Source organism: Panthera onca, chromosome B3 (assembly GCF_046562875.1).
Source record: "Panthera onca isolate mPanOnc1 chromosome B3, mPanOnc1 haplotype 2, whole genome shotgun sequence".
Lineage (NCBI taxonomy): Eukaryota > Metazoa > Chordata > Mammalia > Carnivora > Felidae > Panthera > Panthera onca.
Window position 1 is genome coordinate 33,213,614 of NC_138344.1, and position 259,829 is coordinate 33,473,442.

Below are 259,829 nucleotides of genomic sequence, written 5' to 3' on the forward strand. Positions count from 1 at the left end.
GAGCAAGTCTTGTTTTGATGGGAAATAATTTTTTTAAAAAGGAGATTTCGCAGGAAAGCCAGAAACCCGGCCTCGGGGGCATATAAACATCCGACAATGGGCTTCCATTCCTAAATGGCAATAAAACGGATCTGAAAAACGTTGCAACTGAAGATAGGTTCGCCATGTTGCCACAGTCCATGTCCTGGCACACTTCAGCCGTTTGACATTACCCATCTGGCCCCTGGTATGGTGAACTAAATGGTTAGTCTTTCTTGTGAGTGATCGTGGAAATAGGTGTGGGCTTTGGAGTCAAACATAGCTGTGAACTTGACTACTGCCTGACATGAGCCAATCATTTTGGGTTTCATTCATCCCTAGTACCTGGAACTAACTATGTAATGAACACAACTATAACAGGATCCCGGCACCCACAGCACCAACCTTAAAGTAGAGAGAGGAAGTCAGACAATAATACAAGCAAAATTTATGAACAGTTCACTAAATAAGAAATACAAATGGCTGTTAAACATGAAAATACAACTTTGCAAGGAAGAAAGAACATGCGAATTAAAGTTTCCAAGAGATACTTTACACCTCTTACATTGGCAAAGAAAAAAATTTCACTAACATAGTTGTGAGGAAACATGCATTCTTCATCTGTGGCTAGTGAGAATGTGAATTGATACAACCTCCATTGAGAGCAGTTTGGAAATAACTACCAAAATTTAAAATGTGCATAAACTTTAATTCCCTTATTTCAATTCTAGGATTTTATTCTATAGGTATATTTGTGGGAAATGACTTTACATACAAAATTATTCAATGCAGCATTGTTTGTAGTAACCAAAGCCTGAAAACAACCTCAGTGCCTAATGATTGAGGTTAAAAATTTATGGTAAGTCCATATTATCTGGCACATGAAAAAGAGGCAACTATTTACATATTGTCATAAAAGAATTGCCAAGATACATTATTAACAGATAAAACCAGAGTGCAAAAAATGTATATAATATCTGTTAAATGAGGAGAAGGAAAAAATCAAGAGGAATATTATGTATATAATTGCTTGTGTACTCAGAAAATATCTCTGGAAGTATATTCAAAATGCTAAACTTGTAAGGAGAACAACTGGAGAGCAAAGGGACAGGGAAGAGAAGAGACTTTTTGTTCTATACCTTGTGTACAATTTGAATTTTGTATCAAATGGATGTATTACCTATTCCAATTAGAGAAAAATAAAATTAAATGAAAAGAACTACATAACTATGTAATTAGAATCGTGGTAAGTGCTAATAAGAAATATAGAATAGAAAAAGTAAATAACAGGGAGATCCAATATAGATTTGCTTGGACAGAGAAGTTTCCCTGGGTAAGAGATTTTAAAATGAAATCTAGGGGATAAGGCATTAGCTTGGGGAGGGGGCTGAGGAAGTGGGCAGGCCTGGGAAGAATCCTAAGGCAAAAGAAGAGTTTGTGCAAAGGCCCTGAGGATGGAAGAAGTTTGGCCAATTTGTAGCACAAAAAGACCAGTGTGACTAGAAAGAAGAAAGGGGAAGGGAGTTGTTTACAAGAGGTGGAGAGGTAGGAGAGACTAGTGGTGTAGATCCACAGAGCTCACATGAGGGATTTTATTCTAAGGGGATTGGGAAGGCACTAGAGAGTTCTGAGCAAAGAGTGACATGGTCAGAATTAACATTTAAAGAGTTCCTGTTAGGGGCGCCTGGGTAGCTCAGTCTGTGGAGAATGTGACTCTTGATCTCGGGGTTGTGAGTTTGAGCCCCATGTTAGATGCAGAGATACTAGAAATAATAATAAAGTTTAAAAAAATAGTTCATGTTAGCTAATGAGTGGAAAATGAATCAAGAGGAGGGACAAGAATCGATCATCTAGGAGAGACTAAAGGATATTGCAAACAAGATTTGATAAAATCATTCACTTGGACTAGAGTGATGACAAAAGAAAAGGAGAAAAAGTAAGTGGATGGTAGGAGGTAAAACAAATTTCCCATGGTGTAGAATTGGATATGGGAGAACGAGAGAAACGGGGATAGATATCACAGGAAAATCACTAGGTTTCTAAATTTAAAAGCAACTAGATGAATAGTACTACCAATTACTGAGATGGAGAGTCTTTGGGAAGCAGATGTTTTTAAGAAGCTCATGAACACACTTCCCAGTATATAAAATCTCCCTGAAAGGGGTCCTGTCAGGACTACCTGACATTCTTTATGCCTATGTTACTAAGTAAACAGATGTTGTTATTGTCGTACGTTTTTATCTCTCTCCTTTGATCCCTTTCTCATAGGAGAAAGATGGAGCACTTTCTGTCCAATGGCCTTTTTCATAAGAAAGCATGTTGGTTTCTCAAATTGCAATAACTAAGCATAATGTGCTTTAATTACATAGGTAATTAGAAACAAATTCCTCAAAAAACATAACATCTTCCCAGGAAGATCCCAGAATCACATAGACACTCTTTCTTGTACAACAAATCAGGCTTCATTTCCCTTAGAAATCCTCCTTGGATGTAATTTTGCTTATCAGGATCATTTCAGTCATATAGCTGGTTAAAGCATTCCAAACAAAATGACATTCCTCTTTTTCTCCCCCATGGTGGGGCCTGGGGAGGCACGACAGGAATCCCCAATATATGTATAAGGAGTTATACCCCCCCCCAAAAAAAAAGGAAAAGGAAAAGAGGAGGGAAGAAAGGACGGAAGAGAGGGAGGCAAGAAGGAAGACTGATAGGGTCTAACAGCAAGCTTTGTTCTGATGCCACCTACTAGGCAACCCTCTAGCACCTTATGCCTCTTGTATGATACTGGTCCTCCCAAAACTCATACCACCAACTCGTAAGGGCCCAGCCAACACCTGGGGAAACACTATAAAATAATATGGAGCCTTCATGAAGCACTTTTTTAAATGTTTATTTTTGAGAGAGAGAGAGAGAGAGAGAAAGAGAGAGAGAGAAAGAGAACAAAGGAGGGGGCAGAGACAGCAGGGGAGGCAGAGAATCCAACCTGTCAGCACAGAGCCCAACACGGGGCTTGAACCCACCAACTGTAAAACCATGACCTGAGCCAAAGTCCAACACTTAACCGACTGAGCCACCCAGGCACTCCATGAAGCACTTTAAATATACCCATTCCTATACATATACTCAACATCAAAAGAATATATACTGCATTGTGAGAAAAAATACTGGCAACAACTCAAATGTCCATCACCAGGGATTGTTTAAATAAACCAAAGTACATCCATGCTAACACATAATTATAGCCTGTAAAAGGCTTTAAGATGGTGAAATAGTTATATGGAAAACAAAAAGTGTAAAAAATATAGTATGCTTCTATTTCTTCAAAATAAGGTGGCAAGTGGAATATTCACATTGTGTGAATAGAATTTTGAGAAGAAATCACAAGAAACTGGTAATGATGTTTGTCTCTGTAACATCTGTAACAGAGAGGGTGGAGGGGGAAATAGAATGGGAAGATGACTGTTTTTCATTGTTTACCATTCTATAAAATTCGAGTTTTTATTATCCATTTATTTTTAATTTTAAAAACCAGTTAATGAAATATGTAAATGAAACCATTTTGAAAACTCTCATTCCTGGAATTCACTTCTGATTTGGATGTTGAAAAACACAAGAGGATATAGCTCCCATCCTAGCAAACAAAAGGACAGTTTAGCTAGAAGACCAAAAAACTTTTAAACTCATCAGAAAGATAAGGACATAAACATAAATGAACCAACCTCCAGAAAGTGCTAAGTCCTTCAGAAGAGAGAAGAGCCCTATAGCAGCTCATATTCCTGGCTGAACTATGCTGGGAAGAGGAATCCACAATAGGGGAATAAAGAGAAACCAGTTGATATTTAACAAAATTTGAACAGACCCGTAGAGACTAGCATGACATAAGCATCTAGAGGACCCAAATCTACAGAGAAAGCCTACATCCATTCACCAATCTTAGCTTTTGGATCTTAACCAACTACAGGGAGGTAAGAGACTGAAAAGTGGGAGTAGGGTAGATAATAGGAATTGAGACAGATCAGTCCTGTGTTTGAGGTGAGTAGAGCCTCTCCCAAGTGCAAGATACCCTTTAAAAATGAATGAGCAAGGCAGGAGCACTGAGAAACCCTTCAGAGGCACTCTTGAAGGCTAAGAGTGGGGCAGGGATGCTGAGAGACCCATCCCTGAAGCACTGTGGACATTATTCTTCAAAAGACTAAGGGTAGGGCATGTATAGGAACTGACAGAAATACCTTCCCATGACCCATCCCAGTGACCAAAAAAACCTGGCAGCTACGTCAGTTTGTCCACAGTTTCCACGGGAAAGGGGAGATCTCTCACATTTCCAAAGATTGATAACTTGGCTGTGAAGCAAAGTTAGATCTCTGCAATTTTGCCAATGCCCCAAACTCAGAGCTTATTGAAGGGAAATTTCTGACTCTGTCTTCAAAATCGTTTGAAGCTAGTGGTGAACCAAATCAAACTAAAGCCACAATAAAGCCCAGATCTAGGTCAGATATACATTAGATTTACTGAGCCACTACTCAAGTAGGCTGAAAGAAAAATAGGCATGCCTCATCTTGAAGGTAAGATTCTTCAGTTTCTCCTGTTTTTTACACAAAATGTCCAGTATACAATCAAATCAAAGACATGTGCAAAAGCAAGAAAATGAGATCTACCATAACAGAAGAAAGGTTCAATAGAAGCAGCACTAGAGACAACCTAGATGTTGAATTATCAGGATCTTTAAAAATAACTGTGATTAGGGGCACCTGGTGGCTCAGTCAGTTAGGTGTCCAACTTCGGCTCAGGTCATGATCTCACAGTTTGTGGGTTCAAGCACCACATCAAGCTCTGTGCTGACAGCTCGAAGCCTGGAGCTTGCTTCGGATTCTGTGTCTCCTTCTCTCTCTCCCCCTCCCCTGCTCATCCTCTGTCTCTCCCATCTCAAAACTAAATAAACACTAAAACAAAACAAAAAAACAAACAAAAAAAGACCCGTGATTAAAACGCTAAAAAAAAAAATCTGGTGGGAGCCAAATACTGGAATTGATAAGAGTTTTTGAAATAGTTGTGATGAAAATTCTAAAAAAAAAAAAATCTAGTGGGAATGTGGGCAACATCCATGAAGAAATGGGGGAAATTTTAACAGAAACATGTAACTGTACAAACATAATGAAATGCCAGAAACGAAAAATACAACATCAGGGGTGCCTGGCTGGCTCATGGAGTATGCAACTCTTGATCTGAGGGTCATGAGTTCAAGCCTCACACTGGGTGTAGAGTTTACTTAAAAAAAAAGTTTATTAAAGAAAGAAAAGTATATCAGAAATAAAGAATTCCTTAGATGGAGTTAGCCGGAAAGCATTAGGGAATTTGCTAATGGAAAAGCTAAATGGAAAGTATCCAAACTGAGAACAAAAAGAGAAAAGAATGGGAGGAAAATCATCTGAGATCTGTAGGATAATATGAAATCATCTAATATATATATGTGTGTATATATATACATACATACACACACACACACACACACACACACACACACACACACACACACACACACATATATATGGAGTTTGAGTCCCAGAAGGAGAAAAGAGGCAAGAGAGTATGGAACAAAAGAAATATTTGAAGATAATGGCCAAGAAATATCCAATATTAGTCAAAAACATCAACACAGACCCAAGAGATTCAGTAAACTCCATACAAGGATAAACATACCTACTCAATCTGCTAATGACCAAAGATAAAGAACAGATATAATCATTGAGGGAGGGCAAGCCACATTATGCAAAGGTAAAGAAATAAAAATGATGACTTCTGACCAGAAACAAATGAGACCTGAGGACAAATAAATGACTTCTTTAAAGTACTGAAAGAAGAAAGAAAAGGTAAACATAGAATACTATATCCAACTAAAATACCCCTCAAAAATAAAAGTAAAATAAAAATATCCTCTGACAGATAAGTGTTGAGATAATTGATCTCTAGAGAAACTACAATATAAGAAATGCTGAAAGAAGTTCCTCAGACTAAAGAATAGTCTAGAGTAACCACACACACACACACACACACACACAGTCCATTGATTTTGAACCAAGATGCCAAGTCAACCTAATGGGTGAAGAAAAACCTTTTTAAAAAATGTTGCTGGAACTGGATATCCATGTTGAAATAAACCTCATTTTGAACACAAAAATTAATTTGAGATGGATCATATACCTAAATGTAAAACTCCAAACCATAGATGTAAGGCTTAAAACTACTGAGATGGATCATTGACCATCTGTGATCCATTGCAGACATAAAACCCCAAATGATAAAACTTTTAGAAGAAAATATGTTCTTTGTGACCTGGAGATCATAAAACCATAAAAGAAAAAAATGATAAAGTAGACTTTATCAAAATAAAAATTCCTGCTCATCAGAATATCCCAATAAGAAAGTGGATAACCTTTGTCTACAAACCAAACAAAAAAATCACAGCACATATATCTGTTAAAGGACTTGTATCCAGAATTCACAGAATAAGAATCACAATAAAAAGACAATCCAATTTTAAAATGGGAAAAGACATGAATGATTTTGCGAAAGATATACAAATGTAAGATAAGCATATGAAAGTGCTCAACATCATTAATTACCAGGGAAATGTAATGCAAATTAAAATCACAGAATTATTTCATACCCACTAAATTGGCTAATAAAAAACACTAACAAGAGCAAATGCTGACAAAGGTATGGAGCAACTAGAACTCTCATACATCATTGATGGGAGTACAAAATGGTAAATCACTTTGGAAAACAGGAATGCAGTTTCTTAAAAAGTTAAATACACACTTACCATATGACTCAGTAAGTTTCTACTCTTAGGCATTTATCCAAGAGAAATGAGAACATGTATCCACAAAACAAAATTTTAAAATTTACATAAGAATATACATAGCAGCCTTATTCATAATTGCCCCAAACTGGAAACAACCTAAAAGTCCATCAATAGGAGAATGAATAAACAAATTGTGGTATATTTATAGAATGAAATACTACTTAGCAATAAAGAATGATTTACCAATACATACAACAATATTGTTGAATCTTTAAAGCACTGTTAAGTGAAAGAAGAAGCCGGATGCAAAAGAATACGTATTATATGATTCCATTTATATAAACTCCAAAAGCAAGCAATATAAATCTTTAATGATAAAAATCAGCAAAAAGTTATTAGAGATGGGAATGGAGATTATTTGAAAGATGCACAAGAGAACTTTCTGGGTTGATGGTAATGTTTTATATCTTCTTTTGGGTTATCACACAGGTGTATACAACTGTCAAAACATCAAACTTAACATGTGTGCATTTTATGATATATTGATTTCTACATATCAATTTAAAACAAAGGTAGTGGAGGATTCCTATTCCAAGATCATCTGTCTCCAAACCTTTACTGACCTCTCTGATCTGTTCTCCTCAGTGTCTTTTCACACCTAGGCCCTTGATTATAGAATTTATCTTAAAGGACACACAATTGAGTGTCCCAAAGAAATAGCATTTAGAATCTGTGACACAATTTTGTTGAAACAGTAGTTTATTTCCATTGGTTAGTGAGCAACCATTTGACCATCGTAAGGCACTGACTTGTACTAATGTGATTTTAACATGAATAGATGGTACAAGAATTAACCTATTCTATTACAAGCTAGTAAAAAAAAAAAAAGTAAAAATCAATTCTTCAAAGGCATGTAGAACACTATCACTCTTCATTATGCCCATTCCCTGATATTTGCAGCCATGACCTTTACAATGCTCCAAACCAGTTGCAGGATTTTTAGATACAAACTCATTTCCTATCCAAAGTAGACACCTTTGTTGGACACTCAGGTCATGCCTCCTTCTTTATTAGAAAACTTTAGTATTTGCTCTAGTAATGTAGAAATGAACCACAAGGCAGGGTCATATGGTAGGAATTTATTAATGAGCAAACAACTTTGTTCATACCAGTAAGACTAGCAAACAGGTTTTGAATGACTTGAGAGCATGTGCAAGAGCTTACAATTTTAGAGCATTCCATCAGAATGTCCACTGCCCCAGTAGGCCCACAAAAGGTGCTCCATGTATGCTATCATTTTATGCTGGACTCCCTCTGAACAAATGATGTGATCTGCAGAAGGAGAGTACACATAGGAGTCTCCCTTGCAAGGACAAGCTGGGAAATTCAATAGGTGGTGTTTTTAGGTTGGTTCCCTCAGGTAATTTAGGATGAAACCCTACCCTGTGTGTTCGCTCACTCCTCAGGAATCCTACCATGGCCTATTGATTCCAGAGAGCCAGCTCCTCACTGCACGATCCCTAGATTCACAATTCTAAGAAATAGCCGTTTAACGTGCACTGAAGTGGCTTCCAGAAAACAGCTTTATTATTATACATACAGAAACCAACTTCAGCTATCAGAAAGCAATCTGAAATCTACAAAGCAAGTTTTCAGCCTACAGAGCTCTCTGGAGAATTAACTGTCTACTATACAGAATTAGTTTTATTTTCCTATGATCACCTTCAGAATTCCTACCCTGAAAGAAACTTAAATACTCCATGGCAAAAAGCAGGCAGCTTGAAAAGCAAATATTGCTGTTACACAGGTGTCAAATAAGACCCCAAGCCAAGAAATGTTACTTTGTGCACAGGAAACCAAATCATCAGCTCAGAATAGGTAACATTGGCCTTCTGAAGAGGGTTTGAAAATATGGTGCTTGCTTTGCAACTCTCAATAAAACACTAGGTTGGCTCTCAAAAGTGAGGGAGAAAAGGCATACTTTGGGTCCTTCTCAGAGTATGAGGTTAATAACAAAATAAACATGTTTTGAATAGATAATAGCCCAAAATAGCAACTGGTCATTGAGTCTCCAGGGCAATCTAAGACTTGAAATCCCTTAACCAGTCTATGTAATTTTAGCAGGTACTTTTGGCAAGGCTCAGAAGCGACTAGTGTGATGAAATTACAGTGTAGTGGTCAAAATATGCTTCCAGCTCTGCCACCATCTGGGTGATGGTCGGCAATCCATTGAGTCTTTATGTAGAATCAGGATTAAGAGTTTAGGACAAACCAGCAGACCCTTTGTTCACTGCTGGGCCTCCAGTGCCTAGAACAGTGCTTGACACCGTGGGTGTTGACTGAAGGATCCTAGGTTAGAATTTTCTTTCTGCCATATACAAAAGGATTACTTTAGGAAAGTTCCCTGCCTTTTTTGAGCTTCTGTTTTCTTACTTAAAAAATGGGGATGGTAACTATTTCATAGGGTTGTATTTTATTTTTAAAGTACTTTCTACACCTAGCATGGGGCTTGCACTCATGACCCTCAGACCAAGAGTCACATGCTCTACAAACTGAGTCAGCCAGGCTTGTGAGTTTAAAAAGATGGACCTGAAGCAATTAGTAAACACTAAAAAAGTTAGCCATAATGGTCTACTATATACTAATTCCTTACATTTATTTGCAAAAGAAAAAATTCAGGGCATTTTGGTTGTGTTGAAGATGCCTTTTGTGATGTGCAGCTAGCAAACCATCATCTCCCAAGATCTGCCTCCTATCCACAGGGGTAAGCTCTCAAGAGCCACATTTGTACCAATGACCCTGTTCCATGGTTGTTTGGTTCTGTTTCATGTGTCTGGCACAGTTAATATATAACACCTGGGGTGACAGGGGAACTGCCTGGAAAAGCAGGAGCTGTTCGAATGACGTGGAGGTACAGAGGATAAACAATGCCAGTTTAGTTCCTGCATCCAATCTCATCCTGCCTTTGGGTGTCTAGGAGATAGCTGATTTTTTTTTTTTTTTCCTTAGTACTAGTATCCTTATTATTTATAACTAGGCTTTGTTTTCCAACTAATCTTCTTTGATCCTCATAATATCCCTGTACAACAGACAAAAGAACATGACAGAATGAACACATGGAATTAGACAAGCATGACCCTGCCATAAACTCTCTAATTTTGGGGTTAATTATGTATGAACCTGTTTTCTCATTTATAAGATAGGAATGCCTACTCTGTTTTAGGGCTGCTTATAAGATACAGATAACATAAGGCATCCGGCAAGAAGCATTCAACAAGTTATAGCTCCTATTTGTATCCCCATTTTACAAAAGAAAAGCCCACAGAAAACTATGGCTGAGAAATATTGGTATTTTTTCCCACAATACTACACTGGGACTAAGAAACAGGAAAATCCACTGTTTTAACACCCAAGAATGACATCAACAGTGAGAAGCTTGAGAGTCTAAGGGCTCTGAATTGAACTCTCAGTGGTTAAGTAGAATTGTACATTGACCTGACACAAATAGCTTAATGACAGCTTTGCTTAGAACCACTCAACTACCTTTGCTCAAACCCTATGCTAATCTACTTCCCAGATAGATTTCTCCCCCTTGGGAAGAGAATAAATATACTGCCAATTGATGTGAACATTTTACTCTGCTCATCAGTTCTACAGTTCTTTTGGTTTTGTGAAATGAATTATTTTCTCCAAGGCAGACCAAATACCAGAAAACTGACAAAAAACAAAAATTGGGCTCTTCACACTAGACTCTTAAAAGGCAGCAATCCACAAAACCCCACTCAGCCATGGCCTCCAGTATAGCCCTTTCCTGAGCTTGTGAATTTGCCACAAATCCATTGTCCCTTATGACCTAGAGTGCTCACCTATACTCCTCTCTTGCAACCACACAAATGTCTAGACCAACTGTCCCCACCTTGTCTGCAGGTCTCAAACTGTGTTGTACAATCAGCAGGGATGGGGGTGGGAATAGGACTTTAAAAACTGACACCCATGATGTAACCCCCAATTAAATCATAATCTCTGGGGTGGGACCTAGGCATTAGGTTTTGTTCTTCTGAAGCTACTTGGTGATTCCAGTATGTCAGATGGTCCGTGGCATCAAGTTGCAACCCAAGATTAACACAAACTGAGAAATAATATGGCCCAAGTGTAATTTTTCTTTGACCTATACTTAAGAATATTGTAAATTACCAACATCTCAAAATTGAGAATTCACATGTGTATTTCACATGCTCCTCTCAGAGCCCACTTAACCCACTGTAATCTTTTATTAAAATATTCACCTGGCTCTTGCAGATACGAGTTCCTTGGGACCCCTTGATTTTTACTGCAATAAAGTTGTGCTTTTGACATTTTCAGAGCTGCTACATATCAATATGTGATTGATTTATACTAATTGGCTCCTACTCTGAAAATGGCCCTACCTAAACAAGCATATCTATGGTTTAATCATAGTCTAAAAACTCCCTTTCAAATGAATCTCATAGTATTTTTCCCACCCTGCCACTGCCTAGAGAAAGACCAACAGTTGCCTTAAAGATTTATTTAATTCCACAAAAAGCAAAAAATTAAAACTCAGAAGTTGTCTGTTTACTCCTGTAATAGCCACTATTTATTTCCAGTTGAGCATTTCCAAGTTAGTGATTTCATCTTGGGTTATTAAGAAGCAAATTCCTTTAAAAGAACCAGAAATACACCAGCTTTATCGCTGAAGAAACCTGACAAAATCTGACAGTCCCATGCTTTTTCCTGTTCCCGAAGTCAAGATTTCCCCATAATGCTCACTACTTATCTTCTTAAAGCTCCATACATCATCCAGCTCTGAGATGCTGAGAACAAATAGATATCAGCTGTTTTGTACATTTTCAGTTATGTTATAAAACAAATTCTGTAACAAGTTCCAGTAGACTATCCAAAATTCATTTGAGCAAATAACCAGACCAGTAACTGTAAATCCCTTGGCCATTATATCAAACCAAATAAATGCTGAACCATTTACTCTCAACTATCTCATGTGAGTCTTCCCATGAGGATGGTCCTAATCAGCAAGGTGGGAAGGGCTATTCTTTCCTCATGGCTGGTTTCCTTTGATTGGGCAAAACACAGAGCCACATTAGTTGCATACTCTGCCTCAACAAATTAAAGATCAGGAAGAGTACATAACATTCCTCAAACAGGAGCAGTGACAGGCATTCATATGGTCTTTTATGCGGTTTAAAAGCACAATGCCATAGTTAAGAACCACCTTTCCTGGTACTGAATGCTAGGTCATACTGAGACCAAACTAATAAACAAGGAGGTAGTACAAGGTTGACTGAGTGACAGAAGAAATTGTGAAATCCTGGGCAAGTTACTTAAATTTCGTCAAGCCTTATTTTCTTTTGTAAAACAGAGCAATTTCTACACCTCTGTAGACAGTAATAGAAGTTAAAGTGCTTTGAAGATAAAGTGATACATGAGCTCTCATTAAGTATAGATCTGAATAAAACCAAATCAAATTGTCCTAAAATTAGGACTTGGCTAGAATTTATCAGTGATGGAGATCTCCGACTTATGGGGACCTTCTTTAAGAAAGCTCTCCCTCCATCCCTACAGGAGATACTAGCTTTTAAGAGTGAACTAAATGGAAGCAATGTGAGGGAGTTTCAATGACTTTTAAAATATTTCATGCTTACAAAACTGACAAACTCTACTGAGCATCTAATATCACTGTTACAACACAAAAAGCAATTTAAATTCAATGTTCAAGACAGAAATTGGAAAGCTTTCAGAAAATGCTCTAAAGGCTTCATTAACCAAGGTAATTGTTGGGGATGGTCTCATTCACAGTTCCCTGCAAAGAAACTGAACCAAATCTCAACATTTTATATTAAGTAGGAACAGTGAATAAGGCACATAAAATAGGTGACTTGGGCCACCAATATGTCTTTTTTTTTTAACTATAAAAATAAACATAAGTAACTAATGGAATAACAAAATAAAAGTTTATTTTATTAGAATTAGGAATGTTCTTTCCCTCTGGGCAACCTGAACAGTCCAGTTACAATGAAAATCTAAGAACAGTTATTTCCACAGCACAGGGTGCTCTATGCACAAAATTACAGGGTTAGGAGCATTTAATCAATTTACCGATCTGATTGTCTCACCAACCCGCCCCCTCCCTTCCCCCAAGTGCTCTATACCGGGATCTGTAGCTAAAAGATTTTGTTACATCAAGTCCTTTTCTCTCTTGTACTAAATTTCAGTTCCTAATCATGGCTGAATCATATTTTACACTGCAGATTCAACCATTTCAAATCAAGTCAGTTGTCTTGGATCTGTTATATATGTGTGTATGTATACACATGTGTATTTAATATATTTATTTAAACACACATAAAACACATACAATCTGGGTTGCAAATTACACAGAATTTAGGGTCTGATGATATTATATGCTACTCAATTTTACCACTGTGTGTATCCTGAGCTTTGGATCAAAATTTTATTGAAAATCATTTAAAGTCCATCTACTGCTCAATGAATTGTTCAAATGAAGCATCATGCACTTTCAAAAGACAATGTTAACTGCCCTCAAGAAGACAAGGAGACCCTGGTGCTTACCGTGAATAGAGCCCTCTGACTAAAAGACTTAGGTAGAAATAGGGAAGCTGTCATTCAATACGGCTTGCCTATCTCAGCTGGGGTCACTGAAGCTACTAACAATGAAAGCAATGAACTCAGGGAATTCTGTCAAACATGGAGATAGCTGTTAAAAGCTTGAAGTTCAGAAAAGGCCAGTTCACCTTGATCCATACAAATTAGGGAATGCACCCACAACTGCAATACCCTTAGGTAATATGCCAACACTGAAACTAAAAAGCATCTCTAAAAAGCACTGTTCCTCCATGGGTAGGGGCTGATATTATGAAGTGCACACACTGTTTCTGGATACCTGTTGCAAGGGGAGCATGTAAAGAGGATTTATGACACTGAAACCTAGATACTGCAGTTAACTGGTAAGAGTTTTTAAAACACCACACATACACAAAACGTTTTAAGGGAAGCCACATATATCTAGATAGCAACTCTGGCTGCTTTTCAAAGTTACCAGGGAAAGGAACTCATTCAAGCTTTCTATTAAAAAAAAAAAAAGTCTCCTTAGTTTCGATAAATGTATTTTAAGATTGATGCAGTCATTTAAAATAAAGTCAAATGAATGATGGGGGCGGAGGGGAGGAGAAGAGACTGGAGGCAGACACTGAGTTCAGATTTGCACCTGAGGTGGCAAGGGAGGGGAGGATGAGAGGTACGGGTAAAGTTGATCCTAAAGCGACAAGTGGTTTAAGGAAGCAGCATAATATATTCAGCAAACATTCACTGATTTTTGATGGGAAAAGAACAGTTGCAAGTACATCTCATGTAACAACCTTTTTCTAAAAGGAAAAGTAGGGTTGATTCAGCAAAGCCTAACTTAGGCAAAAGGCCAGAGGAAAGTGAACCTACTTCCCAATGGAGTAATAAGATGTACAATGCAAGAGCAGACAAAGCTGCCTCACAAATGGTAAACACTCCCTAGGCGCAAGACATTTAAAGGAAGACAAAGAGGTCACCAAAACTGGTATTTAATATGAAGACCTCTTGATCTAGTTGCCTAATTCACTCTGCACTCCTGTAGAAAACTGACAGATTTAGGGATGCTGACCTGTTGAAAAATACCACAGCCAGAATGGCCTAAACAGGTATATAGTTAATAAAACCACCACCATCCTTTACTTTTAACATAGCTCTTAGTAGAAATTTCATAAAAATGGACATCACAGCTAAAATGCATTATTAATTCTCCTATCTGCTGACAATAGAAAAGAAGCAAACTCATTGATTTCTATTTAAATGCACTAGATGGGAATATTATGTTCTAGGGGTGTTCTCCTTCAAACTGAACCCACAGCAACACACACAAGCAATTTCAGTATCTGCCGTTTTAAATTCACAATCTGAAACTAAGTGAATGGCTATTTATTTATATTTATATTTAAAGCAAAAACATTCTATTTGACACCCTAATGTAAAGAAGGGGTGAGAGAAGAGCCAGAACTAAAATCTTAAAAGGCTCAAAGCAGCAATTAAGGGGGGAAAAAAGTTGAAATGTTTCCTCTGGATGTGATAGGGAGCATAGGAAGCCTTCAGGTGTGTGCATGACAGGGGCGCACAAAGGCTTAGGTAGATGGATGAGGCCATGGAAGGGGAGGAGGCTGGGACTGGGTCATTCTTGAAATACAGCAAAAACCTCCCTGTTGCAGCCCTTATCAGGCCATGGCATTTAGTCAGAGCTTGACTTCCCTGTCCCTGATCAAGAGCTGGAATTCAAGGCATGAGGCCCCTGGCCAGCAATGGGCATACCAAACGAGAAAGGGCAAAGTAATCTCAGGAAAGGGAAATCAAAGAGCTCATTAGGTCTTCCAGAGGTGCTAAACCAACACACCTTTATCCCAACCCTCAACCCTGGAAAGATAAAGCAAACTGAAAGAAAATGCACAGCAAATAGACATAATCTTGAAGATTTTTAAAGAATAAATATTTTTTGTAATTAAACATTATGCAAACACGTGCCACGCTTGCTTTGTCCATGCATATGCGCTATATACAATTTTGAAAAATACTGTGTTGTCCTCTTGTTTTAAAAGTCATATACAAAGTTTTTTTTGTGTTTTTTTTGTTTAATTCCTCCTGCTGCCTACCCCCTTCCCCGCCCCAAGAATTTTCTTTACAAGGAACTAATTCACTAATTCACTCATGACCTTGGGGTATGAGAGAGAGAGAGAGTCAGTCTGTGTGTGTGGGTGTATTTGTATGTGTAAGGGCGGAAGGGGAAGAGGTCCTTTACCAAAGTACAACAAAATGGCTGGTTTGGACATGAAAAGCAGTGTCAAGGAGCTGTTTTAAATTTTAACTGTACTATACTCAGGAAAAAGAAAAAGAAAAAAAAAAGGAGTCAGCTTTGAGAATGAAGCTACGTTACAAGTTAAAGTTGGAGGGCTTTTTAGTGTGTCTGTCACACTTTTGTTGGCGGCCTAGAATACTGTTGTACAATGGTTTATCTACCTTTTTTTTATTACAATATAATTTACTTAAACTTTCCGTTAACAAAACAGAATTCTGGTACTATAGACCAGAGGCGTCAGAACAGGCTTAGTGCCTCCTTGTTTGTGTTTGTTTTGTTTTGTTTTAATTGCATGAGCACTCTAGATGGTAAAGTTTTCAGAGTTCATTTTATGCAGGGCCATTCTCAGTCCTCAATGTACTCCCACAGATCTTTTTCATAGCCTTCATGCACATGCTGTAACAAAACCCTTCGTCGACTCTCACAGTATCTGTAATCAAAGAAAAAAAAAAATTTGTCACCCCCAATAAGAAAGAGGCATTTACTTATTTTTTAAAAATGTTTATTTATTAATAATTCTTAATGTTTATTTATTTTTGAGAGAGAGAGAGAGCGAGCTAGCGCGCATGAGCTGGGGAGGAGTAGAAAGAGAGGGAGACACAGAATCTGAAACAGACTCCAGGCTCTGAGCTGTCAGCACAGAGCGTGAAATGGGACTTGAACTCGTGAATCATGAGATCACGACCTGAGCCGAAGCTGGACACCTGACTGACTGAGCCACCCAGGTGCCTCAATTTTACGAATATTTTATTTTTTTTTTTTAATTTTTTTTTTTTTCAACGTTTTTTATTTATTTTTGGGACAGAGAGAGACAGAGTATGAACGGGGGAGGGGCAGAGAGAGAGGGAGACACAGAATCGGAAACAGGCTCCAGGCTCCGAGCCATCAGCCCAGAGCCTGACGCGGGGCTCGAACTCACGGACCGCGAGATCGTGACCTGGCTGAAGTCGGACGCTTAACCGACTGCGCCACCCAGGCGCCCCTACGAATATTTTAAGGTACTCCAGTTTATCCAGAATTGGAACAAGTTTGTTTTGTTTTGTTTTCTAATAGGCACATTTTCAGGTCTAGGTGTACACAACAAACTGTTTTCTAATTTTAAAAAGGTATTCTCCAAAAGTTGTGAATCCTAGTTTTGGAAATTAATTTCAGAGTAATAGAATGTTAGAAATTCCTAAGGGCCTTAGAAATAATTTGATTCAACCCTGTCACTGTACAGATAAGTAACAGTTTCAGAAAGAAGAAATTTCAAGGGTTACTGATTCACATCTGTAAAATCTTTGTTAACTGTAAAAATGACTGTTAACACAATGTAGTAGCTAAAGATGACTAAGGGAAGTGAAAATATTACTTGCACCTAAGTCTTCCAAATGCCCAAAGGTTTCTGCTACTATTAAAAAGGTATCTGTCAGGAAACACTAACTTAGGGGGAAATAGCTCCATGTTAAGAAAGCAAACATTTGTACCTTTAGCTTAAAAGGCAGCGTATTTTGAAATATCACCTACCCCTGGAAAAAGTAAACTTCTCTTTAGAAAAAAAAAACAAACCTTGGGGCGCCTGGGTGGCTCAGCCGGTTGAGTTTCCTACTTCAGCTCAGGTCACGATCTCACGGTTCATGAGTTAGAGCCCCACATTGGGTTCTCTGCTGTCAGCGCAGAGCCTGCCTGCTTCAGATCCTCTGTCTCCCTCCCTCTCTGCCCCTCCCCTGCTCATGCTCTCACTCTCAAAAATGAATGAATGAATGAATGAATGAATGAGAGAGAGAGAGAGAGAGAGACAGAGAGAGAGAGAGAGAGACAGAGAGAAGGAAGGGGGTGCAGGGAGGGAGGGAGGGAGGAAGGAAGGAAGGGAGGAAGAAAGAAAGGAAGGAAGGAAAGGAGAAAAATAAAATCTAATAAAAACTCTAAAAAAAGTTTGGGTAGCTCACCTGTCAATAGCCATGATCCCCAAGATCCCCAGGCTAGAACCAGCACCCGAATCTCACCCCTCATCCTAACAACCACTTGCCCCTTTTTAGGTTTTCTTCCTTACAATGCAGCAACTAAGTAGATAAAGCTGAATGGAAGTAGAATCAGCCAGTGTGATAAATGTTTGACTAACACTACTGCCTGCAATTTGTTCCCCAAAAGACAGAAGCAATCTGTGGGAAACATGGCAGCAGCTGAGTTACTGGATATGCTAAACCCAAGTTTCACTATCATCTAACTTCTCCACTAAAGCACATCAGACCACCACAGGCAGAAACTTTTGCTTAACAACTGTTAAAGAAGTCTCACCTGTACTTATCTTGTACTTTCTGCTTTATATCCTGCAGAGAATCTTGGGAAATATCTCTTTCGAGGTAGCCCGAAAGCACCTCTGTGGCATTCTCTAGATCTGCTTGGTTATTCTGCAAGAGAGGAGGAAGAATACATAGTAAATTCGGGCTTAGAAGACAGATGAAACATAAGCCTTCATGGCTGCTTCCTTGCCTATCGACTGTTCTCAACATTGATTTTGTAATTTTCATAGGTGGTTTCTGCACCTGTAAAGTTCTTTATCACTTTCCCCTCTAACAACTTGTACTCTCTTTTCCAGGACAGTTTTTTATATATTAAAATAACTAAAGATGTACCCATTACCTCTGGAAGAAAATGAAGAACAAAGTCCTGAAAAGGACTTAAGAAGTCTTTTGGAATATTATAGTTCTGCAAACTGCTATTGACTAAAACTCAAAAAAAAAAAAAAAAAAAAAAAAAAAGGAAAGCTTGACAAAAAATATAAACCCATTCTTGTTTACAACTGGCTGCACCTACTTCGTATAAGAGAACGCATGGAAAATTAATATTGTTAACCTTTACTACTATGGCTAGTTCTGTACATGTAACCAATTTTATTTTGTTTCTTATAAAACTAAACTATAGTAAACATACAGTGTCACATTAGTTTCAGGTGTACAATACAATGATTCAGCAATTCTGTACATGACTCAGTGCTCATCATAAGTCACCATCTGTCACCAAAAAATGTTAATACCATCTTACTATATTCCCTCTGCTATACTTTTCATCTCTGAGATTTACTTACTATTTAGTGGAAGTTTGTACCTCTTAACCCCCTTATTCACTTCATTCATCCTTCCATCTACCTCTCCCCTCTGGCAACCACCAGTTTGTTTTCTGTATTTAAGAGTGCTTTTTTGTCTCTGTTTTTGTTTGATCATTTGTTTTGTTTCTTAAATTCCACATAGGAGTGAAATCATATGGTATTTTTTGTCTTCTCTGACTTAATTTACTTAGAATTATACTCTCTAGGTCCATCCATATTGAATGAATGGCAAGATCTCATTCTTTTTTATTATGCATCAATTTTAAATGAGCAGCTCTACTTGAAAAACATTTACTGCTAAAAGACCCCTTTCATCACTTTTCCACCAAAGATAACCACCATGTTAACTTCTAATACCATACATTAGTCTTGCCTGACTTAAAACTTGTAATATCCTTGAAAAGTATTATCTCTATTTTAAAATAAAGATATAGATGACATTAAGTAATCTGCTCCAAGTCAAGAGAGCTAAAAAGTGGTTGAGTCCAATTTCAAATTCAGGCTGACTTCAAAGCCTCCACACTTAATTGCTAGCTGGCTAAACCACATCAATTTGAATGCAGTTTAGGACAAGAAGTCTAAACTTCTGAGCAAATAAGGAACCTTTATTATTTTTTTTTTTCTAATTTTTAAATTCTAGTTAGTTAACATACAGTGTGACATTGGTTTCAGGAAGAGAATTCAGTGATTCATCACTTATATATAACACCCAGTGATCATCATAACAAGTACCCTCCTTAATATCCATCACCCATTTGCGCCCCTCCCCCCCCACCCACCTCCTTCCATCAATCCATAGTTTGTTCTCTGTCGTTAAGAGTCTCTTTTGGTTTGTTTTCCTCTCTTTTTTCCCTTCCCATATGTTCATCTGTTTTGTTTCTCACATTCCACATGAGTGAAATCATGTAGCATTTGTCTTTCTCTGATTGACTTATTTTGCTTAGCATAATACACTCTACAGCTCCATCCATGTCATTCCAAATGGCAAGATTTCATTCTTTTTGATGGCTGAGTAACATTTCATTGTGTGTGTACACTACATCTTCTTTATCCATTCATCAGTCGATGGACATTTGGGGTCTTTCCACAGTTTGGCTATTGTTGATAATGCTGCTATAAACATTGGGGTGCATGTACCCCTATGAACCTGTATTTTTTTTTATTTATCCTTTGGGTAAAAACCTAGTAGTGCAATTGCTGGATCATAGGGTAGTTCTATTTTAACTTTCTGAGGAACCTCCATACTGTTTTCCAGAGTGGCTGCACCAGTTTGCATTCCCAAACAATGTAAGAGGGTTTCCCTTTCTCTGCATCCTGGCCAACATCTGTTGTTTCCCGTGTTGTTAATTTTAGTCATTCTGACAGGTGAGAGGTGGTATCTCATTGTGGTTTCGATTTATATTTCTCTGATGATGAGTGATGACGAGCATCTTTTCGTGTGCCTGTTAGCCCAGATAGGAAACTTTAAAACTCTACATATCTATGGCAGACCAAGTAGTCCTGTGACACAGCTGGGGTTTTTCCCCACTCAGTAACTATTCCTACCTCAAAGATAATGGACTGGTTATTCTTTTTGAGGTAGAAAGCGAAGACATAAGTGTACATGAGTGTGGCACGACACTGGCAGAGGACATCAACTGCCTTCTTCAGGAACTGCACCTCAATCCAGGACATGTTGTGCTGTTGCATCTCCTCCATTTTCTGCTTCACCTGAGCATATAGTTTGTGCTCAAAGCGTAGACTCTGCATGTGGTTCATATAGCGATTACAGTAGAACAGGTACCTCTGCAGGGCTGCCCTAGATCGCTGTCCCATTAAGAAAAATTAAGGAAACGTAATTGTAACAAACGTATCAAACATACACAAAAGCTCGTATAATATTTACTGATGAAACAGTATAGGAATTTAGGCTAAAATCAGGAACAAACAGACATCTCTTGCTACCTTTTGTTAATACTGCTATGAATGTCCTACAGCCGCACTTCCCAATATGGTAGCCACTGGCCACGGGCAGCTATTTAAATTAAAATAAAAAATTTAGGGGCGCCTGGGTGGCTCAGTGGGTTAAGCGGCCAACGTCGGCTCAGGTCATGATCTCGCAGTCCGTGAGTTCGAGCCCCACGTCGGGCTCTGTGCTGACAGTTCAGAGCCTGGAGCCTGTTTCAGATTCTGTGTCTCCCTCTCTCTGACCCTCCCCTGTTCATGCTCTGTCTCTCCCTGTCTCAAAAACTAAAAAAAAAAAAAAAAAAAAAAAAAAAAGTTAAAAAAAAAATTTACAAAAAAAATAAAAAATTTAGTTTCCCTGTGCTCAGTGGCTACCAAACTGGACAGTGGTGATAAAGAACATTTCCATCATAGGAAGTTCTACTATTCTGCAGTATGCAATAAGTAAACAAGAAGCATCAAAATTTTAAAGTAGAAAACAACAGAGAGGCAACCAGACATCACATAACTCTTCATATAATACAAAAGAAAATATCCAGCACCATCAGGTAGGTGCCCCCACCTCACTCCTCAATTGAATCTAAATTCAAGTTATCTAGAATTAACTACCAGTTTCAGGAAATACGGGAATAAAAGAACCTATTAATAGTCAACTTATTAAATGATATCAGGGAGTTACAATCAGCAAAATCCAGAATGTGAAAATTTTTACAGGACAAAAATGGCTTCGTTTCCTCAACAAATAAATAGTAATGGGTGGGGAGGGGGGCGGGGGTGAAGAAGAAGGAATGAAATACACAGAGATTAGACAATACTCAAAAGATATCAATCAAATCCAAGTTGGGAACCTATATGGATCCTGATCTGAACTATAAAAGAAAATTTATGAGATAAATAAAGACATGTGAACACTGGATAGTTAATAATATTTAAAAAGTAGTGCTTTAAAAAACATATAATAAATATATATACAAACACAATAATGGTATTGCAGTTGCATTAAAAGTGTTTTAAACGGGAGTCTGGGTGGATCAATCAGTTAAGCGTCTGACTTTGGCTCAGGTCATGATTTCCCTGTGCTGACTGCTCCAACCCTAGAGCTTGCTTCAGATTCTGTGTCTCCCAGTCTGTCTCTCTCTCTGCCCTTCCCTTGCTCCCTCCCTCCCTCCCTCTCCCTCTCTCAAAAATAAAACATTAAGGGGCGCCTAGGTGGTTCAACTGGTTAAGCATCTGACTTCAACTCAGGTCATGATCAGATAGTTTGGTGAGTTCGAGTCCCACATTAGGCTTTATGCTGACAGCTCCGAGCCTAGAGCCTGCTTCAGATTTTGTGTCTCCCTTTCTCTGCTCCTCCCGAACTTGTTCTCTCTCTCAAAAATAAATAAACATTTAAAAAAGTAAAAAATAAAAAATAAATAAAACATTTTTAAAAAGAGTTTTAAAGATACATAAAGTATTACCAAAGAAACAGTATCATATCTGGTCTAGATTTGTTTTATGTTATTTATCAGACTGCAAAAACAATTCACCTTGGTCTCTCCCATTATACTGTAAATCTCTAGAGACAGACTTTTTAAAAAGAAATACTGTTATCTCTAGTGCCTAACATGCAGAAAATGATTAATAAATGCTTGTTAACTGCAACCACTATGAAAAAGTTTTTTTTTTTTTAACCACACATATATTATTTCTTTTCTTTTACTATCACTTCCTCTTTCTCCCCTTATGCCTTAGTGACTACAAAGGGCACAGATGCTACAAGGCCTTATGGTTGCTCTCCTGCTTGGAAATACTAACTCTGGGGCCGCCTGGATGGCTCAGTGGATTAAGTGTCCGACTTCGGCTCAGGCCGTGATCTCACGGTTTGTTGAGTTTGAGCCCCACATCAGGCTCTGTGCTGACAGCTTAGAGCCTGGAGCCTGCTTCGGATTCTGTGTTTCCCCTTCTCTCTTCCCCTCTCATACTCATGCTCTGTCTCTCTCTGTCTCTTGATAATAAATAAACGTTATTTAAAGAAATACTAACTCTGAACTACTTAATTGGCCAATCACATGATCCAGTATCATACAACACTGAAACATCTCAAAAAATCTACTCTTACTATTCAAGAGTCAGGTAAGTACCAAATCAATGCTTACACACTGGAAAATTAGGCCAATTATATTTAATCATTATTAGATTAAAAGCAATATTAATGTTGGGGCAACTGGGTGGCTCAGTCTTGGTTAAGCTTCTAACTCTTGGTTTCAGCTCAGGTCATGATCAGATAGTTTGGTGAGTTCGAGCCCTACATCAGGCTTTGCATGACAGAGTGCAGAGCCTGCTTGGGATCCTACCCGCCCCCTCTCTAAATAAACTTTAATCTGCTTGGCATTTTATCCCACCCCCCAAAACCAACCACTAATATTTCAAGCCTGTCAAATTTCCAAAATTAAATGGAAAACCTAAACTACCACATTAAAATATATAATGTTATAGGACTTGATTTAAAATCTAATTTAATACTTCAATTAATTCTAAAACAGCTTCCTACTAAAATAACTCTAAAATACAGCATGAAAGAAAACTCATACCACCACTACAAATAAGACCAACTTTTAATCAAATTCCAGATTGAGAAAATGCAATGAGTGACCTTAAACACTTTGGGAAAAAGTCCAAAACAAACCTGACTACCTAGAACAGGGGTTGGCAAACTGTCCTGTGAGCCAAATCCAGCTGCTGCCTGGTTCTGTAAATAACTTGGAACTCTGTCATGCCTACTCATTTGAGTTTGTGGCTGATTTAGCATTACAAGAGCAGAAGCAGAGTTCAACACGTTTAAGAGAGACCATATAGTCTGCAAAGCTGAAAACATTTACCATCTGCTTCTTCACAGAAAAGTGTACTGACTCCCCTGGTCTAGAAAATAAGAAAATCCAAATATCCACCACAATCAGCACCATGGCATAGTATGTTAAGTCAACAACTTTCTACAATGCAGGTACACTTTTCCAAGGCACTCAACTACCATCTGTGTTCTTTCTGGACTATGTGCCAACCTTCTAGCACTTTTTAAAGCTACAACTCCCAGTGAACACTATATCAGAGTACTGGAGCAGGGAAAAGGAAGGAAAAGGCCAGATGCGTGTGCAATGGTATACTCCATTTTGGGGGACACGGCTCCCACTAAATAAACAAAGCCACTTGTATAAAGTCTTTCTCTGTACACCCATAGGATCAGAAGATTCTAGTTTTTTTTTTTTTTTTTAAAGTTTATTTATTTTGAAAGAGAGAGAAAAGTGTGAGTGGGAGGGGGCAGAGAGAAAGAGAGAGAATCTCAAGCAGACCCCTACTGTCAGCACAGAACCTGATGGGGGCTCGAACCCACAAACCATTAAGTCATGATCTGACCCGAAGTCAGACACTTAACTGACTGAGCCACCCAGGCTCCCTTAATTAGAAATAAATTTTAAAGGAACATTTTAAAAGTAGAAAGAAAGAAAGAAAGAAAAAGAAAGAAAGAAAGAAAGAAAGAAAGAAAGAAAGGAAGGAAGGAAGGAAGGAAGGAAGGAAGAAAGAAAGAAAGAAAGAAAGAAAGAAAGAAAGAAAGAAAGAAAGAAGGAAAGAAAAAACATGTTTTGGATGACATCTTAAGCAAGGAAAACCATTTGAAAAGAATATTTTTGGGACAACAGGGGAATTTCAATATGGAATAGATGAAAGTAAGTAAGGAATAATTAAATTCCAGGATTCTACAATTCTGACAGAATTACCAAGATGAAAGAAGCTCAAAATGTTGATGAACTTAATTCACACCTAGTGATTGAATCCTTCTCTACAATGGTGAGATATATATATATCCCTAACCAGTAAAAGGGAACTGCCCCTGAGGCAGTCCATTCTAAATCAGCTCACCTATGATCTTACTGGCTTCTTGATGAATAAGTTAAAAAAAAAAAAAAAAAAATTAAATAGAAATGAGAATGCACATAAACAGCAGGAAGGCTTTTTAACAAATACTGTTCTCTAGACTCCTTGCTGGGGTGAAAAAACCTTAACAGCAAAACTAATGAAACCTGGAACTGCACAACATGACTAGATTAATCTTTTAAAAGAAAGAAACAAACCTATAAACAGGAATGTTTCCTGATAGGCATTTTGTTCTCAATGTACACAGATATGCAGTATTTACTGGGGTGTGTTTCCACAACTCTTTCAGAATTGAAAATTTCTGCTAAATTATTCCCTAATAAACATGTGATACACATTCCCACTCAACTGTTACCTGAAAATAAATGTACTCACCTCCTGTGCATCTCTTGCTGCCTTTGCATCATCCTCATTATAGCGGTTACAGTTGTACCTTAAAGTGAAGTAAGAGGATTCCATAAAGCCAAAAATCAATGAGAAGGAACAAATAACAGAATTTTAGCCTGGATTCAGAGATTATCTAGAACCAAAATTCTCCTTTATATAGATAAACTGAGGTGTTTAAAATGCCCAGGGTTCTAGAATTACAAGACAGAAAAGAATTCCAAGTGTTGTTGGATTGAACGAACCCCCACCTAGTGTTGGAATCCTCTAACACTGTATCAGTTCTCTACTTCCTGAACTAGTCCATTCCAAATCGGCTCACCTGTAATCATTAGAAAGCGCTGTCATTCTAATATTCCATTTCCTGACTGCAGTCTGAACTTCTAACTTAATTTTTGAAGAGGTCATCTTATTTCCTAGGTTGTCTGTTATTTAGGCTAAGTATTCCCAATTTTTCCAGTTACTTACCTTCTTATTTTAATAAACCAAAGAGAACCAATAGTTCATGGAATACTATGTAACAGATGCTGTGCTATGTGCTTTACATGGTATTATAACTTACAAGAATCATTGAAAACTGAATGATACACAAAATGAGAAGCAGGGGAAATGTGCCCCTAAGACAGCTCAGAGTGAAGATGGACAACAATGGCAGTTCCCTTGTCCTGATTACTCTACCTTTGCTTTTCTGGGAGTCTACACTATGGGAACAGCTGATAGCTACCTATCACCCACTTACAAAGGACTTCAAATGTACTGTCATATTCAATTCCTTGAACCACTTTATGAAATATGGATTATTACCCACATTGAACAGATGAAGAATTAGGCTTTGAGAAGGTAAGTAACACACTTAAGGTAAAATAGCTAGAGTTTCAGAGTTAAGAATTAAATATATGCCTGTCTGCCAATTGAGGGCCGTGCTCTGAACTGTTGACTGTATTGTTCACATGCTGTAGTTCTTGTCTTCAGAATCTTAACAGTAATCCTTTTAGGTCTAAAGGAAGAATTTTGAATTTACTTTAAATCTTGTTAAACTGGATCCACTGTTCTAGCTTGCCAAGTTTCCCAGGATTTTAATGGTCTATATATTTAATATCTTTCTGTGATGCTACCCTAAAATGTAGGCAAGATTCTCTTATTAGTTTAAGAAAGTCATCAGTAAAACTGACCAGAAAAGTAGTACACAGTTTACGTGAATAAAAAAGGTAAGGACAAAGCCTTTCATTCAGCAGATCTTGGGGAAGTATTTCATTAGGAAGAAGGAAATCCATTACCTGTAACTGCAAGAAACGGTCACTCAATTAATCCCAAATATCCTTGTGTGTGTTCGTAGCCTGGGCCACAAACTTCTCAGCTCACACCAAAATACCTTGTTGAGATTCACAAAACATTCCCTAATCATCATCCTAATACCATTTGATTCTGGGATTTCATGTAAGAGAAAAGTTATGTGGTTCATATGTATTTCATGGAATCAATCACAAATTTTGGAAATTTGGGATTACATTTTGTCTGCTTTCAGTTTTTGGTAGCTATTTTCCATAGCTATAGCTCTCTATTTTCCATAGCTACTCAGAAATAACCAACAATGGCTCACTGATCTCATCTTTAAGTTTTTAAAGTAACCCAGACCATAATTCACTCAAGTCAGGAGATACATTAATTTCCTACCAGCTTGGGTTATAATCCTCTCTTAGAAAAAATTACTTAATTTAGCCCAAATATTGGCTCTCCTTGCCCTCTACTGGTCAACTGTTAATACCTCTTCTTCTTATCTAATGTAATATCCTTAAAAACTTTCCTTTTGATGTTTTTTGGATATTTTTAAGCCTCAACTCATTTTGTACTCTGCCAAAATTATTAAGGACTTGAAGGCCAGGAAAGCAAACAATTCACCTCTACTTCTAACTCAGATGATGGACAGTGCTACTTGGAATGCTATTTTGAGGATTCTGAGGCATTTTCAGATTTAAATAAGGAAGCACAGTATGACTCATTTGCAATGTTAGCTATGGGTAAAGGCAAGACACAGGAAACATTTCTGACAACTTCGGTCCAGGCCGTTCCTCATCCTCCTGCACCCAACATTTGTTCTGTACTCTTTTCAGTTTTCAAAACAGCTTCTTTAAAATTTGAGTTATGATCCAAGATTTCCTTACACACAGAAAAAGTAACTTAAAAAACGTATTTTTAGTAACTCTTCTCCATTTATTAGGCTTGTTTGTTTAAATATACTAGAGTGGATTTAGTTTCTGAAACAGTCTAATTCTCCAGTTTGCCTTCTTAAAATCTAGAGTATCTGTCAGGCTAAACCCCAAATACCTTTCTTGGATTTGACAGTGGCAAAATCACATTCTTTACTTCTACATAACCAATTAGTTTTTACCTAATTCAGAATTAATTTCAGACAAGTAATCCCTCTCACTATTCCTCTAACTAATGAAACTAATGAAAGTTTCAGTGAAACTAATGAAAGTACCAATGAAAATAAAAAGAGACTTGCCATTGTCTTCACGAGATCCTCCTCCAAACCTAAGAGATTTCTTCCCCTCTCATTCACTCTTTACAAAGCAGCCACGATTCTGACGTAATGTATGTAAAGCACATTAATACAAAGCCCTCTCATCTAAATTACAGATCTAATCAGGCCACTCCCCACTTAAAAGCCTTCTGATAATGTCCAAACTACTTTAGGTCTCAGTCTACTTTCTCTTTTCCTATGCCCTACGTGTAAGGGGCCACAAACTGAACTGCCAATAAGTAACATAAATTAGTGAAATGGGCCCATTTGTGTATTATAACAATCAGAAATACTTTCATTTTTACCAGGTGTGCTAGCTCCCTTCTCTCAAAACTCAAGGCATCATGATTCTAACTTGCATTTTCCTGAACTGGTAAGATATATGCACAGAACAAAGATATGTATCTACTAAATGTGATACCACCTTCTAAATATGGTGCCATCATGATACATACAAATGCCCTGAAGATTGTCTTGGGGAAATAAATGTATCAAACTGGCAAGTCAAGACATCATCTAAGGGGCTATTAATCAATTCCAGATGACTGCTGCCAAGCAGGAATACAGGCCTGTTCTTATATTTCAAAAAGAGGCTTATAATCTGGATTGCACTGGGCAATTTTCCAATTCTTAAAATTTGGGACACATTTTTTGTCTAGTAGTATACAAGGGTAAGTAAAACACAACTGCAGGTTAGGTTCTACCAACAGTCTCTTAGTTTTCAACTACTGCCTAAACAGACATATTAGACAATGCAACTCTTCTCTAAATTAGTCATATACTTTCACATCATTCTACCTTTATTCATGCCACTCCTTTTGCCCTGAATGTCTTCTCTACCACTTCCAACTAATGAACTTTTACTCTCCCTTAAAATTCACATCAATTGGTACCTTCTCTGTGAAATATGCCTGATTTAGACTTCTCTCCAGACATCTTGCCTGTACTTTTAACGATGATCACACACTGTATTCATTTACTTAGCTCCCAAGTTAGATGGTGACTTCCGTGAGGTAAAACCTTAGTCACAGTATATGCATATATTACATACTTATGTGAACATTTTCTCCCCTTCATTTCCCCAACCTACCAGGCAGATCCATGTGGTTCCCAAGGGCCAAGACACACCCAGCAAAACTCTGCTTTACAGTTCTGGTTACGACACACCATGTGATTACAACCGCCATCCTTTTCAATTGTGACGTGGCATTTGGGACATTCCTATGAAGAGAAACTATAAAGTTGGTGTCAATGCTACACTAGGTTGTATTACTATCACCGAAGAGAAGCCAATTCTGGATTTGGTTTATTTTTAAATACCACATTTATTGTTATTAATACATGTAAAGCACTCAGAAAAGTGTGGAATACAATAAGTACTACTGGAAATGAGCTATTATCATTATTACTGGCTTTGAAGATGTATTATACAAGAGGGGTGCCTGGGTGGCTCAGTCGGTTGGGTGTCTGACTCGGCTCAGGTCATGATCTCACAGTTTGTGAGTTCGAGCCCCGTGTTGGGCTTTGTGCTGACAGCTCGGAGCCTGGAGCCTGCTTTGGATTCTGTGTCTTCCCCTCTCTCTGCCCCTCCTCTGCTCATGCTGTCTGTTTGTCTCTCTCTCACTCACTCACTCAAAAAAGTATTAAAAAAAAAAAAAAAAAAAAAGAATAAGGGGTATTTAAACAATGGAGGCCAACACACAATTTTATACCATTAGTACCCTGCTCTACCCAAAATGATTAAAACATATTTTTACCTCCCAGAAAGCATTAGTAATGAAACAATAAGTCTTGTCACTTAAAACAGATGCCCACACCTTTGAGAAATGTATGGTTGAAATCAATATTTTTGTGCTCTCTAAAATTATGGTAAAGATAACTCATGTCACTTAAGAAAAACTTTTCTGTGTTGTTAGGAAACAACTTTAATGTGTTCATTAAAGTCCCTGAATCTTTGAATATGCTCTATAAAACTAGTAGTTCAGAATAGGGCAGAATAAGTGGTTCATTTAAACTATAGGCCTCTTTTTGCATCTAGAGAAATCCCCAAACCTCTAAACCTCCAAGATGCTTAAACCTCCAAGATGTTTAAAGTAGGGAGTATAGGCTTGAATATGTTCGGCTTTGTTTAGAGAGAATTTTGAGGAAGAATGACAATTAGTAATAACAAAATTATCTGCTTGATAATTTTGAGATAAAACTGGAGTTTTTTTCTCTTGAGTGATTTCAGAAGCTTTTATTATTGTTATTAGCTCCTTGAACAAATTTGCAGATTATTGGGGGACCTCGGTGTCTCAGGTGAGCGTCCGACTCTTGATTTCGGTTCAGGTCATGATCTCATGGTTCGTGACTTTGAGCCCCATGTTAGGCTCCATACCGACAGTTTGGAGCCTGCTTGGGATTCTCTCACTCCGTGTCTCTCTACCTGTCTCTCTCTCTCTCTTTCAAAAATAAGTAAACTTAAAAAAAAAATTGCAGATTATCAGTGGTATCATAACATATTGAGAGCTTGGTTAATTGTAACCAAGAAATATAGAATGAAACATTTTATTTTTTTAAGAAATGTTTTGTTTTAATGTTTTTAATTTATTTTTGAGAGAGAGCGTAAATGGGAAAGGTGTGAAAGAAGGGGTGTGTAGGGGGATAGAGGCTTGAATTCAGGAACTGTGAGATCATGACCTAAGCCAAAGTTGAATGCTCACCCAACTGAGCTACCCAGGCACCCCAGATACAGATATTTTAGACCTGGAATTTGCTTCTTGAGAAAATGTGAAATATCTTAATTGATTTCAAAGATTTGATTTAAAATGTATAATTAGAAGTTACCATATTGACCTATTTAAAATTACTATAGCTTATGGGCAGGGTAGTGTTATTTCACAAAGGTCAAATTGTGAATCACTATAAGGATTATCAGTAATATAATGGGTGATACTCCCCCCTTATGGGAGTTACAGGCATCAAACTAATGCAGGGAAATAGAACCTTTATATCTTATTCATAGTTTTATTAAAATTAACGTTTGATTCTGTGGATTTTCCAAAAGGAAAAAAGCAGTAGACCTGCTGTAGGGTAATAACTTTAGTTCACTGGCAACCAAGAATATGACACAGACTTGGAAAAAGCCATGATCTCTGTAGCACAGTTGTAAATGGACCACAGTGAAAAGAATTTAAAACAAGGGTATTTGAGGGGCATTCGACTGGCTCAGTCAGTGGAGCATGCAACTCTTGATATCTGGGTTGTGATTTCAAGCTCCCTATTGGGGGTAGAGTGTACTTAAAAATAACAACAACAAATAAATAAGTAAAACAAGTGTATTTGACAGAAGAAAGTTGGGAGACTCAGTAGCCACAAAAAGAATTTATCAGTCTTACCAATCCCACTGACCTTATTCTTAAGGCCAAATTGCTTGGGTTTGAATCCTGACTCTACCATTGCTACCTGTGTGATCTCAGACTAGTGTTTTTATTATTTTTCTCTTCCTTAGTTATTCATCTGACAAAGGAAAATAGGAATAGGATCACTATAACGATTATGAGTTAACGCATATAAAACAATGAGAGCAAACAGTATGTGGTATACAGGAGTACTCAATAATTATTTTTAGATGACATTGGAGAGTGTGTTTACCTGAACAAATGTTTTACCTCCTGTAAAACTAGTATTACTACATGTATGGTTAAAAGTGCTTAATGTTTTAGTCCCCCATCCCCAATAAAACAAATCTTTTAATTGCATGATACATTTTTTTTTTTTTTTTAACATTTATTTATTTTTGAGAGACAGAGAGAGACAGAGCATGAGCAGGGGAGGGAGAGAGGGAGAGAGAAAGGGAGACACAAAATCCAAAGTAGGCGTCAGGCTCTGAGCTGTCAGTACAGAGCCAGATGTGGGGCCTGAAGCCATGAACCACAAGATCATGACCTGAGACAAAGACCCTAAACAACTGAGCCACCCAGGGGCACCTAAACACTCCTTATTCTTCTAATTGTCCTGTGATTGAGTGATGGAAAGCTCTAACGCTGGTCAAACAACTCAGTATTCTTTAAGCATCACCTAAGACAATACTAAAAATGAATAGCCCATGAATAACCCTATAATCAAGGGCAAGCCACTTCCAATATAGATAGGCTATAAGGCTGAATTAAATAAAGACTGGCTATTTATACAATTTCTACTAAGAGACTGCTGGGTACACAGCTGGGATTCAAATGTATGCTTATTACTTAGTGCTAAAAAAGAAGGGTGTTCAAGACAACTTCCATTTGCAAGACAAAACATCTGTCTAGGGTTAAAGAACTGGTCCATGGTCATAAAGACATGAACAATCTTGAAACTAGTATCCTGAAACTAGTATCACGAGCAATAATGTACCTTAAAAATAAAAACAAAAAACCAAGGGATACCCATATTATCCCCAAAATCTCTATTTCTCAGGAGTCAAGTCTCTTAAATCATATTTTAGCAATTTAACATGCTAAAGATGTCAAACATGTTAAGTCCAGTGCAGCTACATAAAAAAAAGTTATTAGTCAGTTACTCTCAATACTGCTCTAAAGAATGACTCCGTAAGGAGGGGCACCTGGCTGGCTCAGTCAGTACAGCATGTGACTCTTGAACACAGGGTTTTGAATTCAAGCTCCACATTTGGTGTAAAGATTACTTAAAAATAAAATCTTAGAAAGAAAAAAAAAAGGACTCCTTAAAAGTTAAACCCTGGACTTTTTTTAAGGTTTATTTTATTTTTAGTAACCTCTAAACTCAACATGGGGCTTGAACTCACGACCCCAAGATCAAGAGTTGTGTGTTCTACTGACAGCCAGCCAAGCACACCAAACCCTGGGAGTTTTTAAAGGCAGAAATGTAAATTTGCCTAATAAAACCAAGCTAGGTGGAATAAACTCTATATACTAAAAGTCAGGCAATAACAATATAAAAAAGCATTATCAAACTCTCAGGTAGAAAAACTGTCAGCTTCTTCTTCTATAGGAAACTGTTTCCTAATGGACAAAAATTTCCAAAGAAGAGTACTATACTGCAGTATAGTGCTCAATAAAATAAACTCAAACACTAAAAATCGGCAATCATTCTGGAAAAACACAACCAACCAAAACCCAAATCCCCAAAACAACCCAAAAACCCCAAATCTGAACTGAGGAAAAGGTAAAACAAGTTCCCGTCCCTAATTAGGAAACTTACTTGTTTTGCTAATGCCAAGGCTCCTACGCTTATCACAGTTTCATTACCAAGAGTTTACTGAAGGGAAATACCAACCTTTGTGTTGGCTGCAATCCAGTTAGAGGTCTCACTGTCATCATCACACTTTTTAATCCATTTCTTTAACCACTGTTTGAAAACAACAACTGTTAGGGTACAACAAAAGACTTAAGAGAAAGGATAGCAAATTACTTCAACATTTAAATACAGTCAAGCTTACATTTAAAAGGCAAAGGACAAGATTATCACTGGATTTAATTCCTCTTAAACCAAGGGACTCTGGTAGTTCTCATATCCAGTGTATATAAAATCAACCAAAGGAGGATTTTCTCTGGCTGAAGCCAAGTGAGGAACCTAGAGCTTGATGAGAAGCCCGGCTCCAAGATGTATTATTCCCCTTCGTAAATTACAAAGTCTGCTCAGGGAGGTGCCTTAACCACTGTTAATCCTGATAATTATCAGGAGCTGACTTATTTGTAAGGAATGCTTTATGAATACTTGTGATGATCATTTGAAATAAAAAGGAAAAAAATACAATTTTCTATCTACAAATGGATAACAAAGTTGTGGGCCCCAGTTTTCAGTCTTAGAACTGCTCTATTGTATTATTTAAAAAATGAAAATGCCAGACAAACTCACCTTACATTTAACAGGATCGTGCCAATTTTCTCCACAGTTAAAGCTGTTAAGTGATAGAAGAGTTAAAAGAATTAAGTCCTACCTACTGTTAGTCAGTACACAAACAAACCCATTTCATGCTTTATAGTTCCTCAGTGGTTTCACTGTTTTTAAAGACTAGCAAATACAAGAGCATGAGGCAAGTTCATATTATTCTACAGATTATTTAGAATTCAGCATTAGAACAGCATGTATTGTGGTGTGTGCAAGAAATGAAGAAATGATTATAGTCGTGAAGACATGCTATGATGACAACTTCCTAAGAAAGGACTCTATAGCCACCAAACTGTTAAGACAAAAAATTGAGTTTAGCGAGATCTGTATTTTTCTGATAGTTTTGAAAATGTATAGTTCCATGCTGTAAACATTCTTCAATTGAAACCAAACAAATAATTTTCACTAATTTAAACTTAAATTTCAACCAATGCTTCATCAGTATATATTAAATCTCTTACTTAACACCCCAAATGAAGAATTATATAATTTAATCCTAATGCACAGTGAGCAAACAGGTCACATCTTTGCATGACACAAACAAATGAACCTCAGTCTTGTAGAGAGAAAGTTTACCAAGCAAGGTGTAAAACAAGAATGTGGCTAAACATTCTCTAAATACATGAATTGTTCATGCCTTTCTGTTTTCTAGGCAAATGTGGTGTATACATTTGCTAAAATAAAGTATAAATTAAGAATAAATTCAAATGCTTATAAAAAAAAAACACCCCGCTGAATGGCTGGTTTTTTCAGGAATGCCAAAAATCCTTTGTAAATGAGAGGAACAAAGTGCTATCAATTTAAATGAAGTCAAATATAATGGTTACTTCTGGAAAAGAAGATGGCGAATGGGATGGAGAAAGGAACAAAGGAGTGTCAAATGAATCTGTCATTCATTTGACAGATTTCTTAACAAAAACAAAATACTTTGCTTAAAGCTGGGTTAGTAGCTACTAAGTATTCACTGCTGTTATTCTCTATATTTTGGTCTGTATACAAGATACTTCATACTAAAAATATGTTTTAAAATACATATGAAATCAGACTCCACGTCTTATTTATAGGGCAAATTCTACATTAGAATGTATATTTAATTTTTTACCAAAATAGCATGTATTTCACACATATTTAATCTCTGTGAGGTTACCTGCTCTTTTTGGAAATATTTAGTATTAACGATGTAGAAGTCTAACTCTATAGTTGCTTGCAGAGGAAAAAAAAAAAAAAAAGAATGGTATGGAATACCAATATAATGTCTATCGGCTAGCTCTTAGAGCTACTTGGTTTGATGGGTTTCGTGTTCCTAAAAGATCCACCAAGGAAATGGAAAATTATCTTAACTTTCTAACATGAATACGCTGTATTGGAAATTCTCTGTTAAGTCAAATCTAGAATTCAAAGACCAAAAGAGCATGCTATACACTCCAAGAACCAAGGTTACCAGGAAAGGTGGGGCCAGAGGAGCCACAGGAAAACTTTTGATGAAAACGCACATGTAATCAAACATGTTTTATCTTTCCAAATTTATCAAGGCATATTTTCTTTCTAGAAGTAAGATTTAACTTGTCAGAGTAAATGAAAAATAATCCTGTTTATTTTATTTCCTAAGAGATAACTAGAAAACAGAACAAGAGCCATAAAGGAACCAAATATACCCTGACAAAATAAATAGTCCATCAGAAATGAGACGAACTAAGTTCTTACCCCAGATCTACAAGTTTGCTCATATACTAGTTCCAGCAGAGCACACAAGAAAATGTGATTATAGCTGTTTCTTTTCCCATAAGAAAAAGAGCAACTAGGAAGAAAAAATTACTGAAGATACGACCTTTTAATCTAATTCTTATTTAAAAGAAATATACACTATCTTAAATCAACATCACCCACCTCCCTCCCTGAGGTAAAAAAAATTTTTTTCTATTATTTTTCTACCAAGAATAAACAGAACAGCTATGTGTACTATTTCAATTTAGTAAATCACTTGCTTACCAAAACTGGCGCCCACATTTGCAGCGAACAGGTTTAGCATCAGGATATTGGACTTTAACAACATGGTGGCAATCTGGGGCAGGACACCACTTCAACAGTCGATTGCACTGAAACCCAAGTTAGAAAATAAAAAACGATGGCAAATTAAATCACGATGTAAGATTTCCTAACACAACAAGCAATTATTTACAATGCTTCCCTAGTGTGAGGGCCAAAGACAGGGATGATGACAGAAGCATATAAAAGCCTGCCTCCAATATTTAGTAGTCTTCTACAGTAATGCTCTTAGATGCACAGTTTTTCCAAGATCTCTCAGAGACTTGGTTTTATAAAATATGCATAAAATATGGTTCTATCTTCAAAATCCTACCCACAAACTTTAAAATAATTACCCATTTGGGGCACCTGGGTGGCTCAGTCGGTTGAGCATCTGACTTCAGCTCAGGTCATGATCTCATGGTTCGTGAGTTCAAGCCCTGCATCAAGCTTTGTGCTGACAGCTCAGAGCCTACAGCCTGCTTCGGATTCTCTGTCTCCTCCTCTCTCTGCCCCTCCCCTGCTCATGCTCTGTCTCTGCCTCTCAATAATAAATAAACGTTAAAAAAAAATTTTTTTTAAATAATTACCCATTTTATTAAGAAACATTGATTTGTTTATGGTTCTACTTCAGGGTAATTTTCAAAGATGTAAGGAAACAAGATGAACTCCTACTCAGGGAAGGAGGGAAGGTATTTAAAGATTGTATTATTTTTTTAAGTAATCTCTACATCCAACATGGGGACTCAAACTCACAACCCCAAGATCAAGAGTTGCATACACTTGCATGACTGAGCCAGCCAGGGGCCTCTCCCCCTTTTTACTTATTATTTTTTTTTAAGTAATCTCCATGCCCTTCATGGGGTTCAAACTCACAACCCCGAGATCAAGAGTCGCATGCTCTATTGACAGGACCAGCAAAGTACCCCAGGGAAGGTGTTCAGATGCTACAGAATATACATGTAATTTCTTTCTTTGACCATAAAAAAAGTCTTCTAAGAACAAAAGTCAGTTCCTAAACCATGGTAAAGATTGCATTTTAGTTCTTAAAAAAAAAAAGGTAAAACCTTTGGGTATTTTTTTAATCAGGAAACAAAACAGGGTTCATGTAACACTCTACACCAGAATTCAAGTTTACTATTTAAAAAATATGTTATTCCTAAAATATGCTGTTTTCTAGAAGATCTGACCTTCAGTTTAATCCCTAAGTGAAATAAATATTACTATGTAGAACTAAAATACCAATTTACACTGATGATCTTATACAGAGGCTGGCAAATGTCTTCCATAAAGAGCCGGAGAGTAAAGATTTTTGTCTGGGAGGGTCAAAAAGGGCCTATGTGCAACTACTCTATCTGCCACTGTGGGACTAAAGGAGTCATAGAACAAATGGGCTCATCCAAATAAATATTTACCAAAACAGGCAGGCCATAGTTTCCTGACCTGTTTCTGATAAAAGAAAGACATTTGATAAAAACAAGTAACTATAGCTCTCTTTATTAAAGTTTACTGGTAACAGGAGCTAAAACAAGCAGAGATATAGCAAGGTTAAACTGCCAGACATGATTAAACAAGTCATCATTAACAGTCAGCTACAATTTTTTGCTAGGGATAAAGGAAGAATACTGTAAAAATAATTTGATCACCACAGCTCTAGATCTATGAAGAGACACCCACTTATTGGTCTGTCACACTCCTTTGAGAATACGTGTTAGGTATGCTTCATGAATGAAGTCCATAATCTAAATTTATGGTAAAGGTCTTTCTTACTATCAAGAGAATTTCATACAAGAAAAAATATTTTATTAATAAATAATTCCGCTTATTAAAAAAGGTAGCCTGAAGAGAAATCACTTACCTCTACAAAGCTATTTGTTATTAAATGTTGATACTTTAATTTAACTTTCGAATCTGTGATCAGGCGCCTGAGAACAAGAATAAAAATAGTTTATTAGGATGTTATCAGCCAAGAGTATTTTTCCACATTTACAAAATAAAATTTCAATGCTGCAGCTCTAAAAACTACCCTAAACTGAATATACTCAAATGCATATAGACTATCAACAAATGTAACTGTAGAAATCAAGACAACAATCTCCAAGTTTCTGTAGTTTTATTTTGGTAGACCCCCGATTCCCATGTTTCCTATACACGAAAGTCCATTTTTACCCACTTTATTATAGTCTAATGACAGAGTAACTATTGCCAACTTTAGGCCCTTTTCAGAGTATTCTTACTCTGATATCTTGCCTTAGGACAGCAATTCTCAGCCAGCTTCCTTCAGACCCCTCCCAAAAATCAGTGTGTGAAATAAGAGATGCTGACAGGAATGTTAAGAAATGGATCCAGGTTTTGCTATATATAAATTTAAGGGCCTTCTTCTGAGATCTGTTAGTAATTTACCAGAAATGTTTACTGACTGCAAAGTGGCTTCCATTATGCACCTAGAACACTTTATATATTCGTAACAATTTCTAGAACTCATAGTAACCCATCCTGAAGCTTAAGTTTTGTTAGTCTTAATGGTAAACATTCCCGTGAGTGTTTAAAGAAAATAGTTAAAACAGAAAGAGTTAACCACTGACAAAACCAGTAAAAACTATCAAACACAAACACAGTCTAACCTCATTAAATATTTTAAACAAACAAAAAGGTTTTGTATAATCTGGCCCCATCAAATTCTTGAGCTTCTATGGCACTGCTTGCCTTCCACAAGACCCCACCCTGTACTGTTCCTCTTTTAGCGTACTCCTGTCACATCTGTATTCTTTCAACAGAATTTGGTGAGTAGTGGAACAGAATTCTGGTGAGTATTGCCCTTCTTCAGGGGCTTTTGCATACAGCTACCTCTCTTTAAAAGGAAAGAAGAATATCGTGGTGGGCTCTGAATTGGAACAGCCTAGCTTTGAATACTGTTTTACAACTTACTAGCTATGAAATGAGGGTAAGCTCTTTGACCTCTCCATTTCTCAGTTTACTCATCTGTAAAATGGATAGCAGAAATGAGGAGTTGTGAACTAGAACAGTGCCTGGCAAATAGTAAACACTCAATAAATATTAGATGCTATATTATTATTTTTTAACTCAGCTAAGAAATATTGTTACTCACAGAAAAAGGAGGCTTTTTCTGACAATTACCATACCAGTTCCCTCTCAGCTCTCATGGCACCTAACACATACCCCCTTAATAAAATCTGTCATTTTTATTAAAAAGTTACCTGTATAATGTGTTTAATATGGATGAACCTTGAAAACATTATGTTAAGTGCAAGAAGCCAGAAACAAAAGATCATATGCATTATGACATTTAAATGAAATCTCCAGAATAAGCAAATCCGTATAGACAGAAAACAGATATGTGATTGTCAGGTTCTAAGGGAAGGAGGGAATGAGGAGTGACTGTTTAATGAATGAATATGGGAATTCTTTTAGGGGTGATGAAAATGTTCTAGAATTAGATAGTGATGATGGTTGCATGACATTATGAAAAGTATACTTTATTACTATTTAATGTTTATATTTATTTTTTGAGAAAGACAGAGACACACACACACACACACACACACACACACACACACACACACAGAATCTGAAGCAGGCTTCAGGTTCCGAGCTGTCAGCACAGACCCCAACGCAGTGCTCGAACTCTCCAACCACGAGGTCATGACCTGAGTCTGACACTTAACTGCCTAAGTCACCCAGATGCTCCCCCTTTTTTTTAATGTTTACTAAATTGTATACTTTAAATAGTTAAAATGGTAAATATGTTATGTGAAATTTACATCAATTAAAAAAAAATAAAAATGAGATCCAAAGTCAGATGCCCTGATTCACCATTTTTAATTTCTATTATACCACAATGCTTCTCTGATGTGACAAACCCCAACAATTTTTTTTAAAGTTTATTAATTTAGGGGGGAGCAGAGAGAGAGGGAGAGAGAGAGAATCCCAAGCAGGCTCTGATCTCAAGAACTGTGAGATCAGGACCTGAGCCAAAATCAAGAGTTAAGATGCTTAGCGGACTGAGCCACCTGGGCACCCCCAGTGATTTCTTATAACTGATCTAGCCTACCTGGTTAGAACAAAGGTCAGCCATAGTTACTAGGGCAAGGTTATTAGTTAGGTCTGTTATTAGGTCATAGTTTATCTTGTGATAAAGAAAGTAAGAAAGTGATCTTGAGAAAGCACTCTCAAGAAGACAAGCATTATCCTGGCTATTAATAAGCTAACTCTCTTGGCAAAGACCTACTGCCATCACTTACGTTGGAAATAGTTATTATGCCAACTCTCATGGTGGAAGGCAACTCTTTATGAAGGTAAACATAATGACTTCTACTGATAGTCTATTATACATTCTAAGCACAGTGTCAGATGCATTTAAGTACCCTTAAGTTTTGGGATAATTCTGTTTTTACAAAAGAGATAAGTGGACAGCTATCCACAAGAATTTTGTGTGTGTGTGTGTGTGTGTGTGTGCCAAGTAGTAAACCATGCCTTCTGCTTATATAGCACGATGAGTAAATCAACATTATGCTTCAATTCAGGATTAGTGATAAAATATTTTTCTATAATATGGGTTTTTTCCCCTGACAGACATACCAATTATAGACAAGTATAAAGAAGGAAATAAAAATCACCTGTAACTCTATCACTCAAGAGGAATAACCACTTGACATTTTAATAATCTGGACTTTTTACTCTTTTTTTGGTAAATGTATGACATGTAATTTTAAACAGAATGTACTACATATAATAATTTTATACCTTTGTTTCTTCACTAAGATTATTATAGGCATTTTCCAAAACATTAAAATAATCCACAAATCATTTTTTTTATAAAAACTTGAAGTTAGGTACTCCCCCCACCCAAACCTTTTTTTAATGACTATATTACATTCCATCTTCCTCTACTGTTAGACATTTGGATTGGTAGGGTTATGATAATGTGACTAACATCTTTATAATAAACCTGTTCAATTTCTGGTCATTAAAAATAAATATAAGATTTACTATAACCTCTGGCTCATCTCTTCCTCTTATACTCCAGTATCTGACTTTACCTTTAAAATACATTTAAAATCCAACTATTTCTCATTACTTCCTCTGCTCCCATCGTGGATCAAACTACCATCATCTCTCACCCAGACTGCTACAAGAGTCTCCCAATTTCCCTGCTCCTACTTAGTCTCTTTTTCATGCCAAAAGTAGGAACAACCCTCTCTGACCATATCACTCCTCTGCTCAGAATCCTCTCATGGCTCTATCTCAGAATAAAAGCCAACGATCTTATAATGATCTATAAAGCCCTACACAATCAGCCTCATGTACCCGTCCCACACTCTTCTGTGCCTCCCTTCAATCTATTAAGTTTACATTTACAGTTCAAAAATATTTTCAAAAGTTTAAATAATAATCAGTAATTTACTGTCTATATACTTTGCCTTTTGAACTACCAAAATTTGATAACTTATTTCATTTTGCATTTCAATGAGACTAGGAAATTATTTCAGTACGAACTTGAGCTCTGATCCCTTAAGCATGTATTTTAAAATAGATAGTATTCTATAGCTTTTGTATGAAATTTCCTACTTTAGAATACTAAAATGCTTTTCTCTTTCACTGTAGGGAAATAATGGGAGGCATTAAATTTATTCAACTATGAGACACACAACTCTAAAGCCATGTTATCAAAGCATTTTCCATAATGTCTCTGTGGACTATCTTAAAAACAGATACAACTTTGGGGTTAAAAAAAGATTTAAGTAGCAATAATTATAAATGAGGGAAAATGATGAGTTAGATGCCATTAAAATGGAAACTTTGTTCACCAAAAATCATTGAGAGAAAAGAGAAGCTACACATAAGGGAAAGTAGGTGTAATACATATATATCTAACAACAGACCCATATCAGAATATTTAAAGAATTCTTACAAAGGAACAAACAAAGTAACAAAATTTGAGGTTACTTGAATAGGCACTTTATTTAAAAAAAAAAAAAAAAAAGATATACAAATACTTTGGAAAACTATCTGGAAGTTACATATTAAAGTTAAAACCTTACTCCTGAGTATATACTCAAGAGAAATCAGTGCAGGTGCACCTAGGTGGCTCAGTCGGTTGAGAATCCAACTCTGGGTTTCAGCTCAGGTCATGATCTCACAGTTTTGTGAGTTCAAGCCCCACACTGGGCTCCATGCTGATGGCACAGAGCCTGCTTGGGATTCGGTCTCTCTCCCTTCCTCTCTGCCCCTCTCCTCACACTGTTTGTCTCTCTCAAAATAAATAAACTAATTTAAAAAATCAGTGCATGTTTACCAAAACACACATGTAAGAATATTCTTTGTAACCTTTTCACAATAGTCAAAACCAAGCAAACAAACCAAAAAACTCCAAATGTCTATCATCATCCTAAGAATGAAATTACTATCTATCTTTAGTAATAACAAAAAAAACCCAAACAAACCTAAAAACATATAGATATGTTGAATACATATCTCAAAGACATTATGTTAAATGAAACAGATACACACTCATAAGAACAATACATGCTACATGATCCCATTTAAAGAGTGCTCAAGGGGCACCTAGGTGGCTCAGTCGGTTAAACATCCAACTTTGGCACAGGTCACGATCTCATGGCTCGTGCGCTGGAGCCCCTCGTCAGGCTCTGTGCTGACAACTCAGAGGCTGGAGCCTGCTTCAGATTCCGTGTCTCCCTCTCTCTCTGCCCCTCTCCCCTCCCCCTCCCCCACTCACACTCTGTGTCTCTCTCTCTCTCTCTCAAAAACAAATTAAACATTAAAAAAAATTTTTTAAAGAGGCTCAAGAACAGAAAAAACTAACTGATGGTCACAAAAATCATGACCGGGAACAAGGCTGAGATAGATACTGTCTGGTAAGGGGAACAAGAATGAACATTCTGGGTACCTCTATCTTGTTTGGGTAGTTAATAAAACACACATACTTTTAAAGTTAATGTACTTTACATATTTTAGTCAATATACTTTAGAACTTACTAAAGTAAAATAGAAAGCAACATATAGCAAACTCGCCTACTGTACTTTTCCTCTGTAAAAGATGAGATGCTTATTGTACTAAGATTAACACGTATCAATGTTTAGTTTTTCTCCTTCCTCAGGCAGTTCAAACTGTACGACTTCACTTAAGGGTCTAGACAGGTTCACAACTGTATTTGTGACCTTTAAGAAACTATTAGAATATAAAAATTAACCATCTGACTTTGATGTCTGGATATTCTTCCCGGAGAAGCATGACTTGGAGGATTACATTTACTTCTTTCTGGATCCATTCACCTACTTGGTTTTAAGTAATACTTACACAGCTGTAATATTAGAAAAGTACTGGTTTATTTTCTGAATAAACTTGTTGGCAAAATATGAAAGAATCTGTCTCAGAAAAGAAAAAATAACTGTAAAGTTGGCAATATAAAGTAATTACATGTCTAACAGAAATTAGGAGGTGAAAGAGATAAAGGTGAAAGTGCAGAGGCATCAATTTCCTAACCTTATGTAACATGGAGTTAAGATCTAGTGCTTACAGTTGATGGAACAGGAAATAATTGCAAAACAGCATTTAAATTATATTATCTAATTTAAAACAACTCATTTCCCAAAAGAAAATTTTCTGCCCTTTTCAGACAGATGGGAAATTAGCCAATAGAGGTAGGCATTATCCATACCGTGATCCTAAAATTCATTTTTTAAAAAATCTTATGTAACAGTTAAGGCTTAAAGTAAAAGCATTTGGCATAATTTTGCTAGAAGTGAATAGCAATGAGTTCCTGTCACCACCTCTGCTTGTCTGTTTCTAAAACCTCCATATATGAAAATAAATCATAAAATTTTTTTAGTGATATTTTAGGATGTTGAATTAGAACATCACATTCCAGATGTGTGTTAGCACTATTAATTATTACTCAAGATGAGACTAAATAGTATTACTTAAAGGTGTTTTGTGTTTTTTTTTAAGTTTATTTATTTTGAGAGAAAGTGTGCATGCGAGTAGGGGAGGGGTAGAGAGAGAGAGAGAGAGAGAGAGAGAGAGAGAGAGCGTGAATCCCAAGCAGCTGCCTAAAGTCTGAACCGCGCCAAAATCAAGAGTCGGATGCTTACTTGACTGAGCCACCCAGATGCCCCTACTTGAAGGTATTTAAAGATTTAATAGATACAAGTTTACCTTTACCACCCCTAAGATGAATAGAGAAACTGCACACAGAAAAGAAACTTAGGCCCTAAACAACTGTATTATAAAAAAAAAACAACAACAAAAAAACCCCACAAGTGGTAAGATGAATAGAAACAGATGAGTATTTATTTGGTCTCAAGTGGTAAATAATTTAAAGAAGTAACCTACATTAATCTCATGAAAACATCAAGGACAAATCCTGGGACAAAGAAAAATTCTCAGAGTATACTGTTACCCTCCTGACTGTGGAAGTATAACTATATGAGGCCATTGTATAACAGAGACCCACTTAGCCCAACAGCCTTGATGGTATCCTATCACAAATCCATGACTAAAGGCTAAAATGATGACACGTGCTTATAAGTGCAAGAGAGAAAAATACACCTCCAGTTACGGATTCAAAGATACATGCCTATTATATACACACTGCTGTGGAATAAAAAATTGAATCTACTAAGTAACTAGTTTTAATTATTAATTTAAGATCACCTCCTGAATGGAAACAAGCATTTAGTGAACACAAATAGTCGACCTGGAATCACACAGTTTATAGTCTAAGAAAGAATATAGATATGAACATAGGCAATTACAAAAATGTGTATTAAGGAAAATATGGGGGAGTTAAGGAACACGTAGGATACTTGCCCAAACCAAAATGCAAATCAGTAAGCTGAGACCTGAAGGAGACTAAGAGGATGAACGGATTAACAGAACTAAAGAGCAAAATAGTAAAGAGTACTGCATATCAGTCAAGAGACATTAGAGAAAAACTAAACAAAGTCAAACTAAACCAAATGCAAATAAAATGCACAGTACTTTCAAGACGCCAAGTTCCACACCACTAGAAAAGAGAATGTGAGAAAAGGCAAAAAGCAAAGATGAAGCTGCACAGGTAAGCAATACAGAATGGAAATAAAGAATTGAAAAGTGATGATACAGTATAAGAGAATCACTGAGGAACCAGTCACAGATTCCCAGCTAAGAGAAGATGATAGCCTGTATCAGGTCAATGTCAGTAGGAACTGAGGGAAATGGATGGATTTAAGACTAACTGTGATGTAGGAATGAATTTGGTGTAAGGAACACTCTAGGAAATGTGGAAGAAAAATGAATCAGGGATATGATCAGGATTCTAATTTAGGCAAGTCTTTTACACCTAGTGGTACCATTCTTTGATACTAAGCAGCCAGAAGAATGAGTTTGGTGGCGGTGGCGGTGGTGGTGGTGGTAGGGGAGTTGGAGAAAGTAAAGCCTGAGGAATATACATATGAACATGCCTGATAGGTAGTGGAATATGTGCGTCCTCAAAAGATAGAGCTGACCTGGACATATAAATCTGGGAATTTCCAATGTATGACCAAGGAGAGTGTATAAAGTATGAAGAAACCCAGAAACCCAAAGAGCAATATTTTAGAAGAGGCAGAAAAAGATGATTTTGCCAAGTCAATTAGAGTAGATGTGGAGTAGGCCTAGGTTGGTGGCCTTAGGAGTTGGTGCTGGAGTAAAGGGAATTTTACTGGAAATGAGTACAACAGGAAAATGAGAGGCTATGGCAGTATGCTGATGTATGCTTAAATTCTCAAACTACACTAGGAGAGCTTGTTCAGATTGCGGGGGCCCCATCCCCAGAGGTTCTGATCCCCAGAGGTAAGTCTGGATCTGGGCCTGAGAATGTGCATTTTTAACAAGTTCCTAGGTGATGCTGATGCTGCTGGTTGGGGGGATTACACTATGAGAACCACAGGGTCAGGGTATAGAATAACAGACTATACATAGAGACACTGAAATCACACTGGTGACAGCAAACTTTGGGAGAAAGACAGTGAGTAACTTGTGAATACTATGAATAATTAAGTGGGTGCGACCAAGAAGTCAAGCAAATAAACGCAGAAAGGACTACAACATAGCGAGTAACACAAGACTCAAGGTCTATATGGATTTTAAACTGAAGTAGAGACCAATCTGAATATAACATTTGAAGCTAAGGGGGACAATAACTTCACTTCCTGACCATGAGGCATACATGGGGGGGGGGGGGGGGGAACGCTAGCTTCAACTTGAGAAGTTTATATGAGAATGTGTCTTCAAGAAAGAATCCAGTTTCAGGTTCAATTCAAGTTCCAAATGAGATGAATTCAGATTAAACTATTTTTTTAACCTATCAAATTGGAAATTTAAAAATGATAATACCATGACTGTGAAGGATTCTATTTCTTTCATACTAAGAGAAAAATTATTAAGCATATTTCAGTTATTATTTAAGATTAACCACTTAAACACGTTCTCTCATTTAATTAAAATAATCTTAAATTCTACAATATTTATTTCTAAGAAAGAAAATGGAATTATATACCAACAGTATACAACTGTATAAGGTGAACAATAACAATCCCTCTTCCTAATCCCCAAGCCCCTAGCTGATATCACTATTAACATGCTCTTGTAAGTATTCTCCAAGCTGTCCTTTTTTTATAGTTTATTTTGAGAGAGAAAGAAACAGAGAACGCACTCACACAGGGGAAGGACAAAGCGATAGGGAGAGAATCCCAAACAGGCTTTATGTTATCAGGAGCCCGACGCAGGAATTCATTGCTGAATTCCCTTAAACTAAAGACACAGCAAATCTTAAAAAGTAGCAAATAGGGAACAATATGATTAACAGCTGACTTATTAGAAACAATGGAGGCAAGAAGGCAGTAGAATGACATATTCAAAATGATACTATTGCATGAAAGGGCAAAGAGTATATACATTTGTAGAAATTGCCAAATTGCATTACAAAAAGGTTGCAACAGTTTACATTCTCTACTGTAGTATACTCTCACTCACATTATGTATTACCAAATTCTTTAATCCTTACCAATCCGAAATGTAAAAACAAAACCCACAACTTTTTAAAACTAGGGCATCAAATTTTGATTTACATTTATGTAACTAGGCATGATGATAGCTATTATTAATTAGCATTAAAATTTCTTTCATTGTGAACTGTTTTCCATAGGATTATCATCTTGATTTATAAGAGCCCTTGTGATATTAGCCACATTGTTTTATGTGTTGAAAATATTTATTCCATTCCCCTCTAAAAACAAATGTCACAAAATTTCATAAATTCATGGTCACATCTCCCTGCCCAAATGCCTCCCCACTCTAAACCATCCTTCACTATACTAAAATTGTATTTCTTTTTTTTCCCCTAAGTTTATTTATTTTTAGTAACCTCTATACCCAACCTGGGCCTTGAACTCACCCCCCATTCCAACTGAGCCAGCCAGGTGCTTCCTCAATACATTTCTAAAAATGTAAATCTTGTTATCAGAGTCTTAACAACCTTCTATGACAAAACTCATCAACTGTCAAGGTCTTTTATCCTCATCTCTAACAATCTCTACTCTCTAGCCACCACAGAATACTTAATAGAGAAGTTCATGAACTATTTTTTAAAATATTGGTATTTTTTCTTTAACCCCCATTACCCTCCACTCCCTCAATCCACATTTTTACCCCATTTATATTACTTCTTAAGTCTTCCTAATCTCTTCAGGTGGAATAATTTGCTTCTAACTGTACTTTATACATGCCTTTATATAGAAAACTTAAACTCTGCATTTTATCACTATGATCCTACTGGGCAAAGGAAATGCACCTTAAAAAAAAGTTTTAAGTTATTTATTTGAGACAGGGAGCAAGCGAGCAGGGGAGAGGCAGAGAGAGAGAGACAATCCCAAGCAGGCTCCATGCACAGGGGCCTGATGTGGGGCTCGATCTCACAACCATGAGATCATGATCTGAGCCAAAAACCAAGAGTCAGATGGACGCTTAACCAACTAAGCCACCCAGGTGATCCGGGAAGGAAATGTATCTTAATGCTCCCCGTAAATGTTTGTGGAAGAGATAAGAGATACAGTGACCTATACTGATGAAATGTATTGCTGAAGCTGATGTATTGATGAAAAATTACAAATCAGAAAGTATCAGGGGACAAGATAAAGACAACTGGAAGGATGGTGATACCTCAAGATGATATATAACTGATTTTTGCTAGCTTAAAACAGTAAGGTAAAAATTCAAGATAGAGGCAGTATTAACACAGAGCTGACAACAAGCAACAGCACATATGTTTTAGTAAACCAAAGTAGGTTGAGGTTAATAAAGTAGAACCAGTGAGCTTTATAAACTGCTGGCTAAGTCAATTTAAGGCTTTATTAGACAGGTTAAGAAATTTGCTCATTAAAGTCCATGGCTGCTTTTACTTTTATTATCTTCAAATCCCAAAGTTTAAACACAAACCTACATTTCTATATAGGCAATTATCCACTACTAACTACACAATTTTTTGCAGACAGTTCAGGCCCTCAATCTGTTTATCTTCCTAAAGTGAAGTCAATTAAGTAGCCTCAGGCTATGTAATAATACAGACTCAGGATTCTACCCCAGGTTCAGGACTAAAAACTATACTTGTTTCTTTAAGTTTATTTCTCCCTTCAAAAAGAGAACCTTTCACAAGAAGAGTTAGCCAACAACCTCCAAATGCAACGCCTTTGGGAGCAGTGTTCCAAATGAGGCCACATTCTCCCTGGGTAGCTCCCAGTGAATGACAGAGCCTGGAAGGGGACCGGGGCTCAGCCATTTCTGCTTCCTGAAGTGTTCATGTATGGGCAATCTATGTGGTAGAATTCCCCACAGGGCTGCTACAGACTCTCACACCTGCCCCACAGTCTGAGTCTCTTCCTACCAAATCCTTCTTCCTTCTTTTTCTCTTTTAATAAGTGTCATACCAACATTAAAGTGTGTCCACTCCTGTTCCTCTTTAACCTGCACAAATACTATATCACAACAAATCCCCTTCCCTGTTACCTCCATCTTGGCAGAGGACCTCAACGGACATATCCTATTTTCCAACTCCAAGGTTTACTGAAATGCAGCTACCACATATTGCCCAGTATTTTGCCATATATTTACAAGAATAGTGTCTGGGCATTTACCCAAGTTAGAAATGAGCTTTTCTACTACGAAGGAATGTGGATTAGACAGTCTCTTCAGACTAAAAATTTCACCTCCTTTGAGGTTTGAGCAAAAAAATAATTTGGTTTAACCAACTAACCAATATTCAACATGCAATATCTATCAGAAATACTTACATAACTGTGTTGTCATCCACTAAGATATCACAACCATGAGCAGGGCACGAAATAGTCTGAAAAAGATTGAAATTTAAACTATGTCTTCATTCAACAAATATTTACTGAATGCTTACCATCGCCAGGCACTAGGTTGAGAATACCTTAACATTTATAGGATCTTAATTGTTCCCTTTCCATTAAAGGAAATGTATGTGTGTATTTATCACCATAATGTAACTAGAACTGCTGACCTGAATAATTGGTTTTTCAACATAAATTGAAAGGCACAAGCAAGAGACCTGACAAAATTGCTCAACAAGTTCAGCCTGACATATACACATATTAATGCCGCGGAGAAAACATACCTGGACTGTACCTTTAAATGGATTGCCACATTATAAGTAGGAAAAAAAAAAGCCTCAATTATCTTTTATCTCAATATAGAAAGTAGTTCCTCATGCAATTCATAATCCAGAATGCTTCACCTGTTCATGTTTGTGCAAGAGTCTAAACACTGTAGAAAATTCAACAAAAAATGAAAATCAAATTGACATCTTTACCTGTCCCATGCCTTCCTCCATTATTTTGGTAGTTAAATATTCGCTCCAGCACTGCATACAAAACTTATGTCCACATTCAAGGCCAGTGAAATACTGCAACAAAAATAATACATGCACTTTTAAAAGATATTGCCAGAAAAATCACTATACATAGTGACTCAATAAGGCTCTATTAGGTCACATTTCTCATACTGGCTAAAATGTTCCATTTGACAAGACTAGATGGACTCCTAAAATAAACTTGGTGGTAAAATCTAGACATGCAAATACATTTAACACAAAATAATTAATGAGAAATGCATCTATAGTCGATAATTGTAATTTTTAGGAAAGGCAGACAAGATTGTACTAAATATAAGAATATATCATGTACCAATAAGCATATGAAGACATGCTCAAAATCCACAGCCATAACTGTAAATCAAAACCACAATGAGACACTACTTAACACCCACTAAAACAGCTGTATTCAAGAAGACAGATAATAACAAGTATTGGCAAGGATGTGGAGAAATCAGAATCTCCATACACTGCTGGTGAGAATGTAAAATGGTGCAGGAACTTTGGAAAACATTGTGGCAGTTTCTCAAATAATTAAACACAGAGTTACTCATGGCCCAGCAATTCCACCCCTAGGTATATAGCCAGAAGAACTGAAAACATAGCTCCACACAAAAACTTGTATACAAATATTCAGAGCAGGATTTTCCACAGTACCCCCAAGTGGACACAACTCTAATGTCCATCAATTGCCGAATGGATAAACAAAATGTGGAATATCCATTTGAAAGAATATTATCCAAGCATAAAAAGGACTGAAGTACTGATATATGGTATAATGCACATGAGACTGAAAACATTATGCTAAATAAAAAGACCACAAAAGACCACATACTGTTTGATTCGCATGTATACAAAAGGTCCAGAATAGGCAAATTCACAGACAGAGTAGATTAGTGGTTGCCAAGGGTTGGGTGGCAGGCGGCAGGGAGGGAAGTGACTGTTAAAAGCATATGAGATTTCTTTTCAGGGCGACGAAAATATTCTAAAGTTTACTGTGATAGTGACTGCAACAACTCTGCAACTATACTAAAAAGCACTTAAAAATTTTTTTTCTTTACTGTTTATTTTTGAGACAGAGAGAGACAGAGCATGAGTGGGGAGGGACAGAGAGAGAGGGAGACACAGAATCCAAAGCAGGCTCCAGGCTCTGGGCTGTCAGCACACAGCCCGACGCGGGGCTTGAAGTCGTCTACTGCAAAATCATGACCTGAGCCACCCAGGCACCCCTAAAAATCACTTTAAGTAAGTGAACTGTATCGTATGTGAGTTATTATCTCAAAACTGTTACCAAAAATTTCACACAAATATAGGACTTCATAGAGTTGCATGGAATGTTGCTTACCAAGATAATCAAAATCTTATGGAAACCAGAAAGATTATTCAGATAGCTAAGAATAATAGTAACATTTTGGTCTAATCTTGTATTACTTACATGAGTTGAAATACTATTAATTTGAGGGATGGTTATAAGAAGTATATTATTTTCTATAATGGAATATTAAGCAAGTACTTTAGTAAGTGTCTTGAGGACAGTATTGTAAAAAGACAAATGGTCACTAAGAATATGTTATAATATTTACTAAGTTTCAACTAAGTTTATGTTAAGTTTCAACTAAGAATGTTATAATATTTACTTGAAATTATTTATTTTTTTTTTTTTTTTAAATTTTTTTTTCAACGTTTTTTATTTATTTTTGGGACAGAGAGAGACATAGCATGAACGGGGGAGGGGCAGAGAGAGAGGGAGACACAGAATCAGAAACAGGCTCCAGGCTCTGAGCCATCAGCCCAGAGCCTGACGCGGGGCTCGAACTCATGGACCGTGAGATCGTGACCTGGCTGAAGTCGGACGCTTAACCGACTGCGCCACCCAGGCGCCCCTACTTGAAATTATTTTTAAGTGAATAGGTAATATAGGCTCATGGTCAAAAACAATTATTTAACAGTATGAATTTATGTTGAAAATAAGTCTCCTTTATTCTTATACTTTTCCTCTACTTCTCTACCTAAAAGTAATGACTATTACCATTATTTTACATATTCTTTCAGAGATGTTCTAATGTACACAGGTATACACACACACACAAAGAGTAGCACACACTCTTTTCTGCATCTTGGTTTATTATTATTTAATAGGTTTCTTATGTGGTTCTACATTAGTACACGTGGGTCCACCTCTTTCTACATTCTGTATGAAGGTACCATAATTTATTTAAACAGTCCACAATTAAAGGACATTTAGACCTTCTTTTTTTTTTGCCGCCATGCTACTGAATTGGCTATATATATATACATACATACATACACACACACACATACACACATCATTGTGATCATGCAAATTCACCTTGGGACAAATTTTTACAAGTGACATTATAAAAGGTACACATTTACACTTTAATAGATTATTACCACACTTCATTCAAAGAGGTTGTAGCAATTTATACTGTTCAAGAGAACCTGGTTTTACAATACCCATGTCAACATAGTATCAAATTCCCTGATCTCTGCAAATCTGACAGGTGAAAATGAATTACCTTCATCAATTTTGATTTTATTTTATTATGAGTGAAGTTTAAGCATTTGAAAAAAGATTTAAGGCTCTACATTTCTTTTTCTGTGCACTCTCTCCACCTATTTTTCCCATTTTTCCATTGGGATCCCCCCCCCCCCTTAATGATTTAGTGGGGATTTTCACCTACTTAGAAAATTGACCATTTATAGGTGTGGCAAATATTTTTCAGTTTCGAATCTGAATGTTCCCATTTTGTTGTCATGCAGAAGCTCTCTACTTATTGATATGTAGCAAAGTGTATTACTTTTACAATTTCTGGCTTCTAAATCAATTAACTTTAATATAAGGAGTTAGGAAGAAATTTAAGATTCTACTCCAGATACAAACCAAGTTGTTCCAATGCCATTTTCTGAACCCACCTGATTTGAAATGCCCCCTTTTATAATACACCAAATTCTCCTCACACATATTTGACTCTATCTTGTTCCACTGCACTGACTATTCTTAGGTAGGACTAGTTCCTCCCTGTCCCCATCAATCTAGTTGGTTTTTTTTTTCCCCTCAATATTTTACTATTATTCTATTTTTCCAAACACTCAAGTCATCTTTTTATCTCCGTTAGTATTTCAAGTTTTCTTCATAATAGAGCTTTCACATTTCTTGCCAAGTTTACTTCTAGCTCTTTTATTCTTTTTGTGGCTCACATAATATTTTGAATTCCATTCCATTTTCTAATTAGCTGTTATTTGAAAAGTGCTCATGAAATTTCTGATGTTGCTTATGACATAAGATACCAATAGTCAGGATGCAAAATTCTACACTACGGCATATCAACTATATAAAGAATGGCCAGAAGCAGACATGGGGGAAAAAAAATCTATCAGTGTCCTAAAAGAAAATATTTACCCAGTTTAAAATACAGTGCTATTCTGACTGACAATTATTCTGACTCATTCACAGAGGAAGTGAAGGTAAATATTTTGGAAATCAGTATCCTCATACATTAAAAAAAAAAAAAATCTGGAAACAAACAAAAGAATCTATTCTCATTACTCCCCATTGCTAAAGGAGATCTGGCACTAATTTGTTGCCTGATCACTAATGGAGAGCATATGATTTTCAAGGCTACAATGAGAAGGAGCATTCTATAAAGGACAAATATAGCAGAGTAAAAGATCAACAATTCTAAAATGTTATATTCGTAACTTAAAAACACATATGCATCCACATATGTTTTCTTTTTTCAAATAAGAATCCTTGAGAATGAGAGACTAAAGGTCACAATGGTTACTTAGTGATCACTGCAAGTAACATCTCTACCTTTGAAACTTCTGGACCAGGGATCATTATAAGATATAAAGAAAGCTTTTTATTCTTTAAAGGCTTCTTTTCAATATATTTTTTTTATTAGATACTAAACATTTTAATTAGATGCTAAACAAGATAAATTAGAAAATAAATCACACACACGTCTAAAGATAAAACAAAAACTAACCTGTGGTATAAACGCATTTATTGTGCTCAAGAGCAGTGTCATCATTATGGATATATCTGAGTATCATCATTCTGTTGCATTTCCCTTTCCCTCCTCCTACTTTCACGTATCTCTATTCCTTTACTATCTCGTGCTTATTATCTACTTGGGTCCCTCAACCTTTCCCTGACTCAAGGGATCTTATCAAACTTATCCCTCTGTATATCATAAATAATATACTCAGAATACACTAAATACACATGAAATATTATGTAAAACAAATGGTCCCTTAAAAAAGAACTGAAAGATTAAACACTCTTAAAGGGTTCATTTATCCCTGCCATTTTACATACTTGGCAACTAATGTCAAACAGCAGTAAGTACATTAAGAATTATCTTTCCTCCATCAGAAGTTGGACAAATACTCTCTAAAGTTAAAGCCATTATGTTTACAAAAACTGAATAATCAGGGCATCAGTTCCCTCATCTATAAAATGGAATCAGTTAAAAAGGAATACAGGGTTGGACTTAGATCAGATGTTTTCAGTGTTCCCAGCACAAAGATTCAGAGTGAGGGGGTAAGGGATGAGAGAGTGGACTATCCTTATAATCTTCAAAGTTACCTTAAACATATCTGATTCTTAGAATATACAAATTATTTACTTCATAAAAATGAGATATCATAGCTCAAAGTATACCTCCTAGTAGAGTGGGAGAGTTAATAAAGATAGATCTTACGCTCTAATTCAAAGCAACATTATTATAAAGTGAATGTTGCCAGGGCTAACAAACCCCTGCATTGGCCACAACACAAGGGGTTGGGGGATGGGGGAATTTATGAACTTTAAAGTGCCTGTGAGTCTCTGGAAACCGTTTTTAAAGGAGAGATCACCCACGATAGTTACTCCCAAGTGCTATAACCTATGCTACCAAAGCATTTGTTTAAAAAATTTGTTTGCATATGGCACTATAAAGCTAAAGTTGCTTTCTGGAAGGATAAAGGTATTGAAGAAATATACTAAATAAAAGGCAAGTATCAGTGTTTGAAGACAGCAGTGGAAATTGAAACATGGGAGTTGTACAACAGAGGTAAAAAAAAAAAAAAATCATCCAATTAAAGCTTTAATGGAGTCTCAGGTGACATTTACTTGCAAAACTGAAAAGGTTAAAATTATCTTTCTATATTAGTCTAAATATTATGAAAAAAAAGTCCTAGTTTTATTACACTGTATTTTTCATAATGCTTGGCACAGTTTCCATAACAATCTTTAACTTACTTTCCAAACCATGTTGCGGTTTGCTTTTTTGTCCTAATCACTTCCATAGCCAGACTTCCTTTAAAGAGCAATTTGTTCACATTTATTGCCTCTACTTCCTTTCCCACCTTCAAATCAATGACTCTTCAGGTCATGCAGTATGGTTTTCCATCTTACCACAATACTTAAATTTAACTTTCCAGTATCATCAGTAAACTTCATGTTGTTAATTCCAAAGTCACTCTTCAATTCTTTTCTCTGAAGATTTTAGCAATGTTTCTTACAAGTACATTCTCTTCCTTTGGCTTCTGTATTGCCACATTTTGATGGCTCACCTAACTATCACACTTCCAGAGGTTATTTCAGAGGTCAATTTCAGTGGGCAATTCTCCCTTATCTAAAACTGGGTTAGGTGTCTCTCTCCAACATGTTCCCACAGTATCATGCCCTACTAAAGTGCTTACCATTCTTTCTGAATATGTCATTTTACTTTTCTATCTAGCTAACCTATAAACTACATGAGGCAGGCATTATGCCTTGATTCTCCATTGTGTTTCTAACACTTAGAATAGTGCCTCGTGTGTTGAAAAAAATGAGTAAGTAAATAGCAGGCTTTCTAGTTACAAGTGCAAGCAAAATTTACTATGCAGATCTCCAGTCATGGTTTTTATTCTAATTTGTTAAGTTAGACAATACCAAGGGCACTGAGAAAGTTATAGGGGATATTTGTAAGCAGCTAGTTTCAGTACTCAAATTACATTTAAGATTTAAACTACAGAAGATCTGGTTATAACAGAGCAGGAAGAGAAATGCCAGGAAATAAGGAAACCCTGAATGATCTGGGACAAATTCCTTGGGTTTCAGTATTATTTCACAGAAACTTTTATGAACCATACAAATGTCAACTGGTAAAGAGAATCTGTTAGAGACCAATAATAAAATGGTCAAAACATGAATTTAATGTATTTTTAATATTAATGTTGTTTGTTTTTTTAAATGCTCAAATTAAGATTGTGATTTAAAGAAGGAAATTATACAATCCTGAGAATAGTAGAGACTTGAAAAAACATCTTATCCAACTCATTTGAAAGATAAAAAGAACTCCAACCCAGTGAGATTTAATAATTTACTATGTAAAGTCAAATAGTTAGCATTAGAGCTATGATCTAACTTGAGAACTTGGAAATTCAACTCAACACCTTACCTACGAAATTATTTCCATCCTCTGTTCTATTTCTCTAAGAGTACTTAATTACTTTCTTTTAAAACCTCTTTTCTAAGCACTTGTACATGTGCACACATTAGTTCCCTTCAAGTGGGCCTCTACAGAGATACATAGAAACCTCAGAGAAAAACAATGAAAAACCTTCAATATGTTAAAATATGTAAACTGTTGACAAGGACTTTGTATATAGTAATTATTAGGAAGAGTTGCTTAACTATTAAAGCAAAGAATATGAATAAGGTAGTTATTTTTATAGAATTAAATTATTTCTTAGATATCTTAAAACATCTTAGAGGTGAATTCCAAGAGACTAACTACATTTATGCCACAAATATTATTTTTCTATGGTTACTAATAAAGTAAGGACTTCATACAAAGATTATGTTTAAGCCTAAAATTCTTTACTAGACATGCCAAAGTAAACCACCTAAATTCAATAGGTTTTAAGAGGGATACTTTTACTGAAGAGAAACATCAATTAATTGGTCCTAGTGTCTGCTCCAACTCTGTTACCACTTGCTATATTTAAGAATCTCCATTAGAATGGATCTGCATAAGTGAAAATCTTTGGTTATGAAAAATCCTGAAAGCTCCATAGTAAAATGCTATTAAAGATATTTTATAAGTGTTTTGGATATTTATTTTTAAATGTCAGTTTTAAATCTGTTTTATTTTCAATGAAAAATTATTCTATTCACTGCCCACCTATTGAACAATTCTCCCATGATAGTAAAATGAACTCGGAATAGATTTAGGTATGTAATGACAACCTGGACAAGTTGCTGCTTAAAAAGCAAACAGGGGAGGAAGGGGAAAGAACAAGCTCTATTCTTCCTCTTCCTTTCTTTTATCCTTAATATTCTGATAGGTTACTGTTTTACTACAATACAATCCCAAACTCCCAGATCTCCCTTTGTTTAAATAATGAAAGTTGATTTACCCTCTGAAACTAAGAGTCAGTGCTGGCCTTAAACTACCAGATACTCACCGAGTTAGGGTAGTTCAAGTAGCAGATCTGACAAGGCATATCCTGTGCTGATGACCTTGTATTCATCTGGCGTGTTCGAGACTTTTTACTTGGATTAATTACATGACACTCAGCAAAGAGCTTCTCCAGGTTTCCATCAAAGTACCTGCATTATTTAAACAGAAAGGATGAGAGCCCAGCAATAGCACACTGTTAGAGCTCTCCAAAAACCTGATTTTCTATAGGGAACAGAAATGAACTGAATTAAAATAAACCCAAATCATAACCTTTTTTTGCTCAGAGGAAATGAGGTATATGGCTACAAACTGTAGCAAAAAAAAAAAAAAATTCATATACATATATATACGTATACATATATACATATATATATACGTATATATATACATATATATATATGTATACATATATATATATATATATATATACATATATATATATATATATGAAAGCAGTTTGAGCTTTTGTTGCTGTTTTGGTCTTTGTTATTATCCTGGAAGGTTAGGCTATTACTATTTTAATAGTACTACAAGTAAAACTTAAGAATGAAAGTTGTTACTATCTCTGACGGTACCTTATAAAGAGTAGTGGTATTTTTAAAAGGCTAGGTTGTATTTTATACAAGTAATTTTATTAATAATTTTAGTTACACCAACTTAAATATATTAGCAAGTAAACTATCTGCAAAGCATATCTTACCCCACAGATCATTTACATGTGTCTCATTCTACAAAATATATTTGCTTTCTAATTTTCTCTTAAAGTAATTTTTAACTAACTAGCAAAGGGGTGGAAGGAAGAAACAAAAAACTATACCTTAAAATGTTTTTATATCAAATAATCTATATAATAGCCTTTCATACAGGTTTCAACAGGTTTCTAAATATACCTAAGTAGCTCACCATCTAATATCAAGAGCACAGAATGCCAAGTATGATTTATAGAGCTTCAAGTGAACTGCGGATTTCTTAACAGAAGACAGTGGCAAATACTTAGCACAGTATTTCCCATTAATCCAGATGAGACATGGTTGCTGGCCTCCCAAAATATCTTTTTTTTTTTTATATAAATTTTTTTTTTTAACGTTTATTTATTTTTGAGACAGAGAGAGACAGAACATGAACGGGTGAGGGGCAGAGAGAGAGGGAGACACAGAATCGGAAGCAGGCTCCAGGCTCTGAGCCATCGGCCCAGAGCCCGACGCGGGGCTCGAACTCACGGACTGTGAGATCGTGACCTGAGCTGAAGTCGGACGCTTAACCGACTGAGCCACCCAGGCACCCCCTCCCAAAATATCTTAATATTCTAAAGGGACAAGCAATAGATACAAAAAAACTGCAATCTGTAAATCAATATAACTATTGAAAAATCTGGTCAATTACTTTTTAGCTTATAAAGCCTAGGTGTCAATAACTACAGTGTTCTTTACATACAAACAGGAGTCTCTCAAGTTAAAAAATAAGTGATACTCAAAAGGGATTTCCATTTTTTTAAATGCAGGTCTTGTTCAAGCTTGTGTCAAAGCACTTGCTATGGAAAGTAAATCCAGGAAATCACTCAAATGAGAACAAATCACTCTCCTTAGACTAATAAATATCTTTTTATAAATACTTTGACTACAGTATGTTTCAATAAAATGATCAAATTATTAATCAAAATGTCCATACTTATAAAAGGGGAACTCATATAAAGTTAAAGTTGTTAATGATGATTTAGCTAATCAAAATATATAGAGCAGAAAATAAAATGCTTTCCTACTAATTATTTCTGAGAAAACCTAAGATATCAAGTTTTATCTCAAAAGCAGAAAGCATATGAAGCTAACACTAAATATGAACAGGTAAACCAATTAATAAACACATTGTCAGAAAAAATATTCATGCTCACATTAAGAGACAAACTTCTGCCATCCAAACTTGACTACATGAAACGACTAACTCCTAACACTTTGGTGATCATTCTGAACAGCAATCTCTGCATACACAGACGTGTCTGTAATTTCATATAAATAAAATCTACTCCAGATTTATAACCTTCAGTAAACAATATGTTAAGACATCTTTGTCAATGAACATTGTTTTTCATTGTTGCATAATATTCCACTGTAGCTATAATTTACCTAACCAGCCTTATACTAGGGGACAGTTAGATGTTCCACATAAGTAATTCTACTTTAAAACCTTGGCCCATCTGATAGGGACAGAAATATCTAGACTTAACTTACATTTCTTTATCAGTGAGGCTGAACATATTTTATTTTTCTATGAAGATCTTACCATTAATTTATGAGTTCAGTGTATCAACAGGAAGAACAACCCTTTGTCTCATGCATTGCTTTGTTCCTCCAGTTTCTAACTTGCCCTCAACTTGTTTAATGGTGTTTAATTGCCACTTTTAATTTTTATGTAGGCATACTGACCATACAATCTTGTTGTGAGTTCTGGATTTCATATCAAGCTTTGCAAGATCCCTAAACCTAAAGATTATAAAAATTCATCCATGACTTATTTAGGCTTAAACTGTTTCCATTAAAACTGTTGATTCGCAAGGAAATTTTTTGTAGTAAGGAATCAAGCAGGGATTCCATTTCATTTAAATTAAAATGGCTATTTACTGAAGGGTGTTTCAATTACCCTAAACACTTCCTCCTACCTGTAGGTCTCAACTTAACCCTCAGTTCCTCCCCACTGCAAACCCCCAAATTAGGTAAGGTTCCCTGTATAACATCCTCACGGAACTCTGTACTCCTGCACAACACTTATCACATGACCAACTCCATAATCATTTATGCTTTCTCTGCCAAGATGTAAATCCCATCAGTACTATTTTATTACTACCGTAGCACCTGTGTCTAGAAGAATATTATAATCACTCAATTGCTTTTTAAAGAGTAACTGACTTAGAGTAACTTCTTAAAGATAATCCATATAACAAATTTGAATTTCTTTGCTTCAGGCATTTTTTTTTTTTTAATTTAAGTTTATTTATTTTGAGAGAGTGAGCAAGCGGGGGAAGGGGCATAGACAGAGGGAGAGAGAGAATCCAGCAGGCTCCAAGCTGCAGCACAGAGCCCAAGGTGGGGCTTGAACTTACGAACTCTAAGATCATGACCTGAGCCAAAACCAAGAGTCGGATGCTTAACCAACTAAGCCACCCAGGTGCCCCTGCTTTAAATGTATTTCTTAAAGAAAGACTATAAGCTTTTTGTTTTGTTTTGTTTTTTGGTTTTTGTTTTTTTAATGTTTATTTTTGAGAGAGAGAGAAACATAGTGTGAGCGGGGAGGGATAGAGAGAGAGGGAGACATAGAATTCGAAGCAGGCTCCAGGCCCTGAGCTGTCAGCACAGAGCCCGATGCGGGGCTCGAACTCACAAACTGTGAGGTCATGACCTGAGCCGAAGTCAGCCGCCTAACCGACTGAGCCACCCAGGTGCCCCGACTATAAGCTTTTTGATACATTGTAGGAGCCTTCAGAGAATTTTCAAATACTGCCCAGGTAAGCAGAATGGAAAGGTGAAGAATCCATTCATACTGTTGGACATAGTGGTCCTAGAAATCTTTTTCTTTTATTTAAGTTCCATTTTATACGAAATGTAACATTTTAAAAATTGGCTTCTTTTTGTTTCTATTTTTACTGATTACATGGTCTACAACGACTCTGTAATGGTTATCTGGAAAATACTGAAATCTAATTTATTTTCACTAAATGTAACTTAAAATCTGTACTTAGGCCTATTTTTTAAAAATTTCTTTCTTTTTTCTTTTTAAGAGAGCGAGGTGTGTGTGCGTGCAAGCAGGGGAGGTGCAGAGGGAGAGGGAGAAATTCCCAAGTGGGCTGCACACTGCCAGCACGGAACCCAACGCAGAGCCCAATCCCACAAACCTGGGATTATGACCTAACCCAAAATCAAGAGTCGGGATGCTCAATCGACTGAACCATCTAGGGGCACACCAAGCCTATTTCTTCAGTTGTCAGCTTTAAATATATTGAGTGTCGTTATGTTATATGACCTGACACGTAACCCTCTGGTTTTGTTTGGAAATTCCTGGAGCTTTTCCTAGTTGATTATCATTTTATGTAATTGTTTCACTAATTACATTATTTTTATATTATACAACTTTTCTTTCAAGATAATAAAAACTGTTTTTTGTTCCTTAACCTGATTGTTAACCTGATTACCTAATTACTTACACATAACTCAAATGCTTACTTTGGCCAAAATCTGCCCCCCATCTCCCAATATTCTTTATATTGACAATATCCATTTCCCTCTGATACCTGCTGTTATCAAAGTCTGTGGTCAAAATAATTTTTCTCATTTTATAACTCAAATCCCTTTTCACCTAGCATATATGTAATTTTGTTTTCTTTCTTCTTTCTTGAAATCTATTCGTTCTATGGGCTTTATCTTAGCTTTCAGGTTTTTTGTTTTTTTTTTTTTTGAAATGCCATTTAGGCCTCAATTACTTCAAGATTCTTTTTAGTTATTAAGACTATGTCCTGGTGGATTTGTACCCAGTCTTTGTTAATCTGTCCTCCTGTCTACCATCTGCTAATTCCTTCTTTGTCCTTTTCCTGTCGTATGTAGCTCTATTTGCCATAGTGTCTGCTCTGTTTCTTGCTGTTCCCAATGTGATTTCAAGTTCTGCGGGATTATTACGTGTCCTTTTTTTCTTACTTTCCTCAGCTTCCTTTTTATCTTGTTCTGTTGTTTTATCAATTCATCTTTGATCCTTCATCTCACAGAGTCTATGTGTATTTTAATTTCCTTAAGAGAACAGAGAAGCTTCTTTTTTTTTAAATTAAAAATTTTTTTTTTAAATCTTTATTTATTTTTAACACAGAGAGACAGATCATGAATGGGGGAAGGGCAGAGAGAGAGAGAGGGAAACACAGAATGTGAATCAACCTCCAGGCTCTGAGCTATCAGCACAGATCCCAGTGTGGGGCCTGAACTCACCAACAGTAAGTTCATGATCTGAGCCAAAGTCAGACGCTCAACCAACTGAGCCACCCAGGCACCCCTTAAATTTTTTTTAATGTTTATTTATTTTTGAGAGGGAGAGATAGAGCGCAAGTGGGGGAGGGGCAGAGAGAGAGAGGGAGACACAGAATCTGAAGCAGGCTGCAGGCTCTGGGCTGTCAGTATGGACACCTGATGTGGGGCTTGAACTCACGAACCGTGAGATCATGACCTGAGCCGAAGTCACACATTTAACCGACTGAGCCACCGAGGCATCCTGCTTCTTCTTTCTAATTTTGATTGTTTTATTGTTTTATTAAGGACTACGTGCTCAAGAATATGGGTGGATTCTTAACTCCCATTTACCTGGTCACTATTGCTAGTATGCCAGCTTTTACATACATCTTCCCTCATGTAAAACAGGCCAAAATGAAAAGAGAATGACTGATTCAGGGTGAAGTACTGCAGCTCAGGTATCTTGTTTAATCAGTTAACACGTATTTCTGTCTGCTTCAATGACTTTACCAAACAGCTGCAAAGCTTATCCTAGGACATTGCTTCCCTCTTTTCCTGCAACTCCTGCCACCCACCCTTTTGAGAAAACCATTCATGTGATGAAAATAAGAATGGAAGTGAAAATAAAAATAAGAATAGCCGTGTGGTTTTTCCTCTGGTGCAGGCCCTCCTCAGTCAGGAAGAGCACAATTAAGAGTATCCCCACCTTCTCTCTCACATGGCCTAGATTTCTCCAGATTAAGATTGTTAGAAGGGCAACTGGAGAGGTTTCTCAGCAGAAATTTTTAAATCCTCTTTTCTCTCTAGGATTCTTTCTGTTCATTCAGTGTATTTACAGAAATATAGTTAAGCAAATTGGCACTTAATTAGCCAACTTTCCAGACAGAATACCTAGATCTTAAATTTTTCATTTTACGTGACTTCTAGACAGAAATATAGCAAACAATTTGAATTAAATTTCAAGGTGCTAACAGTTACAGCCTAAGAACTATGTCTGATTGTGGGGAGAGGAGACATGCTGATAGGGTACATAGCTGGATATTGTTGCTTTTTGAATTTTCAATGATGGTGGCATCATTGTTTGCCATTTCAATATTTAATTTTGCCATTAGGGGTTTATCTTAAAAGCCCCTACAGCTGCACATTTCATAAACAGACCACTGTTGAAGAACTTATTTTCACAACAGAATCAGAAAAGCAAAAAGGTTAAGCTAATTTAAAGTTATACGGTGGGCTTTTCTATTGCATATTTTTAGGCTGTTAAAGTTCAATCCTCCTTACAGGTTTTTTAATGCTTCCAATACATATTTATAACAAGTCAATTATCTTATTGCTGTTAAGTCTGAGAGGGAACGAAAGTACACACATATATGATAATGTACACAAACATTATATATATATATATATATATATATATATATATATATATATATATATATACACATCCATGTATAAATATGCATATACACACACTTTTACTTCTAAATAACCAAATCATTTTGCTTCAATATTTTCATGTGGCATTTTATGGGTACCAGACTTCAATTTCAAAAGGTGACAGAACAGTCACAATTACTCTGTACCTTAATTAACTATAGTTCTCATAAAGCAAAAAAGGTCTGTGACACCAACATCTCTTCTAGGAATTACAATTTCAACTATTCTTTGGGTCCCATTAACCTGCTTCTAATGGTGTCAGTTTTCCAATTTTAGAAAAAGTATACTTAGACAAAAGGTCAAAGGAGCAAAGGAATAGCTTAAGTTTGTTTAAATCATATGGATGGATAAGAACTGTTATCATATTAATGAAAAGCAAAAATAATCGCTGGGCATGGAAAGGAGTCTTAGAACAGTAAAACTGAACCACAGTAAATAGACTAGGAGAGGTGGCTTTCCCACATATAGACATTAGTTTCAGAAACTCATATTCCATAGAAAGAAACCAGTAGATGCAGTACAGTATGGTACTATAGACATGCTATTAAGAAATATTGAAGCAAACAGTTCTCATTTAACTGTAGATGTGTTACTTTGATAAAAATTTAAATTTAAAAAAGGGCTCTTAAAGTAGAATGTGGTTTTTAAAGGTATTCTTTCAAAAGAAGGACTAAAATCGGAGATGACTGGCACACATATGAACCTCTACTAAGTAAAAAACTAAAACTTAGGGATAGAAAGGGATGGACTTCAGAATAGAAAATCTTTTCTTCTAAGGAAGACTTTTGGCCCTCTTAAGAAAACAAATCTAATGAGGACTTATACATGTCTATAAGAACTTGCTTTAACAGTTTTGTCATTTGGGGTGCCTGGGTGGCTCAGTTGATTAAGTGTCCAACTTCAGCTCAGGTCACGATCTCATGGCTGGTGAGTTTGAGCCCCTGCATCAGGCTCTGTGCTGACAACTCAGAGCCTGAAGCCTGCTTCAGATTCTGTGTCTCCCTCTCTCTCTGCCCCTCCCCTACTTGTGCCTGCACTCTTTCTCTCAAAAAAAAAAAAAAAAAAAAAGTTTTGTGATTTGGGGTGCATGGGTGGCTCAGTCAGTTAAGCATCCGACTTTGGCTCAGTTCATGATCTCACAGTTCATGAGTCTCATGGTTCTGTCAGCACAGAGACCATTTCAGATTCTCTGTCATACCATGCCCCAGCCCCTCCCCTGTTCACATGCATGCACATGCGTGCTCACTCTCTCTCAAAAATAAACATTAATTAAAATTCTTTTTAAGTTTTGTGGGTTTTTTCCTGCTAATCTAAAAATAAGTTTAGTTCTCATTGTAATATTAATGTGTTACATGTGGTTTAAAGCTGAATAAACATACTGGTCATGTATTTTTTTAAATACTTTCTGAGACTTCTAAGACTGTTCTCCCACTGGGGAAAAACACCCTAACAAAAAACAAAACAAAACAAAAAAAAAAACAAAAAAAACCAGCATGATCCTGAGCTTGCTTACTGCTCAACAAAAAAACCACTCTGACAAAGAAGCTACTAAATAAGTTGCAGTACAAAAATCTCATTTTTTATTTAAATTCCAGTTAGTCAACATACAGTGTAGTATTAGTTTCAGGTGTACAGTATAGTGATTCAACAATTCCAAACATCACTTGGTGTTCATCACAAGTGTACTCCTTAATCCCCATCTCCTATTTAACCCATCCCTGCCTCACCTCCCCTCTGGAAACCACCAGTTTGTTCTATGTAGTTAAGTCATTTTGCGGTTTGCCTCTCTTTTTTTCCCTTTGTTTATTTCTTAATTCCTTAGATGAGTAAAATCATACATTAATTGTCTTTCTCTGACTGACTTACTTTGCTTAGCATAATACTCTCTAGAGCTCTAACCATATTGTTGCAAATGGCAAGGTTTCATTCTTCTTTATATTATTGCATAATTTTTGAGAAACTTTCTGCCATTTGTTCCCTCATCCTTTATGCTTTCTGGTTCTGAGCCATGATGAAAGCAAGTATATTAAGAAACGAACTTCAGTGAAACAGATGTACGATAACTCTAGTCTTAAATTCACACAATTGTAACAGAAACACAATAATCTATGCCGTCTTTCCCAAAGGCTCCCATCTCCACTTATTACAGAAACATTTAAATATACAAAAGTCAAAAAAGAAGAGTAAATTGAACTCCCACATACCCATCATCCAGCTTTAACTATCAACAACATTTTGCTAATCTAAAGACTGTTATGAAGAATAAAATTTTGTTCTCACATGATTTATTTTTTTCTTAGATTTTATTTTTAAGTAAAATCTAAATTCAGTGAGGGGCTTAAACTCATGACCCAAAGACCAAGAGTCACATGCTCTACTAAGCCTGCCATATGCCTCACTCTCATATGAACTTTTAGGTAGATCTGAAACTATGATTTTAAGAAGGTAATGATTATTCCCTTCACAGGTAGCTGTCCACATTCTCTGGCTCAATTAGGAGTATTTCAATTTACCAAATTCTTCTAACCTAAAGCCTCTGGAACTTCAAGAATGTTACAGTATCCAAAACTTTATAACTGATTTACACGTTTATTTGCTGTACCCCTCCACCGGAGGAAAAGTTGCAAAGCTTTTATTATTTTCTCAAAAGAGACTATGGCCCCCAAAATGACAAGAACCAGTATCATTATTTTTTTTTAACTATTTTTTACTTCTGAGAAAACAAAGACAGTGGCTTCGGTGCCCTCTGTCCAAATATGTGCATGCAAGGGAAGTGTCTACAGCCTCTTCTCTACTCAGTGGTGCTTTCCTCCTGCTCTACATGAGCAGCACAACTTAGATAAAATGAAATAAATTACTTGTGATTCATGCAATAGTGGATCTGATTCCAATTAAAGAGAAATATAAAAAATATATACAAAACATTTTGAATGATATCATTTTATAATTTTGCTCACAATGTTTCAATATATTTAATGCGAAGTCCTCAGGCTGTAAATGTTGAGAGCCTCTAGAACAAAAAAGTATATTTAAAATCCAACTATGCAGGGCGCCTGACTGGCTCAGTCAGAAGAGCATGTAACTCTTAATCTCAGGGTTGTGAGTTCGAGCCCCACACTGGGTGTAGAGATTACTTAAAAATAAAATCTTTAGGGGTGCCTGGGTGGCTCAGTCGGTTAAGCGTTCGACTTTGGCTCAGTCATGATCTCACGGTTCATGGGTTCAAGCCCTGTGTTGGGGCCCTGGGCTGGGCCCTGTGCTGATAGGTCAGAGCCTGGAGCCAGCTTAGGATTCTGTGTCGTCTTCTCTCTCTCCTCCTCCTCCTCCTCCCCTGCTTGTTTGCTTGCTCGCTCGCTCTCAAAAATAAACATACATTAAAAAAATAAAATCTTTAAGGGGAGCCTAGGTGGCTCAGTCAGTTAAGCATCCGAATTTGGCTCTGGTCATGATCTCATGATTTGTGAGCCCCAATTCAGGCTCTCTGCTGTCAGCGCAGGGCCCGCTTTGGATCCTCTGTCTCCCTCTCTCTCTACCCCTGCCCACTAACTCTCTCAAAAATAAAAACATTTATAAAAAATAAAACCTTTAAAAACAAATAGAAAATAAATATAAGATCTAGCTATGCTAACACTAAAAGTAAGTCATCCAAATACTAAACAATAGGGTGCCTGGGTGGCTCAGTAGGTTACATGTGCTTTGGCTCAAGTCATGATCTGGCAGTTTGTGAGTTCAAGCCCCATGTTGGGCTCTGTGCTGCCAGTTCAGAGCCTGGAGCCTGCTTCGGATTCTGTGTTTCCTGCTCCCTCTCTGCCCCTCCTCTGCTCACGCTGTGTTCTCTCCCAAAAATAAACATTAAAAAAAAGGAAAAACAATATACAAGACAGTATATATGTAATATCCATTGTTACATAGTTCCTTTACATACTAAGCAACTATATTAGGAACTGTGCTGGTTTGTGGCAGTGTTAATGGCTCTGAAGGAAAAATATAGATAGTTACTTCAATCTGATATGCTAAGTATACAAGAGGTGGGAGGAGAATGCTAGGAAAGTATAGAAAATAGCAACTAACTTCAAGAAGTTAAAATGACTTAACAGTAAATGTGTTAAGAATTCAGAGATTAAGAGGATCCTAAGGGCATCATATAAATTGTATGTGATGTACAGAATTATACACAATGCCTGTGAGCACAACCTCAGAATGAAATATTATTGATGCTCTCTGAATCTGTATGTAATATAGCTCTTGAGGAGACTGGGTCCTGAACAGTCAAAGGCAACCTAACAGAGTGTAGACGAATAAGTACAGACATACAGAATAGAGTGAGGGGTGCCTGGGTGGCTCAGTCGGTTAAGCATCCGACTTCAGCTCAGGTCATGATATCACGGTCCATGAGTTCAAGCCCCGCATCGGGCTCTGTGCTGACAGTTCAGAGCCTGGAGCCTGCTTCAGATTCTGTGTCTCCCTCTCTCTCTGACCCTCCCCATTCATGCTCTGTCTCTCTCTGTCTCAAAAATAAATAAACATTTAAAAAAAAATTAGAATAGAGTGAAAAGTATGGAAGGTTTTTAAAAGTCAGTATAGCTTTGATGTGGTAAGAACCACAAAGATAGTGGAAGTTGATAAAGTAAGTTCACATGGTCAAAGTTAAGTTTAGGACAGACGTGACAGTAGAGCCTAGGAAAGCAGTTGAGAAAACTGTCTTGGAAATATGTTGATTTACTTGTAGGTAACCAAAGGTACTATTAATCCTAAAACAATCCAAAAACAAACTGGACCTTCCCTTTTAAGGTTGTTCTTTTTCCTATGTGCGTGTGTTTTAAAATTATTTTTATTGTGAGATAACACAATTCTAGAAAAGTGCATAAATATCCATGAGCAGCTTACAAACTTATAATGCAAAGACCACAACCCAGGACAAGAACTAGAATAATGCAAATACTTCATAAACACTCCAAACATTCCTTCTCATTAACAAACTCCTCTTCACCGAGAGGTAATCATTATCCTGTTTTTCTTTATAGTTTTACTGCCTAAATATACATCCTTAAAACAATATGGCCTAGATTTGCTGGTTTTTGAATTGCATATAAACAAATTCATATAGGAGGTAAGTATTTAGAGGTTTTCCTTTCACTTAATATGATAATTTTGTGTTATATATATTTTTAATTTGAGAGCGAGAGAGAGAGAGAGAGAGAGAGAGAGAGAGAGAGAGAATCTTAAGAAGGCTCCACTCTCAGTATAGAGCCTGATGCAGGGCTTGATCCCACAACCCTGGGATCATGGCCTGAGAGCCGAAATCAGCCAAAATCATTCAACTGACTGAGCCACCCAGGCGCCCTTCAAGATGACGGTTTTTAAGATTCATCTATACAGTCACTTGTAGCTCTAATTCATTTATTTTTCATTGTTGAATAGTTATTATATAAATATACCATAATTATCCATGTATCTATAGGCATTTGCGTTGTTTGTAGGTAGGAGTTGTTATGAATAATGCTGCTATGAGCACAGTTATGACTTTCAATTTAGATGTGCATATTTCTTTCTATTGGGTATATACCTGGGAGTGGAATTACTGGGTCAAAGATATGTGTGTAAATACTAAGAGAAAAAAAATAATAAAACTTATTTTTACCATCTTTCTAAAATCATTTAACAACTTATCTGTAGATTCCTTTGGATTTGCTATAGATGCAACTCATATAATCAGTGAATATGAACTGTTTATCATCTCCTTTACAACTGTGATACTTTTTTTATACTACTGGCTAGAATCTTCTTCAGTATTATGTAGAACAGAAGTGAAAATAATACATAGTCATGTCTTGAACTCTATCTGAAAGGGAAATCTTTTCAACATTTCAGCATGAACTATGATATCTCAACAGGTATTTTTACAGATTTACTACATTAAGAAAGTTCTCTTTTGTGCCTAGTTTGCTAATGGGTTCTTTTTTTAAATCAAGAATGAGGGGTGCCTGGGTGGCTCAGTCAGTTAAGTGTCTGACTCTTGATTTCAGCTCAGTTCATGATCTCGTGGTTTGTGAGATAGATCAAGCCTGGTGTTGGGCTCTGAGCTGGCAGCACCAAGCCTGCTTGGGATTCTCTCCCTCTCTCTCTGCCCCCTCTCTCAAAATAAATGAGCTTTAAAAATAAATAAATAAATAAGATCATGAATGATTACACTGATTTTTAGCAACTGCTCCTTTGCATCTATTGAGACTGTTTTTTTCCCATTAAAATTTGTTCAAGTGACCATATTGAATTGTTCCAGGTTAAACCAACCTAGGATTCCTGGGATCAACTGGAGTTGGCAAGGCTGGGTTATTATCCTTTTTATGTACTGCTGAATTCAATTTGCAAATATTTGGGGTTTTATTTTTTGCATCTATGTAAATGAGAGAAACTGGCAAGTAATATTTCTTTGGGTTTTGGAATCAAGGTTGTGACAGCCTTAAGAAGGTGGGTAATCCTCATTTTGTTTTCTAGAAGAATACAAGGTTAGAGAATATAAAGTTGGAGTTACTATTTCATTTAATGTTGGCAGAACTTCCAAATGTATCTATCTGGACTTACTTTTCTTCACAGAAAATTTCAGTTTATAGTGATAGCCCATATAGGTTTTCTATTTATTTCTTATGTCAATTTCAGTAAACTGGCATTTCTTAGCATTTATCCCTTTCAGTAAAATTTCAAATATTGACACAGTTATCTTATGAGGTTTTAATTCCTTTTAAATATCTGCAGGATTCAAAGTGACATTTTTTTAATGTTTATTTTTGAGAGAGAGAGAGAGAGCGCGTACGCTAGCGAGAGCAAGCATGCAAATGGGGTAAGGGCAGAGAGAGAGACAGAGGATCCGAAGTGAGCTCTGCACTGACAGCAGAGAGCCTAACACGGGGCTCAAGCTCATGAACCAGGAGATCATGACCTGAGCCGAAGTTGGACTCTTAACCAACTGAACCACCGAGGCACACCCTAAAGGGACATTCTTTTTCATTTCTGATATTAGTTATTTGTGCCTTTTTCTTCATTAATCTCAACGAGGTGTCAATGTTGTCAGTTTTTTTTTTTTTAAATCTTTTGGTTTGATCCCCTTTACTATAGGTTTCTTTTCTATTTTATTAAATTCTGCTCTCTGTTATTTCTTCTTGTGATTTCTCTAAATTTATTATGTTGCTTGTTTTCTATCTTGATACATCTAGCTCATTACTTGAGACTCGAGATGAAAGCTTAGTTCACTGCTTTCCTTATATATGCATTTAAGGTTATACACTCTACTCTTGAGCACAACTTAGGCTGCATTCCCCAATTTTTTCCCTTAATATTCAAACAGTTGATTAAATAACAATTATTAATATTCAAAACTTCAACATTGACAGAACTTAAAATGTTGACTTAAAAAAATACAAAGGCTAGTTACAACATAAAGGTGTTTATATTAATTAAAAGATAGTACTGTTTATGAAAATATTTTCCATGAACACAGTATTCTAAATTGGCATTTACTATCTTTCAACATACTGAGGTATCCATCTTACTATCACTTCCACTGTTGCTGTTAAGAAGTCAGCTGTCCTCTAAAAGAATACATAATAGGGGCGCCTGGGTGGCTCAGTCAGTTGAGTGGCTGCCTTCGGCTCAGGTCACGATCTCGTGGTCCGTGAGTTCGAGCCCCGCGTCGGGCTCTGGGCTGATGGCTCGGAGCCTGGAGCCTGCTTCCGATTCTGTGTCTCCCTCTCTCTCTGCCCCTCCCCTGCTTGCTCTCTGTCTCTGTCTCTCTCTCAAAAATAATAAACATTAAAAAAAATAAAGTAAAATAAAAAAAGAATACATAATGTATGCTTTCTATATTTTTTCTCTATATACATTATATATACACAAATCTTTGCTTTTTGAAAGTAATCTGCCTTGTATTTTATTGCTTTTATGACTATCTATTTTTGCTGTTGTTTCTATAGTTGTACTATGATGTTTTAAAACGTGCATTTCCCCCCACCCAAAATATGGATTTTTTACCATATTTCATGAAATCTAAAATGTTTTGGTGCTGAAATTTCGTGATCTTACCAGAAAGTGATGAGGGGAAAATTTTCACGTAACTGAATATTTCAATATTGTTGGACTGTAAAGTGCCATCAATTGAAAGATGTATTCAAATTTCAAACACATTAAAATATCTTAGAATCAATTAAATATTATTTATTATGCATGGGAACTGTTAGGTTTCTTAAATTCTGTGGCATGTTTTTCTTTTACCAATCTGGAAAATTATCAGCCATTATATCTTCATATATTGCCTCTGGGCCATTCTCTCCTAAAACTAAATGAGATCTTCTCATTATATCCTCTATGTTTCTTAACTTTCCTTCTGTATTTTCCATCTTTTAGTGTATGTACTTAATTTAGATAGTGGTTTGATCTTTTAGCAAACTAAACCTCTCGTTAGCTTTGTCCAATGTACTGTTAAAATTAATTCACTGAGTGAATTTTGCTTATTTTGTTATAGCTTGAGAGCTTAATGTTCTTTCCCCAGAAAAGATTTATATTTGCTTCTGTCAAGTGCCTGGATACATTAATAGTCTAGGACCATCTTAATCCATATTCAAGGCTTAAAGTTGTCTGGACCACCCAGATGACATGAATATTATCTTCAATCTTCAGAAGAGCTGGTTTACCTAATCCTCATTCTTCCAGAAATTCTTTTTTTGTTGTTTTTAGTTTACTTATTTATTTTGAGAGAGAGACAGAGACAGAGACAGAGAGAGAGAGAGAGAGAGAGAGAGACAGAGAGAAAACACACGCAGGGGAGGGGCAGAGACAAAGAATCTCAAGCAAGCTCTGCACTGTCAGTACAGAGCCTCTCACGGGACTCAAACCCACAAACTGCGAGAGCATGACCTAAGGAGAAATCAAGAGTCAGATGCTCAACCAAATGAGCCACCCAAGTGCCCCTACCTTATCCTCATGCCTAAGTGGGCCTAAGACTCTAACATTTTCCCCACTTACCCCCTCTCCCCAAGCAAAGGGCCAACAAAAATCACAGCTCAGTCTCTCAGCTACCTCTTCTAGATCAGAACATACTTCCAGGGCAAAGCAGACTGGAATGCTTGGCTCATCTCTCTAGATTTCCATATTCTCTTATTCCTATTTTACTAATTTTTTGATTTTTTTGATTCTTGTTTTTTAAATTTATTTATTTTTTGATTTTCTTAACTTTTAAGATGTTCCAATATCATACAGATTTCTCTATTGTAGTTAGTAGATAGAATGGTCCAAATTACCAGAAGTTTCCTAGAGCCTTGTATATTCTCTGTCACAGTTAAAACTCCCCCTGAACATCTCTTCCATCTATACTTTGCATTCAATTAACCATCACCATCCTAAGTCAAGCCAACATTTCCCTTTTACTTAGAATATTAAAATAGTTTTCCAATGGGTCATCCTGCTGATGGATAATCAGCTCATATTATCACCAATTTTTTTCCTGCACTAATGCCCTTTTATCACATTTCTCCATAAAACAACCTTCAAAGCTTTCCACTTAATAGGAATAAAAGGCCAAATTCATGCCCAGGTTCCCATGTCACCTGCCCTCCCAAGTCCAATCAAATGACATCTCATCAATAAATCCTTTCCTACCTGAGCCAGAAATAACCTTTTATGTATTCCCTTAAAACGTTATCTCTAAGTACCTTAAGGGTAAAAAATGGTGTATGACACACTGCTTTTTGATGTTCTTCATCACTCAATGTCTCCTACACAACTGATGTTCAAAAACATTCTTGAAATGTATGAAGTAGTAAGATAAGTAGCAAGACAGGGACAACACAGTAACTTCAGGTGAAGTCACTAATGGAGGAAATTGCTCCAAGTTCATTCAGCTAGGAGATGGTAGAGCAGAGATCCCATTAACCACTATAGTATATAGCAAGATGGTACATTTGCCTCTTTCCATACATGCTCCGCAATAACACTTAAACTGTTTAAATAGTAAAAAATCACTATAATATAGAAGAGTGAAGAATGCCATCACAAAAGCCTGCTTTCTGATAAACCAAATTTATTTTCACATCCCAGAAGTTAACTGTGAAACAATGTATCATTAGTGATGCAGCTAATAAGGAAAGTTCCATACCATAATAAACATATAAGTGCTGGTTCTAGTACCTATTCACTAAATGGTGTTAATCCTTCAGAATGAAAACCGGAAAGTTATTTGCTACGTAGTCTGCACTGAAATCAGTCTTCAAGATTCTTTGATTACACCTGTCCATTAAAAGTAGTAAGTCAAAGACCACCTATATTTCCCCTCTCCTCAAAAATGCCAGTTAACTCATTAACACACACCTTACAGAGGAGATCCTGATTTTGTATTTGTTATCAACTCTAAAGAAGTTTGACTTGGGGGTTATGTCTCTAGCTCCTGATATACTAATATCTGATTTACATGCATGTCATAATTTTCAGAAATTACATACATATTACAAAAAATAAAACCTACAAATGGTTGAATTACAATATTTACTAAATACTGACTACAGATTAGGAGTTCTGTTATGCACCAGCAATGAAAGACGAATAAGATAGTTTTTATGCCTAAACAACTCTAATGGAAGTGTTGAAATATTAAATAAATACATTTAAAAATGCAACAGAAGAAGTGATTAATTTTTTGAGAAAAAAAGTCATCTTAGAAGTAAAGCTTAAGTTGGGTTTTAAAGAACAATTAGGAAAAAGGATAAAGAGAAAGGCATGTCAGGCATGGGCCAACGACAGTACAATTCCCAAAGTGCTCCCTAGGGCTTTACAGCTAAAAGCCTACGTAGATATCCACAGAAGCCCCATGTCAGACAAAGGAAACAGATGCAAGGTTGAGTCAACGCAAAAATGAATTTGGTGACATCTTAAAAGTTGTGTACTACTAAAGTGTAATATGAGAATAGAAATAAAGATACAGAAAAAAAGAGAAAATAACAGAAAGGCAAACAGAAGCTGGCTTTTTAAATGTCTTGTCAGGGGAGGCGGGTGGGGAGAATGGGCAAAATAGGTGAAGGGGATTAAGAGGTACAAACTTCTAGTTATAGAACAGGTAAATCACAGAGATAAAAAGTACAGCAACAGGGAATACAGTCAACAATATTGTAATAACATTATATGGTGACATTATCATAATAAGCACTGAGTAATGTATACAATTATTGAATCACTATGCTATACACCTGAAACTAACATAACATTGTATTTAAACTATATTTCAATAGTAACAACAATTTTAAAAATCTAAAACAAAAAAAGCCTTGTCATAAAAAGAAAGGGAAAAAAACCAACTCATTTTCATAGTCTCTCCTGCTAAAGGATTCATGCCTACCAGGAGCTGGGTAACCTATAGTTTACAAAAACATAGTGCCTGAAGAAGACTCAATGAAGAATTCATTCTTTCAAAAGGGTAAGGATATATCCAGCTTTCAGAGGCTGAAAGAGCAGAAATATGAATTGTGATATCACATGCCCAATATGATGATATGAGCTGTGACGCCTGTGTCCAATGGCAACAGCATGTTCACTAAAACAGTTTGATGCTGTGATGTGGACACTTCCTGGATGCACAGCCTTCATGGAGGATTCGCAATCTTTAATGTTGTTTTCACTTATTCTCTTCAAGTTTGTTTAACAACTAAAAACCCTCAATGATAACAGGAATGGAAAAGGCTCAAGATATGACAGATGAAATAATGGAAGCAACATCCCACAAAAATTATGATAAAATCAAAGCCCAAATGGAAAGGTTAGCCTTCTAAAGAAGTAGAAGGGCAGATATAGTTGTTGCTGCACTTCTGATTCTCTGATTTGCTGTTCTGCTTTATCTGGAGAAGCAAAGGAAGAAATCTAGTGAACAGAAAAAATTCTATTTATGTAACAGAAGAGAAATTAATCTACAGAGTAAAAATGCAGAAGGCTGGGTAAGAAAGAAAATGGCAAAGGTCTGGAAAGCTGCTATGAGAGATAAAAGATGACACCAAAAAATATAAATCGTCCCTTCTCCATTAGCCCTTCCTCACCTTTACCAAAATGTATTTTTAAAAGGAATAAATTACTTGTTTTTAGGGTCAGGACAAATTTGTTTAAACCATGGACTAGACATCTGGGAGCAAAATAAGAAGAATTATTGGCAAGAATCTATTTATACCTCTATGGCTCTCACTAGACCATAAGATCCTCCTCCAGGGCAAGGACTAGGGCTCCCTAATGAATAAACAAACAAAAAATTGGTATGTTTGGTATATGGAAATGAAGAATGACAACAGAGAGGACAGAATTTAAAGTACTTCACAATTTCGACTAGGATAAGATTTACCTTTAAGTATGTCAAAATGAATAGAAAAGATACTTGAATATATTCTGTGTTACTAAGCGGGAAGTAAGATTTTTTTTAATGCTATGTAACAAAATTATTGGCCATATTGTCTAACCTATGATTCTGGGGAACCTAAACTGTTACAAGACTGACATACAAGCCATCTTCATTTTTATACTCAAAGACAGGAAGGTGCACAGTGTCACTGAAACTGTATTTCCTTACATTCTGGGTCTCTTTCTTTTCACTTTCCAAGGGTATTAAGGGAAGGTGAAGGAGAAGGCATGGAAAGGGGCCTAGGCATTGATGTTTTTTAAAGTTCTCAGGGATTCTAATGTGCAACCACTTTAATAGTTTATCAGTTGATTCTTTGGGATTTCATAAATAGATGATTATACTGTCGACAAAATTTTCTCTTCCTTTTTTTAAATAAATGTTTTCCTACAAATGAGCGTTGGGGCATCTGGGTGGCTCAGTCAGTTGAGCATCTAACTGTTGATTTTGGCTCAGGTTACGATCTCACAGTTTATGGGTTCGAGCCCCGCACTGGGCTCTGCACTGACCGTGTAAAAACTTGGTTTCTCTCTCTCTGCCCCTCTTCTGATTGCTGCTGTCTGCTGTCTCTCTCTCAAAATAAATAAGCTTAAAAAAAAAAAAAAAAAAAGAGTGCTTATTTTCTTTCTTTTTTTTTTTTTTTTTTTAATTTTTTTTCAACGTTTTTTATTTATTTTTGGGACAGAGAGAGACAGAGCATGAACAGGAGAGGGGCAGAGAGAGAGAGAGACACAGAATCGGAAACAGGCTCCAGGCTCCGAGCCATCAGCCCAGAGCCTGACGCGGGGCTCGAACTCACGGACCGCGAGATCGTGACCTGGCTGAAGTCGGACGCTTAACCGACTGCGCCACCCAGGCGCCCCTTATTTTCTGAATCAGTTATATTGTTATAAAATTTTTTTTTAACGTTTATTTATTTTTGAGACAGAGAGAGACAGAGCATGAGTGGGGGAGGGTCAGAGAGAAAGAGACACAGAATCTGAAACAGGCTCCAGGCTCTGCACTGTCAGCACAGAGCCCGAGGCAGGGCTCGAACTCACGGACCGCGAGATCATGACCTGAGCCAAAGTCGGACGCTTAACCGACTGAGCCACCCAGGCGCCCCGTTTATCTTGTTATTATAATGCTTTTCTGTGGTTATTGAAGAAAGTTCACAGCATACATAAAAGTATAAAGAAGAATCTAAAAATAACCCATAATCCTCCCATTCCCCAATCTTTATATCACTCATTTAAGTTTCCATGTTTTATTTTACTTATCAGAACTTCCAGTTCATTTAAATGCTGGTAACAGCCAGTAACCTTGTTTGGTTTTAATGGACATCCTTCCAATGTTTCAAAATTAAGGATAATTCTGCTATTGATGATTAGTTGATATTCTTTATTAATACCTTCCTAGTTTGCTAGAAATTGTTTTTTCTTTCTTTCTTTCTCTCTCTCTCTCTCTTTCTTTTAATTTCAAGCCCGACATGGGGCTTGAACTCATGACTCTGAGATTTAAAAAAGTCAAATGCTCTACCGACTGAGCTAGCCGAGCGCCCCTACAAATTGTTTTCTTCTAACGCATGGGTAAATGCACAATGTATTAAATGCATTCCTAACATTTATTATAATTTCCTTTGGGTTTCCCTTTGCTAACCTGTTTTAAATTAAATTAGTAAGTGCTATAGATGACTTTTCTCCCCAATGGTGACCTGTTTTTGCATTCCTAAGAGAAATCCTACTAGACCATTAATTCTTCCAATTTAACTGTTATTTTATTTATGAATTCAACAGCTGTGTTCATAATAAAGACAGCTTTCCTATGCTGTCTCTGTCAAATTTTGTAACAAGGGTTATTCTGATTTGGCTAACAGGAATTAATAATGTCCTATCTTTTTCTATGTTCTGAAATAATTTTCAATAGAAACTGGCAGTTCCTTGATGGTTTATTAGATAGAACTTGACCATAAAATCATGTAGTGTTTTTTGGAGAAGTAGAGGGATCTTTTGGTATATTTACTACATTCTTCTGTGGTTATTTTTCTACTTCTTATGGAGCAATTTAAGTAATTTCCATTTCTAAGCTTTCAAATATATTGGTAAAAGTAGCATACAGTATTCAGTTATAACTTTGAAATATTTTTCCCATCTGTAATTATGAATTATTCCCAATGTTTATTTGTGCCCTCTTCCCTAGTCCCCATCACATTTACCAATAGTTTATTTCCTAACCCTTTTCAAAATAGCTTTAACTTTTTAAGAGCAATTTTAACTCACAGCAAAACTGAGGATTAAGTACAAAGCATTCCCATATACCCTTTACCCCCCCCCCCCCCCACACACACACAACCTGGTCCACTAGCAACATCTCACATTGGAGTGGCACATCTGATAGAATCAATGTACCTACATCAACACATCATTATCAAAGTCCATAGATTACATTACGGTTCACTTTTGTGTTGTATGTACATCTTATGGGTTTGGAAAAATGTACAATGACATATACCCACCCTAACAGTTTCATACAGAGTAGTTTCATTGCCCTAAAAATCCTTTTTGCTCCACATATCCATCCTTCCCTTCCCCATCTCCTGGCAAGCACTGATCTTACTGGTCACCACAGTTTTGCCTTTTCCAAAACGTCATATGGTTGGAATCATACAGTATGTAGCCTTTTCAGATTGGCTTCTTGCATTTAAGGTTTCTCCATGTCTTTTCATGACTTCATGGCTTATTTCTCTTTAGCATTAAATAATATTCAATTGTCTGGATGTATACCACAGTTTATTCATCCACCCACCAACTGAAGGACATCTGATTGCTTCCAAGTTTTAGCAATTATGAATATTCAAGTGCAGGTTTTTGTGTGGACGCAAGTTTTCAACTCATTTGGGTAAACACAAAAAGTGTGACTACTGGATCCTATGGTAAGAACATGCTTAGTTTTGTAAGAAACTGCCAAACAGGAAGCAGAGGGGCTATGCCATTTTGCATCCCCACCAGCAATGAGAGTTCTTGTTGCTCCACAACCTCATCAGTATTTAGTAGTGTCAGTGTTGTGGATTTTAGCTATTCTAATAGGTATGCAGTGGTATCTCATTTTAATTGGCAATGCCCTAATGATATATGATGTTGAGTATCTCTTCATATGAGCTTATTTAACATCTATATCCTCCTTACTGTGATGTCTATTCAGATTTTTGCCCATTTCAAACTTTTTTTTTTAATTGTTACTGAGTTTTAAGAGTTCTTTGTATATTTTGGTTAACAGTCTTTATCAGAGGTCTTTCACAAATATTTTCTTCAAGTCTGTGGTTTGCTTCTCATACTCTTGATATGTCCCTTTTAAAAAATCCATTTCAAAAAATATTTTTGTTTTATGTATTTTTGTTCCCTATTTCATTTATGTTGCTTTTATCTCTATCTATGCTGCTCTCTTTTTGTGGTTTTCTAAGTTCCTATTTCAAATGCTTAGTTTGTTTTCTACCTCTTTTTCTCTTATAAAGATACAAAGCCTATAAATTCCCCTGTATCTCTTCAGCCATATCCTCCTATATTTGTACTTTCACTGTGTAGTTATAATCATTTTTGGATAATAATTATTTGAAAGTATGAAAATAAAACGCATATCAATTTTTACTGGAATTCATTATAGCCTAAATTTGACCAATTTGAAAATAATATACTCTGAAATGTACCAAATACCAATACATATTTTAAATCCTCTCTGTTTACTGATGAACAGTCTAGAAGAAAACACATTATTTTAAGAAAAGTTATGTGCCAAGGGAGATATGGGAAACTGAGGAGCCTCAAAACAAGAATAAAGTTATTAAATAAGTTGGATACTGTTGAAATAAACAATTTAAGATGGCTAAATAGCAGAATGGGTACAAAAAGAAAAGCAAGTTAGTGAAATAAATAAAGATAAACCTGAGGAACTTCACACACCAGAGTAGAAAGACAAAGATGACAAGCACAGAAGAAACATTTTGAAAAAAGTTAAACTTCAAACGAAGATCCAGAAATTTCAACATGTGACTAACAGGAATTCCAGAAAGCATCAGGAGAATATAAAAAAGATAATACTAAAGAAATAATAGCCAGGAATTTCCCCAAACCAAAAAAATTAGTTCTCAGACTTAAAGGTCCCAACTGGACATGCTTTCAAAATCTACAAAATTTCAGAATATTAAAAGATTCTCTTAGAGCCCTTAAAAATTTAGCACATATGAAATGATTTAAATGACTAAAGATATATTCTGGAGAGAAAAAGGATAAATTTGGAGAAAATAGTAGGATGCAAGAAACTAATCAGCCAAAACAAACAAACACCAGTTAAATATATGAGAGCAAAATTGCCTGTAAAGGTGGCCACTAGAAAAACTGAAATAAAATGAGTAACTCTGAAACTACGGGGTGGGGACGACTTGATCAAACCAATAAAATAAACAAATAGAAAACAAAATAAATATAAAGCACATCTTACATGGGAGTAATTATATCTAAAAGTGTGTCAGTGCTAATATCAAACGTAGAGTATAATGTGAAACTCATTAAATGAGAAAAAGATACTGGATATTCATTTTAAAACACTATTTAAAGATATTATAAATATCCAATAACATATCTTCAGAATATATAAAAAACTGAAATTACAAAAAGGAACTGAAGAGTTCACACACACACTGCCTACTTTTTAATTCATACTTACCACATGTAAGTACAGTATTTAATTGAAAAATGCTTTCAGCAGTATCAATAGTGTTACAGGAGAAAATTCAGAATGTCTTTGGAGAAATAAGAAACTGTAAGTCTCATTCACTAGAAGATCAGATGTAAATAATGAAAACTCCTTTTCCAAATAGAAGTGTCATAAAATAAGTCAGAAAACAAATGTTTCCAAAGTTAAAAAATACCACTGACTTCAAAAAGGGTAGTCAGACCCAGCAGGACAGTGCAGGCAATCACACTGAGGAGGCATTTTATTCTTCATGAACCCTGGGAAAGCTATATAGCATATGTTGAAGAACATAAGCAATTCTGGAGTCCAATAAACCTGAAGTAGGAGTGCTAACTCCTTGTGTTACAAAACTGAGATAAATATACTAAGCCCTAAACCTTAGTTTTTGTATCAGTTAAGTGGAGATAATAGTTTCTAGCCCCTTAATAAAGCTATAAGAAGGATTAAATGAAATAATGCCTGGCACAAAGGGCTCAATAATTGATAACTATTATTTGTTACCATTAAATTGTAGTTGGGGCACAAGATGTGAGAAAGTGAGTAATGTTCTTATTTATTATCTGTTTTGCAAAATTCAATTTTAAAATCAAATGGGAAATACTTTCCATTTATTTATCATAATATCTGGGTTCTCAATTCCCAACAACTAGTTGTAATTTTTTATTAAAATTAGGATTGTTAATTTTAAACCGAAGAATATGGCTGATAGAATAAATACAAGCTTTCACCCTACCACCTTAACAAGTGCTAATTTACAATCCAAGGAAGAAAAAAAGATTAAGAATGGCATTAATATTGTCCTTCTCTAGTCCCTGCAATTTCCTCCCTTCTAGAACCAGAAACATTTTCAGAGAGAAAATATAAAAAATACTCACTGGAATATAATCTTGCCTGAAACCAGAGAAAGAGTCCAAACAGCTATTTTGATGGTCAGGATACCCTGAGCAACTTCTTCATTTTTACTGAATAAAGGTCATTAATATGCCTAACATAGATATAAAGTTTTATGGACAAGAAATTTTTAATTAATGGAAGATATAAATTATGTTTGAAGGCTGTGTCAAGGGCTTTTTAAAATGTGTTTTCTTTTCTTTTATTATTTTAAATAGGCTCCATACCCAATGTGAGGTTTGAACTCAGGAACCTGAGATCAAGAGCCACAAGCTCCACTGAATGAGCCAGCCAGGTGCCCCCTAAGAGGTTTTTTAAAACTCATTTTTAGTTCTCAGTACTCAAGAGGATGTAATTTAGAAGATACTGAAGGAGAGCCCCCTCACCTCCATAATAAAAGAAGGAACAATGAGCCTAAGTTCCCTAACACTAAGTTTACTGTAAAATTTACACAAGGAATGCAAGAAATTAAAGCACATACTGGTATATAAATCAATTCGTTATCTGCTTCTTATAAATTCAGTTCGACAGGCTTTCTGTGTTATTTGTAAGTACAAAGCTGACAGTATAGTTCCTTACCTTTCCATTAGCTTCTCTTTATCCCAATTGAAGTGGCTAAGGAGTATTCTTGTGATAGTTGCTGGATTCTAAAGAAGGGGGGAAAAAAAGTTATTTTAAGGTAATAGTACTTAAGTGAATTTTTAGGTTGAATTTAAATTTCACCCCACCCAAATTTCCTTTCCTAAGATATTTCTTTGTTCTACAAAGAAAATATAAAATTTAATTGTAATATCAAAGCAATTTAAAAATAGTTTGCCATACTAATTTGTCAGGTTTCTATGGGATTCTAAAGCAGAATTCAAAATAAGCCAAAAAGAAATTGAAAATTTACTGTATTAAATCAAGCACTAATTAAAATTCACTGATTTTTGCAATTAAGATTTAGCAGACTGTCACACTGTTAATTGACAAAATTTCTATTCAATAAAATTTCTAACACCTTGAGTAGAAACCATTTATAAGTCAGAAAGTCCTTCAGAGATATTTAATGAAAAAGACAAAATATCTGTACTGTGTAATAATTTAGAGAATATAATCCAAGGATGCTGTTTCATTTCTGAAAAGAAAGGCTAACACCATGAAATAAACCCAAAATTTACTGTCCTATTGTTTAATGCTGTCATTTATTTTTATTAACATTTATTTCCATTTCTCATGAAACTAGTCAGGTTACTATTTGGGTACAGAATTTTAACTTAAAACTCTAGTTACAATGTCAGAGGTGTAACTCAAACCTCAATCTGTTTGTTTGTAGGTCACAGTACAATTTTATTACATCAAGTAACATTTCAAAAAGAATCTCTGTATAAAATTATTTTGTGTCACCATAGTTAGACCAGAGTTTTAGTTAGCCACTAATTTAATTAAAAAGTAATCTTGTATAAAAATATTGTCATGAAAGAAATCTGTACCAATTATTCTCAACAATACCATTTGTCACAGAGAAATTCACATAACATTCAATACCCTCCAAAAACGCCAAAGATGCAGACATGGTAACTCTCTCATTCACCCACTCTAGGCACATTTTGCTAATCCATTTAGGTACTCCTTGCTTCTTGGGTCCAGACTCCTCCAGAATCCTCCTTTAACACAGCATTTAACAGACTCCACCACTTTACAAGAGTTAATATGGCGGGGGGGGGGGGGGGGGGGAGACCTATTAACTGATCCTATGTTATGTTTGTTTGTACAGAATATGCATTGTTGTGTCCAGCTCTCTCAGAAATGTGATCCAACAATTTATTAACTTCCCCCCCTCCAAAAAAAACCCAACTCAACTCTTGTTTGGAAACAGGTTTCCACAATAGGATTTGCCTACAATTAAAACAGTTATTCATTTAGGTTTAGACATATGAAAAATAAAAGTGGTAATCCTATCAATTGGGAGAATGAAGTCTAGAAGTGCCGATGAGAACTGTGTAACTGTAATTTTGTGGCACCCAATATACTGTATTCTCTGCCACTAGACAGAATGCTTAGAGAAAAATGTTTCAGGAGGTGTTGAGTCTTGACTTGCAAACAGAAAAAAGGGAGAGGGGAACAAATGCCCTCTCTGACTTGATGTTGCAATAGTGTCTTTTCTGTGCTTGAGTTTCAATATCAGAAACTTCTATCCAGAGGTTCCCAAACCTATTACTGATTCATCCAAAATTACTATGGAAAGTTCTGTTAAAACACAGATCCCCGGGTTCCACCTCCATAGTTCTACTTAATAGGTTTGGGGCAGGACAGGACCAAATGTGCTCATGATCCAAGGGACTCAGAAAATTAGACCAGCAGTTCCCTAGGGAAGAAAACATGACAACTTTTCTATTTTTTTAGCTCATCCTTCAAAAATTCCTGTGTAGGTGTGTATGTGTTTGTTTAATAATGTGTGTATTATATTAAAGGTACATGCTCAAAAGTTTTTCCCAAAAGGACAGACTAAAAAAATTCATCTAAACCACAGTGGTGTGATAATGCCAAAATACCTGTATTCTGCGAGGGTCTATGCTATGGGACAGGAAATATTTCACAATACTAACTAATAATTTTTGGTTCACTATTTCAGTGTAGGTGGCTCAGATCATTTATGTGCACTACATATAAGGAAAGGTAATGGGGGAATAACATATAATGTGAATCTACTGTATGTGAGGCCCTGTAGAAGGTACTTTACCTCATTTAATTCTCAAAGCTCTAAGGTAAATATACTTATCTGCCATTTTAAATATGCAAAAACTATGATTAGAATCTTTGGAGATTATAAAAATTACCCAATATTATCCAGTTAAGTGGAATAGTTGTGACTTCTAGCCTAAGACAATCTGAATCTAATATTCTTTCAGTTATTCCATGTAATAGAACCTAAAGGAACATTAAAGATATCATTTACTAGTCATATGTCTATGACTATCTGTGCTGACAGTACAGAGCCCAGAGGCTGCTTCAGATTCTGTGTCTCACTCCCTCTCTGCCCTTCCTCCCTTGCTCACGCTCTGTCTCTGTCTCAAAAATAAACATTTAAAAGTTTTTTTTAAAAATGGGTATATTTAGTCATATAGTTATACATCAGTAATGTTAATTTATTTAAAAACAAAACAGTCTGACTTCTGGTCCTGGCCAAGATGGAATAATAAGCTCACTATAGCATCTCTCTCTCCCCCCCACTGATTACAACTAAAAATTGGACAAAATACTCTTAAAATTAAACAATAGCAAGCAGATTGGGGAGGGAAGTGAAGAACAAATAAGGTGGTGGTGAATATCCTGTTTGTTTTTTAACCTTTACTTCCTGGCTTTGACCCATGGGTGGGCCAAATAGAGAAACTGTATAGCAGGCATGAGCATCTAACACTAAGAGGATTGCATCATTTTCGCTAGAGGGTTATGGCAAAAGGCTACCACTAAGGTAGGGAGAATACTTTTTTTTTTCCTTCTTTTGTTTCTCTAGGTCCTGCCCTGAGGCCTGCTGCAACCATGAGACTCCACTGCTCCAGAATGACAAGAGAAACCTACTGCTCTGAACAGAAGAATAAGGTAGAGGGCCCTGAAAGGGGGGAGGGGGAGTGGAAATCCCTATTCTTTTCTTTTTTCTCTTGCCACTTCATCTCAAGGCACAGGTAAGAAACTAAAAGCTAGAGAACTCCAAGCTTCAGGCTAGAGGAATGAAGGGCCTCTGGGAGTCAACAGTGTAGGGGAAATCACTGAGAAGAGAAAGATGGAGAAGTGATCCTTAAATCTGCAAATGAACCAAGTCCTGGGCTCAATTACAAGCTATGTATATGTGGAACATGGAAATTACAGGAGAGGCTTTTAGAATAGAGCTATGGTGCATTATGGTATATATAACTGCCCAAGTCCTAGATCAACCTAAGTGGGAAAGGGAGGGGCAAACTCAACACAGCAAGGGCTTTGAAAACTGAACAGATAATGGAAAAACTGCCCATATAAACTGAGAAAGAATATGCAGTCATAACCCAATTGGACTTACCCCTTTACTAGAACAAATAAAAAATCCTCAGCTCCCTAAAGGATTTTAACAGGATGCAGAATCTCACAACAAAATATTCAAAATACCCAGGATAGAATCCAAAAGTTAACAGACATAGCAAGAACAACAAAAATGTGACCAATTCTCAAGGGAGAAGACAACTAATAGATGCTAACCCCAAGATGACCCAAATATTTGAAATACCAAAGCCTTTAAATTTTTTTATGTTTATGTATTTATTTAGAAAAAGAGAGCAAGAGCAGGGGAGGGGCACAGAGAGAAGGGGAGAGAGAGAATCCCAAGCAGGTTCCATGTTCCGTACCAAGCCCAATGTGGGGCTCGATCCCATGACCTTGAGATGATGATCGGAGCCGAAATTAAGAGTTGGGTGGTCAACCGAGTGAGCCACCCAGGCACCCCAGAAATACCAAAGACTTTTAAAGCAGCTATTAAAAACATGATCCATTAGGTAAGAATGGACACCTTAAAATGATGAACCAAATTCTTAGGAAAGAAATGTAAGTTATAAAAAAAGAACCAAATGGAAAGTTTAGAACTAAAAAACTAAAGTTTACTGGATAGGCTCAAAAGCAGAAAGGAGATGACAGAGAAATCACTGAAACTGATATATCAGTACGAGTTATAGAAATTTAACAACAGAAAAACTAATTAAAAAAAAAAAAAAAAAAAAAAAAGAATAGTCTCCAGGTACCTGGGAGGCTCAGTTGGCTGAGTGTCCGACTCTTAATTTCAGCTCAGGTTCTGGTCCCAAGGTCATGGGATTGAACCTTGTATGGCGCTTCAGGCTGAGCGTGAAGCATTTTTTAAAAGAACTGTCTCTCAGGGTCCTGTGGGGTAATATCAAAAGTTGTCAGCCTAGAATTCTATATTCAGGGAAAGTCAAGTTCAGGATTGAAGACAAAGATATTCTCAGACAAAAGAAAACTGAGAACTCACTGTCAGGAGACCTGTTCTAAATGAAATGCTAAAGTTCCTCAGGTGCAAGGGAAATGTTACACTGTGTTAACTGGAATTTAAATAAAAACCTGAAAATAAAGTGTTATTATTAAGAAGAGAGGAGGGGAGGGAAGGAAAGAATACCACCTGATCTCAAAACATACTATAAAGCTCCAGTACTGGCAAAAGGATAGACATAACAATCAAAGGAACAGAAGCCAGAAATAGATCCATACAAATATGGCAAAATGAGCTTTTGCAAAGGTGCTAAAACAATTCAAAGGGTCGGGGGATTGGGGGGGAACCTTTTCAAAATAACCAATCCTACACTGATTAAGACATCCTATAGGGGCACGTGGGTGGCTCAGTCAGTTAAGCTTCCAACTTCAGCTCAGCTCATGATCTCACAGTTCACTCAGGCTCTGTGCTGACAGCTCAAAGCCTGGAGCCTGCTTCGGTTTCTGCGTCTCCCTCTCTTTCTCTGCCCCTCCCTCACTCACGCTCTGTCTCTCTCAAAAATAAATAAACATTAAGACATCTATTTCTTTTTAATCAACTGTAACCTATACCTTAAAGACTTTACACAAAATTAATAATGGATCAGACCCAAATGTAAATCATAAGACTATGTAACTTCTAGGCGAAAATCTTTGTGGTCTTGGTTTGGGCAAATAGTTCTTAGATAACAAAAGCACAATCCATAAAAAAAACTGATAAACTGGGGGTGCATGGGTGGCCTGTTAAGTGTCCGACTTTGGGTCAGGTCATGATTACGGCTCGTGGGTTCAAACCCCATGTCAGGCTCTGTGCTGACAGCTCAGAGCCTGGAGCCTGCATCTGATTCTGTCTCCCTCTCTCTCAAAAAGAATAAATAAACAATAGAAAAAATTAAAAAAAGAAAAACTGATAAACTGGAATTCACTAAAATGGAAAGAACACTGTTAATAAAATGGAAAGACAGGCCAGAGGCTAGGTGAAAATATATGCAAATCATATTTAACAAAAAACTTGTATTTAGAACACATATATTTTAAAAATCTCCCGAAACCTAATAAAACAAAAACCCAATTTTAAAAGTAGGTAAAAGATTTGAACACTTTACCAAAGAAAATCTACACAGAGACACGAAAAAGAGTAAGAAAAGATGCTGAACATTATTAGTTATTTGGAACACAGGAATTGAAGCCACAATGTCACCACCATAAGCCTACTAGAATATGTGTGGGGAGAGAAGGAACCTATCAGACAATACAAAGTACTGCAGAGGATGTGGTAGAACTGGAACTTTCATACACTGCTGATGGGAATGCATAATAATACAGCCAACAAGAAAATATTTAACAATTTCTTATAAGGTTAAACACATATTTACTACAACCTCAAAATCTCATTAGGAATTTACCCTGAAACTTATGTTCACCGAAAATCCTATATAAGGAGGTTTACAACACTTCATTAGTACCTGGCAAAAACTGGAAACAGTCCAAATGTTCCACAACTGGGGAATGGATCCAACAAACTGGTATGTCCACAATGGAATAACACTCAGCAATAAAAAGAACTATGGCTATATATATATAACAACATGAAAGAATCTCAAATGCAAATTCTAGGTGAAAGAAGCCATATTCAAGAGGTTACATATTGTATGATTCCACTTATATGACACCGTGGAAAAAGTAAAACTACAGGATTGCATATAAATCCCTGGTTGCCAGGAATTAAGGGTGGGGGAGGGTTTGAACGAACAGGGTAGAAGGAAGGAATTTTTTAGAGGGCCACTATGGAACTGTTCTGTGTGTAGATTGTAGTAGTGGATACACAACTCCAGACACTGGTCAAAATTCATGGAACTGTACACCAAAAGTATAAATTTTATGTAAATTAAAATATAATTTTTAAATATTAAGTGTAAAAGTTTTTAACCTACACTGGAGCACCTATAATGGAGTTGTGGCTGTTTAAGGTACAATACGTGTCGGGGTACCTGGGTGGCTCGGTAGGTAAAAAGTTTGACTCTGAATCTTGGCTCAGATCTTGGATCTTAGGGGTGGGTTGTTAATTCAAGGCCTGTGTCGGGTTCTGTACTGGGTGTGAAGCCTACGTAAAAAAATGAGGCAGGGGTAGGGGGGAAGAATGGGGCACCTAAATGGCTCAGTTAGTTAAAGCATCTGACTCTTGATTTTGGCTCAGGTCATGATCTCAACAGTTCGTGAGATCGAGCCCTACTATCAGTGCAGAGCCTGCTTGGGATTTTCTCTCTTCCTCTGCTTTTTCCCCATTCTCCCTCAAAATAAAATAAACATTTAAAAAGAAAATGGGCAGCCACTCTGGAAAACAGTATGGAGGTTCCTCAAAAAATTAAAACCAAAACTACCCTACGACCCAGCAATTGCACTACTAGGTATTTATCCAAGGGATACAGGTGTGCTGTTTCGAAGGGACACATGCACCCCCATGTTTATAGCAGCACTATCGACAATAGCCAAAGTATGGAAAGAGCCCAAATGTCCCTCGATGGATGAATGGATAAAGAAGATGTATATATATGTATACACACACACACACACACACACACACACACACACACACAATGGAGTATTACTCAGCAATCAGAAAGAATGAAATCTTGCCATTTGCAACTACGTAAATGGAACTGGAGGGTATTATGCTAAGTGAAATTAGTCAGAGAAAGACAAAAATCATGTGACTTCACTCATATGAGGACTTTAAGAGACAGAACAGATGAACATAAGGGAAGGGAAACAAAAATAATATAAAAACGGCGGGGGGTGGGGGACAAAACAGAAGAGACTCATAAATATGGAGAACAAACTGAGGGTTACTGAAGGGGTTGTGGGAGGGGGGATGGGCTAAATGGGTAAGGGGCACTAAGGGATCTACTCCTGAAATCATTGTCGCACTATATGCTAATTTGGATGTAAATTTAAAAAAATAAAAAATAAAACAAGTTAATAAATAAAAAAAAGAAAGTACAAGTGTCAAAAGAACAATGCTGAATAGAACACAGACACGAAATTATTCAGTGCCAGGCACTTTATATACATTATTATTTGATTTAGTCATCACATCGATACTTTATATAAGGTAGGCATTATTCACATTTTACAGATAAGGTTAGAGAGGTTAAGTGACTTGACCCAAGATGAAACAGATTAATAGGATCTGAATATTAGGAAAAATTTATAAAAATGTATGCTTATAGTACCACCCTTAAAAGATTCTGATTTAAATGCTTTAGGCTGGGGACTAATAAAAGGAGAGAAATCACCTATGCATGCTACCAAAATTCTTGATTAGTTGTGTGGAACATCAATTCAAGCTCTTGGTTGAAATAACTCTTCATCCTATTCTTACTGGCGTTCCTTTTTTTTTTTTTTTTTTTTTTAAAGATATAAACAAAGCAAGAAAAGACCTAACACAATCTGAAATCTCATATATTCTCTAGCTGTAAACTCTAAAACAATGGTCCCTCATTTGGGCTATGTATTAAAATCTCCCTAGGAACTCTAAAAATATCAATACTTAAACTTCACCAGAGCAATTCTGATTCAATTATCTGGAGTGGACATGGGTATGTGAATTTCTTACTCAAATTTTTTTTACCTAAAATTCCCCAGATGATAGTAATATGCAGACAGAATTAGGAACTACTGCTCTAAATAGTTTCCAACTGTGAGAGCTCTGAAAGAGTATACATTTAGAACTCTAATATGAACACAGAAGTGTAATACTGTAGTAATTTGAAGAAAATTACATTCTAAGGTGATAGCAAGTGTTTGCTTTGAAAGTATCTACAAAGTTCTGCTTTTGCACTTTTTTAAACTTTATTTATTTTTTGAGAGAGAGAAAGCATGCAAAATCAGGGGAGGGGCAGACAGAGAGAGGGAGAGAAAGAATTTCAAGTAGGCTCCGTGCCATCAGTGCAGAGCCTGACTCGGAGCTCAATCTCACGGATCTGTGAGATCATGACCTGAGCCAAAATCAAGAGTGGGACGCTTACAGGACTGAGCCACCCAGGCACCCCCGGCTTTTGCCCTGAAAAGTAAATCTGAACATGCCAACTGTCCCAGCTGAGGCCTTAATATCAATGCACTATCATCCTCCATTCTTTGATCAAGTGGTTCTCAATGTGGGTAGCATTTTAGAATCATCTGAGGAACTTTCAAATACCTGTATTGGGCCACACCCCACAACAAATACATCATCGGACGAGTGTAAGGAAAAGAACCCGTGCATTACCATTTTTTGAAAGCTCATTGGCAATTCCATTACACAGCCAAGATGAAGAACCACAATTCTAGTTGTACACATGAATGCAGAGCCTACATTTAAAAGAATGTGACAGATCTCCTAGTAGACTCAATCAAGTTACTGAGTAACATTCCAATGATTAGTATTGTGGGGAGGCAACTATTTTTTGACATTAGACGTTTGACTTCGGCTCAGGTCATGATCTTGCAGTTTGTGAGTTCGAGCCCCACATCGGGCTCTGTGCTGACAGCTCAGAGCCTGGAGCCTGCTTTGGATCCTTTGTCTCCTTCTCTCTCTGCCCCTCCCCCACTTGTGCTCCATCTCTGTCTCAAAAATAAATAAATGTAATCAAAAAAAATTTTTTTAAAAAGGGAAAGCTCAATATTAAATGAATGGGTTTTATAATATAATAGTCTAGGATGAAGCAGCAAGAAGACACTTTTTCAGCCCAATTAACATACACAGAAAGGCCTCAAAGTATAGCTTTTCATCTATCTCATAATTTGATCTGAAATGAAATTAAACAGGTTATACACTCCATCTCAAAACTCAGTTTGACAATTTTCCTACAAAAGAATGGGCTCATAAAAAAGAATGAAATCTTGCTGTTTTCAACAACATGGATGGATCTAGAGAGTACCATCCTAAGTGAAATTAAGTCCGTCAGAGAAAGACAAATATCATATGATTTCACTCATATGTGGAATTTAAGAAACAAAACAAATGAGCAAAGGGGAAAAAAAAGACAGGCAAACCAAAAACAAACTCTTAACTAGAGGGAACTAATGGTTGCCAAAGGGAAGGTGGGAGGGAGATGGGTAAATAGGTGTTAGAGATGAAGGAGTGCACTTGTGATGAGCACCAGGTGTTGTATGAAAGTGCTGAATCACTATCTTGTACACCTGAAACTGTATGTTAACATTGTATGTTAACTGAAATTTAAATAAAAACTTCTTTTAAAAAGGCCTTGTTTTTATAGTATGTTTCCATGTAGCTTAATCTACATGCTCCTTAAGAGAGCTGCTGCTGATTCAAATTTTATAGACTATTGCTTCGTAATGCCTTACTTAATATTAGGAACCCAAAAGCCATAAAATATAAAAAGTTCTACATAGAAATATTTGCAACACCTAAAGTAAACAGTAAATAAGCAAACACACAAGTCCATAAAAAGACAATCCAACACAAATGGATGGTTTATGAATTCTAAGAATACAATTAGCTGAAAAACAAGAAAATATTCAACCTCCTTAATACAGTGGTTTGTTTTTTTTAATGTTTTATTTATTTTTAAGACAGGGAGAGACAAAGCATGAACAGGGGAGCGTAAGAGAGAGGGAGACACAGAATCTGAAACAGGCTCAAGGCTCTGAGCTGTCAGCACAGAGCCCGACGCGGGGCTCGAACTCATGGACTGCGAGATCATGACCTGAGCCGAAGTCGGCCGCTTAACCGACTGAGCCACCCAGGCGCCCCTTTAATACAGTGTTTTTAATTTACCACAACGGCTAAAATCTTAAAAATTTATAATATGCAGGGACAGAGGAGGGGAAATGTCCCATGTTAGCGAAATGGCAACTTTGGTAAAATTTTTGTGAGAATAGTTCGGCAGAACTCAACAAAATTTAAAACACACATGACCATAGAGCGCCTGGGTGGCTCAGTCAGTTGGGCATCTGACTTCAGCTCAGGTCATGATCTCGCGGTCCGTGAGTTTGAGCCCCACATCAGGCTCTGTGCTGACAGCTGGGAGCCTGGAGCCTGCTTCGGATTCTGTGTCTCCCTCTCTCTCTGTTCTCCCCTGCTTGTGCTCTGTTACTCTGTCTCTCAAAAATAAATAAAGATTAAAGAAACCAATTTTTAAATGCAAATGACCTAAGATAGGATCTAGAGATTCCACTTCCAGGAACCTACTCTGCAGAAATATGTAAGTGTAGAAGGGGAAGGAGAAGAAATTTTACATGCACATTATTTGGAAAAGCAATAAGGCAAAGATAACCTACATTCTTCCAAGGGGGGGCGGAATGCCTATAAATTATGCCATATCCATACTTAGAACATTATGCAGCAATTAATAAACAAAAAGAAAATAGGTCTGTACGCATGCACAAGGAAGCATATCCATGACACATCACTAAGTGAAAAAGAAAAAGCAAGTTACTGAGCAATGTATAATATTTTTGAGTTTAAAAAAAGGTAAAGTTCTATGATATATTCAATACATAATAAAATGTTTAAAAGGATTTATATTAAAGTTGCTCTGAAAAAGAAAAAAATAAATAAAGCACCTCTGGAGAGTTACCACCCTTGAGGGAGGCGCTTATTTGGGAATGAGGTGAAAATGTGTTTTTTTCTGTACTGTATTACTTTTGTAACAATCAACTATAAACAGTATAAGTCTTGCTTCTCAAACTGTAGTTCACAAAATCAATCACCTGAGAATCTGTTAGAAATTCAGAATCCTAAGTCTCAATCCACATCTACTGAATCATTTCAACCAGACTCTCAAAGGTTCCTCTCACAGGTTCCTGAAGTGATATATATGCATAGTGAAGTTTGACAAGCACTGATACAAGCTACAGGAAGTTCTGAGAGTTCGTTATACTATCTTAAAAGGTTTCATTTCCATTTCTCCTTAATTTTAATTAAATACTTGATTTCTTTTTAAGAAATTATCATGTAAAGGTGGTTGAGCATCTGACTTCAGCTCAGGTCATGACTTCATGGTTCGTGAGTTCGAGTCCCGCATCAGGCCCACTGCTGTCAGCAGGGTCTCCTTAAGATCCCCTGTCACCCTGTCTGCCCCTCCCCCACTCATGCTTGCTCTCAAAAATGAATAAACATTTTGAAAAAAAGAAATTATTATATGCAATTCAGGTATAATTTTTCTTCTCTTAAAAGATATAGAAGTATGTTGAGAGCTTTATACTAAGAATCACTAAAAAGCTGCAATATAATTAATGCTTAATAAATGACATTCAACAGAATAAATTATTTATGTATCCAAAGTTCACACAGTACCATATACAAAATGGAAGAGTAGTATCTGTCACCAAAAGATGCTCTGGATTTTGATTATTCAGGATTTGATGAAGGGTATAAAAACCACTAAATAGATATTCTGAGCAAAGGGGGAATTAATAAAGGAATTGAGTGCTTGATTTGTAGATGGACTGGAGGAGTGGGCAGTACAAGAACGACACCAGAATACTATACAACTGAGTCACAAGGAGCTCTTCCTGCACAAGCCACCAATGGAACCACTAAATTCAAGAATGGGAGATGATCCAAGGATTAGAAAGCTAGAATCAGGAAGTCATCATTACCACTGCCACGACTGACTCTAGATACCCAAGAAGCCAGGTGATGTACAAAGCAAAACAGAGTCTATCTGCTGCCTTTGCCACAAATGCCTCTGGATAATGCAGAGGAATGGCCAATGCAATGCTACATTTCTGCTACTGCAAAAAAAAATCTCATATCCTTACAACTGCAGGAAAAAAAAAAAAAAAAAGGAAAGAGGAACAGCAGAAAAAAGAAATAGTTTTTGGCTTTCTAGCCCAACAGAGCACAAAAAGGTACTTCACAGAATTGAGGAAGACCATCACAGAATTCCCAAATGGCTTAAAAGCTGTATGCATTTAAAACAAATGTACAACTGGGGCGCCTGGGTGGCTCAGTCGGTTAAGTGTCCGACTTCACCTCAGGTCACGATCTCGCAGTCTGTGAGTTCGAGCCCCGCGTCGGGCTCTGGGCTGATGGCTCAGAGCCTGGAGCCTGTTTTCGATTCTGTGTCTCCCTCTCTCTCTGCCCCTCCCCTGTTCATGCTCTGTCTCTCTCTGTCCCAAAAATAAATAAACGTTAAAAAAAAATTTTTTTTTTAAAAATAAATAAAACAAATGTACAACTAAACAACACTAATCCTCAAAGTTTCCAGTTTCGAATATTTACTTTTAAGCTACCCTCCAAGAAGGAAGGTAAAAGACAAGAGTAAAATGTTGAAGGTCATGCTGTTAGGAGACTTTCCCATTGAAGACGCTGCTTGGAGATTACTTCAGCAAAAAGTTCACAATTTCACTCACTACCCTTGGACGTTAATTAAAATAAAAATTTAACACTGACAAGTTTTGACCAACTACATAGAATTCTGTAGATCCATGACACTTAACTTGAAATTGTGCTGAGGTATGCATTTGAACTCCACATGTAATCCTGTTGTACCCAAACTTGCTAATGAATACATTTAGCCAACTACCAACAATAACATCTCAAATTTGGCTTTGCTGTTCTTCACCTGCCCTTGTACATGCATATTATGAAGGCAATTACTTCCTTCTATGTCATCTTAAATTTGGAGAGCCAAGACTTCACCTCTAGAGAATGTCAAGAGTTTAATCAAAATTTAGTAAAAGAAATGTTTCTATTAATAGAAGAGAGGATACTATCACTGTGTGTATCATTTGATTTATTCTGTATTCAACCGCAAACCCAAGTGGGGCATGTGATGGAAGGGATATATCTTATGTAAACAGTATAAACAATGTTAGGTAAAACTTGTATTTTACATCAGAAAAACAAACTGAAGGCTTTACATAGCACTATATGCTTTTAGCATCTAGTTGATGAACAGCCAAGTCACTTCCAACAAATATAACCCTAGTTTTAAACGTTTACCATTACATGAAACCCCATTCAAGGCAAGATTTTCTTGGGCCTCAGTCTCCTAACTGAAGGGGAAAAAATGCCCATACTCTTTGAGAGGAAGAAAAATTCCTACAGATAAAAGGGTAAGAATTTAAAGGAAAGTCCAAGAACCAGGTAACTCCCAATTCCAAACTACCCTGGCATAACAGCTAATTTAAACCACAAATGAAAATTCTATATAGTCCACTTTATGTTACTTGACTATTTTTGCAGTAATTCAGAATTGTTAGAGAATTATTTAAGAATCCTCTTAGTTATCTATTCACACGTTCACCTCTGGGTTCCAATTGTCAAGCCCAAAGTATTAGCATTCTATACATAGCTACTGTGGCACCACTGAAAATGTTCCACAAACACACAACCAAAACGTTTTGAGTGACTTCAATGTACCGCACTTAACACAACCACTAGCCATCTCCAAACTACCTGAAGATGACATACAAAATTGAATTCGTTCTGTTAAGTGAACTGAATATTGTTAAGAAGTGTTGTATATAGTTTTCTCTTCCTTTGGAGGCACTTCAAAAAAAAAAAAAAAAAAGATACACATTCCCAACTACTTCTTAAGAACAAATTTTAACAGTACATAATTTGAACTAGTACTTCCTCCTTTCTTATCATAGCAACTCAAAATACCTACTGATAAGTGGTAGGATTCTGACTAACAATTCACAATTTCTTTTTTTTTTTTTAATTTTTTTTTTTTTAACGTTTATTTATTTTTGAGACAGAGAGAGACACAGCATGAACGGGAGAGGGGCAGAGAGAGAGGGAGACACAGAATCGGAAGCAGGCTCCAGGCTCTGAGCCATCAGCCCAGAGCCTGACGCGGGGCTCGAACCCACAGACCGCGAGATGGTGACCTGAGCTGAAGTCGGACGCTTAACCGACTGAGCCACCCAGGCGCCCCACAATTCACAATTTCTTAATGACACTCCATGTATGTATAGATGGCATACAAAAATTTGTACAATATAAACACAAGTGAGATTCTCTGAAACCCATAGTGCTTATTTAAAAAGTATGGGGGTTTTAACTTTTATCTCAGAAAGATCTTACTTAAAAAAAGCCACTGTAAATTTCTTTAAAGCTCAAGAAGTAGCCATAAATTCAAATGATCTTGAAATAGACACATACATACTCTTGTATCATTTAAAGAACGTTTTATAACCAAGCTATAACAGGCCATGTACATCTGCAGTACATTTTCTTGCCAATTATTCTCAAAACACACAGGCTCAATGATTAACAATCATGACAAAAGGAACACATGGCATATACAACCGGAATCATCCTCTTTTCGTGAAGCTTATAATGAATACCTAGCCTAAGAACACTTCTACATATACTCGCTGAAAGGATTTTAGAGAATAAAGATCAGTGCTCACTGTGGCAGCACATATGTTAAAACTAAAACAATACAGAAATTAGCACGGCCCCTGTGCAAGGATGCCATGCAAATTCAGGAAGTGTTCCACATTTTTGTGTCAAAGAGTTGGGAGATCAATTAAGGAAGAATTTTCCTGATTGATTAAAAATAACTTGGTTATGCTCACCTACTCCTGCTAGAAGTTTACCCAGTATATTAACATAGTGCACAATAAAAACAAAAAAGCCAAATAAGTAATTAAATAATGACAGTATCACTAAATGTGGATCTTTAATAATGGGGTTGAACTGAATCACTGTTTAAGCATTTTTTAAATTTAGTGTATGTGCATAGTTTTAAAAGTTAATTATAACCTCAAGGTTTAACAATCCTCTCTGCCACATCTCAGTCAATACTGATTTCCAATCCTTTGAGGCAAGTATTTTAAATTCTTTTCACTGTTCCTTCTAGTACTTTTATCCCAAATAATATGCTTTCTCAGATAGTTACTATCTTTCTATTTTAGATACCATCTATCACAATGTTCATTGATGATGATTTTGCACTCTTACATGCACCTTCCCTCCAGTCTTTCTTGTGTAGTTTTATCATCATTTTTATTTAAGCCACTATCCATTGTTTGTAACAATCACCTAACAGGAATTCCAGAAAGAGAGGAGAGGGAAGAAAATTACCAAAGCAGTATTATAAGTTCATTTCTCAAAGCTTTAAAAGGACGCAAATCTGAGGGTGCCTGAGTGGCTTGGTCAGTTAAGTGTCCAGCTCTTGATTTCGGCTCAGGTCATGATCTCATGTTGGTGAATTCGGGCAACTAGCCCATTTGGGATTCTCTCTCTGCCTCTCTCTGCCCCTCCTCCCACCCATGTGCATGCATTCTCTCTCAAAAAAAGTAAATAAACATTAAAATAAAGGACACAAATCTTCCAGTTAAAAGGGTCCACTAAGGCCCAACACAATGAAGAGACTTGAAACAACCAAGAATTAAGAGAAAAGGCTGAAACTTAAAAAAAAAAAAAAAAAAGTCATCAAGAAACGAGAACCAGACTGGTATTGGACTTATTAGCAACAGTAAGTGCAGAAGGCAGTTATCTTTCGTCAACATTCAATCCAGACTTTTCCAGCTAGCCCATCTAGCAACCAAATTTGAAGACAAATTAAAGATACTATCAGGGCCACAATGAGTAACATCATAAAGTTACATGGGAGTTAAATTAAGGATGTAGCCCAGCAAAATTAGATTAAATCAAGAAAAGACACAAGTCTAAGAAAAAGGGTCCAATTCAAGAGTTAGTGGGAAGAGTTAGTGATTACAACAGCAGGATGGAGGGCTCCAGAAGTGTAAATACAATCCAAAGGACCTTGATATCAGAAGCATTGTTCTCGGGAAGGTCCAGAGTATTTGGCATTAAGCCTGTTTTAAAAAAAAAAAAAAAGCATAATAATCGTAATACACTATTTGGGCTGTCATAAAAACAAACACTGTTCAATAGTGTCATTTTTTTTAAATTTTGAGAGAGAGCAAGAGCAGGGGGGAGGGGCAGAGAGAGACAAAATCCCAAGCAGGCTCTGCACTGACAGCGCAAGGCTCAATCTCATGACCCTGGGATCATGGTCTGAATGGAAACCAAGAGTGGGACCCAACTGAGCCACCCAGGCACCCCTCATCACGAGTTCTTAATATACGATTGTTACCTTGGCTCTTTTCTCCAACTTGTGATTTTAAAAAAGTCATTTTGTTTTGTAATCATAGTCAAGTCTTAATTTGCTCATAGCTTGATTTTTTTTTTCCTTGAAGTGACACTTGATGGGGCGCTTGGGTGGCTCAGTCAGTTAAGCGTCCAACTCTTGGTTTTGGCTTAGGTCATTATCCCAGGGTCGGGGGATTGAGCCCTGCATCAGGCTCTGTCTGCACTGACAGCATGAAGCCTGCTTGGGATTCTCTCTCTGCCTATCCCTCACTTGCACTCTCTCTCAAAATAAATAAACATTAAATTAAAAGACAGTTCAGAGAAATGTTAAATTAAAACCAATAATATTTTATCAGACTAATGAAAAATTTAAAGATTCTTAATATACTGTGTCAGCAAAAGAGCAAAGAAAATGACAGTTCACACACTACTGGCTAAAAGATAAACTCAATAACCTTTGAAAACATTCCATCTTATTTATAAGAACTATGAATGTCTATACCCAAAGTCCAACAAACCCACTTTGGAGGTTAGGTTAGGTTAGGTCAAGAAAGTAAAAGGAAGGGAATGATAGGAAGAAGACACACAATACGAGTGAACAAAATGCCCAACAATAAGAAAAAAGATAAACTGATATGTCCCTATTAGAAAATACTGTACAATTTTTAAATCCACAGTAATACTGAAGGAAAAAATAGCAACTTGCAGAATAAACTAAACTGGAGCAGGAAGCAGGAAAGAGCACCAATATAACATTATTTTTCTTCTAAAATAAAATACATTTCAACTTTGGATTCATGTTTATTGACATAAGAACACTATTTAAATTTTTTTTAATGTTTTTCTTTTTTTCTTCTTATTTTTTTGAGAGCGAGCGAGAGAGAGTGTGAGCAGGGAAGGGGCAGAGAGAGAGGTAGACACAGAATTCGAAGCAGGCTCCAGGCTCTGAGCTGTCAGCACAGAGCCCAATGCAGGGCTTGAACTCATGAACTGCAAGATCATGACCTGAGCCGAAGTCAGAGCCCAAAACGCTATTAAAAAAAAAAAAAAAAAAAAAAAAATCAAATCTTAGCAATGATCTAGATCCAGTTAAACAGTTCCCATCTTCACACCCTTACTAACAATCCCTTTCAAAGAAGACATTAATAACCAACATGCATCTTAAAAGGGGAAAAGCAATCCCTATCAAAATAACACCAGCATTCTTCACAGAGCTAGAGCAAACAATCCTAAAATTTGTATGGAACCAGAAAAGACCCCGAATAGCCAAAGCAATCTTGAAAAAAAAAAACCGAAGCTGAAGGCATCACAATCCCAGACTTCAAGACGTATTACAAAGCTGTAATGATCAACACAGTATGGTACCGGCACAAAAACAGACACTCAATAGAACCCAGAAATAGACCCACAAACAGGTAGCCAATTAATCTCTGACAAAGCAGGAAAGAATATCCAGTGGAATAAAGACAGTCTCTTCAGCAAACGGTGCTGGGAAAACTGGAGAGCAACATGCAGAAAAATGAACCTGGACCACTTTCTTACACCATACACAAAAACTCAAAATGGATGAGAGACCTAAATGTAAGAAAGGATGGGGCACCTGGGTGGTAAAGTCGGCTGGGCATTCGACTTTGGCTCAGGTCATGATCTCATGGTTCATGAGTTGGAGCCCCACATCAGGCTCTGTGCTGATAGCTCAGAGCCTGGAGCCTGCTTGGGATTCTATGTCTCCTTCTCTTTCTCTGCCCTTCCTTGCTTGTGCTCTCTTTCTCTCTCTCTCTCTCAAAAATAAATAAACATTTAAAAAATTAAAAAAACAAAAACAAAGTAAGAAAGGAAGCCATCAAAATCCTAGAGGAGAAAGCAGGCAAAAACCTCTTTGACCTTGGCCTCAGCAGCTTCTTACTCAACATATCTCCAGAGGCAAGGGAAACAGGAGCAAAAATAAACTATTGGGACCTCCTCAAAATAAAAAGCTTCTGCACAGTGAAGGAAATGATCAGCAAAACTAAAAGGCAACCGACAGAATGGGAGAAGATATTTGCAAATGACATATCAGACAAGGGTTAGTATCCAAAATCTATAAAGAACTTATCAAACTCACCCAAAAAACAAATAATCCAGTGAAGAAATGGGCAAAAGACATGAATAGACACTTCTCAAAAGAAGACATCCAGATGGCCAACCGACACATGAAAAAATGCTCAACATCACTCATAAGGGAAATACAGATCAAAACCACGATGAGATACCACCTCACACCTGTCAGAATGGCTAACATTAACCACTCAGGCAACAACAGATGTTGGTGAGGATGCGGAGAAAGTGGATCTCTTTTGCGCTGCTGGTGGGAATGCAACTGGTACAACCACTCTGGAAAACAATATGGAGGTTTCTCAAAAAATTGAAAATAGAACTACCCTACGACCCAGCAATTGCACTAGCAGATATTTATCCAAGGGATGCTGTTTTGAAGGGGCACATGCAACCCAACATTTATAGCAATGCTATCGACAATAGCCAAGGTATGGAAAGAGCCCAAATGCCCATTGACTGATGAATGGATAAAGAAGATGTGGCATATATATACAATAGAGTATTACTCATCAATCAAACAGAATAAAATCTTGCCATTTGCAACTATGTGGATGGAACTAGAGGATATTATGCTAAGCAAAATTAGAGAAAGACAAATATTATATGACTTCACTCATACAAGGAATTTAAGATACTAAACAGACGAACCTAAGGGAAGAGAAGCAAAAATAATATAAAAACAGGGAGGGGGACAAAAACGTAAGAGACTCTTAAATATAGAGAACAAACAGAGGGTTGGTGGAGGGGTTGTGGGAGGGGGGATGGGCTAAATTGGTAAGGGCATTAAGGAATCTACTCCTGAAATCACTGTTGCACTATATGCTAACTTGGATGTAAATTTAAAAATTAATTAATTAAAGAAATAAATAAAAGGGGAAAAAAACTAAAAACTAGAAGTTACTTTTGAAATGTCAACAGTGGCAGAGCCAGAATTAGAATGAACCTAGTTTGCTTTATATTAGTTTGCTTTATATTAATCCAGATTTGACAGTTTTAAAGAAATTATAGGCTCATGACAAATATTCATTTTAATATTGCCATACAAGGTAAGCAATGATTTATGCTCTCTTTAGACTGTGAAATACATAAAATACATTTGGAAGAAAGGACTAAGTATGGAATAAGAGAGTAAAAAAGTTAACTAAAAAGGATTCCAAGACCAAAAAAAGAGCCATCTTAAATACCAAAACATCTTGTTTCAACACAATTGATTCAAAAAACCTCTACTATGGTATACCATGAAACTTTGAAATACATTTCCACATTTAAGAGAATGCAGACTAGTTCTCCTCAATATAATATATAGTTTATTAAGTATTAACTACTAACCTCAGCCTTTTGGGCCAGAATTTAGGCAGCAGATACTTAAGATCTTAGGTTTTATAGTCATTTTGAAAATCCAGCAATCTTCATTGAAAACCAGATACAAACCTGTATCTGCCTTTTCATTTGGGAAGCCTTAAAAAGCACTGTATTAACCTATTTAGAAAAACAGAGCCCCTTCCTTTTAGAAGTATATCAACAAAGAAAATGATGCACATATCTGTATCATGCAGCTAACCCTACAATCTTACTTTGTCAGCCAATACTAGAGTAATATAAAGAAGCAACCTAATTACCTTTGATGTAAGCTTTCCATTTCTCTTTCTTCAAACATTTGCATTATATTGCCTGAGTTCTTAAAATTTGCCTGTGATTTTGTCTTGGAATTCAGTATAAAAAAACTGTTGCTCTCTCATTCTAATATAGCATTTAAAAAAAGAAAGCCAGGTACTGGTATTGTAATTGCTATCATTTTGCAAGCAAATGGATACAAATATCTAAGCAAATGGTACAAACATTTAAATAGAAATGTTTAAACTTCCTTCCAGAAGTTAAGCCTGGAAGATTCAAATTATTTCCATCAAAATATTCCAGAATCAGATATATATTAATGTATATTTTATACATATACACACATGGCCAGATCAATCTAGCTTTCCTCCTTTTCCTCCCAGTTTTACAAATGGGTCCTCTGTCATCATAGTTTCTGAAAATTAACCAACCAGGTCCATGAATCAAGCAAACAGCATGAATACCCTCCATTTAATCATTTCTTCTATTATTTAGCATTAAAAAAAAAACAACAAAAAAAAAAAGACAATGGCACACATCAATTTACTATTGCCTAAGTGCCAAGTAAGCTTCTGGTTTAAAAAACACAAAACTGTACCCTTTATAAATGGATATATCAAGTCTGTCATGTCAGAACAGGCTTGTCCTCAAGAGGCTTGTCCTCAAGATTTACAGGATAAATGGTAGGCCCTTAAAATAATGAGGTACTGGACTTGCTGCCAAGTGTGCTTGCACATATGTGTATTTAATGGTCCTTTAATGACTTGTCTTTGGAATGATTCTGTCCTACCTTTGCTGCTGCAGCCCGCCTGTCCTTTGCATCACTGAATTCATACTTCTGGAAGTACCAATATGCACTGTAACAGACAGATGGACAGATCAATGGGCCACAGCGGCAAAGGCCAGATAGACAGACTTGATAAAAATTAAAATCAAGGTATATAAAGGGAAGGGGGAAACCAGAAGAAAACATATCTATCTATATTCTATAAGCAAAATGCCTGAACTTCAGGTCTACAGTCCTCCCAAACACATACCCAAATAAACTAAATTTTGATTTCTTTTCTTTCAAGTAGAAATAGTACCACTGCAGTAATCAGTATTTTTAATACCATTAACAGTTACAGATATGGCAAGCACTTCTGTAACCATGCCACACAATTCCTTCACAGGCTGCTCTTTAATACACAAATTATCACATCCAAAGACATTTTATACCAAAATTAATATGGCAATTATTACATGTAGAAAATTTCTCTAATACCAAAGTCTACTAGAATCACAAAATAAAACTATATTTCAGCATTTTACCATTCTACTTTTCCCTGTCTTCCTAGGTAAAAATGGTTGCTAACACCACATCTAGATAACTTTGGGTGCTTAAAAGAATATATGATAGTGTCATTTAGGCCAATTACCAAGATTTGGTAAAACATTTATATACAAAACTACCATCAGTATCTTTAAAATCTATGTAGAGTCCTCCGGTTACTTCAAGTCCATACAAACAAGTATTCACACTTCAAGAAGTTTCTAAAAGTTATTTTTTAAAACACACCTTAAATTCCCAAAATGCTAGCTTGCTTAAGTAACCTTCATTAAAAGCTTAGATCCAGAGGTGCCTGGGTGGCTGTTAGTTAGGCGTCCAACTTGATTTTGGCTCAGGTCATGATCTCACAGTTTCTTCATAAGTTCGAGCCCCACGATGGGCTCTCTGCTGACAATGCGGAGCCTGCTTGGGATTCTCCCTCTCTTTGTACCCCTCCCCTGCTCGTGCTCTCTCTGTCTCTCTCAAAATAAATCAATATACTTGAAAATAAAATAAAACAAAATAAAATAAAATAAAAGTTTAGAGATCCATGTAAAAAGCCACTTTAATTTAATCAGACATTTTATTTTGCATACATCTAAAATAACATGGATCCATTCTCCATGTTTAACAAAGACTGAAGAAAAACACTTCCCATTTTCAATGGGTCTAACCATTTATACAATTCTTACTGTAACCTCTCAAAAAAATAAGCAGGTAATTAAACATGATAATCAAATGTAATGCATGATCCTATACTGGAAGAAGAGAAGTTATAAGATGACATACTGGACAACTGCAGAAATGTCAAAGTGGTGTGTATATTATTAATATTTTCTAGGGTAACATTATTCAGATATAATTCACACACCACTTTGAAAATTTACTTTCAAAGTGTATAATTCAGTAGTTTTGATTATATTCAGAGTTGTGACACACAGTTCTATCAGCCATTAATTTTAGAACATTTCATCACCCCAAAAAGAAACGTCATACATGGTAGCAGCCACTCCCCATACCTCCTTCCCTTCCCCAACAGAGCCTCTGACAACCACTCATCTTTTTGTCTCTGTGGATTTACCTATTTGGGATATTTTATAAAAATGGCATCATAAAGTATGAGGCCTGTTGTGACGTTAATTTTTTCATTTTGGGGCTCATGGGTGGCTCAGTCGATTAAGTGTCCAATTTTGGCTCAGGTCATGATCTCGCAGTCTGTGAGTTCAAGCCACGCACTGAGCTGACAGGATGGAGCCTGGAGTCTGCTTCAGATTCTGTGTCTCCCTCTCTCTGCGCCTCCCCCTCCCCGGCTCAAAAATAAACATTAAAAAAAAGGGTTTTAAAATTTTTTTTCCATTTACTTTGCTTATCTAGGAAAGTCAACAAGCTGAGAGCTTACCATGGACATCAAATAAGTCTGTTTTATTGAGGGAATGGAGACGAACAATTAATCTGGAAGTTAGTTAAATGAAGGCTGCTTAAAGCTTCAACTACACTATTTTTCAACTACTCATTTTACAGATAAGGAAAGAGCATCTATTAAAATAAATGACACCAAGTTATACAACTGATAAAAAGCAAAGCTGGACCTGAACTTAGTTCTTTCTATATATGATGCCAAAGACTTAACCACTAGCTCTTTTGTCCTGTTATAAAATTTACCAATTCCTACTGATTCCACACCCTAATTCCTTGAATGTCTATTTCAACCTTGCTAACCACATCATATATTTCTTGCTCAAACTATTTTTAATTTTTTAAAATGTTTTACTATTATTTATTTTGAGAGATAGAGTATAGAGAGATAGAGCAGGAGGGGGGCAGAGAGAGAGGGAGACACAGAATCTGAAGCAGGCTCCAGGCTCTGAGCTGTCAGCACAGATCCCGACGTGGGGCTCGAACTCACAAACCGCGAGATCATGACCTGAGCTGAAGTCAACCTGAAGTGGTCGCTCAACCAACTGAGCGACCCAGGCACCCCTCTTGCACAAATTATTGAAATAGACTTCTCACTGTTCTCCTTGCTTCCTAATCTCATCCTGTTCTTATTTATTTCCTATACTGCCAAAGTGGTCTTTCTACACACTAATCCCACATTAATTTGTTTTGCCAGGTCCTAGGGGATAAATGCATCTCATTTAGAACTATGCTAAAGCCCTTCATAAATTGCCTACCTGTCTAGCCCAGCTCCTACCACACTACTTCCCATACCATACCATACCATTAACAGCTTCTGCCTTTGCACATTCTATTCCTTCTATTCCTCTGGCTGGAATGCCTTCTCCAATCCCATCCACCTAGTGAGCTACTACTATTCATTTTGCAAAATCTAGCTTTAGATCATTTTCCACCAGGATTTGTCAGTCCTTACCAGAAAAAAGCATTAAACAAACATTCCTTCTCTGACCTTGTATGTCAGTGATATGCTGCACATATCACTGTATTGTAACTTATTTATACATGCCTCTTTAAAAAGTTGCCCAGGGGCACCTGGGTGGCTCAGTCAGTTAAGCTTCCGACTTCGGCTCAGGTCATGATCTCGTGGTCCGTGAATTAAAGTCCCCATGAATCCAAGCCCCGCATCGGGCTTTGTGCTGACAGCTCAGAGCCTGGAGGCTGCTTTGGATTCTGTGTCCCTGCCTCCCTCTGCCACTCCCCCCAGTCATGCTCTGTCTCTCAGAAGTAAATAAATGTTAAAAAAAAAAAAATTTTTTTTAATAAAATAAAATAAAAAGTTGCCCAGTATTTGTATTCCCCCAGCACAGCTTAGCAGCTCAAGAAATATCAGTTGGTAAAAAATCAAGTACTCAATTTATATAATGTTCTAAATTAACTGAAGCATTATTTTGAAGAACCCATTAACCTCAGAGAATATGCAATGGGAAAAAGACAGCCTCTTCAACAAATGGTGTTGGGAGAGCTGGAAGGCTACATTCAAAATACTGACCACTGGCTTACATCATACACAACAAAGATAAATTTATAATGGATTAAGGACCTAAATGTGAGATCTGGAACCATAAAAATCCTACAAGAGAACACAGGCAGTAATTTCTCTAATCTGGGATGTAGCAACTTTATTCTAGATATGTCTCCTAAAGCAAGAGAAGCAAAAGCAAAAATAAACTATTGGGACTACACCAAAATATAAAGTTTCTGTACAGCAAAAGAAGGAAACAAAACTAAAAGACAACCTACTGAATGGGAGAAAATATCTGCAAAGGACGTATCCTATAAAGGGTTAACATCCAAAATATATAAAGAACTTATATAACTCAACACTCAGAAACCAAATAATCCAATTAAAAATAGGTGGAAGACATGAACAGACATTTCTCTAAAAGAATCTAGATGGCCAACAGACACAGGAAAAGATGTTCAACCCAATTCACTATCAGGGAAATGCAAATCAAAATACAATGAGATATCACCTCACACTTGTCAAAATGGCTAAAATCAAAACCACAACAACTGGTGTTGGAGAGGATGTGGAGAAACAGGAACCCTCGTGCACTACTGGTAGGAGTGCAAACTGGTGCAGCCACTCTGGAGAACAGTACGGAGGTTCCTAAAAAGTTAAAAATAGAATGACCTTATGGTCCAGTAATCACACTACTGGATATATATCCCCAAAATACAAAAATACTCAAAGAGATACATGCAATCTCTATGTTTACTGCAGCATTATTTACAACAGCCAGATTACGGAAGCAGTCCAAGTGTCCTCTGATAGATGAACGGATAAAGATGTGGTATATAATACACAATGGAATATTATTCAGCCATAAAAAAAGAATGAAATCTTGCCATATGCAACATGGATGGAGCTAGAGAGTATAAAGCTAAGTGAAATAAGCCAGAGAAAGACATAACATATGGTTTCACTCATGCGTAATTTAAGAAACAAAACAAAAAAGGAAAAGCAAAGGAAAAAAATTTTAAAAAGGAGAGCGAGATAAACCAAAAAATAAACCCTTAACTACAGAGAACAGACTGATGATACCAGAGGCGAAGTGGAGACATGGGCAAAATAGGTGATGGAGATTAAGAGTACACTTGTCATGATGAGCACTGAGTAATATATAGAATTGTTGAATCACTATATTGTACACCTGAAACTAACATAACACTGTACGTTAACTATACTGAAATTAAAATAAAAAACTTAATAAAAAAAATCTTAAAGTACATGTGTGAGGCCGTTAGCAGGCAAGAAACACGTAGGCATTCCTGAAAAATTTGTTCTCAGCACCCAGAATTCCTTCCTACCCACTCCAATCCCATAATTTAGAAAAACAACTGCCCCTACTCCCAAATATCCTAGGGTTCTGAAGGCATTTTAATTGAGCAATGAACTTAAAAGACACAGTGTCAAAAATGCGAAGGTCCAATCCCAGACTGGATGAACTTTTTCCTTAGCTTATGGCTGTGTCCACATCCTTATCATACCCGAACTGTGGTTCTTCAACTTTTATCACAATACAGTAATTTGGAACAACAGTTTCATCTACATGGCTGATATCACACTATAGAAATGAGTAGTTCTGACCAAAAGCCTTGCTTCTGGCGGTGCTAATCCTTTCTTAAAGCAATTGTAGGCTGCCCTCCCCCAATCAACATGGGGTAGCTAGAGCACAGAAAGCCTCCCTAAGAAGTAAGGCAGACCTAGAGAGATTCCTTTTTTATCTCTCTTCAAAGATTTGTTAGTATTCACTGCAATTGTTCCGCTCTGACACACAAACAAGTGAGCAAGAAATAAAAAAAGGTGTCAAATCTTTGACATTCTGGTTTAATAGAAATTAAACTGATGAGATTCACTCATTAAACAAATAACTATACAATCACAATCAAAAGTACTCTACAATTGTAGGAATTTAAACATTTATACATATGCTTCGTTTTCATACATTACATTTTCCTCAAAAGTATAGTTGAATTAGAATGCAAAGAACTGGAACACAAGAAGCCCTGGCTAGTTGGGTGGCTGCAGAACACGAACACGAACACACACACACACACACACACACCTTAAAAGAAAAAGAAAAAGGGGCGCCTGGGTGGCTCAGTTGGTTAAGCGGCCGACTTTGGCTCAGGTCATGATCTCGCGGTCCGTGAGTTCGAGCCCCGCTTCGGGCTCTGTGCTGACAGCTCGGAGCCTGGAGCCTGTTTCAGATTCTGTGTCTCCCTCTCTCTGACCCTCCCCCGTTCATGCTCTGTCTCTCTCTGTCTCAAAAATAAATAAACGTTAAAAAAAAAATTTTTTTTTTTAAAAGAAAAAGAAAAAAAAAGAATGTGGACTTGTTCCAATACCTGGAGACAGAGAAAGTGAATATTCAGGAGGAAAGCATTGTATCCTCCTAGTTCATTTTATTACCAAAAAAGATGGGCAGGAGATGAGCTTTTACCCTGTTTCAGTTTTCACAGGCTTTTGCAGATCTAAATATTCCAAAGTGCTTACTACAAGAGATGCCATAGAATACACAGTGCATTTTTATGTTCTTAAATTAATAAAACAACTTTGTAGACAGGAAAAAAAAAAAAACATTTAGGGTCTCAAAAGGAGGATAAAAATCAAGTTAGGAGAAGGGTAGAGGTTCTACTTTTAAGAGAAAAGTAAGAATGAAGATATTAATTAAAGTGATCGCTTCTGAGGGAGGGAATCAGGTAGTGAATACATTAAGGTAGGAGAGTTTTTACTTTTTGAATTTTGAGCCAAGAAAATACATGCATAGTCAAACAATTTTTTTTTAATCCTAAAAAATGCCTTATCAACAGTCTTAGAATACTGAGGTTTAAATCTTTTTTATTTTTATTTTTTTAAGGTTTATTTATTTTTGAGAGAGAGATAGAGTATGAGCGGGGAGGTGCAGAAAGAGAGGGAGACACAGAATCTGAAGCAGGCTCCAGGTTCTGAGCTGCCAGCACAGAACCCAACGTGGGGCTCAAACCCCTGAGCTGTGAGATCATGACCTGAGCCAAAACTGGATGCTTAACCGACTGAGCCACCCGGGTGCCCCTAAATTTTTTTTAAATCAAAGGTTATAAGAGGAGAGTTCAATTATATTGACCTCAGCATGCAACTTATTTCTATATTATGTGTTGGTTACACAGAATGAAGAAAATCTGGATTCACAGTAAGTTTGCATTGCAGTTTCAGGATACTCTTCATTTTAACAGACCCAGAAGCTTAAAAAAGGTAGTTGAAAACATTTTATTCAGAGCTAACTAGTTAACACTGTCTAGCAACTGCCTTTATTTTTATAAATGCAGAGTCCAAGGAAATATATAGAACATAAAACTATTAGTAACATCGTAACATGAAGATAAATTACCTATTGTTACTGCAAAACCTTCCAATGCCTGCAATGACGATGTAAATAAACAGATCTGCCTTTGCCTTCTCTGGCATTTAACTGAACAGGGTGCACATGTGCTGCTGTAGTGTTCCACCTTATGTAACTTTGCTTGAGCAGACACCCACAAATCTGAATCCAAAATACCAGTGAATAATTTTCCTAATCAACAATCCATAAGAAGTAAAGCAAAAGCCTTATATCTGGATTCTACATCCCTCCCCAAAAATGTTAGCCTGGATATAGTTTAATGCATTGGTAGTCTCCGATGTTAAATCAGTCTTTAATAAAACGGCCATCAGGAAGAAGAGTTAGAAGCAGGTAGGTTCAAGCAAAAAAAAAAAAAAAAAAAAAAAAAAAAAAAAAAAAAAAAGCTACAGACAGATATTAATATATGGAAAAAGTCAAGAGACACGTGGGTGACACGTGGCTGACACGGTTGGGTGTCCAACTCTTGATTTCAGGTCAGGTCATGATCTCGCGGTTCATGGGATGGAGCCTGGTGTTGGGCTCTGCACTGACATATGGAGCCTGCTTCAGATTCTCTTTCCCCCTCTTGTTTCAGGCCATCCCCTGCTAGCGCACATGCACACTGTCGCTCTCAAAATAAATGAACTTAAAAAAAAAAAAAAAAAAAAAAAAAATATATATATATATATATATATATATATATGGAAAAAGCTGAAAACACAGCTGTTCAAATATGAAATGCACTCACTTCTAGAAGTGGTTGTGAGGGTTTAAGTCACTGTAAGAATAGTCTCAGGGACTATTTAACAAGGAGCTAGTACTTAATAAGTGGTTGGCCAAAACAACCTTTAAGATCCCTTTTTATCTTTGTTAATCTGACTCTGTGTGAATCAAAAACAGTGATTAGGTAAGTTTACTGCCACCCTTAATTCTTTAGCTGTTGTTTATTTGTCCTAATTTCATTCCTAAGGATGAGCAGATCTTTGTGAATTTTAAAGTCCTATTTTCACCCTTTTATCTTCATAGTAGGATGGAACGCAACAGTATAAATCAATCTCCAGGCACTGCCATATATTCCAAGGACCCAGCTCGAACTATGTTAATGCAATAGGAGTTGAGATGACTACAAAAAAGATAAAATATTTAGCTCCAATGGAATTGAATTACTACATTTAAAAAGCTAAGCTGGTGAATAAAATTATATACATACCTTTCTTCCCACATTAAATAACAATCTGAGGCCTACTTAAGTTTTCATTTCATAAGAACTGAAGTGATGAACAGTAAGTTGAAAGATAAAGACATTTCCTTACATAGCAGTTTAAATGCGGTCAGTAATAAGCTCCTCTGAGAACTTCACAAAAGAACTCTTATTATTGATCAAAATGAGTCGAGTCAGCTATTTTCCCGTTAAACATATCAAGCACTTGTTATCCTGTGAATCTGTAACAACTTCACAATATTATTCTTCCAAAATTTCTTGGTGCTTCTATCACAAGGAGAATGTTGTTAGGCTTTGCAGACCACTGGTCTCAGTTTGTAACTTCATACATAAATCATGAGTACAATTTTGCACAGTATAAATGCATTCTATAACGTAGGTCAAGTAGTGGAATTATTATTCAATGTTAAAACTTCGTGTTTCTAAATGCTTACACTGGGCTACAAGATAGTAAATATTGTAATAGCGATTCTGACTTGATATTTCCTTGAGGATGGTGCATTTGTAGGTTGTAAAGTTTAAAGGGGGAATGTAGTATACTTCTGACTCTGTCTGACTCTTGTTTATTATTTATTTGGATTCATAGGCCATAGCAATGAAGTCTTAAGCCAGAACCCACTGACTCAGTCTGTACAAGTCAGTCTCCTGGGGCATAGAGCTAGATGGAGAAAAGTATAGTGGATCTAGAAAGACAAACAGAAAATATCCAGCACACAAGACAGTAACACTCACATGTTTTACATTTATACATGTTTTACATTTAATCATACAAAATTCTTAAATAGTAAGTTCCAACCCCAACTATGAAGACCTTGGCAAGTTATTAAATTCCTCTAAAGTCTCAATTTCCTTACCCATAAAATAGTAAAAATACCATCTACTTCAGAGAACAGTTGTGATGACTAACATTCTCTAAACCAGTAAAGAACAAAAATTGGAAAGCATATTAGAGAATGAGAAAAGAGCTAATTCGGTGACGTCAAGAGGAATGTGAACTGACAAACAAAAAAAACAGGTATAGTACCAAGACTAGTTTTTATCAATAATAAAACCAGTAAGAAAACTCATTCATATTTAATTTTGACTTTTCAATCAATGTTTATTTATCAGCTATGTTCCAGGATCTGTGCTGGCCAATGGCAATGTCAAAATTAATACACTGATCCTACCCTCAAGGATTGCAGATCTATTTAATACAAGGACAAATCAGAGGTAAGACCTTTTTAAAAAACAGTATGTAGAAAATTTTGAGACCCACTCACAGGTAAGGATTCATAGAAGAAAGGACATTTAAAGTGGGTCTTAAATGGGGCGCCTGGGTGGCTCAGTTCGTTTAGCATCCGATTTCAGCTCAGGTCATGATCTCACGGTTCATGAGTTCGAGCTCCACCATCAGGCTCTGTGCTGACAGCTCAGAGTCTGGAGCCTGCTTCGGATCTGTGATCTCCCTCTCTCTCTGCCCTTCCCCCATTCATGCTCTCTCTTTCTCTCTCTCGCTCTCTCTCTCTCTCAAAAATAAATAAACATTTAAAAATAAATAAATAAGTAATAAAGTGGGTCTTAATGTATGAAAGAGTTTATCAGGGGAAAGCAATAGAAGCAAAGAAAAAAGCCTTACCAAGGCAAAGAGACAAACTTCACAGGAAATATCATTACTTTGCTATGCCAAGATGAGTGTGAAGAAATGGCAGATAAGGTACATGGGGACTGAATTATGAAAAGCATGATCTACCATGCCAAAGAATCTCGTATCATCATAATATGTGTCCTCTTGTAACCTAGTCATTGCGACCTGTCGGCTAAGAAGGGCTAAGCATTATTTCCTATCCCATTTCCACCCCGTTGCTTATCACAAATAATAAAGATTTAGTATACTTTCTCAGGCTATAAACTTAGGACAAGTATGAACATTTTTGACACTGTCATAAACTGAAAAGAATGAACACCCTATAAAAAAAGGAAACATGCAGGATTCCTGGAGGAATCTGTAGGGACCATAAAATTATCACAAGGCCACACTTTCCATCAATATCACCCTTTTCATGTTCTTTTGATTTTTTTAATTTTGCCAATGAGAGAGGCTTCTAATAACTTCTAATAGCTATAACAAGACTCTACGTGTCCACAGAGAAGTCAATATTTTGCTTCTTTCCTAAAAACCAACAAATCTCTTTGGAAGGCAGGGCTTTCCTTCACCAAGCAGCAAAGATGGGGCAACACACAACAGAAATGAAACACAGCAGGGTTCACCGGTATAAAAACAATACTTCGGAAGACAAACTGGTAAATTGTGGCATTTCTGGGTAATGGCAATACACTAAGATCCTCAACTTTGAAAACAAGGCCAGGGCAAATCCAGAAACAGAAAATAATTAGGATCAGGCTACAGATGGATAAAAGTGAACATGAAGTGTCCTGAGTTATTATCTTTACAATCAAGTACGTATTTACCTGTCTGCTCTTCCTAGATTAGGAACCCTGGAAAGGAATGTTCTCCACTCATCTTTATATACCTACTGCCAAGCACACGTACTGAGGGAGGTATATAGATGTAAAAGGTAAGTACAGATTTGGCAGAACATGGTGATAGGAAGCTGTATAGTAGTTTCAGGAATAGTAAAATCTAAGAACAAGTTCAAGATAGTGGCATTGGAGCAGATGGAAAGGAGGCTTTGGTCTTTTAGCTTCCTATCTTGAAAGAATTCACACTAATGATGTTTTGCCACTTGTACCTGCATTTCGTAACTGGAAAAGAACTTTGGAAATCATCAAATCCAAATCTTTTCTTTTACAGGGGCAGATTCAGACTAGGGCCTGATTTAGTCTAAGGTCACACAGTAGTATATACAGGATGAGACTCTAGTCCTAGGTTATAAAGTAGAAGAGTTTTATGAAATGTGAATTAAACAGACAAAATTATTGTTATGTACTTAAGAGTTTTATAAATACTTGTTGTCTCACATATGGAAGAAGATTTTAAATACTGATTTTGGTAAATCTACCGTATTATACAAAAGAAGGCTGGCTGCTCTATACCCAGTTTGGAGGGCTTTCAAGTCTACTTTTAATTACTCATTAAATGTAACTTTTTTTTTTTTTTAATTCTCATGATCCTGGAACTAAAATCTAGCCTTATAGCCATATCCCTATATCTTACCTTTCCTGTCTTCCACATGGTATCTGTGGTAACTAGCCTCCAAAATGGCCTCAAATGATCTTTATGTCCTGCTATTTGTTCAGACCCCTCCCACACTGGGTTCTAAGGCTAGATCATAGAAGACTTACAGTATCTGTCTTGCTACTTTGATTACTTGTTCTGAAAGAGTGATCATAAGTAGCCCTATAGAGAGGCCCGTGTATAAAGAACTGAGACCTCCTACCAATAGTCAGTGAATAAGCCATCTTGAAAGCACTTCTTCAGCACAAACCAAGCCTGAAGCCTCAGCTGACAAGATGATTACAACCTCATTAGAGACCCTGAGCCAGACCATCCAGTTAAGCAACTCAAAACTATCAGATAATAAATGTTTGGGGTAATTTGTTATATAGCAATTGATAACTAATATAAGTGACTCATCTAAAATCAATTAGCTATAATGAAAAATCATTAAAATTTTTTTAATGTTTATTTTTAAGAGAGAGAGAGAGACAGAGAGAGACAAAATGGGGGAGGGGCAGAGAGTGCAAGAGAGAGACACAGAATCTGAAGCAGGCTCCAGGCTCTGAGCTATCAGCACAGAGCCCATCGACTCCGGGCTCAAACTCAGGAACCGTGAGATCATAACCTGAGCCGAAGTCAGATGCTTAACTGACTGAGCCACCCAGGTGCCCCTGAAAAATCATTTTAGTATTGTAAAGTTTTACTACACAAAACAAAGAAAAGAGACTACAAGAATTTGGCTCAAAATATCCAACTAAAATCTGAAAAAAGTTTAGTAGAGCAGAAAGTTAAGACCCAGTTTCAACGGTCTCTACCAGTCTGACAGAAACCCATTTCTCAGCTTAACTTCGAACTACTCATCTGTATAATGGAAATAATACCATTTCCCTGGGATTTGTAACAAATTAATACAGGTGAAAACACCTAATATATTCTACAAATATCAGCTGTTACCACTTTTGTCTGTGAGTCTCCTCTTACATAAAAACTAGTAAGTTAGATCTTTTTTCCATCCCATTCTGTTACTTTCCCAAATCTCAGATTCCTTACTCTAATCTTCAAACTGTCATACTTTCTGGCTGGAATCCAAATTCAAAGTGCATTCTGCAGTCCACAAAGTGGCTGCTTGCTCCCATGGAATGCATGCTTCAAAAATCCTCAAGACAGGGGCACCTGGGTGGCTCAGTCAGTTAAGCGTCTGACTTCAGCTCAGGCCATGATGTACCCATGAGTTCAAGCCCCACGTCAGGCTCTGTGCTGACAGCTCAGAGCCTGGAGCCTACTTTGATTCTGTGTCTTCCTCTTTGTCAATCTCCTGCTCGTGACCGGTTTGTCTCTCAAAAATAAATAAACGTTAAAAAAAAATTTTTTTTTAAAGAATATTCATTGAGTTTTAAAATACTTATTGTTCCCCTTCTAGGGAGGAGAGAGTAGCTAAGAGGTAAACCAGTATTGCCATCTGAACTGGAAAACCCAGATAATGTCCAGAAATCATTCATCTGAAAGCAGTAGAGAGCTAATGAGACAACTAGAGGAACTAGGGATGATCTAACAAATGCAGTGGCTTTTACCTGGGAGCGCATATCAATTCTGAAAGCAAGTAGACCAATAATCTACCACAAAGGGCTACTAATGGGAGGCCGAATAGTGCTTCACCCTGCCAAGATGTTCATATCCTAATACCTGGCAACCTATGAATGTTAAATTACATGGCGAGGGGAAATTAATTAATGTTGCAGATGGAACTAAAATTGATAATCAGCTGACCTAAAAATAAAGAGATTATCCTAGATTATTCAGGTCAACCCAAAATAACCAAAGAGTCACATTCAAACTGAAAGAAGTGTAGGGAGCCTGAGCATGCAACTCTCGTTCTCAGATCCTAAGTTCAAGCCCCATGTTGGGTGTACAGCTTAGTTAAAATAAATAAAAATAAAATAAAAATAAAGTGAAAGAAGGAGGCAAAGCAGAAGTGTCAGAGAGATTTGAAGATGCTATGCTGCTGGCTTTGTAGATCAAGTAAGGGGCCACAAGCTAAGGAATGCAGGTAGCCTCCAGAAGTGACAAAGTGGGTGAGAAAGCCCAGTGAGATTCACTTTGCACTTCTGACTCTCAGAACTACAGAATAATGAATTTATGCTTTAAGGCATTAAGTTTGTGGTAAATTATAGCAAAAAAAAGGAAACTAACACTGAGACTTGAGGGGGGGTGTCTCAAGAAATGGAGGAATGGTTGGTCTTTCCTTAAGGCATCTGCTCAATCCTTGGACTAAAAATGGGGCCAAGACTAAAAATCTAATGTTAAAGTCTCTGAAAACCAAAGTGGTGCTTCCAGCAGTCTAGGGAGTCGATGATTAAAGTCTGAGATCCCTAGGAGAGGGACTGCTGAGAATACAGCAGGTTCTTAGTTGAAGGGCCAGAGGCAGATTAGAGAGAGACTGAAACTGAACAGGGCTAAAACTCAGCCTGACTGGATTAAGGAGACCATTCACTCTACCCACTGAACAGAAGAAAGAATGAAAATCCTCTGTGGAGAAATCTATCATCATCCAGAATCCCTAAAATACTTTATACACAACATACAGCATGAAATCAAAAGTATGTCAAATGACATGAACACATGATCAAAAACTAAGAGAAAAAAATATATATGAAGAAACTAACAGTTACTGGAGTTAGCTGACAAAACTTGTAAGAATAAATGATTAATATGCTAGAGAAAACAGATGAAAAGAAGTCACCATAAAATTAGCATCTACAGAAAAGAATCAAATGGAAACTCTAGAATGAAAAAATACATCAGAGGGGTACCTGGATGGATCAGTCAGTTGAGTATCCATCCGGCTCTTGATTTCAGCTCAGGTCATGATACCAGGGTCGTGGGATCATGCCACACATCTGGCTCCATGCTGAGCGTGGAGCCTGCTTAAGATACATTCTCATTCCCTCCCTCTCTCTCTCTTGGTATTCACCTTCAAATGCCCTCTCTGCAAGGAGAGCTTTCACACCATTCTTACTTTCTTACGCTCTAATAAACCTTTACCTGCTGCTTAAAAAAATTATTTCTCTTTCTCTCCCCCCCCCTTTTCTGCTCATGCTCTCTAAAATAAAATAAATTAAAAAAATACAAACAAATTAAGAATTGGATCAAGAAGGCATGTGGGTGGCTTAGTTGGTAAAGTGTCATAATCTCATGATTCATGGGTTCGAGTCCCGCATTGAGCTCTCTACTGTCAGCTCAGAGCCTGCTTTGAATCCTCTGTCTCCCTCTCTCTCTGCCCCTCCCCGACTCACGTGCACCCGCACTCTCTCTCTCTCAAAAATAAATAAACATTAAAAAAAAAAAAATCAGATCAGGAAAAGACAGATTTAGAGACCCAGAAGATAAATCAATAGAAATTACCTAATCTGAAACAGAGAAAAGAGGATGTTAAGATACACAAAAGAGCACTAAACACATATGGCACATAACAAAAAGCTTTAAGCTAAGTGTAACTGAAGTTTCAGAAGGAAAGGGGATGAAGGCAGAGCTGAGAATTTCCAAAACTGATAAAAGACATCACCTCCACAGATCTGAAAGGATCTGAAAACCCAAAGTGAGATAATAACAAAGAAAACCACTAGACACAAAGTAAAAAGTCCCTCAAACACTCAGATTAAAGACTTCATTAAGCCTTCTCCCACCACAAACAATGGAAGCCAGAAAACAACAGATACTGAAAGAAAACAACTACAACCTAAAATTATATACATAACAAAATATTCTTTGAAACAGAATTGAAATAAAAGTACGTAAAAAAATATTTACTAAGTACCTAATATGTGCCAGGTACTGTTGTGGGCACGGGGACTGCAGCAATGAATAAAGCAAAGTCCTGCTCTCACATGGCTTTCATTCTAATGTAAAAAATCAGAATATAAACAAACTAACAATTGGGATGTGTCAAGTGGTATCTCTACTAGCTCTTCCTTGAAAAAATTAAGCCTCTCATCCCATTTCCAACATCTTTCCCCTACTAGTCATATCTTATGGTTCATATTTCCTAGATTTTATTTAACTATAGAGGCTAATATTTCTGTTAATACCACTCAGAGCATCTACCCTAGCTTATAAATAAAAGTTTCAGATCAGTAATAACTTGTAATTTATAAACTACTGCTAATTAATAATAAATTCAAGTAGCGTGGTTAGTCATAGTTCTGTTTGAAGGCCAACATGACTTTTTCTTAACAACTCAGAAATATTTCATAATATCAGAGCAACAATTCTCAATCTGTTTGGTCTCAGAACTCCCTCTCACCTTAAAAATTATTGAGGATGCCAAAGAGTTTTGTTTATGTGGGTTATAACTATCAATATTTACCACTAGCTACTAAAACAAAATTTTAAAAATATTTACTAACTCATTAAGATAACAGAAATAGATCCCAGTATAGATTAACACAAAAAAACACTTTTATGAAAATAAATATATGCTCTGACACAAAAAAGCTGGGGTGAGAAGAGTGCACTATTTCACAAGTTTGAAAGTGTTCAATATCTGGCTAAATAGAAAATAGCTGGGTTCTCATATCTGCTACTGCATTGTCTCTTGGATATGCTGTTTTATTTGAAGAATAAAAAAGATGTGGCTTCATAAAGTAAGTATTTTGAAAAAAAAGAGGAGCACTTGGGGTTCCTGGCTGGCTCAGTTGGTACAGCACGTGACTCTTGATTTCGGGGTTATAAGTTCGAACCCCACATTGAGTGTACAGATTACTCAAAAAAATAAAATAAAAAGGAGCACTTTCATAGGCTTTCCAGTTAATTATGGATATTCTTTTTGATATTAAGCCAAAATTCAAAAAGTAGCTCTTTTTTTTTTTAAGTTTATTTATTTATTTTGAGAGAGTGTGAGGGGGCAGGCAGAGAGAGAGAGGCAGAGAGAGAATTCCAAGCAGGCGTCACACTCTCAGAGCAAAGCCCAATGCGGGCTCAATCCCATGAACCATGAGATCAGGACCTGAGCCAAAATCAAGAGCCAGACACTTAACCAACAGAGCCACCCAGGCACCCCAAAAACATGGTTGTTTCTTAAAGGCTGGTCACAAGGTAGAATCTGAAACCATGTCAAAGAACTTTTCATACTCTTATATTAAAATCTGGTGGTCTATCTTGTACTCTTAACGGACCACTTACCAAGGCATGGTTGTGAAGTATTGTAATTGGTCAACGGAAAATTGGTCATTTGGAAAATATTGATTCATTATGTTAATTACATGGATCTTCCAAATATTGATGTATTTTATTACACAGTATTCCATCAGAACTTTTTAAGTATTAGAAAGCTGTCAGTCTCACAGTGGCAAACATAAGTGTTCCAAAATTCTAATTTTCACTTACAAACTTAAAAAATGTTATCATTGGCAATATAATGTAAGCAGTCTTCCTTTAAATAACAGGTGTACTTCATTCATTTGGAGAAACATTTACCATATGTTTGCCATTTGTCTAAATAACTAGTCATTATTTCAAGAAAAAAATGGTGTTCCATCAAACACGTGACTTGTACAGCTCACAAAACTGCACAAAAGTGTATCTTCAAGACAACTTCTGTAACTTTAGTATGCTCAAGTGCTTCATGCATATCCAATTTTGCCACCTAAGCTATAAAAAAGATGTGTAAAGGATAAAATATAAAACTAATAACTTTTACTACTTCATCCAGAACAAATGAAAAATTTTTCTTTACTGTGTGTACAGGTGAAGATACAGTAACTACTAGTATTTTGGGGTGCCACTTATTTTATGTGCTAGCATTTCCAAGGTTTTACCTACCCACTGCTTTCTGCACCATCAGCACAGAAGTCAACACATTAAAAAAGGCAAAAGTCTTAGTATTATCATACAATGGTTTTGCTCTCATGGACCATACTTTGAGAACTACAGCATTAGTGGCTCAATTTTTTTAAATCACTGTCAGTTCATATAAAGTGGCAGGGAACAACATGCAAATAATAAACTTTTTTTTTTTAATGTTTATTTATTTTTGAGACAGAGACAGAGCATGAACGGGGGAGGGTCAGAGAGAGGGAGACACAGAATCTGAAACAGGCTCCAGGCTCTGAGCTGTCAGCATAGTGCCCGACGCGGGGCTTGAACTCACGGACCGCAAGATCATGACCTGAGCTGAAGTCGGCCACTTAACCGACTGAGCCACCCAGGCGCCCCGCAAATAATAAACTTTAAAAGTGTTGCTATATATTCAGAGGCCTTAAAAAGTTTGTCCTCTTGGAATTTAAACATTTTTTTCTTACTTCTTACACTCTATCACTGTGGCATTATCTACAAATCATAAAATAATTTATTAGTGCCAAAAGAAATCTTATCTGGCTCCCTTTGGTTTACAGGTAAGGAAACTGAGGAAGCAAGCGTTTACTAGGTAGGGACAAACAAAGCATTTACTGAGTTTCTACGATGGCAAAGACTGCTGGTGTGCCACACACTACGGATGAAGAAGATTCAGCTCTCACACTCAAAACCCTCATACCTAGCTAGTTGAAGAGACTTAAGTATTGGGATGGCTATATTACAACCTCACACAGGCTGTAGCAACATCCCCATGAAATGCTATGCAAACATAGACAAGGAAGCACTAGAAAGGTATCGAAGGAGGACATGGTAAGAGATCTGGTAATATCTGAGCAGGGTCTGAATAGAAGCACAACAAGCAGTTAAGAGAAGAAAGAGTATCAGAAGAGGGAGGAGAATGAGCAAATTTAAGAAAACATAAATATGTATTATATATTAAGAAATTATAACCTCAACAAAGAGCAGTAAGAAGAAAGAGAAATTATAAATAGTGCAGTTGGGGGTGGTAGAAGAATCAGGAACAATAGCAGCTGACACTGAGAGAAATCAGCTGACATCAAGATGGGGAAGCCGTGAATGCCATATTAAGGAATCTGGACTAGACTTATAATAGTAGGGGAGGGAAGGGGTGGACAGGGAAGTTTTTTTTAAGCAGGAAAATGACTACTATATTTGTATTTGGTAATATGACATAAACTAGAAGCCTGGAGACAGTGAGGCAAGAAGAGGCCCTAAATTAGGATTAGTTAGTATAACAATTAGGAATAACTTAAAACAAATTTCAGGGATGCCTGGGTGGCTCAGTCGGTTAAGCATCCAACTTTGGTTGAGGTCATGATCTTGCGGTTCGTGGGTTCAAGCCCCGCATTGGGCTCTGTGCTGCCGGCTCAGAGCCTGGAGCCTGTTTCAGAGTCTGCCTCTCCCTCTCTCTCTACTCCTCCCCTGCTTGCACTCTGTCTCTCTCTCTCAAAATAAATACACATTAAAAAAACAAAAACAACAACAAATTTCAGAGGTAACTTGATCAGGGCTAATTGGATATGTGAAACGCAGAAAAAAAAAAATTAAGGGTGACTCTCAAATTTCAAGAACGGTTCATTTGTAAATCAGTCAAAGAAAGAAGAGCCTTAAGGAGAGAATGAAGTAAATTTGGGTTTCAAATGGGTTTCAGAGAAATACCTGTTCAAAATGTCACAAATGTCAACTCAAGTGCCCATGTTACAGATTTTGACTTGTAAATACTTGCTAAGAATCAGAAAATACTTCTCAGTCTCTAGCTTATACTCAATCCCTAAAAAAATGTACAATTTTGATTAAGAGGAAGGATATATTACCAAGTAATTAGAGCCTGTTAATATTTGAATTAGAAGTATGACAGTTTCAAAGGAGATAGCAGAACAAGCCTGGGGAGAAGTGTCTGAAATTATAGCTATTCTTAGCTTTGTCTAAACAAATGTCTTAGTTATAAGGAAATGTTACCTAATACTTCATTATCTGCTGTACTTTTTGCCAAAATGTATTAAGTGTCAGGTCACTTGTGACACTTCCTTTAAATGGAACACAGCAAAAATGAAAAATGCTATTGAACAATGTTTACATTAAGAAAAAAAAAAATTTACATAAGTGCCTGGGTGACTCACTCGGTTAAGCCTCTGACTCTTGGTTTTGGCTCAAGTCATGATCTCACCATTTGTGGGTTCAAGCCCGGCATTAGGCTCCAAACTGACAGTGCAAAGCCTGCTTCAGATTCTCTCTCTCCTCTGCTCTCAGTCCCTCCCCCAATCGTGTTGTCTCTCTCTCAAAATAAATAAACTTACACACACACACACACACACTCACACACACTCACACACACACACACACACAATTCCTAGTACAGTATTTGGCATTTCTCATTCAAATCCTTACAACCTTTTGATCTTAATACTAGCATTCTCATTTTTAGAAATGAAGAAAGTAGAACTCTGAAAAGTTAATCTACAGAGCAGCTAACTCAGTAAGAATTTCTTAAACTGCCTTCTGAGATACAAACTACCCATCCGTTTAATGCAAATACCAATTGGGCACCTTATAAGCACCAAGATACATCAGAAATGAGACATTACTCAATATAAAGCTAGATGACCCCTTATCGCTGAGTAAATGAAAATTTAGGAATAAAGCAAAAATTTAGAATTTCACATATGATTGTAGAAACCTACTGACTCTATGATGTGCTATTTTTTTTTAGAATTGAAGACACAACAGTGGCCCACATTTTAACTCATTTGGGGAGTTTTGTTTTGCTGTTTTAAATATATTAAGTTTTTTAAAACATGGGGGGAAAAAAAGGCAAAAACTGTCACTACTATCTCTATAGGCCCCAAAGGATACAGCTATCCCAAATTAGGAGCCTCTGATTATAAATCATTCTCTCACAAGTGATCATCCCAAAAAAATCAGCCCAAATAAATTCTCATTCTTGTATTTATTCCATCATTTAATGGGAATAATTAAACTATTCAACAAAGCTATACAGTAACAGTATGATAACATACAAAGGATGACCTATATATTGTTAAGGTCTTAGCAAAATTATGGCCTGCGACACTACCTATTAGAAGAAAGAGTCTAGGGGTGTCTCGGTGGCTCAGTTAAGTGTCTGACTTCAGCTCAGGTCATGATCTCGTGGTTCATGGGTTCGTGCCCCACATCAGGCTCTGTGCTGACAGCTCAGAGCCTGGAGCCTGCTTTGGATTCTGTGTCTCCCTCTCTCTCTGCCCTCCCCCTACTAGCACTCTATCTCCCTCTCACTCAAAAATAAACATTAAAAAAAAATAGATAAATAAGAGTCTAAAGAAAATAGAAAAGCAGGCAATGTACATTATCAAAAATATAGGTTCATTGTTGTACTAGGAACAACGAAAGAGGGACAGATTAACTTCAGGAAGAAAAGTTGTTCCTTCAAGGAAGAAAAGCTTCCAAAACAATAATTACATTAAGAAAAAAAATTTATCCAAAGGGTGATCCTAGGAACCATAGGTAAAAGTTACAACAGCAGCAAGCAGACTTTTAATTTCATTTAAAAACAAAATCAAGAGTTAAATTTGGAATAGGCTACATCACAAAACAGTTCACTGTCACTTAATTTGTAGCTAAGCAGAGATCGGAATATTACAGAGACGAAATGGACATGAACAGGGGCTCTCAACCCTGGGTGTGCATTAAAGTAAATCCAGGGAGGGGGGTGGGAGGGAGGGGAGGGTGGGTGATGGGTATTGAGGAGGGCACCTTTAGGGATGAGCACTGGGTGTTGTATGGAAACCAATTTGACAATAAATTTCATATATTAAAAAAAAAAAAGTAAAAGAAACATTAAAAAAAAAAAAAAAGTAATCCAGGGAATATTAATCACAGTGTCTGGTCCAAACTCCCAGAGACCCATCTGCTTAGTCTGGGGTGGGGCCTGAGTGCCTGCATTTAAAAAAAATCTCAGGGAGAGACCCCTGGGTGGCTCAGTTGGTTAAACATCAGACTTAGGCTCAGGTCTTGATCTCTAGGTTTGTGAGCTAGAGCTAGAGCCCTGTGTCAGGCTCTTTGCTGACACCCAAGAGCCTGGAGCTTGCTTCAGATTTTGTGTCTCCCTCTCACTGCCCCTCCCTCGCTCAATCTGTGTGTGTATCTCTCTTTCTCTCAAATAATAAATAAATTTTTAAAAGTCTCAGGGAAAGAAATCTGAATACTGTGTCAATGTCAATCTACTGGTTGTAACATTATGATATAGTTTTGCAAGATGTTACTGCAAAAAATCAATAAAGTGTACATGGGATCGCTCTGTATTACTTCTTGCAACTGAAATTAAAAGTGTGAAAAAATCCCCAGATGATCCCACTATGTAGGTAAAGCAAAAAAAAAAAAAAAAAAAAAAAATTGGTGGACTGAAGAATCTCAAATTCCTGCCAATTCTAAGAGACTGGAAACTATTCTTTTAAATCTTAGCCATTGAAAAGTAATTAGGAATGTTTATCATTTAAAGATACAATACTGCTCTCTAAAGAGCCAAATACAAACAATTTCTAGTTAATCCAAAATAAAAAATCCAAACTACTATGCCCTCCCATTTGTATATAAATTGACCGGACAGATAAACATTATACATGGTTGTCCTTCACCTCTTGACTAAGCCAAATATAGATGCATACACACACAAGATGGTAGAACCTCTAAGATGGCCCCAGAGATACCCACCTCTTGGTCTTCACACTTTTGTGTAATCCCCTCCTGAACATGTGGATACAGTTATTCACTTACAAGTAAAATATAACAAAGTGATGAGATATCAATTCTAAGATGAAGTTATAAAAAGATTGTGGCTTCCATCTTGGAGGCTCTCAGTCAGACTCTTCATTCTGAGGGAAGGGAACTGTGTTATAGCCCCTTTCTGGAGAAGACCACATGGCAAGGAACTTAGGTCTCCGGCCAACAACCAGCCAGTGAAAACCTGAGGCCTGACAACAGCCACATGAGTGAGCATCGAAGGGGATCCTCCCCAAGTCAAGCCTTGAGAACTGCAATTCAGCTGATACCTTGGTTGCAGCCCTTAACAGAGACCCTGAGCCAGAGGCACCCAGCTCAGCTGTACCCAGAATCATGACTCACAGAAACTGTGAGATAATAAGCGTTGTTCTCAAGCCACTAAGTTTTGGGGAAATACAGGGTTAAAGATAACTAATACATACAGTTACCACAGGTCAAACCCAAAATAAAGGAATCTAACCTGATGGCTTCTGACTACCTTTCTTCAGATCATCAAACCTCCCAGCTTCTGCAACATTATCACCCACAGTTAATAAACTCTGTTCCACTTTAGCAGACCTCACCATTATCCTGACACCCTCCTCCTTCTCACTTCATTCAATTTCTTAAAATGGCTTCCTATCCCTCTTTCCTATCTATCCAAATCCTAGCCATCTTCCAGATAACACCCACAGATGTCTCTTCCATGAATATCTATTACTTCCCAGTTAGCACAACTTACTGACCTAATACTTGATTAAACAACTTACTGACCCTAATAGCTTTGAGTGTCTAAATTCAAAGAGATCATCAACTCCTTGAGAATGTCTTCTCATATTTTCAACATTTAGTACAGTATTAAACAGGAGCATTTACAGTATTCAAAACCTTAAATCCTTTCCAATGTATTAAATAAAGAATCTCAGTTATGTTTGTAAGAAAGAAAGAAAAAGAAAGAAAGAGAAAGAAAGAGAAAAGAATAAAACCCAGGGGGTAAGGAAAGGTGGAAGGAAAACTAAGGGTTCTAATCTAGAATGTTAAGAGGCCACTAGTTTGGTATGCATGTTTGAAATAACTGAGTAAAGACCACTTCAGGGGCGCCTGGGTGGCTCAGTCAGTTAAGTGTCTGACTTCAGCTCAGGTGATGATCTCGCAATTTGAGAGTTTGAGCCCCACATCCCAGGCTCTGTGCTGACAGCTCAGAGCCTGGAGCCTGCTTCAGATTCTTTGTCTCCCTCTCTCTCTGCACCTCCCCTGGCTTGTGCTCTTTCTGTCTCTCTCTCTCTCTCTCTTTCTCTCTCTCTCTCAAAAAAAAAAAAAAATAAAAGACCACTTTATCTGAAGGATAGCGGTAACGATGACAAATCCCCTCCCAGTTGATTAGCCCAGTAAGTGTTGTCCATGCTCTTGAAATTTTCCTTTTATTAGTTTCTTAAACAATTTGCCTTCCATCATTAACTCACTTCTGTAGTATATTCCAACTAGATCAGTGGTTCTCAAACTTTGGCTTGCATCGGCATCACCTGAAATGTTCATTTAAACAGACTGCTGGACACCACCCCTCCCGCCAGTTTTATTCACAGTACTGCCATAAGTGACTTAATAAGAATTAATGTAATTTAAAACCTACAGCTCAAGTAAGTTCAAGGAGATTAGCTGGGAAAAAATAGTTCAAGTTCAAGAGAAATAAACCAAACACCTTAATAGCTTCAAGATACACACAGTCGCCCCTTCCTCTCCCTCTTCCACCATTCAAATAGTTAAACAATTTAAGTTCATCTCGATAATATGCACACTTGAATTCATTTCTTGGAAACAATGAGCATCTCCAATTAACTGAGGTTTTACGAGGATTTTAGATAAACAAAACACCAATGTAAAAAAAAAAAAAAAAAAAAAGGGCAATCTAATATTTCAACTCCCTTAATTTCCCAGATTGAAAAAAAAAAAAAAGCAAACAAAAACTGAAGGTTCTGATATGTAAACAAAAACTTACCATCTGGAGGAAAAGTCAAGGCTAGAACTGACTCCTGAGCCAGTAAACTGAAATACACTGCTTCTCAATTTATGCTTGAAACCACACCTTAGAAGTTAATTAAGTCTTTTAATTAGATAAATACATAAATAGGTAAAATAGAATTAAAGACTTAAAATCAATAGTCAAAAGAAAGTTCCCCCTGAAAAGATGATATATCTGTTGTCTTTAAAACAGGTCATTTAGCATAATCTTATAATAGCAAGACACCCACCCACCCACATCTTTATACCTTCTCTGTGACCACTCACATCCATCAGCCCATGCTCCTCTTCTGCAGCACACTCTTTAAAAGTGGTATTCCTAAGGGTACTGCCCTTCTCACTCTACTCATTCTCCCTGAATGAGTCAAAATCATGACAGTAGATGAACTATGACTATTCCAGTAGCTGAGAACTATCATTGGAGCAGCTAAAAATATATAAATGCTCAGGCTCCAACTCAGACTTAACTAATGAACAACAATCTCTGGGAATGAAGCCCAAGGACCTCTATGTTCCCCATTTCTATATGCTCCTTAGGCAAGAACCATGTCCTCTATCTACTCAACAGTGACTAGCATACATACACAAGCACAACCAACATTTGTTGAATAATGTTGTGGAAACACAAAACAGCAAGTATAAACACCTTCAACTGCAGAACTGTGTAGTGTTTAATAAATTATCAAGCTACTAGTAATTACATTAGAAAGCCACTGTTTAACTATACTAGTTAAGTAAATACAGTTGGGTAGTTAAGGGCTTTAAGTACTTCTCTATCACTGGTATAGGTTTAAAAAAAATCCCTGATCTTTTCTTGAAGTCCACAAGATAATGTAGGTAGCCACAAAGGATTTAAATATAACAAGGCCAAATTAAACTATAACAAGAGAGTTACAGAAAGCTAGAAAACCAAGAGTATTCTAAAAGAAAAACTGTTAAGCTAAAACTACACTGCAGATATCTACAAATAACAGTATTAATCTCCTGTTGCCCAGAACTACTCTCCCAGAAGTAGTAATCAAATTCCCAAGGAAAAATTAAATTTGGCAATCTTTTCAAATTTCAATCTTTTTCTCCTGCAAATTCATTTTCAAATTCAATAACATACTTGATTTCATATTGAAAAGTAGCATTAGAGAGCAGAGGATTTAAATTTTTTAGAATTAACAGTAAGCTCTCTAATGTGAACTAAGTAAAACAATGGTTTTTAACTTGATAAACTTAAAACTTATGGCCCCATTAAACATTTTTTTTTAATTGAAAAACCTAGACAACTGATATTTAAAACTTCAGGAAATATAAAGGGATCTTATAAATCAATAAAAGAAAAAAATCCCCCAAAAGGGAGCAAAATGAGCAAAAGCAAAGGGCAATTTACAAAAGAAAAACCAACACCTAATAAACATGTTAAAAGTTCTACTTCGTGTTTTGTTTTTTTAAAGAAGGAAATTTTTTAAATGATGACTGTTTTATCCCAATCAAGAACCGACTGGTCGGGGGAAACTAATATAACCTTTCTGAAAAAAATGTGATAGGTAGTACGTATCAAATGCCTTGAAAATAACCACATCATTTGACTCAGAAATTCAATTTATCCTAAGAAAATAACACATTCAAAGATTTATCTAAGAGGATATTACCAATGAAGTTTATAAAAGCCACAAACTGGAAAATAAAGGAAGGCCAATAATAATAGATGGATTAGATAAATTACTTTAGATCCGTAATCATGTAAACACTGGAAAAAGTTATTAAGAGAAAGTTGAGATTCCTTCTGTTTTTGTAACCTGCTTTTTTTTTACTGAAAACATAGAGCATATGGTATGATTCTGTTGCTATTGAAAAATATGTATAGCTCACCCAGAGGTCTGGAGAGATAACTACAGTTTAAATTTTGGTGCATCTCTCTTGGTGTAGATCTAATTTTTTTTTTTCCCCCTTGCCTAGTCAGTTTTTTCTTACAGTGTGCATGCCTTACCAGTATAACTTTTTAAACTTATTAACATAACAAACCCATACTATAACCAAAGCCTGGTTCAGAAGTATACCATTTGGAGAAAAAATGGTCTGAGATAAATCTTATTCTTTGATTTACTGATATTGTGAAATAGAAACCTAACAAGGAATAGATATTTATATATTCTGGAATTCCATTTAAGAGCATCCTTAACATGAAGTTGACTAGAAAAAAGACAGTTTTCAAAAATCAGGCATGGAAACACGGTAAAAGAACACCTAAAAAAAAAACCCTAGTATTTTATAGTCCCTATTAGCTCAGTTCATCTGCGTTTATTCTCTCCTCCCTAAACTAACAAAGAAAGAATGATGTCATATGCATTAGCTACATCTCTGTTCCAGAAGTCCTATAAAGAACTTGCATGGTTTGGCCTTAGTGATTGAGACACACCTAAGAGCTGAGAAAGTTGGATGAGATTTACTACATGAAAACAAATAAGTTAAAAGGTTAAACAATAAATATCCATTATCCATGAGTTTTTTAAGCTAATTAAAATGCCAATAAGCTAGATAAGTTTGAAAATTTTAGATTTTATATAATGCAGTTGTAAATAAAAAGAGAATTCAGGGTCTTACTCTAAATTCTTTTAATTTCCTCAAAAAAAAGAAAAAAGTCAATTTAGTGGCATAAGCTGTCATATTTTTAGAATCAGAAAAAGAGCAATAAAGCTTATCTTCCTTCTACATCCCTTCCATTTCCTCCTTAGGCTGCAATATCTATATGAAAGTTTGAGATTTCCACAGTTCAATACTAACATTATAGATCAGATATTTTTTACTATTCCTCAAAATACGGTCTTCAAATGAACCTGAAGAGATGGTTCAATTGGAAGTGCTGCTTACTAGACAATACTGTAAAAATCTGTTAATCATGCAAACTGAACAAGTAGGCAGTGACATACTACTGCCAATTTGTCAGTGAATATTAACCAACCAATTCTAAGGGAGAAAAAAAAAAAAAAAGTAATGACTGACATACAAGGCAACAGTAACTTGCTCGTATGTATAGTCCCCTTACTTGTAACTAATGTTTTCTAAAAGTTGCGCTGAATCAAGACTTCGTTTTTATTCTTCGGTCATATCCCTGACCTCTCATCATAACTGGTTTTTTTTCCCCAAACAAATGTAAACTTTTGATTTCCTAAAGCTCAAAAATACAAAATCTGACCCACGAGGCTAAATGGATTGTGGTTATCAACTTAAACCAAGCCTACTCACCACGAAATAAAAATTATCAGAGAGTCCAGAAGCAGAAAGTCTCTACTTTCTAACTCACAATAGAGTCTTGTCTAATATTAGACAGTAACACTGCGTTTTGTTGTTTTAGCTGCAAAGCTGGGTATGCAATCTGCAGTAACCATTCCATCAGCTTCAAGTAAATCCTACGCTACCTCTGGAAAAAGTAGCAGTTAGGTCCCAAGCAAACAGCAAAGACTGATAAAGAGATACAGGCAGAAGCCTCAACATCAGAAAAGAAGGCCCATCAGCACCTCTTCCGAGAAACAGTTCCCTTCCCCCACCTTTAAGTAGGCACTTAAGACTGCCAAGCAGATCCATTTCTTTATTAACTGGTGCCCACTTGGGGCAACCGTACACCAAACTGCTCTTAGGCCTACTCCAACCCCTTCCAAAAGTGCTCAAGCGAGCCTGAAAGCCGGGGTAACCCTCTTAGGGGCCCCGTTCTTCCTGCTCTTCTCCACCCGTCCTCCGCCCCGCCCCGCCCCTGTAAGCGCTCCTCCGGCCAGAGGAAGGACACCGGGCCCAGGGACCGGCAGGAATTGCCCGCAAGAGAAGTCTCAGGCGGCCGGAGGCCTCCGCCATAGCAGGACCTGGAAATCACCGCCCCCAGCGCACCTCCCCACACCCGGCTAACCGGCGAATGTCTGCTTTCGACACCCTCTATCCCCAGCAGAGGCAGCGGAGGAGACAGGGCCGGGAGGCAGCGGGCAAGGCTACGCAGCAGGCCCGAGCCTGCCCCTCAGGCCGCCGAATCTGCTCCCCAGTCCGGCCGGGTCAAGTCAGCGCGGCGGCCACCCTCACCTGGATGACCTCGTTGACCTCCCGGATACATTCCACCATGTGTTGCAGAATCTGCTCGGCCGTGAGCACCTCGTAGCGGTAATCCTCCTCCTGCTCGTGCCCTGGCCCGCCGCCGCCGCCACCGCCGCCACCGCCGCCGCCGGGCCCCAGAGCGCTGCCGCCGCCGCCGCCCGTCTCCCCGCACAGCAGTCCGTCCCGCTCCCCGCCGACGCCCAGCCCGGGCTCCACCAGCTCCACCTCGCCCAGATCCAGGTTATCATCGTCCGGCTCATCCTCGTCCTCGTCTTCCTCCTCCTCGGCGCCGCTGTCCTCCTCGCTGCACTCTTCGTCCTCGTCGAACTCGTAGTTGTAGCCCTCGTCCGAGTCCATGGCGCGACACGCGAGGGCCCGGCGGACGCTGGCCCTGAGGCGGGGAGAGGGCGGGGACGCCGAGGCCCCGGCTCTCGCTCCGGCTCCGGCTGATGTCCGGACGCAGGCCTGGCTCCGGCCCCGCGGGCCGCGGCTCCTCCCCGGGCGCGGCGGTTGGCGGTTGGCGGCTGGCGGCGGCGGGGAGGGCGCGGAGGAGGGAGGGAGGGAGCGAGGGGGCCGCTTGCCGCCCGCCTCAGTCAGACGCGGCTCCGCTCCGGCCTCCGAGAGAAAACAGTCCCCAGCGCCACCTCCACGGCCGCTGCTACCGCTACTGAGCCAACAAAGGGGCGTGCGTCACCGCGTCGCGCTGCGTCGTCGCGTCACTCCTCTTGGCGTCACCGCGCCCCGCCCCGCCGCCCCTGCGTGGAGTGTGGGGAGACCCCACGGCCCGGCCTGGCTATGGGAGCGCGGCGCCGCGGGAATCGCCTTCTCGGTTCCGGCTGCGGTCCCTCTGTGGACCGGCACTGGTGGACCCTGTTCCGGAGGAGGCCGTGGCCTCGTCGTCACCGAGAGAAGGGCCCCTGGACACGATGGTGGTTGTCGCCGCAGGCCATAGGGATCCAGCCCCTTCACTGAATCCAGCGAAGGCGGCCTTCCCACCCGGCGGTAGAGACACTTCCCGCTCGCCCTGGAGTAATATTCTGGGAAGACCTCGGTTGTTGAGCTAAAATTCCTGTTGCCCGGGCTACTAAATGGAAATCTGTTTCATGCGGAACCTCTAAACTATGTGACAGGTGAACCTCGTTTTAAGTACTTCTGCTGCTGTACGCTGGTACAGACGTGCAGTGGTTTTTAAGTCGCCGATAGTGACGTCATTTTAGAGGAGCGTTTCCTGAACTCATCTCAGCAAGCAGCTACCAATTGAGGGCCCTAAGCAATGTAAACAGTCATGGCTTTCCTTGATTGAGCACTATGTAAGGGCTTTACATACATTCTCTCTCATCTTCACGGAGCCACAGTACCCATTTTGTATCTGAGGCTCAAAGGGAAAGGAACTTGACCAAAACCACAGAAAACGCCCTGTTCCAGCGGCCGGGTGACCTAAAACATCAATCATAAAAATGCTTTACGATGGATAATATGGGTTATGTTCTACAAAATATATAAAATGCATTGCAATATAACACAATACAAGCTGTAATAGAAATAACTACAAGGACCAAATATAGCAGAGAGACAGTACTTGTCTCTTATCTAGAAATGTGCTGTGTGAGCTGCGTGGTGATTGGTGGCTAGGAGTTTAACAGAGAAGGTAGGTCTAGCCTGAGACCAACAGAAGATGATTTAGCCTGAGAGAGTAATAGAAGCAAAAGCACGGAGGTGTAAACTAGTTTCGTTTCAGCACCTTCCAGTGAAAGAAGGGTAAATGGGAAATTATTAGGCAAGTTAGGGGCCAGGACAGTAAGAGCATTTTATGCTATTATAAGAGTGGGTTTAAATTTTTGTAAGTAGGACAGGAGAACCAGAGAAGTGTCCTGAAGGAGGAAGAGGCCTGAGAAAGCACCCTCTGGGGGTACCCTGAAGGATTGGCCAGTTATTTTTAAAAATCTGAATTCCTATCTTACTGATAAATCTTACTGTTCAAACTACAGGTTCCCTTTGGAAAGTTATTGTTTTTAAGTGAAAAATCCTGTGGGGCGCCTGGGTGGCTCAGTCAGTTGAGCATCCGACTCGTGATTTCAGCTCAGGTCATGATCCCAGGGTCATGCAAGCCCAAGTGCAGCTCCAGAGGAGCTTGCTTAAGATTCTCTTTCTCTCCCTCTGCCCCTCTCCCCTGCTTGCTCTCTCTCTATATATTTTTAAAATGAAAAGTTCCTTTATGATGTGAATAAGCTACTAGTTTGTCCATTTTATATATGTTTAAATAATCAGATTTCCTGAAATAATCAGGATTTGTAAATTAAAGTTTTTAACATCAGTGCTGGTAAGTCTTGGTCCTTTGATTCTCTTTCTACTTAGTAGTTCTAGGTTGTTGCCACAGCTGGCTAAGGACACTAGCAACCCTTCTCTCTACCCCATCCCCATTTCTATATACGTGTGAGAAAAATTAAGTAACACTTGTCAGTACCTTCATATCCTTTGCCCCATTTTTTTTCAATCTACCCCTACCTTGTATGAATCCTACTATCCTTATCCTCCCCTTTGGTACTGGAGCAGCTGACCATCACTGGAATATGTGCATAATCACATGCATTCTATTATTAAATTCTAGTCACCAAGCACAACTGAACCATCAACACCATTCAGAAATCCTGTTAAATTTTTCTGAATTGCCCTCCCTCTGTAGACAACTCTTGAAACCTTCACCAGTTTTCTCAAACCCTCACCATTGCCCTTCCAAATCCTCTCAAAGTATATAACTTTACATCACAAAGAAAATTGAAATCGTAAAAACTGATGTGACTGAAGCATGCTGAGCAAAGAAGAGTGTTATGGGATAAAGTCAGAGAAGGGCTATCAAGGCAAAGGCAGGGGGACAGCAGGGCCTTGTAGGCTATCTTAAGAAGTTTACATTATTGCAAAGGGAAGCATTAACAAGTTTTTAACAAGAATGAAACAATATAATATGCATTTAAAAAAATAAATGGCTAAAAGGAAATAACTATGGCTGCTTTGTAGAGAATGGACTGAAAGGAGAGATTATGAGGCTATCTCAGTAGTTTGGGTGAATGATGATAATGGCTTGGGCTAGAGATGTGACAGTGGAGATGATAGAAATAGTTTCAGGTATAGTTTGAAAGTAGAGCTAATAGATTTGCTGATGGCTTGACTGTGGGGTTGATAGAGGAAACAAGGATGCCTATTAGATTTGGGGCTTGAGGAACTGGGTCAATGGATGTACCATTTCCTGAAACGTGTTAAATTTCAGATGCTTGTTAGACATCCAGGTAGAGATGTTAAATAGGCAGTTATATTAACTAATGTGCAAGACAGAAGGTATGGGGACGTAGGACTGAAGATACAATTTTCAGAGTTTATGTCAGCATTGTTGAGAAGGAGCACAGACTAAAGGTCAAGAGCTTAGGCTTTGGAGGAAAGAGACCTGAATTTGCCTGTGCCCCTCCAGTTGCTGTCTATAACCTTGACCAAATTACTGAACCTTTCTGAGTTTGCCTTTGGAGGATAATTCCTATTCTCATGGGATTATCTGTGAGTATGAAATGAATAATGCATCTAAAGCTCTTGACGTAGTACCTGACACATAGTTAAATGCTCAAATTTAGAACTTTAAAAAAGTGTCATAAGTCACCTTGCATCTTGTGGGGAAAATTGTAACCAATTGGATTTATAACCTTTTAATTGATTTTATTTGAATTATGCAAGTATGCACATGACCTCAGTCATCCCCATTTTCTAAGGAAGAATACTGGTCTGCTTTTTTCTCAGAAACCTTTTCCATAATCTCATAACTTCTTTTTTGGTCAATATCCTGGGCAACATCATAATGCTTTTGAATTTTGAGGCCTCTTATTCTATGGATAAACCTTTTTTTTTTTAAATGTTTATTATTTTGAGAGAGCGAGAGAGAGAGAGAGAGACAAAGTGTGAGCAGGGGAGGGGTAGAGAGAGAGAGAGAGAGAGAGAGAGAGAGAGAGAGGGAGACGTAGAATCTGAAGCAGGTTCCAGGCTCTGAGCCATCAGCACAGAGCCCGATGAGGGGCTGGAACCCTCTGATGATGAGATCATGACCTGAGCCGAAGTTGGCTGCTTAACCGACTGAGCCACCCAGGCTCCCCCATAGATAAACCCTTCTTAACCAGATTTTCAGCAACACTCATTCCATTGATATTTTGGAAATTATCTTGGAATCAGGTTAGGTTATAGAGCTATTTAAGGAAACCAGTATAACAACTTCTCTCTGGCCCCAAATTGTCCAAGTGATGACCCACATACAATGTTTTTTTTAATGACTTGATCTTAAAGGTATTGCCGGTGTACTGCTTTCTCAGCTGTGATGATTACCAGGTAGAAGTACAGTAATCTGTAAACAACATGACAAGGTCCTTGAAAAAAGAATAGGCAAGTTAATATTTTCTTGGTGCCAAAAGAATCATTACTGGTAATTAGGTACTCCCCTTATCCCCATGTTCTAATAAGGTCAAAAGATATTAGTATACATTTATTAAATATCTACTCACAGAGCAAAACTCTATAAATATTTATATGCTCACCAAGTGGCACTGAATGAAATCCCAATAGGAAGGATATGCAAATGCTTTTCAAATATGTAGAAATTAAAATACTCATGGAATTTTTCTAAGGGCACATGTTCAGAGCTGTAAGCTATGGAAAAGCCTCTAGTAATTAATGGCAGGGCACTAAGGTGACTAAGCCTAGCTGGTACAGAACGGGTTTCCAAGGTTGTGGAGTTTTTAGTGCTAAAACTGGGAAATCCAAGGCAAACTGCCTTGGTTGGTCACCTTACTTGGCACCTCACCAAAAATTTTTGTATAATATAATTAAAACACTCTTTCCAAAAATAGATGGAAAGAAATTATCTTTTGTCATTTTGTTTATAAAGTTTATTTTATTGCAGCATTTATTGCTTTTTAAAAAATGTTTTAGTTGTTGTGTTTTACGAGGCAAGATGTAAAAAAGTTACATTTTAATTTTAAAATAAATTTAAGGTTACATTTTACCAAAAGGGCAGAGAGAGACTAATAAGCTAATTGAGTACTTTGCATTTGTTTAAAAACATCTGTCTGCGTACTTACAAACAACAATTGAGTGTTATATCATTGTTGGGAGATAGATCTTATGACACCACTTTTGTGTGGAAAAAATAAAGCTTAGGGAAACTGAGGTTATATGCTTCATTAGAAGTCTGGGCACCTGGGTGGCTCAGTTGGTTAAGGTCCTACTCTTGATTTGGGCTCAGGTCACCATCTCATGGTTCATGGGTTTGAGCCTGGGTCAGGCTCTGCACTGACAGCACAGAGCTTGCTTGGGAGTCTCTCTTTCTCTGCCCCTCCCCTGCTCTCATGCGTGTGCATGCACACTCTGTCTCAAAATAAGTAAATAAACTTTAAAGAAAAAAAAGTCTGGTAGAGATATTAATAACCAAGACAGAACTGAGATTCCTGACTACAACCCTTCCCTGTCTTTCTTCCAGAATACAGAGTCTAAAGACTCTATTATTGAACTTAAGATTTCATGAACGTGATTATCTACAATGGGTGGTAAGATAATTCTGGCACTAGAAGTAGAGTGCCCCTCATGCAATTAGACAAGTGTACAAAATGTACCATAATGTCTGTGTTCTCTGCAACTGCAACACACATTAATTTGGCCTAAATGTGTGCTTATATTATACTCCTGCAAAAAATAGCAAATGATCATACCCCTGAAAGGAAATGTGTTTGTCCTAATGGTTTAACCACTTGAAGAAAAAAGTAGTCTTATAACAAAAGTTTTCAAAAGAAATGCTTCTCTGTGGTTCACGGTATTTCTAGTTTGTTGTGTTGCCTTGTGGATGTATTTGAATGAATGGATGAATGAATGGGCAAAAAGTGAACAAATATATTATTGAGTCTCTATGCGAGAGTAGATGTGTGTATGTTTTTAATTTACTCCTTGTGATCTTGTGAAGTTGGAATTCTTAACTTCATTCAATACATAAGGAAAAAGGCTCAAAGATGAAAAATAATCTGCCAAAGTTCGCAACGGATGCAGAGCTTTGATTCCAGGTTTTAAGAGTTCAAGTCCACTGTTTTTACCATGCAATTCTCAGTAATTTTAATAAGATCTTATTCCTGTACTAAATTGTGCCTTCCGGGGCACCAGGGTGGCTCAGTCAGTTAGTCCGTTATGCATCCAACTCTTGATTTCGGTTCAGGTCATGATTTCGTGGTTGGTGAGGTAGAGCTCTTGTCCAGCCCCTCAGTCCAGCTCTGCATTGATAGCATGGAGCCTGCTTGGAATTCTCTCTCTCCTATCTCTCTGCCCCCTCCCCCCACTCACACGTGCACTTTCTCTCTCTCTCTCTCTCTCTCTCTCTCAAAATAAATAAAATTAAAAAATAAAAAATAAAATGTGTGTTTATATTTGTTATAAATTTGTTAAAATTTGTTTGCTATCAAACCTACTGTTGTAACTGATTGGCAACATAAACATTGACTATATGCAATGTTTGTTCCTACTTAGAAATAGGTCATAAAAATAGAATAGTGAATAAACGTGTTATCCTCTATTTACATAGTCCTGCTTTATTTTTTGTGGCTGCAATCTTAGCATTTTATTTATTTATTTATTTAATTTTTTTTTTTTAACGTTTATTTTTGAGACAGAGAGAGACAGAGCATGAACGGGGGAGGGTCAGAGAGAGGGAGACACAGAATCTGAAACAGGCTCCAGGCTCTGAGCTATCAGCACAGAGCCCGACGCGGGGCTCGAACTCATGGACCGCGAGATCATGACCTGAGCCGAAGTCGGCCGCTTAACTGACTGAGCCACCCAGGCGCCCCTGCAATCTTAGCATTTTAAAAAAATATTTATTAATTTTAAGAGAGAGAGAGAGCACATGGCACATGAGTGGGGGAGACGCAGAGAAAGAGGGAGAGAGAGAGAGAGAGAGAGAGAGAGAGAGAGAGAGAGAGAGAGAGAGAGAATCCCAAGCTGGCTTCTCAATGTGGGTACAGAACCCAATGCGGGGCTTGATCCCACAGTGAGATCATGACCTGAGCCAAAATCAAGGGTCCAACACTTAACTGACTGAGCTGCGCAGGTGCCCCAAATTGTAGCATTTTTAATGAAAACTTAAGATATGTAAGTTGTGTATGAGTGTGTGTGTGGTCAATCAATCAGTAGTTATTTATTAGTGTTTATCCAGCTCAATGCACCTTTCAGTGGCATTCCGGAGAGATTTTTTAAAAATAACACTACCACCAAAGAAATCAAATTACTTAAGGGGAAGTGTAAATGTAAAGGTTAGTTATAGAAATGGTAACTGTACATCAAAGAGAGATAACAAGCAAGAAGAATGGTACAGGTGGTAAATGCTAAAGGAGTTTAAAGGAGACAGAAGTTACTAAACTGGGGTGTTCTAAGAAAGCATTGTAAGCTGGACTTTCTCAGACCTTTATACCTTTGCATCTGCTGTTCCCTCTGCCTTACATCCTTCCAAGCCACTCGTAACCAGCACCTAATCCACATGCTTAGAGACTACTGTTTTTCCAAGCCGTTTTAAACCCGGCACTTGATGCCTAGAATGTGAGTAGTTTATGCATCTCCCATTTCTAACACACTTCCAAGTTTTTGATAATGTTGAAATGAATTAACATAAACCAAAAACAGTAGGCCAATAGATATTTATTGTCTTCTTACTGCAAATGTGTTACATCTTGTTGACATTATATCATTGTTGGTGCTCTTACCTGTTAATTCTTTTAGGTCTCCATGACTTGCAGGTTGTGTGGAGGAGGAGAAGGGGGCCCAATGTGCATGTCCTCCACAGCTCTCCTGATGTAAGGTTTCTCTAGGGCTAATGCCCACATCACCTCTCACATCCCCAACGGTACCTCAGCTTCTCACACTTTGTAGCAAGAGAGGATTGATGTTGGAATTCAGCAGATTGGACACACCTGATACAATGCAGTCTTGTTATGAGTGAGTAAAGGACTGCAGCAGGGAGCAAAAGAGAAATGTGTTAGGGACTTGAAGACTGGAGTAACCGAGGGAATCTTGGGACAGCGGCACCTGGAAGGTGCACCTGTCCCCAAAGTCTCATTTTTAAGTTTTCCTTTGGCTCTCTTTTGGTTTAGGGGGTCTTTTCATCTGTTTTGTCTGAGACAATAACCATGATTCAAAAGGCATAGTCACCTCTTCCAGCTCCAGGAACCAGATGCCACTCCTTATGGTGATTTTGCAATGTGGCTAGAACTGGTTTTTCAATTCTGTGGTTCCAACTATACCCTCACAGACATCGTCAGTGAGGTAGTAATGGAGGGCTTGTGATACATGACTTCTCGCCCAAAAGTCTTAATGAGCTGCTTTACATTGGCTTTCTTGAAAAGAGAATTTAACATGCTGGATATGTGGTTTAACACACTCAAATGCAAAAGCACCGAACAGAGCTTCCATTTTAAAGAATTTGAAAGGTCAATAAAATTAAATCATTACCTTCTATATAAATGTTATTAGAATAGTCCCAAAGGGTTATTTCATAGTTATTGATAGACATTTTTACATCAAGCAAAGCTATGCATATTCAGACACATTTTTTGGCTGAACAATAACAAACTGCATGCATGAGCCTTTGTTTCTTTCTAGGTGAGTGTGTGTAGGAGGTTGCAGGTGAAGAGGGTCAGACAGAAGTACATTGTACTGAAGCGGATATTCTCACTCAACTAACTTTGGCAGGTGCTACAGTGTAGCAGCACCATAAGCTCCAGAGCAAGAAGCCTCACTTGGTAAGAATGACCTCAGCAAGTTATATCCACTTAAGAGCCTGTTTTCCCATCTAAAAAAATAGGAATAACAATAGGATTTTCCTCATTGGACTGTAGCAACTGACAATGTGAAAGTACTCATTACGTTCATCATTATTGGACACAGAAAATGTACAGTGTTTTGTTTTAGGCTTGAGAACGTATACAAAGATGATTATTAGTCAATTGTAAAGCAATGGCTCTTTGAAGAGTACACACCCTCTGTCAAATTGTTGAAAAATGTTGCTGTGCTCCTCTTGCATGCTTGTGTTTTTATTAGTTAATTCAACAAGCCCATTGTTTGTTCACCAATAGTATTTTAGGCACTATGCTAAGATGTTGAGAGGAAGCGGATAAAAGCATTTCAGGGGCACCTGAGTGGCTCAGTAGGTTAAGCATCCGACTTCGGCTCAGGTCATGACCTCACGGTTCTTGAGTTCGAGCCCCGTGTCAGGCTCTGTGCTGACAGTTCCGAGCCTGGAGCCTGCTTCGGGTTCTGTGTCTCCCTCTCTCTCCGCCCCTACCCCACTCGTGCTCTGTTTCTCTCTCTCCCTCCCTCTGTCTCTCTCTCTCCCTCTGTCTCTCTCTCTCTCTCTCAGAAAATGAATAAACATTAAAAATTTTTTAAACCATTTCAGTTCTCAAAATGCTCACAGACTAGTGAGGGAAACAGACATGCAAACCATTAATTACATTACAATATCGTAAGTACTATAATAAAGTATGGTCTGAATGTTAGGGGAGCAAGAAGACAGGCATCTCAGTGTGGGAGGCAGACAAGGACAGACAAGGATGTTATGGAGGGCTTCCTGGGAGGGTGTGGCTTGAGCTGAATAGTGGTGGAAAAATAATGTTCTGGAAATAAGGGAGAATGTATGTGCATGTAAGTGTGAAAGAATATGGCATATTTGAGCCATGACCTGTTTGGGGAACTGCCAGTAGGTCCACATACCTGAAATTTAGGGTATACATAAGATTTAGAAATACCCTTTTCTCTTCTCTGTACCTTTTTTATATTCCTTTCCCTTTTCCCATTCTTTTTTTGTTCTCTTTTTCCTTCCTCCTTGGGTAACTTGACTAAAGACTCCACGGCTTGAGTGATAGAGCTAGAAATCAAAGCCCTGATTCATCTTTCTGTTTCCAGAGTCGGTGCTTCTCTTACTATGCTACTTTGAAGATTTTTCACTCTTTTAATAAAGCTTCTCATTATTTTCCTAGGATTTTTGTGAAGGAGACTATGTCAGGTTGCTTGCTTTACTAAACTAATTTTGATCATTTCATTTAGGTTATATGGGACAGTAGGATGAATACAAGGAGGGTAAGATGTGTTCCATATTAATTCAATGAAATATGCATTTACTGAATGCAGGTGAACGTAAACCATTGTAGTGGGTGTTATTGAAAAAATACAAAACAAGTTACACTTCCTATCCTTAAGAAGCTGACAGTGTAATACAGGAAATGATACAGGAAATAATCTAATGCAAGACAGCTCATTTAACAGCTGTCTTTTAAGCTTAGCACAAGGGCAGTATTTCTCAACCTTTTTTTTTTCATTATCAGTCCCTAAGGAACCTTTTTAAACCTTTCCATCTTAATCACTTCCCCCCAATGAAATTTTACTACCACAGATAGACTGTGTATCTATGTACTGTATGTATACCTGTGCTTTATACAGAAAAAGAGGACTTTTTTTTGACACACACCCCCAGAACCAATTTTAGCCCCCTTAGGGGCAAATATTGACTCTGTTGAGGATATATGCACTAGGCTAACACTATAACTTTCAAAGTCTAAGATTGGACAGTCAAATTCTAGTTTCAGAATTTTTGTAAATATCTACCAATGATTAAATCACATTTAAAAATTAAATTTCCTGAGTTTAAAAATAAAACCCGCAGCATTAGATCAAAAAATAAAATAATCGAATATATTCATGCTTCTGTGGCTGAGTTCAGGGCTGCCACATTGCGTAACTCCAGGGGAGTATAGGCACAGTATATGGTCTGTAATGGTAATAGAGGGAGAGAATGAAAAATAATTTGAAGCTATAGCCATGATGTGGTTGAAAGAGAAACTCAAGTTCATAAGTCATTACAACTACTGCCCGTTCTAATCATCTTAAACTTTTCCTGACATTCCTCTCCTATACAGAATTATGTGTTTGTCCTCTTCAACATGCAATTAATTCTTTGTAAATGCTTAATTCACTCACAAATTAATTTATATACAGGCCTGGAGTGTGTACCAACCGGAAAATTCAGAGTATTCACACATTCGCTTTAGTGCTCGGTCAGGAACTGGGAATACAAATGCCGTGCTAATTTTTACTCCACATTAATACTCTTTACAAATTAATGTGTCCAAGCTGAAGTGCCCACCCCAGGACAAAATTGAATTCTCCAATACTTATATGCCAGGGAACTGAGGGGGTCCCCAGCCAACAGTAAGGAACTGTGAAGAACTGAATCCTTAGCGAGGAACTGAAAGCCTTGGTTCAAAAGTACCATGAGGAGCTAAATCCTGCCAGCAACCACGTATGCACACTTGAACGTGAATCTTCCTGCAATCAAGCATTCCTGTGAGACTGAAGCCCTGGCTAACGCCTTGCTTCATCCTTGCGAGAGATCCTGAGACCAGACCCAGCTAAGCCACACCCAGATTCTGACCTACAGATACTCTGAGATAAGTGTTTGTTGTTACTGGTTTGTTTTTGTTTTTGTTCTTGTTTTTTAATTGAATTCTCCTTCATCTCCAAAAGGTCTCCTTTTAGTTGTTCAGTAGGTACCAGAATAACCAATTAGATTCCACCTACTGTACCCCACCATAGAATTTAGCACCTCTTCATAGCACTCCCCACACTTGTATAATGTCTGTCCTCTCTGAGTTGATAAGTTACGTGAGGTCAGAGACTGTTCCTATCATGTTTATGTCTATAGACTACATATACAACTTAGTTTTTAATGGTTAGAAGACATACAGTAAAAAAGGTAAAGATCTAACTTGTTTTGCCCATTTGTTCTTTCTACCAAGTTAGACCTTAACCCGATGTCATATATCAAAATAAAATCCAGATATATATTTAAATAAAGGAAAGAAAATATAAAATTGGTTCAAGAAATATTGGTGAATATTTAATCATCTGGGAGTGGGAAAAGCATTATCAAGGATAGCACCAAAGGCAAATCTCTAAAGCAAAAGACGAATAGATGTGACTAATTTGAAGCTTCCTTCTGTTAAAAAAAAATCATAAATAAAAGACAAAATGGAGAAAATCTTCACAACGTGTATGACAAAAGGTTATTTATCTTTAATGTATTCTAAAATCTCATGAATTAATAATACACATACTTTGTGTGTTTGGGGGGTAGAGAGAGACGTAAACTAATATGCAAATGTCCAATAAATAACAAAAAAGTGCAACTTTATTAGTAAATGAAATGGAAATTAATAACAATATACAACTTTCACCTGTCAAAATGGTATATAGATTTTATAAAACTCTGAGTTTTGAGAGGAGCAGCAGGAACAGAATGATGACTCATAAGAGTACAAATTAGTACAGCTTTTCCAGAGGGCAGTTTATAAGCAAGAAAAAAAAAAACCTTAAAATGGTCAAATTCTTTTTTTTAAATTATTTTAATTTTTATTTATTTTTGAGAGAGAGAGAAAGACAGAACGTGAGCAGGGGAGGGGCAGAGAGAGAGGGAGACACAGAATCCAAAGCAGGCTCCAGGCTCCACGCTTGTCCACACAGAGCCCACCGCGGGGCTCCAACACACGGACAGTGAGATCACGACCTGAGCCGAAGTCGGATGTTTGTTCTAGCTTTGAGAAGAATGCTGGTGCAATTTTGATTGGGATTGCATTGAATGTGTAGATTGCTTTGGGTAGTATTGACATTTTAACAATATTTATTCTTCCAGTCCATGAGCATGGAATGTTTTTCCATTTCTTTGTATCTTCTTCAATTTCTTTCATAAGCTTTCTATAGTTTTCAGTATAGCGATCTTTTACATCTTTGGTTAGGTTTATTCCTAGGTATTTTATGATTCTTGGTGCAATTGTGAATGGGGTCACTTTCTTTATTTCTCTTTCTGTTGCTTCATTACTGGTGTATAAAAATGCAACCAATTTCTGTACATTAATTTTGTACCCTGCGACTTTGCTGAATTTATGTATCAGTTCTAGCTGACTTTTGGTGGAGTCTGTCGGGTTTTCCATGTAGAGTATCATGTCGTCTGCAAAAGTGAAAGTTTGACTTCAGTGATCATATCCTTTGATCCAGCAACATTTTTTTTCTAGTAAATTAACCTAAGGAAATTAGTATCAAAGTCTAGCTCCAAAAGTGTTAAGGGAATTAGTTGGTAAAACGAATTATAATAAAATCAAAAACTATGCTAACCACTTAAAATGATACTATAGAGAAATATTTGATCTGGAAAGATGGTCATGATATCTGAATAAACAGGAGAAAAAGGAAGTTAAAACCAGTATTAGACAATAGTTATACAGTGTATGTACATTTGTATGGGCAGAAAGAAGGCTAAGAGGATTTTTCATTCACATATTGTAAAATTTTATTTACATACTATAAAATTCACCCATTTTAAGTGTATGACTCAATTATTTTTAATAGATTTACAGAGTTCTATAACCATTACATTTCAGTTAAAATAATTTTTCTTTTCTTAATTAAGCCTGTTTTTTTATACTCCCGCAATAAGTTTATATAACAGGTCATTTTAAAAGTTAAATTCCTCCTTTACTACTGACTTCTCCAAAAAAAAGAGGAGGCAAAATACGCAATGTCAAAATAATTATAACGGTAGTTAAAATGTTTTCCAAAGAATAAAAAAGGTAATGAACAAACACAGAGGGACTGAAGACCTACTGAGATTGAAAGACCTGCTTTCAGCTTGTGGAAGTGTGCCTATTTGCAAAAGGGCTTTACTCTTTTATCCCCACCTGCCCTCTCTCCTTGACCTTGCTGATCTTCTCAACATATTTCAGCTTAAAAGAATAAGGAGTTCTACTTCTGGAGCCATTAAAATTGCTAATTCAATCTTAATTATTCTGATTTTTTTTTTAAGTAAGCTCTATGCCCTACGTGGGACCTGAACCTACTACCCCGAGATCAAGAGTTCACATGTTCTACCAACTGAGCCAACCAGACGCCCCTAATTCAATCTTAATTCTTAAAATTAAACTGGATTTAGACTTGATAAACGTAAAGAAAAATAAATTCAAGAAATAAATAGGAACATGGGATCAGAAAAAGATAAGAAGATAGATTGATGTTTCAAAGATGAACATGTAATAACCAATTGTTATAGCTGTGGAAACTATATGATATGTATCAAATAAACACTGATTTCATGGGCAAAGCCACAATGATTTTCCACCTGTAAATATCTAATGCCACCATGGAGAGATCAGATCTTAAAATGCCAGATAAATAGGGATGAGATTTAAAATTTTCTAAAATTTTATCCTACCCAAATAACATTCTGTTTTATAGAAATAGAGATAGAACACACACCTGTGTTTCACTGTTGTTATGTGAGTTAGTTCTGGAATAAAAATGAAAATGTGGGAGAATGGCAAAATTCCAAAACCTTTCCATGCAATGGCAAGAAAAAATAAAATCCAAAAATACATTTTTCACACAACAGGATCACAGAATATTATGAAATGAGAGTCTCGTTATCTCTATTTCAATCTCTCTCTCTCTCTCTTTTTTTTTACGAATGAGAAAATCAGAAAGATCATGATCTGTCCAAAGTGATATTATTAGCTCAGTGTCAAAAAAACTGAAAACCCTCATCTCTTTCTTCTTAATCTCCTGCTTTTTACTTTAATCCATGTTTCTATGGGAAACAATATAGTAGAGGCTCCAGAATCAAAGTGTTTGGTTTCACAAACAAAAAAAAAGAGACAAAAACAGATTCTTAATGATAGAGAACAGAGATGATTAGCAGAGGGGAGGTGGGGGAGGGATGGGTGAAACAGGTGAAGGGGATTAAGAGCACACTCATGATGAGCACAGAGTCATGTATAGGATTGTTAGATCACTATATTGTACACCTGCAACCAATATAACATGTGTTAATTATATGGAATTAAAAAAAATGTTTTAAGTGTCTGGTTTCAAATCCTGGGTCACCACCTAACGAGCTCTGTACTTTGGTAGGTCACTTGATCTTTCTGGCTCTCATCTGGAAAGTGGAGGAACTGATAGAACTTATCTCACAAGAGTGTGTAAGATTGGCAAAATATATGTAAAATGCTTAATAGAGGTGCTGGCACATAGTAAGCACTCAATAAACAGTGGTTGTTATTCAATGTATATGAAATTTTTTAAATAGTAACATGATAGGTAGGAATGTCATTAAAACAGTGTAGACGCGGGGGTCAAAGAAGTTGAATTTGGGTGTGGAGGTGGGGGAGAGAGAAAAGGGTATGGGGTGCAGAGGGAAACTATGGATTAGGAAATACTCTAGGATTGAGTTAATTAGAGAAAGACAATCAGAACAAAACTAGATCATACGAGAATTTTAAATAATGGACCAAAATCTCTGTGGAAATCTGAGCTTTGGTGAAATTGTGAGCCTTTGAGTCATAGTAGGAACAGGCTGCCAAGACCATGTTCCCTGAGCCAAGTGAGAGAACAAGCCAGTGTTAGATACTTGTCCACCCAGAGCAACTGAAAGAAGAAGCTGAATTCGGAAGTGGGTAGAAATAGTACAGGATTAGAGAAATGTATTGGGCTTCTTTTGGGAAACCTAGGCACAGGAGAGATTGACAGTTGCATAGAAGGAATGAGGTCAAGACATTGGAGAGTAAATGCACAAAACTAAAAAACACGAGGGGCGCCTGGGTGGCTCAGTCAGTTAAGTGTCCAATTCTTGATTTTGGCTCATGATCTCACAGTTTGTGAGACCGAACTGTCATATACTTATGTCATATACATATTTATTGTTTTAGTTATAAAAAGGTAATTATTTATACTCTTAAAAAGCTGGCATAAGTACGATGTAGTTTGCAATATCCTACCAAACCTAGAGTCAGAGCCAAAACAGTTTTTGGGGGTGGCTACCAGCATACCCATTTACCACTAGTAAACAAAGAGGCTTTACGGCTTTTTGTCACTACTTTCTCCAGAGAGGTTTTTTCAAAGTTGCCATTACAGTGATAGCACACAAGTTCTATGGACACCATGTAGAACCTTTCTTCTGAGATGACAGAGCTCTACATGCATAATCTCTTTTTTTTAAAAAAAGAACTTTTTAATGTTTATTTGAGAGAGAGAGAGAGTGAGCCAGAGAGGGCACACACACACACACACACACACACACACACACACACAGAATCCAAAGCAGGCTCCAGGCTCTGAGATGTCCAAGCAGAGCCCAACACAGGGCTTGAACTCACGAACAGTGAGATCATGACCTGAGCCGAAGTCAGATGCTTAACCAACTGAACTACCCAGGGGCCTGCGTAATCTCTCTTAAACTGCAAAAGAATTAGAAATTAGAATCTGTATAATATGTACTTGGTTCCTCTGAATGTTCAAACAAGTAGAATTGACTAGGTTTAGAGCTGGCAGGGACTTTAAGAAGTCCTTCATTTTATAAAAGGAGAACCTGAAGCTCAACAGAGTAAACTCACTTGCCTGTTCCCTAAGTGACCAACAGCAGAGTTGGCACTAGAATTGCAATTGCCTAACTTTTAGGGCAATGCTCTTTCCACTATAATGGATCATTAACTTGAATTAAATTTTTTTTTAATGTTTATTTTTATTTTTGAGAGAAAGTGAGAGACAGAGTGCGAGCGGGGGGAGGGGCAGAGAGAGAAGGAGACACAGAATCTGCAGCAGGCTCCAGGCTCTGAGCTGTCAGCACAGAGCCCAATGCAGGGCTTGAACTCACGAACCATGAGATCATGAGCCAAAGTTGGACGCTTAAACCGACTGAGCCACCCAGGTGCCCCTGTTAACTTGAATTTTTAAACTGATCTGTAAAAACAAAGTCTGGGGCGCCTGGATGGCTCAGTTGGTTAAGTGTCCAGTTCTTGGTTTTGGCTCAGTTCATGATCTCATGTTCTGTGAGACTGAACTGTCATATCAATAGTTTGTTCCTTTTTACTGCTGAGTAATATTCCATGGTATTTATAGACCACAGCTTAACCATTCACATTTACGTTTGTTGCTTCTAGTTTGGGGCTATTATAAAAAAAGCTGCCATAGCCATTCCTGTATGTGTTTTTTGTGTGAATATAAGTTTTTGTATCTTTAGAATAAATGTCCTGGAACACAATTGCTGGGTCATACGGTAATCGTATGTTTAATTTTATGAGATGCTACCAGACTCTTTTCCAGAATGATTGCACCACTTTACCTTCTCACCAGCAATATATGTGTGATCTGATTTCTCAACATTCTCAGTAGCATTTGGGAGTATTACTCTTTTATTTTAGCCATTCTAAATAGATGTGCAGTGATATAGCACGGTGTTTTTAAAAAAAAATTAATATTAAACAATTATTTATTTATTTATTTATTTTAATGTTTATTTTTAAAGGAGAGAGAGGCCATGAGAAGGGAAGGAGCAGAATGAGGAGACACAGAATCCGAATCAGGCTCCAGGCTCTGAGCTGTCAGTAAAGAGCCCAATGTGGGGCTTGAACTCACAAGCTGTGAGATCATGACCTGAGCCGAAGTCAGATGCTTAACCAACTAAGCCACCCAGGTGCCCCACCCCACTTTTTTTAGAGAGACAGAGAGAGCTCAAGCAGGGGAGAGGGACAGAGAGAGAGAGAGAGAGAGAGAGAGAGAGAGAGAGAGAGAGAATCTCAAGCAGGCTTCATGCTCAGTGTGGAGCATGGAGCATTGTGCAGGGCTCAATACCATGATCTTGTGATTATGACCTGAGCCAAAATCAAGAGTTGGACACTTGACTGAGCCACCCAGGCACCCCATCACAATGGTTTTTTAACTTACTTTCTTCTAATGTCTAATGATGCTTGATATCTTTTCATGTGCTTATTTGCTTTCTGTATATCCTCAATGGTAAAGTGCATGTTCATGCATCTTGCACATTTGCTAATTGAATGGTTCCATTTGTGTGTCTTTTTTAATTATTGAATTTTTTTTAATTGTTTTAACATTTATTTATTTTTGAGACAGAGAGAGACAGAGCATGAACGGGGGAGGGGCAGAGAGAGAGGGAGACACAGAATGGAAACAGGCTCCAGGCTCTGAGCCATCAGCCCAGAGCCTGACACGGGGCTCGAACTCACGGACCGCGAGATCGTGACCTGAGCCGAAGTCGGACGCTCAACCAACTGAGCCACCCAGGTGCCCCTTTTAATTATTGAATTTTAAGCGTTCTATATTCTAGATACTAGTCCTTTGTGAGATACATGGCTTGAAAATATGTTCTCTCAGTCATCTAGGAGATTTTTTCTTCTTAACGGGGTCTTCCATAGAGCCAAAGTTTTTAATTTTCATGAGTTCCAATTTATCAACTTTTCCCTTTCATTGATTCCTTTGGTGTCATATCCACGAATTCTTTACCTAGACCTAGGTCCGGAAAATTTTCTCCTCGTGTCTATCCTAAAAGTTTCATAAGTCTGGTTTGCATTTAAGTCCATGATCTATCTATCTTGAGTTAATTTGTGGACCAGGTGTGTGGTTTAGGTTGGCATTCATATTTATAGCTATGGGGTGTCCAAATGTCCTGCACCATTTGCTGAAAAGGTTATCCTTCCTCCACTATGTTGTCTTTGTGTTTCAGTTGAGCATATTTGCATGGTATCTATTCTGTCTCACTGATCTATGTATCTATTCCTTCACCAATACATTGTCTTTATTATGCAGCTCTATAGCAAGCCTTAGTATTGGGTACAGTGATTCCTCCCAGTTTTTCTTTTTACAGGTTTTAGGTTTTTAGGGCCTGTGACTTTCCATATAAATTTCAGAATAAGTTTATCTATGTCACCAAAAATCCTTGCTGGGGTTTTGATAGGAATTGCCTTAAACCTACAGCTCAATCTGGGGAGAATGACCCCCATCTTTATTCTGTTGAGTCTCCTAATCTACAAACAAGGTATGTCTCCCATTCATTTAGACTTTCATGGATTTTTTTTCATCAGTGTTTTATAATTTTCAGCATACAGATCATGTTTTGTTAGGTTTATACCTATGTATTTCATTTTTCTTTGAGCAATTACTGTAAATGATGTTATTTTCTGAATTTTTTTCTACATGTTCATTGTTCATCCTTCTATTTTAAAATCCTCTGAATCACTTTGCTTGGGGTATACATTTTGTATATAACCTCAGATTTTGTTTTGTGGTTCAATCTGAAACACATAGTTTTTATTAGTTAAATATTAAGTATTCGCACTCATTAATGAGTTATTTGGTTTTTGAGCATATCATTATTTTCAGATACACTTCTTTTATAGATTTAATTTTCTTCAAAATGTGGTCTGTGCTTCCTTCACTTTTTGTGTTTGTATTTCTTAAAGTAAGTTGGAAAGTTTGCATTTTTTCTATTGAATGCATTTATAATGATAACTTTATACCTTTAATTCTCTCTTTCTATAGATGGGTCCAATGATTTCCTATTATGAGAATAATTAAATCAGCACTAGAGTATTTCTCCTCACTTTTCTTCTCTTCTACCACCTGATTTTATATTTATGTTTTGTAGTATTTATACTTTGTATTTGCTAGAAAAGTATGTAGCTGCCTATAATAGAAAACTAACACTGTCTTTAAAATTAAGGCTTTATTTTTTTCATATAACAAGAATTCTGGAAGGAGGTCATTCTTGGCATTGTTTCACCAGCTCAACAATGTCATTAAGGACTTAAGCTTTTTTCTACATTTCTGCTATGCCATCCTCAGATGCTGGCTTCTGACTTCATGCTTGTCTCTTCGTGTTTCTAATATGACCTGCTGCAGCTCTAGCCATCACACTATCATTTAAGGCAAAATGAAAAAACTGGGAGAAGTGCCAGGAGTGTTTGTAAAGCAAATACATATTCTCTGTAACTCCACAACATATTTCCTCTGATGTCTCATCAGCCACAAATATGTAATATGATCATCTCTAGCTATAGAGGCGGCTGGAATGTGACTAATTAGGTGGTATGTTACTATTTAAATAAGTTTTCTGTTCTTATAAGAAAACTCTAGTTTTCTTCACATAGATCCTTCACATTTGTGTTTATTCTTATGTATTTTCTTTATTATTATAAGCTTTATTGCTACATTTTTCTACTGGTTAGATGGCTAATTTTTAATTTAGATGTTGATTTTTGAATGTTGACTATATTGTTTTTATTCATGACACTAAAATTTTTAATTTAGTTCTGTTAGTAAATTGGGACAGTGAGGGGGAAGAGAAGAATGGAACCACTGATACTCTGGAATGAGGCATCAGGACTGTCTCTGCCTTAGACCCTACTGCAAAGGCAGGCTCTTTGAGCTAGCTTAGCCACTCAGGAGGGTCCTAAGAGGAGAGTGGTGGAGCAAATACCTTCTCTAGGGGTAGAAGAACTATAGCACTTTCCCACAACAGAAGGATGAGAAAGAAAAGCATCACAGGTTAATACTGTGTTTAATACTGTTGTTTTCATCTACTCTCAGAAGAAGAACTTACAGAACAGCTTTTCAAAATACTCCAAAGAGCAAATGTAACAGAAAAAGAAATAAACCCTTCCTTTAAAGCTAGATGATGGACCTTTTCTAAAACCTAGAGTTTTATACAAGGTTTTCAAATAATTAGCTGAGCCCTTAAGAAAACCCAGAGGTGATATTGGGTATAAAGTTTGAAAAAAGGTGAAATTTCCATGTGTAAGAAAATGTGGAAAGGAATGGTTATTACTCAAAAAAAGAATGGAGTAGCAAAAAGTAAAAGAGGACAGAGGAAAGAAAGGAGAAAGGAAAGCCAAGCATTTATGACAAGAGGCTAGAGTCCCACGAACAAAAATGGCTGATTAAATTTTGTTTTTCCTTTCTACCTTTTAATAACAGGCTGCTGTAATATTATTCAGTTTACAGAACCTTTGGGAAAGTCAGCTTTACACTAAAGACTTGTTCGGGGATTCTTCTCCTAGATCAAGTTCTAGTTATCATTTTTCTTTTTCCAGATTGAGCTCGTTCATGTTTTACCAATTCCAGGGGCTTTCCTTTAAGCCCCTAGACTGAATTGGGCTGAGACTTCTGTGTGCCATGAGAATTCCAGAAACCTGTTTTTTACCCTTTACTCTTATTGTCTCTATCCCCCTCTACACAGTGAACTACTTATTCATGTTCAATAACTCTTTTATAATTTTTTGATGGATGGATGATGCATGGGAAGACAGGTATGAATACAAGAAAATGCAGGTTACAGGTTTCCAAACCAGTCAAACGTTGGATACTTTCATGGTTGTAGACAAAATTGTAATGGAAATGAAGTTTGTCTTTACCAGTGTCCCACATTTCTTCTTACTGTTTCAGTATGCCTGCCCCCCAGGTAATCAGCCCCTTCATCCTGACGGAAAGCTCACAAAATTCTCCCCCCCCCCCCCCCACTACACCTTCCCTTTGCAAAATTTCTTCTTCCTCCTCTGTCATCTATCAAAGCATCTGCTTAGTCACATTTGGCTATGTAATTATCCAGTTGATTTAAGTAACACACATTAAAGTATGGCCAAAATTTTAACTATCCTCTTAGAGAATTTGTACTTTAAGGCAGGCATCTGTTAATTCATTATGCTGGGAGGAATATCTTTTAATGCTTCCTGCCCTGTTCATCTTCTTCTCTCTCCTGGTTCCTTATCTAATGTTCCAGAAAGTAAAATATGTGGAATGGAGATGGTATCATTTATTGAAGCCACTTTTAAAGATGACAAAATTAAGGGTCATAAAATTTGACTGACTAGCTAGAGGTGCAAACAGCCAGCAATAGTAACTATTTAAGGAGTTAAGAGTGGATTTTCATGGTGAACTACTAATATTTCCAACCAAAAAACTAGCTTCCAGTTTCAAAGGCCACAATCTCTTTTGTGAAACTGTTTAAGGCCTCACTGAAATTCCCTGAGTCTATGTGGTAGACTCTGTCAGAGAGTCTCAGGCCTTTTGCCTTTCTCTTTTTTTCTTCCTTTCTAGTTCTTCCAAATAGTTAAAAACAGTGGGATTCAGCTACATTTTTAAATGAGGTATCTAAATAAAAAAATAAGGAGTTGCCAAAAGTAGCCTTGGAGGTAGAGAACTGAATTTAGTTCCTCTGACTAGACTAAGTTACTTGCTAAAATAATCTGGGGTCATACGAGCCAATGGCCAAAGGAATAATTTCTCCATTGTTTATCATTCGTGGCCATAAAGAGCACTAGAGGAAATCTCAGAGTCTAGCTGGTCAATGAAGGATGTTAGGCCCGAGAAAGTTAAATGCTTGCCAAAAGTCAGCCTAATGAATTAAAGAAGTAAGGACCAAAAATGAGAGTTTAAATTTCCAAACTGAAAGTTCTTTCAGTCCCACTGAGATGTGCCATTGTGTGGTCATGGAAATCTGGAAAGGTTTGGTGGCCTGGGCATCTCATCTCCTGCCAACCTTTCCCAGCCACAGCACACAACACTAACATGGAAACTTCCTTTAATAAGCTTTGCATTTCTTTCCTTGTGAGCCTTACATTATTGGTGCCTTTGCCCTAACCCATACAAATGGCTTGCTTTCATCCATAATACCACTTGCTCCGTGAAGGAGGTATAATCCGGGGGGGGGGGGGGGGGGGTGCGGTTCAAAAGAATCGTCATACTATTATATCAGAATTACTTCTGGGGCGCCTGGGTGGCTCAGTCGGTTGAGCATCCAACTTCGGCTCAGGTCATGATCTCACAGTTTGTGGGTTCAAGCCCCGCATCAGGCTCTGTGCTGACTGCTTGCTCAGAGCCTGGAGCCTGCTTCAGATTCTGTCTCCTTCGCTCTCTGCCCCTCCCCCGCTCACGCTTTGTCTCACTCTGTTTCTCAAAAATAAATAAAATGTAAAAAAAAAAAAAAAAAAGAATTACTTCTGATACTCCTACCACACTTCAGACCCAACAAAACATCTTTAAGCCTTCTAGGGTTTGTTTGTTTGTTTGTTTGTTTGTTTGTTTTTAATCTTTGCTCTCACTACCTTGTATCTAAGATTAATTTTTTGTTCTGTCATCCTCATTTTTCTCAGCTGAATCTCTGTCCTCATAATTCCAGTTTTTGGTCATTTTGTTTTCATTACCCTGAAGGCTATTGCTTGACATATCATCAGCCACACTCCCAATTATCTCTGCCTCAGGCCTTGGCTCTACTGTGTCAATTGGTTCTATCTCAGTAGCTAACCTTGTAGTTATTAACCCATCTTTTATTGCTGATTCATTTCCTATCTCTGGCTCTGTGTGGGTCCCTGACTCAGCCTGGACCTCTGGTTCAACCTGACTTCCTAACACTTTTTGGGTTACTGTCTTTGTCTGAGTCCCTTTCTCTGTGTAGACACTTGATTGTGCCACTGAACCTGACTGCCTTTCTGGTGCCTGATTCATCCACTTAGAAACACCTACATTTGTTTCAGTTAGCCCCCAGTCTACTCTAGCCGTATTTCCTATTCTTGTCCTTGTTATAGGAATCACAAGGAGATTTTGATCTGGAGAAGTAGCCCGAGAATTTATGTGATTGAGTCCAGAGAGGAACCCTAGAGAAAAAGAAAAGGTCAGGGTCAGCGTTGTGGATTAGTAATAGATAAAATCTTAAGTCATCAAACACCCCTGAGGCACTGGCTTAATTATAATAGAATTTGCTTTACAATACATTTCTGAATATCCTGTTCATTATCTTTAGGGAGCTGAGATTCAAAACATTGATCCCAGCTTTTCTGTAGTACAGTATTTCCCAAGGGGTATGCAAGCCAATTCATTGGGGCACAGGCAGAAAATAGTAGTTTATTTTTGCATTTTTAGCAAATTTTGTTTTCAGTTCCATTTTTGAGTATATTTTACACTGTAATAAATATATGAATGATATAATACATGTACATATTTTATAAATAAATGTGTCTTTTCAGAATGCTTGCTGAAAAGTGTTTTACTAATAGGGTGTGTGATGCAATGGTTTGGAGGCCATTGTTAATTAATGAATAAAAATAAGTATGTGGCTTAGCAGGATTAAAGGTGAAATGTTACACAGGCAAAACTCCTATATTATATCTCTGCTTTATATTAGTAATATTACAGAGGAACATATGTCATATGTTGAAGCTTTATTATGGAGATCCATTAAGGTGGAGAGGTTATTTAATATAATAAAAGGAGAGGGGAATTTAAGAGATGTCTTCTGGAAGGACAGAAGAACTATTCATAGCTCAGTTAATGTCTTTTCCTTCTTTACTTCCTGAATCTTACTCCTACCTGTGTAGGGACAAGTATCATTTTAGAAAAAAAAAAAAGTTTTCAATTGGAGGGACTTGCTATTAAGAATTGTTCACTGACATAGAAATAACTCTTACAGAGCCCTTCCAAATTACGAGATTCTAATATGTCAAACATACAACCAAAAGAAAGCAAAAGAGAGGGGACCAACCATGTAGAAATTTCTTTTCTGTGCCTTCACTGCTTAACAGGAGGATTGACTCACCAACTGTCATGTAGAAGATACTGCCCCACCAATTGAGGCGGTAGGCTAATAGGAAATGGGGCTCCAAGACGTTCCTACTGTACAATTTCACTTGCATCAGGAACAAAATGAGGCAGAGGAGTAGGCAGGTGCCTGGGATCAGAATGAAAGCTATCACTCCCCATCATAACCCTCCTTCTGCCATCCCTCCCATTCCACCCTCTTCCCTCTCTTTGCACTTCCTTGTCACCCTCAACCATCTCAATTATGCCATGGAGGCCTATTACATGGCAGTGTCATGGGAAGACCCATTTGGCAATTAACTAGAATGAGAGAACGAAGAACTTCTGCTTTGACTGGAATAAGGTTATTAAGGTGGAGCCTATAAATAAGACCACTAGAACAGGTACTAGCTAGCTACATTGAAATTTGTCTTAGTGCCACAAGGACCTCCAGCCTATGACATCTCCTCTACTAGTCCATCAGATAACAACTTCTAGAGATGTTTCCATTGGATTAGGCATAGTTTCTTCAGGGTCCCCTCTTTAAAGGCAATAGACCCATAAAGAGTAAAAGTTTACCAAAAGCTTTCTTCCTTATGGGAAGAGACACTGTCCTATGATGGCAGTGTTCACGTGAGGTAGGGAATGACTTGGTAAAATAAGGAGAAATGGCCCAGAAGGGGAAGACGTACAGGGAGTCCAGGGACAAACTTTTCCAACCTCATTATTTTGTACCTGAGATGAAAGAGAGGATGGACATGCCCAGATCTATGTGGGTTTTGTCTCCTGGCCCTTTGGTGAGAAAGGTGCTGAGCCATATAATGATAATGAGGATGATGAAGGCAGAGATGAGGAAGAAGGCCCTGGAGTATTGGAGGTAGTCTGCCAGGAGAAGTGGAAAAGGAGAGGCTTGGCTGGAGAAGAGGTGACCTGCCCTCTAATAAGGCTAGACAGGGTCTAGGGAAGGGACTGAAGGGCAGAGGAGGACAGAATTAGCACTTGTCTTACATCTAATAGAGTCAGAGTAAGGAGCCACCAAGTGGGTGGCCTCACAGGTACCAGTAAGGACCCTCTTTCCATCTCCTCATTGACATGTGGAATTCCTTTAACAAGGAAAGAAATAATTTATTCCACAATGAGAGAAAAGTTGAAATTATAACCTTGAGAGGCATATTATGAGGTAAATTTCATATTAAGGTGCAAATTACTACTATTTTTCCCCCCTGGGAAGTTGTGAGTGCAGAGGAAGGAAAAAGAACAAGGTCACTAGGCATTAGCTTCCAAGAATTAAGGAGCTGTGGCTTTGAAGTCATTGGAGAAGTCTAGTGAAGACAAACTGGGATAAATTTACCCTGTTTGGAGGAGCTGTCCTTACATGCTTGTGAAACGGGAGAAAAGAAGGGGTAGAGTTGTGGGAAGGAGAAAGGGAGAAAGACAAGCTGTAGGGGATCTGAGCAGATCTACCAAAGGAGGGGGCTCTAGGCTCTGGAAGGCACTCACAGGGTGCTTTTGGCACATGGCTCCAGCAGAGATCATGGTGGCACACAGTCCAGAGCCCCGCAAAGAGTTTCTTCTTGTCTTTCATTACCATGAACCGCACCCAATGTAAAGGGGACAAGCACATCAGCAGGACAAAGATGAAGCCCATGAGGCCAGCACAGAACATGCGAATGTAGCTTTGGGTCCTCTCCAGAAGCTGTCGCTGGTGTGGTGACATAGAAGAGAAGTGGTACATGCGGTAGAGGAGAATTGACTGTGGTGGGGAAGGGAGGAGGACATCATGAAAGGAATGTCATCTCAGGCATCTCCATCTCCACTCACAGAAAAGACAAACCCTGGGTCCTCTACTGGATGGGAACTCCTCCTCCCTCCACACGTCAGGGTCTTTTGCTCCAGAGCCTCCCACAACTTGTAAATATATTCCTTTTTAACTGTCCCCCGTTAAAAAAAAAAGTTGGAGTGATCTCTGCCTCTCCTGCCTTGACATTTCCCCCATGCCATACACAAGCTGCTTCCTGCAAAAGGACCCCACCACAACCTAGCTTACAAAGGCTCTCTCACCCTATATGTTGGGTAACGCAAGATGCTGGAATTGTAAACCCTGTGTAAGGGCATGGCATTTCCTTCCCTTCTCTCCATCCTAGTTTCTGGCTCATTGCTCTTCTCAACTGCCACAGAACCTAACCCACTCTGACCTAACACACTTTCCTGCCCCTCCCCCACCCCAGGAAACAGAACTAACAGGAAGTGTACAGTGTCTCTGCCTCATTTGCCAGATCTAGTCCAGTCCCTTCCTCCAATCCAGATATCTGTTGAGTTTCAAACACCTAGCAAACTGCCTGACAAATCCAGGTTTCTTATAGACACACCAAACCCAAGAGGTCTTCGAGAGCTCTTTTCTTTTCATCCTACACCCCCTTCCTATGTCCTTTTCTTGTTTCCCACCATTCAATCATGCCATATCCTGCCAATCCCAACTCTTTGATGCTTTCAAGTCCATTTTGTTTTTCTGTTTCCTTTTTCTTAGAACATCTTGTTGTCATCTCTGTCCTAGATTGCTATAACAGCCTTTTACCTGTTACTTCTGCTACAAGGCTTCAGTTTATTCTTGACAAATTTGCCTCTAAGATGCAAATCTGATGTGTCTCTCCTCTGTTCTGATTGCACTCCACTGCTATGAGGTAAAGTCCTAATTTCTTAGCATGAATTAGTTAAACCCGGCAAGATTAGGCTTCTGCTTCCTATATGACCTCATTCAACCATTCAATACCTCCTCTGTGCCAGGTGTTGTGTTAGGTACTGAGGGTGTAGTGATGTGTTGGATATCTTTCATATGTCCCTTTGGATCCAACTCTTCATCCTTGTCCTTGTTCAAGAAGGCTGACTGATATGGACTACATCAATGGGTTCCCTTGCCATCCAGTCTCTGATTAGGTTTAACCAATGGTAGATATGGGCAGAAGATCAGAGGTCCAGAGATCTGTGTGTTTATTCCATGGTTCTCTCCTTACCAGATTACAGAGAGTTGTCTGTGTTCTTTTACCTAAAGTAGAGCTCCTCACAGGCAACCTTCTCCATAGAGCCACCCTTTCTGTTCTGTTAACTGCTCCTTTCACTTATGTGATCAGGCTTAGGAGTCATGACTTTTCACTGATGGTTTCCCCAAATCCTTTTCAGTTCAAAGGGGGCTTTATAAATAGTTCCTTAACTCTCCCTATTAACTAGTTTGAGCAAGCCATCTGTTTCCTGCTGAACATGGTCCTTATTGTCATGAAGTAGAAAGCCGAGTAACGTTTAGGCTCATTCTCTCCCTCCATGTTATCTTGTGCTCCAGACAACTTTATTTTTCTTGCAGTTTCTTAAACCCATCTTGGTCCTTCCTTTGCACATGGTGCAAATGGTATTTACCTTGCACATGGTATCTATCACACTTCCCACTTTATCTTTGTCTGAGTTAATATTAGTCAGGATTCACTTTAATCTAACCCTTTTGGGGAAGCCTTCTCTGAATTCAACCCTCAGTCCCAGACTTTGTGATCCTGCAGCAGCTTGTGCTTACTTCTTTCATAACCTTTATACATAGTATTGTAATTTGTCTATACTTCCTTTTGGTCTGTGAACTTCAGCAGCAAGGACTTATCCTTGTATACTCAATGTCTAGCAGAGTGCTTGGAATATAATGATTCAGGAAATGCTTATTGATTGAAACTACAAAAGGTAAAAAAAAAAAAAAAGAGTGGACTTCTAGTTTCTAGTGTGGCATGCAAGGAACTTGGAGGTGGCCACTCCATTATAACAACAAGTAGAAAGCTAAGCAAACTGAAAAATCAACAACTCTTCTTAGGTTCGTCAGAGAAATGAGATCATACGGCAAACTGTGGCTCTCAAAATTAGAGAGATAGAAAGACAAATACAGAGAATCACAACTTACTAGTATATAAACCCCTGCAAGAACCAATATGAGGATAGGAAATTTGAACTGTAGTTGATGAATTGCTGGAGGTTCAGGGTGGACAAATCTGAGAGATTACAAACTCTGGGGGTATCCAATCTTAGGGACATCCTTACAATTTAGTGAGTTTTACCTCCAGCCCACCTTGATCAGGTTTTCACAGTGAATATCAGAGAAAAGTCCCCTTACACTTCTGGAAGAAGGAGGAGAAAAGGAACCATTTTGAAACATGCCAGAACATTCTGTTCATCTTAACAAGGCCTTCCCTAAAGAGAAACTGTCTTACCAGAACCTAAACTATTGGAGTTTTATCAGAGCTTAACCAATCTGGGGAGAAGGAAATACTCAACTCCAGCATGCCATAACATTTCATGGTATACTCACTCTCCCATCCTGTCCCACCTAAGGAGGGGAAACTCAGAGGTACTTGTGAATTTCACAGAAGCTCAGATCAGGAACAAGCTAAGAATGTCCTTTCTCGCCACTCATTTTCAACATCATACTGGAATGTAATAAGACAAGAAAAGGAAATAAAATGTATAAAAATTGAGAAGGAAGAAATAAGACTGTCTTTGTTTACAAATGGCATGATTGTGTAGAGAGTCCAAATGAACTGACAACAACAGCAAAAATTCTTGAAACAATAAGTGATTATAGAAAGGTTAATATACAAAAGTCAATCATTTTATGTGGTGCCTCACTGGCTTAGTGAGTAGAGCATGCAACTCTTGATCTCAGGGTTGTGAGTTTGAGTCCCACGATGGGTGTAGAGATTACTTTAAAAAAAAAGTCAATCATTTTCCTATATGCCAGTAATGAATGAGTAGAATTTGAAATTAAAAACACAATATAATTTCCCCAAAATGAAACACTTGAGTATAAAGCTAACAAAATGTGTGCAAGATCTATATAAGGAAAAACACAAAACTCTAATAAAAAAACCCAAAGGGTTAAATAAATGGAAAGATATCCCTTGTTCTTGTGTAGCAAGACTCAGTATTGTCAAGATGTCAGTTCTTCCCAACTTGATTTATAGATTCAACACAATCCCAATCAAAATCCCAGCGAGTTATTTTGTGGACACCAACAAACTGATTTTAGTGTATATCAGGCCAAAAAAAAAAAAAAAAAAAAAAAAAAAAAGACCAAAAAAAAACCCCGCCTAGAATAGCCAACACAATATCGAAAGAAAAGAACAAGGTCAAAGGACTGACACTACCCAACTTCAAGACTTACTATATAGCTATGGTAATCAGGACAGTTGGTACTGGAGAAAGAATAGACAAATAGATCAACAGAAAAGAACAGAGAACCCAGAAATAGACTCACATAAATATGGTCATCTGATCTTTGATACAGGACAAAGACAATACAATGGAGCAAAGATAGTTTTTTTTCAACAAATGATGCTGGAAACCTGGACATCCACATACAAAACAATGAATCTAGATGCAGACCTAACACCCTTCCCAAAAGTTAACTCAAAATAGGTTATAGACCTAAACAAAACACAAAACTATAAAACTCATAGAAGAAAACATAGGAGAAAATAGGTAACACTGGAGTATGGCAATGACTTTTTAAATACAACACCAAAAACACAAGCCATAAAAGAAATAATTGATAAACTGACTTCATTAAAATTAAAAACTTCTGCTCTGCAATGACATGGTCAAAAAATATGTGAAGACAAGCCTCAGACTGGGAGAATATATTTGCAAATGACACATCTGATAAAGGACTGTTATCCAAAATATACAAAGAAGGGGCGCCTGGGTGGCGCAGTCGGTTAAGCGTCCGACTTCAGCCAGGTCACGATCTCGCGGTCCGTGAGTTCGAGCCCCGCGTCAGGCTCTGGGCTGATGGCTCGGAGCCTGGAGCCTGTTTCCGATTCTGTGTCTCCCTCTCTCTCTGCCCCTCCCCCATTCATGCTCTGTCTCTCTCTGTCCCAAAAATAAATTAATAAAAAAAAAAATTAAAAAAACAAAATATACAAAGAACTCTTACAACTAAGAAATAAGAAAACAAATAACCTGATTTAAAAATGGAGGAAAGACCTGAAAATCACTCTCCAGAGGAATGTAACAGAGATCAGAGGTGCTACAATGTATCAAACATAATGTCCAGCAGTCAACAAAAAAATGACTAAACCTGTGAAGAAACAGGAAAATATAATCCAGATTCAAGAAAAAAGGCAGTCAAGAGTAACTGACCTCAAGATGATCCAGATGTTGTAATGATCACAAAAGGACTTTAAAACAGCCATTATAAATTTTTATAAGGACTGAAGAGAAGATAAATGCATAATGAATGAGTAGATATGGGATCTCAACAAAGATAGAGAAAATATTAAGAGAAAAACTAAATGGAAATTCTGGAACTGAAAAATACAATAACTAAAATTAAAAATTCACTGTATGGATTTAATAGTAAATTGGAGAAAGTAGGGAAAAAAGAGTCAGTGAACTTGAATGTAAGTTAACGGAAATTGGCCAATCCGAAGAACAGAGAGAAAAAAATGGAAGAAAAATAAAGTCTCAAATTCCAATTGGACCATAAAAAGGTGAAATTAGAGTCCTGGAATAAATTGAGAATGGGGCAGAAAAATAGCAGCTGCAAACTTACCAAATGTTATGAAAGATATTGATGTATGGGTCCAAAAGCTGAAAGAAACCAAAAAGGATAAATACAAAAATCACATCTAAACATATCATAAATTGCTGAATCCAAAGATAAAATCTTAAAAGCAGCCAGAGTAAAGCTACATGTGACAGAAGATCAATGATGTATATCTGATTTCTCATCAGAAATAATGATAGCCCAGAAGGCAATGGAATGACTTTTTCAAATATATATAATTGACATATAACACTGTGTTAGTTTTAGGTATACAACATAATTATTTGATACACGAATATATTGTAAATGATTACCACATTAAGTTTAGTTAACATCCATTGCCATACATAGTTATACTTCTTTTCTTGTGATGAAAACTTTTAAGATTTATCCCCTTAGCAATCTTGAAATACAGAATAAAGTATTGTTAACTATAGTCATCATGCTGTACATTACATCCCACAACTTATTTATTTTATGACTAAAAGTTTGTGCCTTTTGACCACTTTCAGCCATTTCACTGATCCTCCACCTCCCACCAATCTGTTCCTGTGTCTGTAAGTTGAGTTTTTAAAAAAAATCCACATATAAGTGGGAGAAAAGATTTGCAAAATATAGCTGACAAAGAACTTGCATCCAAAATATACAAAGCACTCGTACAACTAATAATGAGATAAACAGCTTAGTTTTAAAAATGAACAGAAGAATAACCATACTTTACAAAGGTAGATATACAAAGGGAAAATGTAAATGGCATCAAAGAAATGCAAATTAAAACAACAGTGAGATACGGTTTTATGCTCACTTAGAATGGCTGAATTTAAAAGGATTGACAATAAATGTTGGCAAAGATGTGGAACAACAAACTCTCATATATTGCTGGTGGGAGTGTAAAATGGTACAACTGTGGAGAACGATTTGGCAATTTTAGAGTTATACATCTATACCCTATGACCTGTGATTCCTCTCTTAGGTATTTAAGAGATTTGTAAACTTATGTACACAAGAGACCTTTACACGAATGTTCACAGCAGCTTCATTCACAATAGCCCAAACTGGAAACAACCTAAATGTCCCTCAATAGGAAAATGGATAAAGAACCCTGGCATATTCATATAATTGCATAACTACTCTGCAATAAAAAAGGAATAAACTGTACATACAACATAAATGACTCTCATAGATGTTATGTTGAGTGAAAGAGACTGGACACAAAAAAGCATATATTTCCATTTATATATATTTCTAGAACAGGAAAAATTGATCTTGATCTTCCTCCACTTTGACACTCAAAACTTTTCTTCTCTTTGGGGCGCCTGGGTGGCTCAGTCCGTTAAGCATCCAACTTCAGCTCAGGCATGATCTCACTGTTTGTGGGTTTGAGCCCTGCGTCAGGCTCTGCGTTGACAGCTCAGAGCCTGGAGCCTGCTTCGGATTCTGTGTCTCCCTCTCTCTCTCTCTGCCCCGTCTCTGCTTGTGCTCTCTCTCAAAAATAAATAACAAATAAATAGAAAGACACTTTTTTCTTCTCTTTGTCTACATGAACTTGCTCTTCCCATCTGTCTGGCCTCTTCCTCCACTATGCTTCTCTGTGACTACTGCTCTGCAGCTATATTGGCCATCTTTCTCAAGAATGTCCTAAACTCCTTCTTCTAAATGCAGTTTTTCAGATGTTCTTTCTTCTTCCGGCCAAACTCTATTCTTCAAGTCTTAGATTAAATATTACTTCCTCAGTGAAGGCTTCCCTGACACTCCACTTCAGCCTGGATTGACTAATCCTTCAATGATACACTCACAATCTTTCTATACCTTTCTTCCTTAGCGTTTAACACAATTGTAATTAGGTAATTATTTGTTTTATAATGCACCTCCTCCACTAAATTATAAGCTTCAGAGAACAAGGTATGCATTTATCTTGTTTAGCTGCCAGACCTATTGTAGATACTCAATAATATTGTTAAATGAAAGGGAAATGAGATAAAAGGAAAACAATCTGGACCACGTTCTGAGTGGTGAACCTGATGTGGACATCATATCTAGATGGGTAGATCTGTCTCAGTAGCCCAAGAATGAGATAGGCTTCCTCCTCCTTGTATGAAATAGCAAAACTTTCCTAGCTTTGCCTGGTAGAATTTTATCAATGGTTTTTGAGGTACAAGGCAGGTTCTTATTTTTCTGGCTCATCTTATTCCCATTATCATTGATGGAATCTGAACGTAATGCCCCAAATGGCATCAATACTTTCATTTCACATCTTTTCATCTTAGGATGTTAGGGCTGAACACAAGATGGCAAAGAGGAGTGTTTGGGGCCAGATATTGTATAATGTGGTAGAAAATAGGGTGAATCTTTATGTGTGGAGTGGTTGCAGATGGAATGTCAATGCCCTAAGTAGTGGTATTCTATTTCAACCAAAGTAGATAGTGTCTATTTGTCAAAAGGAAAACTACACATTATCTTGGTGTCTATTTGTCAAGAGAAGAGCTATATAGCACCTTTGATTTGGATTGCCTTTCTGGGACCTAGTGCTAGTCAGTTCCTTGGCTCAGTAGTAGGTATTCTACAGACATTCTTAGGTCTAGTAGCAGGTGCTGTTAGTGCCCTGCCTGTATCTCTTGGGCCTTAACACTTGAGTGTTTTCTGGAAGCCTTCCAGTACCCAGCACCTGCACCTCTTTTCCTAACAGCTTCTCTCCTAACCTGACCCTGATATTCTGGGGAATTAACTAGTTCCCTACCGCTGTGTGTGGTAAGTATAATTTTGAAGTACAAGTTTTATATTGTCTCCTAGTCTCTCTGCATGAATAAGTCCCAGTTGACCATAGTGATAGGTGGCTTAAAAATACGTTATTTATTGATTGCCATCTCTACCTTTTCTCACTTCTCTTTCCCACATGATGTATAGCCTAACATTCTGAAATAGAGAACAAAGTATGAAAGGGAAGAAGTGATGATGCCATTGGGAGCATCTGCTCCTCCCAACATTCCATTTGCACCTTCCAAATAACCTACTTATACTTAAACCTTTGTCTAAGATTGTTTTCTGGAGGAACTCAAACTAAGACTGTTTTCTGGAGGAACTCAAACTAAGACAGGTGGTACATTGGGCTGACTCAGCTAAAGAGGCAGAATCTATTGCTTGCTCAAAACTGTAACAGTTCTCAATCTCAACACACTTGAGGAAGATGATAAACTTGCAAGAGAAACAGTATGACAAACCCAAGATAATCCCAGGTATGGCAAGAGACAGTATAAGAAACATATGAACAGCAGACACAAGAGAAGGTCATTCCATTGGGAGGCAACATGCATCTGACCATTCTGACAACGTATGTTTCATTGACCCAAGTGAAACAAAGACAATTGCTAGCTGCCTAAGTCATTTGAGACCATAAAAGTTGTTCTATTCAGGATAAGTCATATTCTGTTTCTCACTGGATATACTGGAACAACACTTTCTTCCATGTTAAAAAAAAAAAAAAATTGGAGGACCCCTGGGTGGCTCAGTCAGTTAAGTGTCTGCCTTTGGCTCAGGTCATGATCTTGTGATTTGTGGGTTCAAGTCCCATGTCGGGCTCTCTGCTGTCAGGGTAGAGCCTGCTCTGGATCCTCTGTCAACCCTCCCTCTCTGCCCCTTACCCACTCACTCTCTCTCTCTCCCTCTCTCTCTCAAAAACAAATAAATAAACCTAAAAAAAATAAAAGTTGGAAGTAAACTATAAACTTAGAGAAAAAGTGTAAGAATAGTAAAGGAATACCCCATACCCTTTACCTAAATTCACTTATTAACATTTGCTCCATTCACTTTAATATTTGTTCTTATATCTATATAAATACATAGGATCTTTCATAAGGCCTATTTGACTTCTATTTCTCTTTAATGTTTTATTTGTTTGAGAGAGAGCGTGAATGGAGGAGGGGCAGAGACAGAGGATCGGAATTGGGCTCTGCACTGACAGGCTGACACCAGTGAGCCAATGCAAGGCCTGAACTCACGAACTGGGCCCGAACTTACAAACCATGAGATAATGACCTGAGCTGAAGTCAGAGGCTCAACTGAATGAGCCACCAAGGCGCCCCTTGACTTCTGTTTTTACCACCAGCCAGCTCATAGATGATGATAGCTCATTTCATTTTTTCTGTGGGACAGGGGCTGGTGACATTTCTCTTCCTGAAAAGTCTCCAAATCAGAGGTGATGGTAATATTTGAGTAAATATTTATATTTACTCAAAAGTAAATATACTCAAATTTACTCAAAAGAAAATACTGAAGTCCTTCCAGGACATTTTTCCTTCTGATCCTTTTATTAACTGTCCTTTGGTTTTATATGGATCTATTGTCAATTTAAGAAGCTGCTTGTTTATCTGATTGGAGGTGGCATTCATACATTGGTGTCAGCTTCTGACTGACTACATTTTTAACAGAGCCAATTATAATTATTTCTTTGCACACTTGAACTCTTGCTTTGCTCTTTGGGATCACCAACAGTTTTATAGCTTTAGTACAAATACATGAATTAATGCCTTCAACAAATATTTATTAAGCATTTATGCATGCAAGGCACTGTTTTAGTCACTGACCATGTACACTGGTGAACAAAACTGGCAAAATCCCTGCTGTGCTACAGTTTATATTCTAGAGGTGTATATCAGTCAGCTATCATTGCAACAATGCTGCATAATAAATACTCCCAACGTTCTCAGTAGTTTACAATAGTAGATACTTATTTTTCGCACTCACGGGTCTGCGTATCAGATAAAATTTGGCTGATCTTGACTGGGTTTGCCAATGTTTGGCTGGACTTGGCTGAATACCAGGTTTCAGGTCAAGTTCAGGTCTGCATCACAGTCTTCAAACTGCTTACCTGAGGCACATTATTCCCATGGTGGATGACAGAAATACAAGAAAGGTGTGTAAAAATATATAATGGCCTTTTAAGTCCTCACGCCCCCCCTCCCTGCTTACATCCCATTAGCCAAAACATGCCACATGAGATGTCCTACTACTTTGCACTATAGTAGGAGGCTTTGCAGAGTCACATGGTGACAGCTTGGGCAGTAAAGAACTGAAAACAATGACCCAATGACCATGATGAAGGGTGGGAGACAGAAAGCAAATAAATATATATCAATATACAAAGCAAGTTAATGACATAAAACATGAAGAGAAGGAGTAATCTTTTAGATAGGATGGTCAGGGAATGCTTTTCTGAAAAGGTGGAATTTGAGCAGAGTCCTGAAGGAAGTGAAGGAGCAAGATTAGTGGATTTCTGGGGTAAGAACATTGTAGGAAGAGAGTAAATGAAAAGGCCCCAAGGTGGGAACTTGCTTGAAGGGATCAAGGAACTTCAAGGAAGTCTGTGTAACTGGAGTAGAATTAGCAAGAGGGAAAGCAGTATAAAATGAATCCAATTCTTTTGTCAATAGATATTTAAGTTGTTTCTAATTTTTCACTGTAACAAAAGTGCTAGACTGATTGACTATCCTTACATAATGCGTCTTTACCTATGTGATAAAATCTTTCTCTAGGGTTAATATCTAGAGATACAATTACTAAGTCATAGGGTATACATATATTCAAGTTTACTATTAAAAAATTGCTTTCCAAAGAATTTTTTAACCAATTTACACTCCTACTAGCAGTGCATAAAATTCCAATGTGCAGTTGATAATGTCAAACTTTTCAATACAAAAATAATCTCATTATGGTATTTAATTATACATTTTACTCTAATGTTATATTAATAATGCTATCATAATATGACTATTATAACATTTTATCATTGCTGTTTTATTTTATATTTCCCTAATTACTGGTGAAGTTGAACATTTTTTTTAATATTGTTGCCACTTGGATTTCCTTTTGGAAACTGCTTATACAGATCCTTTGCCAATTTTTCTCTTGGGTTATTTGACCCTAACTCCTTTTTCTTTACACAGAATTTCTTTAAGTATTCTGGATATTGACCCTTTGTTGGATATATATACATACATACATATATATATGTAATATACATACATACATATATATATGTAATATATATGTATATATATTACATATATATGTATATATATGTGTATATATATGTAATATATATATATATATGTATGTATATACATAACATCTTCCTATAGGTGGGCTTATTTCATTCACTGCTTCTATTATATTTTGTAGTACAGAAGTTTTTTTTTTTCTTTTTTTTTAACATTTATTTTTGAGACAGAGAGAGACAGTGCATGAACGGGGGAGGGTCAGAGAGAGAGGGAGACACAGAATCTGAAACAGGCTCCAGGCTCTGAGCTGTCAGCCCACAGCCCGATGTGGGGCTCGAACTCACGGACCGCGAGATCATGACCTGAGCCGGAGTCAGTCGCTTTACCGACTGAGCCACCCAGGCGCCCCGTAGTACAGAAGTTTTAAATTAGTCAAATTTATGAAGATTTTTCATTGTGCCTTATAAAATCTCATTGTGGCTTATAAACTTCGAGGAGCACCTGGGTGCTTCAGTCCATTAAGCATAGGACTCTTGATTTCGGCTCAGGTCATATTCCTAGGGTTGTGGGATCGAGCCCCCGGCTGGGCTCCATGCTGACCATGGAGCCTGCTTGAGATTCTCTCTCTTTCCCTCTACCCATCTCCCCCCACTTACATGTGCTCTCTCTCTCTCTCTCCCCCAAATAAATAAATAAATAAATAAAATTAAAACTCCTAGAGGTGCTTGGGTGGCTCAGTCGGTTAACCCTCTGACTCTTGATTTAGGCTCAGGTCATGATCTCGAGGTTGGTGAATTTGACCCCTGTGTCAGGCTCTGTACTGAGCACAGAGGCTACTTGGGATTCTCTCTCTCTCCCTCTCTCTCTGTCCCTCCCCCCCTCAAAATAAATAAATAAACTTTTAAAAAATTCACCTTTTTGTATTTTGCAAAATCTCAAACACAGAGAAGAGTTGAAAAACAGTAAAATGAATACCTTTATACCCCTCGCCTATATATACCAACTATTAATACATTTGACAACTTAACACATTGGCTTTATCTTTCTATCTTTATATATACATTTTTCTTTTTGCTGAATCATCTGAGAGTATAGAAATCATGACACTTTGCCTCAAAATATTTCAGCATATCTCCTTAGAAACAAGTGTATTTCATATATATCCTCAGCATCATTAATAACCCTGAGAAAAACCAAATGATTTCAATACAATTCCCAACATACTCTCTACACTCAAATTTCCCCATTTGTCAAAAAATGTTTATACATCTAAAAAAGAAATCCAGTAGATGGGAAGCCATCAAAATCCTTGAGGAGAAAGCAGGCAAAAACCTCTTTGACCTTGGCCTCAGCAACTTCTTACTCAACACATCTCCAGAGGCAAGGGAAACAAAAGCAAAGATGAACTACTGGGACCTCATCAAAATAAAAAGCTTCTGCACAACGAAGGAAACAATCAACAAATCTAAAAGGCAACCGACAGAATGGGAGAAGATATTTGTAAATGACACATCCGATAAAGGGTTAGTATCAAAAATCTATAAAGAACTTATCAAACTCAACTCCCCAAAAAACAAATAATCCAGTGAAGAAATGGGCAAAAGACATGAATAGACACTCCTCCAAGGAAGACATCCAGATGGCCAACCGACACATGAAAAAATGCTCAACATCACTCATCATCAGGGAAATACAAATCAAAACCACAATGAGATACCACCTCACACCTGTCAGAATGGCTAACATTAACAACTCAGGCGACAACAGATGTTGGCAAGGATGCGGAGAAAGAGGATCTCTTTTGCATTGTTGGTGGGAATGCAAGCTGGTGCAGCCACTCTGGAAAACAGTATGGAGGTTCCTCAAAAAACTAAAAATAGAACTACCCTACAACCCAGTAATTGCACTACTAGGCATTTATCCATGGGATACAGGTGTGCTGTTTCGAAGGGACACGTGAACGCCCATGTTTATAGCAGCACTATCAACAATATCCAAAGTATGGAAAGAGCCCAAATGTCCAATGTCCATCGATGGATGAATGGATAAAGAAAATGTGGTGTATACACACACACACACACACACACACACACACACACACATGCACACACAATGGATTATTACTCGGCAATCAAAAAGAATGAAATCTTGCCATTTGCAACTACGTGGATGGAACTGGAGGGTATTATGCTAAGTGAAATTAGTCAGAGAAAGACAAAAATCATATGACTTCACTCATGTGAGGACTTTAAGAGACAAAACAGATGAACATAAGGGAAGGGAAACAAAAATAATATAAAAACAGGGACGGGGACAAAACAGAAGAGACTCATAAATATGGAGAACAAACTGAGGGTTACTGGAGGGGTTGTGGGAGGGGGGATGGGCTAAATGGGTAAGGGGCATTAAGGAATCTACTCCTGAAATCATTGTTGCACTATATGCTAACTAATTTGGATGTAAATTTAAAAAAATAAAAAATAAAATTAAAAAAAATGCTCAACATCTCTCATCACCAGGGAAATACAAATCAAAACCACAATGAGATACCACCTCACACCTGTCAGAATGGCTAACATTAACAACTCAGGCAACAACAGATGTTGGTGAGGATGCGGAGAAAGAGGATCTCCTTTGCACTGCTGATGGGAATGCAAACTGATGCAGCCACGATGGAAAACAATATGCAGGTTCCTCAAAAAATTAAAAATAGAATTACCCTACGACCCAGCAATTGCACTAGTAGGTATTTATCCAAGGGATACAGGTATGCTGTTTTGAAGGGGCACATGCACTCCAATGTTTATAGTAGCACTACCAACAATAGCCAAAGAATGGAAAGAGCCCAAATGTCCATCGATGGATGAATGGATAAAGAAGATGTGGTATATATATACAATGGAGTATTACTCAGCAATCAAAAAGAATGAAATCTTGCCATTTGCAACTACATGGATGAAACTAGGGGACATTATGCTAAGCAAAATTAGTTAGAAAGACAAAAATCATATGACTTCACTCATATGAGGACTTTAAGACACAGGACAGATGAACATAAGGGAAGGGAAGCAAAAATAATACAAAAACAGGGAGGGGTACAAAACATAAGAGGCTTTTAAATATGGAGGGGTTGTGGGAGGGGGGGTGATCTAAATGGGTAAGGGACATTAAGGAATCTGCTCCTGAAATCATTGTTGCATTATATGCTAGCTAACTTGGCTGTAAATTTTAAAAAGAAAATAAAATTAAAAAAAAAAAAGAAATCCAGAATCAATGAATTTCATCTGTTTTATGTCTGTAGTCTCCTTCAGCTAGAACAATCCTATCACCTCCCTCTGTTCTTCATGATATTAAATCCTTGAATAGTTTGGGTCAGTTGTCTTATAGAAGGCCATGCATTCTGAATTTGTGTGACTATCATTGTATTCAAGTCAAACATTTCTAGCAAAACCCCCACACAGGTGGTGGTGTATACCTCCCACTGTTTCACATCATGAAGCACGTGATGTTAACTCATCCTTCTCTTGATGATGCCAAGCTTGACCATTTAGTTAAGATTGTGATTGCCAAATCTTCCCGTTGTACATTTCCCCTTTGGAATTAATAAGTATTCAGTGGAGGGGTAACATGATATACTATTCTCCAGTAACTTTTTACTTAATGATGATATACTATGATTCTTGCCTGAATTATATTGGGAATTATAAAATGATTTTCAACATCTATCATTCCTTCTATGTTTGTTGGCTGGCATATTTCTATAAAGAAAATCTGCCTCCTCTTTTCCTTCTCCTTTCACCATTTCTCTCTTTTGTTGAATGTCACTACAAACTCATGGATTTCTTTAAAAATTCAAAGTGTTATAATCTATTAATGTCATTATTCTTTTTGAGGCTCACATTTCCTCCAGATGGGTATGGAGGTCTTTAAAGTTTTGCTTTTCACATTAGGTCCTTACTCTCTGGACTTCCTTTTTTAAAAAAAACTATGATCATGGGTCAAAGCTCTAGTTTTATGTTTTTCCCCCTGTTTAACCAGTTGCACCAACCCTACTACTTGAATAGTTCATAATTTCCTCATTTATGAATAGTTCATAGTTTCTTCATTTATTTTTTTTAATGCTACCACTATCATATATCACATTTCCACATCTCTAGATTTTCTATTCTGTTCCATTTGTTTGTTTATATCTGTGCCAATAGCACACTGTCTTGACTACAATAGATTAATAAGTCACCTCCATGTAGGTTAGAGTAATTGTTTCCATCTTCTTATTTTTCAAAATTATCTTGGCTCTTTTTGATTCTTTGCAAGCAGAAGAGAATGAACTGCCCTAAATTTTAGGACCTACCTGACATTCTTCACAAAAGAACCCTACAAAAGTGTCAGACTTCCTTTGGAATTTCACTGAATCCACAGATTAATTTACATATTCGATAACTTAATGGTTCAAATAAAGAGTAGTAAGAAAGAAAAAAATTTTAAATTTCTATTTAAATTCCAGTTACTTAACATGCAGTATAATATTCATTTCAGGTGTACAATATAGTGTGATTCAACACTTCCATACACCTGGTGCTCATCACAACAAGTTCACTCCATTTAACCCATCCCCCCTCCCCCCCCCCCCCCCCCCCCCCCGCCGCTCCTCTCTCTGATAACCATCAGTTTATTCTCGTCAGTTAAGAGTCTCTTGGGACACCTGGGTGGCTTAGTTAGTTGAGCATCTGACTGATTCTTGATCTCAGCTCAGGTCTTGATTTCAGGATCATGAGTTCAAGCCCAACATTGGGCTCCATGCTAGGTGTGGAGCCTACTAATTTTTTTTAAAAAAGAGTCTTTCTTGGGGCGCCTGGGTGGCTCAGTCGGTTGGGCGTCCTATTTCGGCTCAGATCATGGTCTCGCGGTCCATGAGTTCGAGCCCCGCGCTGGGCTCTGTGCTGACAGCTCAGAGCCTGGAGCCTGTTTCAGATTCTGTGTCTCCCTCTCTCTCTGACCTTCCCCCATTCATGCTCTGTCTCTCTCGTCTCAAAAATGAATAAACGTTAAAAAAATAAAATAAATAAAAATAAAAAGTGTCTTTCTTGGTTTGTCTTTTTTTTCCACTTTGTTTTTTTGTTTCTTAAATTCCACATATGATTTAAATCATATGGTGTTTGTATTTTTCTGAATGACTTATTTCGCTTAGCATAATACTCTCTAGCTCCATCCATGTCATTGCAAATGGCAAGATTTCATTCTTTTTTTTATGGCTGAGTGCATTATAAATATATATCACATCTTCTTTATCCATTCTTCAGTTGATGAACAAACAGTTGAGCTGTTTCCATAATTTGGCTGTTGTTGATAATGCTGCTATAAACATCAGGGTGCATGTATCCCTTTGAATCAGTATTTTTGTATCCTTTGGGTAAATACCTAGTAGGCAATTGCTGGATGGTAAGGTAGTTCTATTTTTAGAAGCTTTGAGTAATCTTCATACTGTTTTCCACAGTGGTTGCATCAGGTTGCATTCTTATCAACAGTGCAAGAGGGTTCCCCTTTTGCTACATCCTTGCTAACACCAGTTGTTTTTTGTGTTGTTGATTTTATCCATTCTGACAGGTGTGAGGTGTGACTTTGTAGTTTTAATTTGCATTTCCCTGATGATCAGTGATGTCGAGTATCTTCTCATGTGTTTGTTGGCCATCTGCACAGTCTTCTTTGGTAAAATGTCTATTCATGTATTCTGTCCATTTTCAATTGGATTATCCATTTTTGAGGTGTTGAGTTTTATAATATTTTGGATACTAACCCTTTATCAAATATGTCATTTGTTAATATCTTCCACCATTCTGTAGGTTGCCTTTTAGTTTTGTTGTTTCCTTAACCGTGCAGAAACTTTTCATTTTGATGAAGTCCCAATAGTTTTTTTTTTTGCTTTTGTTTTGCTTGCCTTGAGAGGCATATCTAGAAAGAAGTTGCTATGGCGGATGTCAAATAAACTACTGTGTTCTATTCTAGGATTTTTATGGTTTCAGGTTTCATATTTAGGTCTTTAATACATTTTGAATTTTGTGTGTGTGTGTGTGGTATAAGAAAGTGGTCCAGTTTCATTCTTTTGCATGTTTCTGTCCAGTTTTTCCAACAATGTTTGTTGAAAAGACTGTCATTTTCCCATTGCTACTCTTGCCTCTTTTGTTGAAGATTAATTGACTATATAATCGTGGATTTATTTTTGTACTGTCTATTCTGTTTCATTGATCTATGTGTCTGTTTTTGTGTCAGTACCATACTGTTTTAATTACTACAGCTTGGTAGTATACCTTGAAATATGGAATTATGATACCTCCAGTTTTGTTCTTCATTTTCAATGTGGCTTTGGCTATTCAGGGTCTTTTCTGGTTCCATACAAATTCTAGAATTGTTTGTTTACCTCTGTGAAGAGTGCTGATATTATTTTGATAGAGATTGCATTAAAAGTGTAGATTGCTTTGGGTTGCATAGACATTTTAACAAATTTTTTTCTTCCAATCCATGAGTATGGAATGTCTTTCCACTTCTTTGCTTCATCTTCAATTCTTCAGTGTTTTATATTTTTATATATATTTATATATATTTATATATATATTGTATATATATATTTTATATATATATTTTATATTTTCATTCTTCAGTGTTTTATATTTTTTCAGAGTATAGGTCCTTCACCTCTTTTTAGATTTATTTCTAGGCATCTTGTTTTTGGTGCAAATGGAGTGATTCCTTAATTTATCTTTCTGCTGCTCCATTATTGGCGTGTAGAAATGCAACAGATTTCTACACATTGATTTTGTATCCTACAATTTTACTGAATTCATGTATCAGTTCTAGCAGTTTTTTGGTGTAATCTTTCAAGTTTTCTCTATATATAGTATCATGTCATCTGCAAATAGTGAAGGTTTTACTTCTTCCTTGACTATTTAGACCCCTTTTATTTCTTTTTATTGTCTGATTGTTGTGGCTAGGACTTCTATTGTTCCTGACCATAGAGTAAAAGCTCTCAGTTTTTTTCCCATTTAGGATGATATTAGCTGTAGTTTTTTTTCATATATGGTCTTTGTTATGTTGAGGTATGTTCCCTCTAAGCCTACTTTGTTGAAGGTTTTTTTATCATGAATGGATATTGTACTTTGTCAAATTATTTTTCTGCATTTATTGAAATGATCATAGGGTTTTCTTTTTTAAATGTTTACTTATTTTGAGAGAGAGAGAGAGTGTGTGGGAGAGGGGCAGAGAGAGAGAATCCCAAGCAGCTTTGCACTGACAGTGCAGAGCTCAATGTGTGGTTCAAATTCACCAACTGTGAGATCACAACCTGCACCAAAATCAAGATTCGGATGCTTAACTGACTGATCATATGGTTCTTAGTCCCATGATCATATGGTTCTTAGCCTTTCTTTTATTAATCTGGTGTATCATGTTGATTGATTTGTGAATATTGAATCACGCTTGCAATCCAGGAATAAATTCCATTTTAATATTCTACTTATGTCAATGGACAGATCATCTAAACAGAAAATAAACAAGGAAACAATAGCTTTGAATGACATATTGGACCAGATGGACAGACTTAGCAGATATATTCAAAATATTTCATCCTAAAACAGCAGAATACACTCTCTTTTCAAGTCCACATGGAGTATTCCCTAGCATAGATCACACATTATGTCACCAAACAGGTCTCAACAAATATAGAAAGATTGAAGTCATAACATGCAACTTTTCTGATCACAGTGCTATGGAACTAGAAATAAACCACCAGAAAAAAATTTGGAAAAATCACATATATATGGTAGTTAAAGAACATCCTATTAAGAATGAATGGGTCAACCAGGAAATCAAAGAAGAAATAAAAAAACACACGGAAACAAATGAAAATGAAAACACAATGGTCCAAAGCCTTTGGGACGCAGCAAAAGCAGTCTTAGTACATCCAGGTAGGTCTGTATTGCTACATCGAAGCAAGAAAAATCTCAAATAAACAATCTAAACTTAAACCTAAAGGATCTAGATAATGAACAACAAATGAAGCCTAAAGCCAGCAGAAAGAAGGAAATAATAAAGATTAGAGCAGAGAAAAATGGTATAGAAACTAAAAAAAAAAAAAAAAAAAAAATAGAACAGGGGCGCCTGGGTGGCTCAGTCGGTTAAGCGTCTGACTTCGGCTGGGGTTATGATCTCATGGTTCGTGAGTTTGAGCCCCACATTGGGCTCTGTGCTGACAGCTCAGAGCCTGGAGCCTGCTTTGGACTCTGTGTCTTCCTCTCTCTTGGCCTCTCCCCCGTGCGCACTCTATCTGTCTTTCAAAAATAAATAAACATTTAAAAAATTAAAAAAAATAGAACAGATTGATGATACCAGGAGCTAGTTCTTTGAAAGAATTAATAAGATAGACAAACCTCTAGCCAGACTTATCAAAAAGAAAAGAGAAGGGACCCAAATAAAATCAAAAATGAGAGAAGACAAATAACAACCAACACCAAAGAAACAAATTTTAAACAACAAAATATGCTTGAGTAACATATCTATAATATGTTATATTATATATAAATATATAAAAATATATAATACACAAACCAATTATATAATCTATAATGTACAGAAGACTACTTTAGCAGTTCTCCTTTTCATTCCTGATAGTATTTATTTATAGTTTTTCTTTTTTTTCTTAATTAGATTTGCTTGTAGTTTGTCCTTTGTTTTATTGTTTTCCAAAGAGCTAGGTTTTAGGTTGTTTGAACTTAAAAACTTTTTCATATTTTACTGTTTACTTAAAAAATTTTTTCTTTCTTCTCCTTTCGGTTTATTTAGTTATTCTTTTTCAGGTTCATGAGTTGACTGCATAGTTATTTATTTTAAACTATTTTTCATTTTTTATTTTACATAAATGCACCTGTGGGGTTTTATGGTAGCCATTCTTTTATTGTTGTTTAGTTCTAGATATTTTGTCATTTCCACTGTGATTGTCTTTTTACTCATGAATTTTTTAGGGAGCATTTTTTAGTTCTCAAAAGCACATAGAGTTTTTAAAAAATTATTATTTTTATTGAATTCTAATTTGATGTCATTGTGTTCAAGAAACACAGACTGATTTATAGCCTTTTAAATTTGTTGAAACTTTCTTTCAGACATATAACTTGGTCAATTTTTACAAATATTCTAGATATACCCCAAAATAAAATATTTTCTCTTTTTATTGAGTGTACTATTTAGATTTTTTTTAATTTATTGAGCTTTTTATTTTAATGACTATTATATTTTTTTATATAATGACTATTATATTTTTTACTTTAATGACTATTATATTTTTCATTTCTATGATTTCCATCTATTTTTGTTTCATAGTTTGGGGTCATTTTTTATAATCTATGATTCTGTCATATATCTCTTCATGTAGCCTAAGAATATTTAAAGTCTCTATCATACTATGCCCCAAATTAATCTGAAATGAATCCATATTCTGATTGTGGACTTTGAATTTTTTCTGAACATTTCTTTACATGTTTGGAATTCCTCTTTGCAGGCACAAAATTTTTTTTTGTTGTCTCTTGTTTCTTTCTCTCCCTTTATGCTCATACCACCCAATGGGTTTGGGTTTCCTTTCTTTAGCCAAGTTCCCCAGTCCAGACTCAGGTCTCATAAATATGATATTTCAGATTTCTTGTTCTGCTATGTTGTCAGGGAATGTTACAGAGCCAGTTAATGCACGAATGGGCTGCTCAATTGAGCAAGGGTGTGTTTGTGTCCTTTTACCTCTTCGAGTGTATGGTTCCAAGTAAGCTGTAGCCCCAGTCAGTCCTTGGCAGCTTTCCATAAGTCCCTAGTTTGAGCTAGAGTCATGAACCTACCTCTAGTCCATGTCTTGAGAAGCACTTTAACTCTTTTCACCCTACAGGAGTTGTCTTACTGTTTACTTCCATATTACTTTTGGACTTAGAGCTCATTAAATCTATGGCTTACCTCAAATTACGGCCTTGTGTTTTGGTCATTTTTCTGCTCTGTGAAAATCCTTGTCTTGTTTTGACCTGGCTATACTTCTCAATCTATCTTTCTCCCTCCCTCCCTGTCCCACCTTCTCCCTCACTCTCCCACTCCTTCTCCCTCCGCTTCATCTATCAGGCAATGTATTTGGAGCAGAGGGAAGGTATGGAAGGGTGATTTACTGAGCTATCTTATTGGAAATCCACTTAAGCTTTTTAAGGAATTTCTACAAGCAAAGACAGAAAAAGAAGAAAATAGAGCATTCAGCTTCTAAAGGAGCAATGAAAGGTTGTCTCTATTTTTTTAAGTTTATTTATTTATTTTGAGACAGAGAGAGTAAGTGGGGTAGGGGAAGGGAGAGAGGGAGAGAGAATCCCAAAGCAGGCTCTACACCATCACGCAGAGCCTGATGCAGGGCTGGAACTCACAAACCATGAGATCATAACCTGAGCCAAAATCAAGAGTCAGGTGCTTAATTGACTGAGCCACCCAGGCGCTGCAGGTTGCCTGTTTCTTATAAGAGCCACCCAGGCGCTGCAGGTTGCCTGTTTCTTATATACTATGCTAGCAAAGTAGAAAACTTAGTTATAACAACTATCCATTATCTCCTAATAGTCAGGGCTTTTACAGTTACTTTCTTTTGTTTTCTTTTTTAATTTTTTAATGTTTATTTAATTTTGAGAGAGAGAGAGACAGAGTGTGAGCGGGGAAGGGGCAGAGAGAGAGGGAGACACAAAATCTGAAGCAGGCTCCAGGCTCTGAGCTGTCTGCACAGAGCCCCATGCAGGGCTCAAACCCACGAACCGTGAGATCGTGACCTGAGCCAAAGTCAGATGCTTAACCAACTGAGCCAACCAGGTGCCCCTTTATGGTTACTTTCTTATGATCTAGCATCTTCCACTCTCACTTAGACCTACTTCCTTCTTCTTACCCCACTTAAAACTTCCATTTCCTGAAGAGTCATCAGTACTTAGCTCACTGTCAGTTTAGTCTTACAATTAAAGTAGTAAAACTGAATTATAAATAAAGCTTATCAATTCAATGAATCCTTCATTCATCAATGTGTGGGGTATGCTTAGTGTGTGAGGGGCGTGGGAAGATGAGGAGCTGGACTTCAATACACGTGTGTTCTTACAACCAGACAAAGTCTCAGGAATAGCCTGAGGAGCCTCTGAAATGAGGCCCCCTGTGGTAAGGAGGCACCAGTCATTTTGCCATAACTAAGGCCACCTGTCAGGAAGAGGAGCCAACATGGAGAGTTTTCTAAGGTAGGGTCAAAATGAAGTGTGTGTATATATGTGTCTGTGTCTGTGTGTGTGTGTCTGTGTGTGTATATGGGTGTCTGTATGGATGGGTGCACATAAGCACGTGCTGCTAAACTCCTATCCTTAGGAATGAAAGCTAAGGTATTAACCTAATGGGCTTTCAGTTACTATCCGGGAATGTTAGGGCGTTTCTAATCAGGGACCAGGATTATAAAAACTACATAAATTATGGGGCACCTGGGTGGCTCAGTCGGTTGAGTGGCCGACTTCGGCTCAGGTCATGATCGCACAGCTCGTGAGTTCGAGCCCTGCGTTGGGCTCTGTGCTGACAGCTCAGAGCCTGGAGCCTGCTTTGGATTCTGTGTCTCCCTCTCTCTCTGCCCCTAACCCACTTTCATTCTGTCTCTGTCTCTCTCATAAATAAGTAAATAAAAACATTTAAAAAAAAAACACTACATGAATTGTAAGAACCACCCAAATAAAATTATCTTAAAAAGGCAAAAAAAAAAAAAAACAAAAAAAAAAACAACCAAAAAACTCTACATAATTGCTCCATGCTGTTATGTTTGTTTTCTACAGAAGTTACCAGTAAATCTTTAAATTAAACCAAAAGGACCCAAAAGCTTATCTTTAAGAGCAGAAAGGGGTTCAAGCTGGGCACTATAGTCCATTCCACTGCCAGGTTGGGGGAGAAGTATGCACCTCAACCAGTAGAGTAGTAGTGGCAGCTACTAAAGGAATAAAGAACAAAATGAATGTCAGGGACTTTCTGCATGGAATGAGGTCTGGGTTTGAAAGGGATCTTTAGCCATTGAAAGACCTATGTGATTGCCTTACTTAGTTTTATAGGGTAAAACCTTTTAACTTGGTCCACATCTATCTACTTAGGCTGAAGAAAGCCCTTTAGCCTCATTTGGCTCATTAAAACAAAACTGAGTAACAGGAATCAAAAGAGTCACAGGCCTATCAAAAATCTGATGGAGTCTGTGGCTCTCTTCACAGAAAAGGGCATCCACAAATTTTGTGCACAATTTCAGAAGTTTGTGGAGGCCTGGTTAAGATATCTCTCAGCCTAGGGACAAGCACTGGGTTCACATAATAGACTGTAAAGGTTTCAAATGACCAGTCCTCATAGGAAATTGGACCTCATGGATTCCCCAGAACCCACCTCCCACCCCAGCACCTTTCAGTACCTATGGATGATAAGTATTATTTCTACTGATGTTTATTCCATTGCTGGCAAGGATCTGCAATTCAGATTCAACAGTATAGGCCACATATAATAAAGAAAAGAAATTTGCAAGCAGAATTAGATGATCTCTTTCTCTAGATGACATCTTCCTCTAGATGACATCTTTCTCTATGGGTCATTCTGCTCTGTAAGATCCCTGATGCCCAAAGACATCTCTAATCCACACACTGCACCTACTGCTAGTTTCTTTCATTCGTGATTCTGACCACAGATGTTTTATCTTAGAAATTTTTTCTTGGGGAGCCTGGATGGCTCAGTTGGCTAAGTGCCCGACTTTGGCTCAGGTCATGATCTCACAGTTAGTGAGTGCGAGCCCTGCATCAGGCTCCATGCTGATGGTGCGGAGCCTGCTTGGGATTCTCTCTCTGCCCCTCTGATTCTCTCTCTCTCAAAAATAAATAAACCTAAAAATTTTTTTTCTTAAGTGGATTTTTATTATTTTCTTTACATGTCTATAATACATATTTTGGATCCAGTGCTCACAAAAGATAGCTTTACTGCTATCTCCTTCAATAGCATGGACATGACATTAGGAGAGTTTCCTAGAATCTACAAAATCATTTCCAACTCAGCCTCTCTTCTGTTTTTAAAACAAGCAGTAGTTGGGTTTTCCTATCACCATCACGGTTCTGCTTCGGGGGCTGTTTTCTCTTCCTCAGTTGGAGCTTCCATATCAGACCTTAACCCTTCATCTTCAGCAGGTAATTCTTTGGTCACTGGACCAACCCCCAGCCTTGACTTCTCCGTGGGACTCGTGGTGACATTTTGATCAAGGGGAGGAAATCTGAAAGTTATGTAGTTGAGGAAGGACATGATCCCTAAAGGAGGAGAAGAATTTGAGGTGAGTTTCAGTAGACAGATGGTCTTTTGGCTTTCAAAATTCTTAGTGATGCTTTAGAAGAGGTTCTAAAGACCTCTTCTTAGTGAAGCCAACCCTTCTCTCCCCCAGCACAGTTACTTTACCCTCCTGTGCTCCCATTGCATTATCTCACATGGTGAAGACAAAGCTTGAACCTCCTAGATTCAAGTGATAGTTCCACAACTTTCTGTGCGGTCTTAGGCAAGTCAGTCAACCTGTGCCTGCCTCAGTTAATGGTAGAACAGGTTACTAAATCCAGGTTTCCAGACTTCAAAATCCATACTTTCTTTGCCATACCACTCTGCCTCTCCATGTATAAATGTTCCGGATAAGAACAGTCATTTCTTCTATTTCTCCTAAATTCTACCTTGCCATCAAGAAGTAGTTTCTTCTTCTATCCTTCTAGCATAAGACAGGGGACTGACTCACCAGAAAACGTGAATAAGAAGTCACTCCACCAATTAATATGATAGGCCCATAGGAGATCTGGCTCCAAGGCGTCCTTAGTATGCCTGTAAACCTGTGCCAGAAACAGGATAAGGCAGAGGAGCAAGGAGATGGCTAGGACCAAAAGAAAAGATGTCACAACCCATCAGTGTCTTCAGTCTTCCTTGACCACACACCACCCCCCCCCCAAGTCTTCTTCTACCTCCACACCATATGCACAGCAAGATTAAAATTTAGGGCTTGACCAATATGGGAAAGAGAAAGGGGCCTCTCCCTTCCCCCTGGTATAAGTCAGTTAAAGTGTGTTTTATGCAGTAAGACAGGGCTGGAAGCTGGCAACTTGATGTGATACTGAAGAAGAGGAAAGGGACAAGAAAAAGAGAATAAAAGCCCCACAGAGAAACTTGATTCATTTGACAGTTTTACCTTGGCATTTCCCTGCCAGTCTAGGTCTGTACCTGAGATGAAGCTCAGTATGGATACCTTCAGATCGAAGTTGGTGGTCGTACTTCCTCTTCCAGGCAGGCAAGAGCTGATGAGCCAGCCAAGGGCAACGAGTATGGAGAAGATAGAGATGAGGAAGAAAGTCCTGGAATATTGAAGGTAATCTGCCAAGGAGAATGAGAAAGGAAAGGCTTGGGTAGTCCAGCAGGGGGCCAGCAGGGTCTGGGTAGTCCAGCAGGGTTTTCTTAAGAAAACCAGATAGAGTCTTAGAGAAGGGCATGAGGACTAGGGAGGATGAAACAGAGCTTACTATGTGGCGTCCAGGGCATAAATAAGGATCTTATTTCCCAGCTTTTCTTTTCAATTTTTCAAGTTTATTTATTTTTGAGAGAGAGAGAGAGAGAGCGCACATGCATGGGAAGGGCAGAGAGAGAGAGAGAAAGAGAATCCCAAGCAGGCTCTGAGCTATCAGCGCTGAGTCCCACATGAGGCTAGAACTGTGAGATCATGACCCGAGCTGAAATGAAGAGTCAGACACTTAACTGACTGAGCCACCCTTGTTCCCGTTTCCCAGCTTTTCATTGATACTTGGAATTTATTTACTGTGAAGGCAAAGCCTTCATTATAAAACTAAACATACAAATAGTTCTGGGTGCGTTAACACATTAACCTAGATGTAAACTAGCTTATAGGAGACATGACTCTAACATCACAACACAGATTAAAACATTTTCTTGTTCCTAATTCTAATTCTAAAAGTAATACATGGGGGCATCTGGGTGGGTCAGTCGGTTAAGCATACGACTTCGGCTCAGGTCATGATCTCACAGTTCATGGGTTCGAGCCCTGCCTGGGGCTCTGTGCTAACAGCTCAGAGCCTGGAGCCTGCTTCAGATTCTGTGTCTCCCACTCTCTCTGCCCCTTCCCTGCTTGTGCTCTGTCTCTCAAAAATAAATAAACATTAAAAAAATTTTTTTAAATAAATAAAAGTAATACATGTTCAATATAAGGAAGAAAATCAGCCACAATCCCACTACCTAGAGGCAGCTACTACTGCTAGCATTTTATGTTATTTCTTTCCAGTACTTTTCTACCCTCTGTACTGAGTGGATATGATACTGCATATCAAGTGAATTTTTTCTTAAGATTATATGGTAAGATTATCCTCCAAATCACCTGTTGTAAACATCATTTTCATTTTTTTTAATTTTTAAAAATGTTTATTTATTTATTTTTGAGAGAGAGAGCGAGGCTCAAGCCCACGAACCATGAGATCAAGACCTGAGCTGAAATCGAAAGCTGGTTACTTAACTGAGGCACCCAGGCACCCCTGTATACATCATTTTTAATGGCTACCAAGGAGCTTATCATATTAACATATTTTACTTAATGACTTAACTGTTTTTGGACAGGTAGTTTGTTTCTATTTGTTTTTTCTCTTCCAAGTAGATCTGGCTTGTACAGGCCTTATCTTGCATTTGACCACAAAATGACGTCCCATTTACTTGAACTCCTCTCTTGTAAGATTTCAAGCCTGAATTTTCTGGATTGTAGGAATTTCAATCCCTAAAAATATCTTTCTTTTTTTTTTTCTTTCCTGAGAGTCCCTCAAGGTCCTGCGTCGCATTTGCTCAGGGACAGGCCTGCTAACATCCTTTTGTTCCAAAGCCCTTACCCAAGTGCCATAACGCCACTTCTCTCATCTCCTGGCTCAAGATCTCTGCTCTCTGCAGATTGGGTGTTGGTAAGAGAGAAGGGGCATGCTAAACATTACTTTTTCCTAACATCTCCCTAATATCAAGCAGATCCTTCCCTTAACTCCCACAGCAATGTTTTAAGATACATGCACCCGATGTTTATAGCAGCGTTACCTACAATAGCCAAATTATGAAAACCGCCCAAGTATCAAGTACCTATCGATTGATGAATGAATAAAGAAGATGTGGTATGTATGTATGCATACACACACACACACACACACACACACACACACACACAGCAGAATATTACTTAGCCATAAAAAGGAATGAAATCTTGTCATTTGCAATGACATGGATGGAGCTAGAGAGTATTATGTTAAGTGAAATTAGAGAAAGAAAAATACCAAACGATTTCACTCACATGTGGAATTTAAGAGACAAAACAAACAAGAAAAGAGAAGTGAAGAGGCAAACGAAGAAATAGACTCTTAACTATGGAGAATAAATGGATGGTTACCAGAGAGGAGGTAGTGGGGGGATGGATTAAATAGGTGACGGGGATTAAGGAGTGCTCTTGTTGTGATGAACACCGGGTGATGTATGGAAGTGACGAATCACTAGATTGTACACCTGAAACTAATATTATGCTGTATTTTAACTAACTGGAATTTAAATAAAAACTTGAAAAAAAAAAGAAATAGAGGATAACACACGATTGCAAGTAAATATAGCTCTTGTGAGATACTGCAGACCCTGCAATGTCTTCAGTATCCTTTAGGGGGTGCCTCCTTGTCTAGCTTTTTTCCTTTCTTAAGCCAGATGGGCTCTACCACTAAAAGTTCTCTCAGAACTTCTATGTCTGAGAATCACAGTCCGGCTTCCAGGTAACCCAGAGAGAAGAAAATATGTTAAAGCTTATCCCAATTTAAGATTTGACTCTTAAGTTTTACTTCGTTCTCTAGAACTCACCACTTACATCATCAATAATAGGAAAGTCCATGAAAAGAAACCACACACCTACCCACAGAGGTGAGTTGTTCTGTGGCCCAAACAAATTAGCCACATTAAAACATGATGACCCCAAAGCAACACATTTTCTGAAACCTGGGTTTCAGAATTAGCAGGATATGTAGCCAGAGAGAACCATCAGCCTACATTGAGCTTCATGAAGCCCAGTGTGATAGGCAGGCATCGTTCATGGTATTTAGCCCACTGCCCCCCACTAGACCTAGCAGCCCTTGCCTATAGTCCCCTGACTATAGCTAATTGGACCAAGGAATGGGCTCTGACCCATATTGGACTAATTTGATTCTTATGCTTGGAAATTTGGATTTGAGACTGATTTATGTTAATTTCCTCTTTTGCTTGTTTGAGCCAAGAAGATACAAAGCTAGACTGGGATCTCACTGTTTAGGATTTGCACACTAACAAGAGAAACTGAGCTGTAGTGATAAAACAAAGTGTAAACTAAGATGAGTGACAATGCAGCTCTAGAGAGACTGAGTGACTGGCAGGCTTGATTTTCTTCATCGGAGACCCCGGCCTTGTCTGGAATTTCCTAAGGTACGGCAAACTTCCTGCCTTTGGGAGTCTATGAGAGTCTTCTGAGTAAATAAGTTCACTGTATAGCTTATACTAGTTCAAATGAAATCTGATCATTAAAACACAAAAGTGCACTAAGATATTCGGTGTAAGTTCTGTCTAAGATATGTTACAGCCCAGCCTTTCCTCCACCATGAGAGGAAAAATCGACTTCATGTTTTTCTTACAATCTTCTCCATTTTGGCTCCTTATCTCCTGAAACCACGTGAACAAGATCACTCACAACTCCAAAGGAACAACTGAAGATTTGCAGCATAGAATCATCTCACCCCAAAAGGAAGCAAGTCTACTAGTCATAATTATATACAACTAATTATCTGACCAAACTAAACACTTAACTCCATAGTATAAAATGGCTACATTTGGTTAACTTCATAGTTTTTTTCCTAATTCATTGAACAAAACAAAACAAACATCCTAAAGCTGAATTCAAGTCTCCATCTCCTATAAAACCAAAAGCTATTTCAGCTTTTAAACATCAGTTTTTACAGTAGCTTACTTGTCAAAGTTTCAAAGATCTTAGGACCTGAGTTACAAAAGGCCCTACTTGTCAGTAAGAAGTTTTGGTCCAGGGAAAGAGAAGTGCCCTAGATATAAGGAACACCCACGTAGATCACATGTATCAAAACACTGCTGAAGATTTCCTTAGTAATATTCTTTTATGGCTTTGGGTTGCAGGAATAGCAAGGCAAACCTCCCAGTTTGCTAAAGGCAATGAAGCTAATGCCCTGGGAAGAGAGGGGATGTCATTCTCAATTTGGAGAGGAAGAAGCCCACATCACGCGAAAAGCTTGATAAGATCCTTGCTGGTGTTCTCAGGATCATCCCAGTCAGTGATTCTGTACTTCAGAGCACCATCAGGTAGGACATAAAAGCTACCAAGACTGAAAGGGATACTACCATACTGGAAAGCAGTAATGATTCTCAGTGAATTGGGAACACTCACCATTCAGTAGTTTGGGCTGGGCAAGATCTCCTTCTATTGTTATGAAAGTAAAACTTTGTCCAGGAGGTTTTGGAAAGTGAGAGGGCCAGGGCTATAAGCCACCTTGCTCTTGTGAACAAATAAGCTTAGTTAACACTAGATGCTCTTTTCCTTTACAGCTGTTGACACTCTGGAAGGAATCAATGGGGAAGCCAAGATGACGTGAGAAGAAAGAAGCATAGGAAAGAAGCCAGCCATAGGAAAAGCTAAGCACCTAGTACTCAGCTGTGCCAAAGAGATTTGGGGGTGGGATTCCTCTTACTGCACCCTAGGTCCTTCAGCAAAAATCAAAGCCAGAATAGGGAGACAGTGCTCCAAAAGGGCTAGCTCCTTTTAACTATGAAGGAGCCAGACTGAGTGAGTGCAGGTGGGGTGTGGCTATGGATTTTGAGAATGAAGAAGGTGCTGTTGAGGAGTCAGCCCACTTATTTAGTCAGATCTAAACCTCCATGTTGTTGCCATAAGGCCAAGACAAAATTTTTATTCCAGTCACATAAGGCCAAGACAAAACTTCCCCAGCCTCATGGAAAAGAAGGTGGTTTTGGAATGGAAAAGATGGAGACCTAGCACCTGGGAGAGGAGGCTGTGAAATCAACTTAGGATTTAGGTTCCTCGCACAGCTTGGCCTTGTTTATTGTGCAATGGTTCTCAGGCCCTGGCTCCAGAGGGTCCACTGCTTTGACTAAAAGACCTAATCTTCTTTCTCCACAGTCTTCCAAATGGTCCAACCTACTCTCTATGGCAAAACATTCCTTTATATTATGGTTTGATCTCACCTATGCTACAGGGGAGTTAACAGAAGGGTCTGTTCCACACTTGAGACCTAGAATAAAAGTGAAGGATGGTGTCCCCTACTCCCCACCCCTTCTCCATTCTGTTAGCAACTGCTACAGCAGAGAGGCTATCAATCATCTAGAACCAGGTGAAATCAGAGGCAGAGGCACAATGGCCTAATGTAACTCCACAACAGAGGAACATGAACACACACATCCTTGAGTCCATCTTAGAGAGTCCCCATGAAACTCACAGAAATGACATTACTGCTTTCCAGTAGGGTAGTATTCTTTCCAGTCTTGGTAGCTTTTATATCCTACCTGATGCTGCTCTGAAGTCAAGAATCATTGACTGGGATGACCCTGAAAACACCTTTCCATGGGAAAGGGGGCTAAATTCTTGCAATTAGTAGGTAAAAGTTTAAAGTTCTTGAATTGGGACAATAGTGTTTTGGGCAGTAATAACATAACAGATTAGTGAGAGCTGAACACACTCATGACATTTGGGAAATTCATTATGAGAACTGCGGACTACTTACTGATCCTAGAATTAGAACTTAGTTAACGTTGCAAACAGGATAGATACTTGACTTAAAATTGTGTACTTAAAGGACTCAGTTGACCACCTCTAAATCATTAACAGTTGGCCTCATAGGTAATATCCAGGTTCTGAGAAATAAACTATTTGCTACTGTAAGTGACAAAATTCCAAGACTCTCATTCATTAAAATTTTAATAATCTTCAAGTCCTAAATTTTAGCCTGGGCATGATTACATAAATATTGCAGTTTAATTTTTATGCCTGTATCTTTTACTCCATTTCTCTAGAAATGGAATTTGTGAGTGTAAATCTCTAGATACACATAATCATATTGCTTTGGTTATAGCCATTTACATGGTCCCAGTGTATATGACAGTGTCCAGCATTGTGTCTCATCACTTAAAAATCTCTGCTAATGTCGCGTGTGAAAAATCTTATCTTACTGTTCATTTGATTTGCCTTTCTTTAATGATTTATTATGGTTAAAATAGTTTTACCTATGTTTACTAAACATTTTTAGTTTTTGTTCTGTGAATTGTCTGGTTATCAAGAATTTATTTGAGGGGCGCCTGGGTGGCTCAGTTGGTTGGGCAACCAACTTCAACTCAGGTCATGAACTCATGGTTCATAGGTTCGAGCCCCGCATCGGGCTCTGTGCTGACAGCTCAGAGCCTGGAGCCTGCTTCGGATTCTGTGTCTCCTCTCTCTCTGCCCCTCCCCCACTTGTGCTCTGTCTCTCTCTATCAAAAATAAATAAAATATTTTAAAAATTTAAAAAAAGAATTTATTTGAGTATTTGCCTTTTTATTAATAATATACATTTTAAAATATTAAGGCCATTAGCCTTTTATCTTTCATATTTGTTGCAAATATTTTCTTTAGTTTTTCTTTTAAGTTGAAGGTGCACTTGAATTGTCTGCCTGCCTTTGATTTTAGTTCCTTCTCAAGATCTTGTGTTTGGGTCCTGCCCTTGAGTTCCACATGTCATAGATGCTCCAGCTCAGGTCTGAGCCTAGGTGCAACCCCTCCAACCCCACATCCAGCATCTGGAGCCTCTGCTTATCTGTATCTCTTGTGGATAATGGGAAAACTGTTTCGTGTAGTTCTGTCTTTCCTCTAAGTGTTGCTTCTGATTGAAAAACTCATGCATATGGTATCTTCTAGCCCTAGAAACTTATTTTTCAATGTTTTATATTGCATTTTCAGATCTGCTTAAGTTCACATAAAATTTGACGTTAATAATTTACTCTAAATAGCTAGCATTTGTTACACACCCTTATCTGACATGCATTCACATTCTCTTCTACTGTTGGCAGAAGAACACACTGACCTTAAAAGTTAAATCTGATGGAGGCTGAGACACCTTGCTTTGTTTCCCGGTTATGATCAATTACATCTATTTCTGCAAGTAATGTTAGAATACCAACCATACTGCTTCACAGGGACAGCTTATAAAGGCCCAATGGGTTCTTCCCAGAAAGTAAAGAGAGTATCAACTACTGAGTTGGGAAAGGTTACACTGAGAACACCAAAGAAAAGGATGGCTACATTCACAATTTGGCTGAGATCCATCCTGGACTTGGAGAGGTGAGGGCAAAGAGATCTTGGAGGAGGAAAGATGAAGGGCCAACATGGCAGAAAGCTCTGGAACTGTGGGGCCTGTGGTGTTTAATTTGGTGGAACTCACAGGGTGGTTTGGGTGTGTGGCTCCAGCACAGCTCATAGTTGCATGTGATCCAGAGTCCTTCGTAGAGCTCAAAGCCATTCTTGATCACCAGGAACCTCACCCAGTTCAGTGGGGACATGCAGATCACCATTAGGAAACCAAAACCACACAGGCTGCCACAGAACGTTCGGATGTAGATGTGTGTCTGATTCACATGCTGCTGCCGCCTCTGGGGTGGCATTGAGGCATTCGGATATTTGTTGACGGGGAGGGTAGGCTACAAGGATGAGGGAAATATTGCCTACCCAAAAAGATAACCATTGATCCCCAGGGGCTCCTACTTATCTCTACCTTAAGTGTCTCCATGTGGGCTTGATCTGTGGCTGTTTATCCCTACCCAGGGTGATCTTTTCTCTTTCTTTAGGATACTCTATCTAGACCCACCTTTAAGTATGTCTTCTTCCTCCCATCTGACCTACAATTAGGTACCTCCTCACCCTTTGGTAGTGCCGGTTCCCCTTAATTTTGGGAACCTTAGGATTATAGAAGGTCAAGGCCATTTGTTCCCTGCTCTCCATCTTGGCAGCCAGTTCGCTTTGTAACTGCCACGGAATTTGTCTCAGCACCTCCCACATGTGCTGGCAGCATCAAAACAGGCCAGAACCCATGGCACAGATTCCATGTCCGTTTGATATTCTGGGTCTAATCAGATCAGGAACAAATCATCACATTTTAATCAAGTGCATGCATATGTGATGCTCCCACCTCTCCCTTCTCTGACCCTTTCAACTCCTTCATTAAATAAATCCACAAATATTTTGTCAGCAGTTGCTGTGTGCCAGGCCTTGTCTTAGGTCCTGGGATATAAAGATGAATAAGACACAGTTCCCTAATAGCCAATAAAAAAGTTAACTCAGGTGTCTTCGGGACTCCATAGATTGTGGTTAGAATTCAAGATTACAAGCAGCCTGGCATTCATGGTCTTGCCCCAACACTAAGTGGAAGGCCCTGGGTGTGTCTCAATAGGCTCACGAACCAGTCTGTCAGCCATAGATCATCGTGCAGTATTCCCCTCCCCACCCCCCACCCCCACCCCCCACCTTTTCTTCCTTTCTTGCTCGAGTACCTTCTCTTCAATGCCTTCTCATGAAGCCATTCAAGGGTGCTACGGTCCTGCCACTGCCAGTGGTGACAGGGCCCACTGTGAAAATGCCAGCATCCCCAGCGCAGGGGGCTACCAGCCTGCGTGCTGAAAGCTACCATTCTCAATAGTGCAGCAGTGTTGGGTTCTATGTGAAAGCGAGAATGGCCTTTCCCTGTTTCCACAGCCAGCACAGCTTGTGCCCAGAGTAGCTCAAAGTCTTCTTTTCAAATAATTCTCTCAGTGTTGCTCCTAACTCCTCTCCCCACAAGGGCTCAAAAGCAGTCCAAGATGCTGAACAGACACCATCCTGTTCCACATCACGGACATTTATTCAAATAAATGACCAGCTGTATTGCCAGCTCTTGTTTTCCATGAACAGATAAACTCCGATTCCTAAATTTGGGCTGAATTAGAATGCCCTATCACCCGTTTCTCCCAGCATACCCTCTCCTCGCCCGCCCAAGCCTGTCGAAACCTATACTTTGTTAGCTGGTGGGAACAACTGGCAGTTAGCTTGTTTATGTCCATGCTTTAGCATGAAGCCCTCCCTCTCCAAAAGTGTTATTTGACTCTCTGTCTACCAGAACTTAGCCTAGCGCCTGGAAAGAATAGTATTTAATGTTAAATGAATAAATGAACAATATATTTTTAACTAAAGGACAGAGGTTGGTACAGAGGACAGAATGGTTAACATTTTCAGGGGAAAATTAGGAAAGATTTATTGGAAGAGGTGATGTATTAATTGGATTTCCAGCTAAGGAATATTCCAGGTGATAGAGGTGATAGGGCACTGAGGCAAAGAGAATGATATGTCTCAAGGCAGGAAACCATGGACAGCATGAGGTTCTTGGGACATTAGAAGCAATGTGGTTCTACTAGGTACAAACTCAAAGGTGAGGGTTGAAGGGTGCAGATATCAGCAAGAGCTAGATCACAAAGAGTCCTTCAGACCATGCTATGCAATTATATTGTGAAGTCTCAATTGCTGTGATACGCTAGTGCCACTGGAGTGATTATAGGAAAGACTTTTCCATTTGCAGCAAACTGGCTGTACAGCATGACTGTTAGATGCACACTCATGCCTAGGGAGCTAGACATAGGCATTGAATACACAGGCCTACCTTTCAGTCCCCTTTCTAGCACTTACTTAAGTAGTTCCAATACTCATGGTTAGGTTACTTGGGGCAGTTTCCTTAACCTCACTGAACATCAGTTTCTTAATTTCTAAAACTGGGTTAATATTCATTCCTGCCTCATCAGAATTTTTGTGAGGATTAAATGAGATGATATGCATAAAGCTCTTAGCACAGTGCCTTCATACGTGCTCAGTAAATACTATTATTATTTATTTTTTATAAAGCATTTTTAAAATGTTTTATTCATTTTTTGAGGGAGAGAGAGTGTGAGTAGGGGAAGGACAGAGAGAGGAAGACAGAGGATCTGAAGCGGGCTCTGTGCTGACAAGCTGACAGGCTGACAGCAGCGAGCCCGATGTGGGGCTCCAACTCATGAACCACAAGATGATGACCTGAGCCAAAGTTGGACACTCAACCAACTGAGCCACCGAGGCGCCCCTGTTTGTTTTTTTTTTTAAGTTTATTTTATTTTTTAGTAATCTCTACACCCAATGTGGGGCTCAAACTCATGACCCCGAGATCAAGAGGCATTTTGTGAACAGTGTCTGATTGGCAAATGATGCAACCCTCCAGCTGTTGAAGGAACAGGTTGGGCAGTACTGGACAAAAGGTAGGATGTTCTTGGCCTGCTGGGAACTTGCTAAGGCCCGGATGCATATGACAAAACATTATTCATGCATCACTGGTGACTGGGTATATTGCCACTTCCCCCACTTTAAAAAGCAATTTGGAAAAAATAAAATAAATGAAATAAAATAAAATAAAATAAAATAAAATAAAAACCAATTTGGGGTCCCTTGCCTATTTGGCAGCCACTGCCCCGGAGCCTGCAGGGTCCAGGAGGAGCATAGCTCAAGCCAGTGGATCTTGAGTCTTCAACACCAACCCAACACAATGTGGAGTTGCTGCAGAAACCAGATTATGGGGGCTATTTAGGCTCCCAGTCCCTCCCTGCAGAAGCCTGGAGCTCTGCTCTTGCACTGATGCCCTTCACTGTGGAACTGGCACAAGCTGGTTAAGGACTCAGTCTCTGAGAAAACAATTGGATTGATGTGAATGCAGTTTTGGAAAAACACGTGGACGATGTATACTGTAACATTCCACCACAGCAGCCAGTGAACCAGCGGAGGCACTGGCAGAGGCAGGCCCTGCTCCTGGGCCCCATGCTGACCTCGCAGAGGTCATCCTAGGGGGGAATGAAAAGCCAGGCCCCCACCACGGGATACTGAGAAGAAGAAAAAGCTGCTGGGAAGCTGCTATCAAAAGACATACTCTGGGAAAAAATGGCTCATGGAAATCATTAGTAAAGGAGACAAAATTTGGATGACAAAACATATCATAACATCCAGGAACTGAAAAATGATGCTGAAAACACACAGAACTCTCCTTTTCATTTAACCCTAGAAATACTGGGGGGGCGGGGCACCTGGGTGGCTAAGTCAGGTAAGCATCCGATTTCGGCTCAGGTCATGATCTCACAGTTCGTGAGTTCAAGTCCCTCGTCAGGCTCTGCACTGACAGCTCAGGGCCTGGAGTCTGCTTCGGATTCTGTGTGTGTTTCTCTCTGCCCCTCCCCTGCTTGTGTGCTTGCTCTCTCGCTCTCTCTCTCTCAAAAATAAAAATAAACATTTAAAAAAACACTAGAAATATTGGGTAAAAGGAACTTCATACAGATCATGCCACAAGTCACAATGGTAAAGCACAAGGCATCGTCACATGCTTGAGAGCAACGCCCTATCATGGTAGCAGAAGAAAGGCGTTCCTTCCCCTGGATATGTGCATGTTTGACAAATACAATACATGGTATTTCACGAGAGGATTTTCTACAGAAGAATTAAGCAAAATGTGAGAGACGAAGTATATGCCATTGCTAGCCTGGCACACTGGTGCTTAAAGCATGCTAGGTCCTTCCACAAAAGTGTTCTTGTGAAAGCATCCCCTGCTTCTCTTCAAGTTGCTCTGGAGGACTATTAAAGAAAATTCGACAAGTGAATTTTTATATAGTCCACCCATCTTTGCAGCACAATAATGCATCATTTCCATTATCTGTGTGTATTCAATCATGAAGAAAAATAACTTAAAATAATTTCATGGCCTTGCAAAAAAAAAAAGCAGTTTGGTTAAAAGAAAATAGAGTAACATGTTTGTGACCTTACAGTAGGCCAAGAATTGTTTTTAAACAAGACTTCTGGGGCGCCTGGGTGGCTCAGTCGGTTAAGCATCCGACTTCAGCTCAGGTCATGATCTCACACTCCGTGAGTTCGAGCCCCACGTCGGGCTCTGTGCTGACGGCTCAGAGCCCGGAGTCTGCTTCAGATTCTGTGTCTCTCTCTCTCTGCCCCTCCCCTGCTCATGCTCTGTCTCCCTCTGTCTCAAAAATAACTAAAAACATTAAAAATTTTAAAAAAATAAACAGGACTTCTATTCACCAAAAGGTACCACTGAGAGTGTAAAAAGGCAATCCATAGAGTGGGGTAAGATATTTTCAACATGTGTATCTAAAAAAAACTCATAGCAAGAATATAATGAAGAATTCTTACAAATAAATGAGAGAGGCAACCTAATAGAAAAATGAGCAAAGTCCTTAAGTGATGTTTTTTCCAGAATAAAAGCATATACATATATAACATAAAAAAGTGCTCAGATTCATTAGTCATGAGGGAAATGCAAATTCAGACTGTAATGCGATATCACTGCACATCCACCAGAATGACTCAAATGGAAAAGTGTTGGCAAGTATGTAGAACAACCGGAACCCTCATACACTTCTGTTGGGAGCGTAAATTGGTATGTTCACTGAAAAACTGCTTGTCGGTATCTGCTGGAGCCGAATAGATACATGTCCTTCTCATTTTAGGTAGCATGCAGCAGAAAAAAGTGTCCACATGTCCACCAAAAGATATGTATTACAATGCTCATAGCAGCACTTGTCATAATAGCACCAAATTGGCAACTACCCAATTGCCCATCAAGAGAAGAAGGGAGGGGCACCTGGGTGGCTCAGTCGGTTAAGCGTCCGACTTCAGCTCAGGTAATGATCTCACACTCTGTGAGTTCGAGCCCCAAGTCGGGCTCTGTGCTGACAGCTCAGAGCCTGGAGCCCGCTTCAGATTCTGGGTCTCCCCCTCTCTCTGCCCCTCCCCTGCTCATGTTCTGTCTCTCTCTGTCTCAAGAATAAATAAAAACATTAAAAAAATTTTAAAAAGAGAGAAGAATGGAAAAATCATGGTACATTCATACAATGAAATACTATGTAGCAATATAAATAATTTACAAGCACAGAAGCAATATGGATGAATCTCATCAACACAATGTTGAGCAAAAGCAGCCAGATACAAAAGACTGAATATGTATGATTCCATTTATATGAAGTACAAAACAGGCAAAATCTGTGTTGTCAGAAGTTAGAAATACCCTTGGGAGGAAGATGACTGGGGACTAGGAGGGGACACTAAGGGGACTTTGGGGTGCTGCAAATGTTCTTTTTCTTGATCTGGGCGTTGATTACCATTCTATATGTATACTATACTTTAATAAAAAGTTAAAATATAAAATCAAGAATCTTAAAAATGTATCATTTGTCTTAGTAATTTCACCTCTAGGAATCTATGAAATAAATATTAGTTTTATAGCTTGTTGATATAACCTCTTATCTGCTAGGAACAGTACTAGGTGCTTTACATATGTTAACCCACTTGTTTTTGTGAATCACATTTTTCCATTTCATCTTCTAATTTGTTACTGCTGACATATAAATAAGTTATTTTTGTCTATGTATTTTATAGGACCACTTGACCGAATTACTTTAATTCCAATAATTCCTTTGGATAATTCTCTTGGATTTTCTAAGTAAACATCATATCGACTCCAAATAATAATAATTCTGTCTCTTCCTTTACAAAACTTGCCTTATTGGATTGATTGGACCCTCCAAAACAATGTTTATGAAGTGTAGTAGGCATCCTTATTTTACTCTTGACTTTAATGGAACTGCCTGTATTCCTTTTTGTTTCATATGTATATTCATTTTTGTTTTAGTTTCATTCTATTTCTGTTTTGCCAAGATTTAACGTTTAGAATGGCCGTATCAAATACTTTCTTAACCTCTAGAACGTGGTCTTTCTCCCTTAGTCTATTTACCATATATGTTGCCATAATACATTTCCTAATGTTTATCTAAGTTTGCATTACAGTAATTAAATGTTTGTATAAGATACATTGTTCTTTTTTGCAGATTTTTATTTAAGTTCTAGTTAGTTAACATATAGTGCAATACTGGTTTCAGGAGTAGAATTTAGTGATTCGTCATTTACATATAACACTCAGTGCTCATCACAACCAATCCCCTCCTTAATACACATCACCCATTTAGCTCATCCCCCACTCACCTCCCTCCATCAACCCTCAATTTGTTCTCTATAATTAAGAATCTCTCATGATTTGGTTCCCTCTATTTTTCCCTCTTCTCATATGTTCAGTTGTTTTGTTTCTTAAATTCCACATTGGGTGAAATCATTTGGTATTTGTCTTTCTCTGACTTATTTTGCTTAGCATAACACACTGTAGCTCCATCCACATCACTGCAAATGGCAAGATTTCATTCTTTTTGATGGCTGAGTAGTGTTCCATTATGTATATATACCACATCTACTTTATCCATTCACCAGTTGATGGACAGTTGGGCTCTTCCATAGTTTGGCTATTATTGATAATGCTGCAATAAATGTTGGGGTGCATGTATGTACCCTTTCAAATCTGTATTTTTGTATCCTTTGGGTAAATACCTAGTAGTGTAATTGCTGGGTTGTAAGATAGTTCTATTTTTAACTTTTTGAGGAGCCTCCACACTATTTTCCAGAGTGGCTGCACCAGTTTGTGTTCCCATCAACAGGGTAAGAGGGTTCCTCTTTCTCCTCAACCACACCAACATTTGTTGTTTCCTGTGTTGTTAATTTTAGCCATTCTGACAGGTGTGAGGTGGTGGTTTTGATTTGTGTTTCCCTCATGATGAGTGATACTGAGAATACTGAGAATCTTTTAATGTGTCTGTTAGCCATCTGGATGTCTTCTTTGGAAAAACATCTATTCATGTCTTCTGCCCATTTCTGAATTGGATTATTTGTTTTTTGGGTGGTGAGTTTGATAAGTTTTTTACAGATTTTGGATACTAACCATTTATCAGATATGTCATTTGCAAATATCTTCTCCCATTCCATAGGCTTCCTTTTAGTTTTGTTGGTTGTTTCCTTTGCTGTGCAGAAGCTTTTTATCTTGATGAGGTCCCAATAGTTCATGTTTGCTTCTGTTTCCCTTGCCTTCTGAGACAGTGTCTAGTAAGAAGTTGCTATGGCCAAGGTTAAAGTTGCCTGTGTTCTCTAGGATTTTGATGGTTTCCTATCTCACATTGAGGTCTTTCATCCATTTTGAATTAGTTTTTGCGTATGGTATAAGAAAGTGGTCCAGTTTCATTATTTTGCATGTCGCTGTACAGTTTTCCCAACACCATTTTTTCCATTGGATATTCTTTCCTGCTTTGTCAAAGATTACTTGACTGTGTGGTTGTGGGTCCATTTCTGGGTTTTCTGTTCTGTTCCATTGATCAATGTGTCTCTTTTTGTGCCAGTACCATACGTCTTGATTACTACAGCTTTGTAATATAGCTTGAACTGCAGAATCATGATGCCTCCAGCTTTGCTTTTCTGTTTTAGGATTGTTTTGGCTATTTGGGGTCTTTTGTGGTTCCATACAAATTTGAGGATTGTTTGTTCTAGCTCTGTGAAAAATGCCAGTGGTATTTTGATAGGGATTACACTAAATGTGTAGACTGCTTTGGGTAGTATAGACATTTTAACAATGTTTGTTCTTCTAATCCATGAGCATGGGTTTTTTTCCCATTTTTTTGTGTGGTCTTCAATTTCTTTCACAAGTGTTCTATAGTTTTCAGAGTACAGATCTTTTACCTCTTTGATTAGGTTTATTCCTAGGTATCTTATTGTTTTGGGTGCAATTGTAAATGGGATTGATTCCTTGATTTCTTTTTCTGCTGCTTCATTACTGGGGAATAAAAATGCAACAGATTTCTGTACATTGATTTTATATCCTGTGACTTTGCTGAATTCATATATTAGTTCTAGCAACTAATGTTTTTTGTGGAGTCTTTCAGGTTTTCTACACAGAGTAGAAATGTCATGTCATCTGTGAACGGTGAATGTTTCACTTCTATGCTAACAAACAGGGGCAATCTGTAAGAATAGACTAATTCCTAGAAACATACAAACTACCAAAACTGAAACAGGAAGAAACAGAAAATTTGAACAGACCTATAAACAGCAAAGATACTGAATCAGTAATAAAAAAATCTCCCAGCAAACAAAAGCCCAGGGACAGATGGCTTCCCAGGGAAATTCTACCAGACATTTAAAAAAGAGTAAATACCTATTTTACTCAAACTGTTCCAAAAAATTGAAACGGAAGGAAAACTCCCAAATTCTTTCTACCAGGCCAGCATTACCTTGATTCCAAAACCAGACAAAGACCCCACCAAAAAGAAGAATTTATAGGCCAATATCCCCAATGAACATGGATGCAAACATTTTCAAGATACTAGCAAATCGAGTTAAACAGTACATTAAAAGAAATTATTCATCATGATGAGGTGGGATTTATTCCTGTGCTGCAGGGGTGGTTCAATATTTGCAAATCAGTCAACATAATACACTACATTAGTAAAAGAATAAGAACCATATGATCCTCTCAATAGATGGAGAAAAAGCGTATGACAAACTACAGCACCCATTCTTGATAAAAACCCTTAACAAAGTAGGTAGAGATGGAACATAACTCAAGATCATAAAATCCATATATGAAAGATCCACAGCTAATATCATCCTCAATGGGGAAAGACTGCGAGCTTTTCCCCTAAGGTCAGGAACAAGACAGGGATGTCCACTCTCACCATTACTATTTAACATAGTACTAGAAGTCTTAGCCTCAACAATGAGACAACAAAAAGAAATAAAAGACATCTGTTATTCTTCTGATATACTTCTAGGAGTATTTGTTTTTATAGTTGACCCAAGAATTATTTAGAATTTAAAAAATATAAACACGTTTAGATTTTTTTCCAGTTTTAATATATTATGGTCAAAGAACATGTCCTATAAATTCTACTTCTTCCTTCTCATCACAAGGAAAAAAACGTAACTGTATGCTGATGGATGTTAACTGGACTATTGTAATGACCATTTTGCAATAATACAAATATCAAATCATTAAGTTGTGCACCTAAAACTAATGTTATATGTCAATTATACCTCAAAAAATGAAAAAAAAAGTCCCACTTTTTGGAACTTAGTAATATTTGAGGTTTTTTGAGTTTTCTCAATGTTCTATAGACATTTTAATTTTTTTTTAAGTTTATTTATGCATTTTGAGCGGGGAAGAGGCAGAGGGAGAGGGAGAGAGATAATCCAAAGCAGACTCTAGGCTGACAGCGCAGAGCCCAATGTGGAGCTTGAACTGACGAACTGTGAGATCATGACCTGGGCTGACACCAGGAGTTGGACGTTTAACCACCCAGGCGCCCCGGTCTTATTGATATTTAAATACAATGTATAAAGGTGTGTGTGTGTGTGTGTGTGTGTGTGTGTGTGTGTGTGTGATATCTTCTTCATTGATTTATCTGTCAACAGACACTTAGGTTGCTTCCCTATTCTGGCTATTGTAAATAATGCTGCGATAAATATAGGGGTGCACATATATTCTCAAATTAGTGCTTTCATTTTCTTTGAGTAAATACCCAGTAATGGAATTATTGGATCACATAGTATTTCTATTTAAAAATTTTTGAGGAAGCTCTATACTGTTTTCCACAGTGGCTGTACCGATTTATAGTCCCACTAACATAGCACAAGGGTTCCCTTTTCTCCACATCCTTGCAAACACTTGTTATTTCTTATCTTTTTTTATTTTAGCCATTTGACAGGTGTAAGGTGACATCTCATTGTGGTTTTGATTTGCATTTCCCTGATGATTAGTGATGTTGAGCATCTTTTCATGTGTCTGTTGGAAATCTGTATATCTTCTTTGGAAAGATCGCTATTCAAGTCCTCTGCCCATTTTTAAATCACATTGTTTTCTAGTGTTGAGTTGTATAATTTCTTTATACATTTTGAATATAAATTCCTTATCAGATATATCATTTGCAGATATCTTCTCCCATTCAGTATATAGTCTTTTTGTTTTGTTGATGGTTTCCTTCACTGTACAGAAGCTTTTTATTTTGATGTTGTCCCAATAGTTTATTTTTGCTTTTGTTTCCCTTACTTTTGGAGACATGTCTAGTAAGAAGTTGCAATGGCTGACATCAAATAGATTACTGCCTATGTTTTCTTGTAGGATTTTTATGGTTTCCATTCTCACATCTAGGTCTTTCATCCCTTTTGAGCTTATTTTTGTGTATGGTATTAGGAAGTGGTCCAGTTTCATTCTTTTCCACATAGCTGTCCAGATTTCCCAGCACCATTTATTGAGGAGACTGTCTTTTTCCCATTATATATTTTTGCCTACTTTGTCATAGATTGACATTTTGGTACCATTTTAAATGTCTCTAATTGGGGTGCTAGGGTGGCTCAGTCGGTTAAGTGTCTGACTTCAGCTCAGGTCATGATCTCATGGTTTGTGAGTTCAAGTCCCATGTTGGGCTCTGTGCTGACAGTGCAGAGCCTGCTTCAGATTCTCTCTCCCTCTTTGTGCCCCTCTCACTTTTCTCTCAGAAAAAAAACAAAAACTTAAAAAAATAAATGTCTTCTATCAACAACATTTAGACGGTTCTTTGCACAATTTGAGTCTTTGTCTCTGATTAGCGGAATTTAACCTATTTACATATGTGATGATAGTTTAGATTGATTCAGCTTAGTCCTATCCTCATTCTTTGTATTTTCTGTTAAATACATATTCTTGTTTCCTCCTCTTTCCCTCTTATTTGCCAGAATGATCCAGTTTTCTTTCATCTTTTTCTTTTTCTATAATAACATGTATGTCATGTGTGCTGTTTCTGTCTTGCTAGATCTTACTTACCAATTTCATACATATATTTACAATTAAGTTTAAGATATTAACAGTAGCAATGAAAGGATAATACTAATATTGAAAAAGATTGATTAAATGAGCATTTTCACACATTACTGGTGAGAATGTCAATATTTATCCCATGTTTCCAAGTATTTACAGAGAGTGAGAGGGAATTATATGGCTTAAGCCAAGAAAGGCCTAAGACTGTGGTCAATCTCATCCAAGGTACAGAACTGAAGGATGAAACTTCCAAGTGAAAACAAGGTATTGATGGTGGGATAGGATGAAAATAGATGCTGGCTTGGCAACCAATATCCTCAATGATGGCCATTGTAGTATTGCTTATAAGTGAGAAAATTTGGAAGCAACCTAAATGTGCATTAATGGGAACTGACTAATTAATTATGGGAGCTTCACAATTATGGAACTTTAACCATTCAATTCAAATGTCCTTATCTATAAACTGAGAATAATAAGAGCATCTACATATATCAAACATAAAGTTACCGTGAGGCTTAAATAAATTAACATAGGTAGAGCCCTTAGAATGGTGTCCAGCACATGATAAGCATGTTAGTGCATGTTAGCTACCATTATTATTATTATTATTATTATTATTATTATTATTATTATTTCGCTTTTAAAAACAGAATATTACAGGGAGTAGAGGGAGGGGAAATTGGATGAAGGTGGCCAAAGGCACAAACGTCCAGTTATAAGAAATAAATCCTAGGGTTGCAATGTACAATATGTTGACTAAAGTTAATACTGCTGTATGATATATATGAAAGTCATTAAGGGAGTAGATCCTAAGAGTTCTCATCACAAGGGAAAAAATATATATATTATATGTATCTATATGAGATGTGGACGTTAACTAAACTTATTGTGGTAATCATTGCATGATATGTGTCATTATGCCATACAACCTAAACTTATAGAGTGCTGTATGTTAACTATGTCTCTATAAAACTGGGGGACCCCCCCCTAGAATATTAGCTCTTTTACATAACATATTGGTTTTTAAAAATATTGTATTTGAATTCCAGTTAACATACAGTGCAAATATTAGTTTCAGGTGTACAGTATAGTGATTCAGCACTTCCATTCAACAGCCGGTGCTCATCACAAGTGCACTACTTAATCCCCATCACCTATTTCACCCAATCCCCCCCTCCCCACCTCACCTCCAGTAGCCATCAGTTTGTCCTCTATGGTTAAGAAGTCTGTTTCTTGGTTTGCCTCTCTGTCTTTTTTTCTCTTTGCTCATTTGTTTTGTTTCTTAAGTTCCACGTATGAGTGAAATCATATGGTATTTGCCTTTCTCTGACTTATTTCACTTGTCATAACACATTGTTAACTGAAAGATGAGAGCGTGGCAATAGTTATATCATGCTCTCATTTTTTGTTGTTAGAGATTATGGATGTATGCGCAGAGAAAATGGTCTTATACAGAAATAACCATACATACTTTTTCATATATATGGTTTCAGCTCAGGTCATGATCTCGCAGTTTGTGAGTTTGAGCCCCACATCGGGCTCTGTGCTGTCAGCTTGGAGCCTGCTTGGGATTATCTCTCTCCCTCTCCCCACCCCTCTCAAAATAAATAAATAAACTTAAAACTGAAAAAAAAAATGTCTATAGGACATTGAGAAAAACTGTCAAAAACCAAATATTACTAAGTTCCAAAAAGTGGAATTCTTTTTTTTTCATTTTTTGAGGTATAACTGACATACAACATTAGTTTAGGTGTACAACTTCTTGATTTGATATTTGTATTATTGCAAAATGATCATCACAATAGTCTGGTTAACATCCATCAGCATAGTTACATTTTTTTTTTTTCTTGTGATGAGAAGGAAAAAGTAGAATTCTTACAGGACATGTTCTTTGACCATAAAATATTAAAACCAGAAAAAATATAAACATGTGTATATATTTTTAAAATTGCACATATATATTTATAAATTTGTACTAAAGTGCCAGTAGTCTTTATCTTTCTGGCTTTTAAAAAAATTTTTTAATGTTTATTATTTATTTTTGAGAGAGAGTGCACGCACAAGTGGGGGTGGGGCAGAGAGAGGGAGACACAGGATTAGAAGCAGGCTCCAGGCTCTCAGCTGTTGGCACAGAGCCTGATGTGGGGCTTGAACTCACGAACTGTGAGATCATGAGCTGAGCCGAAGTTGGACGCTTAACCGACTGAGCCACCCAGGCGCCCCTATCTTTCTGGCTTTTATGTGGTCCCTTAGCACTTAAAAGAGCTCAAAAGCATGAAATAAGCCCTGGGAAGGGTATAAACATCGGGGAGGATGATGGTGAACCCAGCAGATCAGGTGGTTGGGTCATGAGGTATTCTGGAAAAGAAAACTGTAATTCCTGTGTAGCTGAGTTTGTGAACTGAGAGTCATCCTTCTACATACAATATTGTGCTTTTTGAATTTTAAAAAATAAATATATATTGCTTTTATAATAAAGTAATGACAGTCATTGCCTCCCCATAGAGTCCCTTCTAAGTGAATCTATTCCTTCACTAGCATCTGTTCAAAGGTGGGAGTTTTGATCATCTGTGGGTTAGATGACTGCCATGTCTTACCAATAGCCACAGCTGTTATGATCAAGAATGACATCTCTTCCTAGCGGGACTAATCATATCCTGTCTCTGGAGAACCGAAAACTGGAATACTGAGGGAATAAATTAGGGAGATAAGGAGAATGAAACAGATGCAGGGGTGGAGATGAGAGTCTGGATGGGTCCTGAGAGACCACAGGGTAACCTTGATTCCTAATAGACATTACAGCCTATTTGACCTTGGCTATAGCTACCTTCTTATGTCTAGATGCTTGTGAAGATGATTAACTCCCTGCTGTTGAGCTAGTTGGAGTTTTCTTCCTCACAACTAATAGAACTCTGATACGAATAGTAAGTGTTTAACCTTTTGCACGTAGAACATGAAGAATCATTTTAATTTTTGAAGCATTCTTATATTACGTATTATCACTCATAGTAATTGGAAGGATCACTGTTTATTTGACCTTTGACTGCATGGATAGAGCTCTAATTACCTCACAATTACTTGTGTGTTCACTTGTTGAATTTGAACAATTCTTTATCCTTCCACTGGCCTCCTCCCACTGTCTGCCTAATGTGGACTCAAGGAAGGTTAACGGATTTTATTGTTTTCCTAAGCAAACTTTAGGAAGTCAGCTGTCAAGGGAGAGAAAAATTGGCCAAACACAGTGACTTTATTACTTGCATTGTTGCTTCTTTCTAGCTCTAAAGTTAATTGAAAGTTGCCATGCACATTCAAATTCAATGATCGTTCCTTTCTAGAATAAGGCAGTGGGCTAAGAACAAGATGTAGGCTTAGTGGACTCCATGATTAAACCGCATTCAATTCCCAGGAGACTAGATGACTGCAGGCATTTCCAGAGGCACAATCCAGTGGGGTAGAGAGAGTCCCAGTTAGGAAGGCCACACATCTGTGGTCTGGTTCCAGCCTTACCACTCTCTGGCTATATTTGCAGCTGGTTGGGTAACTGCAATATAAAAATTTATTGGTGTGCCTACTGCATGAAAAGCACTGTATTATGTGTATCAAGGAATGGATTTTGTCATTTGACAAAAATTTACTGAGCACTTACAATGTACATTCACTGTGCTAAGTTCTGGAAGTTTCACTATGAACAACATCCTATTCTTGTTCTTGAGGAATAGCACTTCAACTTTACCTCGCTGGTTCTCAGTTCTTTTATCTTAAATGAGAAGTAACCTAGATAATTTCGAAGATCATATCTAGGTCTAAACATTTATGGGGGCGCCTGGGTGGCTCAGTCGGTTAAGTGGCCGACTTCAGCTCAGGTCATGATCTCACAGTCCATGAGTTCAAGTCCCGCATCAGGCTCTGTGCTGACAGCTCAGAGCCTGGAGCCTGTTTCAGATTCTGTGTCTCCCTCTCTCTCTGACCCTCCCCCGTTCATGCTCTGTCTCTCTCTGTCTCAAAAATAAATAAACGTTAAAAAAAATTTCTTTAAACATTTATGCCTCCCAGAATTCTCCCCTAGATCTCTGTATCCCCTTTGGGGGTGCCAACGGGGTTGTTCTGTTGTTTTAATTCAAGCAAACATTTACAAAAGAGGGTTAAATAGTTTTCAAACATGCATTACGAACAGTAAATATATACTGTTTGTATATCAGATTTCAAACATACACTATAGTATGTATCTAACCATGCATAGGTTTGTATGTTTGAAAACTATATATTGTTTTTTTTTCCCAAACAGCATATATTGATTTGAGTTCAGTAATGTAGTGTCTCTCCCTAAGATCTTTGTTCAGAGTTGAATCTTTCTCTGGAATTTCATGAATGCTTGATCTTTATTCATGATAGTATAAGGCCAGGAGCAGAATATTCAAACCATTGAATTTTGGCCAACTGCCTAATGTGGTTATAACCCAAGTCCCTATGGAGGAGACATGCTGAGGATACTCCAGGCCAAGGAACACTGTAGCCAGGGCCTTGACCCAGATCTTGAATGAATACTCTACACAGGTGAGCTAGGCATTACTACCTTGGGGCCACAGGATTCCTTCTACCTAGCCTACATCCTGCATCATGTTCCACGCCTCCCTTCTTCTGGACACCTCCTGACTCCTCTCTCCAGTTCTCTCCCAAGTGGGAGGAAGCCCCAGGGCATTTTCTGTGACAGAAAAATTCAAAGAAGGATAATCAATCCCAGGAAGGAAAAAAAAATCCAAGAGAAAGATCCAAAAGGCACTCCCAACATAAGTAAGACATTTTAACTGTGCTCTTACCACAAAGAGGTCTACCCATAGCATCGGTGATATTGGACTTTTTGGAAATCTGATTCACAGTAATATCCCAGTAATGTTTTCTGAAGTCAAACGTTAATAGATGGCCAAAGAACAGGAAAGTTGAAGGGGTTTGCGCTCTAGGTTTCTTGGAGTCTATAGCCTATTAGTCAAGAAAGGAGAACAGACCCAGGCAGGAGGAGAATGGGAAGAAGGCATGGAAATGAGTGATAAATTTTAGGGCCAACCGGGGAATTCCAGTGGGCAAAGGGTCTGAATGATTCTCTCTAAAGGACTTACATAGCTAGTTTAAGGTTTCATTGGTACCCCACCTCCCTAAAGGGGGTTTCAGATTATGTCTGTGGTTATGGCCAGCATGAGCATTTATAACCACTGAGGCTCTAGGCATAAAGGCCTAAGAGATCAGACTGGAGCCAAGATAATCCTAGGCCAGAGAAGCCATCAGGTTGCCTGGAGCAGGATGCAGTTTAAGCAAAAGGGGTCCCTATTGAAAAGGCCTTAAACACCACATAACGATCCTAACTATATAAATTTGCCCTTTTTTGGTCTAAAAATCCCAACATCAGAGGCTGCTGCCCCAACCTGGATAGGATTTCTAATGTTTTCCCATGAGTTTATCTGACCTGGATGTAAGCTTAAAGTAGGCAAGAGCCTTAATCAAATAGCGCCTATGGTAAAGGGGAAACTAACAGTTTTATCAGTATTTCTCTTCATGTGCTATTGAGTCTAGACAAACAGAACTGCTCACACCCCCATAGCACTCCAGATTCTTTAGAGATCTCTGCCTAGGTTCATTCTCTTCATTCAAAAATATTCATTAAGTGTCTATGAGCCAGACACTGTTCTAGGACCTTCTGGATCCTAAATCAAACAAATTAGATGAAGTTCTCAAATTTGTAGCCCTTCTCCATGGACTGCTTTTCGTCTACACATTGAAATTCTGACTATCTTTAGGGGCGCCTGGGTGGCTCGTCGGTTAAGCGTCCAACTTCAGCTCAGGTCCTGATCTCACGGTCCGTGAGTTCGAGCCCCGCGTCAGGCTCTGTGCTGACAGCTCAGAGCCTGGAGCCTGTTTCCAATTCTGTGTCTCCCTCTCTCTCTGCTCCTCCCCTGTTCATGCTCTGTCTCTCTCTGTCTCAAAAATAAATAAAACGTTAAAAAAATTTTTTTAAAAATAAAAAATAAAAAAAAAGAAATTCTGACTATCTTTAAAATGTTAATACAAATGCTTCCTCATTTATTCATTCTTTCAACAAATACTTGTTGAGCACTTAACACATGCAGAATCCTGGCTAAGGCAGTAAGGATACCACTGTGAAGAAGATACCATTCACTCAGCATATGGTTTGTGGGGGACACCAACAAGTAAAGAAGATAAAGTGACAGTGCCATAAAGAAGCACCCAAAAGGAAGTGATGTCTGAGTGCTTCTCAAAGTTTCTCATAGCACATGTAGGAGATGGCTCTTAGCTGGAGGTGACTGGCTAGGATGCCTAGCTGCCCCAGGCTCTGCCTGGCCACCCTAAGGATTGAGAGGATCACTGTCTCAGCACACTTGTACCCCAGTCACAGCATACATGCTGGTCTGGTCTAGGCAAAGGCCTGAAGGGTAAGTAGATGCGAAACTGTAGAAAAGATATTCAGAGTCCTGTAGGTGTTCATTTAACAAGTCTTTATTGAGCTATGTGCTAGACACTGTGCCTGGGGCTAGGAATACAGAAGTGAACACAGAACCTGTGCTTAAGGAGCTTTTACTCTTGCAGAGAAGACAGACAAATGGACAAGCAATTACAATACTATGACATAAGTGCTCTAATGGAGATAAGCTCAAAGGGTTATGGGGTTTTACCCAAGTCTGAGAGGTCAGAGATTTACAGGATAGTAAAAATGTAAGTTTAGACCTTCAAGTAGGTGGAGTGTGAGTGGGAGGTGGGAAAGGCATTCCAAGAAGAGAGTATGGTAAAAGTGAGATAATCATGGCAAATCTCCTTTTGTTATCCTCATAAGCCCTATCCTTAATACAGGTTCCCCACTATCTAAAAGTAGAGCATTCCTGGGGCGCCTGGGTGGCTCAGTTGGTTAAGTGTACAACACTTGGTTTTGGCTCAGGTCATGATCTCATGGTTTGTGAGTTCGAGCCCTGCGTCGGGCTCTGTGCTGACAGTGCAGAGTGTTCTCGGGATTCTCTCTCTCCCTCTCTGCCCCTCCCCCGCTCCCTCTCTCTCTCTCTCTCTTTCTCTCTCTCAAAAATAAATTAATTTTAAAAAAACTAAAAAAAAATAAAGTAGAGCATTCCTATGAAACCTTTCATAAATCAAAATAGTGTAAAGCAAAGCAGCAGCAATTACCCTTAATTTATATGGAAAATTTTAATTTGAGTATTCCCAGACCAAAAAAATAATCTCTCTGAGGCTTTTCTGATACCTTTGGACACATCTTGCTAATGGAGGCCCCAAATAAACGGAGAGAAAGCCCAGATGCTCACAGACACGGTTCAAAGGTGTGGCGGCTGAGCATAGTTCCCAGGGAAGGGGCTTGACATGGCCACTCTTTCTGCTTGGGGCACACACTGCCTCTATAATGGCTTGCTGCAAAGCAAACACTGAACACTATTTTCACTTTTTGCCTTTTTTTTTTTTTTTTTTTTTTTTTTTTGGTAAAAACGAAAATCCTCCAGATTTCTTTGGCAAAACAGGTGCTGATGTGATGGAGGTTTTTCATAAAAGCAAAGTGGCTTAATAACAACTTTCAAAAAGCAGGTATACCTACATGCCATCTTTTTTCACTCCTCTGTGCTTTGCCCATGCTCCCCTTCCCTGGTTGGCAAACTCTTGCTTTAGGAGCCAGCTGGAAAGTCACCTCCTTTGTGAAAGACTTCCCCAGGCAAAATTTAGTCATTCCCTCCTCTCTGCTTCTACAATGATGAGTGTATGAATCAAAATTCTGGACACATTGTCTGATAGTGAATTCTTTTTCTGATAATGTAAACTAATTTTATTAGAAGCTATAGATATGAAATTATGTTTCATTCATTTAACAAGCTCTCTTTAATAAAAGGAAAAATAGAAAAAACCAACCAAATATCATATACTAGATTATCTGTGTCCTTATTCTTGTTATTCATCTGTTAAAATTGATGGCAATGTATATATATTAATTTAAAGAATTCACACTGTTAAATAACTTTAACTTTAATTTTTGCTACTATCTCTATCTGGTTTCTAAACATTTACATGGATTATGACTTTAAGTTTTTAATGGTTGTTCATTACTTTTCTGATTGATGTATTTCTTAGAGGATAATATGTTTAAAATATTCTCTCAAGAAAAATCTTTGTATTTTCATTAGTAATTTTTACAATCTCTTTATTCAGAGTTCAGCTCCTTCATTCTGTGACTTAAGTAAATGACTCCTTTCCCTTGGTACACGTTGAATATCACATAAAGGAGTGCCTTCCCACATGCTCAGTCCTGAAATCACACTTTGACCTGCTGCTCTTGTATTTACCCCTCCGATTCTGGATACCCATTATTTCCTGGATCTACAGTCCTCTTTCTGCTGTACAGCTGTTCAAGCTGTCATTATCTTCCACTTGCAATAAAAAAGGGCCCCTTAACTAGTTTATCCATGCAACCATTTCAACGTGAGATTGCTAAAAGGCCAAGTCTTTGGGATGATTTTCAATTGTCCACAAAACAAAGTGCTGACTCTTGGGATTGCTATGTAAGCCCCTGAAGGGGCCTGTCTTTATCTCTGGGTATTCCCAATCTTGCACCCAAAGTCTAAGCAATGTCTAAATGCTTGCAGTAAGTATATACTGTCTGGGGGGGGGGGGGGGGGGAGGGGATTGGGGGGCAATTACTAAGAGATTATCAACCATCAGGGCAAGAGCCCACGCTAGAAGCGGGGAATGGGGTGCCTCCAGCTCGCTCTGAAAAGTACAGATTTTTTCCAGTCATAAATACATCACATTTTTGTGATCTCGTGATAACTGTCAAGCAGAGCCAGTCAGACTCTCCAATTCCAGCCCCTTTCCGCCCCCCAGCATTTCACATCACCACGACCTGCGGTTTTCATCCTCCAGCTTTTCTGCTTCTGAAGTTCTCTGGGCCCAGGACGTCCTCCACCTCCCATCTCGTTCGCGCTTCAGGCTGGGAGACTGTCCCTTCCCGCTCGCCCACGCCACCCTCCCACCCGGCGCCCGCGCCTACTAGCTCCAGGTCGCCCGAGCGCGGCCGCGGGGCGGTCTTCGTCATCGCCGCACCGCTCTGTGAGAGGAGGGGCAGGGAGCTGGTCCTCCGGGATCGCGGCGTAAGGGGGGGGGGGGGGGGGGGGGGGGGTCGGCTGGTCACGTGGCACGCCGATAGTCACGCGGGCGCCGCTCAGCTGACCGGGTCTCACGTGGCCCGGCCGGCGGAGAACGAGGGGACCGGCGGGCCATGGCGGGCTGCGGGCTCTGTTTTTCGCTGCTGCTGGCGGCAGCGTTCGCCCGCCAGGCGCAGGCCCTCTGGCCATGGCCCCAGTACATCCAAACCTCCGATTCGCACTACGCCATCTTTCCGTACAACTTCCAGTTCCAGTACCACGTCAGTTCTGCCGCGCAGCCGGGCTGCTCCGTCCTCGACGAGGCCTTCCAGCGCTACCGCGACCTGCTCTTCGGCTCCAGCTCTTGGCAGCCTCCTGAACCCACAAGTGAGTCGGACCTGCACCCGCCTCGTTCCCGGCTCTCAGAGGTCCTGCCCCGGGGCAGCTCGCCAGACCTCCTGAGACGCCCTCCTTTTGGCTTCTGCCCAACCCTGTCGTCTAGTCACAACCCTCTGGCCTCCACTTCCTCCTGCGCCTTTTCTCCAGCCGTCATCTCAGTCCCCAGCTCCATTCTCTACTTCGCTGAGCTGACTTCTGGAGCCAGGATTTCTCCGTAATCCTGTCCCCTGGCTCTGTTTCACCAAGAATGCCTGCCGCAGGACTCCAATTCAGTCTGGATATCAAATTGCTGAAAATACTGTGCCGGGAGACATCGAAGGTGATCCCTCCGACCGTGTGCAAGTGTCGCAGGGTCCTAGTGAGGCTGTGACTAGGGCTGGGTAGAGGACAATAGAGCTGACACCAAAAATTGGCAAGATAAGACATTAGAGATGAATTGATCTGTGCAAAATTACATAAAAGTGTCTGACACATAGCATGCCCAGTGAGAGAAATCAGAGACCGCTTCCATAGGGAAATGAATTTTGAGCAGCCACTTATTGTGGGGTGGTGGATGTAATTGGCCAGGACTGAAAGAGTATTCCAGAGAGGAAGCAAGGCTTGACCAGAGGTACAGATGGTTCTGATTGAGCTCAAAGTGCTTTGAGGGTGTGTGTGTTGAGAGTGGGGAAGCATTGTTGCATCCACAGGACTCCTGAAACAGAATGCTACGGGCACCAGTGACCGTCACAACAAAGTTTATTACAACGAGAGGCAAGGCCGACCGATCGGGACCAACACTCTTGATAAGAGTGTGGCCCCGAACAGCCGGGGTACAGAGTTTTTAAAGCCGATCACATCATTTTATCATTATCTGGGAACAGAACAGAGAAACAGTTCCCAGATGAGTTAGAAACAGTTGCCAGATGAGTCAGAAACAGTTATCGAATGAGGTGATTATTTTAGACTTTCTGCCGCTAAGTTGCAACCAGTGGATCTCCTTGACCTTGTCTCTGATGCTCTTTTTTTGAGCTTTTGTTTCCTTCGTTGGTAAAGCCTGATTCACAAGAGTATGAAGTATGATTTACAAGAGTAAAAGCAAGGCTGTTATCTTGTGACCTTCAGTGTCAGAACAAAGTTGTTATCTTTCAAGCTAAGCGTTAGCCCTACAGTACAATTTAACCCTTACAGAATGAGGTTGGGGAAAGCGAGACTGAAGTCAGGAGTGCTTTGGATATTGGTTTCATCTAAAACAGAAGGGGCTGGCAGTTTTCTTTAAGTCAGTTGCTGAAAATTGTGTTTGAGGATTATTATTTCACAGCAAATTGGTAAGTAGAGTCAGCAACAGATAGGGATACAATTCTACTTTCTGGGCTTAAAATTTAGAGTTTTCTTGAAACTATTTTGGAATTTAGTTCTCAAGTGACGATGTATAGGTGTTTATGGGGGAAGCCATATTTATGATTGGGCCATATGATTAACATCATTTTGTACTGTGTTTCAAGTGCGATTGAATTACTTTTGCAAATGTTCTCATTTGATTTATAGAATTAAAGGCATTTCATTAAACAGATGGTACTGAGAGAGTGACAGATAATTGAGGCAAAGAAATAAGAGTCTCAGCATCAGGGTAGTTCTCAACTGATAAGATGGATTAGGCTGGGGAGGATAAAAGGGTATTGTGTGTGTGTGTGTGTGTGTGTGTGTGTGGTAGGTCACGTATTTCTCTGAATCCTTTATGACAAGTAATGCCTTAGACAAGATTGGCAGTCAGAATGTTTATTTTGGTATAGAGCAGTTAGGGCCTGACTTGTGCAAGAAAAAAAAAATTGTCATCTAACTGGTATGTGCCTGTTCCAGTGCCAGGCACTCTGGAGGTTACAAGAAAAGTATGCTCAGAAGTAGTAGGCTTGGGCGCCTGGGTGGCTCAGTCCGTTAAGCATCTGACTTAGGCTCAGATCATTATCTCTTCGGGTGAATGTGAGCCCTACTTCTCTCTCTCTATGCCCCTCGTGGGATTCCCTCTCTCTCTCTCTCTCTCTCTCTCTCTCTGCCTCTCGTTCACTTGTGCCCTCTCTCTTGCTCTGTCTCAAAAAAAAAAAAAAAAAAAAAAATTAAAGTTAAAAAAAAAAAGTAGGCTCAAGCTTTGCAGTCCAGTTAGAGAAATATGAAGCAAAAGGACACAATGTATTTTAAAATGCCCAAAAGATAATTAGAATGTTTGCCACTGTTGTATAAATTAGGATAATTCCTGTATTTCTAAATTAAGCCTTTACCTCCATTGCTATAGGTCTAGAGTTTAATGAAGAAAATAGAAATGGGGATAATATGTGACAATGGGTCCTGTAAATTCTCTAATAAAAGATTTAGAGACAGATAAGAAACTAAATAAGATGTTTATTTCAATTTGTTACCTTACTGTGAATGAATGTGCTGTATGAGGGTTCGTATCCCTTGAGAGATAATGAAAACTGGTTTGGATGAACATTACCAAAGACACAGAAGTAGCTTCCTTCTTTATTCTTCTTCTGGAGTCTTTCCTTTGAAACATTAGTCTCCTGGGAGGCTTTCAGATGGCTTGAACTATAATCCTTCTTCTGCAAAAACAAGGATGAATCCCTGGAGGGGAAAGCAACATCAGCAAGGCCCACCAGACTATATTTCTCTATGGGGCTGATTTTAGGAAAGAAAACAACATGCAATTTAAATCTTGGCTGACAGCTTTCCATCTCCTTCTTCTACCTAACTTCCTTGTAGGTTCCGGGCCAGTGTTCTTTTTAATGTAGCACAACTTCTGGTTTTGATCTGAACCTGGAATTCAGTGGAATCCATACTTCTCTGAAAAACAAATCTCTTCTTGAGGTTTGATTTGATTCTGAATTCACCTTCAGGAGTTAGCTGTAGTCCACTGATTGCTGAATGGTCTAGGAAGGTGTTTAGTATTTGCTGCCTGTTTTTGTTGTTAGAGGTGTTTCTGTCAACTGGAGGGTGTGTGTTGCATGTTGTTAAACCTGTTAAATGGAATTATTTTAAGCTCTAGATACTTGAGTGAACCTACCTCCCTGTTTTGATTATTGAGCCACATCTTGTTTATGACTCAAAAATCTGCTTCCTTGGGATGGTACCTATCTGACATTGCCTCGAATGCATTTTTTGGGTACCTGGTGGAGTTGATAAAGCCCAAGTTTTTCAGGTAAAGTGCTAAGTCTGATTATGCCATTTGACTGAAGTCTTTGCTTTTCTGAAACTAGTTGATTGAAGCTGTAGTATTTAATGGTTATTAGAAGTTTGCATCTAGTTGTGATATTCACACATTCATACCTGTGAATTACTTAGGATACCACTGTCCCTGAACAGAATAACTCCTTTTATTCTAGAATGGAAGGAAGATTATTATGTGACTGTCTGGATCCTTCTGCAATCATTATCAATATTTGATTTGCTCATCCTCAGATATGAAACAAGTGACTAGTTAGTAAGTGGCATAGTTTATTACAATCTAAATCTCCTAAAAAACCTCCTTTGGCCATGCCTTCTATTGCAATGCCTGAAATATAATAGATACTTAATTATTTGTTGGATATATTAAAAGGGCTACTTTGTATAAAGTAGAAAGTGCCATGATTTTTTCTATTTCTAAGATCATCATAAAGGAGATGGTTTGCAGGTTTCATTTAGAAATGATTGACTTTCAAGTTTTAAGTTTGGAGTATTAGCATGTGATTCCAGGGAAAGGAGGATCACACTATGCTGTGGTCCCAACTGGGACTAGTCTTCTCACAAACTTGGAGATGCCTTGGAAGTGCATCTAGGGAGTGTAGGAGGGAAACAGATAAGGTTGGGCAGCAGGGGTGGGGAGCAGGAGCCGTGCTAATTAGTGCTGCACTCTAATTGTACTAGTGGCTATGTACACTTTAACCAAGGACAGGTTATTCCTGTGAAGCCTTGATGGCCCCTAAGTTTAATGTTTTAAAGCTAAGAGGAAGAGGGGCGCCTGGGTGGCTCAGTTGGTTAAGCGTCCGACTTCAGCTCAGGTCACGATCTCGCGGTCCGTGAGTTCGAGCCCCGCATCGGGCTCTGTGCTGACTGCTCAGAGCCTGGAGCCTGTTTCAGATTCTGTGTCTCCCTCCCTCTCTGACCCTCCCCCGTTCTGTCTCTCTCTGTCTCAAAAATAAACGTTAAAAAAAAAAAAAATTGAAAAAAATAAATAAATAAAGCTAAGAGGAAGAAAACCATGCAGGAAGAGTGTTTTGCAGTTGAGTTACTTTTCTTGTGAAGGGGTATGTGGAAAATGGAGGGATATATAAGGAGGAGAAATAGGAACATTTGGAAGGGGATGGGTAGCAGGAGCATAGTTTTTTTGAGGGCCAAAATAATTGTGCTCCATGTTGAATTCCAGGGCCTAGACTAGCTTGGCCACCACCAGCCTCTCTTCCCACAACCTTGTGTTTTCTTTATTGTTAAATCATAATATTTCCCCAATAGCTTGGGATAGTTACTGACTCCAAGAAGCTCATCTTGATCAGGATGTGTGTGGGTAGCCTCGGCCTGGTTTATGAAAAATTCAAGTCTCATTTCCTTGAGCTAGCATTGCTCCCCCTGGATATTCTGCTTGAAAACCTATACAGTAGACGCAAGATTTATTCAGGAGTCAGCCAGAGAATATTGAGCAATCACTTGTTTAACTATGTGCCCTCATGCAAATCACCTAATTGCCAAGTAGTTGCTGCTCCTTTTTTAATCCTTCTACCTTCCAAGCATTTCTGAAGATAACAGGGAGATAGTGATGAATGTTTTTACAATCTTTGAAGGAAGATACAGTAGAAGGAAGAACTTGGTGATTTTAAAATAAAACAACAAAAACTAAGTCTAAGCCTCAGAGCTGCTGTTCCTCCCATCTGCTTCCACCTGACCTCCTCATTTCCGAACAGAAGAATGAAGCAGGGCATTGCAGGTTTTTTGCCGATTGGTACTTTGTTTTTGTGTTTCGTTTTTATCAGCAAGTGTGAACTCTTTTTTTCTTATGGCTACACAGTTTTTTACTGGGGCTCATTGTCGATTTCTTAGCCTGTTAAAGGCATAAACCTCAATCCTTTTCCTGTGGATTACACAGAAGAAAAGGAGTTTTATTGCCCACCAGTACTTCTTTTAGAAATGAAAGAGGTTACTTTTATATTTCTGCATTTTCCTAAATTTCCTCTGCTGGCCCTGGAAATAAATGAGAAGTCAATATGCATCACCAAGAGGTTTAGCCCGTTGGATTAGGAGTTTTCTCCCACCTCTGTGGGGCCCCTGACAGCAAAGTCAGCTGACTAGAGGAGGTTGGGTCTGTAGAGGTGATAGTCTTATGTGTGCAGGGTTTTCTGCGATCTGCCTCAAGGTTTATACATCTATAATCCATCATAATAGAGAAATGGATTTGCTTTCCTTCTCAATTCCTGGCTATAGTGAATAAGACCCATTCCTGTGTCAACTTCTCTTTTTCATTTCCTTTGCTTCTGTTTAAAGCTTTTGTTATTGCTTAAGCTTAGCTTTGCACTCAGCCCTGATCCCTAGCCCATAGTGGTGTGCTATCGTTATGTCCACTTCCTGAAGGTGATTAGACTTGGGTATGGTGTAGAACTCTTGTCTTTGGAAGTGTGTGCTTGGATGCGGGAAGTTTGGGTGCTTACCACCTTTGGTGTCAGTAAGCAGCCTTCTCTTTTGTGTAAAGCTTTGGGAGCAAAGGAGGTGGCTTATCAGGTACCTAGTGTCCTAGATGAAATAACTATTGTCATATTTGACCTTGTCCTGGTAGTAGCTAGTACTAAGATCCACATTAGTGGCTTTGGTCTTTGGACTAGAGCCACAGTCCTAGTTTGATTCAGAGTTCTAAGTTCATGTCCCTTTTATATGTTAAAGTCTCAGCCTATTTGCCATACAAAGTGATATCACACAGTAGTGGAGCCTTCAGGCTCCTGTGAGAAGCTCATGAAAAGCCCTCACAGAAGCTGTTCCTATGGTGTGGTTATCCCACGAGGCAGCGGATGCTGGGCTCCTCCGGTGGCAAAACTGACTTTTTAAGAAAAAGGAAGTAGAAGGTGGAAGGAAACTAGCATTTATTAAAGAGTGTCTGGCGCTTGCTATATGTTATGCCCTTTAATCTTTGCAACAACTCTGTTAGGTTGGTGTTATCTCCATCTTTGAGAACTGAGACTCACAGAGGCTAAGCAACATGTACAGGGTTTCACAGCCAGTAGTGATGGGGCAGAAATTCCAGTCAAGTCTGTTTGTCTACAGAGATTGTGCTCTTTTCAATGTGCAATCTTAGGGCAATCTACTACTTATAAATATTTTCACCAAGTATTATACCAATTAGCAATTTGGAAAACTACTGGCCTTTGGTAGGAGTAAGCTTTGATCATACTTTAGCATTAATTACCTCAGATAATAACTTCTAACATCTAATTGCTTAATCATTAGCACTCACGTTATGAATGTTTTGATCCTGGGCCCATCATTATCAGATTCCAGTAGTATTTCTGGCCAGCTTCCTTCTTTCCATCCATCCTTAGTACAAGTAGTATTTATTAAGCAACTATAATTTGTCAGCACTTGTCCAAGAATATGAATTGAACTGTCCTTGTCCTTAAAGAATTTACAGTCTCTAGAAGTGGGAATACAGACCTACAGTAATGTATCAGTAAAGTGATTTTTGCTGATAGATACACAGTGCGTTGGGAACACCTGGCCCAAGTGTATGTGTTGGAGTGGAGGGGAGAGTACATTTTGAGAAGACTTCATTAAAAGCTGTCCTTTCATCTTTGAAAGTAGTAGTTGATGGGGACACAAGGAGTAATCCACATGGGAAGAACTGTACATGGGAAGAGCTGTCAGGAAAGAAGCCTTCATGTCATGTATTTAAGAAACTCAGTCACTGGTTGAAGCACACGGAGCTAGGGTAGATCAGCAAGTTAGCTATATGGTACAGAAGCTTGAGAGAATGAGTTGGAACACCTCCAGGGGACAGGAAGATTCAAAAGGTGACCATGAGAGGGTGTTAAGGTGTTGTTGGGTAACTGCTATGCTAGAATGTGGGTTAGTTCTTCCTCTTGAGTGTTGAAATCACCTAGGATGATAGTCAACCTTGGAATGGAGAGGAAGACTGGAGACCAGGTTCCAAAATCTTGGGTAAATAAAGAGGTGACCAGGATGTTGCAGAGTGTTGGTGGCAAGGAGAAGCTCAAGATTTTACAACTGAATGTCATGGGCCAGAGAAAAGAGGTGGTTTTTTTTTGTTGTTTTTTTTTGTTTTTTTTTACTTGATGGTAGAAGCTAGATGTCCTGGAAGCAGCTGAGAAGAAGCTGCCTCTCAGAGCAAGTTGTAGGGGAAATAGTATTCCTGGGGAGAGCCTTGCTTCAGTTAAAAGGAAATAGACTCAGGATGTTGGTAGTTCATTAACCATGGAACAGGATTCCAGAGGGCTTGTGGGGGTGGGTGATGTGTAGTCCAGGTGGCTTGGTGGAGGAGAGGAAACAACATTTATAGGAATGGGAGTGTGGGTCCAGAACAGAAATGAGCAGAGGTGTCTATATACTGGGCAGAATGACAAAAGATGATAGCACTATGACATCATAGATCCTCCTGTTGGATTGCCATGAAAATAAGCTCCAGAGACCAGCAAGAGTTCATATGCCTGGGAGAATTTAATATATGGTAAAGGAAACATTTCTAATCAAAAGTGAAAAGATGTTTAGTCAATAAATATTTGTGGATGATTGGTTATCCATTTGGAAAACATAAATTTAAACCTATACCTCATATCAAACACAAAAGTAAATTCCAGGTGGATTAAAGATCTAAAGATAAAGGCTATGCCATAAAATTATTAGAAGAATATTAAAAGAATGTTCATATGGCCCCAGAGGCAGAGGAAGCCTTTTTAAGCAAACATATAAAGGAAAAGACAAACAGATTTGACTACATAAAGTGAAAGACAAGCAGATTCGACCACATAAAAATCAAACCAAGAGAGCCATAAGGTTAAAAAAATAAAGGACCAAATGGGAGAAACGCTTGCAACCTTAAAAGACAAGGTTAAACTCTAAAAGGAGCTCTATAAATCAATAAAAAAAAAATTTTAAGTGCAAAATATATGGCCAGTAAATGCTAAGTGATTCTCAAATTCAGTCATTATATTTAGAATACAGTTGAGGGATGCCTGGGTGGCTCAGTCGGTTAAGTGTCTGACTTTTTAAAAAACTTTTTGTAAATTTGTTTATTTTTAGAGAGAAACAGAGCACATGAGCAGAAGAGGGGCAGAGAGAGAGAGTCCCAAGCAGGCTCTGTGCTGTTAGCACAGAGCCTGATGTGGGGCTCAAACCCACGAACTGAGATTATGACCCGAGCTGAAGTCAAGAGCCCGAATGAGCCACCCAGGGGCCCCTAGTGTCTGACTCTTGATTTCAGCTCAGGTCGTGATCTCACAGTTTGTGAGTTTGAGTCGGGCTCTGTACTGGCAGCATGGAGCCTGCTTGGCATTTTCTCTCTCTCTGTGACCCTCCCCTGCTCACTTGCACATTCTGTCTCTCAAGATAAATAAACCTAAAAAAAGAAGTAAAATATGGACAAAAAAATGATATATATATATATATATATATATATATATATATATATATATATATATTTTATCAAGCTGGCACAGATAAAAAGGAATTGAGACAGTCTAGTTTTGGAAGGATGTGAAGAGATGGGCCCGTGTATGTTGGTTCAGATGTAAATCAGTACAATAATTTGGAAGAGTAATCTGGCAGTGTCATTAACTGAAATTTTTCATATCTTTGGCCTCGCATTTCTACCTTTAGGAATTTTCCTGCAGAAATCCCTCAACAGGTGCTTTAAAAAAGAATATATATATATGTGGGGTGCCTGGGTGGCTCAGTTGGTTAAGCATCCAACTCTTGATTTCGTCTCAGGTCATAATCTCATGGTTCATGAGTTTGAGCCCCGCTTTGGGCTCCATGCTGACATTGTGGAGACTGCTTGGGATTCACTCTCTCTCCCTCTCCTCTCTTTCTGCCCCTCCCTGGCATGCACGTGCACTCTTTCTCTCTTCTCTCTCTCTCTCACACACAAAATAAATAAACTTAAAGAAAAGAATTGTGTGTGTGTGTGTGTGTGTGTGTGTGTGTGTGTGTGAGAAAGAGAGAGAGAGAGAGAGAGAGAGAGAGAATATTTACTAGAACATTGCTTATAAGATCAAAAACTTAGAAGCATTCTATCATGTCCACAAAGACAAGTTAGGACTTTGAACTTTTTAAAGTATATTTCAAAAATGGAATTTTATTCAGCATTTAGAAGTAAAGATTGTAGATCTATGTATATTGACATTAAAAGATCTACAAATTATTGTGGTAAGTGGAAAAAAGTTACAAACTAATATGTTTAAGATCTCATTTTTGTTTCAAAAGTAATCTATATATTTAGGAAAAAAATTGAAAGACTGTGCAAAATGTTAACCAAAGTTAACTTTTGGGATCTAGAATTACAGGGAATTGCTCTCTTGTGGGCAAGGGGTGAGGAGAGAGGAGAACAGATGAAGTTTTAAAAGTAGAGGAAAAATGGAAACTTTTAACTACAACATTTACAAAAGAAGGTGGAAGGGAGAACATTCAGGATTTGTTTTTGGGCTAGGTAGATTGCACTTCTGATTAGGTATTAGTAGTCTCTAAAGGGTGAAAAGTCTTGGGACTTGTGGGAGGAGGCACTATGGTCCAGACTGAATTTAGCAGCACTATGGAGAGGCTCTAGGCTCGGGGCAGTTGGGTTCTCAGACTCCTACTTGGATAAGAAGTTTGATAGGGGTGGCCTTGCCTCTTCCCCTATCCACAACAATGTACTTTTGCATTGGCTACTTCCCAACCTTAGAGTACCTTTTCTTCTCTTGGTAGCCTGGCAAACACCACTTCAGTGTTCAAGGTTCTGCTCAGAGGTCCTCTCTAAAGTGAAGCATCCCTTCCTTTGTGGAGGTAGCTGTAATATCTACCCTAGCCCTATCACACTGTTTTATAATTGTTGTTTGTTATTTGTCTCCTGCTAGACTCTGAGCTCCTCAAGGGCAGGGACTAGGGCTTGTTTTTATTTTTAACTGCCCCAGCACCTAGCATGGTTCCTGATGTAGAAAAAAAAGCTCAATATATTCTGGTTGGAATGAAGAAATGAGTGGGAAATGAAAGATTTCTAGGATTTTCATTAGCCTGAATATGGGGAGAGAAGGCCTGGATGTGACGTATATAAAGGTGGAAGGGGAAGGGGAATAATATAGGCTTGGAGAACCGACACTGGCACCAGCCTAGGAGAGTACCAGGACACAAGGGGGGGGCACGGTACACCTGAAAGAGTAGGAGGGTGCCAAAAGCTGGGTTGACTTTCCTAGTTTCCACTCCAGAAGCCAAACCAAATGCCACTTTATAACCAAAATGAATGTTTTCTTTATGCTGCTAAAATTCTGTGAATTAAACTCACTGATATGATAGAAATGTTTTGATTCAGGGAGGAGCAGGTTGGTGCAGGGAGAAGCTATTGGGCACTGAAGTAAAGACATAGTTTCTGGGTACCCTAATTCAGGAATGAGCTCCCCCTTCCAGCAAAGTAAAAAGACCTGAATCTTTGGATTAATGGACCAAGGGTCTTCAAAGTAGTGTCCGAAAAGACACTTTCTGTATGCCTGGGTGTCTTCTTACCATTCCCCACCCTAATTCCAGGACTTCACAAATACTAGGTTTGGGTCTATAGAAGTAATCTCGCCATTAACTATTTGCCATTTATGCCTGATTATCATGTAGCACAAGCATTATGCATACATAGCATTAAATGTGCATTTTTTAATTCTAGCATCATTCATTTTTTCAGCAAACATTTATTGAATGACTACCGTGTGTCAGGCACTGGAAATACAAAGGCACTGAGATTGGTCCCTGCTGTTGAGGAACTCACAGCCTCGGTGAGGAGATAGACAAATAAACAGCATATATTAAGATAAGTGTTGAAAATGTATGTATACATTGCTTCATGATCTCATAGGAAAGTCTCTTAGGAAAGGGTGGGGGAATGATAGAAAAGTTTTATAAAAGGAAACCAGAGCTGTTTCATAATTAGGTGAGATGAGGAGGCAATGCAGTTTGCTTCACTTGGCGGAAGCAATATGTGCAAAGAAAGGTATGGAGAAAATGTGGCATTTCAGGATTCTGTAAAGAGTTCTTTGTGTTACTGTGGGACTCCCTGCACGGGATCCAAGCAGAGATCTTCATTTTAAAAGATCACAGAGGATAGTAGATTGAAATGGGTATATATGCAGGGAAGGCAATGGAGAGGTTTTGTAGTCTTTCAGGGGAGAATTTATGAGAGGCTGAATTAAGGCATTGACCCAGTGGAGGTGGGAAGGTGGTCATGATTTTGAGATAATAAGGATTTTGTAGTTATAAGACTTAATTGGGTCTTTCTTTTTCAGTGCTGTAATCTCAGTGCTTAGCACAGTGTTTGACACATGGTATACAGTCGATAAATATGGGGTGAATGAGTTTTTAATGTACACAGAAAGATGGGAGAAGGAGGAGGTTTCTGTCAGGATAAATCAATAGATGATACTGTTATCAAACAGAGAGAAGATCATCCAGGAAAAGGAATGAAGAGTTAGTTCAATTTCGTATTTAAGATTTGAAGGGCTTCTAAGCCATTTGAGTGTAGGCCTGTGGGCCGAGTCCCAGAAGAAGAGTTAGCACGGAAAGGTAGATTTGAGAATCATCAACCTACTGTGGGGTGGATGACCTTGCCCAAGGAGAGTGTAAGTGAAGAGAAAAAGAGAAGTCCGGAAGCCTGGAAACCCCTGGGAACACTAGCATGTAGGGGCTGGCAAAGGAAGGGAAGAGTGAGGAAGCATATTCAAAGAGAGCTTTGTCCTCTAAGCTACGGAGTTTAGTTTAAAGAACATCAGGGGTGTCTGATGCTGCCAAAAGGTCCTAGAAGAAGTGAGCGGCCACCAGAATATTACCTGTGTGACAGCAGGGATTTTTGTCTGTTTTGATCATTGTTGTGTCCCCAGCACTTAGAACAGCCTGGCACATAGTAAGCACTCAGTAAATAACTGTTGAATGAATGAATGAATAAACTGAAAAAGATCCCTTGAATTTAGTTACTGAACCACAGACCCTTGGTGAAGGCATTTTCAGAGGAGTGGTAGAAAAGGAAGCCATATTATAGTGGACTAAGGAGTAGATAGGATGTCAGAAGTGGCTACCAAGAGAGGACTAAGCATGGCCAACTCTGTGATCACTTATGTGCGGGCACTGACTAAGCCCTTTACATGTATTGACTCATTTAATCTTCCCAACAACTCAGTAAGGTAGGTGCTAATCATGATCCCTATTTTTCAGATGAGGAAGCTGCAGCACAGAGAGGGAAAATAACTGGCTCAGGATCTCATAGCTAGAAAGTGTTAGAACTAAGATTTGAACCCACATCTGTCTGGCTTTGAAGTTCAGCACCTAACTGCTCAGGCTACATTTCCTTTAGAGTTTCTTTGGGAACAGTAGGCAAGAGAAAGAACCTGTTGGAGATAACATGGAGTTGAAATCAGGAAGACTTGCAAATATTTGAATGCTGATGGGAAAGAATCAGTAGAAAGAAATAACTTGAAGATTTAGGGGAAAGGGGAAAGCATTTATACAAGAGGAGTCTCAGGAGAGATCCAGAGCACAGGTGAAAGAAAACCCCTTCCACCCAGGTAGGAGAAGGTAAAGACCAGACATGTGTTACAGGTGTTTTTGTCAGGAAGGAGAGGGGAAGGTAGAGATGGATGGGAGTTCTCTTCTGATTGTCTACTGAGAGTAAAGCCAGTGGTGATCAAGTTACAGGCTTGAAGAAAGTGGCTCAAGTTTGAAATAGCTGTTGCAGAGAATAGAAGAAAGGAGTGGTAGAGATGGGAGATTTTCAGGGCAGCATCAAGGGCCCAGCCAAGTTGACAGACCATGATTTTATAGTGACCAAATCCTATCATTACATGATTTTCTCTCTTCCCTCCAGCAGGATGCAGTAGCCAGGGTCGGTGCACAGAAGGCGGATGTGAGATTGATCCAGAGTTGAGGGTTTTGCTCACTGCATGCAGTAGAATAAAATGATAGGTTGTTAGGAGAATTGGCTAGATTGTGTTTGAAGTGAGAGATCAGCACACCCAGGCTGAAGAGAAGATGGGAGAGGACTGAGAACAGTAGAGTAATGGAAGGGTTATGGTACTGGCCTCTGGAGAAGGTTCAACAGTGCGTAGAAAAAGGGTCTCAGAGTTCCACATCCAGATCTGACCTGTCTGTGAGGAATAGGCTAAATTATGCTAAAAGGGGAGAGGTGCCAAAGGTAACTAATTTTTTGTTGTAAATACTTCTGTACTATTTGAATTTTTTTTATCTTCTTAAATTTAGAAAAATGCAAACTGTTCAGTGAACCAGAAGAAAAGAGCAGGTGTACATGAAAGCAGGGGGATGAGGGAGCCGTGGAGATAGGATGTACTGGCCACAGAATGGGACTCTGGAGCATATTATCTGTGTGTGGAGTCACAAAGTACTAACTCTTCAGAGGAATAGCCGGAATCTGGTCCTACCTTGCCATTGTTTACAGGGGAGAAAATAGTCCTGAGATTCACTCAGCTTAGCAGCAGCTGAACCAAAACAAAACCAACCTTTTCTGATCTCCCTGCTCAGTGCTCTGTTGGCCATGCTTCTTCCTGAGCACTTGAGACTTCAGAATTTCCTGTTGTCCCAGCCAGGCTCATTGTTGAGTGTGCCGGGCCATGCTTCCTACACCTCAGTTCTTCCCGGTGCAGAGCATGTGGGTGCATGTAGAAGCAGCTGGCCTGTCCCTTGCCTATTTCCTGCTTGCTTCAGGGTAGCAACTTGGAGGCAGAAAACCACAATGATGATACACTGTTTATATCCTTTTAAGTGACTCAGTGTCCCTCCTGTTTTGCCAGTTCTCACATTACCACTGCCTCCAGACCTTCCCCCTCATAACTTGTTTAAATAGCAGCCATGATTCTGTATCTCCTTTATCAGCCCAAACCCAAGTGAGTCACTGAGAGCATTTAGGATAGGGAATCTTCACCATAAGATTAGTGGCAGGGGGTGGAGGGATAAGCCCTTAGTTAGGGGCATTGTTCTAGGGAAAAAAATCCTTTCATTTTCATTTTCATCAGATCTTGTAAGGAGTCTACCACCCTCCCCCAAAGGGACTATGGATTTAGAGGATGGCCTGCAGGTGTGTTTTAGAAAAATAAAAATATACTAACAACAAAACAGAAGCTAGATGTTTTCTTACGTTCCAAGCAATTGTTCAGATAAACCTAGTATTTGTACAGCCTCTTGTGTCATTAGGACAGTGACCGTGGCAGTTGTACACGGGTAGTTGTAATTTCTCCTCAACTTGGTAGCCTGAAGTCCACGGAATTAACACTTAAAGCCCAGGACTTTTGCCCTCTTTTGGATAGATACGCAGATGATCCCTCCTCCACACGATGATACTGGGGCACTGTGATGTGTGGGATTGGAGTGGGGGTGAGGAAGAGAGGGATGAGGGCATAGTTTAAGGAAGAATATTCTTTTGTAGTTTTTTTCACTCCTCCCTCTCAGTTAAGTCCTCCTTGGTGTTTGGGGTTTGTAGAGATGGCTTCTCTGCCTGGGGAGCTTGGGAGGGCCCTACAGATTCTGCTTTGAAGGTAGTTTCTGCCCTGGCAGTCTGGTCGTCCTGTCTTGCTGGGGATGAGTTTTCAGGGTTTAGAATAGAGTTGTGAGTTGGCCTGGCCCAGAGTAGCCTCACATTTCCTTCTCCCTGCAGGATTTAGGCAGGTATTAGTGTGGGATACAGGTTATTTACAGGGAGGGGAAAGAATGCATTTGCTTATGGTGGTAGGAATGGGCTCCTTATTGGCTTGCTTCTTGGCAAATCTGCGAGCTGGGATGCGGTCATGTGGTAGTGCTCAAGCAGTTAGAGCTCCTTGAAGGCTTCCTTGAAATGGCTCAAGGCTCTTGGATTCCTTGTGCCTAGAGATGGATACTATAAGGGATCCAGTCTGGTTCTGAATTCTCACCCTGCCTTTTTCCAGACTATCCTATCCCTGACTTTGTGGTTCCATAGGAAGTCATGGTTGTGGTGGTACCAGTGTGGATGTATGTGGCCCCAGAAAAGAATAGAAAGGGGGAGTACATTCGGGTTCAGGCTTGGAGCTGTACAATCAGAACCACCTCAAAGGTCACAAGGAAGAATCCTTAGGAGGAGGGGGAGAGACAGCACGTTAGTATCTTGGCTTTGGCTCTTTTATTTTTTTCGGTGGGGAGGGGTGGCATCTGTAGAACTATGCTGTATGTTGGCTCATACTGGATGGCTTCCCACTGCTAGACAGAAGTCTGCCTCAGACAGAGAACCTGTTTGGGAGAGGGAAGGAAGCAGGTTGGGATGGTGACCATGTCCCTTTGCTGGGGCACCAGCTAGATTATCTCAGGCCTCCTTTGCATAGGAGATCCTTCTGTCATCTGCTTTGTGTGCTTGCATCAGCTCCTGGGCTTTTACAAAATGGAAAACCCTTCACCTGGAGCCCTCAAGAACGGTGCTACTTCAAGTGACAGTCTGCAGTGAGAGGGGGGGTACACCAGAATGTAAAACTATTCCCTTCATCAAAACAAATGTCTAATGAAAAAATGTTAGAACTGAACAGTGTGTTTGTTCTGACATAATTGATTTACATTCCAGCATTGTATAAGCTTTCTGTCTATCAGTATCTTTCCTTTCAACCAGTAGCACAGTTTGCAAGTCAGCAGCTAATCTGCAGACCACACTTTGGGTAGAAGTGCTCTCGAGCTGTCTCTAGTTGAGAAGCAGTTGTTGTGGTGTTGGAATCATGTGCTTACTGTACCCAAACTAGAAATAGAGAGCCCTGGCTACAAAGAGCTGCTGCCAGATCTTTGATACATGGGTCAGGGCGGGTTATGGGAGAGAGGGCAGCACAACAAAAATGAAAAAGTTGAACAAGTGATGAGGCAGTGCCTATGGCAAGGGTAAATGCCCTGTCCTCCTCCCTTGCCTCTCCCCACATGCATGTGAGCAGAAGGGACTAGAGTTAGGGACCTTCCTATGAGACCTTGGTTTTACCTGTTAGCTTCTGGTGACAGGTCAGCCATGTTGAGTTTACCCTGTCCTTGCAGGAAAACAGCATACACCGGAGAAGAATTCATTGGTTATCCTTGTGGTCCTTCCTGGATGTGACCAGCTTCCTTCTTTGGAGTCGGTGGAAAATTGTAAGTGCCACCCCGTTCCCTGTTCTAGAAGAGCAAGCACTTGTCTGGAGATATAACTCTGGTTGGCCTGGCCTAAGCTCCTGATGCTAGGCCCAGAGCCCTCCATGACTGTGGAGACCCAAGGTCACCAAGTGCTGAGAGACACAGAGGTGAATCTTTTGTATGAACTCTAACCAGTGTCTGAAGGTTGACTGTGGAATGTCACATTGGCTTTTCACCGAGTCCCACGGGACACTTGTCTTCTGAACTGCATATAATTCCAATGCCATTTTAGGAATTTGCTGATTTTCTTTAAGAGAGAAGGAGTTTTTGGGCATGACTAGAGTTTTTGGACATAATGATTGAAATAAAGCCAAATCATTAGCACTGTGATGCCTCCGTGCCCCTGAGCAGCAGCAGTTGGGAACTTCTCAGTCTTCAAAGTGAACGTTCTAGTCTTGGCTTCCTCCTCTCATTCTTGGATGAAGTAGCTGAATGAAACCTGAAGACGAAGGGAGAGGAGGGTGATTACAAAGGCTTTGGGAACATTGTAACCTGGACACATGCCTCCAAGCATCCCTGTCCCCTTCATACTCTCAGCTAAGGGCTGGTGGAAACTCGTGTTTCTGGAGGGGGAGGAAACTGAACCACAAGGCAGGTGGTGTTTTTCTGCTCTAGCTAGACCCTCATCATGCATTATCTTTTAAGGCCTGCAGAGCTGCTGGGTGACCTCCCTCTCACTCTAGTCCAAGGCCTAGCTGACCTGCAGATGCTCTCCTCTGGGGATGTCTCCTCTTTGAATGGAAAAAAAATGTGATCTTCCTGCTGTTTTTTAATCCAAGGATTTACACAGAACATGTGATCTGTAATCTGAGAGTAGAATCCTTAACCAATGGAGTCATTTCTGTCATTTCAGACACCCTGGTCATAAATGATGATCATTGTTTCCTCCTCTCTGAGACTGTCTGGGGAGCTCTCCGAGGTAACATGGGAGCTGATGCTGGGATGGGGAGAAAGGGGTGATGTGGGAAGGTTGGCATCAGTGGGTTGGGAGAATAGGGCTGAGGGTCCGGCACATACCCCCACTTTAGGAAGCTTTCTTTATGGAGATCAGTTGGAGTGTTTCCCGGTCTCCCTGAAGGGAGTGTTCTCCTTACAGCTGTCCCAAGAAATTGATGGGTGTCAGCCTGTGCAGCGGCAGCAGTGGCCCTCCTGGGCAGGTGCTCTGGGGCAGCAGTGAGAGGCCCAGCAGGCTGATGCTCGGTGCCGCAGGGGACAGGCTGCTTGGGAACCCCACCACAACACTGCCTGTTCGGCTGTCACTAAACACACATTATTAGAAAGATGCATTGTAAAGGACAACCATATCACAAGAAATAGATAAATGTCAAAAAAGAAGTAAATAGTAGTAAAACATGCAGAACTAGATTATTTCAGGAGAAATGAAGACTTTCTTAGCTAACAGGTGATGGGCCTGTGCCCTTCCTCTTGGTTTACTGAAAAGGTATTTGGTCCTTAGATATAGACTTAGCCAGATACCTCTACTACTTTTGTAAAACTTCTGCTGGTGAATGAGTAGGGAAATTCTAAACAGAATTTCAAACCTTGTTTTGGTTTGTCTTTGTTCACTTACCCCTCCTCTTCCCTCTCCTGTGTTTTGGAGAAACAGCATGCTGATTCCCCTTTCTGCTCTCTTACACCTTTCATGCAGGGGCTAATGATTAGTCAGGTTGAGATAAGGGAAAATCTGGGACTCCAGAATTTTGGGTGTCATAGTCAGGGTAGAAAGAAGCCAAAACGGTATAGAAGCAGTCTGCCTTGAAGCAGATGCTGAGTGACTGTCAAGGTTTCAGATTCTTTCATTCTGAAATTTTGAGACTCTGGAAATCCTTCACAGGGCCTCTGCTAGGTTTTCAGAAGAGGGGCTTTAGCTGTTGAATCCATACAATGCTCTGGACTCAGCATGCCTGCCCTTAGGCCTTACCAGAATCTAGGAGTCTGTGTCCACTGGACTGGGGCATTTGCTGCCTACCATACTTCAGCTCTCTCCTTATAGCTGGTTCCCTTCTCAAGCTCTGAAGAGGAAAGGTGGCTGATTCTTTGTCTTCTAGGTCCAGCCGTGGACCCAGGCTCCTTGGAAACTTAAGCTTATGATCACTTTTTCACAATTCAATCTGGGATAATAGAAGGGGCAGTAGATTGAGGACCCTTTTTTCTCGGTTTCCTTAGCTCCTGATCAGTATTAATTATGGAAAGCCTTACATGTGTGAACTGGCTTGTCCCTGCACCTCTCCACACAAGCACACATCTTGGCCTCTCTTAATACTCTTGTGAGTTCAAGGCTTGGAAATTATGGATAAGAGGCCTGTGGGTTTTGAGGGTGTGTTCAAGGAGGGGTACTAATCTGCTACCTCCCCAAATAAAATACAGAGTAAAAATAGCTACCGGCTTCCTCGTATCCCCTTTGCATCCGTGTGGAGACTCATTAAGCCCGTACTACATCTGCTTTTATTGTGTGCCCAGGCATTCTCCTCTGCCACATTGGGAACCTTCCAAATGGGTGCATCTTTTTCCCCACCTCTCTAAGCCTTTACCCTGCCTCTCTACTTCCCCATAGGTCTGGAGACTTTTAGCCAGCTAATTTGGAGATCTCCCGAGGGCACGGTAAGTGGGGGCCCTCCAAAGAGGCTCCTTTTAAATCTCTGGAGTTGTCTCTCAATGTTGAGAGTCCAGAGAATAACTTATTGCAGTTATCCAGTAATAACTGTATAACTTATTACACAGAGTCCTGGTGGCTCAAGATGGCCCCAGCAAGAGTTAGAAGGAGGTGTGGGTAGAAACTGGTTTGGTAGATTTGGCCTGTTTGGAATCACTGTAATTCAGTTCCCCTGAGTAATGACCTTGAGACCACACTGCTTTAAAGAAAATAAACAGGGGCGCCTTGGAGGCTCATTCGGTTAAGTGTCCAACTCTTGATTTCAGCTCAGGGCATGATCTCAACGGTTTGTGAGATCGAGCTCTGCATGGGGCTCCACGCTGAAGTGCAGAGGCTGCTTGGGATTCTGTTTCTTCCTCTCTTTCTCTCTGCCCCTCCCTTGCTCACGCACATGTGTGCGCATGCTCGCTCTCACTCTCTCTCTCTCTCTCTCAAAATAAATAAATAAACTTAAAAAAAAAAAGGAAACAGATGAAAGTGAAAATCCAGAATTTGTAGGCTGAGTGGTGTGTGGGACAGCTATATCTGGCTAGTGTGGGACTGTTACTCTCTGACAGGTGCCTCCTGGTGGTCATTGAGGTAGAGATGTGGGGCATTTGGAGAGAGTTACTCTACAGAACAGTCATAAATTGGCTTTTGAAAGATTAGGAGACTTTTCCTCATCCCCCCTCCATTCCCATGGTGAGTTCCCTTTGAATCCTGACTGCTTCAATGTTTGATCCACACAGTTCTTTATCAACAAGACTGAGATTGAAGACTTCCCCCGCTTCTCTCACCGGGGCTTGTTGTTGGATACGTCTCGCCATTACCTGCCACTGACTAGCATCCTGGACACTCTGGTACCCAGGCCTTAAGGCCATCTTTGCCCTTAGTGTTCTGGGGTGTTGGGGCAGGGATAGGCCAGTTGCCATATTCCTAAAGAGTTACAGGGTGAATGTATGTAACTTTAGGAGCTCCTCAGAAAATGGAAAAGATGACCCGCTCTTTAAAAAAAAAGAAGAGGGCTTTAAATCTATCCCACTGGCTACTCTGGACCAACCAATGTCCAAGTTATCTCCAGGAATGCAGAAGGTGATTTGGGGAATTGGTTTTTTTGACATAGCAGTTTAGCTTAGGACAAAGTCATAGGAAAGATCCTCAAAAGCCATAGCTGGCGATGTTCCTATTTTGAGTTTCATGAGCAGTCTTACCTTACAGTTGCTGATCCAACTCATGTATCTACCTTTTCCTTTGCTCCTCTGATGGAATCAAAGCAGTAGACACATCTGTCAGTCTTGGCTCTGAGGTTTATAGGCTATGAGATTACTAAATTCAACAATAGACTTCACAGTTTGGATAAACGTTAGTCAGACAACCTAAAACAAATGGCAGGGAGAAGTATTAGTCTTCAAGGTATTGTGGTGCTTTTGGAAGACCAGTGTGCCACATAGTTTAAGCCATCCTTTCGGTGTGGCTAAAATTCATCTCAAAAAGAGGAGGCGCTGCCTCTGTCAGCCATCCTCGGATGTGCCTTGGCAGAAGAAGGAATATGCTAGGTCTTCCCTCTATGGCAGGCACTCCCTGGTCGGAAGATTTGATAGATAGACCCTATGAACACTTATTAAGAAGCTGGGGCAGGCTGGGCCTATTAAGGTATGTGGAGCAGCCTGCCTGTATGTCTACCTTGGGAAAGTGGAGAAGCTGTGATGGGCTCATAGCATGTGCTCTGGTCTACAGGACGTCATGGCATACAATAAATTCAACGTGTTCCACTGGCATCTGGTCGATGACTCTTCCTTCCCATATGAGAGCTTCACTTTTCCAGAGCTCACCAGAAAGGTATGTCTCAATTTCTCCAAGACCAAGTTTATGAGCTGATGTCTGAGCCTGGCTATGGCCCTGCTGGCAAGGACACTGGCTGTCATCCTAACCAGCCAGTTTTAGAGACATACTGACTTAGAGGAAGGGCACTGGATTTGGAATCAGGAGACCTAAGTCTGAGTCAAACTTTGTATTAATTTTCACTGTGACAACTAGGAGATAATCTCTCCTGGTGTTTGTTTGTTTGTTTATATTCTGTTACCTACCTTGTTGTCTCACTGGCATTTTGACACTCAGGTAAAGCAATAGATGTGATAGCTTTATGGGAAATTCTGATAAAGGTCCTTGGAGATAGTCCCTGATACCAAAGAGCTGTGTAGGTTGGGGCGCCCGGGTGGCTCAGTCAGTTGAGCGTCCGACTTCGGCTCAGGTTGTGATCTCGTGGTCTGTGAGTTCAAGCTCCGCGTTGGGCTCTGTGCTGACAGCTCAGAGCCTGGCGCTTGGTTCGGATTTTGTGTCTCCCTCTCTCTCTGCCCCTCCCCCGCTCATGCTCTGTCTCTCTCTGTCTCCGAAATAAATAAACATTAAAACAACAACAACAACAACAACAACAATAACAAAAACCTGTAGGTAGATTTTCTGATATCCAGGGAGTCCTGGAGGCATTTTGAGTGTCTTCTACTCTGCTAGCCTTCAGGAAGTGAGATTGTTATGGGCGTCTCTTGCCTTTCAGGGGTCCTACAATCCTGTCACCCATGTCTACACAGCACAAGATGTGAAAGAAGTGATTGAATATGCACGGCTTCGGGGTATCCGTGTGTTGGCAGAGTTTGACACTCCTGGCCACACTCTGTCCTGGGGACCAGGTAAGAATAATGTCGGATAGAGGGAGCCTACTGGTCCCCCTCAGTGGGCTTCAAGGCATTGACTCTTGGATGTGGTGTGCCTGGCCTTGGTCCCTGGAAGAATGGTTTCCATCAATAACTTCCACCTGGGAACTTAGATAGGCAGAATTTATTTTGGACAAAGGAGTCCACTTCTTAGTATTAACCTCTGGGCAGATTCTTCTCAGATGCCTTTGTCTTAATGATGCTCTTGCAATTTGTGCCCTAGAGCGGAAGAAAGATTTTGTCAGTTTGGCAGCAGCATCAGGCTCTCTGCTTTCCTGCCTAAAGGCAGTAGGAGAGCAGCCTTTGGGAGCAAGGGTGACCCCTGCTGGAAGCAATATGTCAAGGCAAGAGTGTGTATGTTGATCGCAGTCTGGCTGTAACCCAGACTCATGATAGTGAATATATTTTTATTTCTTTGACTGTGACTAAAAGTTCATGGTCACCAGTGTATGTGAGTGCTTGATGTTCCTACTTATGTGCATTGCAGTTTTTATGAGCACAATATCTTACTTTGTGCAACTTAATGTCCTTAAGTATATGACTGTGGGGGGGGGGGGGGGGTTCTATGTATTTGTGACACTTATGTGGGGTTCTTTGTCGGCTTAGGTTTCCCTGGATTATTGACTCCTTGCTACTCTGGGTCTCGTCCCTCTGGCACCTTCGGACCAGTGAATCCCATTCTCAATACTACCTATGAATTCATGAGCACATTTTTCTTGGAGGTCAGCTCTGTCTTCCCAGATTTTTATCTTCACCTTGGAGGAGATGAGGTTGATTTCACCTGCTGGTATGATCCCCTTTGGTTTTCCCATTGCTTCCTGTGTGGAATTGCTCACTCAGAATAGAGGTTAGCTCCTGAGAGGCTACCTATCTCAGGTACTCCTCAGGGGCTAACGTCTGAGAATAGTCTCAGTCCAGATGGCTCAAGTCTTAGGTCTTTCCTCTTACCCCTGTATTGAGGCCCTACCTGATTTTGGCAAGGTTGTGAATATGTAACTATCCCTTCCTCCTGTCATGTCCTTGAGATACATATGGAAGAACCAGATATGGGCACAGAATTGTCCTGGGAAAATCCAGGATAGGGAAAAATAATTCCCACTTTTGAAGACTTAAAATAGTCTGGTTGAAGAGTGAAGACACAGGTGAATTTGAGAATACTATATGTAATTGTTTATTGTTTTTTTTTTTTTTTTGTAATTGTTTACTAGGTATTAAACTGTAAGGTTCAAACCCTCAGATTTACTTAGCTCAAGAGAGGTTGATGGGCTTCTCTGAGAAGTGGGCACTAGAACTGGATCTGGGGAAATAGTTGGCTTTTTTGAGCGGTAGCGGAGGGAGAAAACATTCCAGGAGGAAATGTGAGCAAAATATAAACGTTGTTGGGGGAGGCAAGTGCAGCAGGTAACAGCAACACTTGTACCAATCTGGAATAAAGAATAAATGTTAAGGGAAAAGCAAAATATGCATGGGTAGGGGGTTAAACAGAGAAGCCAGAATCTAGTGTGCCAGAGCCCCAAACCAAGACCTCAAACCCACATGCTGTAGTCGAGACAAATTAATATGCGTTCTTGTTGAGAGTTTGAATTTAAAGCTCTTCAGGCCCAAACTCCTCCTTTCTCAGCCTGTGTCAATGGCCCCCATCACACAGCTTTGTTCAGCCACACCTGCCATATTTGGAGGCTCTGAGATCCAAAGTTGATTAGTTTTTCAAGTGAAAAAAAGAAGTTGTGGGAGGCCAGGTGACTAATCGCCAAGTTTTTGAGGCTGTTGAAAGAATTAATCTCCATTTTCTCTTGGGATTCAGGAGGTCCAACCCAGATATCCAGGCCTTTATGAAGACGAAAGGCTTTGGTAATGACTTCAAGCAGCTGGAGTCCTTCTACATCCAGACGTGAGGAAGGAAAGAGGGTGGGCAAGGTCCCTTGGGATTACCTCCTTATGGGGTCCTCTCTTTTCATACCAGGACCAGGCCCTGCTTGACCACCCTCTGGGCCCCTGAAAGGGTACTTTGTTCTATCCTTTCAGCTTTGGAGTAGTCAGCTCCCAACTGGGGAAGGCACTGCCCAATTCGGAATGGGCCCATAGCCAGCCTGAACCCCTACTGGCACCAACAGCCTAGAACCTACTTAAGCTGACCAGACCCTTTCTTTACTCTCCAGACTGCTGAACATCGTCTCTGCCTATGGCAAAGGTTATGTGGTGTGGCAGGAGGTGTTCGATAATAAAGTAAAGGTGAGCCAGGGGCATAGAGAGAAGGAGCCACCTGTAGTGCTTCTTTTGGTCTCTCAGCCCTTTCCTGCCTCTGCACAGACTGGTCCACCTGGGGTTTAGATTAGGCTTTACTGTTCAGAGCACCGGGGGCCATCTCTCCATTTTCTCCTCCAGAAAGGTCACAGAAGTCTGAGACCTGGGTGTGAGTGTCAGAGCTTCTGTCTGTCTTCCCTCAGCACAAACTGATCATGAGTTATTTCTGCTGCTAGGTTACTTAGGATTCCTGAGACTGGCATGCTGGGTTGGATTTTCCTTTCTGAGTCATAGACTAGCGTCTTCCAGGTCTGGGAGCAGGGCTGCCTTCTTCGTTGTTGATCAGTTAGATCCCAGCCTCTTGCCAAATGGAGGGGTTCTATGGGAACTTTATCTCATCCTCAGAAACATCTGGGGATTCTTTGACATGGTAGCTCTTGACAAGTCTCCTGGGCCCCACTGCTTGCCTCCCTTAGCTTACAGCCAGTATTACTATCTCATTGTGGACAAGGAGGCTGTAGGAGGACTGAAAGAGGAAGCAGCTGGGAAGACTCCTAGGGCCAATAGAATCCCTGGCTTCTGCGCTGGGCTGGGAACTCAATAGTGAGGAATCACGGAGAAATACTTTGCTGCTTGGGAACAGAGCGGCCACATACCCCTTGGCCTGGTTTGCTTGCATAAGAATGTGGGCCAGAAATCTCCTCAGCTATGTGCCATCACTGCCATTTGACCTTTTGTGACAGGTTCCTCCAGATACAATCATCCAGGTATGGCGAGAAGAGGTACCAGTAAATTATTTGAAGGAGCTGGAGCTAATTACCAGAGCCGGCTTGCGTGCCCTGCTCTCTGCCCCCTGGTACCTGAATCACATAACTTATGGCCCTGACTGGAGAGATCTCTACGTGGTGGAGCCCCTGGAATTTGAAGGTGAAAGCAGGGAGCTCTCCTTGCTGACCAGATGAGGCTGGTGCACAGAGTGGGAGACAGGAGGGTCTGGGCTAGACCTTTCAGGTTAGATGAGATGAGCTGTTTGAAGGGAGGGCTACATTGGGAAGGTGGTAGAAACCCTAGGGTTACTCCCCTTGTTCCCAGCAGCCTGTTGTTGCTTGTTTTCTCAGGTGGCGCTCAGCAGAAGGCTCTAGTGATTGGTGGAGAGGCCTGTATGTGGGGAGAGTATGTGGACAGCACAAATCTGGTCCCCAGACTCTGGTAAGGGTTTCCTGAGGATGTGGGTGCTGGGCCTGTGGGCATGGGTTCTTCTTTATAGACTCATTCCTGTCCAGTCACCCCCAGCAAGTACCTCCTGAGAGAAGGCCTGAGAGAAGGAGCGTTGGAGTGATCCTTCTGCTTGTACATTATACTCACCTATGTAACTTCCACACAGGATAAGGTTTGTTATCCCCACTTCACAGATACAGTGAGGCCTGGAAAGCACAGATGACTTGCTCGGGACCCAGCACTTAAGTTCATGATTCCTGTGAAAAGACTTCCTTAATGCTGTTTTCCTAGCAGCTTGACCAGGCCTGGCTGGGTATGCAGATTGTACATTCTGAGAACACCTGTTGCTCCCGTCAATAACAGTTCGTGATGCCTTTACAACTTACTCTGGTACCATATCTTTGGGAGAGGAGGAGAGTGGGATCAATGATCTGTACCTTAATGACGATGGAGCTGAGCCCTAGAAGTCCCTAGGAGCCCTCCAGCCAGGTTGTTGCTCTGAATAACCTTGACCCTGAGTCCAGGGTGCCTAAATAAGAGAGAGCAGCCTGTGGGTGTCCAGAACCTTTGCAGGGAATGCGGGAACCAACCTGGTACACGACCCTTCCCTCCAGGCCCAGAGCAGCGGCCGTTGCTGAGAGGCTGTGGAGCAACAAGTCGGTGACTAACCTGGACTTGGCCTTTAAACGTCTGACACGGTTCCGCTGTGAGCTGCTAAGGTAAGCAAGCAGGCCGTGTTGGGGCCTTCCCACAGTGGTGGGCAAGTGGGGGCTTACTGACAGGAAAAGAATACTAATAATAGCTAATGCTGACAGAGGTTTACTGTGTAGCAGGCACCGTTCTCAGCTCTCTATGGGCATTATCTCATTGAATCTTAACCACAACTCTGTAAGGTAGGTAGTTTTATTCCCACTTTAGAGATAGGCAGTGAGGCACAGAGAAGTTAAGTAACCAGTCCAAAATCATTCAGAACCAGGATTTGATCCAAGCCAACTTCAAAGTCTATGTGTTTAGCCATGGTTATGCCTTTATGGACTCCCGTGACACCTGTGCCAATGTTGGGGATGGGCCTGAGTAAGGTGGTCATTTCCCTGTTTTATTTATTGACTAAGTCTTGAGGACTTGGTGGATACAGCCTAGTGCTGAGCTGAGAGCGAGCCATGGCAAGGTCTAGGCCTCAACTATCTGTAATTCACTGGGCAACTTTGAGCCTGTTCCTTACCACCTCTAAACACGTTGCTCACTTGGATAATAAAGGAGGCATGCCCAGAGGTCCTCTATGGAGATTGGTCACATCCTGGAATTGGTGAAGCTAAAAAGGATTTCATGTCCACACCTCTGCAGGGACAGGACAGCACATTAGTTCCCCACTGCCACTGCATTTAGAGCATTTGAGCCATTAAAGGCGGGCTCAGTGGGCCAAGAACACTAGGCACCCCTTAGGCATCAGCTCTTTTCTTTTTTTTTTTTTTTTTTTTATAATTTTTTTTTCAACGTTTTTTATTTATTTTTGGGACAGAGAGAGACAGAGCATGAACGGGGGAGGGGCAGAGAGAGAGGGAGACACACAGAATCTGAAACAGGCTCCAGGCTCCGAGCCATCAGCCCAGAGCCTGACGCGGGGCTCGAACTCACAGACCGTGAGATCGTGACCTGGCTGAAGTCGGACGCTTAACCGACTGCGCCACCCAGGCGCCCGCATCAGCTCTTTTCTAAAAGTACTGAGTTATTTGGGACTTGGGTACAGAGATAAGCAGATTAGGAATAGGGATGTGTCCCCTCAAATTCCTGGATGTCTCTGTATCAAAATCACCTGGAGCGCCTGTCAGATTCTTGCCAACACATGACCCCAGTCCGAGCAAGAATCTCTGGAAATGAGAGATACCTGAGCAATTCTGGTGTACAGGGGCAGTTTGAAATCCACTGAAATAGGAGAAGTCGGGGGGTGGGGGGAGACTGTTGGTTGTGGTGGAGGTGTTGCTGGGGCCTCAGACTGACTCCTGTCTGAATGGCTCATCTCGCCCTGTTTCTTCATGTCCTCTTGCAGGCGAGGTGTCCAGGCCCAACCCCTCAATATAGGCTACTGTGAACAGGAGTTTGAACAAACCTGAGCAGCTCCAGGCACTGAAGAGGGTGCTGGCCCTAGGAGAGTGGTAGTGGGGCCAGGCTTCCACTGCATCCCGGCCGGGGGACGGAGCCCCTTGCCTACGTGCCCCTGTGCATGGAGAGAAGGGGGCCAGTGTTGGCACTAGCATCCAATAAAGAGTGATGTGGCTTTTTTCCATAATGAACATGGACTACCTGTGTAAGAAAAATGTGAATGGCTCTGGGGTAGTGAGTTGCCTTCACTGGCCTTCTGCTCCTGAGAGTGTTCGGGCTTATCAGGGCCCAGCCAGGTTGGGCTCAGTGTCTGCCCCTGGAGGAATCTTACAAGTTGAGGGCTGGGAATGAAACCCTGTGCAGCCTATGGCTTGTGTGACACCTCTCCCACCCCTGACACGTAGTCTAAACACATACCCCCATCCTCAGTCTGCTCACTTCCCTCCAAGTGCGAGGCCACTTGGACCTCCAAGGGTTCCATGTATGGAAGAAGGCATATTAGCAGCCCGAGGAAGTTCTGGGAGAGGGAAGGGCTCTCCCCCATGCGTACTCACACACTTCCCACCCCTAGAGCTTTTCTTCTGCTATGGATTTCTTGTATCTTATTTTGTTTTGTTTTGTTTCTTTTTCAATTTTTTTATATAAATTCTAGTTAGTTAACATATAGTGTAACATTGGTTTTGGGAGTAGAATTTAATGAATCATCACTTACATATAACACCCAGTGCTCATCACAAGTGCCTTCCTTAGTACCCATCACTCATTTAGCCCATCTCCCACCTACCTTCCTCCATCAACCCATTATGGTTTGGTTCTCTCTCTCTTTTTTCCCCCTTCCCATATTCATCTGTTTTGTTTCTTAAATTCCATATATGAGTGAAATCGTATATTTGTCTTTTTCTGACTGACTTATTTCGCTTAGCATAATACACTCTAGCTCCATGCACACTGTTGCAAATGGCAAGATTTCATTCTTTTTGATGGCTGAGTAGTGTTCCATTGTGTATATATACCACTTCTTTATCCATTCATCAGTCAGTGGACATTTGGGCTCTTTCCGTAGTTTGACTATTGTTGATAATGCTGCTACAAACATTGGGGTGGATGTAGCCCTTCGGATCTGTATTTTTTATCCTTTGGGTAAATACCTAGTAGTGTAATTGCTGGGTTGTACGATAGTTCTATTTTTAACTTTTTGAGGAACCTCCATACTGTTTTCCACAGTGGCTGCATCAGTTTGCATTCTGACCAACAGGGTAAGAGGGTTCCCCTTTCTCTGCATCCACACCAACATTTGTTGTTTCCCGTGTTGCTAATTTTAGCCATTCTGACAGGTGTGAGGTGGTATCTCATCATGGTTTTGATTTTATTTCCCTCATGATGAGTGATACTGAGAATCTTCTCATGTGTCTGTTAGCCATCTGGGTGTCTTCTTTGGAAAGAAATCTATTCATGTTTTCTGTCCATTTCTGAATTGGATTATTTGTTTTCTGGGTGTTGAGTTTGATAAGTTCTTTACAAATTTTGGATACAAACCCTTTATCAGCTATGTCATTTGCAAATAGCTTCTCCCATTCTGTAGGCTGACTCTTAGTTTTGTTGACTCTTTCTTTCACTGTGCAGAAGCTTTTTATCTTGATGAGGTCCCAGTGTTCCTGTTTGCTTTTGTTTCCCTTGCCTCCTGAGATGCATCTAATAAGAAATTGCTCTGGCCGAGGTCAAAGAGGTTGCTACCTGTGTTCTCCATTCTCCTTCAAGATTTTGACCTCTCACATTGGGGTCTTTCATCCATTTTGAATTAATTTTTGTGTATGGTGTAAGAAAGTGGTCCAGTTTCATTCTTCAGCATGTCACTGTGCAGTTTTCCCAACACAATTTGTTGAAGAGACTTGTCTTTTTTTCCAGTGGATATTCTTTCCTGCTTTGTCGAAGATTACACTACCATACAGTTGTGGGTCTATTTCTGGGCTTTCTATTCTCTTTCATTGATCCATGTGTCTGTTTTTGTGCCAGTACCATACTGTCTTGATGACTACAGCTTTGTAATATAGCTTGAAGTCTGGAATTGCGATGTCTCCAGCTTTGCTATTGTTTTTCAGGATCGCTTTGGCTATTTGGAGTCTTTTGTGGTTCCATACAAATTTGAGGGTTGTTTGTTCTAGCTCTGTGAAAAATGCCTGTGGTATTTTGATAGGGATTGCATTAAATGTGTAGATTGCTTTGGGTACTATAGACAGTTTAACAATGTTTGTTCTTCCAATCCATGAGCATGGGATTTTTTCCCAATTTTTTGTGTGGTCTTCAATTTCTTTCACAAGTATTCTATTGTTTTCAGAGTACAGATCTTTTACTTCTTTGATTAGGTTTATTCCTAGGTATCTTACTGTTTTTGGTGCAATTGTAAATGGGATTGATTCCTTGATTTCTTTTTTTGCTTCATTATTGGTGTACAAAAGAAATACAACAGATTTCTGTATGCTATGCTGATTTTATATCCTGTGACTTTGCTGAATTTATGTATTAGTTTTAACAATTTTTTGGTGCAGTCTTAGGGCTTTCTACATAGAGTATCATGGGTTTCTTGTCAATTTAATTTTGTTCAACTATTATTTAAATATTATTGAACATATATTGTGGTCTTGACATGGTGGTAGGTGTTGAATTGGAAGGACTTGGTCCCCAGAGGCCCTGGCCAACTCTCCAGTATGCCAGCAGTTTCCACCTGCTGCCTCCTACCCACTTGCAGCCCAACAGCATCTTCTCAAAGAATTGATGGCCCAGCTGAGACCAGGAGAGGAAAGCCCCTGAGGGCCAGGAGGTGGGCATATGGCTCTGGAAGAGGGTCTTTGCACATGTAAACAGTTTTCCCTAGGAGGAAATGGCTCGTTGTTGGACCAGACTGCCCGTTGGTGGTTTCGTGTTCAGAGGTAATGATGCAGCCCAGAGGCTGGGGCAGTAGTAGACAGCAGCTGTTCTGGATGAAGATTTTGTTGATCATTATTTAATTCTTTTACCTGGTCCTAGGCTGAGAGGGCAATGGAGCAGTCTGAGGCATTTCTTTTAGAAAGTTTCCATTCAGGTGGATACAGAAACTTGGGAAAGGCAGGCTGAGAAGTGGTCTGAGTAAAATTGGTCCTTAAATGGCATCTTTCAGTCCTTTTATCATGCCCCCTTGGAGACCTGGTTGGAGGTACACCAGCCCTGCTTTCTTGTATTGTTTTTACAGGAACAAGGTGGGTACCTTTTATCAGCAGAATCCTTTTGGGGACAGGGTTTTCACACAGACCAGATTAGCCAAGCCCAGGGCTCTGGCCTAGAGAGATATAAGTTAAGCCTCTACCATCTGCCCTACCAAAGGAGCCCGCTTTCCTCCATTACCCAGAGAAGCTTGTGGGGTGGTCCCAGGCAAAGACCCTGTACAAACGCTCCTCACTTCAAATGCCCTGCTTTCTTCCTAATCATAACTAGCATTGTTACTGTTTGGGATAATGTTAAATAAAAAGATCAGACACTTAGGTTGTAAGTCTCAATGAAGTCAATAAAGGAGGAGGCCATGAAAACACTGTTGCAGCAGTAAGTTTCTATGATTTCTTATTCCTATTATAAGCATTTTCTATAATGTTACTATTTTTGCAGTTAAAAAAAAAAAAACCAATGTGGCCCAGTTAAGATTTTCACCTGTGGGATGTGCTGTTTCCCAACCTCCCCCAAGGCTCCTGTGGGCCCACTGATCATGAGGGCACTTACCTGAAGATCCTACTAGACCTCGTACTGCTGACAGGTCAGAGACACAGAGACAGTACCTGCAGCAAATATCCAGTCTGTTCTAGTGCACAGAATCACTGCTTCTCTATCTCCCCTTCTTTCACTTGGCTGTGAATTTAGTGCCCCATCCTGCAGAGGGTCAGACTGCTCTGGCCTGCTTGTGTTCCTGGTGCACCACCGGGGGGCAGGGAAGTGCCCAGACTGATTTCCTGGTTCTTCATCTTTTTTTTTTTTTTTTTTTTTTTTTTTAATTTTTTTTTTCAACGTTTATTTATTTGTGGGACAGAGAGAGACAGAGCATGAACGGGGGAGGGACAGAGAGAGAGGGAGACACAGAATCGGAAAACGGCTCCAGGCTCTGAGCCATCAGCCCAGAGCCTGACGCAGGGCTCGAACTCACGGACCGTGAGATCATGACCTGGCTGAAGTTGGACGCTTAACCGACTGCGCCACCCAGGCGCCCCTCCTGGTTCTTCATCTTAGTGCAGAATCCTGCTCTCCTATGAATCTTAGCAAGGATGCCAAGTAGGCCTAATGGGAATAAAAGTAAAGGAGGAGTGAATGGAGGCTAGGAGGACATTCAGCCTCCCCTCTCTTTGGTAGGAGTTGAGAGCATGTGCCAGGTATCCCCCCTGCTTAGGATCTCGTGTTTTCAAGTGCACCTCTGTACATTCACATAGGGATAGGAAAGCAGAGGACTTGAGAGTATAGGTGCTCTGCAGCACTAATGATGCAGAACGGAAGGGGTAAGGAAAGCCGAATGATAATGCAAAAGGGTGAAAAGGGTTGTATGGATATAGACTGAATTTAATTTATACTGATGTACATATACATGCCTGGTGACAACAGTTACTTCATTCTAAAGCTTAAATTTTTATAGTTTTTGTCAAAACAGGCCACGACAATGTTGTTTTATATGCTTCCCCCCCCCCCCCCCACTAAGAAAGAAAATAAGTAGAAATTGGGTACTTTATCTATTAAAATCATTCTGTATTTTTCTTTATAAATAAACTCTGAAAATTTGAAAATTAGTATCCTTTTATTCCAACTGTTAATAAATATATAACATAAATACGTATTAGCTAATTTCAGTGAAATGTTTCCTTGTTGAATTTTTTCATTACCATTCACTCTATATATACATCTTCACAGTCCTCACAGTTGTGTGTGTGTGCGTGTGTGTGTGTGTGTTCCTGCATTTTTCAATGAGATTTTTAAAATGAAGAAGTCAGTGAGCCTTGCTTATTTTCACAGTAATTACTGTACTCCAACCACATTCATGTTATGTCTTTTCTACCACAGTAACTACTTATATTTTTTAATGATTTCAAGTGTTTCAAACAAAAGTGTAGAGAACAAAATAATAAACACAGAATAATCACCACCCAGCTTTATCACATTTCAATAGTTATAGTTGCTTCAGATTTTTTTAGAGATGAGATACTATATATGTCCCCTTTCCCAGTCCCAGGCCCTTACCAAAATAACCACTTTCTAGAATTTATTTTAAATCTCATTTCCTTTGGAGTATCTGATACTTATTTTTGATTTTTTTTCATTGTTAATAAATTTTTATATTTTACTTTGTAGCAAATTAAAAAGGAATGTTTTAGAAGACACCCCCAAAAGAGCAGTGTGTGTGTGTGTAGAGACCATCTGGCAGGCAGACATGGGCTGAGGAGAGGGGCATTTCTACTGTGCTGGTGTGCTGCTGAATGTAAGAGAATGCATGATGGAAGTATCTGGATAATCTATTATAAAAGAGAAGATACTTGAACATAGGAATTGTGAGAAAACTATGCGAATGTTTGATCTAGACTCACATAAGTCAGAAATTTGAAGATACTTGTGGAGATCCATCTAGGGAAACAGTGCTCCTTCATTCTTATGTGCTTTGTGTGTCAAGCATTGTTATAAGTACTTTATTGGATATCAGTTTATTTAATCCTCATCCTAACCAGTGAGTTAGGTATCAATATTATTCTCTCACTTTTTATTACTTTTTAAAAAAAAATTATCACATAAGTAAGGAAACAGACACAGAAAAGTTAAAAAGTTAGACAGCTAGGCTGAGTCAGGATTTGTACTTAGGCAATATGGATTAAAACTCACCTAGTTAATTCTACACTGTACCTGCACCTGGTCATTGGCTACTGCCCCACACTGCACTCTTCCTCTCTTGGACACTACCCTTAGGCATACGAATAAAGCTGGGTACTCAACTACATCTGGGTTCGAGTCCATTTCCTCCCACCTTGCTCTACAAACCTTTTCATTATAGATGGCTCCTTTCTTTCTTCACACAAATAGGTGTAATATGTCCATTTTCTGCTTTTAATTTTTTCAAAATCGCCCCGTTGTCCAACTCACTTAGGATATGCTAGTTTTCCCTTTCAAAGTTCCCTGACATTCTGCCTGTATTAATCAGGACTCCTGTAGTTGCAAAGAAACACCTCAACCTGGTTTAAGTGAAAAAAGGTAACATTGTATCTGTAATTGCATGCTTCATGTAACAGGAGTCAACAATTATATGATCCTAGGAATAAATCTAAAAGATGTGACTTTCTAGAGAAAATTACTAAATTTCTGAAAGACACAAGACCCAGATGTAGATAGGTAACATGTTGATAAGTGAGAAGACCCAAAATTGTAAGAATTTAAATATCTGTAGATTAAATGTGAGTCAAATTAAAATCCAAATTTTACTTTTTATTCTTAATTTATCTAACCGGTAACAGTTTGTTAAATAATAACACCAACAGTGTATTTGGTTAATATACCTTATAAATAAATGAAATGACAGCAATGTTATCAAAGATGAGAGGGAAGAATTGGAAATACTCTGTTATAAGGCTCTTGTACTCTTTGTGAAGAAGTATAGTGTTATTCAAAAGTACACTTGAATTAGTTGTAAATGTATTTTACAAAACCTAGGGCAACCGCTAAAAAGGTTAAAAAAGAAAGTGTAACTGATAGGCTAATAAAGGAGAGAATATGAAATACCCAATTAAAACCATAAAAGACAAAAAAAAAGTAGAATACCAAAAATAGAAAAAAATGAAGAAGGGCAACAAATGGAAAACACAAATGTGTTAGGTAGTAATCTACCTTTATCAATGATCACTTTAAATATGAATGATCTAAATACACCAATTAAAAGAAATTGTCAGAATTAAAAAACTAAGACCCAACTACATGTTGTCTTTAGGATCTCACTTTAAATATAAAGACACAGATGGATTACTAGTAAAGAAATGGAAAAAGATATACCAGGCTAACATTGATTGAAAGAAAAACTGGAAAAGCGATACTTCAGACAGAGCCAGCTTGAGAGCAAGGAAAATTATCAGGGAAAAAAGAGGGCATTACATAATGATAAAGGAGCCAATTTCCCAAGAAGACATAATCCTTAATGTGTGTGCCTTAGCAATAAAATATAAAAATACATGAGAGAAAACTTACAAAACTGCAAGGAGAAGCAGACAGATGCACTATTATAGTTGGAGTCTTCAACTTTATCGATTGGAGACTCATTGACAAATTCAGCAGGTAGAAAATTAGTAGTGACAGAATTTAACGTCATTTAACATAATTTACCATCAGCACTCAACTAGATCTGTGCATTCCCCTTTAGTTCACATGGAACATTCACCAAGTTAGACCACAGTCTGGGGCATAAAACACACCTTAATACATTTTTAAAAATTGAAATTATACAATGTATGCTCTCACCCCACAATGGAATTAAACTAGAATTCAATAATAAGTGTAGTCAAAAATCCCCAAATATTTGAAAATTAAACAACATAGTTCTAAATAGCACATGGGTCAAGAGAAATTTTAAAAAATGTTTTAAACGGGGGCACCTGGGTTGCTCAGTTGGTTAAATGTCCAACTCTTGATTTTGGCTCAGGTCATGATCCCAGAGTTGTGGGATCAAGCCCCACATCAGGCTCTGTGCTGACAACGTGGAGCCTATCTACACTTCTCTCTCTCTCTGTCTCCCTCTGCCCCTCCCCCCTGCTTGCATGCACTCTCTCTCAAATTTAAAAAAATGCATATTTTAAATGAATATGCAAACACATCAAATTTTATGAGATGCAGGAAGAGCAGTACTTAGAAACTTATAGTACTGAATATATATATTAGCAAAGATGAAAGATCTAAATAAGCTCTGGGACACCTGGGCTACTCAGTTGGTTAAGTGTCCAACTTGATTTCAGCTCGGGTCATGGTCTCACAGTCATGAGATTGAGCCCCGCATAAGGCTCTGCATTGATAGTGCGGGGCTTGCTTGGGATTCTGTGTCTCCCCCTTTGCCCTTCCCCCACTCTCTTTCTCAAAAATAAATAAACAGTAAAAAATCAGTAAACCTCCAGCCAATCCAACCAAGAAAAAAGCACAAATGACTCTTATCAGAAATGAAAGAGGAGCCATCACTATTGACTCCACGGACATTAAAAGGATAATAAAGGAACATTATAGATAACTCTATGCCCACAAATTTGATAACCTAAATGAAATGAATCAGCTCCTTGAAAGACACAATCTACCAGAATTCTCACAAGGAGAAATAGATAATCTGAATAGGCCAATATGTACTAAAGAATTAATATTGTTCCAAAATAGCACCAGGCCCAGTTGGGTTCACTGGTAAATTTTACCATATATTTGAAGAAGTTGACACCAATTGTCCACAAATCCTTCTTGAAAATGGAGGGCAGCATTATCCTAATACCAAAAACAGATAAATACATTACAAGAAAGGAAAACTACAGGCCAATATCTCTTCTGAACATAGATGCATAATACTCAACAAAATATTAACAAATCCAACAATGTATACAAGGAATTATACACCATAACCAAATGAGATTTACTCCAGGATGCAAAGCTATTTAAACATTTGAAAATAATGCAATCCATTGCATCAACATGCTAAAGAAAAATTATATGATCATATCAACAGATATAGAAAAAGCATTTGACAAAATCCACAATCCACTCATGATAAAAAGTCTCAGTAAACTAGGAAGTGGAGGGATGATAAAGTACATCTACAAAAACCCTACAGCTACCATCATACTTAATTGTGAAAAGCTAGATGCTTTCCCCCTAAGAGGAACAAGGCAAGGATGTCCCCTTTCTCCACTTATGTTCAACACTGTAATAGAAGTCCTTGCTAATGCAGTAAGAACAAGAAAAGGATATAAGGAGAAGGAAGGAATAAAACTGTAGATGGCATGGTTGTCTATGAAGAAAATTCCAAAGAATCAACAAAAAAACTCCTAGAGCTATAAGAAATTATAGTAAGGTCTCAGGATGCAAGGTTAATACACAAATGTCAATTGCTATCCTATATACCAACAGTGAATAATAGGAATTTGACATTAAAACACAACACAATTTATATTAGCACCAAAAAATTAAATATTTAAGAATAAATATGTACAAGATCTGTATGAGGAAAACTACAAAACTGTGATGGAAAAATCAAAGAAGACTTAAGAGATATTTCATGCTCTTGGATGGGAAAATTCAATATTATCAGTTCTTGCCAATGTGATCTATAAATCCCAATCAGATTCCCAGCAAGTTATTATATGGACATTAACAAACAGATTCTATGTTTATATGGAAAGGCAAAAGACCCAGAATAGCCAACACAGTATTGAAAGAGAAGAACAAAGTTAGAGGTCTGACAATATCTAATTTCAAGACTTACTATAGTCACCATGATAAAGACAGTTTGGTATTTGGTGAAAGAACAAACAGATCAGTGGGATGGAATAAAGAACCCAGAAATAGACTAACAAAATACTGTCAATTGAACTTTAAAAAAGGAGTGAAGGCAACTCAATGGAGAACACTATTCTATTCAACAAAGTCCTAGAATAACTGGGCGCCCACATACCAAAAAAAAAAAAAAAAAGGAACATCCAAAATTAATATAATACAACATATTAATAGAATAAAAGACAAAACCCACATTCTTAGTCACAGAAAGAGCATTGGACAAAATAGAAAACAGATCTATGATAAAAAGCTCTCAACAATATAGTAAGAGGAAGGAATTTCCACAACCTGATAAAGAGTATCTACAAAAAAAATCTACAGTTGACATTATACTTAGTGATGAAATACTAAACGTTTTCTCCTAATATTAGGAACAAAGCAAGGATTCTCACCTCTTATATTCAAGATTACAGTGGAGGAGAATCATATGTTCCAATTTTCTGAATTTAGGTAATGCTTACTGCAGATGTGTGCTATACACATTAATGTAATGATAGTATAGTACATACTAGAAACAAATGTGCCCAAGGTAGGGTTTATATATCATATAGCATACACTAAAAACAAAATTGCCTGAGGTAGAGTTTGTATATCATACATGATCGTAATGAGTATTGCCACTATGTAGGGGAAAGAACTCTGGCCAGAGATCTGGATTCCATCAGTATCTTATTTTTTATATTCATAAAAAGAGGAAACCGAACTAGATATAGCTAAACTTTGTCAGGCCCTATAATTCTGTGATTATTTGCTTGATAAGTTTTATTATTATTATTATTATTATCATGTTTTAATGTTTATTTATTTTTGAGAGACAGAGAGACAGAGCACGAATGGGTGAGGGGCAGTGAGAGAGGGAGACACAGAATCTGAAGCAGGCTCCAGGCTCTGCGCTGTCAGCACAGAGCCCGACGCTGGGCTTGAACCCACAAACCGTGAGATAGTGACCTGAGGTCAGACACCAAACCGACTGAGCCACCCAGGCGCCCCTTGATGATTTATTTTTAAATACAAATGAAAATATTAAACACCTTTTAAAAAATTGTACTGGAAGTTCTAGTCAGTGCAGTTATGCAAGAAAAATAAATTAAAGCCATACAGATTAAACAGGAAGCAGTAAAACTCTCTTTATTTGCAGATGACATGGTTGTTTATGGAGAAAATCCAGTTGAAGCTATAAAAAAGCCACTAGAACTAATATCCGAATTTAATAACATTGCAGGATACAGATCAATATACAGAAATCAATTACATTTTTGTATACAAACAACTACTAGAAGTTGCAGTTTTTAAAAGATACCATTTGCAATTAAAAATTTGAAACTTAACAAAATATATAAAAGACCTATACACTGAAAACTACTAAACATTTTTGAGAGAAAAGTCTAAACAAATGGAAAGGCATATTTTCTTCAAGTAGCAAAAGTCTCAGTTTTGTTAAGGTGTTGATTCTTCCCCAGATTGATCTGTAGATTCAGTGCAATCTCAGGCAAAATCTCAGCAGACTTTTTTTGCAGAAAATGGCAAGCTGATTCTAAGATTTATATGGAAATGCAAAGGCCCTAGAATAGCCAAAACAACTCTGAAAAAGAGCAAAGTTGGGGGTCTCACACTGATTTCAAGAATTACAGTAAAGCTACAGTAATCAAAGCAGTGTGGTATTGACATAATGATAGAAAAATAGATCAATGGAGCCAAATAGGCCAGAATAAACACACACATACATGCAATTGATTTTTGACAAAGGCAACTAACTCAGTGGAGAAAGGATAGCCTTTCTCAACAAATGGTATCCATATGTATATATCCATATACATATCCTTATGTATATATATATATATATATATATACACACATAATTAGCTCAATCCATATGTCACACTGTACACAAAAATTAACTAAAAATAATGCATAGAACTAAATGCAAAACTGAATACTACAAAACTTCTAGAAGAACACACGGAAAATCTTTGTGTCCTTGGCTTACGCAAAGATTTCTTAGGTATGCAAACAAAAGCATTACCCATTAAATTACAACTTGATAAATTGTTTATCATAAAAATTAAAACTAAAAACTGTTCTTCCAAAGTTACTGTTAAGAGAATGAAACTATAAGCCACAGCCTGCCACAAAAATCTTTAAAGCGTAAATTTGACAGAGGATTGGAACTATCTAAAGAGTATCTAAAGAACTCCCAAAACATAATAAGAAAACCCAGTTTTTCTTATTGGAGAAAAGATTCTGGTACATTTTAAATAAGCCCACGAAAAGATCTCGACGTCACTAATCACTAGGGAAATGGAAAGTAAAGCTGCAATGAAATATCACTAGACACTTATTAGAATGGCTAAAATTTAAAAGACTGACTATAACAACTGTTGACAAGAATGTAGGAGAACTTCAATTCTCATACACCGTTAGTGAGAATGTAAAATGTAACAACCACTTTGGAAACCAGGTTGACATTCTCTTAGAAAGCTAACCATGCACCTATGACATGATCCAGTCATTCTGTACCATCCTTGGTATTGACCCAAGAGAAAAAGAAATATATGCCTGTAAGACTTGTACATGAGTGTTCATAGCAGCTTAGCTTGTAATGACCAAAAACTGGAAATAAAGGACCATCAAAACATGAATGGATAAACACATAGTGGTATATACATGCAATGAAATAGTACTCACCAATAAAAGGGAATGAACTATTGATGCACAAAAGTATGGATGAATCTAAAAATAATTTGCTAAGTAAAGAAGCCAGAAAAAAAAAAAAAAGAGTATGTACTGTATGATTCCATTTGTACAAAACTATAGAAAGTACAAAGTAATCTATACTAGCAAAAAAATGTATCAGTGATTGCTTGGGGATAGGATAGGTGGGAAGGAGCAGAAGAGAGAAATAACAGGAGCACAACTAAACCTTTGAATGTGATGGATCTAGTCACTATCTTGAGTGTGGTGATTTTATAGGCTCATATGTCAACATTTATCAAATTATATGTTCTATAGCGCCTAGCTGGCTCAGTTGGTAGAGCATGCAACTCTTAGTCTTGGGGTTGTAAGTTTGAGCCCCACGATGTGTGTAGAGATTACTTAAAATCTTTTTTAAAAAGTCATTATTCTAAATGGATGCATTTTAATGTATTCAATTATACCTCAATAAAGCTGTTTTAAAACAAGGTATCACCCTACAATCCCCAAAATACTAGCATTTGAGGATAAATCAATGCCTATACAACCAACATGTATTCAGCATCTGTACAGGAAAAAAGCAAAGGGAAGGCAATGAGGGGTATAATATTCTTGAGAATGAGAGAACCTACAAATCACTGACAGGAAGTAAATGGTTAAATACAATCTGAGAATAGCACCAAAACTGGGAGGAAGTCATACAGACTCAATTTGCAGGCAAATGCAAAGGATCTGCAGTAATTTCTGGAGATGTTGAAGTGGTCTGAATCCTTATAATATCTTGACACTAACAAATCAAAACTTCCTTCCAGAACAAATCTTTGAAGCTAAAATAGTTATTCTTCCCATTGCTCCTTGTAACCAGAAAAATTCATTACACTTACACATGAGCAATTGAAACTAGTATCAACTGAATCCCATACATAGTCATTATAAGATTTAAAGAAGAGAGAATAGTAATGTCCCCATTGACAATGAAAGCATGACAGAAAGATTTACCCAGAAAGAAAAAAAGAAGAGGGGCACCTGGATGGCTCAGTTAAGCATCCAACTTCAGCTCAGGTCATGATCTCGCGGTTTGCGGGTTTGAGCCCTGTGGGTTTGACAGCTTGGAGCCTGGAGCCTGCTTTGAATTCTGTGTTTCCCTCTCTCTCCACCCCTCCCCCACTCTTGCTCTGTCTCTCTCTCTCTCTTAAAAATAAACATTAAAAATTTTTTAAAAAGAAAAAAAGAAGGAAACCATTAAGAAAATGAAAAAACTATTAAAAATCATTACAAGTAAGATTAGAAAAATTCAGAAATCTGATAACAGGAAAAAATTAAGAGTTTTTAAAAAATTAACGTTTATTCTCTTTTTTGATTTTTTAATACAGATGGTATTATTTTATTGTGCTGTTTAATATACTTTTCAAAATAAATTTTATTAAACATACTGATAAACAATAAATTCTAACTTTTAGTGTGGCTTATATGGACTCTTCCTCTCTTAGGTTCAAAGGGATTTCTTCTAGCGGGTTGGAAGCCTCTTTTGAACATTCTGGGACTTTCTTTTTCTTTGGCATCTGGAATGCTTTGAGATGTCTGCTTTTATGCTCTTATTAGCTATTTCTTTTCTTTTTTTTATTAAATATAATTTATTGTCAAATTGGTTTCCATACAACACCCAGTGCTCACCCCAACAGGTGCCCTCCTCAATGTCCATCACCCACTTTCCCCTGTCCTCCACCCCTATCAACCCTCAGTTTGTTCTCAGTATTTAAGAATCATTTCATTCATTTTTGAGAGACAGAGCATGAGCAGGGGAAGAGCAGAGAGAGAGAGGGACACAGAATGCAAAGCAGGCTCCAGGCTCTGAGGTGTCAGCACAGAGCCCAATGCAGGGCTGGAACTCACTGACTGCAAGATCATGACCTGAGCTGAAGTTGGATGCCTAACTGACTGAGCCACCCAGATGCCCCCCAAAATTAAGATTTTTGAAAGTAAGTTTACAGAGCTCAGGAAAGAGAATAAACTAAGTTATTTCTGAATTGAAAACTAAATTAGAAGGAACACAAGAGAAAATGACAATGCATAATATTTTCAAACACACAAGATTAAATTAAGGACTTTTTTAAAAAGATAGAAGAGGGGCGTCTGGATGGCTCAGTCGGCTAAGCGTCCAACTCTTGATTTTGACCCAGGTCATGATCTCACGGTTCGTGAGAGCAAACCCTGCACTGTCATTGCAGAGCCTGTTTGGGATTATCTCTCTCTGCCCCTCCACCCTCAAAATAAATAAATAAACATTTTTTTAATAAATAAAAGAAGGAAGAAATAAAAATGGATTTGAGAGAAAGTTATAGAAAAAGAAAATAGTCAAAGAAGACCCAACATATGTATGAAAGGATTTACTAAAAAGGAAAACCAAATCAATGGAACAGAATATCTACTAAAACTATATTTTAATAATATTTTTCTGAAATTAAAAGCCTTCAAACTACAGGTTGAAGAGACACGCATGTACCTGAAGAACAAACCCGATTGGCCAACACTGAAGAAATGGTGACACAAATCTGCAGTGCCAGTGTTGGGGCCCTTAACTAAACAAAGATGGAGTCTATATACTAGCCCTATGTTACTTACTTCTTCAGACAGACTAGGACCTATTAGCCCCAAAGCACACTGGCAACGTTTTTACACACTGAATTGTTTTAAAGATTGCTCAATTAAGCAGATTTTTAACCATTTACAACCTATCTGCTTTGTGTAATGTTAACTTTCAAAAGAAAACTGCCTAGTATTTTACCAGCAAAATTGAGTTTATATGGGAATAACAGAGAATTGCAATTTGGGACAAGCAAACTACATTAAAACCATAAGCAAGTTTGGAAAATAAAGGAGAGGAATGCTGCTTTATAGAAGGGGCAGTTGGGAGGGCTGTTATGAACAAAAAGTCCTGTGGAGTAAACTAGGAGTTTGAAGTAAAGTGGTATTTCATTGGCTGAGTTTATGACAGTCTTTTATTGGATGGACTGTTCCCCCAAGAGGAGAAAAACGTTTTTTCCTCCTTCTGGGATAGTAAAGTAGTAGCTAAAGTAATATTGACTTGCAAGGTGTGTCTATTCCTGTTGGATGTGCTATTGACTAATAGCATGTGAGCTCCCTCTGCTGGTCTCCTGACTCCATTCTAAATGAGGTTTCATTTCATTAATTTTCACAAGGCCTGTGACACTGAAGCTGACACAAATAAGCCATAAATAAGAGAAACCCCAGGGCTATAAAGACCCCAAGCCACTGTTGTACAACATCACCTAGACATGTAAACCCCCTCTTTGGCCTCCCTCCTCCCAAGAGTTCTGTGGTTCTGGTGCACTTGCCTTTGGAAGGTCTCCAGCTCTTGAGGAAATTCTCCTCCCACGACCCCTCTTGCAAACCTGTCAAAGCACGATGCAAATAAAATTCATCATGTGCTACTGCCACCCTGTGGTCACATCTTTTACATTGATCAACCTTGAAATCTTTCAAACTCACTGTAGGTCAGCACCCCTGATTCTTATATGGACTAGGTCCTACAGAAAGCCTACAGGGTTCTCTGGAGTTTGATTGAAGACATCACCAATTGGGTTACAGAGTCCCCCACCTGATTCTCAGGCTCCCTCCTTGGAGACAAGCTATCCTCTTCATCATAAGACCTTAGTCAATGGTTATATTGCTGATTACTATATATTTTGACACATGGTTATTACTACAATAACAGAAACAGATGGAGAAGTGAGGCACAAACCTACTGGCTCAGCTTGGGTTCTTGTTCCATGTCACATCCCTTTCCTGTCTTAGGGATTGACTGTCACTGTTACTGTTCAATGCCCACAGGAGGACAGTCACATTGACTTATGAACACTGAGCTCTTACTAGTTTCTAGTCAGTCTTAGTGTTTCATTCCTTTCTAGATGTAACAGTAACAAAATGCTGGGCAAAGATATGTCTACCAAGTACAAAGTAAAAGAGAGTACGGATGGTAAAACAAATTAGAATTAAATGCAAAAAGCTTAATACCGGATTGTGAGGATAATTTTATGTTGTAAGGGTAAACTCTCAATGCAGATATAACGTCTATAAATCTTAAAACTCAGCATAACTTAGCCTCAAACCCTGTAACACAAGAACTGTTAAGAAAACATATGTGTGCATATATGGCAAAATGGAAAGACATAAAGCTGTTAGGGGAGTTATTGGGAGAATGTGACCCACCTCTCCCACAATGATACTCCACTTAAAGGGTGTAGGATATAGAAGACGTGTAAATTATAACTGAATTAATACATATCTGTAGAACTTAACATGCCAGAAACAGAGAATCAATGTTTTATCAGGTTGGCAAACAACACAAGTTTCAACTTCCCTCTACTGTCCAAAATCATATAAATGTTATTACATATATTCCATAATCATAGCAGATACAAGTATTGTAATAAAAATTGTGAGTAATTTCTCTAAGACAGAAGTGAAATGGGTTAGGATTAAAGATGAAGTCCCAACTCAAAAGAGATGACTGCAATAAGTGAGACTGCTTCAGGGTGTCTTAAGGAGTAGATGCACAGGCACACCTCACTTTACTGTGTTTCACTTCATGTGCTTCACAGATAACTGCATTTTTTTTTTTTTGCAAATTGTAGGTTTGTGGCAACCCTGCATTAAGGAAGTCTATTGGCATAATTTTCCCAACAACATTTGCTTGCTTCATGTCTGTGTCACATTTTGATAACACAATATTTAAATCCGTGATTATGACTTCTGAAAGCTCAGATAGTGGTTATCATTTTTTTTTTTAGCAATGAAGTATTTTTAAAGCGTGCATTTTAAGACATAATACTATTGCACACAGGAGAGTACATTATAGTGTAAATATAACTTTTATATGCACTGGAAAACAAAAAAATTATTTGGCTCCCTTTATTGTGATATTCACTTCATTGCAGTGGTCTGGAACTGAATCTGCAATATCTCTGAGGTGTCAGGATAATACCAGATATACCAATAAAATCAGAGTAGTTGCAACTAATTGCGTTAGAGAACCAATCCCTATCTTGTGCCAAGCAGTAAGTGGTAAAAACTTCAATAAAGATAAATGTAGAAATTAATAAAATGAAAAAATACAAAGAGTTAGTCAATAATACAAAAATATAATTGTTTGGAAAATGCAAGCATTATTCAAGAAAAAAAAGAGTAAGAAAAGACTTTATTAAAAACAAGAGGGGCGCCTGGGTGTCCCAGTTGGTTAAGCATCCAACTCTTGATTTCTGCTCAGGTCATGGTCTCACTGTTGGTGAGATCGAGCCCCACATTGGGCTCCTCACTACAGCATGGAGCCTGCTTGGGATTCTCTCTCTCCCTTTCTCTCTGCCCCTCCCCTGCTCACGCGCTCTCTCTCTCTCTCTCTCTTTCAACATAAATAAAATAAACATTAAAAAAAAGAATGAAAAACGAGATATAGCTACAAGAATAGAAGAGATGAAAATTTAAGAAAAAATTAGGTTAAACATTGTGCAAATACACTTAACACTACAAGTTTTTAATTTTTTTTTTTAACGTTTATGTATTTTCTTGAGACAGAGAGAGACAGAGCATGAACGGGGTAGGGTCAAAGAGACAGGGAGACACAGAATCTGAAACAGGCTCCAGGCTCTGAGCTGTCAGCACAGAGCCTGACGCGGGGCTCGAACTCACGGACTGCGAGATCATGACCTGAGCCGAAGTCGGGCGCTTAACCGACTAAGCCACCCAGGCGCCCCGACACTGCAAGTTTTTAAAGGAATGTATTAATTACCAAAGTCGATTCATGAAGAAGCATGAGGATATTTGTGTGATACCAGATATTTGAGTGGAGGAGATGCACCAAACCAAGACACTAAGCCTTTTTAAAAAAAGTTTTATGCTCTTTTTATCTAAAACACATTTAACTAACATTTCCCAAGTCAATATGCTAGAAAATTTTGTAAAGAAATATATTTTTTTACACTTGATCTTGGCCAAAAGGCCGAGAAGCAATGAGAAGAAATATATATATTTTTAATATTTATTTATTTTGGGGAGGGCACAAGTGGGGAAGGGGCAGAGAGAGGAGGACAAAGGATCCGAAGCAGGCTGTGCACCAACACGCTGACAGCAGTGAGGTGATGTGGGGCTTGAACAGCAAGATCATGACCTGAGCCAAAGTCAGATGCTCAACTGACTGAGCCACCCAGGTGCCCCTGTAAATAAATATCTTAAAATAATAATTCATAAAAAAATAGCTGAAAAGAAAATTAGTGAGCTAATCTAAAGTAAAAGCTCTTAGGAAATTGCCCAAAATGCATCAAAGGAGCTCAAGGTGATGGATGTTGTGAAAGAGAAAGAGTTAGGGAGACAGACTAAGACAATATGACATATCTTAATCAGCTTTTCTGAAGGAGTGACTACAAAGAATGGGATATTGCAGGTTTGGTTTCCGGGAAACTTCCTCTTAGATAGCTTCATGAGATTGAGCCCGCATCTGGTTCTGCGTTGCCATTATGGGGCCTACTTGGGATTCTCTCCCTCTCTCTCTGCCCCTCTCCTGTGCATGCTCACACTCTCTCTCAAAATAAATAAAAATTTAAAAAATAAAATAAGATCTTAAGAGCACCAGTAAGGAAAACCCAATTACCTGCAGAGAAATGACAAGTTAGTTGACCATTAGTTGACTTCTCATAAGCAAAAATGGAAACCAAAGGATGATGAAATAATATCTTCGAAATGTTGAGAGAAAATAACTGTACACTCACTAAGCTATGATTCAAGAAGTGGGCCAAAATACTGAATTTCCAGATAAGCATAGCAAAGTTTACCACCAACAGACTCCTCAGTAAAGGAAATTCTAAAGCAGTAGTTTTTAAACTTGTTTGCAAGCACATTAAAAGCAACAGGGCAGCTTTGAAACACTATGCCTATGTACTACCCCAGCAACTCTGATTCAGTTACTCTTACAGCCTATGGCTGTAAGAAGGTACCGCTTTTCCTCCCACCACCAAGATGGTGTCAGAGAAGGTCAAATGGGGAGGTAGGACTTTCATCCCTAACCAACATCAGAAAGCTCCTTTTCTGTGGCTTCACTGAAGATCACATGGGACTCATCTCCCTCTTTGCTGGAATGGAGTCAAAGAGGCCTAGTTGGAAGTTTCTACCTCCATCCAGTAGTTATAAGACCTCTTTCCCTCCCATTCAGGGTGGTTTTAGCAGAGACCTAATAGGAAACCTGAACTTCAAACCACACCTGTCAGTAACAAGGCTGTGTCCCTGTTTCTCAACTAGTGTAGGGCCAAAGGAGACCTGCTAAAACAGAAATTTTAAATATTCAAAGTTTCAAAAGAAAATACTGGAATTTCTTAATAGGTACCAACACTGAGATGAAACAGATATTGGAATTAACTGCCTAAGATTTTAAAGCAGCCATCATAAAATGCTTCAACAAGCAATTACAAACACACTTGAAACAAATAAAAAAAAGTATCATCCAAAAGAAATAGAAGATATTAATAAGAACCACTTGGAAAATTTAGAACTGAAAAAATACCAAAACCAAAATAAAAACTCACCAGATTGGCTCAAACATCAGAATGTAGATGACAGAGGAAAGAATCAGTGAACTTGAAGACAGAATAGAGCTTACCCAATCTGAACAACAGAGAGAAAATAGACTTAAAAATTTAACAGAACCTCAAGGACCTATGGGATTATAACAAAATATCTAACATTCCTGTCGTCATAATTCTGGAGAAAGGGGAAAGAGGAAGGGGCTGTAAAAGTACTTGAAAAAAAAATGGCTGAAAACGATAAAAATTTAGCAAAAGGCCAAACTCGATAGATTAAAGAAGCAGAGCAAAGGCAAGACAGGATAAAGCCAAATCACAGTCAAACTTTTGAAAACTAAAGACAGAGAAAACAGAGAAAAAGAGAGAACATCCTACCTATGGTGGTGGGGGGCAGGGAACCATTTGAATGACAAAAGATTCTCATCAGAAACTATGGATGCCATTTTTAAAAAGTGACACAACATTTTTTAAGTGCTGAAAGAAAGAACTGTCAAACCAGAACTTTATATGCAAAAATTTCCTTCAGGAAAGAATAAACCAAGACATTTTCAGATGAATGAAAACTTAGAGAATTTGTCAGCAGTAGAACAACCTAAAGAAGTTTTTAAAGTATAAATGAAACAATAAAAGAAGGAATCTTCGATTATCTGGAAGGAGAAAGGAGCAGTGGAAGGAATAAATGTGTGGGTATATACAAGAAGTTTTACTGCATCTCCAGTTTTCCAAATTGTTTTTGAATAACATCTCTGATGTGGTTCTCAAAGCACAGAGAGAATATATTTAAGACAATTATATTACAAATGAGGGAATATAAAGGAACTTAAGAGTAGGTAAGTTTTCTGTACATCACTTGAACTGGTAAAATGTCAACCCCAGTAAACTGTGACATTTATGTATGATATACCTAGAATAAGGAACAGGCAATCCTAACGAAGGAAAAAGAAAAAAGAAAACAAAACAACAACAAAAAGCTAAGTGGCAGGTTTGAGCTCTGACATATGGATAATTACATTAAATGTAAATGGTCTAAATACAGGAATTAAAATTCCTGTGAAGATTGACAGCTTCAAATTTTAAAATGACCCAATTATGTGTTGTCTATAAGAAATTATCTTCAAATATAACAGTACAGGTAGGTTGAAAATAAAAGGATAGAAAAAGATATACTATGCAAACACTAACCAGAATAAATCAGGAGTCACTATATTTAAAAAAATTTTTTTTAACATTTATTTATTTTTGAGAGATACAGAGACAGAGTGCGAGCAGGGGAAGGGCAGAGAGAGAGGGAGACACAGAATCTGAAGCAGGCTCCAGGCTCTGAGCTGTCAACACAGAGCCCAATGCAGGGCTAGAACTCACAAACTGTGAGATCATGACCTGGACCGAAGTTGGATGCTTAACCGACTGAGCCACCCAGGCACCCCAGGAATCACTATATTAATATCAGATAAAGTAGATCTCAGAGCAAGATATTTATCAAGAACAGAGAATGACATTACATAATGATTTTAAAGAGTCAATCCACCAAGAACACATAACAATTCTAAATTTGTATGAACCAATCAACAGAACAGCAAGATATGTGAAGCAAAAACTAATAGAACTGAAAGAAGAAATAATAAAATTCACAATTACAGATGGAGACATCAACACCCCTTTGTTAACAGTTGATAAAATAACTACACATAAAGTCAGCAAGTATATAGAAGAACCCAACAACATCGTCAAGCAACAGGCTCTAATGAGCATTTATACATTCTTTTCAAGCACCACCAAATCATTTACCAAGATTGAGCATATTCTGAGGGTCACAAAACTTCAACAAATGTAAAATAATTGAAATCATACAGATTATTTCTGACCAAAGTGGACTCAAACTAGAAATCAGTAACAGGAAAGTCTCTAAGCACTTGGAAACTAAACAATAAACTTATAAATAATCCATGGGTCAAAGAGGAAGTTTGAAGAAAGTTAAAAATATATATCAAACTGAATGAAAGCAAAATGTTCTGGTAACACATTTCATAATTAGGTAATTAAAAGTAACTTTTATTAAAAGCTAAAAAAATTAAAATCACAATTTATTTCTGAATGTGTTTCTGTAAAAATATTTTGTTGATTCCGATTGCTACTGCTACTCTTGAAGTTTCTTGGAATAGTCAATGGGCAGAGGTTAGCAGTTTTATTGAAAGAAATCAAGAAAACGTTTTGTGCAATAATTATAGAATTTATAAGTTATTTATCCCTAGTGGATTCTTCTGTTCAAACATCACTAGCCAATCAAGAGACTACTCAGAAATAAACAAGAGTAATAAGATTCCATCAGCTCTGATATTTTGCCAACTTTCAGCCATATAAAAAATAGCTTTACAACATACTTTTCATTTTTATTATAGATGTGTATTCCTGAAAAATAGAGGGGAACAT

General features: G+C 38.4%; 5 protein-coding genes and 1 non-coding gene across 9 annotated transcripts; 3 read left to right on the top strand and 3 right to left on the bottom strand.

Moving 5' to 3' along the window:
- Nucleotides 1-12,793: 12,793 nt before the first annotated feature.
- Nucleotides 12,794-131,333, bottom strand: ARIH1 (ariadne RBR E3 ubiquitin protein ligase 1). 2 transcript variants are annotated; one of them, XM_060618124.3, is made up of 14 exons: nt 130,851-131,333; nt 81,954-82,021; nt 56,926-57,070; nt 49,405-49,497; nt 48,863-48,918; nt 37,374-37,440; nt 35,480-35,586; nt 33,458-33,500; nt 32,876-32,947; nt 28,689-28,819; nt 25,066-25,123; nt 20,380-20,640; nt 18,024-18,136; nt 12,794-16,176 (listed from the first exon to the last, which is right to left on the bottom strand). In XM_060618124.3, the coding sequence occupies exons 1-14, from the start codon at nt 131,217-131,219 to the stop codon at nt 16,092-16,094; spliced, it is 1,668 nt and encodes a 555-aa protein (XP_060474107.1). In that variant the 5' UTR covers nt 131,220-131,333; the 3' UTR covers nt 12,794-16,091. The 2 variants fall into 2 exon arrangements, with proteins under 2 accessions (XP_060474107.1, XP_081651973.1); XM_081795847.1 differs by lacking the exon at nt 130,851-131,333 and adding an exon at nt 102,926-103,123.
- LOC132670505 (U6 spliceosomal RNA) lies at nt 96,727-96,830 on the top strand. The gene has a single exon (XR_009606743.1). It is a non-coding gene; the product is annotated as a U6 spliceosomal RNA (small nuclear RNA).
- Nucleotides 131,218-139,944, top strand: LOC132668916 (uncharacterized). The gene is made up of 3 exons (XM_078447732.2): nt 131,218-131,269; nt 131,326-131,992; nt 139,527-139,944. The coding sequence occupies exons 1-2, from the start codon at nt 131,218-131,220 to the stop codon at nt 131,832-131,834; spliced, it is 561 nt and encodes a 186-aa protein (XP_078303858.2). The 3' UTR covers nt 131,835-131,992; nt 139,527-139,944.
- A 3,804-nt stretch (nt 139,945-143,748) lies between these two features.
- LOC132677088 (transmembrane protein 202-like) lies at nt 143,749-157,532 on the bottom strand. Of its 3 annotated transcripts, XM_078448858.2 has the most exons (5): nt 157,386-157,532; nt 156,825-157,077; nt 155,344-155,475; nt 154,275-154,405; nt 143,749-143,925 (listed from the first exon to the last, which is right to left on the bottom strand). In XM_078448858.2, exons 1-5 carry the CDS (start codon nt 157,461-157,463, stop codon nt 143,917-143,919), a joined length of 603 nt encoding a protein of 200 aa, XP_078304984.2. In that variant the 5' UTR covers nt 157,464-157,532; the 3' UTR covers nt 143,749-143,916. The 3 variants fall into 3 exon arrangements, with proteins under 3 accessions (XP_078304984.2, XP_078304982.2, XP_078304983.2); XM_078448856.2 differs by lacking the exon at nt 143,749-143,925 and having other exon boundaries at nt 152,548-154,405; XM_078448857.2 differs by lacking the exons at nt 143,749-143,925; nt 155,344-155,475 and having other exon boundaries at nt 152,548-154,405.
- Nucleotides 157,533-180,808: 23,276 nt separating this feature from the next.
- On the bottom strand, nt 180,809-190,478 carry LOC132668918 (transmembrane protein 202). Its single transcript, XM_060618126.3, has 5 exons — nt 189,922-190,478; nt 189,446-189,701; nt 182,172-182,321; nt 181,696-181,827; nt 180,809-181,225 (listed from the first exon to the last, which is right to left on the bottom strand). Exons 1-5 carry the CDS (start codon nt 190,057-190,059, stop codon nt 181,029-181,031), a joined length of 873 nt encoding a protein of 290 aa, XP_060474109.3. The 5' UTR covers nt 190,060-190,478; the 3' UTR covers nt 180,809-181,028.
- Nucleotides 190,479-209,995: 19,517 nt separating this feature from the next.
- Nucleotides 209,996-241,193, top strand: HEXA (hexosaminidase subunit alpha). The gene is made up of 14 exons (XM_078448855.2): nt 209,996-210,303; nt 226,519-226,611; nt 227,507-227,572; nt 229,208-229,254; nt 230,035-230,145; nt 231,023-231,124; nt 231,840-231,972; nt 232,603-232,783; nt 233,801-233,887; nt 234,156-234,228; nt 234,984-235,167; nt 235,359-235,449; nt 236,073-236,177; nt 237,506-241,193. The coding sequence occupies exons 1-14, from the start codon at nt 210,051-210,053 to the stop codon at nt 237,567-237,569; spliced, it is 1,590 nt and encodes a 529-aa protein (XP_078304981.1). The 5' UTR covers nt 209,996-210,050; the 3' UTR covers nt 237,570-241,193.
- Nucleotides 241,194-259,829: the final 18,636 nt, after the last annotated feature.

What these genes read in the sequence shown, in the direction of transcription:
- ARIH1 (XM_060618124.3), bottom strand. Translation starts at nt 131,219, where the DNA reads ATGGACTCGGACGAGGGCTACAACTACGAGTTCGACGAGGACGAAGAG. An exon ending in ACTTGAACTACCCTAACTCG is followed by an intron (nt 49,498 to 56,925) that starts GTGAGTATCTGG and finishes TTTTTGTTGCAG; the next exon opens with TATTTCACTGGCCTTGAATG. An exon ending in GTGGATGACAACACAGTTAT is followed by an intron (nt 37,441 to 48,862) that starts GTAAGTATTTCT and finishes TCTTGTTCTCAG; the next exon opens with GCGCCTGATCACAGATTCGA.
- LOC132677088 (XM_078448856.2), bottom strand. Translation starts at nt 157,463, where the DNA reads ATGGAGAGAAGGGAAGGAAATGCCATGCCCTTACACAGGGTTTACAAT. An exon ending in CCATGTGCCAAAAGCACCCT is followed by an intron (nt 155,476 to 156,824) that starts GTGAGTGCCTTC and finishes TTCTGATCCCAG; the next exon opens with GCACCTGCCTACTCCTCTGC. An exon ending in TATCTTCTACATGACAGTTG is followed by an intron (nt 154,406 to 155,343) that starts GTGAGTCAATCC and finishes CTTTTTCTCTAG; the next exon opens with GGTTCCTCTCTGGACTCAAT.
- HEXA (XM_078448855.2), top strand. Translation starts at nt 210,051, where the DNA reads ATGGCGGGCTGCGGGCTCTGTTTTTCGCTGCTGCTGGCGGCAGCGTTC. An exon ending in TGTCTGGGGAGCTCTCCGAG is followed by an intron (nt 227,573 to 229,207) that starts GTAACATGGGAG and finishes ACTTCCCCATAG; the next exon opens with GTCTGGAGACTTTTAGCCAG. An exon ending in GGAGCCCCTGGAATTTGAAG is followed by an intron (nt 235,168 to 235,358) that starts GTGAAAGCAGGG and finishes TTGTTTTCTCAG; the next exon opens with GTGGCGCTCAGCAGAAGGCT.
- LOC132668916 (XM_078447732.2), top strand. Translation starts at nt 131,218, where the DNA reads ATGGCGCGACACGCGAGGGCCCGGCGGACGCTGGCCCTGAGGCGGGGA. An exon ending in GGCCCTGAGGCGGGGAGAGG is followed by an intron (nt 131,270 to 131,325) that starts GCGGGGACGCCG and finishes GTCCGGACGCAG; the next exon opens with GCCTGGCTCCGGCCCCGCGG.
- LOC132668918 (XM_060618126.3), bottom strand. Translation starts at nt 190,059, where the DNA reads ATGTGGGAGGTGCTGAGACAAATTCCGTGGCAGTTACAAAGCGAACTG. An exon ending in CATACTGAGCTTCATCTCAG is followed by an intron (nt 181,828 to 182,171) that starts GTACAGACCTAG and finishes TTTTGGTCCTAG; the next exon opens with CCATCTCCTTGCTCCTCTGC. An exon ending in CTTCTTATTCACGTTTTCTG is followed by an intron (nt 181,226 to 181,695) that starts GTGAGTCAGTCC and finishes CTCCTCCTTTAG; the next exon opens with GGATCATGTCCTTCCTCAAC.